The sequence below is a fragment of the Mastacembelus armatus genome, chromosome 6 (assembly GCF_900324485.2).
Source record: "Mastacembelus armatus chromosome 6, fMasArm1.2, whole genome shotgun sequence".
NCBI lineage: Eukaryota > Metazoa > Chordata > Actinopteri > Synbranchiformes > Mastacembelidae > Mastacembelus > Mastacembelus armatus.
In genome coordinates, this window is record NC_046638.1 from 11,781,480 (window position 1) to 12,025,243 (window position 243,764).

At 40.4% G+C, this 243,764-nt stretch overlaps 18 protein-coding genes across 48 annotated transcripts; 9 read left to right on the top strand and 9 right to left on the bottom strand.

Annotated features, from left to right (window-relative positions):
• Positions 1–292: 292 nt before the first annotated feature.
• Positions 293–2,803, bottom strand: cfap161 (cilia and flagella associated protein 161). 2 transcript variants are annotated; one of them, XM_026312045.1, is made up of 8 exons: positions 2,668–2,803; positions 2,322–2,411; positions 2,013–2,230; positions 1,822–1,903; positions 1,581–1,616; positions 1,318–1,440; positions 1,105–1,178; positions 293–897 (listed from the first exon to the last, which is right to left on the bottom strand). In XM_026312045.1, exons 1-8 carry the CDS (start codon positions 2,737–2,739, stop codon positions 714–716), a joined length of 879 nt encoding a protein of 292 aa, XP_026167830.1. In that variant the 5' UTR covers positions 2,740–2,803; the 3' UTR covers positions 293–713. The 2 variants fall into 2 exon arrangements, with proteins under 2 accessions (XP_026167830.1, XP_026167831.1); XM_026312046.1 differs by having other exon boundaries at positions 769–918.
• A 1,123-nt stretch (positions 2,804–3,926) lies between these two features.
• Positions 3,927–9,271, bottom strand: cers3b (ceramide synthase 3b). Of its 3 annotated transcripts, none has more exons than XM_026312043.1 (11): positions 9,081–9,271; positions 7,557–7,744; positions 7,217–7,334; positions 6,638–6,756; positions 6,489–6,546; positions 6,113–6,163; positions 5,924–6,016; positions 5,661–5,789; positions 4,650–4,756; positions 4,411–4,564; positions 3,927–4,299 (listed from the first exon to the last, which is right to left on the bottom strand). In XM_026312043.1, the coding sequence occupies exons 2-11, from the start codon at positions 7,727–7,729 to the stop codon at positions 4,180–4,182; spliced, it is 1,122 nt and encodes a 373-aa protein (XP_026167828.1). In that variant the 5' UTR covers positions 7,730–7,744; positions 9,081–9,271; the 3' UTR covers positions 3,927–4,179. The 3 variants fall into 3 exon arrangements, with proteins under 3 accessions (XP_026167828.1, XP_026167827.1, XP_026167825.1); XM_026312042.1 differs by lacking the exon at positions 9,081–9,271 and adding an exon at positions 8,843–9,022; XM_026312040.1 differs by lacking the exon at positions 9,081–9,271 and adding an exon at positions 8,512–8,535.
• Positions 9,272–10,387: 1,116 nt separating this feature from the next.
• On the bottom strand, positions 10,388–24,496 carry LOC113133293 (anoctamin-2-like). The gene is made up of 28 exons (XM_026312010.1): positions 24,433–24,496; positions 21,634–21,803; positions 21,162–21,461; positions 20,149–20,244; positions 19,728–19,900; positions 19,345–19,399; positions 19,152–19,203; positions 18,943–18,998; positions 18,762–18,809; positions 18,154–18,218; positions 17,743–17,877; positions 17,469–17,629; positions 16,457–16,539; positions 16,171–16,182; positions 15,776–15,850; positions 15,589–15,645; positions 14,988–15,062; positions 14,687–14,888; positions 14,241–14,352; positions 14,097–14,154; positions 13,886–13,986; positions 13,616–13,779; positions 13,372–13,524; positions 13,086–13,138; positions 12,337–12,515; positions 11,985–12,090; positions 11,144–11,675; positions 10,388–11,025 (listed from the first exon to the last, which is right to left on the bottom strand). Exons 2-28 carry the CDS (start codon positions 21,778–21,780, stop codon positions 10,388–10,390), a joined length of 3,888 nt encoding a protein of 1,295 aa, XP_026167795.1. The 5' UTR covers positions 21,781–21,803; positions 24,433–24,496.
• A 910-nt stretch (positions 24,497–25,406) lies between these two features.
• Positions 25,407–43,146, bottom strand: vwf (von Willebrand factor). The gene is made up of 53 exons (XM_026312007.1): positions 42,955–43,146; positions 42,710–42,761; positions 42,420–42,563; positions 42,063–42,165; positions 41,742–41,950; positions 41,364–41,485; positions 40,796–41,015; positions 40,572–40,694; positions 40,374–40,485; positions 40,214–40,260; positions 39,989–40,125; positions 39,719–39,857; positions 39,455–39,555; positions 39,164–39,359; positions 38,870–39,085; positions 38,302–38,548; positions 38,077–38,171; positions 37,725–37,876; positions 37,525–37,628; positions 37,313–37,451; positions 37,092–37,226; positions 36,353–36,499; positions 36,120–36,260; positions 35,570–35,668; positions 35,327–35,483; positions 34,922–35,089; positions 34,679–34,814; positions 34,268–34,577; positions 32,874–34,038; positions 32,693–32,797; positions 32,174–32,317; positions 31,945–32,088; positions 31,655–31,819; positions 31,481–31,527; positions 31,182–31,359; positions 30,729–30,970; positions 30,425–30,614; positions 29,977–30,318; positions 29,624–29,862; positions 29,298–29,400; positions 29,106–29,177; positions 28,767–28,871; positions 28,434–28,639; positions 28,187–28,336; positions 27,984–28,100; positions 27,449–27,629; positions 27,130–27,170; positions 26,919–27,035; positions 26,540–26,638; positions 26,196–26,324; positions 26,048–26,087; positions 25,873–25,970; positions 25,407–25,705 (listed from the first exon to the last, which is right to left on the bottom strand). The coding sequence occupies exons 1-53, from the start codon at positions 42,958–42,960 to the stop codon at positions 25,520–25,522; spliced, it is 8,562 nt and encodes a 2,853-aa protein (XP_026167792.1). The 5' UTR covers positions 42,961–43,146; the 3' UTR covers positions 25,407–25,519.
• A 2,683-nt stretch (positions 43,147–45,829) lies between these two features.
• cd9a (CD9 molecule a) lies at positions 45,830–52,269 on the top strand. Of its 2 annotated transcripts, none has more exons than XM_026312047.1 (8): positions 45,830–46,051; positions 48,720–48,822; positions 49,001–49,098; positions 49,587–49,661; positions 50,009–50,110; positions 50,762–50,851; positions 51,206–51,289; positions 51,394–52,269. In XM_026312047.1, the coding sequence occupies exons 1-8, from the start codon at positions 45,983–45,985 to the stop codon at positions 51,457–51,459; spliced, it is 687 nt and encodes a 228-aa protein (XP_026167832.1). In that variant the 5' UTR covers positions 45,830–45,982; the 3' UTR covers positions 51,460–52,269. The 2 variants fall into 2 exon arrangements, with proteins under 2 accessions (XP_026167832.1, XP_026167833.1); XM_026312048.1 differs by lacking the exon at positions 45,830–46,051 and adding an exon at positions 47,525–47,679.
• Positions 52,270–52,961: 692 nt separating this feature from the next.
• On the bottom strand, positions 52,962–56,450 carry bbs10 (Bardet-Biedl syndrome 10). The gene is made up of 4 exons (XM_026312021.1): positions 56,411–56,450; positions 55,258–55,470; positions 54,188–55,168; positions 52,962–54,084 (listed from the first exon to the last, which is right to left on the bottom strand). Exons 2-4 carry the CDS (start codon positions 55,452–55,454, stop codon positions 53,316–53,318), a joined length of 1,947 nt encoding a protein of 648 aa, XP_026167806.1. The 5' UTR covers positions 55,455–55,470; positions 56,411–56,450; the 3' UTR covers positions 52,962–53,315.
• A 2,851-nt stretch (positions 56,451–59,301) lies between these two features.
• On the top strand, positions 59,302–62,746 carry syt1b (synaptotagmin Ib). Its single transcript, XM_026312044.1, has 8 exons — positions 59,302–59,443; positions 60,300–60,481; positions 60,820–60,933; positions 61,058–61,225; positions 61,343–61,510; positions 61,800–61,917; positions 62,313–62,446; positions 62,540–62,746. The coding sequence occupies exons 1-8, from the start codon at positions 59,302–59,304 to the stop codon at positions 62,744–62,746; spliced, it is 1,233 nt and encodes a 410-aa protein (XP_026167829.1).
• A 1,263-nt stretch (positions 62,747–64,009) lies between these two features.
• On the top strand, positions 64,010–86,570 carry otogl (otogelin-like). The gene is made up of 59 exons (XM_026312008.1): positions 64,010–64,082; positions 64,479–64,521; positions 64,866–64,911; positions 65,205–65,283; positions 65,386–65,478; positions 66,227–66,381; positions 66,618–66,739; positions 66,892–67,097; positions 67,645–67,769; positions 68,067–68,173; positions 68,725–68,831; positions 68,930–69,055; positions 69,153–69,261; positions 69,351–69,397; positions 69,477–69,622; positions 69,715–69,841; positions 69,989–70,166; positions 70,260–70,384; positions 70,530–70,739; positions 70,875–71,043; positions 71,185–71,259; positions 71,500–71,543; positions 71,770–71,935; positions 72,181–72,288; positions 72,567–72,705; positions 73,492–73,626; positions 73,753–73,899; positions 74,013–74,132; positions 74,354–74,470; positions 76,244–76,400; positions 76,649–76,675; positions 76,775–76,954; positions 77,057–77,335; positions 77,431–77,548; positions 77,640–77,719; positions 77,888–77,957; positions 78,042–78,777; positions 78,931–79,108; positions 79,200–79,342; positions 79,428–79,451; positions 79,571–79,663; positions 79,749–79,938; positions 80,180–80,397; positions 80,719–80,860; positions 80,961–81,146; positions 81,249–81,461; positions 81,706–81,810; positions 81,894–82,001; positions 82,172–82,273; positions 82,358–82,462; positions 82,607–82,647; positions 82,757–82,820; positions 82,971–83,149; positions 83,260–83,364; positions 83,444–83,563; positions 84,574–84,619; positions 85,325–85,396; positions 86,161–86,240; positions 86,370–86,570. The coding sequence occupies exons 1-59, from the start codon at positions 64,010–64,012 to the stop codon at positions 86,568–86,570; spliced, it is 7,806 nt and encodes a 2,601-aa protein (XP_026167793.1).
• Positions 86,571–87,931: 1,361 nt separating this feature from the next.
• ptprq (protein tyrosine phosphatase receptor type Q) lies at positions 87,932–121,730 on the top strand. Of its 8 annotated transcripts, XM_026311999.1 has the most exons (60): positions 87,978–88,030; positions 88,113–88,358; positions 88,445–88,570; positions 88,654–88,798; positions 88,933–89,214; positions 89,339–89,556; positions 89,830–90,010; positions 90,129–90,500; positions 90,600–90,911; positions 91,163–91,456; positions 91,543–91,842; positions 92,464–92,594; positions 92,824–92,953; positions 93,045–93,198; positions 93,373–93,479; positions 93,941–94,038; positions 94,496–94,664; positions 94,844–95,104; positions 95,225–95,385; positions 96,654–96,765; positions 97,587–97,695; positions 98,632–98,746; positions 100,381–100,450; positions 100,553–100,752; positions 100,935–101,163; positions 101,288–101,416; positions 101,537–101,683; positions 101,969–102,132; positions 102,395–102,881; positions 103,017–103,178; positions 103,273–103,452; positions 103,606–103,713; positions 104,089–104,370; positions 104,482–104,763; positions 107,929–108,249; positions 108,338–108,613; positions 108,730–108,881; positions 109,138–109,279; positions 109,677–109,952; positions 110,069–110,440; positions 111,269–111,378; positions 111,590–111,776; positions 111,887–112,125; positions 112,266–112,335; positions 112,701–112,859; positions 113,080–113,368; positions 113,478–113,551; positions 113,677–113,776; positions 113,996–114,124; positions 115,233–115,277; positions 115,867–115,893; positions 116,067–116,148; positions 116,655–116,745; positions 116,904–116,980; positions 117,537–117,671; positions 117,829–117,954; positions 118,984–119,129; positions 119,310–119,445; positions 120,963–121,086; positions 121,164–121,730. In XM_026311999.1, the coding sequence occupies exons 2-60, from the start codon at positions 88,314–88,316 to the stop codon at positions 121,199–121,201; spliced, it is 10,185 nt and encodes a 3,394-aa protein (XP_026167784.1). In that variant the 5' UTR covers positions 87,978–88,030; positions 88,113–88,313; the 3' UTR covers positions 121,202–121,730. The 8 variants fall into 8 exon arrangements, with proteins under 8 accessions (XP_026167783.1, XP_026167787.1, XP_026167789.1 ...); XM_026311998.1 differs by having other exon boundaries at positions 87,932–88,358; XM_026312002.1 differs by having other exon boundaries at positions 87,932–88,358; positions 103,080–103,178.
• Positions 121,731–124,364: 2,634 nt separating this feature from the next.
• iqsec3b (IQ motif and Sec7 domain ArfGEF 3b) lies at positions 124,365–150,840 on the bottom strand. The gene is made up of 15 exons (XM_026312011.1): positions 150,127–150,840; positions 143,949–144,023; positions 140,077–140,194; positions 138,679–139,083; positions 137,538–138,262; positions 136,711–136,872; positions 135,218–135,340; positions 130,806–130,972; positions 127,933–128,072; positions 127,623–127,754; positions 127,364–127,463; positions 126,563–126,721; positions 126,371–126,463; positions 125,947–125,990; positions 124,365–124,835 (listed from the first exon to the last, which is right to left on the bottom strand). The coding sequence occupies exons 1-15, from the start codon at positions 150,648–150,650 to the stop codon at positions 124,416–124,418; spliced, it is 3,387 nt and encodes a 1,128-aa protein (XP_026167796.1). The 5' UTR covers positions 150,651–150,840; the 3' UTR covers positions 124,365–124,415.
• Positions 150,841–151,335: 495 nt separating this feature from the next.
• Positions 151,336–158,299, top strand: wash1 (WAS protein family homolog 1). Of its 2 annotated transcripts, none has more exons than XM_026312036.2 (11): positions 151,336–151,470; positions 152,305–152,445; positions 153,664–153,775; positions 153,879–154,025; positions 155,817–155,953; positions 156,057–156,192; positions 156,316–156,511; positions 156,778–156,942; positions 157,147–157,305; positions 157,760–157,831; positions 157,921–158,299. In XM_026312036.2, exons 1-11 carry the CDS (start codon positions 151,463–151,465, stop codon positions 158,061–158,063), a joined length of 1,416 nt encoding a protein of 471 aa, XP_026167821.1. In that variant the 5' UTR covers positions 151,336–151,462; the 3' UTR covers positions 158,064–158,299. The 2 variants fall into 2 exon arrangements, with proteins under 2 accessions (XP_026167821.1, XP_026167822.1); XM_026312037.2 differs by having other exon boundaries at positions 157,763–157,831.
• Positions 158,300–158,377: 78 nt separating this feature from the next.
• On the bottom strand, positions 158,378–166,391 carry ddx11 (DEAD/H (Asp-Glu-Ala-Asp/His) box helicase 11). Of its 4 annotated transcripts, none has more exons than XM_026312019.2 (28): positions 166,304–166,391; positions 165,668–165,810; positions 165,352–165,567; positions 165,163–165,249; positions 164,924–165,060; positions 164,762–164,816; positions 164,552–164,659; positions 164,020–164,107; positions 163,671–163,873; positions 163,441–163,494; positions 163,082–163,159; positions 162,958–163,004; positions 162,790–162,869; positions 162,661–162,702; positions 162,512–162,579; positions 162,385–162,423; positions 162,142–162,262; positions 161,596–161,730; positions 161,406–161,518; positions 161,253–161,325; positions 160,405–160,508; positions 160,149–160,298; positions 159,908–159,976; positions 159,696–159,796; positions 159,506–159,590; positions 159,313–159,388; positions 159,040–159,194; positions 158,378–158,949 (listed from the first exon to the last, which is right to left on the bottom strand). In XM_026312019.2, the coding sequence occupies exons 2-28, from the start codon at positions 165,794–165,796 to the stop codon at positions 158,917–158,919; spliced, it is 2,646 nt and encodes an 881-aa protein (XP_026167804.1). In that variant the 5' UTR covers positions 165,797–165,810; positions 166,304–166,391; the 3' UTR covers positions 158,378–158,916. The 4 variants fall into 4 exon arrangements, with proteins under 4 accessions (XP_026167804.1, XP_026167805.1, XP_026167803.1 ...); XM_026312020.2 differs by having other exon boundaries at positions 162,958–162,983; positions 163,441–163,515; XM_026312018.2 differs by having other exon boundaries at positions 162,385–162,417; positions 163,441–163,515.
• Positions 166,392–166,691: 300 nt separating this feature from the next.
• On the top strand, positions 166,692–172,346 carry fkbp4 (FKBP prolyl isomerase 4). The gene is made up of 11 exons (XM_026312115.1): positions 166,692–167,182; positions 167,685–167,829; positions 167,925–168,067; positions 168,212–168,332; positions 169,127–169,283; positions 169,614–169,704; positions 169,798–169,881; positions 169,974–170,159; positions 170,306–170,449; positions 170,932–171,027; positions 171,162–172,346. The coding sequence occupies exons 1-11, from the start codon at positions 167,084–167,086 to the stop codon at positions 171,261–171,263; spliced, it is 1,368 nt and encodes a 455-aa protein (XP_026167900.1). The 5' UTR covers positions 166,692–167,083; the 3' UTR covers positions 171,264–172,346.
• A 1,501-nt stretch (positions 172,347–173,847) lies between these two features.
• On the top strand, positions 173,848–194,069 carry b4galnt3b (beta-1,4-N-acetyl-galactosaminyl transferase 3b). The gene is given in 20 exon segments (XM_026312303.2): positions 173,848–174,349; positions 177,916–177,971; positions 178,068–178,145; positions 181,049–181,144; positions 182,605–182,695; positions 182,800–182,900; positions 182,974–183,041; positions 184,382–184,460; positions 184,593–184,659; positions 184,853–184,987; positions 185,146–185,255; positions 185,920–186,020; positions 186,447–187,712; positions 188,360–188,619; positions 189,752–189,905; positions 189,982–190,054; positions 190,154–190,307; positions 190,814–190,911; positions 190,913–190,941; positions 192,251–194,069. Coding segments are annotated over 20 exon segments (3,264 nt in total). The 5' UTR covers positions 173,848–174,213; the 3' UTR covers positions 192,363–194,069.
• Positions 194,070–195,852: 1,783 nt separating this feature from the next.
• c2cd5 (C2 calcium dependent domain containing 5) lies at positions 195,853–218,737 on the top strand. Of its 16 annotated transcripts, none has more exons than XM_026310798.1 (31): positions 195,853–196,190; positions 196,635–196,743; positions 196,827–196,913; positions 197,022–197,193; positions 197,292–197,387; positions 197,686–197,841; positions 197,947–198,184; positions 200,368–200,525; positions 201,626–201,850; positions 202,291–202,379; positions 202,884–202,919; positions 204,269–204,377; positions 209,180–209,294; positions 209,932–210,030; positions 210,171–210,282; positions 210,538–210,617; positions 210,937–211,123; positions 211,201–211,365; positions 211,804–211,848; positions 212,331–212,471; positions 212,551–212,614; positions 212,732–212,793; positions 213,006–213,104; positions 213,225–213,314; positions 213,388–213,466; positions 214,463–214,555; positions 215,024–215,056; positions 215,347–215,478; positions 216,671–216,864; positions 216,978–217,124; positions 217,244–218,737. In XM_026310798.1, exons 2-31 carry the CDS (start codon positions 196,654–196,656, stop codon positions 217,367–217,369), a joined length of 3,519 nt encoding a protein of 1,172 aa, XP_026166583.1. In that variant the 5' UTR covers positions 195,853–196,190; positions 196,635–196,653; the 3' UTR covers positions 217,370–218,737. The 16 variants fall into 16 exon arrangements, 14 of the variants coding, with proteins under 14 accessions (XP_026166583.1, XP_026166584.1, XP_026166585.1 ...); XM_026310799.1 differs by having other exon boundaries at positions 215,347–215,448; XM_026310800.1 differs by having other exon boundaries at positions 215,377–215,478.
• Positions 218,738–219,566: 829 nt separating this feature from the next.
• On the top strand, positions 219,567–226,746 carry lmf2a (lipase maturation factor 2a). The gene is made up of 14 exons (XM_026310381.1): positions 219,567–219,766; positions 220,741–220,994; positions 221,083–221,111; positions 221,251–221,444; positions 221,739–221,917; positions 222,183–222,321; positions 223,381–223,509; positions 223,624–223,729; positions 223,858–223,954; positions 224,144–224,326; positions 224,548–224,716; positions 225,250–225,361; positions 225,709–225,817; positions 225,934–226,746. The coding sequence occupies exons 1-14, from the start codon at positions 219,673–219,675 to the stop codon at positions 226,360–226,362; spliced, it is 2,223 nt and encodes a 740-aa protein (XP_026166166.1). The 5' UTR covers positions 219,567–219,672; the 3' UTR covers positions 226,363–226,746.
• An 812-nt stretch (positions 226,747–227,558) lies between these two features.
• Positions 227,559–231,279, bottom strand: miox (myo-inositol oxygenase). The gene is made up of 10 exons (XM_026311951.1): positions 231,227–231,279; positions 231,015–231,092; positions 230,416–230,496; positions 229,572–229,734; positions 229,408–229,475; positions 229,018–229,127; positions 228,763–228,830; positions 228,583–228,632; positions 227,768–227,880; positions 227,559–227,687 (listed from the first exon to the last, which is right to left on the bottom strand). Exons 1-10 carry the CDS (start codon positions 231,242–231,244, stop codon positions 227,579–227,581), a joined length of 858 nt encoding a protein of 285 aa, XP_026167736.1. The 5' UTR covers positions 231,245–231,279; the 3' UTR covers positions 227,559–227,578.
• Positions 231,280–233,901: 2,622 nt separating this feature from the next.
• On the bottom strand, positions 233,902–236,903 carry adm2b (adrenomedullin 2b). The gene is made up of 2 exons (XM_026312138.1): positions 236,800–236,903; positions 233,902–234,310 (listed from the first exon to the last, which is right to left on the bottom strand). The coding sequence occupies exons 1-2, from the start codon at positions 236,901–236,903 to the stop codon at positions 233,902–233,904; spliced, it is 513 nt and encodes a 170-aa protein (XP_026167923.1).
• Between the last annotated feature and the right edge of the window lie 6,861 nt (positions 236,904–243,764).

Consider the following 243,764-nt stretch of genomic DNA (forward strand, 5'->3'; position numbering starts at 1 on the left):
GCCGCTGTGACCATAAGTGTCAGTTACAGAAAAATATAATATTAAAGTTTACATTTTTTCCTTACCTTGTGAGAGTTGTTTAACCACATCATCAGTAGAAGACCTAAGTGAGAAAGAGCAGTGTGACCACAAGCATCAAAACAACAAACATGTCTCCCCGTGACACGCAAACCACAGAACTGTGAAATATACTAAAACTTCACAGTAGTGCAAGTACAGAGAGTAAGTCAGATGTCGACTGATCTCAAATTTGTTAAAATTGTCTAAAAGTATATATTATATATTAGTGCTTATGAATTTGACTTTTATGTTTTTAGCATAGTAAACTGCATTAACTATCTGGTCAGGACCATTTTTTCATCATTGATCTTTTGATGACAGAGCATTCCATTGATCCCAGCTGGTCCAATCACCCTACTGTCCAATATCACATTTTGCTTTCTATGTTATTAAACAATAAAAGAATGTGAAGAAACATATCAAATGCTTCTTTCTACAGAACCTACTGGTTCGTTTGTGTATGTATCATATAACCTTGACACCCTGGTTGGAGTCCAGACTGGAATCTATTTGTAAAAGACACAAAAAAATCAGTGACCCCAGAAGAAAAAAAAACAAACAACCTTTATTTAAAAATGTTAAAGTATTGTTAATGTTGTGATAGCTCTCTGAGTTACTTGTACATTACAACATCAGAGTGAATTGGTTTACATTTAGTCTGGGTTTGCCTGTGTGAGCTCCTTGCTGTTAGCTGCTGGCTCTGTGCGGTTTAGAAGCATAAGCCCATCCCCCGCAGGGTCAGAGGTACACAGTACCCAGTGGTTGTTGTTCCGTTCAGCTTTGTGAGAATCCAAGAAGGTATGAGCTGTCACCTCATATTCTTTGCCATAAGTCGTCCTGCAGACAGATAACTGTTACCTACAGAACAACAGTGCATATGCAATAGTTCATACTTGGTTATTACTTTTCAGTGGACCTCCACAGTGACATCAGTCATGTTTTGGCCATATGAGAACAACACAAAACAAAAGTCCTTACATTGCATTTACCACAGCTGCATATTCCCCTTTGTTTGGGGGATTAAAAAATGAAAATGGAAAATACCAAAGGACTTGATCACCAAGAACAGCAAGAGCCTGGTTTGTCTTGCAGTGCACGACCAGTACTTTCACATTAGCCTGTCAAAACAAAAGTCAGTTGGTGGTTGTTTAAAAATCCTGAACAAAACAGAGGTGAAGTGAAGTAAAGCAAGCTCTATCATGTGTCCAGTTACAGACGTTGACAACAGAAAATAGTAAAGGTGCAGGAAAGACTTACAGGAACAGGGTGACCCTCATATTCAAGCCTCTCCTGAGGGTCAAAGTGGACTATTTTCCACCATGAGAGAAAGGAAACACCATCAACCACGTTTACTTCCTGAAGGCGGGACTTCTTTGCACACTTCAAAAGTCACAACAAAACAAGAAATGGTAGAAGAGCTAGTGAAAGTGACAAATATAACTACTGCATTGAGTGTTCAAGTGTGCAAGTAAGTCACGTTGACTTTAATGGTTTTCACTAAACATTAAAACTTGATATACCTTTTGAAAAGTTCGCAGGTCACTTGTCAAGTAAAGCTGAAGACAGAAAGCAAGATAAAAATTAGAAACACAAAGTGATATAATAAAAATAGAATTGTAACATAATATTCAGGTTACTTGACCTGGAAATCTCTAATAATGATTCTGAGGGATAGAAATACATTATTCCACAGATTATAGTCTATTAGATTTATATATGTGTTATATATGCGTGTGCATATGTGTACGCAAGTTCACTTACTCCCATGGCAAAGTCACTAGTTGTTTTCAGTGCAAAACTTTGCTCAAAAAGCAGAGTTGATCCTTCAGGACTCCCATCTACACTATAGTCACACAAGCAGTATAAAGTTATACATTTGGGAACATTACCATGTCTGTTGAGATGTATGTTGCTGTGCTTTTAGGTTGAGTTAAGTAGTTTGAGTGTGGTACCTGGTAATGATGAAGGCAGTGCGTATGCAAGGCTGAATTACTTTTCCAGCACTGATTTCACATGGGGCTTTAATGCCAGGTGATGGAATCTTTGTCAAACTGTTAGTGTCTGCATTAATGCATACCGCGCTGCACTCTCTGTTTTCACTTCCCATGTTCACCAACATCACAACATCACCAAAATGCAATCCACCATCCTTTGTCACAGAAAGTTCCACCTACATACATGGACAAAAATTATCTTCACCATCATCATTGTGAAATTATCGCTGCTAATAATGGGCTTAATTAATGAATAATTCAATGTACCGGTCTCAAAATGTTCTGTTTGAGGAAGTCCACTTTCTGGGCAGTAAGCTCACCCCTTGCTTTTTTCTCAAGATACTCCTTCTTTGCATCCTAGAAAAAACATTCATGTACATGATTTTTTCAGCCTTTATGCACGAGAAGGACAAAGTTGGCCTTTCTATAGGTGAAGCATGTGGAAACAATTTAACTTATGTTTAACTACAACTTTGTCATCGTAACAAAATTAGGACCATAACGTTAAATAAGATTGATGAGTTAACGATAACTAAGATTAGCCGATAACTGGGGTCTTCACATTCATTTAACGCTAGCTAAATAAAAGGTAAATTTTCATTTGAAAACAAACCTCTTCTAAGCACAAGTCCTCGTTCCAGTTTCCGGTTTTCACGTGTGTACGATAAGTTCTCACATGGGCCATTCTAGATATTTGTGCTAACCCGACAGTAAACGAGCTAACTTTGTTTGGTGACTGACCCTTGCAACATTGTAGGCATGGCCTGTGTGCTGGTTTCCATGGTGAGCACTATGGCAACCACCTGAGGCACTCTCGCTGATTGTCGCGAGATGGCGCGCTGATATTGCACATGTGATCATAATATATTGAGGAAACACGGCGCTGCGGTCGATATCACTGTGGTTTTACAGCAAGAAAGTTTCGAGTTCGAGTCCTTGTCAAATAGGGCGAGAAGTTACAAATGCCCGAACTGTATATATAGGACACTGTTACATTCATTTGCGTGTTTATTCCACAACATTTCATTTTTTTGTAGATAGTAACAGTAATATTTAAAATATTTAAGCTGGTGGTAAAAGTATAGGAATCTTTTACTTAAGTAGTATTTACTTGTAGTAAACAATATCAATACCACAGTGCATAATGCTCTTTTATAAGTAAAAGCCCAGAGAGATTGTTTTTTTCAATATTCCAGGAGCTCTCTAGGTCTCATGAAAATCCGAGCAGGGCTTTGGACAACTCTTATGTTGGTGCATACAGTGTCGTGTCAAATTGTGTTCCCCCATCAGGATCTGTTTCCCACATTAAAACTGTGTTTCATGTAGCGTGGTGAGGTGCAGGTAAAGGTAGCCTGTTTGAGTAGCACTGGAAATACTCATAGTACAAATTTGATTTTGAGGTTCTTCCTCTGCCACATAATACAGAGTCATCATGTAATTAGAAACTAAAAGACCTGTTCCATATTGACCCAATATGATACATACTTTGTTCCGTGTTTTTTTGGGGGTTTTTTTGAGAATCAGTTCTGTGCAGATCAATGGAAGAGATGGTTACATTATTAATACAGAAGGAAACCCTTCAGTCTGTCATATTCCATTATCCAAACACAGATGTTCTTCTCATCGTGACTCACAGTGCACCTAAAAATTGTAGGCCTACCTATACAGTAGGCTACTTAACAATACCTGTTTTTTTTCCATCACTGCTTCTCACAACAGCAGAAAGCCCACAACATAAATCAGTTTCATTAGAAATTTTCCTGTAGTGCTTCAGTATTGCAATGATATTCTCCACCAAATACACATATTGAAGTTTGATGTTATTGTCATTATCATCATGATTACCCTCAATAGCACACAAAAAATTAACACTTTTTCTTTCTAGTTTTAATTAGGAATAGAATATGATTATATATTGCTAAAAGTTCAGAATTCAGTTAATTCCAGAAACGATGCAGCTTCAGTCTATGCGTCATCAGTCTACGTGTCATCCATCACAGGATATTCTTTACTTATGTATATTTACTCTTTTGTATGCAATTAGTTTCTCACAGACGCAATCCAGACTGAATCTGTCCATGTGTCTGCTGCCCATTTTCCTTTGTGGGTTTTTGCTTTCTCTATGTCAGTGGCCATTGGCCCGGCCTCTAACTCCAGAACCGTTCGTGTGATTCAATTTGTGGTTTTCCTCCTTTGGTGAGTCACTGTCATCCTCCTCTTCATCGCTCCTATCGTCACCTTCCAGCTGGAGGATGAACATAAAAAAAGGTAGGAAATGAAGGTGAACTAACCAGTTTTCATACATTTTTTTAACTTACATTTATAAATATACACATAAAACCACTCTCAAACATACCTTGCTGAAGATAAACTTGAACACCATTCGTGAAATGAGAACAGCCCAGTAGAGGTGGAGTACCTGTAGAACCAACAGCATTATGTTGAAGAAATAGTAGCCAAAGAAGGGGGCAAACTGGTCCAAGGGGTACACCCATGTACAGTGGATTAGCCTGTTGAAGATATGTAGAGATAATATTTTTAGATTCTTGTGAGGTCATCATCATCATGCTGCATCCTTTCTTTTTTCACACTTACCAAAAAGGGAAAATAACAAGTCTTGTCACCATAAAGACAACCGTGAACACGACAAACATGGTGTTAGCAGTCTGGTGCCACTTGGCATAATTAAATACCTTTGCACCCTGTAAGTTAAAAACAGGAAAAAGTAGCAGCTTCAGTTCTTTGTTTTGAAGTAATAGTTCACAGCATTTCACAGCAGGCATCATTTCTATTGATATAACAATCTCCAGTAATTCCCCATATAAAGGATGCTAATGCAGAAAAATTATCAGCAGTCCTGAGGGGTTTTATTTCAACTCTACATTAACTAACATCTCTTTTTCAAGAAAATGTTTATATAAATGATGACATTACATTTGCTGTAAAATAAAAATTGGCCATGCAAGTCTTTGGACTAAAAACCCACACAGAGACGGGGAGAATGCGCAAACCCCACACAGAAAGGCACCACGGTCAAACAGGATTCAGATCCTTAACCTTCTTGGTGCGAGACAACAGTGCTAACCACCTCACCACCCATTTTAGCCATTATTATATCATGGTGGGAACTAACTACGTGAGAAAGGCAGTAGATGTAGGTCAGGACTACATAGAGAAAAGTGATATGTGTATGTTTCCATCCATCTATCAATTATCTATACACCTTATCCTAAAGAGGTACTGGAGCCAATCTTAGCTGATATTGGGCAAAAGGCAGGGTACACAGATTGCCAGTTAATCTCAATGCTGACACACAGACACAAACAAAACCTCATACTCATTTTCACACTACAGGCAATTCAGAGACACAAATTAAGCTAACCTGCATGTCTTTGGACTGTGGGAGGCATCCAAAGTCCATGTGAACAGAGAACATACAAACTTTACACAGAAAGTCCAATGATTGGCTGTGGTCTCCAACCCAAAACCCTCTTGTATAAATTTTATATTTTATTTTTTTATGTCTGTTTGTTTATGCAGAACTATAAAAATTTAATATAAAAAGTATTAAACCAGTTTACATGTACCACATAGATTGGCGCTGACCTCTAGTAGTATGTCAGATGAGTCATGGATTGCCATAACAAGTGTGCCGATACGGATGTAGTTTGAAATCCAGGAGAAACTCAGAAGAGTCAGTGTGGCTATATGATGAATCACCTGCTCCTTGAAGTCCTGTGCATAGTTAACATGCATATGATATCAAGATGTCCATCATAGGCTGTGCTAAAAATAATGAAATTGGTAAATAATATTTGAAAAAGTCAATTGAACAGATGCATACTGACTTTATGAAGCTGTACACTTACTTTCCGTTTCACATCAAACGTGAGGCTGAGGAGCAGAGAAAGGTAGAAGCCCATTTCCAATAGGTAATACCAGTATTGAGATGGTAGCATGGACTGCATGAACACATATCATCCATACATATGTTGAACATAACACATATTGTGATAAACCATCCAATGGCAATGGCATTGCAATGACAAAACATGTACCTGTTTAGGGAAGCCAGCCCAAACTTCCTTCAGGTTATAAAACCAAGGTTTCTAGAGAAAACAAGGTGAAAGGAGTTTAAGGGTGGTTGGAGCATGGCCATTACAAGGGCGTATGTTGGACAATAAGCCTATGTTTTCTGTTAGAAGAAAAACCTGGATACATCTAGACATATGAGATGGGTAGAGCAACAAGGATTTTCAAGTAACCCCCAAATTGGGAGGCAGTGGGATAGAGGTAGGATGAAAAAGACAAACTAAGGAGCAAAGAAAGCAAGTAAGGTAATTAGTACAATGGAAAAATTGTATCACACAAGGGTGAAATCCTGTAATAGAAAACGTTTATGATAAAACATATGTAAAGGCTAAAACTACTTACATCATGTAGAGCTAGGACTCCACCGACAAATGCAAATAAATAAAACACACATCTCCAGCTGTTGACAGATGAAAACAACAATATAACATACAGTAACACATACACAGATGTTCTCAGATCAGTGTAAAATCACACAGAAACGCACATACCTGGCCTCACAGAACCTCTTCCTAAGTCCTGGTCGCTCTTGGTTCCTCCTCCTCCTGAACCAGACTTGAACTCTTCTTTCAGGCCAGCTGGTCTTCTTACACAGAGCCCTCACATCAGCCTGGGACAAAAGTAAAATGATCCGGGCGTTACACTCTTTCCACAGTTGCATGCACAACGTTAAACACCAGCACTAGGGTTTACTTTCTGTTGATGACCAATGTTTGATGCAAATAGAATAATTTACTGTGCAGCTAATTTCAGTAACAGTGACTCAGAATGCCTGAAAATATCCACAACAGCAGATGTACTTTACCAGTACTTATATTAACTTATTAACTCAGCTTATTCATAGTTCCTGAGTGACCTTGGTACATAAAACACAGAATCCCCACAAAGTAATCCTCTTGTAATCCTTGATTTTTTTTTGTTTTGTTTTGTTTTTTGATTTTTATCAGATCAGGGTTGCATTAATTAAACACATTCCTTGAAAAGTGGACAGCTTAATACTTGCAAAATTCATACAAAATGATATATGGAGACCAAGAACTAGCTTTGTTTTCTAGTAAAGTTTGACATACCTGTGATAGAACCCGACCTTGACTGCAGAAGTATTTTTCTAGGATGGGGTTTGGTTCTGCTGTCAGACGTACCCTATCCCTGATTCCCCAAACATCAGCCAGTGGTGTTGCCAGGTACCTACAACAGAACACACAAGAAAAAAGTATATATCATTTTTTATAACACATATGGCACAGTACAGCTTTGCCTATTTCTTCTCAAAACAACAAAAGTGGGCTGATTCTTTGCAGTTCCGTAACAATGCTTGTGCAACATAATCCCCAAACTCTGAAACCAATGATTGCATTGCTAAGCTCACTTCAACATGGGCCCACTTATTTACGTACATACTGCACTCACCTCTCAAACAGGTATCTGACTAAAAGCAGGCAGAGGGCACAGGGCAGAGCACCATAAAGTTGAGAGGCTTTGGCGTAGACACGACCTTCTCTGTCCTCCAGATCAGACCAGGAGACGTTTACTGGCAGCCACAGATGCTCCCACCACAGCCACTCACTGATGGTCTGCAACATGATGCTTGAAAACACCTGACAAAACAAAATATTCTGTTTGACAACTACATTGCAAAACTTCTACTTTTACTAATATAAAACTGCACAATTAGAGAAATAATTAGTTGCAGTATTAGAAATTTGTAGGGATAAGGGCACTTGTTTCCAGGATTATTGTTCTATTAGTTGACCTACAATATATAAAAGAACTTTTATTGAAAAATCTTCATTCCCATCTCAAACAAGTGCCTTTTCTTATATCTATGAGTAGATTTTTTACTTGGGTGTACAAGAACTAATGTAATACTAACTACTGCATAAACTAATTTCTAAATAGCCTAAGCAGTGTGCAGTTCTGTAGCAATCAAACCAGTTTTCAAAGAAATACACAAAATCTCCAGGCTGGAATGCTGAAGCAGCTAAGGCTCTGGCCCATCTGGGTTTACTGCCAAAATAAACTGCTATTTTTATCTTGAATTGAAATGCCAAGCTTTTGTTGTGGCCACAAAACTTTCTCCTAAACACCCACTACTCTGTAACGGCTCAGTGAAAATGCAGTCATGGAGGACGTGCGTAATTTAGAGATGGAGAACTCCAGTTGATTTCAAAGGGCAAGAAAGATAAAGAAGGGTGAGGAGCAAGTCAAGTAGGTAAAGATTAAAGATAAGTCCTTTGTCTTGTGGACTCTGCTCATGACACTATAGATAAAAACATGTTATTTGACTACTTACTTTGAATAGACTGTCTGTCTAAACATAAAACACAAACATAAAATATTTGCAGTGATTCCCCGATTTACTCACTAAGACAGTGTAGGTCATATTCATGTGTCCCTGAACCTCAATGTTAGTTAATAAGTCAGCACAAGAAATCGAGCATACATACCTGCAGGCAACGTTGTGTTAACAAGTTCCAACAGATGAAAGTGAAGCTGAGGCAGAGGGTAGACAGAAAAAATGTGTGCGACAAAGCCCAGTGAAACTTAAGTAAAATATAATGTGAAACCCAAGTAGCCTCAACCCTCCACCTGAAAGGAAAACTTCCATTTTCTGTCTACAAATATCTGAGCAACTATATCCTTTGTTGCAAGCCAGTTCAGAGAATACAAGTACATGGTTATGTATACACACTCACCTTCAGTATGCCCACTGTGAGTAATATACTGCATATAAGATAACAGCCCACTTAGTTATATATTCCCTCTTTTGGCTATTGTGGAGCCCTTCTTCATAGCCAGTGTAAAAAGTTGAAAAAGAGGGCAAATATTTACTCATGAATTAAAGCCTTCCCTTAGCTCTACGATGTAGCTCAATGTGTGTGAGACAGCAGACATTAAGCATGCTGATTTTCGAGCATGCGTGTGGTCACTCACCTGGTTAGAAAGAATGCGATCCTTCCCTCCCACTGTCAGCTCTTGTGATCACACCCTTCTAACTGCAGCATGCCCTTTGACTTAGCTCAGCACTGGAAACCTCTAGCAGCCCTTACAGCATTTTGTATTTTCAGTATTCAGTTGTAAGCTGCAGTTGTCGTCTAAGTGTGGGACTGTTTGCATACTCTCACCTGTATGAATTCCCTTGGAATGCTGGGAAGCCCCCACAAAGGGCCCATTCACTAGTGGGCCAGGGGAGGAGGAGCCACATCATGGATAGAGGAAAAAAAGGAACTTTCACACACAAACAGAGAGGGATTGAAACATCAATATGCGAAAACAGTTGCTTGTGCTAATGTCAAGCAAATTAAACTGTGTGTGTGTAATTTTTAAACAGATTTATAGAATGTGGAGCAAAAAATCAACATCAGTGAGCATCCATATTAATACATAGAAAACTGTGTTTCACCACACACCTGTGGGGGGCAACAGAGTCAACACAATAGGCCATCTCCTAGTTAGAGACATGTTATGGGTGTCATGTTACTCAGCTTGCTACCTCTGAATAATGGCAGTGACTTGACATAACCTCTCATATGCTATAGATGAGTTGTTAACCTTATCTGCATTTAGTCTTTTTTACATTTTCTCCTTTCCTTTAATTATCCAAAGTCCTATAAGGCAAAACTAAGAAGAGTGAAATGCAACAGATCCAGCCCATGACCTTGAGAGAGAGAAGGAAAAACAAATATCAAAAATATGTAATCTTTTATTATAATTTTACATTTTTATATATCAAAACCTCTAAAAATAAAGAGGAGCTCTACGAGCGTAACTCTGGATACTTGCTGTGGTGTATATATTTTCATCATCCTCTGGTCTACAAGGCAGCACTGCTGCATATGGGACTGAAAATAACAGAAGAGCAGTGGCTGTTAAGCTGTGGCTTTGGGCAAAGACAAACAAAAAAAGAATACACGCACAATAGAACAGACAGAGTTAAAGTGGTGTTTTCTTTGGGCATTGCCAGGAGACTTTCAGCAGTCTCTCTGCTTTGTCCTGCATTCCCCTTGTCAGGATCAGCCTTAAACCACTGATCAGTATAAACATCTGTGTGAAGATTAACAGGATAAAAAGGAGGTACAGTTGATCTGGATGGTCTTGTTTCAGACCCCAGGTATTATGCAGGCAGACAGGGAGGACAGACAGAGGGGTAAGGTCCAGGCACATGCAGGAGAGGCTAATCTGGATAGTACTCCCCCTCCCTCTGCTGCCCACTGTCTCTTTCCCTTGCCTTCCAGCTCTCCTCATACTGGTGTGTTGCGTTTTAGTTCACTGGGGGAAGGGGGGATGTGGTCTCCCAGCTTTGTAAAACTGGTCGAATGACTAGGCTTGGACGAATGCTCTTCAGGATTGGGAGCTCTTTGTCGTAGAGGCAGAGTGGAGCACCTGGCTTTGCCCCGAGATCGTGGCTGCTGGTGTGGAGGGCCTTTCAGCATGAATAGTTCAATGGAGGTTTTGGGCTGTGGGGACTCAAGACTGGCTGATGGGGACTGTGTGGGATGCGGAGATGAAGGTGACACCAGTGTGTCCAGAGGAGGTAGCGGGCCGGATGAGGCTGATTGCTGGAGCCTTGTGAGGCTGGTGGAGTGGCTGGGCCGTGGCAAGCTGTAACAAGCCTCGGCCCCTCTGTGGCGGGAAGGCAGGGTGGAGCAGCGAGTCTTTGCCCTTGTGGCTGGCTCTCTGGGAGGAGGAGCAATTAGTGAGAAGAGTCTTGTCTCAATTTCAGAATTTGTAGTTTCTGCTCTGCACCTCTTCAGACTCTGGATTGAGCCTCTTTTAGATGATGAATGAGATGAAAGTTCCTGCTCTTTCTGGTAGCTCTGGTTTGAGCCTGAGTGGGGAAGCTCTGCATCTTTAGTTGTGCTTGAGGATGGTTCCTCCTCTACATAACAAGAAATTGAAGAATTATTCACAAGACACAAGACAAACACACTTCAACGTAAAAATGGAGAGCCGATCTAAGAGAATAGATAGAGAATGATAAAGTTTTCCCCGCTCACCTAACAGGCCCAGTTCATGCATGAAGGCGTCAAGATCAACACTAAACTTCTCATCATTTACTTCTTCATTTCTTTGTCCTTCTTCTTCTTTCTCTTCTCCCTCTGGCTCATTAGACATCTTTTCATCCTCTTTATTTATTTCTCCATCTTTTTCCATTTCTTCTATTTCTACCTGTCCACCCTTATCTTCTTCTATACCTCCTCCCTGTTCCTTTCCATTTCCTTCAACTTCTGTAAATGACTCTCCGACCTCCGAATCACTATCACTGGTCTTTCTAGGTTCATCCAAGCTGATCTCAACTTCTTGCTGCTCCTGTTGTTCTTCTGGTGGCGCTTCCACCACAATGTCTATGTTGGTGGGGAAGCAGGGGGTCGAGGGGTTTAGGGATTGAGATTTGGCACGTGCTTCTTGGTCGTGATTCAGCAGAAACTCCATCAGCATCATGCTCTCTTTCTTCAGCTGTTCCCGCAGAGACTGTGGTATATCAGGAATCATCCAGGCAACCAACATGCTGAGGAACATTGCAAGGTTCTGTAGGGAAAAATAAGCAATTTTCATTTCTTGCAGTATAAAATTACTTAGAAACAATACTTATTAACCACCACTGACATTACTTGATAATTCATCATATTTTTGTATAACTAGAGTAAAAAGAGTTCAAGAGTTCAGTGGATTTTGCGAAATATGGTACACACTTGGGAGCCACTGCACTAATCTACAGGCATGCATTCCTCTAGCTGATTGGTATCAGGGTGATATGACCTAAATAAGCTAAAAAAAAAAACAAGCCTGGCCTAAAACCACTGTAGAAATCCACAATTGTAAATATCTTCTTCATACCTGGAAGAATATTACAAAGGCCAGTTTTGCTGCCAGGACAGACCAGTACTGTTTAGAGAAGGTGTATGCATCTGGTGCCCATGGTGGGTCTCTGTAGTCCTTATACCTGTAAAACAGAGTGGGAATATTAGCAAGAAGGAACCTAGATCAGTATAAACTAATGTGTAATAGGTTAACTGGCAGAAAGAAAATGAAGTCATTCTTAGAAAGACTTTTCTTTGTAAATCCCTGCTACGTGTCACATTTTAGAGTTTCAGGAGACTCCAGACAAGTTAAAGTAAGAATTAAGCTGCCTGGCTCAAGGATTTACAGGAGGATCCAGGTAGGTCAAGGTTAAGAGAGTCACTCTCACCTGCACATGGACACTCCAGTGATCAGCGTGGTGTTGGGTGCACTGCCTGGTGGGAAGTTGCTGACATTAAAGTAGGACAGTGAGTGCTCTGTGTAGCCATTCATGGTACCATTTACACTGTAGATGTACTGGTAAACCATTCGTGGAACAAACTCTGACGTGAAGGAGATGACAAATGCCTGAGGAGATAAACAAGGAGTGGAATTGACAATACTATAGTATCACACAGCATCATACACCAAGTATAACTTGCATATTAAATGATTGTGAGCTGCTTTGACCTGTACATGGTAAAATATCATAACTTAATTTCAGTAGTAATACCTAATACAAATACATTATTATTTTGTGTAAATTCCGTCCATCTCTGCTGTGGTGCAGATGTACTACTGAGAGACCAAACTAAAAAATATCAGGGCGGATTTTTGTTTTTGGATATTTATATAGAATTACTGATATAATTCAACATCTATTTAAATGTGATACATGTTCTCCTGAGATTTTATCATTTATTTTTGACATGTAGGATTATTTTATTATACAGTATCCCTGAGGCTACTGATTACTGTGTTGTTGAGTCTTGCATTCCTTAGGGGGCATGCTGAGCTCTTGAAAGATGTTACACGTATGGGGTTTAAATGATCAAATGTTCAGTGTTCAAGACCTAAATTTTATGCATTTTAGTAAGACTTTCTTAGCCAGTAATCATGGGCATAGTAGACACAGCACATGTACACTCACACACTTACATTGGTAATGACAGAGAACTTGCTGATTCCATCGAGAATGTTGTACCAAATCCCTAGAGACAGCATGTGTACGAAAAGAAAGAAAGTGGGAAAGGGAGTGTGTGCGTCCATGGGTGCATTTGTAGTTGTATAAAGGAAAACAATGGACAAGGAGACAAAGAGACAAAAATATTAAGGGGCGGTGTGGAGTAAAGGGAAAGAAAGGTGATTAAAAGTTCCAGGATAGCTTATGTCACATTCACACAGAGGCTAACAGAGAGGACATGCTCTCATGTGTGATCTGTACCTATGTCTTTACACCTCACAGCATCGGGCCGTCGGATCTCTGTGACAAATTTTGCAGCGTCAAGGCGAATCTCAATGACATTGTTGAGCAGAGCGAATGCTGGCGCCAGTGGGAAAGAGGCCACAAACAGAGACACAAACCCATACTGGATCACTGTGAATATTTAGATAGACATGCACAGATTAAAAAAATACTTTGAGCAATTACAGCAGTGAAAGACAGCCAAAAGAAGAATGAGACTCACTCATTTCCATGTATTCTGGGCTGACACCTTCAAAGGGTTCAAGGGTGAAATCTTTGTCAAATTGCTGTTTTGGTCTCTTCTCTTCTGTTTCATTCCCCTCATATTCTGCTGCTCTCCTCATTCCTTGTTGTTCCTGCATTGTTCTATACATTTTTTTCAGCTTACTGAAAGAATAAATGGCAGAGGATAAAGCCCTAGCAAAAAAGAAGCAGTTTCGCAGAAACTGTAACATCTTCAGGAGTATTAAAAAGAAAAAAGAAAAAAACGTACGGTATAAGAATCTCAAACACATTGTTTTGGATGAGTTGCTTTCCCAGCATGATCATGCTGAGCTGGATGCAAAGCTCGATGAGGCAGCCTGGCGGAGCACACTATTGAAAAAAAAAAAAAAAAAACATGCATTCACTCAAAAGACAGATAAACATATGCTATATATATGCATGCACATAAAAAATAATCTGTATTGTGTATCTGAACCTACCTCCTCCATGCGATAGTCCTCAAAGACGTAAAAATAATCGCCAGGCCGCCCAGCAAACCTGTAAGCCAAGAGGAGCAAGTCATGAGAAGCAATAAAGACAAGAAATGGCGAGAAGTAAGTGAAGACTTTCTAAAACATACACACCTGCCCTTGAAGAAGGCCACGTAGAAAATAGGTGCAAAGGCGTTCATGGATTTGAGAAAGAAAGATTTGAAGATCAGCTTCTCTTCAAACTCCTCCTTAGTCTTAGGAAGTTCTGTTAGAAGGGAGACATAACACTTGCTGTATACAACAATAACATAACTAGTGTTCAGTGCTCAGCCCGAGCAGGACTCTCCATGTCTTTGTCACAAATAGCAGCTTTGTGTCTGTAGTTTTCTATTAAAGCAGCATAAACAAAAATCATTTATAGCCACTGCCTCTGGCACTCACACTTTTTACCCTTACTATCTGCAGCCACTGTTCTATTTAGTTAGGTATATTAGGTATATGTTGCTAAATTTTGTCTGCAGTTTGACATCAGATTCAGCTTACACAGTAATTTGTCAAGGTTTCTTTATTTAACGCTTTTCTTTGTAAAACAAAAATACCTAGTTCAGTCAGCCACACAGCAATTGCTCCATAGACCTCTTCTAGCACCAAAACAACCAACATGTTGAGGATGATCCCTGTGGTAGTGACGGTCATCCTCACGCTGGCCTTGGCTTCAGGATCAGGGTTCATTGACCACACACTTAGCATGCAGATACGGTAAACTGCAACCCCAAACACTGCCGAGAAGGTCACGAGGATCTGAAAACATTTTTGCATTATAAGCATTATAAGATTAAAAAAGGGATCAACGGAAAACAGACAGAGGTTTGAAGTGAGAATATGAACAGAGTGCAGTACCAGCAACAGTAAGGTTGACACATTGATGAGATAACCAGACAGGTGATCCTCAATGTCTAGAGACTCTGGCTCTCTCTGTCAAGCAAAAATGCATATAACTTCAGAACACCAAAACACACACACACCTTAGTGTATGCTTTAGTGAATAACACAGTATGTAATGCAGAGTAATGCTGAACGCATGTTCTGCACATGCACATTATGTTTTTTGTCTGGCAGGTATATGTTTGCCATCTAAGGGGACAGAAATCCCCTCCCTTTCTTCATCTGACTCAGTAATCTGGGCTAATCTGGGGCAGGTAAGCAGCTTTGGACTCAACCACCCACAGTAGGTGAGGGGGGTATCCTCTTCATGTACTTATATAAACACAAATAAACACTGTAAAAATGAAAAACTCAGGCTGAAGATGAGCTGCAAGATCTGCTTGCATAGCAACAGTGTGTTTGCCTTCACTTGATGTAGTGTAATTAAACGGATGAGATTATCCGACAGCAACCAAAATGTAGCACGTTTAAATCACCTCAGTGTAAAAGCCCTGTCTTCTACCCTCAGCAACTTTGTCCATGTAATGTTCTATGACACAGAGCAGTGTAGTGGTACCTGGGAGGCCAGCATCTGGTCTGTTTCTCCATCAACACCATCTCCATCTTGAATCAACTACAGCAGAGTGAACACACAGACACTGTGAGAAAAATTTGCACTTAAATAAAGTCAATTTAACTAACACTGTGTTGCACATAATAAACTTATATCTAAAACACACAAAAAACACCCTCATGTATGATACCTTTGTCTTTGACTGTGTTTTCATCTTAGCTTTTTTTTCCTGTAGAGCTTCTTCATATTCAGGCCTCAGCTCTTCCTGCAATGGACCAACACACAGGTGTTAAAATACATGGGACTGCATCACAAAGTGATAAATATATCACCCTTATAATGTTGTTTGAGCTACCATAGTGGCCTCACCAGTAATAGTTTCAGAAATCTCAATTAACCTTAAGACATAAAAGCAAACAATCCAAAGCATATTATTATAAACTACATAAAAGTTGCATTTCTAATTTTTTATTTTACTAACACTGCTATAAATACAAATACATTTTGTTTTAAAAATGTCTGCTTCACTTCTGACTTCAATCTGGCTACACTACAGTATAATACAATACACACAAGCTCGCCCACCTGGACTCGTTCCTTTAGTCAGCAGAGAAATAAATGAAAGAGAGAGATAGAGAGAAACAGAAAGAGAAAGATAAGAAAAGACAGAAACAGAGACAAAAATGTGTTAGGCTGGGAGTCTTTATGCTGTGACCCTGCTGTGTCATCTTATCCTTCAAGTGCACTGCTTTAAGACCAATCCCATTACAGCCCATTATAGGGTAAAGAGCTGTGTTTATGCATGTATACACAGGGTGGCCATGTCTGCATGTGTGTTCATTGCACAGTATTCTTGAATCTATTTTAATACCTCCTCATCCTCCAAGCTCGTAAGGTCCCATGCATGTTTCAAATACATCTGTCGCCTTTTCCAATGCTCAAGGAACCAGGCAGCTACAAGATAATACACACACAAGGAATATTAAAGATCACTAGTATTACTAATAAAATTCATGTCATTTTAAACATTGCTTGACTGCTCAAGAAAGTCTTAAAAGGTACAGTATGTTTTAGAGAGAGACAGAAAAGGGAGGCATTGCTGGTGCAGCAGCTGTCCTCTCTGTCCTTGTGCAATGTGTACTCAGAGCTTACTAAATGTGGAGCAACGCTGCCATTATTAACAGAGACATTTTTTGTGGTTCACTACTGATTAAAAATTATTTAAATACATAAAACGTTTGGAAAGTCTAACAGAAAATTACATGTAAATAGATATAACAAAATCCCTAATCCGCATTTATTGTAGGATACCTACTGTAGGTTCACTGTCATCTCAAAGATGAACAGTAGAATTACATGCCAGTTAGCAGCTTGACATTCATATACCGTATAAAAAGACTCAGAGTTACACCGATACTGTTACCAGAGCACTTTGTGTCAGTGCACTTCAATCACTGAACCAAACCCAGTACCCAAGCATCTGGTATACTGATGCTATAAATTTGTCATCTTTCGCCAAAAGATAAGCAACAATTTTCATAATGTTACATAATTAACAGACTAATAAATTAATACCAGCCGAGACTGCTTTTTGCGTTAATAACTGCATACAGGATTCATTTGTATTCAGTATTGTTTCCAGTAGTAGAACTACCATTACCACTTCAAAGAATTGTTTTTTTTTTCATTCTGCTATCTTATCTTGATCAGTGCTCACATATGAGCAAGTTGCCTATGTCAACATGTCAGTCCTGGTTAAATAAATAAAGAATACATATGTGACCAAAATGTCACTCCTTCTGTCAGTGTGCAGGGGCTGGTTTGTTGAGAAATCCTATTCTTGCTGTATCACTATCAGGAAATGTATGAGAATATATAATTACCCCACAGAGACATGAAAATAGCAAAGAGGACAGTGGCTCCATTGTCAAACAGGTACGAAGCCCGGGCCAGTGAGCACACTGTACTGAGACGCCAGTAGTCACACACTCCATCACACAGCGGACACATGGTAAAGTTCAGGCTGTCATCACATGTCTCCTGGCTGGAATATAAATGTGTAAAGAAAAAAAAAACCAACACAACAAGATTAATGTAATCACATGTACAGTGATAATACAATGTATATTTGATGAATAATACTCTGTATCTGCTTACCTTGGCACATTGGCATCCACAGTAAATATGCCATACAGGAAGACAATGATGCCCAGTACAGAGGGAGGGATGAGGAGCTGAGTATAAACACCAAGCCAGGCAAAATACAACCCAATCTGTTCGCCGAAGTATTTCCTGTTCAAATAGACAATGTATCAACTAACTGCCTCAAGGAATATCTAAAAATTTAAAGGGTACAAAGGTTACTAACTACTGTCATGTTCCTCTGTGTATCAGTTTATTAGGTTTAGGCATACCCTGAGTGTTAACTTTATGCATAAGAAACTATTAATCTAATATTAATCTTAACATTTCAACAAACAACAAAATCAAATTTGTTCCATCTTGCACTTGCACACACATGTGCAGTCTCAAGCTATTGCTTGGTTTTTATTTTTTGTTTTTATTTACCTGATCAGGTCCACAGGTTGGTATTTATGCATGACTCCATAGTTGGCCCATTCTTCATGGAGGGTCTGAAGGACATTCAAGCACATAGCAAAAGTAAATAACTAGTTAATGATTCATTACCCAAGACAAAGGCAGGTGGTTTCTCTTCAATGTTTTTAAACCAAACAAATTATCTTTGGATTATTGATTTTCACTGCACACAGTAAAATGTTTTACATCAACAATTCAAAAGCATCATCACTTACTGAATGACTTCAGCAAATTACACTTATATCTGAACAAAATGTACCAAGCTTTCAACCACCCAAACAAAAAATTCTAGTGTCTAGTTTCTGGTTGTAAAAAAATTAATTACCTGATATAATGAATCCTATACCACAAGACTCTACAAAATAATGTATGCCAACTGATCACAGTTGTGAGACCAGCTAAAGCTTCTAAAAAAACTTGTGTTTCAGTTGTGTGACAGAAGCAAAACAATATTTAGGTTTTTAATAATGTAGTCTTTTCCCACCTCACAACACACAAATGCTATTATCCCCTATGATTCCAGTAAATGTGGCAGGCTTGTTTGAAAAGAGTTTGTCAGTCACATTTGTCAAACCCACCTGTCTGTCATTTCGCTGATCTTTCTGTCCTCTCCTCGTGAACGACCCCTAAAACAAAGGTCTTTACTACTTTATAGTGTATCATTTTTGCCACAGTTAAAGATAAGGGTAGGAATAATATTCTTTTTTTCTATTATTATTATAATGGTTTAACTTTAGTTGCTATTTTTCTTATACTCACATCATGCAGAGGGAAGGCAGAGTCATAGACACCCCGAGCCAATAATGAGTTGATGCCTTATGATACAGAAAGCAAGTGTAAAACAATCCTACTGGCACAGTCAGTTTTGTGACTAGTGGCATATGGACACAGATAACCCAAACTTTGAGTAATATTATGCATAGAATGGTATGAAAAAGGAAAATAAAACAGCAGAAGGTTGATCTCACCAGTAGTTTGGCAAGTTTGTCTGCAGGTAGTGCGTGAAATAATCTCAGTCACCTAAACAACAACATAGCAAGGTACAAATGGAACGCAAGCTCAAATACATATGAAAAAAAATACAGAATATATTCAGCAACTGGCAAAAAATTTCATTGAAAATATTATAGAATATTTATGAATACTTGTTTTTGAACTCACAATTCTGCTGCGTGTGGCATTGTCAAATACAGTCTCTGTTGACCTGATGTCATATCTGCAGTAAATGACAAGAAGTCGCAGAGCAAATGTGAGTATTAACAACAGACCAAAGTTATGAATTAATGTTCAAATCTGCACCTTTAGCCACTAATTTCTCTTTGTTTGCAGTACATGGCTTATAAAATTTTCATTTTAGTGGTGTGACCAATAAAAGTTCAATTTATGTGAGAGCTTCACAATGTTACGATAAGGATGATAAAAGCTCAAAGCCTGCAGGTGATTTAGATATTAGGGTGTTAGGTAAATCACTAACCATGACTAAAGTGCATGTGCCCCTAGCCAAGGACAACTCCTAAAGTGAGTGTAACAGAGCAGGCACTCACAGGTGGAGCTTGTCTCTGATAAAAGGGTGTTTAAGGGTTTTGAGGCGGATGCATGTCTGTGAGTCTCTCTGGATGTCAAAGTCAGGGACGTCTGGTTGAAACGGTGTGTTGACTTTGGTCACAAAGGCATCCCATGTCCCAGCAATGCCCGTCCTTTTCCGCAACTCACACTTCTGCTCCATAAAGACATACACCAAAAATGATTTAGATCTTATATGTCAAACAATCTGTATGTTATATTTACTATACTACATGTATCTATCCTATTAGTATTCATAGCCCATCCTACATCTCTGACATACATAAAACTCCTCATCAAATAGGGTTGTAATGTACAGCTAAATTCATCATTGGCAAATGGTCAAAATCTTTTTTAAATCTTGTATATCAAGTGTGAAAAGCACTGTGTCAAACTGCTGACCTTTTTCACAGGAACTTTGATCTTCTGAAGCTCTGCTTCTCGGCTGAGAATCGGCCATGGGATGTGTAGCCGGATAAACCTTAAGCCATTTGACCTCTACACATAAATATACACATGAATAAAAAGTGTGAATGAAATAAATGCTATATACATTACTTCATCACATCAACAGCTGTGTGAAATTATGTGAAATTTGGATAACGACTACAAAAGTAGGTTTTAAAGTTGCTATCAAAGTACTACTGTCTCCTTTTTATCTCTTTGTTTCTGCCTGTCCTGAGGCAGCCATATTAAATTTCTCTAAACCTGTAAGTATGCGACTTTGTGTTATCACTGTTCTGTAGGAAATCCCAATCTTTCAAGCTGAGAACACCCAATCCTGCAGAGTATGTCAAGTGAGCGCAATTAACTGTTGTGATAAGTACGCAAAAGCCACCACAGCAAATTATCAGTTTTAACCTTGTGAAAAGATTGTAAAAATGTATTTGCAGTTTATAGAGGAAAACTAGTGTAGACTCACTCAATTTGTAACTTACACAAGCAACATATTCAATCCCTGATCCACAATTCTCTATATTCAAATGAATCCTTAACTCATTTACAAATCCTGTTGTGCTTCTGAAATATTCCCCTAATCACATTTGGCCATTGGCAGGCAGATGCACACTAATATAGTACACACTGAGCACATTCTTCTAACTCTAAAAAAAAACACTTGCAAATACTTTATACCGCTTGACAAAAAACATCCTTCTTGTCATTCTTATAATCACATTATCCTATCTTATACTATACCACTGAAATTAATAAGTTTTGTCTTTAGTTACAGTGCAGTCATTTCCTACTGCTTAAAGGGACAAGTAGAGTCTTATCCTCAACCAGTTTGGCAGCCATCCAACCTCAGCATTTGTGATGCCTTGTGTTGACCCATAAATGTGTAGGAGTGTGTAACAGATACAAAAAAAAAAAAAAACTATTATAATTATTAAACCATTGTAAAGTCAGATACACACCTCTTTGTCACGCTCTATCTGTAGTCCAGCTTCCAGTAGTCCTGCCTCAAACTCCTCCCTCATTAAAGCCTTTTCCTCCTCAGAGAGCTTTGGCTCCTCTGCATCTCCTGCAGGTGCACTTGCCTCCCCAGACTCTACTTCCCATAGGCCCGGTATTGGTATTGGTATACTCCCATTGGATGCAAGGGAAAGGTGAGCCCTTGATGCATGTCTTTTTTTGTATTTGTAACACAGGACATAGTCCACTTTTCTCTTGCCATCAGAGAAATAAAGCCCAGGGCCTAGATCAATGCCGGATTCCTAACAAACAAACACACACACACACACACAATTAATGAGATGAGTGATGAGGGTTATTAGTTGAGAATTTAGAGAATAATGTAATAATGTAAAGTAATAGCATGACAAAGATTTATGTGTGTGCCACAGGATGTTAAAGCCAGAGGATGTTTATATTCAGAGGAGACCATACCGGGGGAGGCAGCTCGTTTTCGCCAGGGGGGTTGATGGGACCTCCGTTGATGACATCGAGCCCAAGCCCAGACAGTGAACGGGCCAATGAAACAAGCTTAAGGGAGTGAATGGACGATGACTCACTCATTTCTGTGGTCATAAGCATACATTCTTTTGCGTTTCATCCCTCTGTACATGAAAAGATAAACAGGCGTTTAGCGTTCAGAAGTTGGATAACTTGGCAGAAGTTATCATTGTAATTCATAGTTGAAATGCATTAAAATACAATATTTTTTAACAGGTTTTCTTTCATCTCAAATTTAATAACTGCTGTAACAACTGAATTTCCCCTTGGGGATTAATAAAGTACTTCTTCTTCTTAATTTTGAAGAGTCATTTACCAGTTATTTAATGTGTAGGCATGTCAAGCCAGAAGTATGCACTGCAGAGTAATTCTTGTTTGATTGTATTCTCACTTGTCATGCGTGAAAAATAACACTGACAGATCAAATCTAAGCCAAAGTTAAGCCACCTTTTCTCTTTTTTATCCAACTGGAGCTGTAGACTCAGATTAAGCTCACCCTGCAATCCAAGCAGAAAAATTTACAATGTGTTTGGGTAATTTTGTCACTGGGCTCATTCTTTGGAAATAAAGAATGAAATTTTAAGAGACAAGTGAGTCGTTAGGTCTGTACTAGAACCACATGTGTATCCTCAGACATCCATGCACCTGTAATAGACATAAAATGAGATACATTTTTAAGTGCATGTGCACAAACTGACAACCAATCTTCTTTATGTTTGTAATTCAGTTTCTGAGCTGTTAATCAGGTTGAGAAAGAACAAATAAGATAATAATGATAACAGCATGCATAGATCTTAGGATTATAGGGTAAAGTCTGATGAGTCTTTCCACTATCCATCACCTATTCCTGTTTAGGGTCACAAAAAAAGACAAAAAAACCAATCCTTATCTCAGCTCTCTTTGGGTGGTCTAATCCATCAGTACAGAGTGGCATTTTGTACAGGTACCCAAACTTTTGACAAGTGACTCTCCAAAATTAAAGAGATGGCTACCTGACCTCCATCAACACATGTTATAGAGCTCTTGTAAACATGCACGGATGGGCCCCTGGGCACAGATGTGCAAAAGGCGCCCGTCTCTACAGGAATAAGAATCACACATTGAGCAACCCCTTGATGTGTAATCAGCTTGTGTTGTCTCTGTTGTTTTACATCTGTTTTTAGCTCATTTGTGTCCATTTTCAGAACCTTTTATTACTTGTTTAGTGTCTTTTTTAGTCACTTTGCATCTATTTTTTCTTTTTTGTGTGGCTTTTGTTTTTGTCCAACAAATGAAAAGTCAATCTACCAAGGCTAACCGTCCCTACATAATTCTCTAGTCTAGGAACTCCTTCTGGCCCCAGGGCCTCAGTAGTCCATCCATGCTTATTACTGTAGAACAGACTAATCAAACTAAAGTGCTTGATTTGAAGGACACTATTATTGATGGGTTTTATATTTAGTTATATTTCACCAATGCTATTGTGATTGTTTTTGGATCTGAGATTGTTTATCTTAAATGTTGCTACCACATGTTCCAAGTATGCCATATTAGCTGATTACCCATGATACCTTTTCCTCAGTGGCTGATATTCTTCCATCTTCTGTGAGTCAATATGCACATGCACTTAGGAGGCACTTTAATTAGGCAACAACCAAAACACCAGTGACAGGCCATCCTGTTTTGCTGAACGTTTTTTCAGGCTCTTACTATTTTCTCTTCTCTGTCAACAACATATTCTACAGTGTGGTCACATGCAAGGAAAGACACCACTGATTTTAATTTATTAGGGTTAGGAGTTTATATGGAATAATTTATGCGCTTATATGGTAATTTTCCAAAATCCCAACATAGAGGTCTAATATGAGGGTGTATAGATTTTGTTTGATTTTCTTGTTATTATTGTATGTGACTGTTATGCATCATCATCATTATTGTTGTTGTTGTTATTACCTATGACTCTCGATAATAATTTTTCTGTTCACTGTGAAGTAGGCACAAGAAGAATGAGCGAAAGCGTCTCAACGTGGGGCTTAGACGTCTGTAAGCTTGCTGACATCTCAACAGCAGGGTCTGGAAAGTCAGCTGCACCCTCACACTAACATTAACCGAGCAGAGTGCAGCAGGGGAGCGGTCTAATACTCTCTCTCTCTTCTGGAATACAGCAGATTACACATCGCTAATTTTAACAGCTGCTTGCTTTTTTTTTTTTTTTCTAACGCCATAGCTGGAAACACTAGCCCACCAGTAGGTTTTTAAACGAGCACACGCGAATATTTCAGTTTGAACTTTTGTGAAGAGACCTCGTGCTTTTAGAAGTAAACCTGTCTGTAAACTTTCGTTTTTATTAGGCAAAATATAAATAAATAAATAAAGCAACAAACAAACACGTTCCAATTTTGTAAAGTAATCCCCTGGCAGGTTATTCGACAAATATCAGTTTAATTAAAAGCAACAGTTGAGTGTACGCAGATGACCGGATGAAAAAAAAACAGCACTTTTGCACACATCACTGCTGTCACCAGTGGTTTAAAATAATAAGCTCAAATTTTATTATTAAGCTCTGTTTATGGAGCAGTACACTCTAACAGCTACAGTTCAAATAAAATGAGTCCCAAAGTGCAAAAAGATGCTGTCAGAACAACAGCAGAGAACATAAATGAGAGTAAAAGTGAGGAAGGTCAAGTCTACCGGTTTTTATTTCATGTCACACCAAAGACCAGTTAAAAAAAAAAAAAAAAAAAAAAGACTCACCAGTATTCGTGGAGATTCACTTGTCTACGTAGACGGCTGATAAGAAGCGGAAGGTGCAGAGCTGGAGAGCTGCTGAGATGGTGGACAATCCGCGCGCGCCCCCGGAACCCCTGGCTTAACACGCGCGAGCACAGGGCGGCTAATTCCCTGACCGTTCCACATGGGAGGGGAGGAAGGTGTGATGGATATTAAGCTACTGCTGCCAAGTGTGTGTGTGTGTGTGTGTGTGTGTAACAGCTTACAGGTGACAAGGTTGGAAACTAAACCTTCGCCTTCCTCCTGCAGTCATGCAAGCAATAAAATAATTACACTAACAAAAGTTACCAGGCTCTTATTGAAATGGTATAATAAGCAGCAGTAAAAGCACAAGCATTTCATTAGAATGACATGAAAGAGAAATGGAAACATAAACCACTTTAACCTTTCTAAATAAATAAAAATAAAAAACAAAGTCCTTGGATTGAAAATGTCACTTAAATAAAATATATGCATTATATGTACAATATATGTAAAGTTTCCAAAATAAAAGTCCCCATAATGCAGAGAAGTACCCTCCCATAATATATTATTTCTAGACTGCTAGATTAAGTACACATTGTGTACATTGTCAGCATGTGAGCCACTGAACTACTTTATATATTGTTAAAAAAAAAAAAATCAATCTATACCAGGGCAACATATTCATTAACATTAATTCATTTAGTATGTGAAATCTTAATCTGAACTGTTATGGGTTTGAAGTATAAGTAGCATGAAACGCAAGTAAAGTTCAAGTATTTCAAATTTATTTAAAATTTGAATAATTATACTACTACATTTTACCACTAGTATTTTTGTATGTTTTGTATACTTGACTAAAATGTGATAGATTAATTCAATATTGATAAACTTTCTTTGCGCCAAAAAAGTTTCATGGCTAATGAAGTATGAGACTCAGAAAATCTGTTATTACAGCAAAAACACAGACACAAAGGTGGTGCTTACAGAAACTTGTAGGTTTGTTTTATTGGTATTTGTGTTGTTTTATTATATGGGTACATTTTTCTTGGATACACACCATCTAGAGTAATAAAATCTCTCTCTCTCTCTAGGAGCAGTGTTTGGAAAGACAGTCGCATGCAGTGACAGACAGTACAGTGTGGTGGCTACGAGTGCCATTGGCACACAGGATAGGAACGCTGAGAGGATCTGTCTTCACAGCAGCACAGCACACACACTCCTGCTCCACAGCCGCCCTCTCCAGAGAATATATGGACTTACTGCGACATTTACCCTGACAGACAGATGAACAGATGGACAGCACCACGGGGAGAGACAGAGAGCATGGGATGGTGAGGGACAGTGCTGTGATTTCATTGAACTTTGTAGGTTAATCCTAAGAGGAAAAGTATTAATCATCCTTCAATGTGTTTGTGTTTGTGTGTGTGTGTAGTCTCTTACCTCACAATAGTGCAATTCTATCTGGTGCTCTGACTGGCAATCATCCACTTTTATGTAGTTAAGTGTTCCCATTGTCCTCCGACACTCTGGCTCCATACCTTCACACAAGCACAAACTCTTATTAAAATCAGAGAATCTAATTTACTCTTCTTGAAGAAGCCACAGCTCTACTTACACATCTCACAACAAGTTGTTCCAATCTGGCTGATTTTCCCCTGAAAATGAACCAGAAACCGGGGGGGGGGGGGGGGGTGTTAATAAAAATATGTTGGAGATACTGGGGCATAGGTGTGGGAATACTGTGAGACTGACTAAGGGCTTACCCCCTCATCCAAGCAGGCTTGCCGGTTAAAAGGAGGGCAAGTGGTCACTCTGTTCTGCATCACAAGATCTCCTTTACTGTTTACACCACAGGTATACAAATTGCAACCATCCTCGCTTGTGGTGTTCACCTGGAGGGGGACAGGCACACATGTACAATATGCACAGTATATACAGACATCCCTGCTGCTGCTCTCTTCTTAAAATGTACGAGGTTTTATGAATGTAGACAAAATATTTACATTTAAACATTATTTGGCCATGTCTGTTTTTATCATTTTCTTATCATTTTATCCCAGTGACAAGGTTCATCTGCAAGGCACTGTCTTTTCTACAAAGCACCTACCTGCAGAGTGATCATCTTTCCGTCTGGTCTTTTCATGAAGCAGGTAGTAGGAACACAATGGCCACAGCAAGCATTTTCCTCCTTCTGCAGAGTGTATCCCTGAAAACGTAATTATTAATGCATATTAAATAATATAGAAAACCACAAGGAGGACATTACTGTAAATACGGAGACATAGATTTGCCTGGACCATTTCATGAAAATAAATAATTCAGAGTGAATCATGAAAAATGACATAGTAGCAATTTAATTGAATGATAGGCAGGCAGGAGATGTGGTCATAGCATCGAGGAATGAAAATAATGACTGAATATATTGGTTAGTTAGGATGATGATAAATGATAATGGTGATATTAAAAATTAATGATGGTGCAGCTACCATTGGACAAGAAGGGCAGCTCAGTCTCCTGCAGGACAATTTGTATTTCCTCACAGCACCATCCTCCACCTTACACTCACAGTGTGTACACACATCCGCCATCAGCCTTTCCCCTGCCTGTACAAACACACAGATCGAGAAGGAGCATTGGAAGTACTTTTCAAAGTGTTTGTAATATGAATGCATAACACTATTTTTCTGCATGACTTACTCCTATCACTGTGTGGTTAAGGACACAGGCATCCAGAGGAGCTGTAGCAAAAGAAGCAGAAATTTTTTTGGTCCATTCATTGAATTCCAGGCTTTATAACATCAGGTAAGAGTATGATACAATCCTCTGCTGGACATATGATGCAACTGCAGCTTGGTATATAAACACTGTATTATCTGCCTAAAGAGAAGGTTAGTCCAGTGAAAGCTTCATGACTGGACTGAGCTGTTTTAAAATCATGTCTGCTTGTTGAAAAGACGTCTCCTAACTTACAGTGGCAGTGTCCTTGCATTTTAAGTGTGCATGCATGTGTGTTTACCACAGTGGCAGCTGGGGCAGCAGTCCTCTGTGTGACAGCGTAGCTCAGTTCCCAGTGGGCAGGATGGAGTGTCCATAACAGTGCAGCTGACATTTGTTGCAGAAATGAATACCTCATCTTTCACTTTAACACACTGATGTAACACACATTTATCATGTGGAGACTGCCATATCTCACCCACCTATACACAGACACGGAATAGATTAAAATCAACTGAGGGGAAAACAAATGCAACTACAAAACACATTTCTTTTTTCTGTGGCTCCAGGCAATTGCTATCTATCCTAATGCATAATAGATGATTATTTGAAAATAAATTATGAGCAAGATAAATCGGAAAAAACACTACATTCTATAAAGAGGCAGATGGATCATTGTATTTGTGGGAGGAAATGGTCACATATGTCATAACTTGCATACAATTTCAGTGTTTGCCATGTGATACTAAAATGCAGTTAATTGCAGTTAAAACTTACTAAGAAATAGCTGCACATATTGTTTAGGTACTGTATATATGATTTGTCTAAACACGTACATGTCTGAGGTTTCCCCCAGTCTGTATGTCCCCTCGCATTTCTCCCTTTGACTCCACACAGCTGCTTGGTTTGCACTTCCCACAGCACTTTCCTTCTGAAGGACTGTATGTGAAACCCTACAATACATAGTAAATATATAAGGATTAATGGTTAGAGATGCATAATGACAATGTGTACAGTATATTTCATATGTATGACTCACCCTCGGACAGGACCGATCACAAACGGGTGGGGTACACTGAGCAATGTGCATAGATGTCTCTTTGTCTTGTAGCTGGGTGCAGCTACACTTCTCACATCCTTCTTCCCATTCACTTCCTACTGGACGAACCACACCACCAACCACACACACCTGGAGACACACACAACAATAAAACAGGACTTTTTGAACAGTAACAGCAAAGAAATGCATATTTATGCTTGAAATTTGTATACAAATACACACTAACCTTGTCTGGCAAGCAGCTGGTTTCTATGCAGCCACAGTCATTGGTAAATGAGGATGTGATGAACCCAGCAGGGCATGTGTGGGTGGAGTTCTGGCAATTGCACACACATTCAAACACATCGCAGCACTTTGTCTTTTTGACTGACAGCTGGCGATGTGAGGGACAAGCGGGGGGAGCCTGAAGATCACACTGTTCTTTTTTGCACGCTGAGACAGAAAAGAGATGAAAAGAAACTGGTGGAAGGGATCACATGGATGTGTGCTGTTTTATGTCTGCCGGTGTGCTGGAGCAAAGCAAAGCTTGAACATGACAGAGAAGGAGAGAATGGCTTACTGCACTCATGTATAGGCTGACATTCCCCAGGGTTTTTTAGAATCACAGTTTGACCATCTTCACAGTGGGGCACTTCAGGCAGGTCACAGTTCACCAGATCACATACTGAAAAGTCAGAGTGAGACAGTTTATATAATTTGCTTAAATGAAGATGATAAAACAGTTTTAGCTCTATAGGCCTTTATTTTTTGCTCACCGTGAAGGCAGTACTGGTTTATTTTCCTACGACGACGACAGTTTTACATCAGTGCTGTGAGATTTTAGCTATATATATTCTGGTTGACAGGTCTGTTTTCCTCCTCTCAAACTGTATATAGTGTTTGTTTTTTTTTTACATACCACACTCATATTCTGGGCAGCACTTAGATTCTCTCTTCTCCCTCAGGATTTCACAGGGCCCACACACTGGAGCTATATGCATATACAGAGATTTAATTAAAAAGTGTTATGCCTAAACCCCTTATGCAAAAATGTCCAGAAAAAATACAAATTATGAGCATAGACAATGGGAACAGTAGTAGGGGTTCTTACCTTTGACATCATTGCAGGGCCGAGCAGTGCAGTTAATGTGTTGTTGGTCCAAACACATACAAATCAGACATGGGTTCTCATCTGGTACCCAACTTTGCATATACTTTATCAAAAAAAACAAACAAAATCAAACTAATTCTTTTTTTATATATACAGTACATTATATATGGACAATAGAGGGTGAACAAAACACATTGCAATGGTAAACACTTTGGTTAAACCGTCTATTTCTGTTAGCATGTGTTTCTGTAATTACAATCTTAATTTAGAATTTGAATCCTTCTCTCACACATTCAGACAACTTTTCATCTTCTCATGTGCCTCACCGTAAATGTGCGTCCACGATGGTCAACACATTGCCTACATGCTTCTGGTGATACACACTGTCCGTGATGCAACACAGTTCCTCCAGTACAGAAACAGCCCTCAGTAGGTGTGTCCATACAAGATGACTCGTTACCCCTGGCAACCGACCAGTCACCAGGCAACGTCTGTATGCTACCACAGTCGTCTACACACCCTGTCCGACATGCCTCGTATTCCATGGAGCTGGGGCACTGTAATGCTATAACAATGAACAGGCAAAAGTTTAGGTTCAGACTCAAACAGGGTGTTGAAGTGTGTGCATTGCAGTAAGTGAATTGAAAACAAATCATCCACACATCATTAGGTGACTTACGGCAGAGGTGGGGGCTCCTCCAGTCCACGCACACGCCTCTCTGTTTGCAGAGGCGTGCGTAGGCAGAAATTAGCTCGCACACATCTGACTCCTCACAGGCGTGCTCCTCACACTTGGCGAGGAAGACCTGGACGGGAATGTGCGCATGGCATGGTTCAAACACCTCAGAACGTAATGCCTGACATCCCATTGCTGCTCCAGACACACACACTGCTCTCTTCTTTGGCAGGCACACACCACCATCTACAGCCACAGTCCAGTCTGAGATGAAAGCTGGCTGGCTGGTGGTCGAGATGCCATTACGTAAAGAGAGAATGTTAACCTTATCCTCCCCACAGGCACCTGGAGGAAAGAAACGCGAGATGTCACCGAAAAAGTGAGTGTTGCAGCTGTGAAAGAAGACAATAAGAAACAGGGTTGACTAATGAATTGGTGTTATTTCTGTTACCACAGAGGCCAGCAGTGTGTCCGGCAGTGGAAGAGCTCAAGAGTGTGATGGTAAATTCATTGCTCTGAGGAGTGAAAGTCAGGACGAAGCCGTAATCTGATTTTAACTGCAGCATCACTCCTCCATAACGCACCACCTCTAGGCCCCCGTACCGCCATGGCAATGCAAGCTCTTCCCGATCAATCACTGCCTGCTCAGAGAAACAAACACACACACATAAACATTTACATTTTACATCACATATAATAATCAGTTTCAGCATCAGAGCAGGTATCCTCAACAGCAACATACACACACAGCTTACCGTCATATCATCCTTCAGCAGCAGCTTATGGGGTCCATGGATCACTTCCATTGCTTTCATGCAGACCTGGTTGTAATTTGCTGCGTCCTGACAAGGCCCACTGTGGAGTTTCACCTCTGACCCTTCACTGATGCCTCTGCTGACAGTGAGTAATGTGTAGGAGCACAAGCCCTCCCCATCCAGCCTAAGCGCCAAGCCATCAAACCTCACCACATGATTTGTGGAGCTGCCCATACACATGCCTGTCAACACACAAGGCAGGAAGAAGAGAGTGTTTGAGCTGGAGTCAGGATAACATGTGATCTATTAATAGTCAATATAAATAGACAGGAATGCAAGACCCCAGCAGTGATTGTTAATAGTCCCAGTGGGAAATGATGTGCACTTAATATAGATGGGTTAAATGTGATATTAAAAGCTTCAATAGCTATTTGATCCTTTCGATGTACATACAAGGGCATTCCCAGTGGCAGCTACAGGTCTCCTGAACTCTGACAGGTGGCATGTTGTTTCTGCAAGCCGGCGGCTCCAGTCTGTCACAGCTGACTTTGTGGTTCTGTACTGTCACTGCTCCACTGGGGTGGCACAGGAGAGAGTGACAGCCATCCTCCAGCAACCATGACTCACCAGGCTAAAAAAAAACATGAACAGAGAAACAGACAATTTACAGTATAGCATATTATGCTGTGATGGCTGTAAAAGGTCGCCTGCACTGCTGTCACTTGTATTCAAACTCAGTAAGAACTACTCACCTTTCTCTCATTTCCGTTATCATCAACACACACTCCTGGTGGACCAGCTAAGAAACAAAACAGAAAACATTCCCATTACTGTCATCATGTATTACCATCACTGTGATTACTAAAAGTAAAATCTATGGTTTATTAAACAAAAGCACTTCTAAGTGTGTGTTTGTCTTGATGCACCTCTACAGATTCTCTCTGTGTAACCACGGTCCAGAGACAACAGCATCAGTAATTGATCCATGCTGTTCAAGTGCAGAGTGTTGTCTTGGTTGCCTTGGTGACCAAGCAGGCTAAGCTCAGTCCTGTCGTAACCTGGTCCCACCCCGATGGGGAACACTGACACACCTGAGTGAAGAGAGACCTATCAATGAAACCTAATCAAGACTCTGACAGAAGAAGATGAATGATGGGAGCATACTAATTAAATTTTGAACCAGGGTATTCAATCCTTTCACTACTGTCTGAATCACCTGCTGCCAGTGCTTCATTAATTGCTTCTTTGACATCATCGGCTGATTTGTCAGTCACCAGCATCACCACAACCTTGGCTACACCAACTCTTCCACCACTGAGTGGCGAGATGCACGTCTGTACGGCAAATCGCAGTGCAGACCCTGGAGACAAACAGATCGATAGAGGTATCTGTGAGAGCGTGTCAACTTTAATTTGTATGAGCATGTTCGTATATTCATCCACTACCTAGTAGAGGGGCAGCAGTGGTCCTGCTTGGTATGCTGCCCACCATACTCAGGAGACGTGATTTGCTCTGTGCATCCTTCCAGGTGAGCTCGGCTGTGTTGGTGTCTCCATACTGAACCACGCTTACCTGAGTGCCATTCAGCCCTGCACACATAGACAAAGAATAAAATCATGCAAGGGAGGAAGGTTGAATCTGTGTACGTAAAAAAGCATTAGTATTAGCATTATTGTCTATCATGTAATGCCATGATACAGTTTTGTACCAAAAAACATTAAAGATGTTCACAGGTGCCGACCTTTGAAACCACCAGCACCACAAGTTAACTTCTAATGAATTATTTCCTCTGCTCTGTGTCCATTATTGGATTGTCTACATAAATTACTAGTTGACACTGGGTAAGATCTTTTTTTTAACTTAAAAATAGTCTTTCTGTCCCAGGCAGTTATTTAAATATGTTATCTGTATCCTAAATGCAATAATTTGAAAATATTGTAGAGGATAAAGTGGCTTGGTCCTACCAATGTCAGCATTATTTATGAAAGTTTTGACAAACGTCTTCATATCCTCCAACTGCTCGCCAGCCTTCAACAGGAACAACACATCCACAGGCTTCTTGCAGGGGACTGTACAAAGATATTTTCAAATTAATAATGGATAAGGTTTTGGATAGAATCATTAAAATAAGTTTATCATGTTTACCTGTAGGTGGCAGGCTGGAGAGAGTTGGAAGGATCAGGGGTGGCAGCGTAGGAGAGCGGGGCCTGACAGTCGTCCGAGTGATATTTACTACATGGTGGACCAGGGTTTTGAGGCTGTTGTAGTCATCCACCATCATTGGGCGCTGAGGGGAGCTGAATGGTAGTAAGTCAATGTCACGGACCTTTGGTCCTACTCCAATGGGATACACATGTGTCTGAGTGCTCATAGTCGGGGGACGTGTCACCGTGTCAGTAGGTGGGTTTTCTGTCACGAGGAAGACGAGCTGGGGAGGGGTGGGACCATGTGAAGGCTGGACTGTAGCCATTTCCTGAAAGGTTGTAGTGATAGCTGCACCTGTGTTTGTTTTACTCCCACCCTTCCAACGAATCTCCCTCAGTCGTTGCAGCAGCAGGGTCCTCTGCTGCTGCAACTCCCACCGACTGATCTCCACAGTGACTGTTACTGAGTACTGGATGATGGTGATGCGAATTAACTCCTCCTCTTCTGTCAGCTGCGAAATAACTTCCTCCAAGAAGAGGAGTGACTTGTTAAAATTGACCTCGCCAACTGAATCAGAGCCTTCCAGGATGAATGTCACATCATTGCCTGGATAGATGGAAGATGACGATGTGGTGATGGGAGACAGGGTAGAAGGTGCAGTGGATGTAGGGCTCTTGGGAAGATGGTGTGTGGGGTTTGGTTCTAGATGAGGAGCCAGGGTAGTTGTAGTCATGCCTTGGCGAGCTTTATTTGGAGTTAACTTTGGTGTCGGCGGTTTGGCCACCTCAGGGTCCATCCCCAAGGTGCAGAGGTAATCTGTCAGATCTAACATACGATCAGGCAGCTCAGCTGTGCTACTAAGCACATAGGCCCTGTTTTCTGGGTTGGCCTTGGTGATGTCATTAATTTGCGCCATGTTTACCTCAGGACCCAGTGCCACTGTTAGGGTGGTGATGGCTTTCTTGCGGAGCATCTTGACGATAGCACGGACAGGACGAGGGTTGGCACTGGCAGTCAAGATAATGGCAACACGGCCAGCATTCTCACGCTTGTTCTTATCATAGATGTTGATAACCAGATACTTGACAGCCTCATCCAAGAAGGCTCCATCTCCTCCGGTGTAATGCAGCTCACGCACAGTCTTCTTAAACAGCCACTTTTGAACCTGCAGGCATATATGAAAGAGAGAAAGAAACTCGAACGTCAAGCAACCAGGTGTAGACCTTTTCTGTGACATTTAGTTGATGCAAGTCAGCAAAGCACTTTATTTCTGAGCCGCACTGAATCAATGAAGTACTTTTCCACAGAATGCTTAATTCAGCATTCATACTCCACGTGTGGAAGTACTCACTTTCCTGTGTCACAGATATACAATATGTGTTTATGTACAATACCTGTAGGTCATAAGTTTTGACTCCAGAGTGGTAAAGCAGCACTGTCGCTCGAGTGTGAGCTGAGCCCATGCGAAAACGTTCAACAACTCCAAGTATGAACTCTTTGGTTGCCTGAAATTCATCTTCACGCAAGGCTTCTGAACCATCCAACAGAAATGCCAAATCCATGGCACGGTCACATGTGCCCTCAGGCATCAAGGTGGTGAAGGGCAAGGTTGTGAAGGTGGCATAGGTGGGTGTTGGTGTGGGAGTGTTGAACATGGTGAAGGATGTACAAACTTCACAGCTGAGGGTGTTGTTTTCACAGTGACTTAAAAAAAAAAATAAAAATCTTAAAATGCGCAAGGAATCGAAGCAAAAATTACCAACCCAAAATATCCAGATTTGTTAAGTATTCTGATGTGATGTTACCATATCCTGCAGTGGTCTGGATCATCATGGTTCAGGATCACCTTGTTGCCGTGGGAGATTCTCTGACCCTCATGAATGCACACTTGACACTGAGAGGGATCTACACAACGCATGGCCACCTCATCCAGTAGTTGGCCTAAGAAAAAACAACTTTTATAATAATTTATCCAATCATATGTATATTAAATTTATATATCACATGCACAGATAATTTGTTGCATGTCTACCAAGTATTTTTGGCACCTGGGGGGCAGTAGGCATGGCAACCCTCCACACATGTGAGTGAACAGTGGAGAGGATCTGGGTGCTGGCAGGTGATTGGACAGGCAGGGCCACAAGTATTATACCTCCACTGGCATAACTCCTCCCCTACACCTGGGCTTTTGGGATTCAGCGCTTCACAGCTCATAGCTAAGTAAAAACAGAGTTAAATTTAAGTTATAAGTAATTTATTTACCATGTGGCAAATCTAGGCCTCTGAATTTGACCCATCTTAACCACACATTTATTGTATAAGGATAAAAATTATGATAATGTGCCAAATTAAGTAATCAAAGATGCAGAAAAACAAGTAATGCCTGAGTACAGATAAAAGAATAGTAATTCAAGCTAAAGCTAAATTCCCATTTAATGGCTCATGAAACTCACGGCAAAGATCATTGGATCTCCAGCTGACAGACACACCCCTCTCTGAACAAGCTTGAGCATAGGCTGCAATGACGTCACAGAAACATGCACAGTCGCCTACTGATGTACAAGAGCATGCTGCCTCCACACACATTTCTACGTATGGCTCTGCATTAACCTAAAGACACACAGGAAAAGTTAAAGAAATGATGCAAATGCATGAATGATGCAAATGGTATCTGGTGTGTCTGTAATAACACTCACCTGGCTGTTGCATTCTCTAAAGAGGGGACCGGTGATCATACGACATGACTGCTCCACTGTTACCAACTTGACAATGTTATCACTGCAAGGCAGGGGTATCTATACACACATGAACACACAAATTGAGACTCTATATACCATAGCTCTTCATTTTGTTAATTTACCGTAGAATACTACATTTCTAATGGCTTATTACATTTCTAATGTGTGACAATGGGCTATAATGCAGTTTGTACTCTAAAAACTCAAACTACCAAACAAAAATACCAGTGACAATTTCCTTGATAAAACACCTATTCTGTAAAATACTCCAGACAAACTGTCCTTGATTTTTGCTGTTTATCCTAAAAAATGTGTTAAATGCTGTGAGCAGGACCACCACAATTCCATTCACCTACACTGTAATGTGGTAGTGGCAGGAGAAATCTCAAAAATCAAAAACTGTAAATAATATACAACCCACTATGATGTATAATATTCAACTAGAAAAAAACAAATTTTAATGTAATTTGAGTGAACTGACCCTTCAATCTAAGATTTCAGACTTTACCTGTGTTACATCGGCACAGCTGGGAACAACCTTCCAGGAGTTCCCAAAGTGGAAGGAGTCCACCTCTAGTTGGTTGTTACTGCTCATCAAGTCATTGTTGACATTTCCGTCGAAGTTTCCACACAGACCACACACCCGATTCTAATCACGATAAAAATGGACCCTTTAATATAAAATATAAAAAATAACAACAAGTACAATCAAGATAAGATAGTGTTTTATTGCATCAGTACCCTGTATGTAGCTGAGACGTGGACCAGGAGACGGGTTCCCTTGTCCCAGCTGATGGAAATGTGTTTCCCAAGCAGCAGGGTGTAAAAGTGACCAGAACGAACAATCTCCACCTGGGAGCCCTGCAGCACTGGCCTCTTCATCTTCACCTATAAGAGAGAAAGATGACAGCCATAACAAAGAGTTTTTCAACTAGGCTGAGAGATATTTTTCTTCAGATAGCCTGACTAAAACAGGTTTTTAGTAAGTCATGGATGTCTTTAATCTGCTACTTTACAAACAACAGTTCAATGTTTTACATCCACTTTTTCTTTTTATGTATTGTATGATAAATGTGTAGTACATACTAAAACCTATTGTTGCACTACCATTGGCTATTGAAACATAATAGTTTATTTGGTCTAACACAAGAGATGAGGTTGAATTCCATAAGATGTTTTATTAATATACTGCATGGGCAAGTCTTTAGCAAAATATTCTTAATTTAAAATTATTCCACCTGGTTCTATGATTATTTTAAATATTATTTTGTTTTCAAAGCATCATTATACTGGCTTAGTGATTTTACTTGTACAGTTTGGGAATTCATTGTTTGCATGGTAATGTTATATATAAGAAGTAATGTCTATGCTTTAATGAGTACAACAGTATTTTTGTGTAGGGGTTGACAGATATGAGTAAGTAAGAAAAACCTAAATACACGTGTGAATGTGAGTTGGTCTCTGTCTCTGTGCAAGTTACCTCTCCATGTTCCATTACAATCAACCCTTTGTTATAGAAGACTGTGATAGCTTTTGCACAGCGATGCCCCACAATTCCACAGGCCTCATTCTCCACCAGAACTCTAAAAGAACCCTCTTCTCCATTACACATGTCCTGTTGGTGGTGAAAACAGAGACATGATTGAGAGAGGAGGCTTTTTAATTTATCCTGGGGCTCTTTTAGGCTGTTCTATCTCTTACCTGAACCAGGACGTATTGGCATAGGCCGGGAAAAGAATATTTCAGGCCATCAAAAGTGATGTAGTGCGCTTCCCCAACAGTACGGCACACACCATCGCACAGTTTCTCCGTGCAGCGCCACTTCCTGTTCTCACACACACTGCAAAACACACAGTTGGTTAAGCAGGTGTGGAGCATGCATTCCCCTTCATAAACACATATTAGCACTTTACCAGGTGTTGCAGTCCACAGTGATGGTTTGTCCTGATGTATACGGCCTGTTGTTATGGTAACAGGGACACTGTTCCGGTGCAATGCAGTCTCTGCGGTGACGTACCTGAAATCAATCCACTAATCAAGCAGTATGTTCTATTTTTGATACTTGGTGCTTTATCCACAACTTAAACACACACACATACAGCAGTCCACCTACTGTGCCAGGTGGACAGAGGCAACCGGGGATGCAGGCAAGGCTGATGCAAGGTAGATCCAGGTTCTGGCAGGTTCTGGCACACTCCAGGCCTTTATCTCCGGCATCACACTGTGCATGAACTAATGGAGGAGGGCACTGGGCTGAACGGCGCTCTACAACAAAGAAAAAACAAATCAGTTGCTAAGTTAATGTATTTCTAGAAGATCAGACCAGAGACATATTATACTGACCATGTAGTTTACGGTATAGAGATAATAACATTTAATACAAATAGTCAAATAAAACACGACACTTGGACAATGCAGTAAACATGACATGAAACACAGAGACTTTTAAAAGTCTGAAATTCTACCTCTGGATGGTGCCAGGTCATCGTCATAGAAGAGGTCAGACAGCAAAGTACTCTTTTCAGTGGAGCTGCAACGCATGGAGCCTTTCTCACAGTAGCTACACATGCGTTCAAAAAAAAAAAAAAAAGAAACAAATGGTCACCAATTTCTGTTACAAAATGTCACAATGTCACAGAGGATATTCTAACTTGCTAAGTTTCTGAACATAAATGTGCAATGTCACTGACCAGATGCTGTTGTGATCCGCATAGACGTCATTAGGTTGGTAGAGCTGTCCATCATGCAGGCAGGTGCATAGGTCAGTTGTCACACATTCTCCAGAGTCACTCAAGTACTTTCCAACAGGGCAAAAACAGCCCTCCTCACACACCCTCTCCCCATCACAGCCAGACTCAGCTCCAGACAGAGCACGGCATGTCCGGTCACACATATTTCCACATGCCTCATACACCTGACCTCTGGGGCATTCCAGTGCTGACAAAATCAAATTAGGAGAAAGTTAGTTGTCCATTTTCAGTATTTGCTGTGCTTTTATCTGTAAAACTACTACATACTTTTTTGAACAGAAAAAGGTTTCAATCACTTTTTGAATTATGAAAGACTTTCATTATTTGAAATGACTGTTGCTGTACTCTTCTTGACACAAACATCCCAGCAGACAGAACCTAATGTCCGGACGATCAGCTACTCAAAGTTGTAACTTACACAGATTATTACTGATTGTTGTTCACCAATGCTGTTTTCTGTCTAATAATGTCAGTGATCAGCTATAAATTAATTTTGAGTGAGAGTTACCGCAGAGTGAGGGAGACCTCCAGTTGAGTAGCACTCCTTTAGCAGCACAGGCTGCTGCATAGGCAGACAAAGCAGAGCAGAGGCACTCCTCACCGTCCACACATGCACACACATCGTAACGACAGAATCGCAGGAATGGACCGGGGTTTACCAGGAAGTGGCATGGACTGAACACGTCTGACATCATCACTGCACAAGCCTCTTCTGCAAAATGCACTAAAAGGTATAGAAGGATTAGAGGTTACAGTGATGCTGTTTTTTGGAAGGTGTGTCTAACTGGATCTTTGTATATACCTCTTTTGGGATTAGTGGCACATGGGTCGGTCTCATATTTCTGGGTGTATTCACAGTCTCCATTGATCCTCCATGACTGCCCAAATGCCTGAGGACCCGTCTCAACTAGCCCAGAACCAGACAAGAAGTCATCACCTTGGTTACCGTTGTAGTTTCCACAGAGACCACAGGTCCTTCCTGCCCATTTTGGTCCCAGCTGGGGAGGTAGACAGAACTCAGTACAGATGCTTGCATCTTATTTCACATATTTATTATTGTCAAAAACATCATTAAGGGTTAAACATATTCAACCTTTAAGAGCACCCGGCCCCGCCCATCCCAGTCCAAACGAAGATTATCCCCAAATTTCACGTGTACAGAAGAGTGGATGGACTTCTGGATATGGAGATGGCCTGTAAATTGTACACACAACAAACTTACTAATAAGCATGTTTGGAAGTTTGTATACAGAAAGGACAATGTCTGTATTCAAATAGATACATTTTTATTTGTTGGGGACATTGGACTTTAAAATGGACCTCTTATTAACTCATCTGCCAAAGTGGCATACAGTACCATGATGCATTGGAGTTTGGATGTCCATGCTGTTGACAGAGACAATTCCTCCATGCTTCAGTTTCACTGTCATATCCTCCAGCGAGGGCAGGCTGAGTGTCACTGAACGTGTGCACACAGCATCCTGATCGTCTGCACACTGAAACACAATATCAGCAGCCACATACTGTAGATGACAAGCAGCAAGTGGTAGGAAAGAGACAGAAAATATGCAGGACTATTTCTCAAGTGTAGGAAAAGGTGTAAGAAAAAATTCCAAAAATCCTTTACCTGTACATTCTCAATAATGACAGAAAACTCTCTATCTGTGCAGTCTCTTGCCAGCAAATATTGACAGCGGCCAGTGAAGGTGAAGAACTTGTTGTCAAAGGTCTTGAAGTGAGACTGGCCCACCACCAGGCACTCACCTACACACAGACAACACAGACGGAACACCAGAGATTAGCACACCAGGACTTCATTTACACACTAACGACTACTATACATCTCTCTCACCAGGGCAGCCTTCATTGGTGCATTCCCACGAACCGTGACGACACACACTGGAGAAAAGAGACAAGTTAGAGAGGAAGCACTGTATGTTTAATAGAGAAGTACTTCGGCATATGCACATATGAATGTGTATGTGCAGTGTGTATGCATGCTACTCCCTCACCAGGTGTTGCAGTCCTGAGAGATAGTGGACCCTGCAGGGAAATGTCGCCCCATGTGGACACAGGAACACTGAGATACCTCCACACAGCGACTACCATCCAAAACCTTACCCACTGCAACACAAACACCCACCATGTTCCAACTATTAGTAACAGAGCTACAGAGACAGAAGACGCAGATATAGTGACTGTAAGATTACCAGGGCATGTACAGCCATCCACACACTCTTCTTTGCAAACTTCCTGGATGTTGAGACTATGGCAGGTAGTCGAGCAGGACTTGGTGCATTCACTGTACTGCATCCCAATTGGACACTTAGGAACTATATTTGGAAAAACACATATTTAGATTATTGAAATTAGATGGATTAGACTGATGTAACTTTGTAGCCTGCTATTGCCTCTTAAAGACTGATAAACATACAACACTGGCTCTCCTCCAGCCAGCCCTGAAGAAGTTTTCCATGGGCATGGCATGTGCGGGCATACTCCAACAAAAATGGACAGTAACAGTCTTCCCCATCCTTAGTGTCACAGTGACATGCCGCCTCCTGACACAGCAACAGGAACGCTTCGGGAGAGACCAGGTGGGCACAGCGCGTAAACACACTAGATGTCTGCAAAACGCTGCAGCTGGACAAAATCTACAGACACACAGACAAACACACATAAACACTAAGTGAGCTAGGAAGTTAAATTAAAAGGGAATTCTGTGATTTCACACACACGTGTTTATTTACTACTTTTAAATTAGTTTTTTTTATTCAGTTTTAATTTTTGTTAAACTTACTTTGGGTTATGGATCTATGACTTTAACCTTGATTGCTCTGATCCTGCCATACCTTAAAGCATATCTGTTCTTATTTGTGCCACCTTTTTGAATAATAGGTTTTATATTATGAAAAAAAATCTACGTTTGTGATGTTTTGCCTACATTTCAGTGTAATTATACACTTTTAGATATCCAATGTGCGTGTGAATTGTCCTCTCACCGCTGAAGTCTCTTTGGTGTTGTTACAGGACTCGCTGGGATTTGAGACCCGTTGACAAGACTGATCAGCTCCCTTCACTGCCCATGAATTTGCAAAGTCATAACTGTCCTCTGTTAGGAATCCTGAAAACACACACACACACACACACACACACACACACACACACACAAACAAGCTGTCAGAGTTCTTCTTAATCTCATCCTACCACTACTGCTTTTCTTTCTTTTACCTTGTTATCTTTTCCTGTACTGAGTTGGTACTCTTCCTGTGGCTGAACCAAACCATTTCCTAGATTCCAGTTATAATCAACTCTCCTTAGTTTCACTCAAATAGCTATACAAGCAGTTACAGACTCTCCATTTCTCCATAAAGGCTTACCTTCTTGAGCAGTATATTCATCTGCTGATATGGAGTTGAAGTTGCCGCAGAGACCACAGGTGCGGTTGGCATGATGTTTAGTCAGCGTCAAGGCAATGTTGGCTGCATTATCAATGGTAACAGTGAAGCCAAACTCCTCACTCCAGAGCTTATAAAACCCCAACTCCGAGCCCACAAACACAGAGTGAGATGCATAGGGTAGAGACAGTCTATAAAAAAGGAGCCACAGATCAAGCCATGATCATTCTATGGGATGAGTTTTTTTTTTCTGCAAAGGGTGTACATATGTAACGTGACAATTTAAATATTCTATTATGCTACCTTTTTTCTCCTTCTGAAAGCCGTCCATCCACAGACAGGTGTAGCTCAAAGGCGTCTCCCAGAAAGAGCGTGACTCCAGTTCTTTTGCCTTCAATAAAATCACCTGCAGATCCAACACACATTGTTTTTGCCACAAGGACACTGCTACATCAAACCAAAGCAGACCGAAACATAAGGAGGCTGTTCTCTGATTCTGCAGAGGTAAACAGGCAAACTCTTTTCATAGTTTAATATATAGCTGCAAGAACACACTGTTTTAAACTTTTTAGAGCAAATATTACCCATGAACGATAAACATCACATACAATTAGAATTCAAATCTGTTTCTTTCTTCACTAAATAAACTGATGGACTCACCCAGAAGTGTGAAGGAGTGAAAGTTGCAGTCCCCAGCTAGCAGGTAGCTGCAATCTCCAGGAAACTTATACAAAACACCATCAAATGTGTGAACATGGTGTCGTCCAAACAGACTGCATCTCCCTGTTGTGCCTGCAACATGAGCTGGACGCACAAAATATGCAAATATGCACCTGACTGTACAAATAAGACTTGAAATACTGTATTTCACATTTCAGTAATATGTCAGACTTATTTTTGTGCAAAGAATAAAAAAAAAACATTTGGGCATTCTCTCATATGAGACTCACCTATTACATGCAGGAGAATCCAAATTTCTTGCAAATACTTCCTCACACACACCTGAAACACACACGTATATAATATGCTTTCTGTTACCACCATTACCTATACCAACGCCATCATCATTTTTTAACCCTTTGGAGTCTCTCATCCCACCAGTGATTAAATCACTTGGCTGGTTTAAGATGTCGCTGATTACAGAGAGTAATCTTGCTTGGCCTATTTTATAAACCATTTTCTCCAGTCCTCCTACCTTCATGGCTCCAGACTCAGTTAAGCCACAAAGTTGCAAAGAAGAAGCAAAGACAATCCAAAATCAGAGAATCCAGATGTTGTACCTTCAGACCTCACAGTCAGGGCATGATGATGAAGAGTGATGATCTGTGTCAGGCTAAACTGAGAAAAAGGTCTAACACTTGGCTGTGCACACTGTCCCTGAACCTCACTGGAAGCTCTATTTTATAGCAAAAAAAATGTACCCCCGCCCAGCAATCATAAGCTTTCAAAACAGTCCTTCCTCTCAACAGGTTATGTCAAGAAGGGCAGAGTATCATTCTGTCCACAACTCTGTGCCTGCAGACTGACACCATCAAACACATTCAGCAGGACAATACCAGGATATGTGCAGTGATCGCCTGGCTGAGTGATTAGTCTACACATAAGTATCTGTATCAGTGCCAACCAAAACAATTCTTGGGGAAAACACACTTACTGGAGATATCTCGCACAATAACACTTCTTTGCTGGTGCCACATGAACAAACACATGACTAAGCTTTGCCAAAATTAACGCGCACGCACAAACACACACACATACACTGGGAACATGTACAGAGAAACACTCTCAGGTGCAAACTTCACAGATCATCTGGAAAAAGGACAAATGCAGTGAGAACAAGAATAACATCTTTTCACACGTTTTCAAACAAAAACATTCACACTCAGTGTCACAATCTGCCAAACATAATCAAGCCAAACATTTATATGTGTAACCACCAAAATGTCTGTATTGTGTGTATAAAATATACGCTTGTCTAATTCTGATAGCAGTTTTCTATGCTTGTATGCTCTTTTAAATAGCTATACTGGTAGTTGAAGGGTGTCACCAAGGTCATTATGCTAATAGCCATAACACTGACAGGTGAAAATAAATCTCACAACATTCTCTATAGAATATCAATCAAGCAAGTCTGTACATATCAAGACGGTCATCAAAAAAGATCTAAGAGGGTATTTTATGTGAAAACATCAGTGGGGACAGAACATCGGTGTATTTTAGTCCCTGAAAACCCATTACAAATCCACAGTTTTCAGTTGTCCAAAAGAAAAAGTAAAGCAGGCATTTACATTGTTCAAATATCCAAAGTATCTTAAAAACAATGAAAGTAAGACAGTGAACTTGCATGCACAATAGACCATTTGACTTGTCATATCAGGAAAATCACAGATGAAACAAATCAGTAACAATGGCTTACTTCCTTTAAGTGCATAAAAGTGATAAAGCATCCACAAAACCAGAACCTGGAACCAGCTCACCTAAACGATGAGCTAGTTGTTCCATGAATTACCGCTTGTTCCTGCTTTCCATTGTTGCAGGGGGCTGGAACTGATCCCAGGTGAAATTGGGTGAAAGACAGAACCCTGATCAACAGCCTGTCACAGGGCTGACACAATCACACTCACATTTACACCTATGGTGAAATTGAAAAGAGTCATTAGTTACTCTAATCAGCATGTCTTTGCAATGTGGGACACAGCCAGAGTACCCAGAGAAAATAGAAACTCCACACAGGATTTTAACCCAGGGCCTTCTTACAGTGAGGTCATAGTCCTAACCTGCCTATGTGGCAGTTTTTAATGTTATCAATCTCTTCCTGTGAGGGTTGATGCTTACAGACAGTGACTGAAATATTCCTGAGCATAAATATAATCAAACAGAATGACTGAAATCAGCTGAAGGTCCATTCATATGTTTTAGTGATAATTAATGGAATGAATGCAAATGCACACCTGTTCACAGTTTTGTCCCTACAGGGCCACCGTAACCTGGCAGTTCCCACCTGCCACACGGTGACCCCAGTTCTTCCCGCCTTTCGAGTCACCTGATTCCGCCATACTCACCTGCTTGTTAAGTAGGTCTTACTGTTTATACCGGTTCACACTGTATGTATTTGTATATAGCGCTCTCTGAGTTACAACTCTCCAGTCTTATTTCTACTTACCAGTTTGCCCGCTAGTTATCGCCTTTCTGGGTTGACGTGCTGCCTGTTTTTTTACTTTAGTTTATGTTTCTTGGTCTAGTCCTGACTGCGATGGTTAAAAAAAAATACCATTAACTAGACTTAAAGATGTAAAATGTGATGTAGGCTATACCACAGCGGGGTTAGTTAGAAAGTTTGATGTAACAACAACAGAAACACCACGGATATAGTTTAAATGCGCAAAACCAGAACTCGTGTTTCTAACAATAAGAGGCTGAGCACGCTGTGCAAGCGTGCATACGCCATAAGCCGTCTGTCTTGGGAGACGCGTTGCTTGGGACGATATGCTCGTACACCGTGTTCATTCATGTACAGTATATTCAGTCCGTGAACGCGCTTTTCTTATTCTGGGAGAATTACGTCATCGCAATGCCCAGGGTGCTGCAGGAACCAGAAAAGCCCACAGCAGGCTGCTGTTCAGCTCATTGTTGTATGCAGGAAAGACTCACTGAATATAGACTATAGGTTCCGTTGTCTATAAGAGTATCTTTGACGTAAAGTAACCTGTAATCCTATTTAATGGCATTTTAGGTCCCCAGTGTAATAGTGTTACCAGAAGTTATTTGGGAATAAATAAATGTCCAATGAAACTTGAAAATTCCAACTGTCCCAATTTCTAGCCCTATATAACAAAATGAGGGCGATGAAAATTCAGAAATCGTTACTTCCCTGCAAAGTCACACAAAACATCCCTGTTAGAAAAGTGTATTAGTTTTTTTTTTCTTGTTTGTTTGGTTGGGTTTTTTTTCGGACGTAATCTTGAAACGATCAAGACTGAAGGACATTGTAAAGAATAAAAAAGATAGAAAGAAAGACGCTACAAGAGGCTTCGCCTTTGCAGTCAGTTATCTGTGGGGGCGGACCACTATAGGCGCGCACAGCACGACGCGCGTATCTGTGCCGGTGTTACGCGTCGGCAAGTAACCTCATTCTGCATATTGCCCGTTATTTAGGTCTATTGTACCATCGTTTTGCATTGGTGATACCAACACAAGTGCGGACTCGCAGCTGAAGTACCGACATGGCTGCACTGTCGGGAGGAGAGATGTGCATCAAACACTTGATGTTTGCCTTCAACCTGGTCTTCTGGGTGAGTTGGAAACGAGAAAACGAATTGTTCATATAGAAAGACACATCCCGTCTGTGTGTGTGTGTGTGTGTGTGTGTGTGTGTGAACGTGTGTAAGCTTTATGTGCATGCGCATTCGTGAACAGGTTACTATAGTGAATGAAGGGTGAGTAGTGTCCCAAATGCTCAATCGTGCCGAGCACTCTCAGACAGCCTGGGCTGCTTATCACGTTACATTGTGCGGTGCTCAGGACTTCGAACGATTTTTGGCTCCGGTCACCACTTAACACAAAGTGTCCCAGTGCTTGTGGAGACTGAGGAATAATCCCCAGTGGCCAAGTGACCCAGTTCCACCGTGCAGACAACACTGTGGAGTTTGCGCGCATTGCATTTTAATAATTGTAAATGGTGGGTGGGGGGGGGGGAGGTGTGTATGTGTGTGTGTGTGTGGGAGAGAGAGAGGTGGGAGGAGGAGGTGACTGTTAATAATAATTAAGACTAATGTTGCGTCACGTGATGTGAAGAGTTGCGCATGTCAGGGAAGCCAGCCTGTGTGTTTATGTGTTTGAATGAATCCTGGATATCCCATTTAGGCATTTTGTGTCCTACTAATCCTGCAGGATGTGTCTACCGTTTGTTTGTGATCCCTCTGTGTGTGTAGTCTCAGATGGTTGTTTTTATGAACGTTTCCAATTTCTGCAGCTATACATAGAACCAAAGATAACCATTCGTTGCTGGGCTGACAGGGGTTTCCCTCTGTGTGTATGGAAATCATCCAAAGAAAAAAAGAAAAAAAAAAAACCTATGTAGGACATTCCATTGATTCAATGATGCAAAAAAATCACAAAGTTCATTTCTACAAAATTCAGAAATGTTTCCATGGTGAACAAATAAACAGTGTATCAAACAACACTTTCTTATCTGTTATTTAGAGTCAATACACAGAAAATTCTTCTCCAACGGATACTGAAGATGCTTCCTTTTTGAGGTGGATAAAACAGGAACTGAAGATGTAGCACACTCTAGTCATACCCAGTTCATGGAGCCACAAATCACATACGTACATATCTAATTACAGCTCAATCTGGTCACAGTAAGAGTGTCCATGTGCAGTTCAGACCTAGTTTTCAATAATAAGGACTTAATAATAAGGGGAGGAATGGGAAGCATTCATATTTGAGAGCAGCCTATAGCTGTAGTCACACAAGGTTCAGCTACCAAAGCTGTAAATATACTGCTAGACAGGTATTTCAGGAAAGGTTTTCTAAACAGAGCTCTCTTTGTTGCTACCTCATGGATCATATAAACTTGTTCCATCATAACCTGTATACATGCAGAAGTTGGAGACACAAGCTGTTCAGATCCCATACACAGTGAAGGCCAGTTTATCCAGTAACACTGCTTGCTGCCTTTGCCACTCCCTGATTGCGCGATCAGGTGACTGCATGAAGGCGTGGTGGTGAAAACACATTCCCTTCCCACCACCTTTTTTTTTTTAACTGACACCATTATGCTTTTGCTTCTTCCTGAGAAGAAGTTTGTTTTTAAACACTCATAGTGGTACAGTGTGTAGACTGAATCAACATGGCCGTCACTGGGGGAATCAAATGTGTAAAATATCTCATGTTTGTCTTCAACTTTCTCTTCTGGGTAGGTGTACTTTACTTTTTATTGGTGTGTGTGAATGTAAGTAAGAGAGCGAAATGGGGAAGCTTCCTCATCACGGATTTGTACCTTTGTGGTTTGGCCTAATCTAATCTCTACCTTTGTTTATACAATGGAACATTAAAAAGATACTACAACAGTAGGTATACAGTGACAAATTGTCAAAAGAACAGCATATACACAACAAAACACATATATAATGGTCAATAGGTGTGTGCAGATAAGACCATATGGCGATGTTTACAGGGACATTTATATATCTGAGAACAGATCGGTATTGCAGAATATATAAAACATGGAGCTATTTCTTTATGGACTGATGTGCTGCTTTCTGTCAACATTACCTACATATCTATATGGATAGGGAATGTGTGAGTAAAAAAGCACCTTGGTTTTCTCTGCAATTGTTCCTGTTTTCTAGGCAGGCACATACACACATACTGCATGTCACCTGTCTGTTACTACTGCAGTGGTTTGTGAAATCCACAAGGTCCTTCAAAAATACCTTTATCAAGATCTGAAAAGCTTTCGGTGGGTTTGTTTGTTTTTACTGACATATACTTGAAAATGGGACGTTCTGAAGCAAGTCTTTGTTGATTCGACAATATCATAGCCTCATGAGGCTGGAATAGGAATTTACCCCAGTGGCAATAAGACATTGTTGTTGGTGAAGATTTTGCAGTGATACTAAGAACTTTACAAATCTGAAAATTTAACAGAATATCTGGGAGAAGACTTGGAGGATGAGATCTGGAGAATGACTCCAGATGGGGCCTGTCACTGTAGATTTGAAATGCTATGTGGAAGCAGTTGAGAAAAAAAAAATATTTAAAAAAATGAGTGGAGGGGGCAGATGTATGAGGAGTCTTCTTCCTGTCTAAACCTGAGCTTAATTTCCTACTGTTACAATATGTAGTCTGGTTTGTGCTACTGCTGTACACCCCATCTAGAAGTGTGCATAGGACATCTAGCACTAGAATGACTGGTTGCAATGCTCTATGTGAAAATCATTTTTTGTTTCTCAGCTTGCAGGCACTGCTGTCTTTGCTATAGGCGTGTGGCTAAGATTAGACTCAAAGACCAAAGGTCTGTTTGAAGGACCAGACTCTCCATATGTTTTTTACACTGGTAAGATGCTCTCAGTCCTTGAGCGGGAACATTTTTAACTATCATTTTGGATTTTGAGCTCATGTATGATTGTGATATATATTCTTATCTGTAATAATATGTGTGTGTGTGTGTGTGTGTGTGTGTGTGTGTGTGTGTGTGTGTGTGTGTGTGTGTGTGTGTGTGTGTGTGTTCAAAGGTGTATACATCCTGATAGGAGCTGGAGCACTGATGATGGTGGTGGGTTTTCTGGGATGCTGTGGGGCCATCAAGGAATCCCCCTGTATGCTAGGACTGGTTTGTACCTCTTTTTTTTTGTACTACATCTAAATCTCCCTTCTCCTTCTATGAACATCTCTAATTTCAGTAACAAAATTCAAAGACATTTAAAGCAACTGTTACTTTCTCTCTGTCTAAGCCTTTTTGCGGTGATCTTAGCAGCATTTGGCCATGTTATCTCACTCTCAGGAAGTGTGGACTGTAGACTGCCCTTGGGCTCACTAAGATTTATGAGATGTCTGACTTCATTATTATATACTGAATAGTGTCAAGGCCAGAGAAGAGTCTCTAGAGTTCCCTGTACTTGTTCACAGCGTCCCTCCCTCCCTCTCTACTGCCCTGTCTGGCCCTAATCTTCTTGTACTAAATCTCTCAGGAGGAGGAGCCTATGTAAATAGAGTTCAGTTACACTCGAATGACCTTACTTGTTCATACATGCACAGCCATGAGTGGAGTCACATAGTCACACAATAATCTAACTTCCATTTTGTCTTTCATTTGTTTAGTTCTTCTTCTTCCTGCTTATCATATTTGCCGTTGAGGTTGCAGCTGGAATTTGGGGATTTTCCAACCAAAGCAAGGTAACACACGTCTTATAGTATGGTGCATTAATAATTTTATTAGTATAAAACTTTTCAGCAATATTATAAGCATGTAGAGAAGTACCTTAAAGATACCACTATAAAAAAATGACAAAAAAAAAATACAAAAACAAACAAAAAAAATAATACAAACAAACTATGCAACAAACTCTAATCACAAAATGACAGCTAGGGCAAGGTAAAATAAATAAAGTGAAATAGGCTATAGTAATTACAAAAGAGGATAACATGAAGTGTTCAAATATGAATTTAAAATTAAAGTATTCGATCTGTGTGCTTTCCACGTGTATATTAAATCTTTTTCTGCGTTTCCTGCTGTTTTGCAGGTGTTGAGTGACATCACAAGTTTTTACATGGAGACATACAACAATTACAAGTCAACAGAAGATGAGAACCTCAAAAAGACACTGCAATTGATTCAAACCGGGGTGAGACATTTCTGCTTCATTTCTGTTTCATTCCAATTCAGACTATTTAGACTTGTCTGAGATTTGATCTAAGGAATGTGGGGACAAAAGGTATTTTCCAATGAATGTAATGTATTCCCAGGGTGACTTGTTTTTCCTCTGTGAAATAATTAAATCAGCTTACCTGGCAAGACCTTCAAAACAATCCTCAAGTACATCCACAAGGTTTAGGACGACTAGAAATTGTATATTTATCAATTTTAAGAATTAAGATTATTCACTTTCTTCATGAGTTGCATGAGAAGATTGCTACCACTCTGATGTTCCTGTTGAAGACCAAAAAGCAGGCAGTCAGAAGTCAGAAACACACCCACCAGCACCTCTAAAGTTCACCTTTTGTTTTTGTTTTGTTTAATGTATGCACATACTAACCTAAACTTTAACATGTCGTTTTAGGAGGAGTTAGGTGCCATAACTATTTCATAATGAACAATAGTTTATACATTCATCCAGTACTTCTGTGCAATGTCCTCACTTGTTGGACAACCTCACTCTGACAAGTCTTTGGAAACTAAAACTGAATTACTCCTTAATCAGGAGCTATTGTAGTAAGAGATGTGTGTTTTCTTGAGTAACCATGCTATCTAAAGATGTGATTGTGTATGTTTACAGCTAAACTGTTGCGGCCCAACTGGTACTGTAGTAGATGCTGCCAAAGACACCTGTCCCCGTGGAGATCTGCTTGAGGAGCTCATTACTAAGGTACAAATAAACTGAATATGTGTGGAGATTGGATGCGATCATTGCCAGGTACATCAGTCAAGTGATGGAAAATGAAAAATTATATTTCAAGACGAGCTATAGATCTGACAAATGTCAGAAATGTTGCAGCGCTGAAAGCTTTGGCAATTACTATATATACAACCTGCAATGTTGGTTTGACATGTGACATAAGTTCATCGCTGTGCAGACTGAATTCCCTCAGCCTCTTTGCAGTGTTACTATGGCAACAATGGATGACTGGAGCCTGCGTGCTCTCGGGCTGTCACTTATCTGCACATTACCATAAGTTATATTCAGCATAGGTTTAGAAAGAATTGTGCTTGTTTGTTGCAGAGCTGTCCTGACGCCATTGATGAGGTGTTTGAGTCCAAGCTGCACATCATAGGAGGAGTGGGCATCACCATAGGGGTTGTTATGGTAAGTGGGTGATTGGTTTATTTGGATGACATCAACTTTCTTGTCTCAGTACAAACATGAGCTAATGCAAACTCAAACAATGTCCATCTCCCTCATTCCTACAGGTGTTTGGGATGATCTTTAGCATGCTCCTGTGCTGTGCCATCAGAAAGTCTCGCGAGGTGGTGTGACACCCACCATCACATGCTGAAGTCCTTGTTAATGTTGCATGATGTCATTCCCAGAGTCAGATGACTCTCCACTGCCAATAGAAACACTGCTTGTTCAAGGAGGGAGGTAACCTAAACTAGCATGGGTGCAGATATTTCTGATTGTTATAATTATTCAGTTATAACTGTGCTGTTAACACTTAGGTCCACTTCCCTGGACTAGATAGATGCAATGTGGTTATTAGGCCCAACTATAGAATGGGTGTCATCTGTGCTTCAGTGGTAATGTAATACAGAAATGTGCAATTTTGTGACGAATTGATTGAAATTAGTGTTTGTGAACTGCTAATTATATAAACAAAAGGTTGTATTGTATACTGATCACATTTCTATAGCTACTTCTCGGGAAATCTACTGGCAAGAAGCCAGCACTGAAATTCTGCAGTTCCTTTTTCTAACAATACCACCAAACCATTGTAAATTGTAGCCAGCTGAATGCCACGCTGTGAATTGTGGTGACCATTTATTTCCCAGTTTGGTATCAGAGTAGCATCTTGGTTCCTTTATTGCAATGGCAACTCATTTGTACAATTTTTTTTCTTTCCCCATCTCCTAATTTGCTCTTGTTTAAAACGCCTTTAATTTTTTGTCATGTTTTGTAAATGTCTTTATTTGTAAAAGATTTCTAATCATAGATGATTAATTGGCTTGTGTGTTTTATGTACTTTATAAGGTTATAAGAACATTTTACATTTTGGGTTGCTTTATACCACATAGGTTAATCTATGTTTTACAGAGAGAAACTGAAATAAACCAATTCTGTCATATCAACTCTGAGGGTATTTTATTGCATACAGTCACTCGGACACATGTTGCAGGGGTCAAATTAGCTTGTTATTTTTCACTTGCACTGTTCTCCATCACTGAATAAATTTGAAGCACAGAAAAATCATCACTATTAAATTGACTGTTATACTGTATAGAACAATGAAGACATTCAACATCTAGCAGGGTGTGCGTGCTTTGGGAGCTGTGGAAAACAATATTTTGAATACTTCCCTAGCTTCCCCCTCTTTGATATTTGCAAACATCAAGTGTGACTCATGTAGACCTTGAACACAAGCCCCATTAATTTACGGAAAATTTGTCTTCAAAAGTAGCTGCACATAATGATTACAGTAAACAGTACACATTTATGTAGTGTAGGTAGTGAGTCTGGTTAATGTCTAGTGACTCACCATTTCCCCAGAAAGAGGTGCAAATAGATCTAGTGTTTATCTGATTACAGCACAAGGAAGTACCCTTTGATTTGGTTGTTGACAGCTGGGCGTTGCTTTTCAAACCCCCCAAACTATGGCGATAACACTGATTGTAAAAAATGACTGTGAATATTTGTGATAATATGTCCATGTTGTTCAGTGTGTGTGCCTTTTATATAACCGATCAAGGGAAGAGGGCATGAAAACTGATAAGGAAGAATAATATTGAACCGTGATGAGGTGACAAAAAGGTCAACACACATATTTGACTGTTGATCAAGGCAAAACTATTTGACAACTACACATTTCACACTATTCTTTGTTTTCCTTTTTACCGTTATTGCCAAACCTAGCCTTGATTCAGGACAGCATGGTAAAGAACCACCTCAATATTTTATTGGCCTATAAACTGCACTGCCCTAAGAAGTAATTTACCATCTCTGAAAGACTGCAAAAGACTTATATTACAAATATATTGTAGTGTAGAAAACAAAATACTGTGGCCATACAAAAGTTGAGTACAAAAACTTGTGAAGGATGCATAAGTACTGAGCGAATAAATGTATATAGTTGGGATACATTACAATCTGAGCCCTCAGCATCGTTTTCTGTTCCCACCTAAGAAATGTCTGGGAGTCTGTGTGACTTTGTCTGTGAGGCAGAGTGCGTGCACAGCACTGTGTCCACACGGAGGAGACTTGTGACACACTGCAGAACAGCCAGAAGCAGCTGGTATTTACAGGAGACAGATTCAAGGCCAAAGTCTAATATTAAAACTTGTGATAAGTCAGCCTTTGTACAACAATGCATGCTTTGTTTATTTTCCTCTAGAGGACACTCATTTGTATCACAACTCTGTTTAGCACTTGTGTTAAGTTCTTGCTTGTAAACAAGGCTAGGAAAAGGGTGGGAATGATTTAGAATAAAACTAAAAATCCTGGTTTGAGTCTCCAGGAAATGTCGCGGGCTATGGGAATAAATCTTTTGCGGAATGCTCAGTAGAGCTTTTGCCAAGAGCTGTGTAACTGCTGGGATATCCATATTTGTGTTGTCACAAACTGAAGACTCACAGCCATGCTGTAGCATGGCATGATGCAAGAGAAATTCAAATGTCCCACCAGCAGGAATAACATAGCCTGACTCCAAAAGACACTGCTGTAAGGGAGGTGGAGTGGAGGAGGTAGTTTTGTGTAACTGCAAGATCTCTTTAGATGCTGTAGTTGCAGTCATACCCACGGGTTCCAAAGTTGTAAGTACCATGCGAATAGCATCTTGAAACGCACATGCATACTGGTCAGTTTGTCCTTCCCCTGGGCCACAAATGACCAGACTACAAGGTGTGACTCTGGCCCTTTCCTCTAAATCGTGGAAAGCCACATGAACATACCTGTGGAAGAGGCAAAAAGATCAGAAAACACCAATAGTCTATACTATATGTGTACTGTAACTGTATATGTATATGAGTGACAAAAAGAGACATGTTTTCATACCTATGGGCTCCCAGTAATATTGGCCGACAAAAGGTCAGAGTAGCAACGTGCTCTGGTTCAATCATCAAGCAGTCTGAGACAGGTGTAGCCCCACTTAGCTGAATAAAGAGAGACAGTTCATCTTCACTGATACACTCCACAACACATATGTTTGCCTGTCTGGCTAAAGCCAAGACAGCGGCAGACTGTTTCGCTGCTGAAAGAAGCACAGAGATGCCCAAACTCTGTAGGATTGCAATAACTCTCTCTAGCAACCTCTCTGCCCAGGCACTGAACTCCAAAATACTTCTCTCCATTCTTGAGTTCTCCCCGACTACTCGCTTTCCATACCCCACCTCAAGCACTTCTCCTGCGTTGAGCAATTTTGACTGAAGACACCCAGTAAACACTACAGCTTTAACTGGCTCGCAGTCAGTGTGAGAACAGGGCGTAGAAAAGTCTCTGTGAATGACTTGCCCCTCAACCAAACGTGAACAGGTAACAGGAAAGCCTGAAACAGGTGTATGCAGTGCAGGGAAGTTGTCATTTATGAACTGAAGTGATAAAGAAGGTGGGTTGTTTTTGCACCTCCAATATGTGAGCAGTTCACAGATAAGGTTGCTTATGAAGTCACAGTGAGTGTAACCAAGACGCGTCTGAAAGAATGACACGAGCAACCTTTGAAGAGAATGATTGCTTGTGTGAGCTGGTGATTGTATGTTTCCAGTGAAATCCTTCCACGAAACACAGTGCCCATAAGGAATCACTCCCATAGTGATGAGATCATCTAGCTCTTCCAAAGCAAATGCCAGCAGTTTATCAGCCAATCGCCTAGCAGCAGCAGTCTCTGCTGCTTCCCTGGAGTTGTAAGTGCAAGACACGTTAGGCTCCTTGCAGGCTGCTGTATGAATCATCCGTAGTAATGACGCCAGCAAAAGGATAAAGGTCTTGGATCCATCCCCTGTTGCAGTGCTGTGCTTCCATACACACTCCACCACCATTCTAAAATGAAAGCCACATACATTGCACTACGACAGAATTGACACTTGACAGAGAATATCGTAGTAAAAGAATAGATGTGTCCGTGTTACCTGGCCACTGGATGCTCGAGTCGTAGTGCTGTGAGAATACGCGTCCCACTGCAGCTCAACATCGCCTCTGTTGTGTCTCGAATGAACAGCACCTGTCCTCCCTCTGGTCCAAAACTGCGAAGGACAACTGCCTCCAGTGCACAGACTGTCTGCAGGACATGCTTGAGGTGAAGACGCTCCACTGGCATCATCCCCATAAAGCAAGGGTTTAAACTGTCAGTTGTACAAAATAAACACATATTTATATTAAATAAAGCAACAAACCCAGGCTTTTTGTTCTTAAAACATGAACTACTCTCTGGATATTGGATTATATGCAATATACAATAAAGCTACTGTATCTAACCTGTGAAAGGCAAACAATCTCAAAATAACAGAGGCAGGTTATTTGCTTAAATCCTGGTTGGTGTAAAGGATAATCTATATTATTTATAAAGAACCGTATTTAATGACTATTTGGCACAAGGCAACTCTCTATTTAGGAGCACTGGACATGCATAACCCAAATTATTGCTGTATAAACACAGCCTGACTTTCAACTACCATAAACATTATGAAGATGCATTAAAAATACTTTCTACACAAATTAAAGTCCATATATAAGTAACATATACTGTAGACTACCTAAACAGTGATTTATATATAATATAGAATATAAACTATTGCACCAAATGTGTTCTATATGAAAAATCTAGATAAGTTAATGATACAAATCAGCACAGAATACAGATCAAAGCATTGCAGTGTTATTTTATTTAAGTGCTGAATAGATTTATATGTGAACATAAACTTTACTACAGTTATCAGTAGAACGACTCCTGCAGAATCTGCCATAGCTCTGTACTGTCCCATGACTCAGTCAGGTCCTTGAATCAGGAATAACACCCCCGAGGCAGCGAGAGATATCCATTGACGGTGTATATATATCTACAGTCATTGCAGAGAGCCCTCTATTAGCTACAAATGTTAACGCTCGTTAGCATCTGCTAGCTAGGTAGCTAACGTTGGCTAAACCAATCCAGTGAAGTTTCATTTGAGAGTCATTTATTCCACTCTAGAAATTACTTAAACGCGTCGCTTCCTGGCAGTAAGAAAAAAAATCAGAAATATTTTTTCAGGTACAAATGCTTTAGCTAATGTCGAGAGAACTCACCTTCCTTCCAGTAGGTACGCTTTCCTCTGTATCCTAGAGACGATTCTTCTTCTGTGGATTCTTTTATAGCTTGTCATTTAGACGAGCTGAATATTGCCACCTACCGTGTGGAGGTGTGAGCTGTTTTTCCTTCCCCAAAACCACATTGCTATACGTTGTTTATTGCTTCAATAACCTGCAAAACAAATGAATGCTGATATATTTAACATCATTTGTGATTAAAAATTTGCCTGTGTGTGCTTTGCTTGACCTAACTGTCCTGTGGTAATAATGTGCTACTATGTGTGTCTTGTTAAAGAGATCTTTACCTCCTCAACCTATAACTAAAGCTTAGCTTACTGTAAATATAAATGTGTTCAGCATCGTTACCTCACAGCAAGAAGGTTCCTGATTCAAGACACAGCAGGGGTCTTTCTGTGTGGAGTTTGCATGTTCTTCCCGGGTTTTCTCTGGGTACTCAGCTTTCTTCTACAGTCCAAAAACATGTACGTTACGTTGATTGGTGGCTCTAAATTGCCCATAAGAGTGAAAAACTGGCAGTTTAACATCTGCTGAGGTCAGCTGGCCTCCAGATTCTGTCACAACATTAACACTTTATGGAGTGATAATCACGACTGCCCTAAAATGTTTGTCCTAAGCAAAATAAATACTTAGAGTCTATACTGCTACACTTCATAGAGGTTATGTTTAGCTCACGCGTCCCCTGCCCATCACCTCAACCCCTCATTCCCTCCTGTACAATATATCTGTGCATCTGTTGTACCTCAAGGTGAATAGGATGGGTTGGAACATGATCTCTTTGTTGCTGCAGAAACCACGTCCTAGGTTTCTAAATCAGGCAACATCATCTATACATAGACAATATGAGACAGTTCTGCAGCTACTGCCAGATGTACAGATGCACACACACCAACACACACACACATGCAGAGCTGTCCACTCTGAATGTAAATGCCCTCTATTGCTGAACTCTCAGTATGGTAATGAGCCTTTAAAAAGCCATGTCACTACAGTAATGAATATGCATCAGTGGCCCAGTGAGGGTGACCTGTATAGATGGCACAGGGGTCACGAGAGGTGGGGCATCAACAATAAGAAGCAGCACTCCTGTGAGACCTAAATGGACTTAAGAGAACACATTCTCCCAAATTGAATGCACATGTGCACGCACACACACACACACACACACACACACACCCTCACACACAGACACACACACACACACACACACACACACACACACAGGGAAACAACACAAGATGACTGAACTGCATTTCCGCCTATCCCAACCCTATCTCGTCCTATCCTCCCTCTCCCTCTCTCTCTTGATCCAGCTTTTACACACCTGCGCACCTCATTGTGATGTCTAAGAACTGGTGTGACATGAGACAAAAACTAAAGGGCAACACACTAACATTTACCTTATCTCAACATTTTTCTCTACCTCTTTGGTTTTGTCATTTTTTCTCTCCTCCATCTCTCTGTAAGGAAACGGAGTACCTGTAAATCTGAACACACTGCTGCTGGGACAACTGAATACAGGTATGTCTCTAGTTATATTCATCCTTTTTTATTTCACCAGTCAAAACTACTTCTTTCTTTCTTTCTTGACTGTATTCAGTGTAACTCATAGTAATTACAGGGATGCAAAAAATATCCCCTAAAATATTAATCAGGTCTCGGCAGATCATTCTGTTGTTTACTCAGTATAGACACTTGACTGAAAACACAAAATCCACAAATAAAACTCCAGTTTTAATGTTTTATCTTTTAGATTTTGTCTATTTTGTATATTATACCGATTTCAACACCTTATTAAAACAGGTGTAAAACAACATTTTACCCGCATTTAAAGCTCAAGGATCATATGGTGCAAATCTGAGTCGCTGATTATTACCTCTGCAGCAAAAATGAGAGAAAGACAGTAATTTATGCATTTACATAAACAATATTTGAATTATTAGCATTTAGAATTTGAATTATTAGCATTGGATGTGTAACGTTTTGTTTCATATTTGCATCTAAAAATTCAAAAGCAATGAATTACTCATTAACAATTAAATAACATTTTTAGAAAAGTGCATCGGAATTAGAAATACTGCTTAAAATATGTAAAATCATAATCTGTATCAGGGAGCTGTAACAGCCCTTTACAAACTTTAGAATAGTGTGTATTCTGTTTAAGCCCCTGTAGATTTTGTTTAAGCTCTGACTTTTCAGATAAAACTGGTAAATAATACATGAAAAGACATAAAGTCAGGTCAGTGTCAGCTTTGGTGTGAAATCACATCTGCTGATTCAGCACCGGTTACCCAATACCTGTGAAGTCTGCAGAATAGAAAATAACATATCTAAACATTTTTTGCACTTGGGAGTTGGATCTTTGCAGTGGGACTTCAATATAGTTTGTTTGCCTGCACCGAGCATGACCTTGGCACATGATTCTCAGCTCTGGCAGCTCAGTGTGGGGAGGAGGTCCACGCATGATGCTTCAACTATTTCTCCCCTTCCTCTCCTCCTTCACTCTCCCCCATCATTCAGCAGGTTTGGCAGGGAAAGCGGCTTACATATCCTGTGTTCAAGTGTTAGTGCCAGAACAGCAGAAACAGGATATGTCATTTGACACTGACGGTTAAATAGTTTCTATAAGCACATTATTCCTTCAAACACATCTGATCAATAGCATTTATGGAAATTTTGCTCTGGTGTGTGAATGCATATTTATTTACTTTAGATTTTTACACATTTGGAGGTCATTTGCAGATGTGAATATTTTGTTGGAGCATATACTCATGTACTGTGAAGTCTGGCACTTTTTTTATGGCTGAGTCCTATTATTCTGTCTGTCTCTCTGACAGTTCAATTCTGGATCTGCTGTCTATGGTCAAATAATGACTGGCAGTCATCGAGGTGCACCAGTTGCACGGGACACCACAGTTAGCCCAACCCACCCGCCAAATGCAACAACGACCCCAGGTCCAAAACATTCAGGAAGCCACAGTCCCAACAAGTTCATGAGTGAGCTACACAGCAGTGAGTTAGACACCTAATATCCATTCCTATTTACCTGGAAGATTTTTGGTGAAGCATGCAAGATTATTATTATGTGATCAGCGTGTGAAGTATTATCTCATATCAAATAGGGAATAAAAGTGTTGTAGTGCTTTTGTCTTTAAATAACATAAATGAGATGATATTTTTGAGACATTTGAGAGTAAGTCTAAAATTCAAAATCAAACTCAGGACTAGGTTGTAGGTATGGTAGGTAGGATTACAGTTTTCAGAGGTATTAATTTTCCATTCTACTCCTAAGTATATTTTCAAAAAAATATTATAAGAAGGACTCAGATTTCTAAATTGATTGAGCATGACTGGATTATTTTCAGGAACTAAAAGATGCTGGGAGTGTCTCTTTTTTAGGAATGTGTGAATGAATGTGGAAGTATCACATACTATATACTCATACTGCTTGTAATGTTATGTGCACTGGAAAATAAAATTGCAAATCATAAACAATGCCATCTGTGATCTGGAAATCAGGGTACGCGTTAGAGTCATATAGTGGTTAAACAGTACTTCCGAATAAATGATAAAATCTACAAACTACTGTCATACAATATATCACCACAAGACATGGCCAAAAATTATTATATAGATTTGAATCACCACCTCTCTGAGATTGGCCCTTACTTGTTTTTGATATTTTGTTCACACTACGTGTGTGCAATGTTTGTATGTGGGAAAATGGCTTTTTTTTTTTTTAACTTATGCTAGTTAAAATGGAATTTTAAGAGTGACATTTTAAATACTGGGCTCAAGCGAATGACTAAACACGTACGCATATTAATTATCTATAACCTATTTGTATGTGCTTTATGTGGATCTGCAGTGCCGTCATGGGCTGTCGCTGCACTTTGTATTGTGAGTTTGTGCGTGGTGTTGTCGTGTGCTCTTTGTGTGTGGAAGAAGTGCTTGAAAAAGAAGGACAAGGACAATGAAAAGGACAAGAAAAAGGGAAAAGAGAAGAGCAAGGGAGGATCTGACACTGAAATGGAAGGAGGGTACCATGAGGTAGTCTTCAGACACGCAGACATACAGTTTCTCTTTGCAGATGTATTGTCCTTGCAATGTATCACAGTCCTGACATCCAGGTCACCCAGGACTAATAAAACTGTCAGCATGTGTTAAGACTAATGGATGTTATACACATCACTCATGTTGTGGCATAGGTTGAGGTCTGAGATACATTGTTTTGAAGTATCTTTAAGGAGGCAAGCTACTTTTAAACACACAGACAAAATGTATATGTTCCCTTTAAACAATGAATCAGCCTTACATGATCATATTTGTTTTGTTTAATTAATTCATTTTAAATTACCTGCATGTGATTTGTGTCTCTGTGTGTGTAGCCGCTGAAAGATGAAGACAACAAAGAAACAGAGTTGTCAGATAAGAAGCCCAAGGAGGAGGAGAAGCTGGGCAGACTACATTTCTCATTGGACTATAACTTCACAGATAATATGGTGAGATTCTGTCATTTATTATGACATGTTTGTGCCAACCCTAATATTTAAACACTTTTCTTCACAGTGTCAATTGTCATATTCAAATTCCTTCCTATTACTTTCCTCTGGTATCACATTCTAGCTGGTAGTGGGCATCTTGCAGGCTGCAGAGCTTGCTGCCATGGATGTTGGAGGTAGTTCTGACCCTTATGTCAAACTTTATCTGCTCCCGGACAAAAAGAAAAAGTTTGAAACCAAAGTTCATAGGAAGACCCTCGAGCCCAGCTTCAATGAGACTTTCACATTTAAGGTAAATTAAAACTCCAAGAGAAATAATAATAAGTTACTTATCTTGAGAGGGTTCACTCTCAGCAATTCACATAATACAGTTCAAATTAGTGGCTTTGATGTGAGTTTTATCCTGCAGGTACCATACACTGAGCTGGGAGGGAAGACATTGGTGATGACTGTGTACGACTTTGACCGTTTCTCAAAACATGATGCCATAGGAGTTGTCAAGATACCAATGAGCAGTGTGGACTTCAGCCAGTCTCTGCAGGAGTGGAGGGATCTGCAGAAAGCAGAGAAAGAGGAGGTGGGAGGAAGAAAGGAGTTGAACTTAGAAATAAAAAAAAACCTTGCATTCATTCAGTGGGAATCAATCTTTCGTAGTTTTCTGCAGCAAAGTTGCTAATGTTCAATATTTTTTGTTTTTTCAAAGCCAAGATTACTGCACAGAATAGTCTAAATTGTTTCCGATACCTGCCTGTCTCTGAGGAAGAAAGACTGCTGCCTCAACATCTTTTAAAATTTAACAGTGGAGCTATACTTAAGTTGTTAGACAATTCCCCAACAACACACTCACTTCCTTTTCTATGCACCAGAGTGAGCGGCTTGGAGACATATGCTTGTCCTTGAGGTATGTGCCTACTGCAGGGAAGCTGACAGTGGTGATTCTGGAAGCCAAAAACCTGAAGAAAATGGATGTAGGTGGATTATCAGGTGAGTCAAGCAGTAAATAAGCCTGGATTCACACTGTGATTAAGTTCATATTTATTGCCAAGCCCTTGAAAATTACTCTTGATATTCAGTAAAAAATTTTACTGCCACTTTGGTGCCACAATAAGGTAAAGGTTTTTATTTTTTATCACTTTGAGCTCTTCCACTAACAAGAACTATAAATGTGTCTCAGTACTTTCCAGTATGATTCTGTCAGGTCTGGTTAAGTCTTATAATCACGTTTTTGTGGTGTGTTCACTTTCAAGCAGTTTATATTCAGGGGAAAACTATCAGAAGCTACTACAATAGATGGTGTGTTCCACTGATGGAGTTACTGCATCACTGCCAGGCTGGGGCTCTAGTGTTCTGACATTAAACCACCCCCATCTTTCTATTAGATCCTTATGTGAAGATCCACTTAATGCAGAATGGGAAAAGACTAAAGAAAAAGAAAACAACGATAAAGAAGAACACTTTGAACCCTTACTACAACGAGTCTTTCAGCTTCGAAGTGACATGTGAACAGATAGAGGTATATGCATCCATACATATGTACTCCTACATACATACACACAAATACAACCAACAGGAAATGACTTTTTTGTGTTTGCATTTTCATTTATAGAAGGTGCAGGTAGCAGTGACCGTGTTGGACTATGACAAGATTGGGAAGAATGACGCCATCGGGAAGGTGCTGCTGGGCAGTAACAGCACTGGTACTGAGCAACGCCACTGGGCAGACATGCTGGCTAACCCTCGGCGGCCAATAGCCCAATGGCATAGCCTCCAGCCAGAGGATGAAGTCAACACGCTAATTTCCAACAAGAAATGAACCTGTAGCTCCACTGGTTACCATAGCTACTTCCAATTTGTGTTTCTACATCTGTGTTCCTACCCCTCCTCCAATTCCCCTTAAAATGTTTAAGCTACTTAACTAAGAAAATCTACCCAATACTATTCTGTTTCACCTCTGACACTGTTACAGACTTCAGCTTTCTTCCTTCAGTAATCCCTCTTTCTGCTTCTACCAAAACTGCTATAAAGAGTTTTAAATAAAGCTGTATTACTATGTACAGTGTTATTAAACCACATAAGATTTTTTGAAACTTTTTATATATATTTTTTTTTTCATCTGCATCTGATATAGACATAATTAATCTGCAGAGAGAGAGACAACTGGGCTACATGAGTACTCTTGTGTCTCTTTTCTTTTTTTTCTTTTCCTTTCTTCTTTATAATTTATTTTGCATTCACGTTATGCGCTCTACATTTTCATTAGCCTATATCTAATTTCAACATTTTACAATTAAAATGATACTGAAAGAAAGTCCACATAAGGAAAGTGCGCTGACAGTATAATTTCAGTATAATTAAAATCACTTCCTAGTCAGCTGTTTATAATGTAATTTAACACCATCATCATATGAATTAAAACACAATAGGAATAAACAGAACTTCTCAAATATTGATGCTCTGAGAAGTACCCTTTAATAGTTTATGCTCCTGTCCTTATCCATGCAGTTTTTTTTTCTTTTCAAACAAATCTTTTTTGGAAAATGGACACGGAGTAAAATGTGTGTTTTGAAAGGCTTTCAAATTAACATAGCCTACCTTTCTAAAATTGTTATATAATGTGGTTAAGATCTTCATGAGAACAAATAGGTTATGTGCTGTCTTTATAAATATAATTTACCTTCCTTACTGCTACAGAAGCCACTTTCAGTAATTACCTCTTCCGTATATACTCCCCTCAACAGTTTTCCTCCGCTTGTGTTCACCTACGTCAACATTGTCCCACACAGGTCATGTGGTCAACCAGAAACTCAGTGGTAACTTTAGAGGGCCAAACCTCTGTGATGGCTCCCACACACAAACCACAGAGGCAGCCCTGTCTGCTGGCAGAGGATGTCGGAGTGACAGAGAAACAGGCTTACCTGTCCACACAGGGGTAGGCTGCTCCTTATCTGCTCAGGGGTTGCTGTCGCCACCAGGTATAGGTTTTACAGGTACGACCCGGTGTTATCAAACTCCATCCTAAATCCTTTTCTGTCGGGACCATTGAGATGCACCGTTAGGCTGCTATTCGGACTCTGAGATGAACGTGAAGTGGACAGTGAAACGATTTCTTCTTATGTCGTTTTCAGTCTCCTACTTGCTGTTACTTGAGGGTGAGTCTGAAAGTTTTGCTTTTCAGCAATGTCCAGTAGTGTAATATGGTTGTCTACGTGAATGTGAAGTTATTAAACAACAACGAGGGATATTAAACATTAAGCACCCTTGAGGTATTTGAGTTATTTTGCATTATTATATCTTTCTGTATATATAATATATAATTCACATTTTTAAATGTCACAGAGCAAATATTGCATAAAACTGTTCTAGCTTTATATTATATCCTGATGTGCCTAATGTGTGCAACTGCTGAATCATTATAAAGATGGGAATTGCTAAAATTATTCTGATTGGACAGCTCTGGCTCTAGCTATAAGTAGCTCTAAAGATGAAGTTAAATATCTGATACTTATTATGACAGGATAATTATTTGATGTTAACTTTGTGTTTAGGAGCTCAGTGCCGACTTTCAGTGGCAGAAGGAAGATTACAGAGGTAAACTAAAGAAAGCAATGGAATCACTGACTCTGACATTGATATAATTAATGTGTATAAAAAAATCAATCATTTTTTCATTTTTCATTCTTATATCATTTTATAGGCTGACAGAGTGATGAATGCATTTGTACTTTCTGTTTCTGTCACTAGCGTGTGTAACAGGCAGCACTGTGTGCGTGTGTGTGTGCGTGTGTGTGTGTGTGTGTGTGTGTGTGTTCTTGTATGTGTGAGGGTTCAGTAAAGAGTAGTTTGGAGTCTGAATTCAAGTGGTATAAAGTGCACTTAAGTCTCCCCTCTGACCATTTTTTCCCACTAATGTGCATGTTTGTGTGTGTGTGAAGAAGGGCTAATGCACTTCGGAGGAAACGGGATCTCCTCGGGGAGGAGGTTGGTACATTACACCTAAGAGAACCAGAGGAGGTCAGGGCACCCACATGCGCACAACACCCTAACCAGCACAAAGCTGTCTTTGTAAAGAATGAGACGCACTCACAAACTCATACATTTTCTCTAACTCAACTTGATTCAGACTTTAACTTACAGCTGCATGTACACCAGGGGTACAGTGCTGTGTCACTGCTGAAGCTTGACGTTTATTTTAAGAACTATAGAAGTGTTTATTCTACATATTTAAGAGATGTTTATTGTTTTTTTTTTTGTTTGTTTGTTTGTTTTCCAAGACACACAGACCACTGCTGTCAGAGGGTACTCTGTCACGCAGCATTGTACACAACTATACAGCCAGAGATACCTCTTCAGGTAAAAAAGCAATGTGTGGAGTGAACCCAAATACAAATACAGATGCTTAAAACTATCATTACCCATACAGACAAGGGGTGAGTTTGTTCGTATCTTTCTCAGAATATTGCGGCTGCCTCAATGGTGGCTGGTGTCAAGAAGAAGGGGTTTGTGACTGTGCTCAGTTCCAGGCACAGGGAGACCGCTGCCAGATCAGTGAGTAATTATACACACACCTGTGTCTTTCTTTAGTGTCAGCTTGAATTTGCCAGAATCTCATCTATGTGACAGCTGTTGCATGTATAGTGACAAGCATCATTCTTGGTATGTTACAGAAGGTTACTGTTCCTACAGTTTTGTAATAACAGTATACAGTTACACATCCACTAATGCAAGAAGGCGTGTGTGTATCAGACTCGCCAATCATTCAGCAAAGGTTAATTACCTGCACATACTCCAGCATTAATTATAATCCCCAGGTCTTTCTCTTTATTACTATAAATCCACCACCCTCTAACTCAACCACATGCACACACATACAGACCTTAGTCCTTAACAGAGCAGCCACGGAGTTTCTAGTTTCTGTATTCTGAACAGAAAAATGATACAGTACGGTATATCAGGAAATCAGAGGTCAAGACATTTTTCATTTCAACAAATTAATTTAGTGTTGACACATGTTGGAAACAATCTTTCTAAAGGATCCGACAAGCCTCTCACTGATCAGATTAGAAGATGTGACCCGCCGTCAGGGCTCTATCACCTCAGATTCAGAAGCCCTTTTTTCCTGTGACAAAGGGCTTTTTAGAAAATGTGGGTACACATTTTCCACAGATAATTTCAGTGAAACAAAAGATGCTAAAAGATATAAAGATAATAAAAAAGATGCAATGTATATGGCTTCTCCATTCTCGACTATCAGTGCAAGAATTCTGTCTGAGTGAATTGCCCATTGTACTCTCAGTTCCTAACAGAGGTAAGGATAGAGACGGGATCTGCAGGGCTTGGGGTCAGCACCACTTCGAAACATTTGATGGAATATACTTCTACTTCCCTGGAACCTGCTCTTATATCCTGGCCCAGGACTGCCACTCAGTAACACCACAGTACACAGTGTGGGTAAGAGCATACAAATTTCTAGAACACATTATGAAAACATGTTAAGAAGTTAAATTAAGTGGCATTTACATACTTAAAGTAAAAAATAATACTTTAACAAACAGGATTATATAAGTTTCATGCAATTTAAAAGTTAATGTTCATGCCTTAAAGGCACAACAGACTTTGACTAAAACTGCATTTCCCTCTCTGACCCTATCTTTGATTCTTTTCCATTGCCTTTCTTATCTTCTCAGGTGCACAACAGCAGAGCATGTGACGGGAATGTGTATTCATGCCCAAGAGCACTCAGTCTGTTCTTCCCAAACGAGGAAGAGATCCACATCTCGGGATATCAGGTCCACCAGGGAGGCCGCAGGTGTGTTTGTTCTGCACAATAGACATCTTGCTATCAAACTGTAAGCTCAGAAAAGAAAAAAAAAAACATCTATATCTATTGTAAAGGCACAATAGAAGATAAAGTGATACTCACCTTCCTGTACTGCTGCACCTGTCTTTGTAAAATGTTAGGTTAAGTCTGCCTCAGACTGTAGGTGGTGTGTTTATTGAGCGACTGGCCGATTACCTGCTAGTGAAGAGTGTATTTGGCTTCTCTCTGGCCTGGGATGGTGGCTCTGGTGTCTACCTGAAGATGAGCGAGGAGCATCACGGTGCCCCCTGTGGCCTGTGTGGGAACTTCAACCATCTTTTTGATGATGACCTCACCACTGCCCGTGGTAAGACCGGCTTGACCGGCCACTCATCCTCTTATCTCTTCTCTCAACACCCACTCACCTCAATTATTGTTATTATACACTCAGCACTGATTTCTGACCAATTATAGTAGTACTGGGGCCTGGAGTGGAAGGACAGGGAAGAACTCATATTTTTGGTTTGAATGGCTGGTAGAAGCAAATACTCTTCCTCAGATGACCAGAAATTTGAACTGTAGTCTCCTGCTTGTTTGATAGCAGAGAGCTGTCTAGAAGAATGAGCATGAGCTCAGAGAAAGAGAGTAAACAAGTGGAAAGGCTCTGGATATAAAATGCTTAGAGTTGTTTTCACGGTGCACTTTAAAACACTCAGTTTTGATGACATTTCCTATTCAGTTAAAATTGTTTTTATCAGACTTCAAGTTTATGTTTGATGCAAATATGTTCGATGACAATGTAGAGAAGTGTTTGTGTGTGCTTGTTTGAATGGTATATCCTGTGTTTTTCAAACAGTACATTTTGTCTGTTTCTGGTGGTTATTCTATGGGAATACGTTGAATGTATGTGTTAGGCATTCGGACAGATGAACCTGCAGTGTTTGCCAACAGCTGGGCAGTGGATCTGCCTCATGAAAGAGCCTGTCCTTCAGTAGCTCTTGACTTCAGTGGTCCCTGCCAGTCCGAATCAGACATGGATGTAAGAACAACAGAAACACTCATTCTGCTCAGTATTTCTATTAACATATACTCAGACCGAACATTGGCAGAGCAGTGCAAACATTTAAAGGATGAATTATAATAAGGCAAATTCAGCACATTTTTATTGCTTGGGTGAATAAAATAGAAAAGTTCTCTTTTTCAGTATTTAGTCTTGAAAACATCACCAGAATTGCACTTGTTTGTTAAAAGACTGCAATAGTTATTATTTAGCTGAACATGATTATATTATATTGTGTCACTCACACCATACTGTGTTCTTTGTGAATGTTTGCAGGATGCCATTGAGAAATGCAGTGCACTTCTTTTCTTCCCATTTCTGTCATGTCATGAAAACATTGACCCAAATCCCTTTGTGGCCAGCTGTGTGTCTGACCTGTGTGTGTAAGTTAAAACATCGTCTACTGGATACAGTTAACGTTTCTTCAGCCTCTTTTGTTTATGTTATTAGGGTAAGCCCAGTTACAGAATAAAAGCAGCCTTCCACTGCTATCTATAAAATCTAAAGTAGAGTGTTTGTAAGAATAATATATATATAATATATAAAATAAGTTCCCAAAAACATTCTATACATTTTAACCATTTTATTCAGTGCTGGTGCTGTGTGCAGGTGTCCCTGGTCCTGGAGCTGTTTATCGCTGATGTGCAGTTACTGGCTCCACCAACCTGCAATGTCCATTTGTTGTTTATTGTTGCTGTTCTTTTCTCTCTGCTCTATCCACTCACCCCAACCAGTCGAGGCAGATGGCCACCCAAACTGAGCCCGGTTCTGGAGGTTTTTTCTTCCGTTAAAGGGAGTTTTTCCTCTCCACTGTCGCCAAGTGCTGCTCATAAGGGATTTGTTGGGTTTTTAGTTTTAGTTTTTGTAAAGTGCCTTGAGATGATTTGTATTGTGATTTGGCGCTATACAAATGAAATTGAATTGAATTGAATAGATCTGATGATGAGGAAACGTTTTGTCGAGCCTTGGTTGAGTACACCCGAGCCTGTTCACATGTCGGCTATCCAGTAAGAGAATGGAGGGACAGCTTCCCTTCTTGCAGTAAGTGACTGCAGCTCTTGACAGCTGGAAATGGTACATTTTTAAAACACAGGCTTTACTCTTACAAAACTATGAATCCCTGGTGTTTGTGTTTGTAGATGATGGCTGTGAGGAGAGTTTTGTCTACAGAGACTGTATCAGCTGTTGTCCACCCACCTGCACGTTTGAGAAAGAGTGTCTGGGAACCAACCTTCACTGTCTTGATGGCTGCTACTGTCCTGATGGTATTTAAAGAAAAACTAAAACTAATTTGCTAATTAGCTTTATTCTTTTATTTCACTTCATGTTTTCCAAGTTTTCCAATCCCCCCCCCCCCCACAGGTCTTATCCTACAGAATGGAACATGTATTGCTGTTTCTCAGTGTCCATGTGTTTACCATGGATCATCATATATGCAAGGCCATGTGCTTCAACAAGGCTGCAGTGTTTGGTGAGTGTAGACCTGCATTCCCTAGTGTGTGTAAAGCACTGCCAATGGGCTGCTTACTTTCTACTATCTGCTTCTTTCGCTTTCTTTAGTGTGTGCATGGGAGGTGTTTGGAACTGCACTGAAAACAATTGCACGGGTAAGAAAAGCAGTTAGAAATAAAAGATGAAGCAGTGATTTAAGATTTAATCATTTATGTGCTTTTTGTGTCTTTTTAGCAGAGTGTTCAGTGGTCGGGGATGTGTTTGTTACGACGTTTGATGGTAGGATTTTTCTCCAGCCGGGGTCGTGTCAGTACGTTCTGGCAAAGAGCCGCAGTGGCAGCAGATTTACTGTCACACTGCAGTATACTACCTGTGCAGAGGTATTGTGAGTGATGACACAAATGCAACAACTCTGCAGTATACTCTCCACAAAGATGTTACCAGCCCTCTTGTATGATATGTGTGTCTGCAGCAGCAGGTGTGTATTCAGTCAGTGACAGTGGTGTTGGACGAAGATGTGACTCGTCAGATCACTCTGACCAGAGAGGGAGAGGTGATAATTGGTGTTAACTCAGCGCCTGTCCTGCCATATATTGATGGTAAAAATCACAGATTCACTGCGTGCAGTCAGCAGATTGCACCCAAATAATTCCTCTTTGTACTTTTAAATCAAAATAATTATTACATCCATGAACATCATAGTTATTTCATTTTTGATCATAGGTTTTGTTAATTTCTGTGTATAGATGCAGTGGAGGTGCGGAAGCTGACCTCTGTGTATAACCAGCTAAAGGCAGAGATTGGTCTAAAGCTGCATTATGATGGTAGTGGGGGAAGAGTCTATCTGCACCTGGACAGCCGATGGCGTGGACAGACAATTGGCCTTTGTGGAACTTTCAATGGAAATCTGCGAGATGACTTCCTGTGAGCATATTAGCACTTATAGATTAATAGATATAACAATGCAGTGTTACCTGACTGTGTTAGTGTGTATTTTTGTGTTCGTGTGCCCTATAGGTCTCCAGCAGGTATGATAGAGGGCACTCCCCAGCTTCATGCCAGTGCTTGGAAGGTATCATCTGCTTGTTTAGCTCCAGTTAACCTTCCAATTATTGACCCATGTGAGATGAACCAGCAAAATGGTAATCATTTTTTCCAATAATTTTTAATTTTAGCTGTACTGTACCTATTATGTTTCAAAAAATATAGTATTAGGATTTGGAAAGAGCACTGGTTGGCCTGGATAAAAGCCTAGGCCATATGTTTATGTGTTTTTGTTTGTCCAAGTATTCTATGCATCCCAGTGTGAGGTGCTTTCGGGAAGCGTGTTTGCCCCGTGTCATGGCTACATCAGTCCAAACATCTACCAGCAGCAGTGCCGCTACCAAGCCTGTCGCTGTGGGAGCAGCTGTCTGTGCACAGCACTGGCTCACTACACTTACCTCTGCTCCAAGCATGGAGTCAGCATTAATTTCAGATCGCAAGTCTCTGAATGCGGTAAGTGTTTAGTTTCAGGTTTGCTTTTATTCATACTGTCTTACATTTTAAATATATGACCCAAAATAGTCACAGATTAAATGTGTGTGTCATGCAGCCAAATTTGTGTGTGTGTGTGTGTATATGTGTATACAGGAGTGGTGTGTCTTGGCGGCATGCTGTATCACTCTTGTGTATCATCCTGTGGGCGGTCCTGTCGTGCACTATCTAGCACAGAGACGTGTGACCCTGACGACTGTGCCGAAGGGTGTGGCTGTCCAGATGGCAGTTACTATGACGATGTGCGCCAGCGCTGTGTTCAGCTGTAAGACTTCACAACCTCATATGATGGTCATCAATTGCCATTTGGCAGAAACTATGCACACATGCATAGGTAAACTTACCAACACAGAAAGCGCCATCATTAGTTAATGTATTTAAAATAATATCATGAGTTTCTCTTCAGGTCTCAGTGTCACTGTTACTCAATGGGTGGTGTGTCACAGCCAGGAGAGGTGACCTTCAGTGCCTCTGGCCCGTGGTGAGTCACAGCTGGCCTAGAATTACTTTTCAGTGAAAAATCACTTTGGTTCCTCTCCCACCTGCACACGGTGGAACATCTTTACACACACCGTTAACAACATTTCAGAAAGCAATAAAAGCTTGAGTGATTCTCAGATGAGACATAGAGAACTTGAACTAACCTTGTGTTTCATAACATTACTCTCTTTCCCAAGCACTCACTCCTTTTTCTCTCTCCCTTCCGGGTCTCCTCCATCAGCCTGTGCAGAAATGGGAAGATGGAGTGTGTGCCAGAGGAAAAAGGTAACCTCTACATACTTCCCCCTCCCTTCAGTTCTTGCTCACATTCGTTCCAACAACAAAGTGCCGTTTCAGGTTGAGTCCCACCTGCTGAAATCAAGAGCCTTATATCTGTAGTTGTAGCTTGTTTCCCATGACTGGCTGTTGTACTTGATGTTTAAGGTGACTAGGGCATTGATTTTCTTTGTGTGTGTGTGTTGATGTGTGTGTGTGTGCGTGCATATTGTAGAATCTGATAGTGTAGAGGTCGGGGAGTGTCCAGAAGGGAAAGTGTACCACAGCTGCACCGAGCAGAGAGGAGGCATGGCCTGTGCACCAACCTGTCGTAACCTGATGTTGAACCTCACCTGCCCTCCCAACACACCATGCATCCCTGGCTGTGTCTGCCCACCTGGGTAAAATAACCACCTGCTGCCTTTTAGTGTTACTGTGTATTTTTGTTATTTTACTACAAAAGTAATTTTTCCAATCCTGTTGGCAAAACATCCCTCAAGTAAGTACATTTAGATCACACAGCTAGCCAATATCCAAACATCAAGTTACATCTAGGCTTTATTTGGATAAGTGGAACTGTTTCTTACTACAACATGCTGGTTTGCTATCCTTCACCTTCCAACTGAGTTTTTTTTTATCAATGAAGGCTGGTGCTGCACCATGGGGAGTGTTACTATCCAGAAAACTGTCCGTGTGCCTGGCTGGGCCTTGAGTACCTGCCTGGAGAAACTGTGGAGACATCATGTTACAAATGGTACATACCTTTACTGTTCTCCTCATGTGTATATTGCCATAGACAGATAGAAACCAGACTGAGCAGAGATACAGTTTTATCATTTACAAATGATTTTTATTGCATTTATTTTGTGTAGCTTTTCATGTCAAAGTACAACTTGTTTCAGATCAACACAACATCACAGCATAAAAGCGTATTATTCATAGTACAGGAGTTTCTGTGGCATGAAATAACACTTTTGAATTTCTCTTTTCCTTTTCCTCTTCTCATGTGCGTCTGCCTGTGCATCTCCTTAGTGTGTGTTACCGGGGCTATTTTAACTGCAGCTACTCACCATGTGCAGCTGTGTGTACTGTCTATAGCGACAGACACTACCACACCTTTGATGGCCTTGAGTATGACTATCATTCAGACTGTCAGGTCTACCTGCTTAAAGTGAGTAGAGGAGTGTGTGTGTGTGGATCTTTTATGGGCACTTTCCTGGGTGCACATCTGTGGGTTGAATGCGCAAATAAAGGCTTAAAATGATGTGATAAACTTTCAGTGACAAACATATTGACTGGTTTTGGATATTGAAATGCTAATCAGGTGATATCAGGCAGAGTGTTTACGCTAGATTGTGTCAGAGGAGTGTGTGAGTGATGTTACGTGAAAAGCATCATCCACATTTCTGGCCAAGAGAAATCTGGACCTGGCAATAAGTATCCAAGCCTGTTTCTAATCTTGGAAGAGAAAGTGTTTTTTAATTAAAGAAGATTAAGGTGTGTGCATGTGCGCGCGCATATGTGTGTATATATGTGTGTGTGCTAGTGGGTTTGTACCATGGTAATGCTAGAAGATGCACAAAGCTGTAGAAACACAAAGAGACCAGTGTTCACTTCAAACCCCAGAGCTCCTGCGCTCCCAGGAATATAGAATTAGAATTAGCAGAACAGACGTTCCAATTCAAACAAACCATGCAGACCTGAGAAAAATGGGGAAGCAGGTTAGAACTGTGTCTTAATATCCTAAAGATACTTCCTATTCTTGACACCTGATTATGGATTCTGAACTGGTGTCAAAATTCAAGTTTTCATTTCCCATGTGCTGTTCAGATTGGTTTTCCAGCTGCTGTGGCTGCAGTAAAGGGGAAATTATGAACAAATAAAAACACTGTACTGTGTAGGACAGAGGTTACTTCCTTTCCTTGTGGAAATAATATTTGCCCTCTCCTCTGCCCAGAGTACAGGAGAAACCGAGGTATCCATTGTTGCCCAAAACAAGGACTGCTATGAGAGCGGCATTGTGTGCATGAAGATACTGGTGATTCACGTGGGACTTACCAAAATCTACTTTACCGACAACTCTGGCAACCCTGTATGGACTATATACACACAGTCACACTCTCTCTATAACAAAAAACCTATGCACGTGTGTGTCCTTTCTTCTCAACAAGAATCATTTTGAAAGTCCAGTGATTATGTTCTGTTTGTGCTGCCTTAGAGCCCGTCCACAGTTGTGGGCCGAGGGTCTGAGTTTGAGCTGTGGAAAGCGGGCTACTACACTGTGGTCCACTTCTCCAGTCAGGACCTGACTATCCTCTGGGACCGCAAGACAACTGTTCACATCAGAGCTGGACCTCAGTGGAAGGTCTGAACTAGGACAAGTACATTTTGTTTATGCCTGTTTTAAACTGAAGTGATACACAGCCACTATGAAAGAAATCCAACAACATGATTCAGAGTCTGTGTTTTTTCCTTCAGGGCCTTCTCAGTGGGCTATGTGGTAATTTTGACAGTGTGACAGTGAATGATATGACTACCTCCAGCCACATGGAAGTCAATAATGCACAGACCTTTGGAGATAGCTGGGCACTGGGGCAGGTATGAGTCAGCTCAGCTCCTCTCCTCCACTGATTCTCCCTTTACCCTCCTCCTTCTTTCTGTCTTTGTTTATCTCCCTCTCACTTATTCTTTCACTCCTCTCTAGCTCCTTTGTTGTTCCCATAATTTATGTGTGCTTGTCTCCCTCGAGTCTGCTGTGATATTTAAGAGTAATCAGACACTCAATCACCTTCTGTGTGTGTGTGTTTTGTGTCTTTTAGTGTGAAAGTGACTATGTGGTTGAGCGGCCGTGTGAAGGGGACTTAGGAAGACAGCCGTATGCCAAGAGGGAGTGTGCTCTCCTCTACAGCGATGTCTTTGCACCCTGTCATAACATGGTGAGTGCCTCTGAACTGATACACACACACATACACGCACGCACAAACTATCATGTGGAGTAAATGCAGCTGTTGAAAGGTTATCTTGCTTGCAGCAGGGGAGTAGAGGTTGGTGAGGGGTTATGGGAACAATTCTTAACTGATCCCAGCACACTGTTCCTCAGAGATAGCAAATACCACACCAAATGTAAGACTGCACACATTTAAAGACACACACTTGAATGATTTATTTGAGCAGTATTTCTCTTTTTGGCCAGCAGATGGAGCCATGTACCATATATAGTGAAATGAATTTTGTCCAGTAAATCACTACAAAAAAACCAAAGACAAAAATAACTTATTAATCACATGCAAATAAGTGGCACCTTTAACATAAAAGTAAATAGATATAACAGACATGCATGAACAAAACCTTTCATACTGCAGTTTGGATATGTTTGCTCAGGGAAAGTGTCTCTTAACCTGTGTCACACTGGGATATGAATTCTGTATTCCTTCTGTCACTTTTGTTTTTATGACCCTTGTTCTCCCTTGTATACTTCACTTGTCGTTCTAAGTGGGCAAAGAGGCAGGTGCACTGTGCCATCTCTTATCCAGGAAGTTTATTTCTTTGCTCGGATCACAGTAGAAAAAAATGGTTTCACACAAACAAGTAAATCCCATGGGCTTCAGAGATTTAGTCTATAGGGTTATGTTTAGAGGGCACGTCCAAGGGTTTTCTTTTCTGAAACCTGGCAAGAAGCTTTGCTTATCTTGTTTTCAGACTGAATCCTGGCTTCACTAGTGTTTCACAGGTTTGTTTTCAAAACAAAAGTGATGGACACAAGTGAGGCTAGCCAAAATTTTCCTCCTTTAGTAACTTTACTGATTTTTTTCTAAACATCCTAATGTAGATAAGGATATCAGATGAAATTCATCTCTACATTTCTAATTCTAAAGCTGCACTCTCTTGAAAAACACCTTCATTTCAAATTCAGAATTTGAGGCCCCTGTTGTGCATGCACATTCAGCTTGTTTGGTATGGTGTATAATCTGCACTCTACAGTTCAGTGCCTTAGGAAACCAGTGTTTGATACTAGTGATACACTTACTTTAACTATTGATATTCAAAATTACATTAAGGACAGGTTGCACTAAAAGAATCTGTTTAAAATATAAAAGGTATATATATATAAGGTATAAAGGTATATATATGAAAGGTCTGTATTACTGAGTACCCTGTGTGAGTCTGGGAAATCAATAGCTGCGCATGTTACATCTTCAAAAAATAAAATTAGAATAGTAGAGGTTAAAGTTTTGCTGGGATGAATCGTGCTGTTTATATTCCTTACAGTTGCCACTGTCAAGACACAGAGTCTCAGTTAACGTCAACTTTGGACAGACCAGTTCATTGCTGCATATTGTCTGTCTGTCACAGAGCTCATCTGATCCTCTCTGCACCAGAGGTTGACCCACTTTCTTTGTCCTGGTACCTCATCACTCCTTCTTTGCCTGAATTATTGACTCACTATTTACCCCCTAAACAAGACCTCCCCCAGTTCACCCAAGCAGGTTCACTTTATGATTGTTTGTGTGTGTGTGTGTGTGTGTGTGTGTGTGTGTGTGTGTGTGCGTGCGTGCGTGCGTGCGTGCGTGCGTGCGTGCGTGCGTGCGTGCGTGTGTGCGTGCGTGTGTGTGTGTGTGTGTGTGCGTGTGTGTGTGTGCGTGTGCGCGCATATGTGTATGTCCGCATAAGTTGTCTGATCGTGTATACATGCTCTGCACACCCTCCAGGTGGATGTGGCCTGGTTCTATAGGAACTGCCTGACAGACACTTGCAACTGTAACCGTGGGGGCGATTGTGAGTGTCTGTGTACATCTATCGCTGCATATGCACACAAATGCTGTCAACAGGGCATCACAATACACTGGAGATCACCCTCTGTTTGTCGTGAGTATGCACACCCTGCCACAAACACATATACATTACTCATAGTGCACCGGTGTCCTATGTGTGGTCACTGAGACGTCTGCTTGACTTTTTGATCCACTTTCACCAGCCCCTCTTTGGATCAGCCAGTATGGGGCTATTGTAAATGTCAGTTTGATATTACTTTTGTTCCTTTATATCTTGTCTTGTGATTATCTCTGTGTTGTTGAAATGCTTTATAACTTCTAAACTGTCTTGCTCTCTTTCAGCCTATGATTGTGAATACTTTAATCAAGGTATGCATGAGTGTCAAAAAAGCTGTTTCCAAACATCATGATTCCCTGCTAGCTTGTCACCACACTCATTTCCTCTGTTGCTCTCTCACTTCCCCACAGAGTTAGGCGAGGGTCCATTTTCTCTGGTGAGTGCTGTGTATAATGACACCATGTTTGGAGTGAATCGCACCAGCGGCTCAGTGTTTCCGTTTCTGAGAGAGAGACCAGGGCAGTTGCCTGCCTCAGGGGTACTGTTCAACTTCATGATCATAGCAGGCTTGCAGAAGGACAGAACATCACGTGAGCATCAACATTCCTAAATTATACACTTCTCTGTTTTTTTTTGTTTTGTTTTGTTTATTTGTTTGGTGTATTAACCCCCATTTGCTTATTTTTTCCTAGGTGTTCCTGTGGTGTCACTGGAGTCTGCAGAAAGACCAAACTACTTCCTTGTTGTGTCAGGGCGCAGCCGTCTTCTGCTGGAGCGCTGGAGTCGAGGGGCAGAATTTAGTCGCAGGGCAACCTTCATCCAGCATCAGGGGCTGTTTCTGCCCGGTCACATCTCGTTCGAGCTTGTCGCCCAACCTGGAATCTTTCTGACGCTGACACGCACTACTGCACAAGCCCAGAGATATGACACCTCGGAGGCCTTTAAAGTCAGCAGCAGCTTTACACTGGAGGGTCAGAAACACTTTAGTGTACCCCCCCGCACATAAAGTATGTGCACATAAAAACACATTCTTATTAATCAAGTGTTTTTTCCTCTGCTGTTTCAGAGAGCACTTTTGTGATACCATACAGAATGATGTGCGAATGGCGCTACCAATCCTGTGCGAGCCCCTGTGTCCACACATGCAGTGACCCAGATGCCACACGCTGCCAGTTCCTGCCTCCGTAAGAGGCTTCGCTCATTAGAAGCACTCATTATACAACAAACATAATCTATGCTTAGACCAAGTGCTGAAATAGTTTCTGTATGTTTCAGTGTGGAGGGCTGTTTCCCACGTTGCCCCAAGAACATGGTCCTTGATGAAGTCACTAGAAGATGTGTCTACACAGAGGACTGTAAGTACAACAGATTTTTGTCTTAAAATGCCATAAAAGGGTATTTTAAGCACATGAAAAATAATGTTCACATGCAAAGCATAGATTTGGGTTGTAAGTCTTGGCATTATTTTTTAATGAATTGTATAATGTCAACACATTCTTTTAATAATAAACTGTTTTTTCTAGGTGTGTTGCTTCCCTTGACTCCGACACCTTTTGCGTATGTGACTCGCGCCAACAGAACTACTACAGCACTGCCAACAACAACTACAACCACGACAACTACGACTACAACCACTACTACCACCTCCTCCACCACAACCACTACTACCACCACCAGAGCAACAACTACCTCCTCCACTACTGTTAGGCCTACAACAACCACAGCCACCACCACCACCACTCCCACTACTCCCAGTATAACATTATCCACTGAGCGTGTCACCACTCCGCTCACCTCATCTCTATCCACTTCTCCTCCTGCTCCCCCGACCTCTATTTTTTCCACCACCCTCACTCCTTCAACCCCACCAGAGACAACCGCTCACAGCACAATGGAGATGACCCCCACCCAAACAACTGTAACCACGGAGTTCACTACAACGGTCTCCACAACACCCTCCACTGTTCCCTCAACTCCTTCCTCACCATTCCCTACTACTCTTGCTTCCACCACATCACCCTCCACTCCTGTCTCCACCGCTGTTGTCACATCATCAACACCAACACCCCCTATAACTTTCACCCCACCTCCTCTAACCTCTCCAACCACACAGCCATCACCCACCATAGCCACCTCAACTGCCCCCACCTCTACCACTTCTGTCCCTGAAACTACCACCAAAACCACAACCACTCCGCTGCCTACTCCAGCGGATACGACCATCATTACAGAGACAACCACACCAACAGACACCTCAACAGTGGCTGTGACAACCACGGCACCACCTCCTACAACAATCAAGGCCACTACTGCGCCTGTAACTACAGAAATAGTCACAAGCCCTGACACCTTTCCTATAACAGAAGAAGCCACAACAACCCCTCCATTCCTCTTCCCCACTACCCCCTGCACAGTAAGCGTTGTTGTTGGGAGGACAGTAATAATTGGTGGATATGGAGAATTATTAAAGTACTGCAAATGTTTGTGTTTAATGATGTAAAAATGTCTGCAGATGGCCATGAAGGAGACCGCCGACATGTAAAAAAGTGTGTAATTGTCTCCACAGCCCCCATACTCCTATCGTCTTGATGAGTGTGCAGAACTTATCTGTTTCAACGGAGAGCTGCTGCTTCACAACTCATCTCTCCACTGTCGCTACAGCACCACTCAGCCCCAGTGCAGTCTGTTAGGCCTGCCCATCTTAATCAACACAGACCCTTGTTGTCCACAGTGGCAGTGCCCCTGTAGGTTTGGTTTCCAGTAACAGTCAGACTGATTAGAATACATTGTTTGCTTCAATGAGCTGTGTTTGATTTTATAATTGGCTTTTGCCAGGTCGCTGCACTGTCATGTCAGACCTGCGCGTGATCACATTTGATGGCAATAATGTTGCTTTGTATGATAACGGCTCCTACATCCTCGTTAACCTGCCCAGAGAGACTATTATTGGCACTGTGGAGAAATGTCCAACCAGCCAGGTAATGTAAAAAGAATAAAATACGAGCCGTACTTTGGGAAATCCCAAAACGAATTGTTTATTGAAATGTTTTGTTTTCTTTGTAGAGTGTGAACTCCATCAGGCGAACTGTGAGTACAGTCCATTCTCTATCACTCCCTACAGTTGTGTTTGCTTCAGGAATGAAAGTTAATTCAATACTTAATTGTGAATAAATCTTATATTATTGCACACTCTAATTTCCCTACAGAGTCCTACAGGGGGAACATCTGGTCTGTGTTTCAAGAAGCTGAACATTACTACCTCCTCCTACAGAATCATTATTAATCGACTGGATCGCAAGGTGACCCTGTCTTTCTAATGTACTGCCAAAAATTCAAATGATCCCAATCAAACAACGTCATGGTTGTGTGTCATTGTGTCTCCAGGTGACAGTAAACTACAGGCCTGCCAGACTGCCTTTCTCCCGTCACTCTCTTTATGTGGAAGACACAGGAAGCATGTACCTGATCCACACACCTGGTGGGGTCAGCATACAGTGGTATCACAGCACTGGCATCATGGTGCTGCAGTACATTGCTCATTATAATACATCTGTCCCCACTCACGGCCTGTGTGGTGAGTCCCCACACACACATACACACCAAGGTCTACCACATCAGGTGCCAGCTATCGACACATAAAGGCTTAATAGCTAAACAGCAGCCTCATTTTGAGTTTAGTTAGAATACGATATGACAGTTTGAAATGTTGGGAGCCATTTAGTTTAATTACGCAGTGTCACAAACACATTATCTCACCAACAACACAACAGTGTAACTCATATAAACACTATCATTTGTTTTGCCAATTATATCAGGTTGTTGTGATGGGAACCCAGAAGATGACCTGAAGTTACCCAACGGCACAGTGGTCCGAGAAGTGGGAGACATGATGCTGTTCCTGCAGGCATGGCGAGTGCACACTACAGATGAAGCCGAACACACACGCAGGGTCGGCGACAACTGCACCACTGGCGATTGCTCCACCTGTCTCTCTATGCTCCACCAGAGAGCCTTCACGCCATGCCACAGCAAGGTGGCTACAGTATTCACAGAGCATTTACATTTATATGTTCCTTACTCTTACATGTCTTTAGTACTAAAATAGCAGGTTACCATACTTAATTGATAACATAAAGATTCTCTAGAGTTTGTCTTTGTTTTATAGCACTGTGAATTGAATATCTTTGGGCTTTGAACTGTTGCTCAGATTAAAGATGTTATTTGACACTGTGAAAAGAAGTTTTTTATGACATTTCAAAGACTGAGCCATGAATTATGTGATTAGAAAAATCAACAAATTAAATTATCATTAGCCAAGGCACAATGTGACTTCGACCTGGTTGTGTGTTTGCAGGTGCCTCCAGAGCAGTTCTGTGATATCATGTGGGCAGGGGACCTACACTACAAAGATCACCAGTGTGACTTCCTGGCAGCGTATGTGGCAGTCTGCTACACACATCAAGTCTGCATCAGCTGGAGACGACACAATTTCTGCCGTAAGGGCACACAGACAAAGAAATGACACGCTCCTACGCAGATGTACTCGCTTGTGTTTCTCATTTGCTCATGCATTGCTAAGTGCCTGTCATCCTGTAGCGTTGCGGTGTCCCCCTGGTAAGGAGTATCAGCCATGTGTGAGCACCTGCACCAGCCGCACCTGCCTGAACAGAGACTACTACGAGGAGACCACCTGCTCTTTCATCAGAGAGGAGTGTGTGTGCCGCAGTGGTACCATCCTGCATCGCGCCGACTCCCCTTACTGTGTAACTGAGGACCGCTGCGGTGAGTGAAAGAGTAATTACATGCTTTGGTGATGAAAACTACATTGTGAAAGAGTTCTGAGTAAGTGTTGGAATCATCAGCACACTTGGTGTGTGTATCCAGTGTGTACAGATAATGAGGGTAACCCCCGGGCCCCCGGTGAAGTGTGGAATGGCTCTTCTCGCAGCTGCTGTCTTTACAAATGTATGGAGAATGGCTCTGTGGTGGCTGTGGAACCAGACTGTAGCGCTGTCCCTACACCACTGTGTGAGAGGGAGGGAGAGTATGTACTGGATGTGTTGGAAGAAGGAGTCTGTTGCCCTAAGAAGATCTGTGGTGAGTGAAAGGTTTAACATCTTTGGCAAGCAAATCATTTGGTCCTAATATGAACTTGTGAAGACTGAAATTCAGAGACGATGGTTTAGTCCTTTTTTCTTCAATCAGTATCACCCTTCATTGTTATATTACATCACTCATTATAATTAACTAATTCTAACCATTTCAGACACCAAATACTTTGCCATTTAAGATAAAAGCCATTAAATGGAGCTTTCTTTTTTGCTCCTGTACTGCTTAACAGAGTGCAATATGACCATCTGTGACAGTGAAGCTCCACCTTGTGATAACGGGAACAGGCTAGTGATTGGTTACAGCGCCCTGTCCTGCTGTCCAGAGTATCGCTGTGGTAAAATTCAACTTTTGGACATTTGGTAACATTTTCTGTTAAATATATTTACTTTAACTAAACCTTTGCTTTGCCTTCCTCAGAGTGTGACCCCATGGCATGTCCTCCTGTCTCTGCCCCTGAATGCAGGGAAGATCAGTTCCTAGTGGAAGTCAGGGGCCAAAAATCCTGCTGTTACTCATACTTGTGTGGTAGGTCTTAACTGTGGTTCACAGGTCAGTATAAAACTGGTCTTTAATGGTCTTTAAAGTCTTTAATATGAGGTTGGACATTTATTATAGCTCATTCATTGGCATTTCATCAATCATGGCAAAAAAAAAAAAAACTGTGAATTTGTTGTTTGTGTTTACTGTCTGAGCAGTGTGTGAGTCATGTATTGAGCCCATTCCAACTTGCTCACTTGGAGAAATTCTGGCTGTGCATCTAAACACCACCAGCAACTGCTGTCCACAGTACCATTGTGGTAGGTGTGCAAGTGCATTTATGACTGTATTTTTCACTCTGTCTCCTCAAACATCACTGTTATATTTTCTCCCATGTATTACAGTTTGTGACATCAACCTATGCCCCGACTCATCTGTGAGCTGTGCACGTGGTCTCTCTTTGGTTCAAACTACAGTCCCTGGGCTCTGCTGCCCACAGCACCACTGTGGTACACACATGCTGTTTTTATTGGCATCAGTTCACTGCTGTGCTCAGTTGATGACAGGAATAATCCCAGATGTTGGTATGCTCGTCACGTACTTGCATAAACCTCATATTACTCTCACTGTAACTGTCTCTCTGTCACTCCCAGAATGCCAGTGTGAGGACAGCTCTCTCCCCATCTGTCAAGTGGTAAGTCAGCAAAAAAAGCTCCACCACAATTCTCTGTCTAATCAGGTCGTTGCTAGAAGGAAGCAAAAATGAGCAAATTCAGTCAAGTCAGCATTCTGTTTTCTCTCAGGGGGAGATGCTGGTTGAGGTTCCAGACAGCAGCACCAATTGTGGCTGTCCACAGCGTACATGCCGTATGTATTATCCATAGATGAAAGCACACAGACACTAGTGTGACAACTGACAATGTGCTTCATACTCCTCTGTCTCCAAACTCATGGTACTTTTACCATGAACAAAACATCTGTCACTTCCAGTTATTTATCCTGTTTGTGTTTGTATAGAGAAGGCAGAGGTGTGTCTTTTCCAAGGGGTGACAGTCCTGGGCCCTGGCCAATCTCTGGTTCAGTACTTTGAGGGAGAGCTGTGTTACACTGTTCACTGCCTACATCACAGAGATCCAGACTCTGGCTTTTATGCCATGGAAATCACTTCTGTCAACTGCTCCCAGAAATGTGGACTAGTATGCATTCAACATATAGTATTTAACACCTTGTAAATCTCATCCACCCATAATCCCTTTTGTATTTTCTGCTCTTCTTTCACCTCTGTGTTTTCATTTTATCTTTGTAGCACCAGGTGTATGTACCATCCACAGACCCTCAGGTGTGCTGCGGCTCCTGTAAAAATGTGTCCTGTACTTTCACCAATGAAAACGGGACAACAGAGCTTTTTGCTGTAAGAACAAACATACTCACATTTGCATGTGCTCAATGTTTCCTCTTTTAATTGGTGCTTATTTTGATTTTGTGTGTAGGCAGGCAGCTCCTGGGTGGAGAACTGTACACGTTATGACTGTATGGAAACAGCAGTGGGAGCAGTGATACTCGCTTCTGGGGTGGTTTGTCCACCTTTCAATGACACAGAATGTGTTCAGGTCAGGATCTCTAATTCTCTAATTGCATTATATTTCTAAATTTAAAATTAAAGTCTTATAGGCATTTGTAGACATTAATCAACCTGATAATTACAGGGACATGTACTTTTGTGCTGTTATGATGCTTGTGCTGTCTGGATGCATTGTTCAGGTTTTCTCAGGCCGACTGGCCCCTGTAAAGGTTTTTTTTTTTCTTTCATTTATCATTTATTTATTTAACACCAACAGAAAGCATTATAGCCTCAAAACATGAAAATATTACCAGTATACAAATTAAAAAGTATGCCATAGTAATTAAACAGGAATGCCGTAGTAATTACACAGAACAATTGAAATATTTGAAACAAAATTATTTAAACAAAGCACTACACCAGACAATGCCATTTCAGTCATCATAATGAATGTTTTGCAGTCTTTAGTTTAACTCTATTTACAACAATCTTTTATTTTGTGTATAACAGGCTGTGTCCTGGTTTTATATATTCAGCTTTGTGATTAACTTCCAGCTTTTAAATGTAGTAAGAAAACTAGCTGTGACAGTGTTTTCAATGAAGATGCTGGCGATGGATATACTGTTACTAAGGGGCAAATTTTAAGGCAATGAATTTCACCTTCTCAATATCACTAAGTTAAAGTTACATTAACAGAATAAGTTTATCCAACCTGAAGCAGTAGGTGGATATAAATGTGATGTATTAATTTAATGGATATAAAAGAAATATGGGTTATCAGAGCTAAAAACCAACATTGGCATAGCCCCTGTAAAGGTTGATTAAAAAAGGTTTTCAAATGCTTTGGTATATGGGATGAAATTAAAATACATCATGGACAGCATGTTTAGCTAAGTTTTAAGTTTTTGTGTATTATTGTGTGTTTTTACATTGTACAACAAAGATTCCAACAAAGTTTAAGTTTTATTTACCATATAAAATATTTGTTTGTACTCTTTATTGTCTTTTGAAATGAATTTCCCCTTAACTTTGTTTTCCCTTTGTGTTCTCCTCTTGCAGAATGGTGGGGTAGTTCAGAGCTATGTGGATGGGTGCTGTAAGACATGTGAGTCTCCCAGTTTATTATAGCTTCTGGTAATGCTTTGAGCTGTCAATCAAAGTGGTGAGCATCTTGTTGCCTGGCAGTGGATGGGCTTATTGGCTGATTGTTTTGGGGTGTGGCCTGTTGTAGAGGGTGGAGATAAAGCCTGTTTTTGGCCTATCACTACATTTCTCAAAATGCCTGGCTTTTCCAGTTTGTCCTCAGATCTGCTGCTGACATATTCAGGAACCAGCTCAGACAGAAGGAATGTTTGAGAAATAATAAGAATTTACAAGTTGATTTTTAGTAATAAGTTATTTCCAAGTTATGTGGAGTAAAACTTTAATAAACATTGCAGTGGTGATATTTTCTCTCTCTGTGGTTCGGCATTGCAGCCTCACCCGCTTGCCTGCTTTAGCAGTGACCTTGGAGTTTGGCCAAATGGGGTGCTCCACAGTGAGCATTTTACCAATGAAGATGCCAGATGGAGCAGGGGCTAGAGTTTGCCCTGCTGAGCTGCTCTCTGTAGTACATCATATTACTGAGTTCTTTGGCTGGCTGCCTGGAGTGACCCAAAAAAGAGAAGTCCATATGCATGGCACCTCCACTGATTCCATCCTCTACGTGTCTGTGTGTGACTTTGCACTGTTTTTTTGAATCAAACATAACCTTGTGTGTGTTCTCCTGATGTTCTTTGAACCGGATCGCTGGTCGTGACGATGCTCCCAGGTTCTGGAGTGGGTGTTTTACCATTTACCATTATTCCTGTAACCCCTACTGGTAGTACTAACTGTGACACAGGTACCACTACCTTGCAATGACTCTTTGGCATCCTGACACTCAGTGACTCATTCAGTTGCATTTCTAAGCTTTGTGTGAATGTCTGTGTCTGTTTTCATGTCTAGCATCCATCCGTTTATTTTTTCATCTTACTGTTCAACACCAAAAGTACATGAACAACCTTGACTTTAGCTTGAAACCATTATGAAGTGTGATTTTAAATTTAATAAAAAAAAGGTTCAAATTAAAGCATTAACACCAGTTATGTAGACAAAATACACTCCAGTGTAACACACTTATCCATCAGGAAGAATTTGCAGATCATCAACATCTTTCAAACATTTCAGCCCTATGGTGAATTTATTTCACTAGCTTTGATTGGCTTAAAAAAGGTTAAGTCTAGGTCAGTAGCCAATAGGAAATCCAGATCACTGCTGTGAGAACTGTGCCCCCTCCTCCCACCCCAATCACCCAACTGTCAATCAAAGCAAGATCCTGCTGCTGGGCAACAAAGAGCCCTGCACAGAAAGCCTTTTAGGGCATGTGGGTGACACATCTCAACAGCAAAGTGTTGAGAAAGAGCGTTTGTTTGCTTGTGAGCGTACGTTAGCCGGTGTGTGTGTCTGCATTATTTTGTGTATGTTTGAACTTGCAGCTTCATGTGTACTGCTCTGTTTAAAGCTATATTAGTGTCGTGTTAGCGGTCTGAGGTTGCCTTATGTCTGCAGTTATTTCTGAGTGTTACTCCATGTGTCCAGCTTATTTCTGTGTGAACATGTGTGTAGGTAAAGAGGATGGTAAGACATGCAAAAGAGTGGCCATTAGAACTACCATTCGAAAAGACGACTGCAGGAGCAACGCACCGGTGAGACAGAGAAGAGAAATGCAAACATAAAATGAAAAGGCTGAGTTGATTAAAGAAAAGTTTTATTGTATTAAAAACCCAGCAGTTACTGTACCTCCTTCTATGATCATCCTCTCCTTCCTCTTACAGGTTACAGTGTATTCTTGTGATGGCAAATGTCCATCTGCCACTATATTCAACTTTAACATCAACAGTCACGCCAGGTTCTGCAAGTGCTGCCGGGAGAGAGGACTACAAACCCGATCTGTCACACTCTACTGCTCTCGCAATGCCACAATTGTGGAGTACAATTTTCAAGAGCCTCTGGACTGTTCCTGCCAGTGGAACTAAAAAAATTACAGCCCAGGCAGCAAAATTAATGAAAGCATATCAAATGAAGAGAACGTCTGAATGTGTGGATAATTTGGGCAAGGGCATCAGATATTTAGAGTACTGATGAACAAGTATGAAAGCAGCCATGTTTCATTTTGTTTGTCAAGTTAGCTTACTTTACAACACTGACTATGAGTCATAGCTGTAACTGAAAAATACTGAAAATCACGGCTGTAAGTGGGACATTGTTTTCGAATAGTTTTGTCTCTTTTCTTTTTTTACAACCTGCTGTGCCAAGTCAGTCAGCTTACTAATGCTTTCAAATGATGGTACACTGCTTTTAGCTTCTTGTCCTACTCTATATTAATAATTGATGTCAAGTTGACACAGCAGTTGCTGCATTTTTTTTTTATATCTGCTGTTGCATTCAAACAATGTATATGCATTTTGGTTTGTCTAAGGACATATTTAGCTTTTTGTATAAATAAAAGTGTTATGGGATGCTTTGTATTTTTTAGAGAAGAATAAGTTTCTAAAACGTGATCTTGGCCATCTTTGTAGTATCTTAATTTTAAAGTAAAGTAAGTGAATAAAAATATTAGACTGTGTTTGTTATTGCAAGACTGTCTGTGTCCTTATGACCTCCAGTGTGTCCTTATCAAAACACCCTTCCAGTTTGGCTCTCTCCAGCGCTCATTACACACAGATATTCATCCTGATTCAGCACTCGTAGTGCTGACATATGTTTGTGTTTCACCTCTGAAAGATTATTGTTGTGTGGGAGTCACCTCCTTATAACAGAACTCCTGAGTGGAGTCAGCATTGTTGTGTCAATCTTTTCTTTTTTTTTTTTTTTTCTTTGCTTTCACATTCCTGTCATTCCACATGGGCCGCTGCTTCCACCACGCCCTCCTCTGAGCCAAACCATTCTCACCACTAAAATGTTATGGCTATTTCAAAGCATGTGCTTATTTCAGAGGTTACATGAACTTCTGGAAACAAAATGCTAAAGAGCTGTCTGCTGTGACTCACTGATGCTCATGCAGAGACCTGGAGCTGATGGCTTCTCCCACAGAGCACATCTCAATTCCACATGAAGCCCTTTGGGGATAAGAGATGTGCTTAGGGCTTCATGTGGAAGCCCCACAGTTTGCCCCACATCTCCACACTCCCCGCCTCTCCTCTCCTCTAGAGGAGTCTAGCATGGAGTGGCCGTGTGCCCGCGGTTGCCATGGTGAACTGCTCTTATCCCAACAAAGAACAAACTGAGTTGAAGTCATCCATGCAGTCTCTCTCTCTCTCTCTCTCTCTCTCTCTCCTCCCATACACACAGGACGACTGCCTCCTTCACATAAAGATTTGCTCCTCTGAGGAGAACAGCCATTGACTTTGAGTGCGCGCTAAATTCAAAGTTCAGGCTCTGCGTAAAACTGAAGTAAAGAAAAGTCAAGGTATTCCCCGTGATTTAAGATGGCTAGGTAGGTGTCATTTATTCTCAAAAACTTTCAAAGTCATAATAACATTTAGAAAGTTACAAGCCGTTCACTTTTTGATGCTCAGCTGTGCGTCTGAGACCCAAATAGCTCGGGACTTTCCACAACCGATGTTTACGCACAGACCGTCTGGGGTTTATTATAAGGCTGCCAACGGCTGAAAACGCATCGACTCTTGTTGTTTACCGCCGTGAAAAGTGACTGCATGCATCCAGGTGGTTCAGTGACTGAGTAAAAGTGTTCTTGATGAGATGGAGTGACATTTTCAATGGGTGGAACGGAGCGTCTGTGGTTACTTGCAAGTTTGTGTCAGGTAATATCTTTTATGCTTACTTGTCTTCCACTGTGCGATGTAATACTTTTAATGTAACGATTACATTCAGAAAAATTTGCTCACAGGTGGTCCTGCTGACCTGTGAACGCAATTCAAACCCTGTTGAGGTTGAAGTTTTGTTTCAGTCCTTCCCTTCCGGTCAAGATCCAAACCGCTACACAGTCACCTGCAGGACTTCAAGTAATCATCTGGTAAGAATATGAGTAAAGACAGATCTATTTGGGGATTGACTTCAGTTTAATGTAAATAGATATATTTTTCAACATCTCTGCAGGTGTATGTGGAACCGATTTATCACTCAGCATGCTGTCCAAATTGCAAGATTTCACTATGGTTAGTTGAGGACCAAAAGGGGTATGATATCACACTGAGAGCCTGCAGGAATGATACCACACTTGATGCAAAGACCTTTCACTTTGGTGAGTCTCTCCAGTCCTGAATCCAACAGTCTTGATGCAGAAAACTAATATTGTTTTGGATGTTGATACCTTAGATAATAATTTTATCACCTCTCTTTTTGTCTTCACCTCTTCCTGTGCGTATTTTTGCCCAGTTCCAGTTTCTCTGTCCTCATTTCATGTATACAGCACAGTGACTACTGCTCTCCTAAGATGGAATCTTCAGAGACAACAAATCATATCCACCTTGAGTCTATATAACACTCAAACACAGGCTGTCACACACTTCAGCATAAATTCCCTAGAAGCACAGTCCCAGTACACAGCGAAGGGTCTTCAACCTGGCACACGCTTTAAGGCCAAAGTTGTGGTGACTACATTCCTCGGTCAGCTTAATGTGATTTTGAAACAGACCATCAGCATCGGCGTGGAAACAGGTACTATACATGTGTTGTATTATAACCACATGCCACATTAGACCACAATAAAACTGACTGCAGTCATGGTTAAATCTCTGGTGTAAGTCGATGATCATTTCTCTCTTATGATTTCTCTTTCCAGCCCAATGCCCCCCTGGGTGGCTGGCCAATGAGAGGAGCTGCTTCACTGTGAAAAGAACAGGTTTGACGTGGAATGAAGCCCAGCACAACTGCAGACACCTGGAACATGGAAGTCACCTGGCTGACTTGAAGACCCTGGAAGATCAGGTTTTTGTGTCATCTCACCTTCTGAACCACAACAACCTTCTGCTGCTATGGACTGGACTCAATGACCAGAAGGTAACTTTATTTCAGAAACATACTAACATTTGGTTTTTCCATCAGTAAGAGAAATGAGAAATAATAATATTACATTATGACTTTGATGGACTTAGTGGTTAGCAGTTTTGCCTCACAGCAAGAAGTGCTGGTTTGCAACCCATCAGGGACCTTTCTGTGTTTTGTGTTTCATGGTGTGTTTTGTTTTTCTTCCACTTTAATCAGAGTGAACTCTTGATGTCTGTCATGTACAGTCTCCATAGTCCATAATGTCTCTTATTTGACACCCCACAGGAGGAGGGCCAACCTCGCTGGTCTGATGGCTCATCATATAACCTGACAAACACGTTGATGACATTACTGCCAGCCAATCAGACAGACTGTTTTGCCCTTCAGAGGAATGTTACAGGGCCAGGATACTTCCTTACTCCATTCTTCTGTAGCATCCCCTTACCCTTCATCTGTCAATACCAGAGTAAATAACTTATGTAAAATACCCTTTACAGTATTACCCAAATCCAAAGCATATAATTTGTGAGTACCTTTCCCTTGTATTTGTATTGTTTTGATGCTGCTATGTTTTTCTTTCACAGTCCCCTGGTTCCCATCATTATTCTCCTTTGACCTTATTCAAGTAACTGAGCATCAAGTAGAGCTTCGCTGGAGTGACCTCTCATTCTTGAACTCACTTAATCATTCATCTCTTGAGATATTTCTCCAGTACCAAGAGGAGGCATATGAGGAGTTGGGTCAAAGAGAAGAATATAAAAAAAAGTCAGATGACAAAAAACCAACACAGAACATGAGCAGTATTAAAAAAACAGTTAAAGTCCCCATCTCCCTCACTTCCAGAGTGGTAACTCTGGCAGGTTTGTCTCCAGGGAGAGTCTACTCTTTCAGCCTCAAGGCTTCTCATCCTGCTGGCTCCACCTGGAGCCTGGGACAAATGAGGACTGCGTACACTAGTGAGTCTGCTGACAATCAGCTATGCACATAGAGAAAAACAAGAAGCAACATCTTAAGTTAATAAGTATTATTTCAAATGTTTATGTTCTCCTTCTCAGGACCTCTTCCTCCTCAAAATATCACTGTTGGTCTCATTACTGCCAGTCAGATTAGTGTCCATTGGATGCTGCAAGGACCACAGCATGTGGATGGATGGACATTTGTTGTGCGCTACGTCGACCTGATTTCAAAACAAGAGAGGATAGTTGGCATGACCAACATATCCAGGTCATTTGAGACCGGTTGGTTGCAGTCACACATCGCTGTCATTGGAGGGTTGGAGTCTTACAGGAAATACATGGTTGAGGTTTCCACAGTCACTCAGTATGGCATAGAGGGCTGTGGACAGTTGCCGCTGATTGTGCAAACTGGTAAGTGTGCAGGCCTTTTTCACTGGTAGCACTGAGGTGTTACAGTAGTTGGAAATTAGAGCCAAGTTTAATTGAAAACTTTACAATCACATGCAGGTCAGTGATTGGCACTGTGTATCATCAGGTGGTGTGATACACCTGATAAGAAAGATGCATGAGTTGTCGTGTTGACTTAATTCTGCCGAACCTTTGCTTTGTCCCATCTTAGCTGACAATAAAAAATATAAATATTTTGCTTTTGTGTGTCCTAGCTGTGAGGGCCCCTAGTGGTCTGACAGTGTTGAAGACAAGAGGAAATGTGACACTCTGTTGGATCAGTCCATCTGATGACCCTCCAGATGGTTATTATATTGCATTCCACCCACTCAGTAGCCGAAGTACTTCTTCACTGTGGATAAATCAGTCCAGTCCTGGTGCACTCTGGGTAAATCAGTCCGTATGTGTTGATTTGGGCACATTTACTCCTGGTCAGACTTATGACATAGGAGTGGTCTCATTGAAGGGACAAAGCAGGAGCCAGAGGACCAGCATCATACACACCACAAGTAGGAGGAATAAGAATAATGTAAGCATTAGTGTTACCCACACTAGTCATTTTCTAAACCATATTTCACTTTTTCTCTTTGTGTAGCACCAATGCCAGTTCAAGTGGCAGTCCCTGTTTCAGTGAGCACAAACACAGTACAACTATACATCCAGCGTCCACAGCTGGGTCTGATTGATGGGGTGAAAGTGTGTGTATGTCCTGGAGTTTGTGACACTGTGTGCGAGGGATTTTGTGAGTATACATGTTATTGGTACGCCCTCCCTGCTGGGGTACATATCATAACCCTCAGCAGCCTCAGTCCAGGTACAGAGTACCAGCTCAGGGTGTACAGCACCAACCGAGGGCAGATGGGACCGCCATACTCCACCCACCTCATCAGAACAGGTGAGTTATCTGGTGGGTCTATTAATCTCCCATCTGCTCATATCATCCATGGAGTCACTGTTGTTTTGGTGTAGCAATTCTCATTGAATGCTTTAGTCACTGATAAACATGTTTTTGTAGCTAAATGAAAACAAATCTTGGAGTAACATTATCTGCCTTCAGCACAACAACAAAACGAACACTGCTCCAGGCTTATAATCTCTGATAGATATTGTTATGAGCCATTATTTTTCTTAAGACAATCACATCCTCTTGTGGCCATCCCAAATGAAGACCAATCTTTTTTTATGACTGTGTTCCTAAATTAAAGTCAGACTCCCTGAAGAGATTAGCTTTTAGAAATTACTATTGTATTTTAATCTGTTCATAAAACAAACAAGTATAGACTTTAATGCTGTGTCTTTTATGTTGTTGTTTTGTCTTTTAATGAGTGTCATGTTTGCGTTCTTTGAAAAACACTTGTTAACAAATTCAATTCATTATTACTTTTTTGTGATATATTAGGCAGCATCACATAATCCCCAGGTTTTTAAAACATCCCCAACCAAAGGTAATTAGTATTTTCAGTATGTTAGAAGAATAATTACAGTATGGGTTGTGGGATATGATTTGTGATTTTAGGTCTGGCCCCTCCCAGCAGGGTGAGAGAGGGCTTGGTAACAGATTCATCCATAGAGCTTCTTTGGGATCCAGCACAAGGACAGGCCCACAGCTATGAAGTCATCTGCCTTAACTGTGACCATTCACACATGGTAAAAAAAAAAACATGTTTTCACTTGTACTTTTAGGTGTAGAATGCAAATCTGCTGAGGTTTATATTTCCCAGTGTCAAAGTGCTTCAAGAATTAAATTGAAATGTGACATGGATTTGACCCTAACCAGCTCTTGAAGAATCTCCCTCTTACCCCTCTTAGAACAGCTGATGCTCTTATTGTAGAAACTAGAAGAAGGCTCTTAATTGAACTTGTTTATGTGCTACAGGTGCAGAAGGTGTTAAGTCCGAATGCAGTGTTTTATAACCTGACTCCAGGCAGACGCTATCACTTTGCAGTGCGAACAGAGAAGGAGTCTTTCATTGACAGTTTCCCTGTCACCATCAACATCACTGCAAGTAAACAAGCAGCACACACATATACACATATTGCTATTCAATTGCACCTTTCTAAAAACTACTTGTTTTATTTTTTTTCCTAACATGCCAGCACCCAGCCAAGCGGAGTTGTCTCTCGTCAATAAAACCACATCAACCATACAGATTAGCTGGGGTACAGTGAAGGGAGTGCTGACTTGGCTCATCCTGTCAATCAGAAACAGAACATCCCATCAAGAGCTGATCATTTCTCAACAGGAGCCAAGGTCAGTCTCTCATGTCAGCCAGCACATAAATATTTATAGTTTTATGAAAGCGAACAGAATTACAATGAGCTGCTCCCAACTTTTAATTTTTTTATTAAAGCATCTGATTACAACATAGATTTCTCAAAGCTTGTGCTTAATAACACTGGCTACTAGAGCTGTGTGTGTTCACAGATCCTACACTTTTGAAGGCCTTGCTCCTGGAAGCCAGTATACAGTTGAAGTTATTGGCACCAGCGGGGAAAAGAAGAGTAAACCTGCTACTATGATCCTCAATACTAGTAAGCATATGAGTTTAAGACATATAAAGCAACTTGAACCAAATATTAGTTTTAGTGTTTGTCCACAGACATGTAATTGGAAGAGAGAAAAAAGAAAATGATTTGGATAACAAAATGACTGTAGCAAGAATTAAATTGTCAGATAAAAACAGAAACAGGTAAAGACCACTTCACTTTGAAAATGGTGATTATACTAAAACCAATAGACATGTTTATGTACAGTAAATGTTTACACAGAACTTATTCATATTAAGAAAACAATTCAAAATTATTTTTAAATGATAGTACTCATTTTGCCTCCCAGTATTTCCCCCTGCTGGTTCATAAAGTATCATTTTAAAATATATAGTTCACATAACACTTGTATTATTATGTTTATCACCAGGTCAGTGATTACAGTGACTCTGGGTGGTAATGATTATGTGTCAGTATATGGTCTAACATGCTAAACTTGTGTTCAGTCCCAGAGGTACCACAGGAAGTGGCTCTTTCAGAACATGCAGTGACATCTGTGTTTGTCACCTGGAGGCCACCACCAGGACAGGCGGAGGGGTACAAGGTGACACGTGTATACTAATGTATCTGTCCAGATGCAGAAATGGGAGTTGCTAGTTGTTACGTCATAGCAATTTCCAGACAGATGTGTGTAATGATGTGTGGCTGTGTCATTTGTTTTACTCTCACATTACTCAAAATGTTCTTTTTTTTTCAAGGACAAAGGAGACTACTTTCGTTAAGCTCCTCAGTCACCTGATGGTTACTTAGCAACCACTGTCAGCACACCACATATTTTGTTACGAGCTCTTTAACAATGTATGATCTCTGCAGAACCAAGGCCAGGAAGAATGACCAGGCACATTACATGCAGACACAATACAAATTCCACATTCACAGATTTAATTTGGACCTATCAGTAAATATACAGGGTTGGTTCACTGTCACTAATTGAAACTTGTTTTTTTTCTTCTTCTTCCTAGTCCCTGTATGGAATAAGAATTTCTTTTTGTTTTTCACAGCTTGTTTTTGGGCAGCTGTCTGTAGACAGGAAATCATGGACTGAGGTGCTTGTTGGGGGTACAAGTTATGAAATCAGTGATTTGATCCCGGGGTCGGACTATGGCTTCATCATTCAGAGTGTGTTGGGCTCAGACACCAGTCATGCAGTCCACAGGGAGTTCAGCACACGTAAGAGACACACAGAGACATACAATCCTAAATGTTGTTTCCATGGTGACCTGTACAGATAAAACAAGCTGTTGGTGCATCTTAAATTGTCCTCATAAAACTTTAAAAAAAAGAAATAATAAATTTGTGGCTTAAATTATCCAAACCTCAGTTGTAAAATTGGAAACACTGTTTTCCAGACCCAGCAGGATTATGCACCCTCCATTTGGCCAATGTGAGCACTTCCTCTGTTTCTGTAAGCTGGGACAGTGTGTTTGGAGAGTTTGACTTCCACAGAGTCACTGTGGCCAACTCCTCAGTCACAAACACACTTATCATACCCAAGGAGGAACGGGTTGCTGTGGTTACAGGGCTGGTGGATGGGTGCAGCTACAATGTGAGTGCTGAGAGAGTCAGAGGAGTGACAGCAGGGAGTGCTGCCTCTCTGACCGTAACCACAGGTAGGGAATATGAAAAGGTTGCACTGGTCAAAACCCCAGCATTATCACTTTTACTTATTCATTCAGTTACAGAAACTTTCTCCACCTCGCTGTCTTTTTCCCTTTTCTGCTGTTCATAAGTTCCAGCCCGTGTAAGAGGCCTGCGTGTTGCGAATGTGTCTGCACATGCATTTTCACTACGATGGGCAGAGGCACTGGGGTGTGTGGATCATTACCAAGTGAGCCTGGAACCTAACCAGGGAAAAGTCACAGTGCACCCCGTGCGTGATGGATATATTCAGGTACAAACACATACTTAATGAAACATGTGGCATATGTGCAATAATAACAGATTTGTGAACATGTACCTAATTTTTAACCTAAGAAGCTCAGTGTTGTCCACTGTACACACATGGACAAAAAGACAGTACACCTTAGAGCTGAACCATGTGCACACAGACATACATGCACTATCTCTCCTCCCATTCAACCAAATCCCACCCCATACTAGCTTTTCCCAGCTGCCAGGTGCCACATACCCCCGAAAATGTAACCTTACACACAACACATTACACACACACACACACACACACACAGAGCAGAGTTGAGTAACAGATCTCATTATTTATTAAGTTGGCCTCATGAGCTCAACCCTGAATCATTCATTTGCTCAAGTAGCTCTCCCCAGAGACCAAGAGAAACCAGAGGGAGAGCATTAGCCTTGTGCTAATGAAAGGACCCACTGCAATTCCTGGCTAACCACTAATATCTTGGGATACATCAACATCTTCTACTATCCAGTGCCTGGACAACTAACCGTGTGAAACTTTACTCATGCCACTAACCAGCTTCTTGATTTGGAGTCACTCCTGTTCGGCTTAGTGGATTACTTGTAGATCACTATTAACGTTTGTGCACTAACACTGGCGCAGCTCACCTGGCAAGGCCTCTAACCAGCTGTGACTAAACTAAAGATAACTCTACTAGCCAGTATGACCACCTTCTCACTCATCCTGATACTCACAGTCTGCTTGGAACAATCACAGTTACAGGTAAGAATTTATTACTTAATAGCTGCACACACAGACAAAATCAGCAGTTTAGAATATGAATATAATGTATACATTTACAGCTCTGACCCTTCTTATGTCCCTTATATATACAATAGATAAAGATATGCAGCCATATTAGTTGTAAAGCATGTACAGTTTGAAATGGAGCTGTACACCAATATTTAAAAAAAAAAAAGCTTAGTTATATTTCTGGGAGGTATGATACACAAATATGCTGGTGTCACTGGTGCAACTGTTGGTTGCAACGCACACAAAAGCAAAAAGGCTGAAACACAGGCTACGACGTTCATCTGCCTCACAGAAGTAAACAAACATAAAAATGCAAACAAGGGCAGCCACAAGCTGTCATTAATTCACAACCACCCACCTGCATACAATTTATACAGATGGTTCTTCTTCAGATCTACACCATTAGCTAAAATAACAGATAGATGGATGTCTATGGGGTTCTTGTGTGTATACTGGGACCATGTATCTGTGTCTTGCTGTTTTCACAGGCTGATGTGATCAGTGTCAGTCCAAGAACACAATACACCGTAACAGTCACAGCAGCCTCATCCTCAAACATCAGTCCCGGAGTCAGCCGGATGATCAATACTAATGAGAGTGGTGAGACATGCACATGCACACACTGTTTTTGTGGGTTTTACTGTATAATTGGGTGCTGATGTGACAGGCTCATCTGACCTCCTTTGTTCAATTCAGTCTCTGTAACGGACATTCAGTACACACAAACTCACTGAATAAAAGGAATTAGTACAGTATATTTTTGTGTGCTTCTGTGTGTGTAGGGTATGCGTGTCTATGGAGGGGGTAATACTCCCTTTCCTGTTTAATTCCTTCTAGGTAACTTAAGCCCTGGGCTTTTGAACTGCAGGATAAATGGGTTTGCACTGAATGTCAGTGAAATGCCACTGCTGTGTGAGGCCTTATTCATCAGAGTTGGGCCTAAAACACACTCATGCTGGCACACACACTTGTACACATACAATCCCACACATGGTTGAAGGATTAGCCCACCATAGAGAGTAACACTATTCTTTAAAAGTCACAGCGCACCATCCACTGGATACATTCACATACACATACAAAGATGGAAAATTACAAAAAAAAAAAATCTAATACTGTGTTCTGTTAACTTTTGGTATACAAAAGTTGTAATAAATCAAAGGATTTATACACATTTCTGCTTACTGATGGTATTTTAAACAGCAGACTGAAAAGATGGGATTAGAAAACACATCATAAGTATGCTTGAGTCCACTAAGACACCATTTGACTCAAGTACTGATTGTTAAGAAACTTATCCACAAATGTTTGTACAGTTGTAGGAGACACAGCTAATCAGGTAAAATCAGTGTTCTGGTTGCTAATATTCATCTTCTTCTCTTCTCTCCCCTGCTTCACACACTTCCTCTCCACTTTTCCAGTTCCTGGTCCGCCTTTAGGCCTAGAAGGAGAAGCCGTAGGCTCAAATGGTATTCTGCTCTCCTGGACCATGCCACCTGGCAGCAACAATATTGAGGGATATGTTATCAGGTAGTTCTTTGTTGGCTTCTTGAAAAACTGTGATTTGTGTGGGTTTTAGGTGTCAAATCAACATTTAAGCTTTAGATCATTTACTTAAATAAATTTGAGCAGCATTTTGTTGCAGTTTCTCTAGATGGAGGTTTTAAGTAGTTTATTTAGTGTTGACCTGTCCAAGCTGCAAAAATTACAAATGCATATAGACTTTCTATCAAAATTTGAGTCTGAAAATCCTCATTTCGCAGTGTAAGAATTTTTAAGGCGCTTTTAATTCAAACTAACATATACAGGAATATTCTGCTAACAAGTGTTTGTTTCCTGAACTAGAATTCTGAACAAAAAACTTTATAAAATTCTTGAAACATGTTAATTTGCATTGAAAACCGGTTGAGTTATTTGTACAACACTGGCAGATATTTTTCATTATTTAGAAGAAAATGATAATATTAACATTCCCAGTCTCTGATCCTTAATAAGAGTGGTTTCTTAAAGAATTTTTGGATATTTTTGCTTTTATTTTGAAAGTAGATCACAGAGAGGGAGACAGGATACAAGAGACAGGGAGAGGGGGAGACGTGCAACCACAGAAGTGAATATGTGGCATGCGTTATAATCATGGGGGCATTCGAGGTGCTCCAGATCTTGTTCACTAAACACTAACTTATAACTAAAGTTATAAGTTGCATATAACACTTTACTGTTATAAAGTGGCTGTAGCAGTGTAATGTAGCGTGTTATTTCTCTTCAAAATATAGTGTAAAGTGTATAGTATAGTATAAATCATCAGTAATAGAAACTACTACTAATGCTAATGTACTTCGCATCACTGGTATGTTTGTGTCATAATCTACTAGAGTATAATTATTTTATACCTTCATACAGCCCTATGCTGTTCCTAAATAAAAAAAAGTGACTTAGGAGATGATGAATATTATTTTTTTCTTGTAGGTACAAGGAGGTATGTCCCTACCCTGATGTCACCTTCACGCAGGTGATCAGAAACCTGGACGTACCAGAGACCCTGATCACTGACTTCATCTCAGGTTCCACATACCTTATTCAGGTAAAATTCATGCTTATGATTTAGAACTTAGAACAGTTTTCTTTGGAAAATGGAAAACTCAAGAAACCAAATAACCACAGTGCATACCATAGTCCATACCATAATCAATGAAAATGCTGTGGTACATGAATAAAACAAGCTTTCTTTAAGGGATACATGCAAACAAGACCAATTGAATAAATATGTACTGTATGTTTATATATGTATATATTGTACTGTACTAAATATTCATTTTTAGTCACTAGACACCCAGGTAACAGACCTGGAAATTGTCCTGTATTATGATGTAGATGTGACTAGCTAGCAGATCCCACAGAACCAGCCTATTCTCTTGATTTGGCTGAATACTGGTAATTGATCCTGATTGCATTATTAATCAGGTAAACAGATCTATGGATCAGCCTTGGCTCTTTCCACTGTCTGTTGTCACTGAGGTTGAATGTGATCATGCTTATTAGTTTCCAGAATTCATTAACCCACAATGACCTTCATACAAATGGACTTTGAGAGACTGACACACAGAGTGATTATACTGGCACATTCTGTATTTGTGTGTAAGTGCATGTATCATATTACTACACCTCACCTACTAAACTATGCAACGAGCTGAGCTCATGATAGATTCTTCCTTCTTCCTTCTTCTTCTTCGCTTAATCTATCTAGCTGACTTCAGTTTTCTATGTATGGTATTAATACTTCTGCAGTAAAATTAGACATACTAAAGCATGCATTGTACTATGTCCTAATGTGAGCCAGTAATTCTCCAGTGGAGTTGACTGGCAGAAAACTGCCAAGATAATGGGTAACATATTTCTGATCTTTTATAGATAAACATGAGACACAATTACCAGTGAAGAGCTGGTTGTTTACAGCGTAATTGTTGTTGGAAAAATCCTTCAAACTTTTCCGATTTTCTGAGGATGGACAAAATATCCCATTTGTACAATCTAATCCTTTATAGTGGCCCTTACTCGTTACCCTTAACCGTTACCTATTTGAATTTAACATGCACAGTTCAGAGTAATTGAATTAAATATATGATAACATTTCTGCCATGCTTAGTGAAGTTATATTGATTTTCATTATAGTCTAAATTGTACCTTCTATTTTGCACCTGCTGTGTTTGTTCCTCTGTATCCAAATTTTTAAAAGCATTTGAATAAAATATGAAATGCTTGGTGGCCAAGCTAAACTTACAATTGGCTGTTGTTCTTTTTTAATAAGGTGATATTTTTGCTAAATGTACAGTATTTTTCATAGTGGTCCAATATTAAAAAAATATATTAAGAGTCAAGATGTAGGTGGCATTCATTGTTACTGATTTTGACTAATTTTCTATAAGTCTGATAATCAGACTCACATTGCCATTTCATTTTCATGTCATTACTTATTCATTTTTCCTTGATTTTCATTCACAGAGGTTTCTTAAACACAAGCACAGCTTAAGTGGTTAGCTTGTGACATGTTTAAATACTGTCACTGTTCCTATCAGTGAGTCATCTCTTACAAAATATCATTCTGTTTGTGATCAGCACCCACAGTCAATCTGATGACTGCCCTATTGACAAGAACATCAATTAATCATTACAGGTAATACCTACCTACTTTCTCATTCTCTCTCTGTTTTTCTGTAGGTAGCAGCCAAAAATGCAGCTGGAATAGGACCATTCAGCAAATCTTTATACATAAAGACTGCTGAGTCCCGTGGGTATCCATGCACGTGATCACAAAATTGCATGATTATCTCAACATCTAAGATAGCAGTAATGTACACTGTGTATATGTGTGTGTGTGCATTTCCTTCAGCCCCTGGATTGGTGACCAACTTGACAGCATTTGCTCAAAACCACACGTTTGTTGTGGTTACCTGGTTCCTGCCGCACCGCATCAATGGCCTCATCACAAAGTTTGCTGTCAAAGCAAAACATGCTCGTACTGGACAGACGGTCCGCATACTGGAGGTCATTGCAGAGGACATCATGACAGGAGCCCTGCCTCACTGCAATGTACAGTACTGCATTACACCATCACCTCTAGCTGGCTTCTTAACTGAACTGTTACTGTAAAATGTTCTGTTCTGTGAGGATTACAGATGCTGCCAAGCTACAAGGCTAACTTAATGTGTAACAGAAAGCTAGAAATTTCATTTTCTCTCATATACTTTTGATCTGTATGATTCTATGTTTAGGATGCAGCTGATATCCTGTCCCGTGCAACTATCAGCCCCTTGGGAATGACTGCATCATCTCCCCCCATCACCCTGTCCGCCGTGCCCGCTGCTGCCTCCTGGAGTGTGCCAATATCAGTGGGAGTTGATAAGCTGCGACCTTACACCGCCTATCTATTTGAAGTGTCTGCCTTTACCTCAGATGGAGAGGGACAGATAGCTTCCACTATGGTCCGCATGCCAGAATCAGGTGTGGAAAAATAAGCAAACAAGGCTGTAACTTTTGTTCAGTGTGTGAATTAGAATGTTGTAAGAATAGAATATACATGCTGCATATATGAAAGTGCTTATTTTTGCATATTTTTGTTTGACAGCCCCAGAGGATCCACCACAAAACTTCTCTGTACTGAATATGACATCAAGATCAGTTTCTGTGATCTGGAACTCCCCCAAAATCATCACAGGAAAATTCACCTACATGCTCTACCTTTATGGACCTGCAGGTTATTAACTATTGACTCAGGAGCACACTTGCATGCCTGTACACATAACCAGATTAAAACACAAAACTGAAAAAAAAATGCTCACAATATAAGGAGAGCTGTATTTCTTCTTTTTCTTAGGATATTTGTATGAGAACAGTACAGCAGACATGCGGTTTGCTTTTAGTGGTTTAAATCCCTACAGAAAGTACAAGGTGGTTGTTCGGGCCAAAGCTGCTGGAGAAGTGGGTCCAGCAGCAGAAGAAACTGTCATTACACCTGCTGAAGGTGAGAACACTTCAATAATAATGTAACTAATAATAATAACTAATAAATCTTATTTGGCATCTACAGATAGATCATCATAATTCCACTTAGAATTACAACTATTACAACAACATATTCTTTTTTGTCTTTAATAATTTTGTTTATTTTACATTACAAAGCAGATGACACTAAATCACAGAGGATAGCACAATAACCTCCAATAATTATGTGTATGTGTGTTTTGTGTACTTCTGTGTAATGTTTGTGTCTTACTCTGTCTACCTCTCTGTGTGTTTATGTGAGTAGCACCTAGTGCAGTGCAGGACCTGAAGGCTATAGCCGAGGATTCAGTTTCAATCCTAGTGAGTTGGAGAAGTCCTGCTCAGCCCAATGGTCCCATTACCCAGTACAGACTGCAGGTTCTGGTTGACAACACTATGCTGCAGGACATCACCCTCACTGCAGACGTAGTAAGTCAGATGTTACAGCTGTGTACGGTATAGCTACTATAACTGTATCCCCATCACCGCTAAGTAGAAACCATTAGAATTACACTACAGCACAATTTTTGTGATGCTAAAATCTAGTTTATAGAAGCATTGAATAAACTCATTAAACTTATTTTATCAGTGTGTTATCAGACGTTTCAATAAGATATATTCAAAATACTAAAACGTAAAGGTTATGTCAGTCACCTGGCCCAAATATAACATGTATTTGATCTTCTTTCAGAATACACCTCAACCTAATAACATCAAGCTCCCAGGGCGGACTAAAAGAGCTGCTGATCTCAGTGTGATCACATCCCCACCAAGTTACACAGCTACTGTTTCTGATCACACACTGTCCATTGGTATGACTGCTTACAGTTTTACAGACTCTGGACTTCAAAGCACTAACCACATTACTAACACTGATGTTCAAAATACCACTGAAGCCATGGTTACCATGGAGCCCAGAACAAGCTTCACCTCCATTTCACCCGGCACAAATATTCAGTCTTCTGACACTGCAGTTTTTGGGACCTCTGCTTTTTCTCCTACCTCTGTGCCACCTGCAACACTTCCACCCTGGCTGACAAAGCAATCGCATGCTGAGGATATGACCACAGACTCTTCTTTCTCAGCCCTGACCCCGGGTCAGCTCCTCTTGTCCACGCAAGATGCATCAGTTATAGGTCACTTGTCAACCCGCAACGCAGCATCATCTGGTACTACAGGTGGGGGATCACTAACCATAATCACTGCTTCTCTTAACATTCTGCAGCCCTGATGCAAGGATTTTTATTTTGTCAAGTGCTTATATATCATGTGTGTCTGTGTATGAGCAATCTGTGTCTGCATGCATGCTGCAGGTGTAACAGTGAAAGAGGAGGTGATGGACATTTTATCTGAAAGGCTGTCTTATCTGGTGTCAGATCTGGATCCATTCACAGAGTACACATTCAGGGTCACTGCTTCCACCACTGAGGGAGCAGGCCCTGCCACAGATATCACTGAGAAGACCAGGGAGCATGGTGGGTAGTCACTTGCAGTGATTACTATACATAGGAAACTAAATATTTTCACGTTTGTTCATCGCTAAGAGTGTCTAATGTGTGTGCCTTTTAGTCCCAAGCTCAGTGCTGGAAGTGTCCTATCAAAACATCAGCTCCACCTCCATACTTGTGACCTGGATTCCACCACTGAACCCAAATGGACGGATCACACATTACACTGTCTATGGCCTCAAAATGCACAGTAGACAGGCCCTGAAGTGGGTTACAAACACTACCAGCATATTGATAACAGGTTGAGTACTCATCATATGTACACAACTGTACCCACCACTTTCACATTTTCTCCACACTTACAAGTATGCACCCCATTTAATAATTTTAATCAATATTGTTGATAAATAATAAATATATAAAAAGAATATATTTTCTCTGTTTTAATGTATAGACTTGGACAAGTATACAGGTTATAAGCTACGTGTAGCTGCATCGACAGCTGTGGGAGAAAGTTCCTTGTCTGAGGAAGATGACATTTTTGTTTTCACCCTTGAGGATGGTATGTGCTAAACACAATTGTATTCATAAGCACAGCCAGCAAAGCATTTATTGCTGAATGGTAGAACTAACAAAAATGAGATTATAATTGATTATATAAGCTAATCTGCCAAAGATTAGAAAACAAGTAAAATTTCTATCCATAACAAACCTTCATACTCAGTCTAGAGAAAAAACATCTAGCATGTTTTTATTATATTTTCACTAACTGGATACCACTTCAATTTAATTATTTGTTCATTAATTTCTTCCATTTCATTACGTTATAGTTGATGACAATTCACATGATATAATATATTAATCTGTTTTTTTTTTTGTTTGTTTGTTTTGTTTTGGTTTTTTTTGTGTGTTTTTTCCGTGTCCATCTCGGCATCAGAACCTGACTCTCCCCCTGTGAATCTCACTGGGGTAGACACTAGTCCGTCTACTATGACACTGGCCTGGTCTGCACCAGAGAAAGCCAATGGGGTGATCCAATATTACGAAGTTCTGTACGAAAATGAATCTTTCTCTGCTTTGATGAACACATCGTCTAACAGAGTCACTCTGATGAATTTGAAACCATTCTCCTACTACAATGTGTCTGTGAGGGCGTTCACACGTTATGGCCACGGCAACCAAACGTCAGAGACTTTATACCTGCTGTCTGGAGAAGATGGTGTGTTGATGGATGTGCCCACTCACCCAAACACTCATATATGAACACATTAACAATAACAATATCAAACGTTCAGACTTTAGTAAAGGTGTTGTTGTGTTCTCTTTCCAGTCCCAGGTAGTCCTCCATATGGCCTTTCCTATAAGTCGGTTAGTCCCAGTGAAGTGAATGTGACCTGGCAGCCTCCCCTGTTGCCTAACGGGGTCATTACCCACTACAGCCTGGAGCTTTGGAATTCCACTAACTACCTGAATTTTACCTCTCCGACCAATTATATCCACATCACCCACCTAAGGAAGTACGCGCACTACCGCATCGTGGTGCAGGCACACACACGTGTTGGGCCGGGAAACTACAGCAGCGAGCCGCTCAACATCACCACAGTGGAGGATGGTGAGAGGGATGGGTTGGGGAAAGAGAAAAGGGAAGGGCTTGTTTTTAGTTCCAACAGGCTGCATGATTACATCATGACTGGCTGACAAGTTCGAGGGGCATCTGATTAAACTCGACTCTCCTCTCATCTTTTCCTCCTCAGTTACATTTCACTGTTTCAGCTCATGCTAATGATGTCACATCGCAGGCATCCAATCCCACGTGATCCTGGTGCATCCCATCAGGACTGAGAAGAACAGACAACAGATTTCATCTTACTATTTTTGCTAACCAGTGTTTTTATTTCAGGGCAATATTTTCACTCTATCATGTTGCAGGGGGCCTTCTGAGTTTCTCACTTTCCCAGTGAAGTGAATTAAAAAAACAAAAAATCATCAATTCAGTTTCTGCGCTGAAAGACCATACTTATGTTTGTGTTATGTTACTGGAAAGTCTTTCTCCTACATCTCAGCTCCAGACACACCTCCACAGTTTCTCCGTGCCAGAAAGTTGTCAGATTATGAGATAGAGTTTTCATGGCAACCCCCACTTGAAGCCAATTCAGACATACTCTACTACATTGTCAGAGTTTGGTGAGTTAGTTAATACACCCAACTCACCTTTAGCAGAAAAAGAAAATTAAAAAGAGGACATAATGCAACATGAAATGGTTGGGCTCCCTTTTAGGAATGAGACGACTGAGCTCTGGCGGAACGTGACAGAGACATCAGTGGTTATTAACGTGGACGCAGAGAGTCGCTACAATGCCTCTGTTTCCAGCTGGACTAGACTGGGAGATGGAGGAGTGCTAATCTACATCAGCTTTACCACCACCTATGCAGGTACTGGAAATGAGTTTTTGACAGCTAATATTGTCTTCCTTCCCTATATTATATTTCTCTGCCATGCATTGTATAAATCTTTCCTTTTCATGCTGAATTCCTCTTGCTTCCTTCATGTTTGACTTTCAGAACCATTTGACCCGCCTCGCAACGTGACTGTTGCAAATGTGAATGCCTCCTCTGTCACCTTGCTGTGGTACCCACCCAATGAACCCAATGGAATCATTGTACACTACACTATTTACTATTCTCATAACAACACCGTGAATGAGCAGGTGAGGTATATATTACATAGGTCTACATATACATTGACATTAAAACTGCACAATAATTTTGTCTTCAAAATTAATCAAAGGAGCATCTGTATGTGAAAAGAGTTGCTCAAACCCACAGAGAAGTACTGCACGAATTGGCCGTTCCCCTCTAAAAACCATTTTAGCATCTTTTAGCTTCTTGTTTTGATTTAATGGCCCTCACTTTTACTGTTTTGGTTTCATTTTCACTGCTCTCTTGAACCTTGTTTTCAACATCAGTAGGCAACAGTTTTAACAACAACAAAAAAAAAGCATTTAGCTGGTAAAGATCCAGCTCTTTCTCTCAAGCATTGCCTGAAACTAATCAAGTTGTAGCTAAATGCTAATTTTGATTATTTTTACAGCTTGCTCTGCTTCCCCTTGTTGGGTTTTCCCTTTATTGTGCATTTATCTGTTTATTTAGCAAAAAATCCACTCTTGTTTAAATGCCTCTTCTTTTATTTGTCTTTTAACCATAACACTGTTTTCTTGTTTCTTCGTAGAGGATTCCCATTTCAGACTTACATGCCCCCATCTATCCTGAATTAGCCCTGTCCTACACTTTGACTGGTTTGACTGGGGGCACTATATACACTGTGTGGATGACATCCAGCACTGTGCGGGGTGACGGAGGCATCCGTAGCGAGCCATTAACCCTTTTCCTACCAGAAGCCGGTCAGTCAGAAACACGCACACACAGCCACACACAAGAATACATAGAGTATACCAATGTTAATTTGCTGCAATTAGCCTAGTACATGTATACATAAGTTCCTACACATGAAGCCAAGTTATATTTGTATAGAGTGATTCTGAGTCTCATAAAGAGCATATCTGCACACTTTTTCCAAAACTCTATAACTTCCCAAAAAAAAATTACATAAAAACTCTGTGATTGAAGATATGACGTCCAGACTGTTAGTGAAAGGAAATGTCAGTGTGGCAAACTGGCTCTATTTTTGTCCACCTGTGACAGCCAGGTTGTATTTCCTTTTACTAAGCTACTTCTGGAAACTGAAAGAAAAAAAAGAAAGACAGCACAGAGCCATTTTAAAATGTAATGAGCAAAAAAAAAAACCTGCTTTGAGAAAGTTCATGCTGTTCTCATGATAGAATTACGTTGTTGCTGTGGGAACCAATATTTGCATATGCTCTTAAATATTAAGTTGCAGTTTTGACCTCAGTGAAAATCTGTAAATGTGTAAAACTGATCCCTTTGTTTTTATGTGATTTTGGGAAAAATGGTGCAGACAGCTGCCAGAGATTTTGTCATATACTGTACAATTACATATTTGTATGTTGGGTTTTTTTCTCTTGTTGACATTTTGCTTGTGAAGTATTCTCTGTCTCTCAATGATAACTGGTCATACTGACTCTGTATCTCTGCCTGTGCTCTAGCTGCTCCACTCTCAGCCAAGTACCGGACCTCCAGGGCACCTTGTCTCTCCCGCACAGCCAAGCCCAGCAGGGGCTCACTCCCCTGGGCTCAGACCCCCACACACACCTTGCCCTTTACATCCATTCATTCATTTTATGGACCTCTCAAGTTTTATCTGCCTTTTCCCCTTCATCTCCCCTTTTATTTCTGCTTTGTGTATCACTCTTTGCTTTTGGAGAGGCTGAGATGAAGAACAGGATGAGTATTTTCTCCTCAATCCCTTTCAGTCTCAAAGTTTTCATTGTGTGATTTTTCCTCCTGCCTCTGTTTGACCCTAAATGGGCTGACAATTTATAGGATATTGTTTCACTACTGTTCCGTTTGTCTGTGCTGTGTTCTGTGAATAATGCCATGCTGTATTGTTCTTGATGTGCTATTGCTGATTTTGTTAATTGTAGATTAATTGTTAATTGTTTGTGTCAGACTATGATGATGATGATGACTGGTGTGCTGTTCATTTTCCCCCAAGAGTCAGTGTGTGTATGGTTGATTGATGCAATAATTTACTGCCTCATTGTATGCTAACATTTAAATGAAAGCCCCACAGTTATCAACCAGCCTTGGCACTAGTAGTTAATTATAGTAACATAATTCTACTTTTCTTCCTCTCTAGTGCCAAGCGATTCAGTGCGAAACATGACGGCTCAGATCTTCAGCTCTACGGCCATCATCGTCAGCTGGGACCCTCCCCTGGAGCCAAACGGCCGACCCTACTACCTGCTCACCTTACAGGAGGCTGGCACACCACCAAATGTATCCAATCAAGGAACTCCAGCTGTCAACAAGACCATCAAGCATACCACAACTGACAATGTCTTCCTATTTACCAAACTTAAGAAGTATTTCCCTTATGTGTTGACTGTTACTCCAGCAACTGGTGCTGGCCCTGCCTACAACCATACCAGCACAATGTACCTCAGAACGGATGATGACAGTGAGTTTATCTACACAAACATTCAATTATGGAGTAAGGCGGTATGTATTTATCGTGACTGATTTGTGTTGGGTGTGTTTCTTTTTAGTTCCTAGTTCTCCTCCATTGCTGGTGTCCACTAGGAACCTGTCGTCATCCTCTATCGCTGTAGTCTGGCAGCGCCCTCTAGAGGCCAATGGGGAGATAACTGAGTATATCCTCACGCTGTTCGGCCCAGGGGGGTCCAACATAACACATACTCCCAACACCTCGTTCATCTTCACTAAACTGCTACCATACACATCCTACAACCTTACTATAACAGCTGCAACACGTAAAGGCTCAGGGCCTTATCTGCTGCTACAGTTGCACACCGATGAGGGAGGTTAGTTTGAAATGAGATTTACAATTTCTCTAATGAGATGGTATTTATTTATTAAACTATGCTTGTATACTGTGTCACTTTCTGTTTAAACTTATCTTTCTAACTTTGTGTTTTAGGGCCCATTTCCCCTCCACGTAATCTGACTATATACAACCACACAGCAGTCTCTGTATGGCTGAGCTGGGAGCCTCCTCTGGAACCCAATGGAGTGGTGATACAGTACGGCTTCAGGATCCAAAACCTCATCACAAACACCGTCACACACCGGGTACCATTAATTTCACACACTGAAAGCCACTCCATAATAACAACAACACATACTCTTACACATAATCCTGAGACCCACTAAGAGTACACACTGACGCTAGCGCTAATTTCACACTCCAAATACCACTCAGCAGTAACAGTATACTCAACACACATGTGTGCTAATACAAGAAGACATCATCCACTTCAGTAATCAGGATGGGCTGATTTAATCTTTTAATGTGTCATTTTCTGTGTGTTTCTGTGCACAAATATAGAATTCCTCTGGTCCATCGACCACAGAGTATCTATCAGGCTTTAGGCCTCATAGCTCCTATGAGATCAGTGTTTACAGTTACACCAGAATGGGCCATGGGAATCAGTTCAGCAGCCCTGTGACCTTCACAACTAATGAGTCAGGTAAAGTACACGCTGTCTGCACGTAAAGGACATGCCTCAGGTCAGTGCTCTCAGTTCAGTCAGTCTTGAAAGCTAAGAATAGTATATTCATTTCAGTAATGTTAATTGATAATTTATTAATCTACACAAAGAACAATATGTAAGTTTATTTGCCTATTCGCAAGTCCTGTGGCTTCTGAAACAAATCAAGACTTCTTTCATTTGGTTTTACAGTGATCCATCCAAATTGAAGCATCCGGTAATTCAAGGTCCTGTGTAAAGATCTTTTTATACTCTGCGATAGCCTTTTTTTAGCCTGCGATGAAATAACCATTTTGCTTATTTTTTTTAAGACAGTGAAGAATGCTTAAGATAATTCTAATCTAACTGTAAGAGTAACTCTTCTCTCTGTCTGCAGTGTCTGATGCTGTGGGGAACCTGTCTTGCTCAGGAGTGAGCTGGGATTCAATTCGGCTGTTTTGGGAACATCCAGCCCAACCTAATGGGCAGATCCTCTTTTATGAGATTCAAGTGGAGATAGACCTGCAATCCTATACATATCAATCTTTCTCACCAGAGTACACAGTGACTGGGCTGTCACCAAAGCAGGAATATGTGGTTACTGTGGCTGCAGTCAACTCTGCAGGACCTGGAAACAGCATCAACTGTACTGCTTCCACTCTTTCTGAATCAGGTAGTAATCTCATTGCAATCATTTTGTACATCCAGGCACAGCTAATTATTACTTCATTGAATTGCTAATTTAATAAAGAATGCTTGATGAAATTCTCTCTGTCTCTTTCTTAACAGTTCCAGCTGCCCCTCGCTTCCTCACAGTCTCTCAAGTCGCACCTAACAATGTGACCCTTCAGTGGGCTCCGCCACTCTCCATACCAGGCCTACTGAAAGAATACCATGTTATTAGACAGCTGCTTTCAGCTGTTTGTGAACCACGCATCCAACCGACTGTAGAGCCATCCTCAGAGGATGAACTGACCTCAGACTGTGTGGAATCCAGTTTCACAGATTTAGTGACTGCTTTGGATAGCAGTGAAGTGAACCACAGCATCACTCTCGGGTCCCTGGCTAAATACAGATACTACCGCTTCAGAGTAGCTGCTATGACCAACGCTGGAGTTGGAGAATATACACAATGGATTTATGCACGCACCCTGGCTGGAAGTATGGGCCTCTCAGTGATGATATGAACTGTCTGTGTTGGCAGGGAAGGGCTGACAGTCAGTCGGGATTCCAGGAGTAATATTTGACAAATAAGTCACTGATATTATTCTAATTATACAGGCAGAGTTATTTTAATTCTGTCTAGATGTGTTTTATTTATGGGATCTCTGCTGTAGAGCAGCCAGACAGTCTCACAATGATATTGTTTCTTGGTTGTTTAGCTTTAGAGCTACAGTAGTTTTATGGTACTAAGTATAAGTCTGAGTGTTTTTTAGTATTATTACAAAAAATGTGACTGTAGGATAGAGTATGCAGACCCTTTTAAAGTACGTAAAATAGATTGCATAAATGGGTTTGATAATAGATGAGCAGTGAACAACAATAAAGCAAATGCAAAAGTTTAGCAATTCGACATTTATCACCTGTCAGTGGTCAAACTTTTGTTGATTGTCCAGAGCAATATCTCACAGCTATGATCCAGCCAACAAATGGAACTAATTAACAGCATTTTAACATCTTAATACACCAGATTATTTATTACCTATTAAGATGCAATATTGTTGGTTATAATGACAGATGAATAGAGTATTGCCAGGCAAAAAAAAAAAAAGTGACCTCCCCTGGTAGCACTAATTGTCAATATATAGAGGTCTTCAGTGCTTCGTTTTATTATCTGAAACAAAAATGACAAAGTATTGATATTTTGAGTCATCTTTGCTATACAACAGTATATTACAGTAGTTTGACTCACATATAAACTCAACATTTTAATTTGGTAGCACACTAATAACTTCTATATAACTGCTATTTTGTTATGTTCTTCAACAGACCCTGATGCCCCTCCCCGTGACCTAAAAGTGAGCCCCACATCCAACAGCTTTCGCATTGTGTGGAACCATCCAGCGGTTCTCTCTGGACCAACATCATATCTTGTGCAGGTTACGGCATTGCGTTATATTCAGACAGACGCACACAAAAATGCTCATCACCAATCGAAATTTAAATACAGTTTTAAAAGGTCATCAAAACAGATCAACATGTTATCTTGATCAGGTTTTACAGTTGTGGTAACGGGTTATCATATTGAAAAATGCAACCAATATGAGCAAAAAATATTAAATGTTTCCTTGAACTGTGTTGTTATGTCAGGTGAAAGGTCCTGGTTTGAACATCTCAATAATCCAGGCACCAGGAGAGTTGACGACTGTCATTGTGACTAACTTGACCGCTTTTACCCGTTACCTTGTGACTGTCACTGCCTTCACTGGACCATTAGAGTACGCCGCCAGTGAGGGAAAAGCCACTGGACCTTTTGAATTTCAAACACTGGAGGAGGGTATATGGAAATAACATCTTAGAGCACCTAAAACATCTCCTCCCTATCTGTAAATGTGATCAATTATTTATCATCATTGATTGTTTGCTATTGAATCATTTCTACTCCAGAGCCCAGAGACCCTCCCAAGAACGTGACTGTATCAGCTATTCCAGAGGAAGTAAACCGTGTGAAGGTGACCTTTACTCCCCCAGAGGAGCCCAATGGAAACATCACTGCCTATTTTGTGTACATCTATGAAGAGAACCAGCTGGTTAAGAACTTTAGCCTCAGTGTAATCCAAAGAGAGCTTAACACACTGACTGCTGTCATAGATGGCCTAAAGGGAGGACACAGCTACAGTATACAGGTGATGACCACACATTCAAGTAAACCTTCATTGGTCTTCGAAAAATCTCTACAAGCTTAACCTGTTATCTTTAACTTCTTTCTGTGCCTTCCTACCTTTCTTTTCTTCTTTCTTCCCACCTTTCTTTTTTCTGTTTGTAGATTTCAGCAAGAAATGGTGTCGGTAGGAGCCCTCCCAGTCCACATGTCCAGATAACTACAGGGATCAAAGGTACAAGTCCCAGCTCTGCCCTGTTCTACAGTGTTTCTCTCTGTCCTGTTGCAGTATTGCAGCACAGATGTGAGAAGTGCCCCTGTACATGTTATGGCTCAATGCAATTCTATGTATTTGTTCTGACACAACAAATATTAAGTGACCGATATTGTCAGGTTTGGGATGATGATGTAGAGATGCAGTTTTTCACTGACTAATTGGGGCAGCCTCTGTTTATATGTAAACTAAAAATCACCTCTTCATGCATGCTATATTTACAACAGCCTCTGTGTGTGTGTGTGTGTGTGGGTGTGTGTGTGTGTGTGTGTGTGTGTGCGCGCGCGCGCACATTCCTCTGTGTTCCCACATGCATTTTTTTGTAGCCCCAGCAAAGCCAACCCAAAGACCCCAAGCAGTACTGGGCCATGGAGGGGTTGCCATGGTAACCCACAGGACTATCACCATCCACATGCCCGCCTGTTTCTATAGTGACGATAACGGTCCAATCGCAAAAATTCAGGTCATCGTGGCTGAGTCAGGGGGTATGACTCTTCAAAAACATTGACAGCCATCACTTTTAGTCGAATACACTTGGGCATTGGCTTTGTTTGTGTTTTAAGACCCCAGTAGAATCTCATTTTACAGTATGTCTGTCCTAAGCTCACAAAAGACAAATTGTAAGCAAAAGCTGAAGGGCTTAATGTCATTCGTGACTCAGTTCCCCTGTGGTTCTTTTACTCTCTCAATTCCATCCTGTCACAGTTAAGGACCAGAACCTGACCAACTGGAGGAATGCATTTTTTGATCGCCCGGCCCCCTACTTCACTGACAAGGGGTTCCCCAACCCACCATGTTTTTTGGGGGCCAGGGGGTCACGCATAGACACACGCATCAGAGTTGGTCGCAGTGTACCTGAAGATGGCCGACCGCTGGTGAGGAGAAATCACACAAAGGCAGGAACATATGTGATTGGAGAGAGCAATGGCTGTATGGGCGAAAACAACACTGACAGTTTCTGCAATGGACCTCTGAAACCTAATACTGTCTATGTGTATGTGCACCACACACTTTCATCCACACAACAAAAAAATCTGACTGCTCTACATATCTATGTTACAATATAATGCTGAGATGAGATTTTTGTATTCTTATTTTTCAAGGTTTAAGTTCAGAGCCACTAACATCAATGGGCAATACACAGACTCTGAGTACTCAGATCATGTCAGAACTGCAGGTATTTCTATTCATCTCTTTATTCCTTTACATCAGAAATTGAGAGCATAACATCATCTGTATAGCCTCTTTTGTTGTTTCTGTTTGATGTTATCAGTTCTGTCTCCTCTGCCTCTCTCTCTGTAGTGAACGGGCTGTTGACTAGAGAAGAGCAGATTATTCTAGGAGTTCTGCTCTCCTTCTTCTTAGCTGTGTTACTCATCATTATCATCTGTAGCTCAGTCAAGTAAGATGACTACATCCATTCATGCATTTGTCTACAATAATACATTTACCAAAACTACACTGGCTGCAGTTTAGCATTAATGCAGAAATATGTGCTGATAAAATATGGCTAATTTCACATTGAATAATTATTAGGAGAGGTTTCCATTTTTTAAACTTAGTTCTGTATTTACATTATTAATACACTTATTTGATTGACATGCTCATCACCAAATGTCAGAATTCATCAACGCAAGAAGGAGGGTGGGACTTATTCGCCCAGAGAGGCGGAGATCATTGAGACCAAGTGTAAACTGGATCAGCTGATCGCTGTGGCAGATCTGGAGATGAAACAAGAGAAACTCAACCGGTCAGTGTGTGTGTGTGTGTGTGTGTGTTTACTTTTAATCTAAAAGCATAGCTGCCAAATATAACACACACATTTCTGGCAGCTGAGACTAGCTGCACATTACGACTTGAGGCTTGATTTAGCTGTTCCAGACAAGATATTAAATATATGTCAAAAAGATGAAAATCTCTTTGCTGCAGCCAACTTGATGTGTGCTCCTGTCAGCACAAAATCGCCTAGTGCTCTTGAGCTGGCGCAGAAAATAGAATCAGCAGCACTATGACACAACACAGTATCACTGTAACTTTATTGTTTACCTTCAGTTCTCTGAAGAACAGACGAGTCATCCTGTCTGCAGCTATCTAACCATCCTCTCTTACAAATTCAAGCATGTAGCCCTTCTGGTTTTATTTTTTTTTCTGGCTCAAATAAGTGCACAAACAGCAAGTGCTGCAAGCTGCTCTTTCGTCTCGAGCTACAGTTTTGCATCAGGTGAGAAACCAAGTCACATTTATTGTTACTTTTGGTGTATCAAGGTCGCTGATGGCTGAGGAGAGGAGAGAAACTACAGAAAAGAAAAGCAGTGTGGCAGTTTTTATCACTTGCAAATTTTTATTTGCAAATGTAAATTGACATCAGTATTGGAAGAATCAATAAGCATAATATAACTGCCCTACTTGAGCAATTTTTTGCCTCACTTATGAATCAGTCAAGAAAACACTGAAACACTGAAGGGACTATTCATAGTTTAGTTCCTGAAAAAGGAGGACAATCTTGAGAATAATCATCCATCCACTCATATTTGCTGTCATATACTTTTAAAAAGAAACAGTTGTAGGTTTTTGACAGTTGCATGTTGTGCTCATTGTTATGCTGCTTGGGCTGTCTACTAAGATTAACAGGACAGTGTGGCTCTCTGCTTTGTTGTTACCTGAAGTTCTTCATTGCTTGAACAGTGAGCTGAAATCTGCATAAACACAAGCTTTCTAAGGGCAGTCTGTCTAAAATAGCCCATATTTTCTGTTCACCTATCGAACAAATGGCACCAATAGCTTTTCTTTAACGCAGACACATGCATTAACTCACCTTGGCTTTATTTTCCTCTCACTGAGCACTCTTCTCCCACCAGGTATTCCTCCTTCTTCTTTAGACGGAAAGAGATTTATGTCATTCAGTAAGTTGTATATATTGTATATTTGTCTGCATCTTGTACTCCGCTTTGCATTCATCACTGATCCATCTGTGTTGTTTATTATTATCCATCTTTGATGGATGCAGACAGTTCAGTGAATCAGTGACATCAACATTTTGCCTACACCCTGCTCCTTTCCCTCCATCACCGGCAAGCATTGCAGAACTGAGCTGACACTCTTCTGCATGAGACCATTTTAATTTGTTTACCCACTCACTATCTCAAAATTGCTTGGAAAGCTCAGAGGTCTTAGAGGGCACAAATTGTAAGCCTTATCAATAGCTGGCGGTCTGAGTAGCCACAAGGATTCAGTAAACTACCAAAATACCAGTCACAGGGGAATAACCACAGGTTTACTGGTGTTCAAAATTGTCTTCACAATGAAACATCTGTGTTATTGTCAGTGTTAATTCAGAATTTGATTAAAAAATGGCAAGATCACCCACTCTCTGCAAAGAGGATCAGTTCAGCTGTTATGAACAGAAATATCACTGTGGGGGCTGTGATTATGAGTTAATTTGTTTATTTTGGTTGTTTTTTTTGTTTTTTTTTGCTGTCTATTTTTGTCTAGGCTCCTCAGCTACAGGAAATCACTCAAGTAAGTCATCCTGCATGAGGAATGTGAATGTGCACACAGAAGCTGCAGCACAGATCAACACATTCTGTATTGCTCAGTATTACATGTTGGGTAACCTGGGAAAGGTTTAGAGAAAAAGGCTTGTGGCTGTAGAGTTTCTGTACAGGGGATCAGTGTATTGTTGTCTCTGTCAGGCCCATCAATAAGAAGTCGTTTCTGCAGCATGTGGAGGATCTGTGTGCCAATGACAATGCAAGGTTCCAGGAAGAGTTTGCTGTAAGTGTTTACAACAACCGGGACCATGTTTATCAAACCTCTTTAGTGTGTAAAAAATAGTGGTCATGCCCATAAGAGAAGTTTATTGTAAACAGCAGCAGTAATATCCTTTCCAATAAGCATTTGGAGATTAAATCTGGTAGGAAGCAGCAGCAGCTGCAAATATGTCAAATTCTAAAACTACCCTGCTCTGAATTATACATCTTTCTTTATTTATTATTTATTACAATCAGTTATATATAATGAAAAATACAAATTACAGTCAGACGTTGCATACTGCCTCTAAGACACCAGTAGGTTGTTCTGAACCAATTGGACACCTTTAATTTATGAGTTCTCTTAAACAGTAAAAAAAAAAATTGTAATAATAAATCATAAAAAAAAAGTTGGCAAGCAGTAGTGAAGGAGATTTTTTTCACTTTTGTCATGGCTCTGACCTTTAACCTTACTGGATGTCTCCCAAGTTTTATGAACCTTGATTATTACGTCTTATACTGTATATCCAGGAGCTACCAAAGTTGCTGCAAGACCTTGCCACCACAGATGCTGACTTGCCCTGGAACAAATCCAAGAACCGCTTCCCCAACATCAAACCTTGTAAGTGGTTAGATAAAACAATTGTTTCCAATGACAAATGTATCTGTTTTTTTTTTTAGCTCTAATATTAACTGCATCTAGATTTCACTGCCACTTGCGCTGCTTAATTTTGCACGATTTTGCCACACTTTCGTCATTTCATTGTGTGTATTGTCTAGACAATAACAATCGAGTGAAACTGCTGTCAGAACCGGGCACTGCAGGCTCTGACTACATTAACGCCAGCTTCGTCTCGGTGAGTACCAGTTATTAGCTGCTAAAAACCCTGTAGTTAACCTAGAGGGCTGCTTCCACTTGAGTCATTATCAGGTTACGACAGTAGTTGTGCAGTTGTGGGAGACATCTATTATAATTGTGTGTTGCTCATGTTTTTCTATCCCTTTCTGTTTTCATAGATAGACAGAGCTTGCACACTGGCACTATGGATAGTTTAAATCTTGAAGTGATGAGTGTATTACTGAAGGCATAATAGTTTTTTGCAATTTATATATTTTGTCCTTTTTTCATTCAGTTCTGCAATTTACATTTTTAGAGGTTTACTCGTTCATTATGAGCTGGGCTGCTCCCGACTGTTAGCAATATAGTAACAGCATCTCTGTATTATTCAAAGAATTGTGTACTTTGATACATATTTTGATTTTATTTCTATATACAATATGTATGAAATGAAATCTTGAAATAATATTAGAATTAACATGAGTACGCAGTGATTTAGAAATACCTAAAGATTTAAGGCTTAAAAGTCCATCTTGTAACACACGTGCTGTATGTCTCTTATTTTGTGTTTTTAGGGCTACCTGTGTCCCAATGAGTTCATAGCCACCCAGGGTCCTCTGCCTGGCACAGTAGCAGACTTCTGGAGGATGATCTGGGAAACAGGAACCCGCACCATCGCCATGCTTACACAGTGTTATGAAAAAGGCAGAGTGCGTCATGAGAGATTTGATATTGTTATGAAACATCACTATTATCACCATTCAGAGGGCAAACTGGGCTCAGTTTGTGCTCCATTACAGCCCTTTCACTAAGTGGATTATATCAGCTACGAAAATCTGATGAGTGTGTCTGTGTGTGACATTTCAGATTCGCTGCCACAAGTACTGGCCTGAGGACAACAAGCCAATGTCAGTGTTTAGTGACATTCTCATCTCAAAAGTGTCAGAGGAAGTTTTTCCTGACTGGACTGTCAGGACTCTGAAAGTAGAAAAGGTAAATGAGCAACCAACTCCTCGCACTCACACACACATACATACACACACACATTTGTGAATGCCATAATGCATTCTCTATCTTCTTACCTTAATCATTACAACTAAATGCCCAAACCCAGCCATTAGCTTAAACCTAATTGTAACCTTAACTTAAAATCAAGTTTTAATCCTCAAGCAACTTTTTGAAGGTGTGTGAGGGAATGAGAACTGGTCAAAATGTTCTCAGTTTCACCAAATGCACTCATGGCCATGGTATAAAACTGTCTCTTACAAACATAGACACAATCACACATAGAGCGAACACACAACACATGCACTGCACATGTGCATACTCTGGACTGAAACACAAATATCCTGCTGAAAAACTGTAGAACAAATGAAATGATGCTGGTGCTTTTTGGTACTGCAGTTAAATGGGCCAACAGATGTTTAAAAGCAAACTACTTAATGGATCAGGCTGGTTTAATGTTGTCTGTAGTTTTTTCTGTCATGAAAAAAAGCAAATCCACTTTTATATTCTGGTCCTCAGTTCCCCACCCATCCTTTATGCAGAGATGCAAATCTTTAAAAGGGTCAAAAAATGTTCTATTAATTTAAAGAAGCTAAAAGCAGCTTGGCCATGTAGTTTTTAACAAATAGTAGTAGAAGAAATGTAAACTCTGTATTTGTCAGGGACTTTATACAAATTGGCATGCTAGTGAGTATCTATGGGAATGGGAATGTCTCTTTTGGGGATGACATCTTATTGATGGAACAGTGAAACTGTGCAACAGCTTTTACCATAGTAGTGGCTTATGTTAATGTGATTAGTATGTAATTACAAGATGATATGTAATTAGTACTAATTATGAGTAATAGGTATTTGTAGTATTAGCATGTAATTACAACATAGATACATTTGTAAATGTCATCTTAGTTTTGTTATCATGACATAAACACTGTGACTTGCATAATAATAAAGTGAACTCGTATGCTAATATGAAATTCAACTTACTGTCTTATTTATCATTTCAAATCCTCTGTACAGAACGGGAACTACATTCTGGTTCGCCACTTCAACTACACGTCATGGCCTGAGCACGGTGTGCCAGAGTCCTGCAGCACTTTCATTAAGTTTGTCAAAGCTGTTAGAGCCCACAGGCACGACAACACGACTATAGTGGTTCACTGCAGGTACTGTGGCACCTCAGTGGTAATATATAAACACTGCATAAAATATAGTAATGTTCTTGAAAATAAAGTGCACTAGTTACATAAATTATATAAAAACCCATTTCTTAAACTAATTTGGTAGATAGGTGTAACAGTGCATCTGAGAGTATAATGGTTTGTTGTTCTCTGACTGTTCCTCAGTGCTGGTGTGGGAAGAACAGGTGTGTTTATAGCTCTAGATCATCTCATTCAGCACATCAGAGATCACGACTTTGTGGACATTTATGGCCTGGTGGCCGAACTGCGCAGCGAGAGGATGTGTATGGTACAGAATCTGGTAAGTTTGCATCAAATAAAACAGTAGGGTTTTTTTTCTGTTCAAATTTCACAACCTAGAGAGAATAAACAAAAGATTAAAAACAGTATTGTCTCAAGTGGTTCCAGTACACTTAAAAATCACAAAGCCTCACAAATGGAAACGTAGCTGTCCTACTTTTTACTTCATGCCCTGCTGTGATCCTATTCCCATGAGAAAATATCTGGAAAATTCTCTTTTGACAAAGGGAATGATCTGGCATTTGATGAAAGGCTTATGCTGAGCAGGATTCCCCCTCTTCAAACAGCATGGACCCATCCTAAAATTAACCCACCTACTCATTACTTATGAACTAGTGATGTGTGTCTCAGTGTCTGTGGGGACCCTCTGCCTTGTGCCCATTCTTCTTCTCAGTATCACACTTTTATTATTTCTAAATGTTCTGTACATTTATTTGTGTCCAGTGGGGTTTGACTGACTCAACTAGCGAGGATGTGATTCTGTTAGACAGCAGTGTTCAGCCATGCACAAGAGCCCTAGCTTTAAGATGTCATCATTCAGATCCATTATGTTGTAAACTCACAAATGTCTTTTTATACAGCTTTAAACAGGTCAGTAGTTTAACTACATATTATAAAGCACTTACGTGGAAGTGAAAACAAAGTAACTGCAAATGTCCATAAGATATGCAGAGGTGCTTCTTAGTTCCTGCTGTACTTTCCGCTGTTGTCCTCTTACAAAGCTTTACAGTAGAATGATTATGATAAACAAGCATTACATAAGTGTTCACTGATGTTTTAACTTCAAGATTTATTAGGTCATTGTATTGATAAAGGGATGTATTATAGCCTGTCTCATAGTCTGACTGCTGTTGCTTGAAGTAGTGAACTCCAAAGCCCATAGTACAGCAATGAATTGATATGAAGGAATAAACACTGCATAAAGTCTGGCTTTAGGTTATACAGTTAGGGTCATACAAGTTATATAAACACATAAAGTACAGTTTTTGTAAATTCAGACTTAATATGCTATAATATTGATGTTGATGATGATAATGGTATATGATGTCACAATACAGATCACACCAGTACATTATTTCTAGTCATTAATGCTTGCAGAAAGGCGGAAGTTAACCAATTCTCTCAGTAGAGGTACTCTACTGAGCATGCACTATGGGCCAAAAAAAACAAAAAGGCCCAAGGAAGCCTACAAAATATATTTTTAATATATTTGTGTGGGCAGCAACCTTTATTTGAATTAATGAGATGCCACCTTAAAATATATAGATCCATGAACAATGTTATAAAGGAAATATTGCCATATTTTTAAGGCATTTTTGTGACAGATGAGAGTTGGCAAAACATTGAACTTAAACCAGGGATGTTATAATGACATGGTCAGCATCAGCCACCAGGACACCCCCAAAAGAAATATTAATATAAGGCTAGTATGAGAATTTATATGGGCATTTTTTAAAATGGGGATTAATATGATACAGTGTGGTGTGAATCAGCATTTGTCACTGTGTGTTCTGTCAGGCCCAGTACATCTTCCTGCACCAAAGCACGCTGGAACTTCTGAACAACAAAGGCAACAGCCAGTCTATCTGGTTTGTCAGCTATTCTGCTCTGGAGAAGATGGACTCTCTGGACGCAATGGAAGGTAAACAACAAACACGCACAAAGATGTGCATTTCATACAAAACAGTGCTCATTCTGGATATCTCTACTGGTCTTCAGGTGATGTTGAACTGGAATGGGAAGAGACCACTATGTAAAGGTAAACTGAGGAACACCTCTGAGTGTTTTTTGGGGTTCACTGAGATGTGACCTGTGCACAAACCATGGATGGGACCAGACTGCTACGTTGTGAGGAAGCAGGAGGAGAAACAGGAGGTGAACAGCACAGTCCGAACTGAGCGGTCTGTCAGTAAACTAACACTCTGTTGTTCCTCTTCAACCCATTTCTCAGCAGAGTACTCCCTTTAGTAAACCTCTTGTCTATCTGTTTTCAAAGAGAGTAAAAAAAACAAAAGGGACAAAGAATTTCAGAAACAATGGAGATTAAAAAAAAATTATGAGCTGACAGTAAGAGCTCTATCACATCTGAGCCTACAGGTACTTTGCACAAATTTATTTTACTGTGTATTGTAATAACTGTGTTGTTGATATCTATGTTTTATAAGATAATTTATTCAGCCAAAATGGTGAGTTTTTTTTTTTCAATCTCTGTAATTCTGCCTGCATCAAAGCTTTGTTTGTCTTTTCTCAAGTGTGATTTGCAAAAATAAAGTATCTTGTATTTTTTTCTGGCCTTGATACTTAACACTAAAACACTTAAGAATTTTCAGTACTGCTTTGTGGTAACCTCATCGTCTGCTGAATGAATTCAAACCCGGTGTGCTGGGAAGACAGAGGAGCACTGGTGTCAAATGATTTCCAATAAGCACCTTCATTCCACAGTCCTCCTTCTACACCTGGTGCAGATTAGGTCATTATAGAGGCGGCAGAGCTACAGACGCTGACACTGGAGACAAAGCATGACGTCAAACACAGTTGAAGATCATTATAAACAACACAGTCTGAGACAGAGAGTAAAAACTACTTTATTTTTTCATTCTCTTCAAACAGAAAAAATTAGAAATATTCCATTAGTAAACATGTTGATCTTTAAGAAATCTCATTTTTAGAAATATTGTGAGGGTGCAAAGATTAATGACAGTGCTCCACAGTGAGGATGCAGATTTGTGTGTCTCCATGACAACCACAGAGATGGTGGGGGTTAAGGGGGTCAGACAGAAAGGAGGGAAAAATGGGGGGGGGGATGACATCAATCAACCCACATGCCCTGATATTATTGATAGAACTCAAACTCTTTCTTTGTACTGTAAAACAAAACAAAAAACGCTGTATTGTACATAGGGTTTACAGCAAAGAAAGTCAGGTTGCTGACTTTAGAAATCAAGCAGTTTCTAAGGTGAATCTAAGCTGGGTTTGCTCTTGCTTTGGCAGCTATATGCATGTTTGTGCAGGTCAATGTGTGTGGTGGTGTGAATGTGTTAGGTTCACCAAGCAACTTTTTTTTAAATACAACAGTCCTTCAATAAACCCTTCCCGGTTATCAGGTGGGTGTACCTAATAAACTGCCAACTGAGTGCACTGTATATACTGTGAGTGTGTGAGTATGACCTATAGTTTACTGTACGTATTCACCAGTACGACATAGCCCTTTACACACCTTAACAGGTGACACTGTCTCTTAATAGTCCCGTAATAATATGACATGGTGATTTAATGATGAATGCAGATTTATAATAGTCCGTACATGTTACCATGGTAACTGGAGTGTATTCTATAAAAGCTGCCTGTTTCCCATCTCTTGTAGCAGTAGGATTTAGGACACCCCCTGATATTAAATGTGAATAATAATAATAACTATAATATCCTTTTTTTCTTTTAAACTAGATCTTCTCTGTACAAATACATACGTAGATACACACACTGGGCAAACCACTTCAGAATAAATCTATATCATCTATTTACAATATTTCCAATATATTCTGTGGTGCAAAAGGTACAAGACATGTTCAGTGTGTCTCGGTTGGATGATTCGTGATCTACTGTACAAACTGGTTCACGCTCATAATCATCGACACTGGACAGATGACATGGCAATGAAAACAACAGTTACTTCGTGGACATCTTCAGTTTTCCCCCTGATTTAACATTCAGTAAAGGAATGCATCTCTGCTTATATAACATCAGTGTGCAAGGGAAACTATAATACGGGAGAGGGGAGTGGTATTTTTGTGCATGTGACCTTAGTCTACTCAGTGCAACATGATTTTTACTTGTTTTTAGCTAAAGCAGACTAAGGCAGAGATATTCACACTAGGTAACCAATTAGGGATAAACGTAAAGGAGAGGAGGAAGGCTTCACTGGCCTATTTTAGCCTTGTTTTGGATGAATTACCAGTCCATGAGTAAGCAGACTGAGACTACAGTACACAAGCACAGTGCTCAGCGCAACTCAGGTGCAGATAATACATTTTACAGTGCAGCAAATCCTTTCCTGAGCTCTTTGAGAGCAAAATGCCACAGATCCAGGGCAGTCGCACACTACTGAGAAGATACCTGCTCACACAAGTTTAGAAAAACACATAATAATGAAGCACAAAAAATAGGATTGTCTGTCATCAGGATATGGTTTTACATGTAGGCTGCTTTAGTGAGTAGCAACATCCTTGGTTACTACACTATAGGCTACTATACAAGATGGGGTATAGATGTTACAGCAGTTTACCTGTTTTCTTCACTTTTCCTTTAAAAATGATAATTGTCCATTGCCCAGAAAATGAAGGAAACAAATAGGCTGGTGCTCTTGCTCCTTCACATTATGCAGAGAAAAAAATAAATACAATGTGGATACGCTAGATTGGTTCCTCACTGAATGTGGTATCTAATACTGAAAACCTGGACCAAACAGAGAGGTGTGAACTTCACATAAATACACTGAAAGAAAATAAAACAAAACTGAGTTTTGTCCTTCATATTTCAAGTGATTCCATGTCCTTTTCATGGCTGCCGTTTTGATTTTCTGATATCAGCTCTCGATTTCATCGTCATAGCTCACAAATATATTTCTCAGACAGGTGACATTTAAAAATGCAAAGGTCGCTTAAAGATCCTGAAGTCAAGACAAACATCATCAGCTACTAGGTGACATGTTAGATGACAAAAAAAAATTGGAGTTGTCTTTCAGAAATGACATCAAACCCATTCTATGTTTGAAAACATTACTCTGTCAAAACTATGAATAGATTTTCGTTATTTTCCTTTTCCTTTGTCCCTCCATGCGACTCATACTGTATATTTAACATTTTTTTAATGCGTTTACCTTACAACTTAAAGTGAGTCAACAAGTGCTCCACTGTGTCTGTTTGAGTGAGAAGGTAAAGTCTCCCCTCCAAGGTTCGTAGCGTAGCCGCTAAGTCACACAATGCTGCGAGAGCCACTGGAGTTACGCCTGCGGGTGAGAGGCATGGTGTGGTGGAGGGGCATGGGAGAGTCAGGGGGACAGAACTGGTGGGGGTGATTGTAAGGAGGAGGGGGTGGTGGCAGGGGTGGCTGAGGGCCATCTCCCTCTCGTACGCGAACAGGTGTGGACAAAGCTGACTGGATGAGCTGATGGGTTGCTGGGCCTTGGCTGAGGAAGGCTTCCATCCGCCCTCGCCCACTCTGGTCCACCACGATCACCTTGACAATCTGCTGGCATTGGATGAGTGTTTCTGGGCGGAGCTCCCCAGGCTGCACAGAGCTGAGCAGGGCGGGAGGGGCAGCCAGGGCCAGAGGCATGGACTCAGTGCTGGGCTGGCTCAGTTGATAGGTCTGCAGCCTGTTGTGAATTGACACCTAGTTTAGGAACAGTCAGAGAATGCATGAGGAGTTACCAGCCTGAACGCAGCCTCTATGCAGCCCTCTGGTGTGTTACGCACATGGGCATGCAGGCATGCAGGTAGGTAATAGGCAGAGCGAGCGCATGCAAAGTACATACACTCCTTTTCTCTCATCACATATATACAATCAAACACACACACACCAGCCCAGAGAGAGAAAAAGGGCTGCAGGGTAAGAATAGGGTTTGGCCAGAGATCCTTGTGGGAATATTTTGGATTTTATAGTATATGTGTGTGCCTGATATTACTCACACTGAAGAAACAGAAACCTGTTCGAGGGCAAGGATTGGGGTTAAGCATTTAGTTGCAGTGTTTAAGGTTAGGCAAAGGCACTGAGGATTCTCACAACTATAGAAAGATATGACTGTGTGTGTGTTTGTGTGTGCAAAAAATATGGTCAGTGAGTGGAAGAATGAGAATCTAAAAGATAAAGGAGAGTCGGGAGAGGACAGAGGTGACACCGAGGGCTTGGTGTCTCCCTAACACAATAATTTACAACTCAAAGGAACTGACTGAGGTGCAGGAGAGAAATGGGCAAAGGAATAAAACATAGAGAAACTGGAAATGGTAAAAACAGCTTCTATCACTGTGCATAGTTAGAGGAACGGCTGGTTTTACGAACACACTCTCACCCACACACACTCACCAGACTGTTAACAGTATCAAGCTTATCTGGCTTTGTAGATGGTATTCTAGGAGCCAGCCAGGCTTATGGTGGCTTGCAAAGGCTTATATAGTAAGGCTGGCAAGCAGCAGTTGATGAAAGAAGGGATGTTGTATAGCGAGTAGAGTGGCTGCTGATCCACTCATGAGGCACAGAAAGAGACTGTTTGTAGCACCACTACAGCAGACTCCTCTCAGCGGCCTTTGTATCCCTGGCTGCATAGTGGGGATGTGCCTCAGGGGGAGCTCTTTTAAAGCAAAGCATAAAGCAGATTTTCTGTTGAGGATGAGGCACAGTCCTTCTCTAACCACACACACACACACCCTCACATCCAAAACCGCACCCACAGAGGTGAAGAAGCGGATACTTACCTGAAGGAGACAACAATAGCTTTGGCACTCACCTCTACTGTGTTGTTGCCCGTTTTATCATATGGATCCTGTGGGCCTGTGGAGGAGAAAGGTGTACTGGTGTAAGTTAATAGCTAGATTTCAGCTTAATATTCTGACATATTCAATATGGGTCTTCAAGAGTTAGATGAGACCTTTAAAGATCAATAATTAACATGTGATAAGAAAAGAGTGACTAGAGTGTAAGAATATGTATACATTTGTACTAAAGTTCACACTTTTAAAGTTCACACATAAAAGTATAAGTTACAATTTGCAGCTGTATGTAAAATTATACTGTACAGTGTATAGGATTTTTCATCTACTTATCTTCCATGCAGTTGTCCTATTTTCTACATCCCCTTGAGTAATGTATGCATTGTAATGAGTAATGTATACTGTGTTATGCATTTTATGCTGCATGAGCAAAACCAGCACCTGAGGGAGAGCCATGTCCTGTGTGTGTGTCCACTTGCCCGCCGTTGGTGTGTATGCCATGTGGCTGTATGCCTTGTTGCCTCTCCAGTTCCCCTAAAACACCAGAGAGATAGATTGCAACCAGCCCTATAAAGTCCAGTATGTGTGTGTTTGTATTTTCATAGCTAGAGGTGTGTGTCCTTCCATCCTTACACTGGATGTGTATTTGCTCCATCTCATTGACCTCTGCGATAGCCTCTCTGAGCTCCTCGGCAAACTTCCTGAGCTCTTCCCCACTTGGGGAGCAGAAACTCACCAGCTGCTTCTTCTCTGAGGTAAATGGACTCAGCATGGTGATGCCATGGGCGTAGTCTGATGAGACACCCCGACAAAGAGAGAGAGAGCTTTTCACTGTGACTTTGATTTTAAAAAGAGTATGTAAAACGGAAAAAGGTTTTTCAAAATACTTGACAGTTTTGTGTGACAGTTTTTACTTCAGGTTCTACTTCACAAAACCTTGCTGCTAAGAATATACTATAAAAACTCATACTTTGACATTAATGACTGGGATGTATTTCCGTTGGCAGTGGTGCTTTGTTGAAGGCCTGCAGATATTTTAAGAGGCTCATAGGCACTAAGGAGCAGTGGTTTTCACTTTTTCCTTTTATGCAAATATTTTTTAGCCATACTGGCAGTGCAGCTTAATCACTGCATGTGCCGAATTAAAATCAGTACAGACATTCATGTTCCCCACAGCATAAATAGTTTTAACTTGTTATCTTCAGACTTTTCATCTAGTGCCATCATCAGGTCAAATTTGTAATGTGTGCAATACTTTGGTTTATGATCAAACATCGGCATTTCATTGGCATTTGGCATTTCATTCAAAGCCTGGCTTCCCACACAACAACGCTGTGGATGGTGCTAACAGTGGTTACTGTAGATTAGCGTCTTTTCAAGCACCATGGCAGAGTTGTACTGAAAATAAACTGTTGCTATAAAAGTCCATCTTACATTCATTGCTGAAGAGGTGAAACTGCATTCCCAGAAGGCCCATCGCCTTACAGAATGTGTATGAGGCTGAGCTTTTCTTCTTAGGACACAGTTTCAGGATCTACAGTGACACATGCGACATGGCTCAATTCACATATATCTGATTATATAATGTGTTACATGAATTATGTTGTGCACTGGCTTTAAAAATGTGGTTTCACATGCTTATTTGGAGCACTGTTGTGAGTCGGTGGGAGATATTTTTGTGGTGAATCCTTACCAGCAGCAGGTCATTAAACAGGAAGACCTCTCTCTGCAACTGGGACAGTTTCTGTTTGTGAGGCTTGTTGGCATCAGGCACCTCAAACAGACGACAGCAGCAAACCAGACGTCTGTGGGGCACAGCGAGGATCTACGCAGGCGAGGGTAAAGAGATGGAGATGACAAATAACACAGAGGACAGAGTGCAGCAAAATAATACATGACACACAAGTAAGCAGACTGTGCAAATAAGTGTAGACAGCTCCTTGAACTGAGAAAAAAAAGGGAGAGGGGAAATTACTTGGAAGACAAACACATATATTGCTTACAGTTTTCAGGCCCAGGATAGACTGCTCCACGCGGCTTACATAGGTGACATGATCTTCATTGGAGCGAAGCTCTCTCTGTTGGATCCTTTCATAAATGCCAGCCACCATCTCTCTTGGGATATCTGCTCCATCGTCCACACCTGACATAACAAGGGCCCATATAATGTGCAAGTGGTCACTATCAAGTTAATAAGTAATATATAGATAAATAATATTAAATTCCATATGAATGAGTTTCGAGTTTTCAGGAGTTTTTGAAAATTTTTTGCAATTCAAGAGCCTCTTGTTCATGTGTCCATCTGACTTGTTTTGAATGAATAATCATGTAAAGGGGGTTTAAAAAATGCAGATGATGGCAACTTACATAATATCACTGTAAAAGACTAAAACTATAATGGCTGTATTGTAAAATATACAGTTCATTCTGACCAGAGAGCATGAAACATACATAAGAACGCCCAGTCATACTGAAGACAGCTCACATTTGTTGGATCTTAAACCTACATGGTATCAAAACAGAGAGGACCTTGGGAGCTGCCACATTTAACCAGTTCCAACCAGTACACACGTGAAACTAAAAGTGCTGGTTGAGACAGTTGCCTCTCATCACAGGTCCTTGGACAACTACATCTATATGTCAACTCGCTGAGCTCTTATATAATTGCATAAAGCATTTCTGCCATATACATCACTCGTGAATTTCCACAAGCTGAATTTGTCAGGTATAAGATCAGCCTACTCGCTCTCTAGTCCGAAAAGGAGTAAGCTAGATTGTCAGACATACTAACTTTTGTATCTTTCAACTATTGCACTTTAGCTCATGTAGCTTTGATTTTGAAGCACAAAATAAAAAAGACAACATGCTCCAAACTATTTAAATATGTTAGGTTACAATACTTGGGCTGTTGACGTTTGGTACAAACCTAACTTATTAAACATTTTAGGAAAAAAAAAAAAAAAAAGCTATAGTGAAACAGAACTTAATTTAATTATGTGGAGTAGAATTTAACCAAATTATCTTTATATGCACAGAGGTGCATCATGTGGAGAAACAGGGAGAGGAGAGGGGAAGGTAAACAACTTTGTTTTCAATTTAGTTGAGATTGAAGACAAGTCTGTTTCATGCTGTAGTACTCATTATATAATGATTTAAGGGCTGCCCTTATCTAATCTCCAATGGATGCTCCTGGTGGGATAATCATAAAAAATCCAATATAACTTTTAAAAATTTGTAGTACCTATAAAAGACAGCGTTACTTTGCATGGTGATGTTAAATATATGACATTGTCAAGGCTTGGTGTCTTAAAGTTAAACTGTGTAGTTTTTGACCACTACTAGTGCTACAGCATGTTTTTCTAAGTGGGCCCCCATGATTCTTTGTGCATGCAACTGGACTCATCACTTTGGACAAAACTGGAAAACATGATAGCTATTATTGTCACTAGGACCATGCTATTTTGATCTGAACTCAAGAAATATAGCCACAGGCACAGGCAGTGAAAAATAAGACTACACTGAGTGTAAAAAAATAATTTTTGCTTTGTTTCTGAGATACCCCCTAGATACCAAGTCCACTTGTTCATGACACCATAAATAACATGACTAACAGCTGCAGGAGGACATCGGCAGAGATGAAATATCAACAAATGGTCCAAGAGGACATAACACAGGGACATAATAAAAGAGAAAGCTTTAAAAAGAAAGTACTCCATAAAACAGAATATGCATTAATCTGTTCTTCAAACATACGCTGCAGACAAATCTTTAAACTGGGAATTAAATGATCAAGACTTGCAAAGCAATTTCCTACAAAGGTGTGATGATTATCATCATTTGGCAAATTTTGGAACTGGTTCATTGACATTTATCTTCTGAATGTTTTTATTATTCACAGATGTTGTTTGCAAATTAAATCATTTTACTCTGTAGATCCCGGGGAAGATTAGCAACAGGAGCAGAAAGCTAATGGAGCTCTTGACTAAAAACTTCATAATCAGTGAATTTGAGACTATGACTCATTGTGTTGGCATATAACATTTTTTTTGTAAAGGCATATATTTCTGCCAAATTAGTTTGATTTCATTGTAGGGTTTGCAGCTGTGAACCTGAAAATGTGCTTTTATCCCAGTATGTGTGCTGTCACTTTGTCCCAGCAGTTGCTCTATTGTCTCAATAAGGTGGCTCATACAAACCATCTCTACAGTCTGGCAACACTGTTAAGGAGAAGTTCACAAATTAAAACTCAGGTGTGCAATATTATATGCAAAAGGAATTTGATTTGACTGATTTCTGTTAAATGTACTGCAACACATTTACCACTGTTTTCAGTAAATGTATGTATCTGTTTAACCAATGGACAGAGACAGTGTTGAGCGACTCAGCCAGGGTAGTGCTGGTGACGTTTCCAGAAACCCCAAGCTTATATCATGAAATCTAATGCTAGTTGGATGACTTGATGCCACAGTCTCTGAGGTAGAGCTTCAAGCTAAGGATATCAGGAATCTCCTTCTGCTGATGGTAGCAAGGAAAGGCAAGCTACCGTTGCCTCTTTAAGTAATTTAATACAGTTCAAGAAACTGTCATTCAGAGGACTGAGAGTGAAATTTAAGTGAGGTTGATAAGAGAGTGGTTATTATAAAACACTGACTTCTCCTGCACTCTGCTCTTTTTCGTATTCCTTGTCATTCTTCCTGGCACATGTCTCCAGTGGATCTCCTCAGTAAAACATCTGAGCTGTGCATGTGTAATTATATAGCAGCAATGTTCATACATCTGAAAAGGCACATAAAGTACATACTTAAAGAACAGGCTCTATGTAACACACACTAGTTCTCTCTATATATGTGCACATACTGTATATGGACACACTAACCTCTTAGGTTGCGTATGAAGTCATCAAGGCCCATTTTGCGCTGGGGTTTGATGTTGGGTGAGTACATGTCGGTGTTTAGGAGGACCACAGCGAAGGCTAGGATGAAGATGGTGTCTGGGTTGTGAAACTGCTGCACCACATCAGGATTACACATACAGTACCTCTGGCTATTGAGGAAAAAACGACAAGGAAGTTATATGTTAGAGGTTTGATTTTTTTTTTTTTTTTTAAAAAGTCTTAACCAAGATTTCTGGTTATCTGGAATCTTTCAGAGATGTAGAAAGTAAGGAATGACAAAGAGCTATCAGCAAAACTGAAATCCCAGTGATAAGTCAAATATATATCCTATCCAGCTCCAAATATCCCAGAGATTATTATTGTTTTTATGTACATAAGAGCATATGTACCATTTTGAACCTTTTTTTTTATAAATCAGCACAAAATAAGATTGCATTGTATTTGTCACGCCATGCATCCTGGACAAATTGTATCATTGTTTGTCTTTATCTTTTGAAATGTACAAAAATCAGTCCAATTAGATCCTGAATCACATGCACTTGTAAAGTTTATTAAGTATACCTGGACTAATAAATCCTACCTTCATGAAGATTTTCACATTACATTTATGTTTTATAGATGCATTGATGAAACCTTGTGGTCATTTTGAAGGCCGCAGCTTGTGCTGCTGTTGAATTGTATTATATTATTCTACAAGGTGTTTTGAATATTTAGTGCACCCCATTTATAACCGGTAAGAACATTAGAAACACTTCTTAGCACCTGTGTATTTGCCTGCTCAGAGCCAATGTGCCAAAATTTAATGAAGCATTCACTGACTAATCGCTCTCCCAAATCCCAGAATTTTCTTCCAGTTTAAACTGTGTTCATCAATGAAATGGCAGGAAATTTTTAGATATGTGGGGGCACAATAGAAAAACAGGGACTGTATTGCTAAGAGAGATGAGTACAAAGGTCATAAAGGCAGTATAGGAATAGCTTTTAAAAAGGTGTTTGTGCACCTATGAGAAAGGCAGTTGGATGATTTTAAGGCAGGTATTGTATCTCACTATGTAAACTGCACTACTTTATAAAATTGGTAGATTGTAACTTCTACTCAGATGTGAGGAGCGATCCCTCTGCCGTTAATAAAACTGACAGGACATAGGAGATATTTCACAGCACAAAATGATTTATGCCCTAGGTAAGGTAGCACTGTCCAGTCCGCTTTGGAACCAATGATGTTGCATTTGGTCTTGCTTTGCTCCATTGCTGCCCACAGGCTTCACAAACTCTCACTTCCTACCCGTCATCCCCCCACAGCTCCCTCCCTATCTTTTTTACTGTCACTTACATTTACACAGTGGGCCATTTCAGTGGTGGGAGGCTTTTTATCTCTGTAGCCAGGCAGGATGCAGACATGGAGAGGCCTGCTCTGCTGAACAAGACTATGTACTTGTCAGAGCATATGCAAAAAAATAAGACACCATCTGAGATCTGTGCCACCACAAAGCCCCTTCCCAAATTCCACACAAGATCTAAAGTCAGAGAGCTGAACTCAATCAACTATAGTGCAGTTCAGTAGCAATAGCTTTGAGCCTGCTTGGCACAAACATCCCTATAGATATAATTTGGACCGCCTCATACATAAACACATACACAGGCACAAACAAGACTCCTGATTTGCCAACTGGATGTTATTCTGAGGCAAATTCATCAAAGACTGAGAGCAAGACAAGATGTGCTGTGAGAGTGTATGTATGCAAATGGTCATGCATAGATGTATAACTGCATATGTGTGCACGTTTGTACACTGAGTGAGCAAACAGTTGAGTGAATAACTAAAGTGGTGGATATGTGTGTGTGTGTTTGCGCTTCATTCACATATTTTCAAGCTCAGATCTCCATCTTATGTAATCAGTGTATTTAAACACCAGCACCAGATCCCTTATCTTCATATCTGCATAAGTTCCATGCCAGTTGGCACAAATACCATTCTGTACAACTACTCAGGACAAGAGTACAACGTGCTTCAAACAGATGACATAACAACTGTTACGTAACAGACATGGCGTTGGATGTCTGGCTATCCCAATAAACCCAGCTCATTTCTGACTCAAAGCTAAAGCTACAAAGCGCATGGTCTCAGATTGCTGATGAATTTGTAATCTGCACCCAGGGACTTTCTCCTCTTCCTATACCATTCTTTGCTTCAAGTAAGAACATATTTTTCTCAAGACTGGTGATCATCTAATTGTTTTATATTATTTAGAAATCCACTAAAAAGAAAAACACATTAAGCCTCACCTTTGCATTGGCTGTCATAGTCCTTCATCACCAGGAAGGGCTATATATTTATGACCCATTTTGAATAGCAGTGCTTGTCAGTCTATTACTCTAAATTAAATCTTGTGTAGGAACTACAATGTGCATTTTCTGAAAAAATGCAACGTGGTTGTTGAAAGCTGCTGCTGTGAACGTGAAAACATATTTCTAACTGTAAGCATATGGGAATAGGAGATAGTGAAAGAGGTTTTTAACTCTCCACATGGTGGTGGTGCCACTGATAACATGTCACAACATGTTAAGTACTTCCCCATGGGACATTTGGGTATCCAGTGAGATTTCTTTAAGCATGTGTAGCCTACTTTGTGAAAAAATGATGACTGTGATTGTTTACACTGAACCACACCCACAAAGGTTATTATTAAAGAGTAATAAAAGATGATATCCTAAATTAAAGGGATGGCTTGTACTCAAGAGTCAACCACCTATGGTATGTACCAAGTTGTAGAATAGAAGTCAAAAATGTGTTTGGGAAGAAATTCAAAATAGGAGAAAATGTTTATGACGCAAATAGACATTGTCTCTATTTATAACATATCAATTCCTTTTGATAGCAGCAGTAACAGCTTTAAATGTTAAACTATACCAATCTGCATTTTATAAAAGAAATGTATGAGTTCTGGGAACCTCTTTTGCTGCTGTTGTCGCTGCTACTGTTATTGGAGGCTTGTAGACTGTGACTCATAACGTGTTAGCAAAAAGTCTTGTGATTAGGGTTTGTGTGACAAAAATATCAATAAATCATCAATAATGATTTAAATTGAAATATTTCCTGCTTCAAATTAATAAAGACAAAATATCTGTCATGATTCTTCTGATGCTGCTATTCATTCTAAAATGTGAAAAATTTGTTAATCCATCAATCAACACTGCTTTTATCCTTCCAGAAGAAACCTCCTTGACCAGAAAAATAGCAGCTCAAGTCATGTCTTGCTGGTCACATTGTTGGTAATCATGAGGGAAAGAGCAGCACATCAGCAAAGGGAGATTAAATGTACACTGCAATGCAATCAATTACTCTGAAATTGAAAACAATGATGGACGTTTTTATTGTGTTTTAGTCTTGGGGGCAATTGTTGGATAATACCAGGACCATTCAAGGACAGTTCCAGACAGCAGATAAGGTAACAATTGCAGAACCTATTTGTCTGGTCACTTCTGCCTGTCTGTCACCTCAGATAATTTTCAGCCAAAAGGCAAAACATCATAAAGCACCTTTCTATCTAGGAGTTTGTTAGAGGCAAGTTCACATAAAGGGAAAGTGCAAACCACAGTTTGTCTCGTAAGGTCCTCTGGGTATTTAAATGAGTCTTCTTCAGCAGAAACGCTCATAAATTTTAGTGACTGGAGGGCACTGGCAAAATGAACAGAAAACCAACTTAGGCTAATAACCCATGGGTACCAATGTGCACTTATACATATTCATGGGTGTTTTTAGTTTGAAATGGGCTCACCATTGTCCAGCACATACAAACAGCCTACAAAGCCTGGAGATTTGGCCAGGAAGTGTCATCTAGGGAGGAAATTTGTAAAATGGAGCATCTATTTTTGGCCTGATGGAACACACACTGATTGCCTGCAGCTCAGATCTTCATTATGATTGGCTGACAATCAAACACTGCTGAGTTTAGTCAAAGGTTACAGTCAATCTGTGTAATTTATTAATGATACAGGGATTTGGTCTCATCAGAGACTTCTGCGGTGAGCTGGCAGAACCAGTTAAACACTTTGTCTATAGAGTTGGCCTATTAGCATGCCATGCTTGATAGCCCCCCACCCCAAAGCTGCAAGACAAGGTCAGAAAATATTTTTTTTAAATGTTCTGTTCTATTGCAAAATATGTATGACACGTAACCATGCTCACATATTGAGCATGGTTACGTGTCATTTTTTTCCTGTTTTGCATAGGTAGCCGTTGGCAAAAGGTCTATTCATATTTAAAAATTCAATGTGCCCTTACCAGCCCTGCTCAGTCATGTGATGACTGTTGCTGTGTTGAACTGTATTAAAAAGTGAAGCCAGAGCTCTTAGTCAGCAAGGCCTGTTTGTAAGCGAGTTGACAGCCTCACCTAAAGGCTTCGATGAGTCTTTCCACTTTCTGTGCTTCTCCCTGAACACGTACGTGAGCCTGGAACTTTCTAAGGGCTTCATCGAGCTCCATGCCTGAGAAATCCATCTCATCCACAACACAACTATAAAGTGACAGAGAAAGAGGGGAGAGAAAAGCAAGAAAAACGGAGAGCAAGATTAGTTTTACTTGCAGTGTGTCACTGTAATGAGACGGTGAGTGAGCCAATATGTGTTTGTGCAAGTGCATGTACTGTACATGGGCAACAAACCCATGGGCTAATGGCAAATCTTACTTTTACAGTCATACTTCCATTACAGAACAACTGACCTGGAAGATGCACATAGAGACAACACATGCACAAAAATACACACACACACACTTTGTGCAAACATCAGTGGAGAAGAAAGGGTCTGACAACATGTCGGGAGATAAGACGGAAGAAGGATAGAGATGAGAGGGTGAAATAATGAAATGCAAAAAGCGAAGGGGCAAGAGAGGTACATGAAAGGCTGAGGACAGGCTGTGGCAATGGGAGTAGTGCATACACGGAATTGTGTGTATTGTGTCTGTGTGAAAGAAAAGTAAGGGTGTGTGCTTGAGTGTGTGTATGTTCAGCGCAGTGACCTATTTCTACAGACACTGCAACAACCTCAGCAAAAAGCTTCTCTATCATAGATCTGTGTCCACACTGGTTGGGTGCAAAAAGGATGAGTGTGAAAACATTAGGTAAATGCTTGTTTTCGTGGATATTCTGTATTTATGCATGCAAGCGCATCTACATGCCACTGCAACTGAGTTTGTGAGTGTTATCACGTGTAAATCTGGTGGGTAGGTTCAATTGCCAGTTCTCTTTCAGACATTCTAAAATACACCATTTTTTTAAAGTCAGATCCTACAAATCATTTATTACATCTTTTATCACATTTACGTGGTTGAGGTTCACACTTCATTCCTGACACTGATAGGTACTTTGATACAGTCAAAACACCCAGAACAGCTATTAAATGGACTTTTGGTTTACTTTGTTGACTTTATGTATGCATGGATTAGAATGATTGTACCTCTACAGCAATTTAAATTTGCTGATGAGATACGGTGGAAACCTTCAAACAAATATTAAATGATTCTTGAGATGAGATGATGGTATGTCAAAGAGAAGCAGTAATTTAGTTAGGGACCAAATAAAGTCTCTTCCTTTGCAATAAGTAGTCAAATCTGCATTTACAAATGTTAATAAATAAGATTAATAATATAGGTCTTTAGTTGGAAATGTTAATGAAATGCAAATAAATTGTTCCAGATTGCTTATACCTGATCTAATGACTGTTAGTAAAAAAAAATGTGAATGCTGATGAGGCCAACAATTAAAATAGAGAGTGCTTCATGGGTAAGTGGTACCATTCATAAATTAAAGCTAATCCATCTCCATGAAAACTGAGCAAACTGTGTGTGATGTGTTGTGTAACCAGCTCTAAAAAAATGACAACATACTCAAGTACATCTCTGTTGAACTGCAGCTTGCTGTTCCCCAAGAACTCTCCAATCATCTGTCGGCTTAGCCCCTTCCTCTGCAGCAGGAAGTGCGCAACTCCGATGGCTGTATCCGGGACGAAACCACGTGTGATTAGGAAGTGGATACCTCTCTCTGGGTTCCTAGCCAACAGCAGAAAAGCAGATGTTGTTAAGATTTAAAAGGATTAATGTGATGTCTCTGTGAGCTCAAGCAGAAACGTGTGTGTGTCCCTGAGTGAGACGGAAAATGTATGGCATTGTATTTGCTGTATGTACTGTGTGTAATGTCTTTTGGAAAAAGGGGATGAATAATACAAAAAGAAAAAAATGAGTGCATTCATGTGCAGAAGATGTTAGCACCGGACTTCTGGATCAGGCTGTCACTGATGCGTATGAGTTCATTTACTTTAATTTTGATTTAACTGCAGTAATAATAAGTGCAAGTCATGGACTCTATTTATAGGAGCTGAGAGGCTCACATTGTTCATGACCTCCTTGACTGCCTCCCCTCTTCAACTTTCTCTGTTTTCTATCTCTCCACCTCTCTTCCTCAGTTCATCAGCCACCCCCTCCCTGTCTCTTTTGTTATGGACGTCACAACATCACAAGATGGCACTGAAAAAGCAGCTCCTCCCAACATTCACAAATACTAATGAGCAGCTGCTTAGAGCAGTTTGCTGGCCCATTGGAGATTTGTAAGACACAAACAGTAATAAACGTACTTTGAACTCTGAGCCAGAGGGTGCAGAAATATTTAAAAGTTTTCCGTGTGCGACAGTGTGTGTATGTGTTGCCAACCCACTCACACATTGAAGAGGTTGAGTCCTATACGATAGAGGCGTTTGCGGTGTGTGTCTGTAGACAGGGTTGGTGAGCGACAAGAGACTGGATCTTGGCAGCGATCCCTGGGTAAAGAGACAACCAGGGCCTGCATGGTGTCAGGGCTTGCCCCCCCTGCGATCTGCTGAGGATGAGTGTAGTGGTACTGCTGGTACTGGGTGTAAATTTGGGCAGGCTGCTGGTTAGACTGGGTTGAGGTGGAGATTGAGGTGGAAGTAGAGGTAGAAGTGGAATTGGATCCCAGTCTGTCTGAGCTGCCCTCCACCTCCATCCCTCCTCCTGCTGGAGTTGGTGCTGCAGAGCCCCTCCTGGATCCTGGATCAACCATTTCCAGTTCCTCACTGGGAGGTGGTGCAGGAAACTCTGGCTCCTCCCCTGACTGTCCATTTCCTCCCCCAGCCATCCCGCTCACAGATGCCTTCCTGCTGCCTGGCTCTCCACCTGCATTGCCCAGAGAGGTTGTCGTGGTGGTGGTGGTGGCGGAGGAGATCGTGTAAGAGCTATTGCTGTCGATGTGAACAGTGACATCCCTGAAGGCCATTAGCAGCGAGCTGGCACTGCGAGGCAGACCAGCACTCTCAGCAGCTGCCCGAAGGGCCCCAGGGTCCATCAGTAGTCCCTTCCCCTCTCCACCCTCTGACAAGCTCCAACCACGAAGAGCGTCATCGATCGACTGGGCCAGGGAGTGTAACTGCAATTAGGAGGATAAAAAAAATACAGCAAGATTATTATCAGAGGCTATTTGTAGGCATAGTGGAGCTAGACGTCTCTGCACACAATGGCCTACAAAAAAGGACAAGCCACTGAGTATCCACTCTTTGCTTGGACAAGGGTCACATTTTAAATTCTGATTGGATGATGGCGCTCTGAAAAAGTCAAAGTTTTACAATTCTTCCTGAGGAGATCATGAATGTAATTGAGTAATTGAGACAATTCAGTCCTGGACGAACTGACCAAATGACATTGCTAGAACCATGCTGTTAGAAAGGCTGAGAACTACATATGAAGTTCATGAAACTCGATCTCTTGAATTGTTTTTTCTGCACCATTTTGTCCTGCTTAGAATAAGGCTTTATTGGGGGGCTGTAAGAAAAAATAAAAACTCACTTGTTCTGAGAAGCAGTCCTCCAGCTGTGTGAGCGTAGGTCCAGGGGTTTGAGGAGGGGCTGTGTTCAGGGCAGGAGAGGGAGTAGCAGCTGGTGGGGCAGATGCAGGAGAAGGGGGCAAAGAGGTGGAGCGACACGGGGGAGGAGGGGGAGTTTTGGAACGCAGAGGTATCTGTCCTCCACCTGGATGTAGAGTATAACTGTGTCTCTGGGCTGCATTCCGGTTTCGGCCTGAAGGGCTGGGATGACGCAGGGAGATCCGACGAGGCAACTTGCTCTCTGACAGCGAGTTACGGATCTTTTGGAAGTTTTTACTCAGCTGATACTGCCGGAAAGCTGTCTGGATACGACGGGCTGCCCGCCTCGCTATGAGATGCCCTCCATACTTCTGTTCCAACTCTTCTATCTGGGAAGAGGAAGAGAGTGAGGGGGAGTGAGTTTAAATACCAAACATGTTTACCAGGCTCTGAAACTGAAGAAACTGCAAGAGTGATACTGGAAAGCACACAGCAACCGCTGAAAAGTATTTATTCATCAAGCAGCAGGCAAACATCATGTTGCCAATTTGTGCCCATGTCTCCAGAAGATAAAAAGAATTTCAGCATTGCCTGAGTCATGATATTCACATTCACACACTTCTTAGAAGTATCCTTCTTACTTATTTATCTACTCTTTTCAAACCGGTGAGTGTTTATGGTATTAGAGCTAAAATAAACATCATCTATCATCATTCAACTGTTAACAGTGGCTGAAGGGTCCTGGAAAGGAGGATGGATGGGTTGTGACAAAGGTGCTGTTGAGAAAATTGATAGAAAAGTAAACACCCGCACAAGCCTATTTCTGTTTGGTTTGTTGGCAGAGCAGCTCAGCCCAGAATCTCAGCATCCTCCAGAATTTTGCCCTCATATATTCTTAGCAAGGGAGAGATGGAGGATGGGGGAGTGGGAGGCAAGGGGAGAGGAGAGGGAGAGGAAGAAAAAGGAGGACAGCCACACATGTGTCCGGGTGTGTGACTGCGAACACAAGCACACCCACATAAAGTGCATGTATACACACACACATACACATATACCCACTCATATACTGCGGCAGCAATAACAGAAGCAACAGCAGACCCTTCAGCAGTTTGCTATGAGAAATAAAGACATCTCCAGAAGCAGTTATTAGCTGTTACCATGACAACCCAACATCTTTTGAGTTCCTGTCGTCGTGGCAGTGGAGTAGCTGATGCTCTTTTTCATGTTCACATAGACAGAAATAGATCTGAATAGCGATATTTTTTGTCATGCAACACACAATGTCAAATGATCTTTACTTCTCAAACTACTCTAAAACAGGCAGAGTTTGTTCCATCCCACCATGTGTGTATGGGCCGACACACAGTTGAAAGAAGGCATACCTGCTTGTTTTTATTCTCCAGGGTAATCTCGTACTCACTGGGACCCTCTCTCTTGGTCCCCTCCACTTCCTGTCCACTACTAGAGGACGTTCCATCCTCCAGGCTCAGCATCTGTCCACTGAAATAAGAACAGAACTCTATCAGTCCTCCCTACTGACCTTTAAAACTCTGCTGTTATCGCAGTGGCAGGTCATCAACCATGCAGAGTGTGAAGAGTTTCATGAGGGATGCAGCAGGTGGATAGTGATGTGTGGCTGTAGTGGCTCGGGGCAAGGATGACTGAGTTGATGTGTCCAGTCCTATTTGGTCAGATCTGTGGCTCCACTGTGGGTTTCAGGAGTGAAACTTTGGCTATGTGACCAGAATGAAAATAACAATAAAAATAAAAAAATACTACAGACTGTGTGCAAAACCATTTCTTCTTTCATCCTACATATAACACTCAATAATATACTCTATATTAATCTGTTATAAAAAAAGTCTATCCATTTTAATTACAGTGAAGTAAAACAAAGAAAAACAGCAATAAACACTTATGTTTAGCATGTTTCGTTTAATAAATGATCTAACCAATGAAATAATTAGCAAGTTTATTGCTGCAGCTCAGACTTCACAGGTTGTACATCCAGAAATTGTGAATAGTTTTTTCTACCTGGGTGATCAGTTTGTGACCTTTTGGATTCAGTTTGTGATATCTTCTGCCTGGACCTTGTAGGGGTTCGGACTCCCAGGCTGGAAGCCACAATCTAGTTATAAACTTATTGTTTAAGCCCTTTTTAACTTTCATTTAAATCAAAGGCAAAACTGATTGGGATTTTAAGCACAATTTAGAACATGTCAAAAAGATCTTTGTTAAGCTTTATCAATCTCACACTACAATAAGCAATATGTATAAGTGTATATATACACTAAAACACACTCATCATTCAAGTGGTTGCAATCTGCATTGTTATGCAACACTCTGCTCTCAGACTGGACTAATTAGAGGACTGAAGAACACTGCCTGGAATTTAGACAATCCACTGAAATCTAGGAGAGTATGTATTAGAGTATGAGTATGTATTAGTGCATAGCCTTGGAGTTGAACGAATGGCCATCCACATATGAATCTGCACTATTGAGTCATATGGCCTATTAACAGGTTCTCACCAGATGTTTTACCACAGAAGTAAGTGCTGATTTTGCACATGAGACTAAATAGGACGATGTGTTTCCATGGCAATGACATAATATTTATGAACATTTCAGTAGAAATTGTGATGAAACTGATAATTTTCTGAGTGCTGAACAGGAATAAACATAACTATTTCTCCATGTTCTGCTGCTGGGATTACAGTATAAGACAACAGATAGATTATCATATTCTCAAACTCAAACATAACATGCTGAAAAAGTGAACTAAATGTGACTCAATGGATGTCATTTCTGTAAAGTAAAAAAAATCAACAACCTTTAAATCTGTGCTGAATCCCAGATTTAGGCCCTGTCCAAAAATGGAACAATGTTCTTTTACATGACAGTGTGATTGAAATTCTATGAAAGCCATGTAAGGCTTACCAATGCAAATTACTTACAATATAACAAAAGGTGTTCTGTTGCTGTATATACAAGTTTCCCAGTTATTGAAATTTTGTTACAACTTAAGCTTAATCATTGTCAAATTTAGATTTTTAATGTGGCCAGCTTCTCTGGCATCTCGCCACAACTAAAAGCACAAGGCAAACACTGATATTCAGCACCTTTTATACAGCTTAACTGGACTGCTGCAAGCATAGAGGTATGATCATACCCTAAGAGGTTTTATAATGGTCTGCAATTACGAGTGTGAGTGTGTGTGTGTAGTTGCACATCTTTGTGAGGACCATTTTGAGCATTATTCTATCAGAGGGAGGACATTTTGGCCGATCATAACTTTTTCACAATGTGTTTTTTTCAAGGTAGAATAAGGATTGGGGTAAGAATTGGGATTTGGCATTTTGTGTTGGTTAGGTTTAGGGTTTAGAGTGCTGGGACTGCATTATGGCAGTGTATTCACAAAGATGTATGTGTGCATGTGTATGTGTGTGTGTTGTTTTGTGCTTGTGCAGTCTTTTTTCCACTAAGATAATGCTTACTCTAATAATTTTTACACAAAGGGGACCTGTGCTAAACAGGATTGGAGAGAAGAAAAAGCCTGCTCATGGTTAAATAATGAGTGCATCACTGAAGCTCCTCTTTGTTTTCTTTGATTACTGTGAAAGCAGCTATTCTGTATCCCCAGCCATAAGTCAGAGATAGGGCCAGAGAAGCCTGATCATATCTTTAAATGAAATAAAGTTTGAGAAAATAGAGAAAATAAAAAGAGACTGGAACAAAGAAAGGCCAACAGGAAAATACACTGATAGTGGCTTGGTGTGTGCATGCTGGAGGCTGTCTCTATCAAAAACTCTGTTAAAACACTGCTAGGCCCCGCTGCTGCATCAGAATACATTAGAGTACATTAGAATACATTAGAGGATTTAAAAGCAGGAGTTCAGCTATTAATGCATCTAGACAGCAAAAGCCTCCATAATGATATGGGTAGTATACACACTCTTTCTCTTACACACATATACTCATATACATAGCAGCAACAAGCACACTGCCTGAAAATGTGATGTCATGGTGAAAGAGAAATGAACATCTGTCAGATCGCAATGCTCAGGGGCCCACGGAGACCTGCAGCACTGTACAGCCAGGGGAGAAACGCACAAATACACACAAGGTTGTGAGGAAAGAAAAGACATTCCAGGTTTGGCTCGAGATGGAGCTCATGACATCTCTCGGGAGGTTTGATTCAGTGGCTGCAGATGCCAGGGACACATTGGTTCATATGATTACGATAATAATGTGCTACACAGTTCCTCTACATCTCATCATCTCAGCTGGCTGTCCACTGCTGCTGTGCCATTAGCCCATCCAATCAACACTATGTGGGTGTAGAAGTTAAGTCATCAGATCAGAGAGAAGAAAAGAGAAGGATTCCAGACAGACAGATGGTGAGATTAATAAAAACAGAATGAGAGAGAGACTTGATAGGGAGGGATAAGATAGAAATAATTGCAGAGAGATCATTAGAAAAGACAAGGTCTTCCAACAGGCAGATAAATAATGAGTAGAGATGCATACAGAAATAAACAACAAAAGGAGGAAAGCTATTACAGCTGATGAAGAAACAGACTTGACTGGGAAAGACTGGATTTAGAAGCCGAATACAGGGGATTAAAAGATGGGAGGAATTCTAGAGGAGGGAGGGCACACTGAGAAACATGACAAGATCAGCTTTCAAAGTTGAGAACAGATCTCTGCTCATTCAAACGTTCCCAAATGAGACGTCATGCATTCACACGCTCCCACGCGTGCAAAAAAATATGAACAAACTCATACAACAAACAACGCTGCCCACGCAGAAACAGACGGCAAAAGTGGCTGCAGTATATTCTCGATGTTTCTTTTCTCCAGTTACTATGGTAGTGGTAGTCGCTGCATCATTGTTGGGTTGCCATGGGCAATTTTATAGTGGCAACATCAGTTCATATGGTATCTCCCCTTTGCTCTGTCTCCATATATCAGAGTAACCATTTGGATTGTTGGAGCTGTAGTTTTGTTTTAGAGAATTGAACTCTCTAGTTGTAATCTCACATGTCCATAAATATATACTGTGATCAAATCGTGTACAGTACTGTGCATGCACTAAAAGCATAATTAGATGATACACATGTACAGTTACCTTGTTATTGAGACACAGAAAGTTTTGAGTGACTGAAAGAGCACCTCGTAAGAACAGTGGGAGCAAACATGGAAAAAAAAACAAGGGAACACAAGCATCTGATTGGTTGTTGAATCTGTCTTACCCAGCTAAGCCAGTGGTGTCAGCCTCTGGATTTTCAGGGGCAGGGCAGCAGAACTGATGCAGCACGGTCTCGCTCCTGTAGAAGGGCAGATAAGAAATGGAGAGAGGTAAACAAAGGAGACTGGAAAGAGGGGAAATGAACAGTTTTGGAAGGACAGTGTGTCAGTCATTTATTACTGGCTGGTGCTTGTTATTTCCCTTGTTTCAATATTCCCCTCCCTGTCTGTTCTTTGTGCAACATCCTATAAGCGGAGGCTCTCCCTTGACTCATTTGGATAATTTCCAAAGATTCTGTTTACCATTTGGCACTGATCCTGAGGTAAATACCCTATGTAGGTTAATTCAAGTCTGAGAAAGCCTAGAAATGATGTGAGTTTTTATGTGATTATGCATCTGGATGTGCCTGCTCCCTCAACCTCCTCCAATTCATTAGATCAGTGGTGATTTAGCAAAATTCCCAAAACCCAATCTGGACAGATGGTTACTCCAGCTCTGTTTCCTGGGTTGTCTCATTTTAAGTTCGTCTCTCTCATTTCTCTCTCATGCATTTTGCATTTGCATTCATATTTTAAGCATTCCACTGGTGCTTTTATCTGGAGCAATTTAGAGTGCCAAGAACAAAAATATATAAATATCATATCACGTGTATGCCGTTGCATAGCTCAACCCTTTGACTACATGGATGCTGGACAACTTCTGCTGCCAAATCTACCATGATCATCAATGTCTCACAGCAAAATCTTTGGAAAATGTGGGTGTAAGCATAGGTCACATTAGGTCATTCAACAATGAGCTTAAAGCATTGAGTTGACAGTGAATTTCTTGGCTACGCTACAGTAAGTCTTCTGACCTGGGCACAGCATATTGCTTGTGACAAAGACCCACAGTGACAGGCATTCAGAGTCAGCGCAAGACTCAGAGTGACAGTCCGAGCTATAAAAAGCTACCTTTTCACGGCAACTTCAAAAGACTTAAAGGGACACTGATTTTTATTTAAATATCTCAGATCAGCATTCTTCACACTTGTTTTCTATGAATAATACTTCTCCATCTGTTGAAACACACACACGCATATGCAAACATACTGAACATATACACAAATAGTTGAATTTGTTCAATATTTAGCAACACATATGCTGTTGTTTGCAGCCTTACCATGGGAGCTTTGCAGGTGGGGATCAAAGCACAGAACTTCAGCTTTTATGGACTTCAATTGTCAATATATTTATAATCTTTTGCATTTTACTTATATCAGGGGGTTTCAAAAATATCTGAAATAATTATGTCACGTCTTAATATTTGTTGCTCAGGAGGCGCTCTGCTTTTCTTTGTTGTGCAGCACTCTCCTGTGTCTCATATCCAGGAAAACTGGGTAGCAGTAACAATAACACTGTGTAATAAGTAGAGGTGAGTATCTTCAAACATGATTGTCAAAGTATATTACATTTTATAATACACAAATAAATGTAAATAAACAGAGAAACAGCTAACCCGGAGAGGTTACCTGCAAGATAGTAAAATGCTACACTTAATTCTTCATTTTTATCAATTTTACTTTTTACTTTCTCGATCTATAACTGCTTTAGCCCTACACAAAGCTTCCTCAAATATGAGATGGCCCTATTTGTCCAATATTTCTTTCTTTAAAATATTTTCCATTTAAAAACCCATTCATCATTTTCACACTTGATGCATGTCTTTGAATCTCATCTCCTTTTCAATGTGGACTTGTCTAGGTGTAAAGATAATACAAGGCTCAGAAAACAGTGCAATACACAAGTGCACTAGTTCACTTTCAAGGTGTAGTGAGTTTGGAGCGTGTCATAGGGCCAAACTAAAGTAATAAGAAAAGAATGAGGTTCAGCAGTTTCTTGGAGTTACATGGTTTATAGCCGATTTGACTGTTGTCTTACTATTGAATAAGAGTTATCTGCATACATTAATCTTATATATACCGGTCAGTAGGATCCTACTACACCTGCTGGAGGCAATGGCAATTAGCATTAGCAACTAACAGAAATGTAGTTGAGGAGATTGCTAGGATTGATTACTGTGCACCCAGGGGTATGTAGTGACAGCTGTAATGTAAGTCACAATTAAATCAAGACGTTTAATGCCTAAACATAACCGAGTAGTTGTCGTGCTTAAGTTTTTTTTTTTTTTTCCACTGGTCCTGTCCAGCTGCTTGGCATACAGTACTGAGGATCTGGATGCCTTTTTGAGGCAAAAGAGTTGCTTTTCCAAGAGGTCTTGAACAAACTACTCTTGTTGAATTGATCATGTTTATTTTGATGATGCCAGCTACAGGACAGTTCAGATGATGGGGGATGGCAGGGCAGAAGGGATAGGTATAGAGAAAGAGTAAATAGAGAAGAGAGAGAAAATGTGCTTATGATGTGCTTAAACTTAGGGATGTAGATGTCTCAGTCATAAACCCTCATCAGAAATCAACATGAAAAAACATCTTTCTAATAAAGCCACAGGCTCTAAGTACCAATCAAATGGGTAGTAAAATATGTGAGACAGGTGGCACATCAATAATTGCTAAAATAAAAAAATCTTAAAAATTTACTTTGGCTTTTTGGAAAACCAATTAGCCGTAATGACACTGACAAATAAAGGGAATAACATTCATTATCTTGTTACAATGGTACTAGTCACTGTTTGGGTTACATTAAGCAGCAAGTGGACATTCAGTACTCAAAGCTGATGTGTTGGAGGCAGGAAAAATGGGCAGGCATAAGGATCTGAGTGATTAGCAAAGGCCGAACTGTGATGATGAGATCAATGGGTCACAGCACCTCTCAAACTGCAAGTGTTGTTGGGTGTTCCTGCTCTGCAGTGGTTAGTACCGACCAAATGCTGTCTAAGGAAGGACAAGCAGTGAACTGCTGACAGAGTCATGGGGACTCAAGGCTTATGGATGATGAGGTTGACCTACTGTGGATCAAACTTTTAAATTTAATTCATTCTTTTTAAAAGATTCAATCTTGTTTGAATCTTTGGTAAAATGATTGAAAATGACAAATACTGCAAATTGGCTATTACATACCTAAAGTCGGGAGGCTGTTGCATTTGTCTAAAAAATTATCTCTAACTCTCACAACTACAGTTTTCACTCCTTTTACAATTTACTGAATAACAGACAAATGTCCTCTCTTCCTGACAGTATAACTACTAAACAAACAGATTCACAGAAGATACATAGTGAGCTGCAGAGTTACACAAATGCCTATCAAGGCCACACTGACTCCCGTGGACGCAGCATTTGGGAGATCGTCATAATGTTATGGCTTAGCACAGACAGGAGTAAGTAGCTCTATGCAAAAAGCAGATACTTCTCAAAATGTCGAAATGCTTTAAAGTGAGATTCATAATATCTGTCAAAATCTATACAATAGACATTAAAATTTAAAAAAAAAGTTGGGGAAAAATGTCAAAAAAACTATGCAGACAATTTAAAATAAATATGTTTTTTAACAAGAGAAATACAGAGGTGGATTTTACGGTAATCTTTAGGCTGTAGTAAAAGTACTGAACTACTAAAGTCCTGGAGTCCCGTATAAATGTTGTCAGGCTGATATAAAACGGTACAAAATTGCTCTGTCTGTCTTGGTCATGCAGTAAGGAAAAGGCCAGGTTGCTTGGGTCTGTGAGCATATACACACATTTATACACACTCAGCAGGTCCATCCATCTGTTAGTACAAGACACACACATAACGACCATCCGCCTGCAACAACGCTTACAAAGAGAACAGGTGAATATTTTAACAGTACATGTCTCCTGCTGTCAGCCTATGTTCTCCCTCTCTCTATGTGGACCTTCCTCCCTCACACCATCCCTCCTCTTTCTTGTTTCATAAGAGTACTCTAATCGCTGTGTTTTTCATCAGCCAGTGTCCAGAGTAGAGACTCTAAGGAAAGTGGAGAGAAGGAGGAGGGTTGAAATGCAACACGAGCAGCTCTATTTGGACTCAAAAGATGGTGCCAGTACATTGTGTGCACCTTCCACTGCGCCACAGCATGTCATATTCTGTCTCTCTGCTGCCCAACCTACGTATCTATTTGTTCACCAGCAAATTAGAAAATCTAGGGTAACAGCAAACCCAGATGCTTAGTGTGTGTGTGTGTGTGTTTTTTTTTTGTTTGTTTTGATAGTTTGTTTGTTTTTTTTTTTTTGGTTTTTTTATCTACCTGCTCTCTGTTCTGGTCTCTCAGTGTACCTGTCTCACTCTCTATGTACTGAAACCACTTTCCGTTCCTGTTTCCTCCTCTCCACACTCTGTCTTTTTATTCCCCGTCTGTCTTTCTCCTTTCCTTTCACTGGTCCACTCCAACGTCAGCCTCCAGCTACTTCCGCTAGACACCTCCAAGGGCTCCATCAAAGACAACGAGTGAGTGTGCAGCTCTCTCTTTCAGTTTCTCTGCCTTTTTCTCTCTCCTGAGAATGGCTGATTACTGTTCGCTCCATGGGCTAAGTGGGGCAGTTAGGAGGCTCAGCTGGAAAGAGAAACAGACTGAACGGAGGAGAAGCTCCTGTCTCTCCCCTCTATAGGCACATCCACTTGCATATGCCATACTGACAACAGAGCTCACAAATGCACCCGCAGCCAACCATACGCAGACCACAAGCCCGCATCTCATTTCTCTGTAGGGCAAAGAAGCTATATAAAGTTAGATCAGACTGATGCAAAACGATACAAACACATACACCTGCACACACACACACACACATTCTGTAACACAGAAACATGCTGGCACACGCAGGTCACTGCAACTGGAAAAGCAGTGGCTAGACCTGATCTCCATTCAGCTGGTGTCAGCTATTAAGTTTGTAAAATGCAAAACTAGAAATTAAGTGTATACTGCAAGTGCAGGCGGAGTTAAAATCAGTGAGGAGATGGAGATATAAGGTCGCATTCAAGGACACGCAGCAGCAAAGGCAGGAGCAGGAATTTTGACCACTAGCCCACTTTACTACCTGATCAGCTGGTTGAGAATCATGTAGTTTTCTATCTGATGCTTTTACACATATATTTAATATAATTTCTTCCCCCCACTAGTATTACTAATTTAAATTAAGTATCAGCGTTACACTGTGATAAATAGAAGAGGGGTAACCTCTTTAGAGGGCACAACCACAACTCCAGCTCCAGGCAAGACTATAGAGGAGAGCAACAGGCATTTAGCACACACACACACACACACACACACAGATAGGCACATACACACAACTCCAGATCAGGGAATGTAGCAGTTGAATTTTTCTCTGTAGGATTAAAATCAACAAGCTTTTTTTCATATACATGTATCTCTTTTTTTGCACTTCTTTGCTCCCCTCAACCTCTGTTCCCCTCACTGGAGGTGGAGTCCCAGAGAGACCAATCAGGACTCCTGCTGGGATAGAACTTAACAGAAAACACACACAGAAAGAGAGAAAAGATGGTTTCTTCTCATTAAGCGATGTGCTCACCTACTAGATGCTCATGGTGCCAAGCATGGCGGTGTGTGTCTATGTGTGTGCGCGTCTGTCTGTGTGTATGCACCTGTGTCTCATCTGACACAGCAGCATCAGAGGTCCCGTGAGAGTTCCCGGATCCCGTGCAGTAATTAACAGAAAAACCAGCAGCACCTCGCCTCATCATCGCACATGCAGCAGCTCCTGTGTCAGAGCTGACATTGACCGCTGAGTGCCATTGAGTGCATGTCCAGCGCACGCGCGCGTGTACGCACGCACGCACACACACACACACTCACACATACATACATACACACACACACACAGGCCTACAGCTGTTTGTTATGTAATGATCCAGTGATCGTGATCCAGTTTCTCATTTAAATAATCCACCTCTTTCTCTTTAACAGACACACACACATGAAAATTGGAAATTTGCAAGCGCCTTCTTCATTAATTAAACGCAATCTGCAAGGCATGCACGCGCGCGCGCACGCGCTTAATTATACAGTTTTAGACGAATGCCACACAAATACTATGAAGGCTTCAAAACAGGCCACTCTGCGCAAGGTAGATCGATACTGCAGAAAAGTCTACTACGAGAGGTCTTAAAAATTCACAAATACCAAAGAAACCTTCTGGATAGACTGCCTTATACATTCTTTGTACTGCATTATATTAGGACTGACACACACGCAAACGACATAATCTCTACTCACTCGGATTTTCTAGCCAGAACCAGGGATCGACAAAGTGTTGTTGGGGTCATCGGAACCAAAGAGCGGCAGCTGGGGCAACTTCCGCCGTTTTCCGGGTCACTTTCAACCGGAGAAACCATGGACGGATCTGCCGGAACCAGCTGCATGTCCCCCGGATCCATAGGTTGGGAAGGGGATGACTGGACCGCCGGAGGCGGCTCGACCTGTGCTGGTGGAGCCGCATGGTCTGGCACGGACCCCGCGCTAGTCTTAAGCTGGTCTTGAGGGTGGCGGTGATGATGAAGGCAGCTGGGGTCGGGGTGATGATGATGGTGATGGTGGTGATAGTAAGGATGCTGCTGTTGTACCCTAACGTCCCGCAGGTGCCTGTTTTCGCCGATGAGCTCGTCCACCCTACGGTCCAACTCCTCGATCCGGGCGCGCTGGGTCTGGATAAGACTCTGCTGATTCTGGACAATGGTGGTGAGCTCCCGCAGGTACAGAATCGCCTGCACCGGATTTTCTAGCAGGCTGGAGCTCATCATATCCAAGATAAGAGTAGAAAAGAAAATGAGAAGAAAAAGCAAGCGGGACTGACGGATGGAGGACAGACAGGATACAAAAATAGCCGTGCGGATGAGAGGGTGAAGTGTCCTACCACTCTCCTCTCCTTGATTCTCCTCGGCTGTGGATGAGGCTGCACCGAGCGAGCTAGCCTCCGCTTCTTCGTTCTTTGGTCGTTTCCCTCTCTCACTCTCTCCCTCTCCCTCTTTCCCACTGCGCTGCTGAGTGGTGCTGAAGAGAGGAGTCAGATCCAGATGTGACGGGGGGGGGGGGTTCGCTATAGAGCCGATGCGTTATTACGCACTGGCATGAGAAGACACCAGAGCACGCACGCACCCTATAGGCTGAAGAAACGGATTCAGTATCTGAGGGACTCTCCTGTGCCAGATTTAGCGCACATTCATTAAAGAGAAAACATAAAAAAATATTTGAAAATAGAATCCTGACAGTTCACCTAGTTGTACAACTTCTGTAGTGAAATAGTTTCGTCACAATATATAATAATACTTTTTGTTGTTGAGTAATACTGTTTTAATATTACCATTTTCTGCATTTTCTTTTTAGTTCTGAATAGTTCTGTTCAGTCAAATATTCAGATTCGTGAAAATGAGAAACACATATTTCCGAGTGTACTTGAAGGCAGCATTATAATTAAGGCGGAGTCACGTGTTTCGGATATGCGGAAGGACGGAACCGTTGTTTTGCTAAACAAGTAGCCAGGCTGCTAGCGTTAACATCCAAGTTTCTCTCTTTTATAACTATTTTTTTAAGCGGTAACATATAAACAACACCTATGGTCAGGTAAGGCATGATATTTTTCATCTCTTATTTAGCTCACGGCTATTCTTTAGCATGGACACGCTTTCATTAGAGAGTCTAACGTTATCTAATATCTTTGCTTGTAAAACTGTCTTTAATAGATGGCAGCTGTTAATATGAGCAAAGCGGCAACGGTGGTTAGATGCTTAAATCAGAAAAAGCTTAGTTACACGGCAACGTTACTGTGTACGTTTCAGCGTAGTCATATGAGAGTCAGATGAGAAGTGCGCTGTGTGAAAGCACAAGGGTTTTAGGTGGATCATGGCTGCAGAAATGAATGAGACTTCCTTGCTTAGGCCCAAAAGCCCAGTTGGTCAGGAGGGCCCTTCAGTACGTTTGGTTTACTGGAATAACGGCAAAATGACCCCAAAGAGTCACCAAATTACCACAAAGAGACTAAAGAACTAAAAGAAGATATAAAATGACTAGACAGCGATGCAGAACAACCACAAAGAGGTGCCAAAGGAGACACAAAATGACCACGAAGATGTGCCAAAGCAAACTCAAAGACATCGAAAATGACAGTTCTGCTTCAGTATAGACTGGGTGAGGATTTTCACCAGTCTATGCCTAGTGGCCATAGTGTCATAATTTGTTTATTAGGTAAAATAACAACCATCACAACGAAAATAGACGACCATTCAAATTCTGCACTTTCTCGGCTTGCACAGAAAGATTAAAGATGGGTTTGTTGATTGAGTTGAAGTTATAGTGTCATACACAGTGATTTTCACATTGTCAAGAATGAATTTCAATGCTGGAAGTCAGTGTTCAGCCTTGTTCTTAAGATTAACTTTATTATATTGTTGTTCTCAGGATGACACAAAAGCACAGCCTGGATGGCCAGGTGTACTCAGTGCCTCTTATCCAGTCAGATCTGAGGAGAGAGGAGGCTGTCTACCAGATAGCAGATGCATTACTCTATTTGGAGACCATTTCTACAGATATTTTCAGAAGGTAAACCCAGAATCACACACAGTCATACACAGCTTTTGATAGCTGAATGTCACTGTTTTCCCATGTTTTGTAAATGACATAATACGTGATTTGCTCTTTTTTATATTTGAGACATATGACATGATGTTATAACCATCAGAGGAAAAAAACGGTATGCATGCATAAGTATCACTAAAAAAGATGAGCTGGTTAGTGAGTTATTTTGCTCAATAAGTCTAATCAGTTATTGTGGTAATCAGCATTTTGCATTAGACAGTTTAGAAATATATATATATATATATATATATATACACACATATGATTTACATAATAGTTTATATTAGTTGCCAATAGGTGGAATATTTGTTGTAATTTTACTGAATAAATAATTATTGAAAACTGTATGTTATAGTAATAGTAGAGGAACAATTAATGTTATCCATTTCCGACAATGTGAATTCAGTTTGGTGTCTCAAAATGCTAGGTTTCACTGGGAAAACGTCAACGAACACCAGTCATGTCACAAATCTGTCACAGGGCAGCTGTGAATCCTATTTTCAGATCAATTGATCAAATTCCTTTTTTTAGTTTAATAAATGTAAAACATGCTAATTCACATTTAATAGAGCTTGTGGCTTGAATATTTAGAGAAAGATTGATTTTGATATAATTTCGAGAATCGAAATCTTTCCGTAAATGAAAAGTTGCAAAAACAACATTTTAAACCAAAACACAGCTATCAAAAAAGAGATTTCCAATCCCACAATGTACTGTTAGTTTATATTATATTCAGAATTATTTATTATAACCAATCTGAACATTTAATTTTGACTGCAAGAGAAATTCATATTCTGTTCCTCATTCTAACTGAAGAAAAGGCAGATGCTATCTGGAACTACATGAAACAGTGACATTAATAAACAGAATTGTGTAGTGTTTATAACTTCATGAAACAGTACATGTTAGATGATTAACATCAAATGGTCAGTGGAGTGTTACCACCAAAACAGCTGTGTAATATTTTAATAAATGTATAAAGTCTCCAGCTGTTTTCTTATTGTATCCTTCTTGTGGTTCAGTGGCCTGCAGAGAGTACACAAAGAAAGAAAAGTGAAATAAGCTGTCCAAGGTTACATACTCTTCAATATTAGATATGCAACATGGTCTTAGACATATTTTCCTTTCCAGATGTGCATATGTCTGTATTCATGTTGATGTGTATGTGTGTGTCACTTCTAGGGTGTCTGAGAGTGTAGAGAACAACCGCCGCCAGCTGCAGAGTGTCACTGATAGGATCAGACTAGCTCAGGCCCGTGTTGACAAGATCAAAGGCAGCAAGAAGGCCACCAAGGTAACACAGCACCCTCTCTTTGGCAGACAGCTTTTCTCTCTGATACACACTTTAAACAAAGCAAAGTGACAATGCCATCATTATATTTCTATTCTGTGTATAGGTCTTTTCCAGTGCCAAGTACCCAGCCCCAGATCGACTTCAGGACTACTCTTCTATTTTTACTGGAGCTACAGACCCCTCCTCACAGACCCGTCCCCGGCACAGGATACAGAATAAACTCCGACCCTTCGATGAGAAGACCTTGCACGTGAGATAAATGCATCAAAATGCAGCTGCATAAGGGTTTAGATTTTTGACATGCCATGGTTTTACAAAACATTGTACAGCTAATGTATTGAAACCTTCAAGTCATATTAATATAAAACAAAAAAAACAAAAAAAAAACACAGAAAAAGTGTAAGTCTAATGGTGTAAGGGCCTTTTTATGTAGCTGACACTGCTAAAACTGCCAGTACAAAATAGGGATAAGTAGAGCCATGATTAATTTCCATTTACATGGCTTTTATCTTGCTGCTGAGAATCCTGACACAGCTCTTGGTGCAGTCATACAAGGACAGACTTTAACTGGTCCACCTCGCTCCTCCGAAAAGCAGAAGAACCTCAGCTGCCAGTGTATAGGTTTTTTGTCTGACCTCCAGTGTCGCTGCGGGATCCACATTGACGCAGCTGTTACACATCATTGGAAGGCAGAGACCTCAGTGTGCATCCACACCCTCACCTCTGATCCTGAGTTGAGGCTGAAAGAATGAAATTGCCTCCTAACACTTTGCCTGGGCCCTGTGGTTTAGTGGGAGTGTGAATGAAGGAGTAGGAGCTAGCAGTGCAAGCCCTTCTCCTTCATGTTGGAAAGAAGCCAGTTGGGTTGAGCATCTGATGTTTCTAGGATGTGGCATCCTGTCTGACCTGGAATCACCTCAGCTCATTCCCGGGGAAGAGTGGGATGACGTGGCAGGGCTGGACACCTGGGGTACTTTGTTTATCCTAACATGACCCAGACCTGGATGAGCAGTAGAAAAAAAAAAACAGATGGCTCTTTTATTAAAACATTTTTTATAGGTGTATATAAACATTTTTAGTGTTACTGCACTGTGCTGCCACACTTTCTGTTTTGTTAAGTAAATATTTTTTTAGGCGAGCAGATGTTTTTGAATGATTAGCAGCATGCGTGTTTATAAACCATTTATCACTCAACCAGCTCAGATAAGCGTTCGCACATGTCAGTCTTAATTATTCACACCTCCGGGTTAAATAACCAACAGGCATCCAGTTAATCAAACGTCGCTTTGCCTATAATGGCCACATCCATGCTAAATCTTTTTTTTTTTAAATGACAGAGCAGAGTGGTCTAATTTCAGATCTTTCATCATGAGGTAAAAAGGAAGTGAAAACAGCATAGACATGTGGCAAGGTGCAGTGTGTTTTTTTTTTTAAACCTAGAACAGGTGTGTCTCTTCCCTTTACTGACACTCACAGTCTGGTCCCTGAATACTCGGTTGAGTACACATCAGTCAACTTCACATATGATGAATTAATCATGTACTCTATATGGAGTAAGTAGGATGACAGATTCTTTGTGTAGGCATGTAAATGGAGAGTAAGAATAGACTGTAAGTTTGTGATAGTGTTCTTTCCCTTGGATTGTGTGTGTGTGTGTGTGTGTGCTCTGCTCAGCACAAGCTTCTGCATTATTTATAGTGAACATCACTTTTTTTTTTTTTCCATCACCATTTTAGGACATATTACAAAAGGCAGCATTTTTCTGCTGCATGTGCTTGGTCTTGCAAGTGCATTGTTTTGTTGTGTATATGTCTCTGTGTGTATTTGTCAGAACGGGAGAAAAAAAAAACTGAAAGCACTGCTGGCAATTTTCTCTAGTGCAGAAATGGATTATTCAGCTTCCCCGAGAAGCAGTGTCCAGGACTGTATCATTCAGTACTGCAGGAGCACTTAGGTGGCCTTTGAAATTTGCATTAGTCAAGATTTAGTTGACATATTACAGATCTCCCACTCACTCTCTGTGTGTCTGTGTTCCTTTCAGGAGAAGTTAATGTATTTCCCAGTGTGTGTGAGCAATAAGAAGAAGTCTGAGGATGAGACAGAGGAGGGACTGGGCAGTCTACCACGCAACATCTCATCTGTCAGCTCCCTATTGCTCTTTAATACTACTGAGAACCTGTGAGTCCATGAAAACAAACTGACACAAATTCTAAATGTAAACACAGATTAAGGTCTTTTATTCACATCTTTGTGAATATTTGTGATTTGTATGTTTTTAAAGATACAAGAAGTATGTGTTCCTTGATCCCCTGGCGGGAGCAGTGACAAAGACGCACACGACACTGGAGACAGAAAAAGAAGAGAAACCATTTGATGCTCCGTTGTCCATTACAAAGAGAGAACAACTGGAGAGACAGGTAATCTCCTGCATTATCTTCTGACCACAACACACTGCTCATTGTGACCTTTTTTATATGTGTGATTGGTAATGGTACGTTTCAAGATTAAATTAACCGTTTTTTTGTTTTTTTTTCTAATAGACAGCAGAGAGTTATTTCTATGTGCCAGACCTGGGTGAGGTTCCTGAGATAGATGTGCCATCGTACCTGCCTGACTTACCAGGCATAGCAGATGACCTGTCCTACAGCGCGGACCTCGGACCTGGCTTCGCCCCATCAGGACCCACACTTAATATACCTGAGCTGCCCTCCTTTTCTGAAGAGAGCAATGTACCCGGTACACATTTACACATTTACAAAATAGCTCAATACACCACTTATTTAAATTTGCCTTTGCTTAGTTTGTTTTTTTTTAAAATTTTTTATGTTTTTTCTATTTTATTTTGGCCTTTTCTTTTATTGGGAAGCACTTGTTGATGTCTTAAAACAGGCTGTAATCATAAACTGTACTATATCAATAAACATAAGAAGCACAAGTTTTACCATAGCATTGTATACTATACATTGTATTTTGGGTTAACAAAACATACATCTCTCTTTCAGTTCCTCAACTTCAAACTAATGCTCCACCACCTCCTCCTCCTCCCCCTCCTCCTCCTGAGCCTGCTCTCACTCCTGCTACCCCTGCAGGAGCTCCCCCTCCTCCACCTCCCCCACCTCCTCCTCCTGTTGACAACCCCATAGAAGCGTCTCGAGCACCAAGTTCAGGTTTGTCACATATAAAAATTTTATACACACTCAGCTTGGAAGAATATGATTGCCTTTGACAGTGTGTTAAAGTGGTGAAAACCTGCTCCTGCCTTACAAGCATACACTGAGAAAACCCTGTTCTGACGTTAGACTGACCTAATTGACATTAATGGGCATAAACGCAAATTACACTGCCACCCTGACTGACTCCTCTGACTGCAGGTCCTGTGTCTGGTGCTCCAAGCGAGGTAGTTCAGCCGTCAGACAGTCGTGCCAGCCTGCTGGAGTCTATCCGGAATGCCGGTGGCATTGGCAAGGCCAAGTTACGCAACGTTAAAGAACGCAAGATGGAGAAGAAGAAGCAGAAAGAGCAAGAACAAGGTGTCAGATTGTTTAAGTGGAGATGTGGTTCTGTTCATGTTTTATTAACTGCTACACGATGCAGCTTTAGCAATGATTCATGCAATCAAAGCAGAGTGGGACCAGTTTCTAATTAGTATTCATCCATGAGGCTATAGTGTCTTATGCTGCATGTCCGCTTGTGAGGATTTGCCTACACATCTCACTTGGTTATCATCACTACCCTTTGCTTTATGGCCTTTATTTTCAAAAGACTCTTATGATAGTGCTTTAAATTGTTTAATATTACACAGGATATCTTTGCCTTCATTTGTGCTTGGCTTGGCCAGGTCTTGACCTAACATTTCCTTTTTGAAGAAAGCTGCTAATACTAACTAGATTAAAAGGTCTTGTTGTAATTATGTGCTCCACTTTGAAATGTAGCACTGGGGAATGAGTGAAACCATTTCATTTAGTGTCTTTCTTTCTCCCACAGCAGTGGGAGCAGCATCTGGTGGTGGAGACTTTATGTCTGATCTCTTCAATAAACTTGCCATGCGAAGGAAAGGTGAGGATGGTGTTTTTATCCAAGGTCAGAAGAATAATGATGCATGTCATTGGAACTGTTTAAAATATTGTGCCCTGTCCTATCTGTAGGCATATCTGGGAAGGGTCCAGCAGGTGGGGAGTCAAGTGACACTCCCGCTGGTACTGGTGGTGCATTTGCCAGGATGTCAGATGTTATCCCACCGCTTCCTGCCCCACAGTTGACAACAGATGATGATGACTGGGAGGCATAACATGATGGACAATAGTCTTTAAACACCAATAATGACTGCAGTCAATTGTCATTGATAATTTTATTTGCATTAACAGAAGTGATGAGTTCTGTCTCCCTCTTAAAGAATCTCAGTGGCTCATAAATTGCCAAGTGCCAGTAAGTACAATGTTTTGTCTAAGCAGCTGAACAAAACAAAAGCGTTACTGTATTCATTGTGAAATATTTTCATAAATTAAATAAGCATTATCATTAGAACAGAGAACAATTTCATTAACATCTTTGCATTACATCACACTTTACTTAACATTTTAAACATAAAAAAAACCTATATATCAGTCACATGGATGCCTGTACCAGTACTACGTCTGATTTACTCAGTAATTTGATTTAGTAAATTAAAAAAATCGGCGGTTGAACTTTTTTTCTGCGTTCCAGACTGATATACCTAAGTCAAACTTGTAACTGCCCACTGTGTGCTAACAGATAATTGAATTCATTATTCTCTAATTCATCAGATATGTGACCAGGTCAGAACAGAGCAAAAAATACAGACAACACCTCAAAAGTTAAAATGAAGTATTATGTATTGAAACAGAAAAAAATGCTTCCCTGGTTGATACTTAAACTCCAGGCAGTAGTACTCAGATGGTGGCAAAATGTTCAAGAATATAAACATAAAGCAGCATGAACGGGCTGTGACGGTATTGCAGAGGTACTTCAATTACCTTTCTGTATTTTTTTTTTCTATTAGAAGACATGCAATTTATTGAGTTTCAAAAATTGCATATTGACTGTTCTTCCATAATTTCCAAAATTCTGTCCCCATCTTGTGAATGTGAAAATTTGTCGATCCAGGTCCACCTGGATGGAAACTACCCCTGCGTCTTTTTCTTCTCCAGAAAGAACTAGGAAAGAATACAGAAAAAGCATATGAAGAAGTTTAAAATTTTAGTCAAGTTACATTGTTTTTGAGTATGAGTGAGATTCTCTCTTACTTTCCGCAAGGCAGAAAAAGCAGGGCCAAAAGTTGTGCATGTACTGGTGCGATCTCTGATCCAGGTGGGAAGTTTAGAGAGAGTAGCAGGTCTGGAGTAACGTCTGTCACACAGCACAATGGAGGAATAGTCACCACGGTGACGGATAGCCCTTCCTTTGAGGACAGGAAAATCAAATTATCATGAATACCATTCAGATCTTACAGAGTATGGACAAACAAGTTTCTTTATGATTTCCTATCATATTTATTGTCATTAAAATTGAATCTTGACCTATGGATTGATTGACAGCCTTCATGCAGAGGTTTTCTATAAGTGCTTGACCAGGGCTCCTCCCTCCACTGTGAGGCTTTAAAAAAACAGAAAAAACAAAAAAAAACAATGATGAGACTTGATAAACCTCCTCTCAATATTCTTGTGACCTTGCCAAGTTTGAGCATGCTATAAAGACTGTTAGGAAATTCACCAAGTGTTTGTCCAGGTAAGACATCTTTTCCTGCAGCTCTGGAGATTTGATGTTGGGATATGGCATTCCCACCATCACCACACACCTGTTATCCCATGCACAAACACATGTAGATTAGAACATTTAGTATCTATATACTTTCTAGGGTATGCAGCTCGTGGTTGTCCATATCCTAATGAATTACACAAACCTGCCCAGTTCATCAGAAAAATTTATGCCCTCACTCATCTTTCCTCCAACCACAGAGAAGAGTAATGCTCCATTAAGTCCACTGCTGTCCAGGGCACACCTCTGGATTAAAAAGAGAGAACCAATGAGTGTAAAAGGTAAAGTCTATCAGTCCTAATGACTATACTGTCAATGTGAGGTGATGATCTGATGTTCCAGCAGTTCCACTTTTACCTGGATACAGCGGGAGAACTCACTCAGCACCTGCTCTAACTGGTTGGCCTTTTTTGGCTCCTGGAAGACCTGAGGAGGTGTTTGTGAGTGTAAGGATTGATGGTAAGGTTTTATTTTCATTTTTAACACCACCTCTGAGTTAAGACATAATAAAGAGGATCAAAAGGCTATAGAATTATGTTAGTGCTTTTCCTTCTTTTTTTATAACCCTTTTGATAAAGACATCATGTATCTCATGTACCTTTTTCTTGTTAGCCAGACGTGCCAAAACACCACTAGCCTCCCAGTGAGAAATGATCCGCCTTGAATATTCATAAGAAGGGAAGAAACACACAACCCCTCCTGGAACCACATTACAAATGTTGGAGAGAATGCGTCCTGTCTCATCCATCTGTCACACAAACAGGTACACATTTGCAGTTATACTTTTGGAAGCAATACAGCCACATTCAATGACATTACAGCAAAAAGTTTGTTAAATTGTATATGTTTATCACCATGTGTGGGGAGTCTCTGTTTTGGAAAGTAAAATCCAGCTCCTGACCAGATGGACCACTGCACAGGACAAGAGGAAGAATGTTCTCGGCAGGAATTACATGACCTTTGGACAAAATTACCAGGTCAGATTAACTAATAACATCAACATCTCACTGAGAATTCTGTCAATTCAACACATAACTTATATACAATACAGATTTAACTAAAACTTGTATGTCAGTGTGTATAAACAATGAAATAAGATCATTTAAATGATGCTTTCACAAAGATCACATAAGGTGTAGTAATTGACTTTGTGCTAGGTAGCTTTTGACACAAAAATCTTCCTATCTGTGTGTGACGTGACTCAGAAGATTAATAATCAAACCTTCACTATCAGACTAACTATTTGTATACAATAAATGGACAATTAATTTATGGTTAAAGTCATTATCATCTCTTCTCAGTTAGTTCTTTTACAATCAATCACCTGTATTACTTGAACCAGGTGCAAGTTCATGACACCATGATCCATTTCTTAGATTGTGACGATACTCAGAAGATTAATAATCAAATCTTCAATATCAGGGTAACTATTTGTATACAGTGAATGGGCAATTAATTTATCACATTTCATATAATCTGTTATAATCTGTCACCTGCATAAACTGAACCAGGTGCATGTTCATGACACCATGATCCAATTCTTAGTTTTAGTCTATTTGAAAATAACCCTAGAGAAAAGTACTACTATATTATTCTGAGTTTTTGTAAAGAATCAAACATTCCCGAAAACAGAACACATTACAAAAATACAAAAAAATGACACTCCACAAAGTAGTGCTGTGTGATAAAATAGGCCACTCACCACAGGAAAACTCTGTGATGCGCTCCTCTGCCACTCCAGCAGAAAATAGTAGCTCTTGTTTAAAGTCTGAAACCTACATTTAACATCTTTTAGAATCATAAAACGTCCACAGCGAAGACTTGTTTTATTTTGAGTGGATTTAAAGTTACTCACAGGCTGCATGGTGCCTCCTGCAATGATGACAGCTCTACACTCCTTGAGCACTTGGGCAAAGTGGACTGCTGGATTCAGTAGCAGGAACTTGATGCTGCTTTCTGACAAAGTACCTGGTTCAAAAATCAAGGGCTGTAATAGTTTTATTTCATAGCTTATTACTTATTTGTGTTGTGTGTGTAAATAATACCTTCCTTGTGCAGCAACACTCTGCCATCAGTGTTACTGGTGGTAAGAGCCATGAAGAAACCCTCCACCTGCATCATGGGGGATGCAGAGAGAACTTTCTCTGTCTCTACAGACCCCTGTGGGTCTGCTGAAGAAACTGCACACAGTAACACAGAAACAGAACACTATTTTTATTTACTGTCAGTAAAACACAAGGTTGAGATGTGAGATGTGGACATACATTGGAAAACGCATGCAACTCAACTGTAATTTAACAAAGAACACTCACTGCAGCTAGACAATTAATGTGGTCTTTTTAGTAAACAGGCTGCAAACATTGTTTGCAATTGTAATTAGTCCAAAGTTGTCATCCAAATTTTCAGTACATCTTACAAATTAGTTTTGCTCTGCTTGATTTAACAATGCTGAATGTTTTGAAAGTTGTTCTCACTATTGAATACAATTGCCTTTCTCTCCATACACTAATGCCACATGTTTGCAATGACCCATCTCCAAAATATGATTTTTAAATACAGTATGTGCGTGGAACAAAAGTGTGACATCTGACCTTGTGCATTGCTCTGTAGTGTTTGAAGGTAGCGGCTTAAACCTTCTGTGCGTCTGTTCTCTTTGCTCTGAGTGTGAAGACTCACACCTGAACCTGCGTACTTCTCTACAAAGCCACCCAGCTGCAGAGAGAAAACACACAAGTGGTATACATTTAACTGTGAAGGTAGATCAGTCTCAGAACTATGCAGTATGTATATAAGGGATAAATAAATCAAGAAATTTGGTCATATTAGGCACTTACTTTTCTGCTGATCATGCTCTTCTCAAAGTATTTCTGTAACTAAAGTGAGATTAACAGGGACAATAAACAAATCACAGTGTTTATAATTTGGATTGTGATTTTTAACAGTGTCATAACACTGAGCTACCTTGAACAAGTTGATGTTATCAATCTGAGCCTTGAAGAGGAAGTTGTTAATAGTAAACATATTGGTTCCTGGAAGAAAAAGACATGACTGCTAAGCGATTTGTGCCTTGATGTGTATTAGTATGCATGTTAATGTGTGTAGTTACTGACCTGTTTGGTTAGTCTGGCTCTGGGGGTTCTGCCCCACCTTACCTAGAAAAATGACACCAAAATTATACCCATGCTGCAAACTGTCGATAATCAATAAGCAAAAACAAATTTCCACTGAAACACACTCACCTCCCAGCACCCGGACAAGTCCTTCGATCACAAACAGAATCTGTTTAATATACATCAGGTTCTTTGCCTTCAGCCTGCTCCTGATATTGCAGACACATCAACATCAAGAGTCAGGAGGGAAAGATAATATTTAATTTGGTGATGAGTGCATTATACGAGCGTACTCACTTATAGCGGTCAGCATACTGGGCGAGCTGGGAGTGAGCACGACAAAGCTGTAGAAGATTCAGATAGATTCAGCACATCAGAGGGAATAGGTATAATTAAAAGGTTTGTGGGTGACTGTGTTTACCTGTGCTCCAGTCAGCTCTGCACTGTATATACAGGAGAGTGTGTCACTAAGATTGTGAGCTTCGTCTATGATCACCACCTGTAAAATGGATGGATGGATGGATAAGGGGAAAAAAAAAAAAAAAAAAAAAAAAAAATCAATGAAAAATCATAATACCCCACAATGAAATTGGTCACATATGATATTGTATTCCAAAATGTAACAGTTGTGTACACGTGTGTGCCAGAGGTCAAGAGTGTTCTTAAAGATGCGATGTGTAAAATGTGAAAGATTTAGCAGCATCTAGTGGGGACATTGCAGAATGCAATCGTCTGACCACATTTAATCCCACAGCTAATCCTAATGATATCTCATCCTACCTGTCCCTTCAGCTGGACCCCTGCTGCCTTTCTTGTAGCTTCATGAAGCACCATCTGATAGGGCAACACCACCAACTTTGCAGACATATAAAAAAAAAGATCAGCATCACTACTCAAACGTACTTGAAAATAAGAAAAATTAACAATCCCAAATATGGTAAAGCAGATTATTTTTACAGTTCAACCCTTAAAATTTTAAAGAGTACAAAGAACAATGAATATTGGCTTACCTGTGCAGGGGGAATAGCTAGGCGTGTTGCATAATAAGGGCATGAATGTGTTTCCTTGCCCAGCTTCAGCAACTGCTCTATGTCATGGACCGTTCCCAGAACTTCATCCCTCATTTGCTGCAGTGCTGAAACTTTATTGTAGGGACACGCAGTTTTTGCTGGGCCTCGCTTGCGTTTCACACCCTCCTCAGGATGCGGCTTCTCTACAAAATGGAAGAAAAAAAAAAAAAAGAAACAAAAACAAAAAACAACAGCATTGCAAATCTGTTTGATGTAAACTAAAATTTGTCTTGAAATGACCATCAGGTAGATCAGTACTTCTGGAGCCAGTGTGTTTAGGGGCTCTCACCATGTTTGTTTTTCTGCATCTCCATGCAGCGGTCATTAATGCGCTGGATGCTGCCCAAACGACGCACCTCCTCATTGATACACAGATTCTGGAAAGAGTTTTATGTTTACTGGAAAAATTGTTTTCCATATCACAGGTTGATTTATTAATGATTTTTAAATAGGAAACAGAACAAATAAAAATTTGATATTTTTGTTAATTTGAAAGTGCCTACTTCCACATATGAAAACACATGGACTCTCTCTAGATCATTCTAGCAGTCCGTAACAAATAATATACTGAAATTTTGACAGTTAATCTAAATAGAAAGATTTTAGTTTTGCTGGCATGTCCCCACTGAATCAGTTATTAACTAGTCAAGTTATTAATTATACTGATGGATGAAGGATTGTCTCAAAATGAAATAGCCAGAAAGCTCTGAAGCACTGCATAATAAGCAGCCTCAACACTAGAAAGAGAACTTAACATCCACATTAACCAAATTTTCTCATAGTGTAATTGTGTTTGTCTGAGTGAGTGTGTATACACATACCTGCCGTGAACCCAGTGTGACCAGACTGATGTCCTTGCTGAAGGGGCTCTTTTGAACCTCATGGACAAATTGAGCCAGTTGGGAGTGAGTGCGACTGCAGTAGTAAATCTGAGAATATGCCAAACTGTTTCACTTCAAGGGAATGTGTGACACTGGCTTTAAATCAGTAGGACATTCATTCTTACAGCTACAATCTGAAACCACACACACCTTAGTAACATGTTCTTCAACTAAGTCATCATCATCATCTTCAGCACCATGAAACCTAAGCATGGAATAAACAACCTGCTGTTACTGTCTGTTCATTTCAGAATCTTACAGTGATAATAACGTCTGATACAACACTTGATAGCCATTGATGTCTGCACTTACATGCTTTTGCTCTTTGACTCATCATCACTATCATATTCTGCAATGATAAGCTCCTCATCCTCTTCACCTCCCAGTTCCTCTGTTTGTTCCTCTTTACTGAGCTTGAGCAACTTCAATGCCTCATCATCTTCACAACTCTTTAAGCACATGCACAGAAATGTATATGTTTAATTGTAACACTCAATTTACAATAATTTTGGGGTCATTTTCTCATGTCTGGGCTCTTTAATATGTCTTACCTTCCTTTTCATAGTATATTTTAGTTGAATGTTGTTTCTGATCATTTCTAATCGTTCTTCCCTCTTCTTTCTTTTCAATTCTTCCTCCTCACATACACAAATACACAAAAAATAATTAAAAACTAAGCAAAGAGAAAGCCAAGTTTCACAGAGCTCCATGCCAAGGTCACTTTCTCTCACCATTCTTACCTTCAGCTTTGACACTAAATCACGTTCAGCCTTTTTCTGAACAAAATCTGTGATCCAGTCAGGCTCTGCTGAGGAGCTGGTAATGGAGGACTGAGCAGTGGGAGTGGAAAGAGCTGCTTCTCCTTCCTGCAGCAGAGCAGCAGCCTCCTGTCTTCTCTTCTCCTCATAGTCAGTGAGCCAGCTCAGTGCTCCACATATCAGACTGAGTGACTTGCCCTGGGTTAAAGAACATACATGCTTATACAAAAGGAAGGTTATTAATGAAATCTGACAACTTCTTGAGTGATCTCCCTTTGGTGTGTATGCACATACGCACCGTTCCAGTTGGACTTTCAAAGATGCCAACTTTGCCCTGGTCAAGTGCACCGTACAATGCTTGCATAAACTGCTCCTGGATGCTGTAGGGCTGGTAGGGAAATGGAAAGTGGGTCCTGCCATTCTCCATTCTCGTGAACCTTCCTAAAGAATGACATGAGGTTAGCAAACATTTCATCTCAGATACTGGTCACTGCAAACGCTTCACAGCACACAGTGTGTTTAGACTGGCTTTTACTAGATGATACCCCGATAGTTATGTCAGGTCTAACAATGAAACACCAAAGCATGCGCCAAAGTAACGTTAGTGTTATCCATTGAATTGGATTGTACTTTAGCGCAGACTAATCATGAATTTTTAATTCAATTTAGGAAAATAATCAGCTCGACTCGACATTTGATTACCGAACTTTCCAGTTTGTCCAGCTACATGTTATGTCAACATGCTAAACATGCTAACATTTTATGACATCCCTTGTTGTTATGAGTGCTGCGGTTTTGAACGAAAAACATAACAAAATGTAAGCTGTCACGAATTCATAGCTAGTTAGCCAAATTACAACCAAACCAAGTAATATTATTCGCTGAAGACTTTAGCTACAGCTCATAAAAGCTTCTCACGCTGCTGTATACTTACCCGCAGATATCCAAAAGAGTTCTTTCGCTGCTTATTTATTATTTTCAAGTCTCAGCTATTCGACGTCCGCGCCAACAAACGTCAGTGGCCACGGGATCTGACCAATCAGGAGCGACATGAAACGAGAGGTGAGTGTTTTGTTACACCGGAATGCTTGCATGGGCGGGACTTTATACACCAGTACTTTATTGTCACATTTTAATGCAATACAATTTGGTCATTACAGTGTCTGAACCACACTTTTAATTCTCAATGTCACGGCATCCTATATCTGTAAATTATGCTATTGCTTTGCTCTTTTATTTCGGAGCACCGCATCGCTGGAATACGCTTATATTTATAGTTAACGCCCCCAACGCGCGTTCACCCCCGGTACCTTCTAGAATGTCTGGAAACTTCTCTGCCCTTTTTAAACGCGTGTCAGACGCTCGGCTGTGAGACGGCGTGGACTAGACGAGAAAAAAAAAGAAAAAAACACGAAAGAAAGCTCATATTCTGTTAGGTTATGGTACATGTGTGTAACTAGCTGAAAGGTGTAACGTGTATTTTATTTACAATAATATTCAAGTGAACAAGTAAGTTAGCTAAATAAGGCTAGCGGAGAGCTTTAACCAACGGCAACTAGTAAGTAGTTAGCTAGCTAGTCAGGTTATTGCAGCACTTGGTGTTGTTGGCGAAGTAGTTAACCAGTTGAGCTTCAGATACCACTTCTGTTAGCCAGTGGTAACGCTAGTTAGCTTTGAATTGTGGTGCTGGTCAGAATAGGAGGAAATCTGCTTCATGACAATGACTGCAGAGGAGCTGACAAGTGAAGGACAAAACACTATCCCAATGGAGGGAGAAGACATCACGCCAAAGAAGGACGGAGGTGTTTTAAAGGTTAGTGGTGCCGTTTGGGTCTTCTAACCTTACGTTTATCTAGTTAGCTGAGTAGCTACTTGGCTGCTTATTAAGCTAAGCTGTCGTTAGCTGTTGATAACTAGACTATAGCGTTCAATACCAATAAACACGGCTGATGCAATAACGTTGTTTATCTTGTTTCCTACCATTGTTTGCATTGCTAAGTTATTGCCAGGCTGTGTACATAGATGATTAGCAACCGTCCACATGTGCAGAAGGTGCTGGAGGCCTGTAGAAAGGCCAAAGGCAAAGCTATTAATGCAAATGGGAATTTAATATTCACACACACGTTTTAATGAAGCGTTACGACACACATTCACAGTGAAGATTTTCCAAAGTACCAGACTGCAGAGTAGGGGTCCACAAGTGTATGGGGCAGGCTTTACATGTCTGATGGAAAACAGTCAATTTTAAGATATATTCTCTGCTGTTTTTTTTTTGTTTTTTTTTAATAGAATTTTATTTCTTTGTTTTTATCCAGCTGGTGAAAAGGGAAGGCACAGGCACAGAGCTGCCTATGACTGGTGACAAAGTGTTTGTGCATTATGTGGGTACACTTCTGGATGGTACACAGTTCGACTCGAGCAGAGATAAAGGAGAGAAGTTTACCTTTGAGTTGGGCAAAGGTTGGTTTCATATCTGGCAGAGACATGAATATTCAACTGCCATAATTGCTCAGCTATTGTTGATAATACGGTATGGTCGTCTTCTTCGTGTTTAGGTCAAGTAATAAAGGCATGGGACATTGGTGTAGCTACAATGAAAGTAGGGGAGTTGTCCCAGCTCATCTGTAAGGCAGAGTATGCTTATGGATCTGCAGGCAGTCCACCCAAAATCCCACCAAGTGCCACTCTTGTTTTTGAGGTAAGCTTCAGAGGTATCACACTGTTGACATTATTAATTATATGCTTTAATAATATTTCTCTGGTTCACTTAAAATATCTCATGATCTGTGTATTGGTGTATAAAAATATTAAAATAATTATTTCAATGTCTACACATTTGTAGGTGGAACTCTTTGAATTTCGAGGGGAGGACATAACTGATGATGAAGATGGAGGAATCATCCGCCGCATTATGACTAAAGGCCAGGGATATTCCAAACCTAACGAGGGAGCTACTGTTGAAGGTAACACGCCAAGACGCTGGCAGTTAGTGTTAGTGTTTTCTCTAATACTGATGAAATGGTTTTGCTTTTAAGAGTGCATTTTTTGTTTTAAGATTACTAAAAATACAAAGATCAGCATCATGAGAAATCAGTATTTAAGAAAGTTGATATGCTGATTAGTACATTTAATTTAAAGTTTGATGTATCTCCATCTTTGGAGATCAGACTCGGTGTTCATTTTTAGATGAGAACAGTTCTAGGTTGCACTTTCTATGCAGAGTGCAGTGATGTAGCAACAGTAATGACTGACATTGCTATAACAGTAGAAAGTCCTACATTCTTCATTGAGTTTCAACTGACATGTCACACCACACCATTAAACCTGTAAAGATGTATTAGCCTTTAGAGCATAGTTTCTTCAAAACACTGATTGTTTTTCTAAGCCATACAAACACATCAGTGATAAAACAGCTCAAATCCGTTTGTTCAAAGATTAAAGTCTTGGGCTAAACCTGAGCAACCCACCAGCGAATCTTTAGAAATGTAAGCAGATGTACAGGTGAATATCTTAAATATAAACTGATGTTGCATGTAGCAAGTTATACATCAAAATAGTGTATGTCTGACTATCAAACACTCATTCTGCTGTAGCCTTACAATGCACCACATATTTTCAGTGACTGCTTGGAAGTCACATTACAGCAGGCAATTTAATGCATGTTAATAAGTTGGCTTGGTAGACTTGGCTAAATTAAGTCTGATTTGTAGAATGAGCTAACCCCAGGATTTTTTTTTTTTTTTTCAACCTCTTTCAGTGACTGTGGAGGGCACCTATGAGGGACGAGTGTTTGATGAGAGAGAACTGAAGTTTGAAATAGGTGATGTAGAGAGTCTTGGCTTGCCAGCTGGAGTGGAGAAGGCTGTTATGGCTATGGAGCAGGGAGAGGAGGCACTCTTCACTATTAAACCCAAGTATGATATGAACACATGTCACTGCAAACCACTGCTCTTTCATTGTATTGTTGCCTTGTAATAGCCCATTGTTTGGCTTTTCAGGACTTATCAACGTCTCAGGCTGCTGTTATAGCGATGGCAAATGTCAGTATTCACTGATACCTTGTTAGAACCTAAAGTGTGATGCATTTAACTTGGGAATGAAATTTGGAAATGTGGCCAACACAATCAATTAAGAGTTCTAAGCTGTGATGTGACCAAAAAGTAGAACTTTTTAAGTGAAACTGCAATTGCTAATAATACAAAATTTGTATGTTACATGTGCTGAGAAGTGTCTTGGATTTGTAGGTATGGGTTTGGGAATGCAGGGAATGCACAGTATAACATTCCTGGTGGTGCAATACTGCAGTACAAGATCAAGCTGACAGCTTTTGAGAAGGTAAACAGATCTTGGTGCAAACAATGTTTTACTTTAGTCAGCCAATTACTATTTCCCCCCTCAAAAAATGTTTATTCCCCCCCCCTTCTATAGGCTAAAGAATCATGGGAGATGAATACAACAGAGAAGCTGGAACAGAGCAGCATTGTCAAAGAGAAGGGGACACAGTATTTTAAGGTATGCAAGGGGGGACATTCAGAAGCACACAGTTAAGAGAGCACAGTTAAATACTTTATTGTGTTTTATAATGCAGTGATTCTATCTCTCAGGAGGGAAAATACAAGCAGGCATCAGTTCAGTACAAAAGGATTGTGTCATGGCTGGAACATGAATCTGGTTTGTCAGAGGAGGATGAGAAAAAAGCCAAAGCATTACGGCTAGCTGCACATCTCAACTTGGCCATGTGCTACCTTAAACAACAGGAGCCGAACCAAGCCCTAGAAAATTGCGACAAGGTATCTAATATCTGTAGTATGAGAGGTGTGGTGATCCTTTATTACAGTATAGTTTGTCTGTTAAATAGGTGGACAGTTTTTCTTTAAGTGCTGACTATGTTTTGTCATTAATACTATAAACAATTTCACTCTGTTAATAATTACAGGCTCTGGAGTTAGACGGGTCCAATGAGAAGGCTCTGTTCCGAAGGGGGGAGGCACTTTTTGGTATGAAGGAGTTTGACAAAGCAAGGGATGACTTCCAGCGAGTGGTTCAACTGTATCCTGCCAACAAGGCTGCCAAGAGCCAGGTATAAAGCCCTCTGTCTTAAAGGATTATTCCGATAATATTTAACTCTGTCTTATGTTCTCAGATCATTACAACTCAGAAAAAGGTTCAGATTGATAAATGAGTCTGTCCTTTTTAACACAATCAAGACTCATTTGAGATCTGTGATATTTATTGTCCTCTCATCCAAAATGATAAGTCATATGATGGTTACATATTAGATGTATTAATATATTTAAATATAGCATGAGCTCATTTGGCAAATTATCTGTTGCTCCTGCGTTTATCTGCTGATTGTGGAAAATATGAAACTACGGTGGGACAGGCAGAGAAATTTTGTGCACACTGACAAAGTCCAGGTTGAAAATTCCTAATTATCCTTTAGCACTTAATATAAGTGATGAAGTAAAGAGGCATTGCATTATATATATCTTCTGGCCATTGTGGTACAGGAGTCATATCTGAAAATATGGCCTTCTGACCTTTTTCATCATGTCCTGCCAGGTGGTTCTCTGTCAAAAACATATCAAGGAGCAGCACGAGAAGGACAAACGAATCTATGCCAACATGTTTCAGAAATTTGCAGAGAGAGATTCAAAGGTGAAGTATGCCCTTTTCTACAGCAAACACAAGAGGTTGAGATAAGCATTGTCATTGTGAAAACAGCCCATCTCAAAAGTGAAACTATAATGTTGTTTGTTCTGTTTTTTTTTTTTTTTTCTTCCCATAAACAGAAAGAAGCAACGAGGACAAAGACTGAGAGCACGGAGAATGGTGATGAAGAGATGGAGGTTGAGAACGGAGAAAAGGAAGTTGTGACTCAAGCAAAAGCGTAGATGTTGATGCGACTGCATTACGGTTCAGCTGTACTGAAGACTTTTGTATTTTCAGCCATTTGTGGTTAAGGTGTGTGTGTGTGTGTGTGTGTGTGTCTGAACTAGTGTGTCACTGAGAGCACTGACTTCTTGCTGGCATTCTTTGTGTCCAAGCTTTTTGCTGTGGCAGCTAGCTGAGCGGGTGGGGTTATCCCAACTAATGGCACTTCATGGCTTTACTAAATGAATTGTGTGCCACACCCCCACTCCCCAAACCCTTTCAACCCACAGCTTTGAACTGTACATTTGTTTTCAATGTTTTGTCTAGGGAAAGTGTTATGTGCAGAATTTCAAACTGTCACCTGTGAAGGGCTAGACCATTCACCTTTTACTACCTTCTGTCATTTATCCTTCCTCACATTTTTGCTATCCCTCCAACCCTCCTTTCACAGGCCTACTGATCAATTCCTGGAATTGTGATGGTTGTGCACATAGATATGTGTTTAAATGTTAAGAGTGCCTGTGTCCCAAAGTACGTATGTAGCAGCACTGTGGATAGGCAGAGTAATAAGACGTCAGCCTGGAATAGCAGTTGGACTTAAAGATTCTCTATCTAAAGGAGTACTGTATGGCCCTGCAGGGTACTGGACTGTTCATTTTTGCTATGGGTTTATTGACTTTTGTATGTTTTTTTTTTTTTTTGTTTGTTTTTTTTCCTCCCAGTGTTGTGCTTGTGAGTTCTGTATTGTTCTCAAAAAGATGCTTACAACCAATTACTTAACTGGAATGTGTATTTTAAAGCAGCTACAATAGAAAGGACATTCATTAGCTTCTCCTGGACACACTCAAGTACTAAAGGGTTAAGTCTTACTCTCAATATACTGTAAAGAAATGTATGAAAGTGTATATGGCTCATCAGATGCAGACTGTTATAGACTGTACTCGCGGCAGAGCTGAGCCCTGTTAGTTTTCACACCTATAAAAATGTACAGGAATTGAACAAGGGAGCTCATTTAAAACATGTTCATGTGTTGACTCTGTCAAAAGAGTCACTGTTTGCTCTATTGTGATAGAAGGATGTAATAAACAATAGTTAGGACTTAATTGTGTGTGTGCTCTGTTATTCACCGTCTCTATTTGCCATGCAAACGAGGAGAGGAAAAGTAAACTGAGAATGTCAAATGTGTGTTGACACAAACTTACTAGGGGGATGCGGACAAAGTAATTATTTTTGTCTAAATTTTACTCCCTGTGGAGCTCATGGATACATGTCAAAATAGCAGTTGTTTTCATTGTTAAAATTAAAGAATTGATTAGATTTACATTTATTGTTTTAGTCACATACTTATAGCCGATCAATAGAATGTTTCGACACGTATTTATATTGTTATAAATAATCGATCTACTTCTTAATAATCGAGAAAATGAAAGGCAGAATAATGAAACTGTTGATAGAGGAGTTGCTGTCCAGGTTTGTTATCTGAGCACCACAAATGCTAAGAGTTGCCAGAAAATAACTTTGCGGTCTTTATATAAAATGCGTTTACACAAGGCTATTTGACCCAGGGCAAACCTTATAACCGGGAGGTCAGAGTCTTCCTTTTCCGAGGACGAACAGGATTTGCTCTCATCCTGCAGCTCTTTCACAGGGACAACGGTGTCAGTTTACGGACGCGATTTCCCTCCAGGGTAATTACCGCCATTGTTCTCCATAAAACAAAGAAAGAAGCTATTCAATATTTCTATGCAGTGTATAGCCTACTGACTCTTGTTCGGAGATTGAATTCACCTGATGCTCCTTTGTTCTGGTTTGTGATATTCAGGCACTTATATATTCAGATTTATAGCAGGTGTAGCAACAGCACTCTCTCACCTGGGATTTTACTTTTTCCTCCAGAGCAGTGGAGTCATGGTCTCTGCTCATTGTTTACTTGTCTGATTGGCTTAACAATAGACAAATAAACCATGAGAGAGCCACTTAAAAAGAACATTTAATCCCCATCAGGTCCTTCAGCAACGCTGCTGATTTATAAATCTGTTTTGAGTTGATTAAAAATAAATCCTGTAAAGGTTTAAGTAGTTTAACTTAATGAATATGCGCTTGAAAGGGAAATTGAAGTCTAACATATATACATGCATGTGTAAAGTTTAAAGTATAACAAGTTTAAAGATTCGTTATTTTTATATTATATTATATTTTATTATATTATTATACATTATATTTAAGTACTTTTTTAAAAATGTAGATAGACCTGTTACAGGTAAATCTCAAAGGTGAGGGTGTCACCCATGTTCACCCCTCCCTCCATTCACAGAGCGAGTGGTTTCAAGCCAGTTTTCCGGTTTAAGACTTCAAAATAAATCACATAGCGGAAAAAGATACGTGTTGAAATTTGTTATACAGCGGATAAACTACAGTACAATTAAGTAGTGCGTTGATAGTATGAAGTAAAATGAAGTTTAACCACCCTCTGTAATGTACATGCATCTGGTGTTTATTTCTATACCTATGATATAAACATGGTTTTACTTTGAAGGCAAAGCTTCTAGTGCTTTGTGTCTGTTTTCGTGAAGTTGTGTGGTAAGACCCTGGTGTGAGATTTCACTAACTCCGTTGTTTACGCTGCGACGGGTGCTCTTAAATGTAGGAGCAGCCGAGGTAAGCGCACACTCTGTGATACTCAGCAACATGAAACCTCTTAAAAGTTTTAGCTGATCGACATTTCTCAGTGTCGGATACCGGCACCGGCTACTCTCGTTTATTGTGGGATTTTTAGCGGGATGAAAGGAGCCACCAGGGGCCGCGCGCACCGGGGATATCCAAGGCACCAGTAGTGCGCACTGACTGGGAGCATTGGCGGGTGGCAGGCGGACGTCCGGGCTCACCGTGGGGCCGGTCCCCTTCTGATGACAAAGCGACTGGAGCAGACCCGATGAGTATCTCGGGACGAGGTTTCCCCCAGAAGCCAAGATGATCTTGGAGTTTTTCCCCCTGAAGAAGTTGCGACGCAATAGAACATATATTCTGTTCGGGGCGATTCTGCTGGTCGGAGCCGTGTCCATCTACCATGAGATCCTTGCTGCTAAATTCTGGAGCAGAGATCACAGTAAGTTCGTGGTTGCCAGTCCGGACGCAGTTTCAACAGGTCTTACCCAACAAGTGTTTGTCATGTAAACTTTAAACATGATGCACCTTTAAGCCTAACATGCGCCCAAATCTAATAAACCCTCTGTAGGTGTCTAAACAGGCAAATCATGTAAAGTAAAGATGTAAAAAAGTAAAATTACAGCAGGATTAGGTTAAAGTAAGGTTCACGGCGTCTATCTATAGATAAAATTGGTGCATTATCCCAAAAATCATACAAGAAAGTGAGAAGAGCAGAAAAGAGGAACACTAAGATGACCTTTTCTTTTAATATATAACTTTTTGTTGAGTCCACTTTTTATATTGGTATGTTTCATACATTAATTATTTTTAAATCTGTACATTATTAAGTGATATTGAGTTAGGCTGCTTATTTTCCCAACTCTATCCAACATTTTTCACACTTCGTTTATTCATAGAGAGAAGCACAAATGGTAAATACGTCTTACAATGAAATTCCATTTATTGATTTCCTCCTGCAAAAAGTGCAGTTTTAAATAATTACCACAGAGAAACGGTGGAATGTGAAAGGAAACTAAAGACACATTTCGATTAATTAGATAATGACATTAAACTAAAATTTAAAATAATTTAAAAGTAGTATTTATTGCAGATAAGTGCCTATGGTAGGCGAAAAAACGTGGATTTAAAGGGGTTGAGCAGTGTGTGAGTGTGTGTGTGTGTGCGTGTGTGTGTGTGTGTTTTGAGTGGGGGTAGGGATGCGGACGAGGGGGTAGGGTCAGGAGGTCAGATTGGCAGTTTAAACTCAGAAGGAAGTCTTTTCTCACTCTGGATAACCAAACTTCCTGCCCTTTACCTCATTTTCACCTCTGCTTTACCATATGTTTTATTGCATTCACACTCACCTATAAGGATGTCACCACACTGATCCGGGTGGAGATAAAATCAAAGAGAATATTCAAGCTGGTGTCTGCTTATGACAGAGAAATAAAAGCATGTATGAGACACACAGCCTGGACAAATCCTGGCTTGTAAGCACATGCTTAAAAAGCTATATTAGGCTACAGGCTCACCTGTATATGCGCATTCCTGGGCTACAACCCCCTTGTCACAGTGCGACTTTTCTCAAGGGAGTGGCTCTGCATCACAGCTGAAAGAGCAAAGTAAAGATCTAAATGTGTAATATCAGAATGGCAGGTGTGACCATACTAGAGAGTACAACCCTGTGCAATATCACTCCGAAGAATAATCACAATTATTTGATAATGAAAGTACAAACTCAATGCAAGAAAAGTGCATAGACCCACGATCACCCACACACGTTAGAAAAAAAAAAAACCGTAAATAAAAAGTAAAAAATAAATACACCTGTGATACACCTAGCTGCATGATCATGGTTTCAGAAATAGTCTGTGTCTGTATCATGGTTAATGAACGGTGTACTGGCTTTTGTTGCATTGATTTCTTATTGTGGGGTCTGTACTTTTAATATCATAAATCTAAACCATCATTTCTTAATTTTACATACGAGGTAATACCCTATTGTACAACTTAGAAGGAATGCAGTTACTGTAAGGTGCACTCACCTCTGCTGTATACTGTCTGTATTCAGTACTGTCTGGGATGTTTGTGATGACAAAGTTGTCAAAACATGCTTCAGAAATTTGCATTTGTCTAAATATCCTTAGCTAATGAGCATACACAAGCGTTTTAGAAGTAATGAGTCAAGAACAGAAGCATGCAGTTTTGTTCAAGAGTTGTCGAACCGGCTTTTCCAGCACTGACTGAATAGCTAGATTTACTGAATGCATAGTGGGCCTAAAAGGTGAGTCCAGGTAACACAAAAGCTGAAGTTAGTGTTCAAAATCATCATGATTGTAATTGTTAATGGGTTTTTGTGTGTGTGTGTCTATTTCTAAAACACCAACTTCATAATTACACAAGGAACCAAATGCTGAGCTGCAAAGATATAAGTAGGAAATAGTTATTAACAGTTTACAGTTTATCAAAAACCTCTTGTTATTTTCTCCTGTGCAGCATGGCATCACCTGCACACTGTGTACATGCTGCTGAACACTAGCAGCACAGGTTGCCATAGGAGCACCGAAAGGTTTGGCTCTGAAGATATGGGTCTTAAAGCGGTGGCTTGTTTTTCCCAGATGTAGGTCACACTGGCACTTAAGAACATAGATAACGCATGCGGTGCTGTAGTTAAATGGAGAAATGGTTGTGTCAGTGGGTGATTTTCTTTCTTTTTTTTTTTTTTTTCCTTTGTTTGGTGCTCTGGTTTGGCCACTTCTCCTGTAAAAAGTTGTAGTTGAGTTCATGCTCGTGACTTTTCACCAGGCTGTCTCTGATCCCATTCTTCCTTTTGTTACGTTTGTTTCTTATAGCATTGCACTGTCTGTACTGTGCTTATAAAACATTTAATCTCCTGATGAAATGAATTTCATCAAATATGACAGTGACAGTCATTTAGAAATGACTGAATGTGATGACTGAATAAATTTAAAAACAGTCATTGCTGAATATTGGTGAATATTTTGAAGAAAAGGCAACAGAAGTAGGGTAAGAAGGAGGACTGGATGAGTGGAGATGTAGATAAAAATACTCCTCTCATGCTTTTCTTGACCACTACTCTAGAATTACGTGTGTTGCCAAAATGAGCCCTCATGTCTTAAGGGTGTTTTTGAAGTTCTCCACCCTGGTGATAATGACAGACTACGGTCCACGAAAACTGTAACCCAAATTCACTCACTGACACCACAAGCTCATAAGAAAACTCAAACACTAAGGTCATCTAAAAATACACATTACCCTATAATTTGGATGATGGAAAGTTTGAAGGAATAATATTTCTGCATCTGTCCTGTCAGAGCGCCAGAACTTTTAGTCAGCATGAAAGTGCCGCAGCCCATCATTGTAGACTGTGACTGAGATGAGTTGATTTCATTGGTCGTTAGCACTGAATTGGTACAAGGAGTGGGTGGGACTTTGACGGGACACTGGGTTTTATTGTTCATGCAGCATAAGCCCAAAAAAAAAAATGTATGCAAAAGCATTTTGCCTGAGAAAGACAGGAAATCTAGTTACATCAACAGTACGTGACCTACTATCACACACTGAGCATGTTAGGCCTATGGTAAGACAGTGGATGTGATGGTGGTCTACATAGTTTGCAGACGTGGTTGTTTTTCTGTGGTTGCAGCAGAACAGTGTCTGTACCACATCTGCTGCAGCAGAGATTCAGTTTGACTGTTATAAGAGTGTGTCATTCAGAGTGCTTCCACGTCTCTCAGCTGAATCTATGACCTCATTGATTTGCCTATGCCACCAGCTGTACAAAATACAATATGCCACATTAAAATTTTGGATAAGCATGCATTATGTTGGAGTGGCAAGGTGGTATCAAGCAGCATGAGAATATCAACCTGTTCAAGCTCCCTGGGAGATCACACATCTCTCTCAAATCAATAATGTAACGGTGTTACCAAAACATGCACAGTTGCTGCATATTTGACTTAACCATTCGTGCTCTGCTCTGATTATTATCATTCATCTCCTCAGGTATAAATTCTGACAAAGATGGCAGCAGCTGGAGGGGAGTTATGGTTGATGAAAGGGTAAGGACAGTGCATGGAAAAAATCAGTGGCAATGAAAGGGTAAGTGTTTGTGCAAGCTGACTAAAGTCAGTGACATTTACATGCATGTTTTCCAGGGCAGAAGTGACCATCAGCTAGAAAATGTGGGGGATTCGGCTGCTTGGCGCTTTATTCCGCAAACCTGGAAACCAGAGGTGGGTGCCCGCATTCTTATGTGCTCACCTCTTTAACTCTGGATAACCTGCCTAGACCTGCCCAATTACTTCCCAACTCAGTGCATTTCCCTATGTGTAAAGTATGTTTTCCGCAGTCTGCTTCACCAGCTTCCACTGCTCTGCATTAGGGTCCTCAGATTTCCACTATATTAAGAGAAGGCTTTGCTTTGGCCAGTTGCTTGCACCTCATATTTCATGTTTCGTGGAAGCTGGTGCTGTGTCTGTTGCAATAGGCCATTGTAACCAAACTTCATATTAATAATGTAATATTCCCAGTGGTCGTGTTTGGGCTGGTGCTATCTTACCTGTTGGAAGTTGTTTACGCTTTAAAATGAATTGTTTGACTTGAAGATTCAAAAACTTTCAGCGTGCTACATCCAAATAGGGTTAGATGCTACATCATTTAATAACTAAATAAAATAATTGATAATTTTACTGTTCACAGTGATGTAGGTATCTCTCAAATTTCCTTTGTTGATGTAATTGTCAAAAATTAAAATCAGTTACTAGATTCACATGGTTTTGCATCAAAATGATGAAGTAAATTACAGTTTTACATTAGTTCAATTAAACAAAAACAGAAAGTATTCAGAGCACTTCATTGTTTTTTGAATTGTGCTGTTGATTTTAATTTTAAAAGGATCCTCCTTGCCTGGTTACTCAGTTTAGCTAGACTACCAAGTTTAAGAAGAAGGTTTTCTTAATTTCCGATTCACAATAATTGAGGCACTGTTCTCCTGGGAAGATTTAGTGCTTTAGAAACAAGTTTATAGCCCTCAGCTAAACCTTGCAAGAGTTTATCATGAGGATCTACAGAGTTTCTTTTTACCACATCGCTTGGTCTGTGTCCTGACATGTAGTCAATCTACATCCACTCAGTTCAGTTTGCTCCAACTAGACTCCAAACAGTTTCTGTACAAGTGCTATAGATCTGTATGGGTGGATTATTGAAAATTTTATCCAGATATCCCACTCCTAAAACCAAACTAGTCAAATGTTTTTGTAGGCTGCATGAGTAGTGGTTATAAACGCTGTGGAAAAATACAATCACAGTAAGAGGTGTAATAAGTTAATGGTTCTGTTAGGTGAAGGTGTGACTCTATGTAGTGCAAGGTCAGTTAAAGTCTGTAGCGGTTTCCACACCACCATAGAATCTCCAGCCCTGACATGGAGACACAGCCACAAACCAACAGTTCAGTGGTCTTTATTCATAGTTATTTAAGAGTTTTGTTTTTTTGTTTTTTTTTTTACTGTTCTGGTGCTGAACCGGCAGCCCTTCCTCAAACTGTCGTCCTCAAGTTGCTGCCCAACCAGCCTGATGCTACCTGCCCATGCAGCACTCTCCGGTTCAGGGTTAGGTTCTCTAGGAGGGGTAACCACAGGTAACAGCCTGCCACCTGCACGGATGACACATGAAAGTCCCCTCGGCTGTTTCCACCACCACTCACTTCATCCCCTCCAGGACCTTCCAGCCACCGGTGTCTGCCATCCCTGCTCACTAAGGGAGCAGTTCCCTTGTGCTGTTACTGATCCACCATTTCGCTCTGCGTGCACTTTCCACCTGTCTTCTGCCATGTTCTTCTGCCAGCTGTCATCTCACTATGCGTCAGCTGAGACGATCATCCGTGATGATCACTGGCTGCCAGCTCCTCCCCTTAACAGCCAAATCACCATAAGGAAATCGACTGTACTTATCAAGTCCATGGGCAAACTCCACTGCCACAAAGTATCAGAACATGGCACAACTCTCACTTTACTGATTGGAAAGGGAGGGAAGAAATAAAAGACATATCAGTAAAGTAAGACTGAGCTCAACAGCAAATGAGCTCCACAGGCTCAAGTGGCCTTTGAACATAGCCATGGAAAAGAGAGGGGAAGGACTGTTAAATGATTAAAAGTGGCACAAAGCCTGTGAAGTGCTTTGAGTCATGATTTAACAGCCTTTTGTCTGAACTTCAGAGCTTGGGTCATGCAAACATTTAACCAACTGTGCTGATGACAGCAGAACTTGATCACTAATGAAATCTGATGTACTGGACTGTTAATATTGAGGCTTTTGTCGCTGATCTCCACTATTCTTGAATCACCACACACAGACTGGATTGGTGTAGGTTCGCAAGGCATCTGGGATTTTGCTGAAACTTTTTTTTTTTTACTTGTGTGTTAAACAGTGATTCCTACTATTATTATTATTGTAAGTGGGGAGGAGAAAAGTGACTGGTTTTCAGCTGAATCCTGACATCCAACCCAAATACAAATATACAGTGTCTCACTCAAAGAATCAGCTTACTCAAATAAGATCAGAAGCATGATCACCCACCATGCTCTAGTGATTTCTATTCTACTGTAGCCATGAAAATAGTTTTCATTTTATTTGCAGAGATTTTGACGTTGCTGTTTTTATAGTTTCTGCCTCCACCTTAATTCCGCATTAATCAATAACATTTTGTTTAGTGTTGTTTTAAACAATGAAAAGTTACATTTAAAAAAAAAAGAGCTGTTATCTGATAATGCTGCAAGCAAGACCAGGTAATATTGTTTTTACCTTGATTGTTTAGGGCGGAGGCAGAGATGCATACCTCAAAATCAGAGCAAATAAAATCCAGTCTCCATGGCTAACACCAGAGACCGGGAAGAAAATATGTTGTTTTATAGTTCAGGTGAACCAGACGTGTGTATACACAGGAAGAGGGTTAATTATAGAGACAGGTCGATGGTTGAAAGAAGTAGTCTTATTGTATTTTGAAGTAGTATCCAAGGACATGTGTATTTATTGTTTTAGTTTGCTAAGTACTGAGGACATGAATAATTGTGCCGCTGCTCAATTGCTGCAACATAAACACCAGTGTGTTTTCAGTGTCATTATCTCTCTCTTCATGCAGTATAAGGGCCAGGCCAATCTGCATGTCTTTGAGGACTGGTGTGGCAGTTCTACAGCTGACCTCCGCAAAAACCTGCACTACCCGCTATATCCTCATGTGAGTCAGGCCCTTTTCTATTTCTCAGTTCACTTGGTTTTAATTAATTATGTTTAATCTTTTCCATTTCAGCAGCGCTAGTGCTGTGGAGCTGGCGATGACAGCTGGCCAGTCCATCACTTTGTTGCAGAATAAAATATCTCAGGACCTTTTGGATGAAATGCCATGACATTTTTGTGCAGAAATTCATGGTCCCAAGAGGAGGTATCCTACAGCATTAGTGTTACTCAGACGTTTCATCTGTCATCACTATGAGGCTGCTATTTGTGGGGTTTTTTTTTTTTTTTTTTTTTTGTAGTGAAATCTCTATTACCAGATGGATTGCTATGCGATACAGAAACTCAGGTTTTCCAGAATATCTTTTTATAGTTTTATCTTTTAATTTTGTGCAATTATCAGTTCAGAATAACAGTTAACTAATAACATTGCTATCAGCCTCAACTATACTTTTAAATTAGCAAATGTTGGAATGCTAATATGCTAAGCTATGATAGTGAACATTGTAAAAAAAAAAAATTAAGCCTGATAAACAGAAGTTTAACAGTTATATATTATATTATACTATATATTAATCATCATAGTATATAGTAAAATATCAACATCAATATACCAATTCATAATATAATAGTGAATTATACAACATATTTTATTTAGATGTCAATCCAGCTGTAACTTCAGGAAGCTGCTGCTGCCAATTAAACTTTACAGCACACATGAAATTGTTCTTAGGATTTAACAAGCTACTGGTTTTGTTTTGTTTTCCAAGGTTTATGAAGCCGATCCTACAATTTATTTTGAGTTTCTTCAACTGTGAGCAACTTGTCATCTGCTTTATGCATTGCATTGTAGGAGAATAGTCCCATCAACTGCACATTGTGACCATGTTACCCGCAGCCTCACAGACATACCAGTGTGCCTGTAGACTCTTAGCCTTCGTAGTTCCCCTTATCCCCATCGCCTACATGTCATAGATTTAAGCAGTATTTTGTACTTGTAGTTCATGAGATAATAGTTCAAAATATAGGAAAGTACAAACCTTTTACAGAAACCAGTGACATGATTTATACTCATTCAAGAAGTTAAGATAAAGATGTTTTTTGTGGTTTAAGTGATGGATGTCTGATTTGGGGTTGAAACTTTTTCTTATCTAGGTTCACGTTAAAGGAAACATCAAGATTTTGTTTTTGTGCAGTTCCCATGAGTCAATCTGTCATACATTTGTTTTAAAAGTACAGTGCTTTAATTGTTGAGCAGGCTGAAATGTAGTTGTGTTTTATAAGGCAAAGACAAGATCCCTGCACACGCTCTGACACAGATGTAGGCACATACACAGTTGTTTTCATTCAGTGGTGCATTCTACATCTACATGCTAGATCCTCATGTCCCTGGACTCAGGATGAAGCTTCACTTTTGGTAAACATCATGGCTGATTCTCTGTGTCCTTTTCCTTGCTCTTTCAGTTGAGGACTACAGTGCAGAAACTAGCAGTCGCTCCTCAGTGGACCAACTATGGGCTCAGGATATTTGGCTACCTACATCCATATACTGATGGTACAACGTGTACTTCTACATCAAGTTCCTGTCTGTTATCACACTGAGTTCCACTATCTTACACTCAGTCTTTTCTGTATCGCTTTGCTCTCCGTTTCTCTCAGGAGAATTTGTGTTTGCTTTGAGCTCTGATGACAACGCTGAATTGTGGCTCAGTGAAGATGACTCTCCCCTCAACGTGCAGTTACTGGCATGGGTTGGAGAGGTATGTATGTGTCAACTTTGGTGGTGGAGAGCCATTTTCTCATTCTTCTCACTAATGACTTTTCTTTTTCTAGACTGGCACAGAGTGGACAGCCCCAGGCGAGTTCGAGAAGTATGCCAGTCAGACCTCCAGACCAATTAGGTGCGTTTATGTTCACATCAACAGTGTGAGTAAATAAACATACAGTACCTAAGCAGTGAAATATCTAAAACTATCTTAGGTATTATTTGTTATTAGTTTAACACTTATAATTTTAGCTGATATGCTCCATCAGGACTGTGTGGGTGTGGTTTCATTAGATTTATCAATAGTGACCTGTCCACTTTTTAAAATAGCAAGAATAGCACTTTATAAAATAACAGAAATCAGACAGAAAAGAACTCATGTAAGATCCCATCACTACATTGACCTTAGTTTAGCTATCCCCATATATAATATACTTATTCTATTCTTTAACAGTCACTACACCCATTTATACCAATGAGGAGTTGCTGAGTACTTATAATATAATGCATTAGCAAAATCTTTGCATTGTGGGACTTGTAAGATCCAGAATATTCAAGAGCTTGATCCAAACCACAGGACTAGAAGTCAAGATATTGCTGTCTGTGCACTCTGCGGCACTGATGATGACAAACCTATATTTAATCTAGATATTATCAAAAGTCTCCTACCTCTATGGAACTGCAACACAATTGCGGGAGTGCTCTTTATGCTACATCAAACATGCCTGATTATGACTTCCTCCAATCTAATAACAAAGCATAAGTACAAGAATTTATATGTAAAATATGTATGCCTTTCTGTGAATTCAATCTAGAAATGTTGACGCGGTACTGTTATGGCATTGGTGCTGGAAAAAAATTACACTACCTAGTCTTAAGTATTACACAGCATTATTGGCAGTATGCTGGAAACCTTTGTCACAAAGTGTGGGTGTGATTTACTGTAAGTAAACAGGAAATCTGTTTAGTGACTTGAACTACAGAGCATGTAAAAATAAGTGTACTGAAATTTTAGATTTTAGTAAAATAGTAAAAATGTATTACAGCAAACTTAAAATAAAGGAACCCAAAACAATTCAAATAATGACAATCCTGTTTAGAAGCTACTGATATATGTTGAATCTAGTTTCAGTTATAGACACTTGAAAAACATTTGCATAAATTAATCTAAGAAAATATAGAGTGCAATAGATTGTTTTTAAATTTGGGCAATATCCAATATTAATCTAAAAATAGAGAACAAATATGTAATATCTGCTTGATCAGCTTCAAGAGGTCCCATAGGAAAGACTGTGACTGTGGAAGCTGCTGCAGTCTTTTTTGTATGGCAGTAAAAAGTGCCAGAACTTTCACAGATCCTGCACCATAACACTGCATGTTTTGCATTTCTTTGGATTTCCTTAGAGAAACAGTTTAGGTTGTGTCTGTGCCTGTACTATAATGCAGTACTGAATGCAAACTTTTACTGTCTGGCAGGCTGTCTGCTCAGAGGAGGTACTATTTTGAGGTCATACACAAGCAGAATGACAAAGGGACTGACCATGTGGAGGTGGCAGTAAGTGGCTGTACTTTGCAGAAGTCTCAGAAAAATTTCTTCTTTCTTTTTTTTAATTTTATTGGTTCAAAGTCTCCTGTCAGATCTGTGCTTTTTGATGTGTGTGTTTCTGTGTGTTTTGTTTTCACACAGTGGCAGCTCCTGGACCAAGGCTTCAGGTTCAGGGTTATTGAATCCAAGGACATCTCACTCTTTGTTAGTAAGTACACAAAAGCCCTGCTGCCTGAAAATACATTACACTGAATCTTTATTGGCCTAGCGCTCAGAGTAAATCTCTATCACACTGGGTCTCATAATGCAGAATTTAATATTCTTCTTCAAACTGCACACCATGTCAGCAATAGATACAAAGCACTTCTCTTATTCTAATGCCCTTTGGCTTCTTCCCACAGATGAGTCTGCATTGTTAATGAGTGATGTTGCCCACATACCACAGACGGCTGCAAGCCACCAACCCACCCCCACAAAACAGCACAGCACTGCAGCAGACATGCTGAGGGAAGACCCACGAGATGCTCTTTACCAAGGTGACAGACATCTCTCTGTTGCTCTAGTTCTCGGCCACATAGCGGATAACTCGCACCTCCACTTCCTACCGTAGCGGATGCAACTATTGTGCAAATTATTTCCTTTTACTAAGTGCAAATGTAATCTTGCCTTCAATCTGTATGTTGTTTGTTTGCAGTGCCGTTGTTAAATAGTAACTTCCTTCAAGGTCTTCTGCCTGACTGCTCATACAAGCCCAGCTACACAATTAAAGACTTTCCCCTGCTCCGCTACCAAGGACTGCAGTTTGTATGTATTTGAAGTTTACTGAACGTACTTTCTACTGATTGAGCTCTTCCGACAATTATTATTATTCAACACACAAAAACATGAATGCAGTCCTGGAATTAACAAAACCATTTTCTTCCAAAAGATAATGAGATGGCATCGACAAAACCAGTTCTTCTTGTTTATGTTCCATCTTTTGTGGTGCTCTTATATTTGTTTTTTCAGTGTGTTGAGGTTTGGGTTCTATTTCAGGAACTAAAAAAATGATGATGGCATACTTAATGCAATTAATCAGCAATTAATAATGAACATTTATTAGTATGGTTTCTAATTCTAAAGCCTAAGAAACTCAGTCTCATAATTAGTTACCTTGCATGGACTTCCTGGAGTCTCTGCTGGTTGACAGTTTGGAATGGAGGTGAATAAGCATATTTAAGAAAAAAAATAGTCTTTAATTCAGGGCACTATTTTAATTATGATCTTATTTAAATATGAAAATTGCTTCACATCTCAAAATCTGGTATATAAGCAAAAAATACATGGTGCTTTGTATCTCAAATCTGTGCAGCAGTTTGATTCCTGTGGATAACCTTATTAAACAAGACCTTATGTTCCATTACTTCATGGCATCTAACAGTAGGCTCTCACGGCTCTAACAGCATGTCATTGCATTTCATCTCCCCAGGTCCACATGTCCTACATCTACCCCAATGACTACACCCGGCTCACACACATGGAATCAGAGAACAGCTGTTTCTACCATGAGACCCCCTACTACATAAAGCGGTGAGACATCTGGGGATAAACATGACACACATTGTAGATGCATATGTAGTAAGAAATAGGGTGATATTAAATATCAATGCATACACATAGTTGGCAGCTTAGTTGGTTTCAGTAGTAGTACATCAACCTAAAATGCAGTCTTATTACAACAATCATGCAATAAATCCTTTCTTAATGAGGGTGATAATAATCAGGTATGACAGAGTGATGCAATGTAATTCAATTTCACCACAAATAACGACTTCTAAATGGTTTACTTTGTTGCTTTGCTGAACCCTTCATTCTACTTAGAATGTTTTGATTTATTATGATGAAAGTATTTATTTATTTATTGGTATTTCCATTTTACTGGCTTTTCTTCAGAAGTAAATTAGCTTAGATCTCACAAAATCTTTGTATAATTTTGTTTTGTCCCATGGTCTTCAGGTTTGGTTTCTCGAAATATATGAGACTAGACCATCTTGATATGCAGAGAAAAGGAAATGCACGTAGAGGAAAAGTAGTTATAAATGCGGAGGATGAGTTTGTCGATGAAGCCTATCGAAGAACAAAAATGGCCAGGCTGGACCAGATGAATAATGCCCTTTTACCAGACTATGGAGATGATTATGATGACTACGCTCGGCAACGCAGGCGGAAACTCTTCTCCTTAGACATGCAAGGACCTAACAATACACTGAACTCTTCCGACACAAGACTGCACGTAGATGCATTGGCAAAAGGACAAAAAAAAGACAGACCACATGAGCCAAAGCCCCTGAAAGCAAATGAGCCTCTGCAGTCAGTACAGTCAACAAAAGCCTCGAAACGTCACCTGAAACAAAAGAGAAGGGAGCTAAAACTCGAGGAACAGGTCAAAAAAGTTGAACAGATAAAACAACTACCAAAAAAAAAAAGAATGAGACAAAAGGTGAAATCAGTAGAGGCATCCGTGAGACCACTACAGACAAATCCACAGATACAAGTTCACAGTGGGCAGTTTAAAGCAAGGAAAGGACCAGTTGAGCAGAATCAGATTCGGAGGGCAGGTGCAACAAACCAAAACCAAACCCAAAGACTCAAAGACTCAAAGCTTCATCCCATAGAGAAGGATGTTTCACTGCCTGATAAACACACAGTGGACAAGAAGCTGAAGTTTGTAACTGGACAAGTGGATGTCCAGCCAGCTGCCAACACACTTTTTACCACTCCTAAAGACGACAGTGAGTACCATTTATTAAGGTTAAGTCAAAAAGACACAGATACCAGAAAATACCTCAGGGACAAGAATCTAGAGATTAATATGCCTCTACAGCAGGATTCAGGAAAGAACATCCACAGAGATATGAATGTCGCCAGAGGTAAGATGCACAAAAAGTGGGCAGATACGAAAGGAGAAGAGGACCAAGCTTGGGATGCTCACAAGGTTCGCAACAGGGCTGAGAACAAGAGGAAAGGTGGGAGAGATTCTATCTGGGGACATGGACTTAATTTTGAAGGTGCAGATGATGAGGAACTCACCCCTCCGCCTGTGTTTGACACTGAGGTCAACTGGAGTCAAACCTTCCAGTTCAACCACCTGGACCTTCAGACACAGCGTTCAGACTGGATCGATCTGCATTGCAACGTCTCAGGCAACGTGCTGCTCCACTCCAGTGACGCTCTGCCCATTGTCAAGGCTTTCATGGAGCAACTCAACGAAAAGCACCATGGGTAAGTTTTGTACGAGCACTTTTGTCTGTGCATCACCTGAACCATTTATGGTGGAAATCAGACTCATTTCAATTTTCCTTTGCATCAGTTCATCATTTTTATCATTTTTAAAAAGTAGAACCCCGCTCACTGCTATAACTTTGCTAGTTTGTGGTCACCTTAAAGTTAAATTGTATATATTTGCAAAATGAAAATGTATATTTTCTGATCCCAGCTGGGAAACCTAACAAATAACAAGTAACTGGTTAATCATGAAAATAAATGGTACATTTATTGATAACGAAAGGAACAGTTAGATGCAGGAAAGAAAGAAACACAATTTGTGTCATTTAAAATACATAAACATAGCCTTATGTATCAGATATACTCCATATCCTTCTATCATCCTTCCTCAATTTCTTTATCATCATGTGACACACAATATCTTATGACTGATCTAACTGAGTACTATATTCTGGCATTGAAAAGCTGTTGAATGCAATAGCTATGTCAGGAATTTATCCTGCAAGGAATGGTTTTGCACTTATTTCGAATGAGACACCCTTCAAAGATAAAAATAAATGAATAAATGTCAATTATGTGCATAGATTTTATAATTGTTTTGCAGACATGTCACTGTCTCTCTCTGACTCTTTCCACCCTTACAGGAGGTTCACATTGGTGCGTGTGGTTAACGTAGTGAAGCGTGCGGACGGGATCCTGGGCAGCCGCTACCTACTGGAGCTGGAGCTGAAAGACCAAAATGGCCAGCTGCTGCGCCTGTCACAGTACATCTATGCTTTGATTAGCCACAGAAGGCAACGCAGCCAAGATTACGGTTTCCAGCGGTCGAAACCAGAAGTGGTGCTGTGTAACCCAGTGGGCTTTCAATGGAATCCTGCTGCCACCGTGCACTTCATAGTGCCAGGTAGTGCACGTGCACCCTTCGCCCTGTTCATTTCACTTCTGTCAGCGATTCATTCTTTTTTCTTTTTCTGCTGCCAGTGTGCTTCTTCTTGTGTGTTCAACTTCAGTTTTGCATTTTATTGTTTGCAAAGTCATTCATCATTAAGGTACTCATGTGTTAAAGTACAGACACATGGCATTTGTCAGAACTAATGACAAACTGTTGACAAGTAATGTAGGTAATTTCCATGTGGGATGCATTTTAATCTAAATAAGATTAGCCTCAATATGTCATCATTTATTTCAGTGAGGAGTGAAGTACAATATTGACATGAATAGGCCCAAGCTAACCTCAGAATCTTCATCAATAATTCTTTACATAAAGAAATAAGGGCCTCTATTATATACTTTGTGTACTTTTATCAAATCATTATTAACAGACTCAAACCTGTATAAACCTCTCACGCGATCTTTGAAGGAGTGTTGTATGGTACCCAGTGTGCAGGAAGAAGGACTAGGTAAATTGTTAATGTCAACATTGTCCTTTTTGAGATATTTTAACAGTCTAGAAATGGGTCCAAATATAATTTTAAATAGGCACATTTTTCTCTGTTGTGTTGTTTGTTGGAATATTGTTGTTGTACTACAAAAGTGTCTTCATAGTGTACATGCTGATGAAAGACAGAAGCCCAAACACCCTCACTAATATACAGTAAAGGCAACTGATTGTGGGCAGCACAGTGGCTGAGTGGTTAGCGCTGTTGCCTCACAGCAAGAAGGTCATGGGTTTGCAACTCGGCCTTTCTGTGTGGAGTTTGCATGTTCTCCCCGTGCATGGGTTTACTCTGGGTACTCCGGTTTCCTCCCACAGTCCAAAAACATGCATGTTAGATTGATCGGTGACTCTAAATTGCCCCTAGGAGTGGGTGTGAGTGTGTGTGGTTGTTTGTCTTTGTGTGTCTATATGTGGCCCTGCAATGGACAGGTCACCAGCAGATCCCTGTGCTGCTCCAGCAGATCCCCGTGACCCTGGTTAAAGAATAAGTGGGTATAGAAGATGGATGGATGGATGGATGGAACTGATTGTGTGGGTGTTTTAAGACTACAGACCTTTTTGAAAGTTTGTTTGAAATTTGTGTGTTCATCTTTCTCAGTGAAAAACCAGGCTCGGTGGGTTCTGCAGCTGATTGCTGACATGGAAAAACTGTACAGAGTAACCGGAGATACCAACTTCAACCTTATTATAACGGACTACAACAGCACTGACGTGGACGTGAGGAAGGCTCTGGAGAAATCTTCGGTCCCTAGGTATGTGTTTCTGTCATTTTCACACAGAATCCAAGCTTGTGAAACTACATAACATAATACCTGTTGAATTTGTCAGGCACCAGTATGTGAAGCTAAGTGGAAACTTTGAGCGCTCTGCTGGGCTGCAAGCAGGTATCAACCTTATAAATGTAAGTACTGTAACATCACCAAAAACATAATGAAGAGGAACTTGCATAATTAAACAGTAATAATAAATCTTTACCTTCCCCTTTCGCCTTCTATATCAGGATGACCACAGCATAGTGTTTCTGTGCGACCTCCACATCCACTTCCCTCCCTCCATTATTGATACCATCAGGAAACATTGTGTGGAGGGATACATGGCTTTCGCTCCCATAGTCATGAGACTAAACTGTGGAGCAACACCATTAGAGCCCAGAGGTACATGCAGATACAGTCATCTTTAGTTTTATCTCCATGGCTCCTTTTGCATGTTGTAAAATTGGAAAAAAAAAAGAAATCAGTTTTAAATGCTTCTTTTAGTACATTTTTTGTTGTTACACTAATACTTGTTCATGTATTGACCTGTTTGTTTAATAGCTTGTGACCTGTATCAACACACAGTTAGCCAAACATGTGATCTCTGCTGGATACACCTGCTTTAGTATACTGTTATAAAACACCATGTCTGAATGACATAGCGTGTTTTAACAAGTATACTAAATTAAAATTTTTCTCACGCTGATGTGAGATGTTAACTGTAGAGATCATGGTAGGGCATGTATTCTGTGGCAGTCTGTGGTGCATGTACATGCAAGATACAGAGAAGTAGAAAACAACAGCTTCATGAAAACGTAGCCACTAAAACACTTTTGCATTTTTCAGAGGTGCTGATGTAAGAAACAGGAAATCTGAATGGAAATGTGTCTGTTGTGTGCGGGTTTCAGGTTACTGGGAGGTGAATGGCTTTGGCCTGCTGGGAATCTATAAGTCTGATCTGGATGCAGTGGGAGGAATGAACACCAGGGAGTTCAGAGACCGTTGGGGGGGGAGAGGACTGGGAGCTCCTTGACAGGTGTGATTCTGATTCTTTCTAATGCCACTTAAAGGAGAAAATCAAGCTCTTTGTTGCTTTTAGTTTTTAATTCATAATCCTCCGCTTTGTCTTTCCTTTAACTTTGAGAAATCAACTTTAAGACTTTTAAACACTGTTGGGAAATCAGCAGCATCACACCTTACCTTTGTAACCCTTGTTTTAGAGATCTATTCCTCATTTACAAAGCTAAATGGTTATATACTCTACACTTAGCAGTTTCACCTAGTTAAAAAAAAAATGCAGCTGCATCAGTTTTGCAATATATCCTCCCTGCTTTGGTTGAAATGGCTTCAACTGGATGATCATTTTGTAATATGTGGTTTGTGGTCATGTTAAAATATACTGCATTATACACAGCTAGGTAATAGCAGCACATCTATAAGTCACACTCTGCATCAGAGTGACTAATAAAATGATGCTACCTTTGAAAAAGAAATCACTGTGTCCCAGTGTCCCAGTTACTCACATGTCTCTGCTTGCATGCACTGGATTAGTTCATTCATCTTAGAGTTGTCAAATGTAATTCTGGGTAATCACCAGCAGTGGTAGGTGGAGATGAAGAGGCATTGAAGTTGACAGACTGTTGATACCAGGATTGTTTTATAACCCTAAATCAGTGTTTCCCAGTGAGGTTAGATACAGGTGAACAGTGCAGCAAGATTTTGTTAGCCTACATTTACTTTTACTGTAAATTTGGCTAACTGACTGCATTTTTAATTATTTGCTACATCAAAAAACAAGGCATCATTTACATTCCCTCAATTTTTATACTTTACTTTCAAACGTATCAAACCTGAAAATCACTATATTAAAAATATTATGAGTTATGGCTGATCATAGACTAGTGACTGCAGTTTACAGTTGCCTGTTGTTATACTATATAGACAAAGAATGAAAAAAACAATGTCAGTCCGCTCATGTGTTTCTAAAAATCCAGAGCTTAAATTAGTTAAAGATTATATTTTTACTATTTAAAATGTATCAAATCTGAAAACAGTTGGACAAAATGAAAGGGGTACTGATGTATGAGAGTTTTAGGACCTAAACCTCTGCCTTAAAAAGCTTTATAGGGAGTCTCAGCTCTTTGTTTTGCTAGTTGCAGGTTTAAGCTTATTGTAAGTTTGACCTGAACAAAAGGAGCACATTTAACCAAGTACCATGTTGAATTTGTATAACATGATTAGTTTAAGTTAAATATTCATCCATGAATCTGCATTGAAATGCTACTTTACTTACTAATAAAAAATAAATGACATGTAAACAAACTCTCCTCTGTTCTCTTCTCTAGGATCCTCCAGGCAGGACTGGAAGTGGAAAGGATCTTCTTGAGGAACTTCTTCCACCACTATCACTCCAAACGTGGCATGTGGAACCGCCGGATGGCACCCAACCACAGGTGACCTTGTTACCCACAGCTGCACCCTGATGTTCCCATGGTTGCAACCATGGCGACCAGAGCACTTTAAGGCCAGAGACTGATTCCGGCTACAAAACTGAAATACCGGCTGACCAGTGAAATAGGATGCTGACACAGGATTGAAGCTGTCTTCCTTCATTAAAGCTTTGTGAAACAGCTAATTACAGGTAGCAGAAATGAAGATCATTGCTAGGAAGATACTACTGATACGCTCAGACTTCATTTCACTGGATTTCCTGTTGACTACTAAGGGTACTGGGCAACAAGTGGCATTAACTATATGATATTATAAATGAAGATTGTGCTGCAAACCATGTTGTTTTGCACTGCTAGCTGTAAGGAACTGACCTGATTCGGACTAAATGACAATGCACACTCCAAGGAAGTATACACACAAGTGTCCTTTATCAAAAAGATCACAAGTCTTGCACATGGGTCTTAACTGGAGAAAAAATGATTTGTTTGGTTTGTGGTAAATTGAAATATTTGTATGCAACTGCACATTGTGAATATGGTAAACACAGCCTTATTTGTCATGTTGTCATTTACAGAAAACTTTATATTTATTTTATCAACATTTGTGAGATTTTTCGTTTTCTAAGAACAGACAAATGATATTTCAGAAGTGTACCTCAGTTTGCCTGTTTTTATTGCCATCCCATTTGTTCTGAACTGTATGAAATGTACCTTCTGCTGTGATTGTTTTTCAGTTACTGAGAGATTATGGTTTTTACAGACAAGTCAGACAATACCTGAAACTTGAAAAATAATGAAATTTTTAACATTTAATTAAATAAAGAGACAGGTATGCCTGTGTTTCATGCTGCCCAATGCATCACAGTATTGGCACCCAAAACAGTGATTGAATAACTGAAAACTGAACCAGTGCATTATTATGAGTATGTTTCCCTTTTGTGTCAGTTATCTGTACACTGTCACTTACCAAAGATGGTAGTTGATAACTCAGTTCTCTAGAAAAGATTTTCTCTTTGGCTGTTGAATCTAATGCATGTTTTTCAAAATATAATTGTTCTGCATCTGTTTTTTGGCTCAGTTTGTGAAGCTTCATAGTTACGTGTGCACGTGTGCACTTGGTTGGAAATGGAATTTCCCCATTGTGGGACTAATAAGGGAATTAAGTTTAAGTTTAAGTGTTGTTTTGTCACTGTTAATACAGTACAATGAAATGTAGTGGGTGAAAATGATCTTGTGTATTTGTCAATGTTTTTTGTTATTTAAGACAAGACTAGTGGTAGCATTTTCTGATTGTTCACATTCCTATTTAACAAAATTGTTGTGCCTTTCTTAGTCATTTGAAATTGATACATGATGAACCTTTTTTCTTGTACACAACCGTTTTGCTGTAATGCCAGAGGTTTCTGATGGTTTAAACTTTGAGACACTGCCAAGAGTTGTTGAATGTTTCTCTACTTTTTCTTGTTTCACTGAAGCTTTTGCTGTATGGTTTCTGGTTAATGTCTGATTATTTGATGTTTTCCATTTCTTCTGTCACTCTTCTTTCATCACGTGTACTTTGTGTTTAGATATACCTCATCCCTCTCTTTATGCTGGGAGTGAACCTCTGCCTTATTGCATGGTGTGGGAGTCTCCTCTCTCAGGGACAGATTTTTTTAAAGTTTTTATTTTACTCTGCTTTCACAAATCTAAGCAATAAATTTCTCCAAAAATATTTGTTACCTTCATTTTCATTAAATTCTCTTTACAGAATCTAAAGCTGTCATGCAACTAGTGGAGTTAGCTAAGCTTAAGTATCTCTACTGAAATGGCAAATTGATTGTGGCAGGGAATTATAGGTATAAAGACTAAATTACAATAGAGATATTATGAAAAACAGTAAGAGGTGTATGCTGTTGAAACACATCTATGGCAGGTTTCATATTTATGAGTTTTTGCTGATGTGGTCTTTCTCCAGTCTGAGTAGTAGCTGAAGGTCCGTACAGGGCAGATGGTGTCCCTTTTGGCAGTACTGACGAAAGAGTGGTGCTGTAGTTTAGTATATGCTGCTTTTCAGTCACATTCATCCAGTATATACACATCCCACACTGAGATCTTGGAGCTTTTTCCTGGAAAATGTCTCTCATTTTTATGCACTGTATATGAAATAACACAGACACATATACTATATTGTAGTTATGAGATATATATATATATATATATGTATACCTTCCTACAGACTCTTGTTAGAGGCAAATTAAGGGTGGCATATGTGGTAGCATGGAAAAAAAAGACAGTGAGATGTCACCTCTTTCTTCAACTACACTAAAATCTGGCCTTGTGCTCATGCCTATTTGTCAGTCTCTGGGCGGTCACTTGTACATGTAAGCTTTGCTTGATAAAGCTGCTGACTGATATGATTATAAAAGGGTGATGTCTGAACAACAAACCAAGGAAACCCCAGTCTGAAATATTCTGGTCATCCAGATCCTGGACATCTGAGAGGAATCACAAAAAACAGTAGGCATTTCTCACACAGTGTGTCTGTGTATGCTGGACAATTTTGTATTTCTTGTTTTTATCCTTCAGGGAATGCAATCATGAGTCCCTATTCTAAATCTGAATGTACAAACCATTGTGTGCATGTGTTGTCTGCAGGGGTAGATAAGAATGACCCATATGATTGCTTCTTCTGTTTGTGATGCTCCACAGAAAATTGTCAACACATTGTGGTAGCAATCACTAAAAGCGCACACTGAAAGACAACATTTATCCAAGAACCATTACTGAACTAATCAGAATTAAACATTTATGAGCTACTGAGAATCCCTTATTTTAAATGTGCAATACTGGGACAACTGCACTCATTTATTTATTAAAATGATTGTGCTTTGTGAGTGTTTGTATTTCTTACTGTTTCCTTTTTTTAATTCAGGTGCGGCACAGCTAATTTCATTGCTCTCTTTTGGAATAACATCCATCCATCCATTATATATAACCGCTTATTCTTAACGTGGGTCACAGGAATCTGTTGGAGCCTATTTTGCAATAACAATAAAGACTATACAATTTCCCTTTTCAAAACGGATTAAACAATTTACCCAGTTCTATTATTGTGGTTTAGAAATGAGGATTTCAATAAATTATTTTCACTAAATAAACAAAACAAAACAAAACAAGACAACCAGAGTAACAAAAATAGGCAAGAGCATAAGTTAGCAATGACACTGAGAACACAAAAATGTATATTTTTGACAAAAGGTGACTATTAATTGATTCGACCTGTGTCACTTATGTCACATGTTAAGCATGTCCCTGAGTAGCCTAGTATGTAGTTATATAAAGCATAGCGAAACAGACCAAAATATAATCTAGTGTCTGCTATGTATATGGATACGTTTATTGACCAATGAAATGACAATAACCAATAAAAAGTCTCTTTGTTATTGTTTCTAACCGGAAGAACATCAATGTGATATTTGAAACGCAAAAGTCACATTTACGGGCTTTACTTGAAGGCGGCACGCACTGACCCCTGACAACCCATTCATCATGAGCTGCGCGCTTATCGAGACAGTTGCTGGCTTTACGTGCTAACCAGCCGCATGCCAGAGCAATTCAGAAGTCGCTCGTAGTGTCGCCCATACAGCTGTGACAACATCTGTTTAGCCGTAATAGCAGGTGGTGGGTAGTGCTAAAAGTGAACGACACTTTCCTGCCTGCAGGACCGGGAGTTGCCGTCTCGTGTTATGGGAGAGACACGCAGGTCAGACGAGCGGTGGGCTGCGAACAATAATGTCCGAGTTAAACCAACTTGTCGCCGCTTTGAGAGCTGTCTGTTGATATTATAGCACCGGTAAGCACTCGAGGAGCAGTACGATATTGTTGTTGTATGGGTGGTGTCTGTGCAGAGTGTGAAAACATGGCCGAACAGGTAAAGAGGTTCTGCATTGCAGCTAATCCAGTGGTGTTTCCCGCTAGCGGTAGCTAATGCTAGTTAGCAACAGTCAGCTAATTGATTTTGGTGTTGTGTTCATAAGCAGCAGGACAGTACATTCCTGTGGACCGAATTAGTGGGACTTTTAGGGTGAAGCTGGAACAGTTAAATGTTAGTGTAGCTAGGGAAGCTAGATTATGAGCTAAGGAGTAGATAGGGTAAGTAAGGTGCTCTCCATACTGTCAACAACACATGACCGTGTAATTAGCAGATCTTCGGTCCTCAGTGTTGTCAGTGACAGCAGCGTAGATTACATAAGGTGTCAATGGAAAAGTTATTATTGTTAGTGATATTTGTTCACAGGTGAGTTTAAGATTTGATCATGCCTGGGAAGCTGAAGGCCAAAATTGTGGCAGGGCGCCACTTGCCTGTGATGGACAGAGCCAGTGACCTTACTGATGCTTTTGTAGAGGTGAGTCAAGGTGCTTGTGGTTGGTACACCATCTTTACTAATACATTAAATCAGCAATTAAAACGATGCATCTTATGTCCCAGGTCAAGTTTGGAAACACAACCTTCAAAACAGATGTCTGCCCCAAATCCCTCAACCCACAGTGGAACTCAGAATGGTTCAAATTTGAGGTAAAATGTGATGGTACTATTGACTTGCATCAACCTTCAGAATTCCTAATATCTCCCGTGCTCTTAAATCACCTCCCTTTTGTTTCCTTTCCTTCTCTTTCTGCCTAGGTTGATGATGAGGACTTGCAGGATGAACCATTGCAGATCACAGTGTTGGACCATGACACATACAGCGCTAATGATGCCATTGGGAAGGTTTACATTGACATTGACCCATTGCTGTACAGTGAGGCTGCCTCAGTGATCTCTGGCTGGTTTCCTATCTATGATACCATCCATGGTACCAGTGTCAAATATCCTAACCATAATAATTGCACTGTATTTGTTCTAGATAGCGCTATTCCCTATTACATTTTCCCATGTATTATTTTCTGTTAGGTATCAGAGGGGAGATCAATGTCCTTGTTAAGGTGGAGCTCTTCAATGACCTAAACCGCTTCAGACAGTCCTCCTGTGGTGTCAAGTTCTTCTGCAGTATGTCTGACTTGAAATTTGGTTTCCGATTATTTGTTTACAGTTTGAAAACACTCTCATAACTCTGTTTGTATGCATAACAGTATAAAAGACAATCACCTAGAAAGCAGTCTATAAAAATGTTGTGACGTACAGTTGATCCTCCTGTATTGGTCTTGAGTGCACCAGCAGACAGTACTAGTCATTTACAAGGTTTCTTTAAACAAGATGGAGAGAATGTTTGAATAACTTTTTTTTTTATCCATTTAATCTGTACTCCTTCAACTCTTTGTGGTGCTTATTTAATTGTGTAATGCAGCTACATCCATTCCACGATGCTACCGGGCCGTGATGGTGCACGGGTTTGTGGAGGAACTTGTGGTGAATGAAGATCCAGAGTACCAGTGGATCGACCGTATTAGAACTCCACGAGCCTCCAATGAGGCCCGTCAGAGGCTCATTTCTCTTATGTCTGGTAAGAAAATTCACTGTGACCCCTTTTCATGTTGGTGAAGAGGAATTAGTCCTCCCACTTCTGCTCCTCTATTGTTAGCACACCTATATGCTACCCCCTGTTTAGGAGAGCTACAGAGGAAAATAGGGCTTAAGGTGCTGGAGATGGGCGGGAATGCAGTGGTTGGCTACTTGCAGTGTTTTGATCTGGAGGGAGAGTCGGGCCTGGTGGTCCGGGCCATAGGTACCGCCTGCACATTGGACAAGCTCAGCTCTGGAAGTGCCCCCAACACCAACACACATATGCACCCTAACATAGCACCTGCTTCCAATGCCTGCAATTCTCCTTCTAAGGATGGAAAAGAGTGAGTATGCACCACCAACATGAGCATGCACTCTGCCTCTTTTTATGTGCAACTTTCAGTGCAAATCCAGTTTGTGAGAATGGGGGAAAAATGATCAGTGTGTGCATGAGTGTGAGAGTATATGGACAAAATCTACTGTTGTTGTGTGTATAGTCTAGCACTTATTCCTGTGTGTGTCTCAGTATGTTTTATCCCCCTTCGTAATTTGTGTGTTCATTGTTTCACGTGTATTGCATCATGAAACTAACAGCACACAGCATATGCTGAGACACACACATGTACAGTACACACACAGCCATATCCAGTGCCCCTCCTCGCTCGTTTAGACTGCTCCTGCATGGCTTTCTGCTCTGCTCTTTTAGTATCACGTGTTCTACTCAGTCTCTTAACGTTAAGTTTCGTCACTTTGCTCTGTCGTCATCACCCTGGCTATTGAGCTTTTAGTTTGAAAGGTCATTCAGTTACTGCTTGTGTAGTTATGTAAGCATAACTACATTTGAATGCATGTGTGCCTTTTATTTGTATTTGTACAGATTACCTATGCCAGTGTGTGTGTGAGATTGTGTATCAGGGATGTAAACACCTTTTGGTGATGATGTTTATTATGTAAAAGGTCCTGTACGTGATTTGTGTGAATATGAGAAGAAAATGTTTTTGAGTTGGGGTGGGAAAGACTTAAAATGTACTTTATTTATTTACCAAATTATGGAACTATGTAAGACTGAGCTTCTCTTGCAAAACTTGGTTGCAGTTTGCCTTTTTCCCATGAGCATGACTGCAAGAATCAAAGACAGTGTCCACTAAATGTTGCACCTGATGTATGTTTTTTCATACATGTCAACTTCAGCACATATTTCTGTCAACATAATTTCTCATTATGTGTTTATAGGATTAGCTAAATTTAGCTTGACTGAGGATTTTGTAGAAACACATACTTGACTTTTTAATTTTAAATCCTATTTTAAGATAATAATCTTAAATTTAATTCTATCATGGCTTTGTTGTATAAAGAAATTGCATTGCAGTAATGTAGCTCCAACCCCCAGTTTCTGTTGTCTTTGCATCCCTGATGCATATGTTTATGCAAGATTGAAATCTGAAGCGTGTCCTGCTGCTCTCACATGACCTTAAATGGAATAACAGGAGCAAAGAGAGGGAGTAAAAACCCCAGGAAACACACATCCCCTTTTTTCCTTCCTTTTTTTCTCCTTTTTCAGTCTACTGCAATGTTGTGGTGTTGGTTGTTGTGTGTTTCTCTTTCTTCCTCTCTGGCTACATTCGGATTGGGACCTTTCTCACTGCTTGTGTCCAAATCGGTCCTCTGTCTTCCTCTCTCTCTCTGTGTGCGGATTGGCCCAGGTCTCCCCTTGCCCACGGATGCCGCTCCACCCACAACAGCCCAGTGCATTCGGTCTGCAGCTCCCAGAGACTGTCCCAGAACTTCTCTGTCTCTGTTCCTACACTCATCTTCACTGGTACGCAGAGGCAGGGAAGGAAAGTATATACAGGAGAAAGAGAGGAAGTTTGACAGAGTGAAGTAGGTGGTTATGTTTATATGGAAGGTGAAAAGTGGATATATTTTGCTGCAGTCTGATAGGATGATAGCCATATAGTAGCAATAATTCCATAGCGTTGATGGAAGCACCAAGAGCACAAAAAACCCCAGCATTGATACCAATTTCAAACTCCATGTGTGTAGGGACTGTCTACCAGCTTCATAGTTCTGCATTTTATTGGCTGTTTGCAACAAAAACTGTTTAAGATGTGACTTTATCTATGAGGAAGGACCTGTAATGTCTATAGTCACCTTCACTCTATTGGGACACATGCTTCAGCTTGTCACCCTGTGTTGAATCTGACCCTTGTGTGTTCTGCCATGTTGCTTTCTTGAATTCACTAGTCTGTGTGTGTTTCTTTGTGTTCCCTAATTTTTGCTTTCCACGCTTGCATTTTTTTTTTTTTTTTTTTTTTGTTCTCCAACCATCCGTAGCACCTCAAACACACTTAACTCAAGGCAAATAAATCACACATTAAAAATTCAGCAGTAGCCCAGTACTGTATATGTACACAGAGGTGCTGACTGATGTGTTTGTTTGCGTGCACGTGTGTGCATGTGTGTGTGTGTGTGTGTGTGTGTGTGTGTGTGCGTGTGTGTCTGTGTGTGTGTCATGTTCTCCTGGCAGGCCGGTTTTTGGTGAGGACCTGCCCTCGTCCTCTGGCCCACCTACCCCTTTCAAAGCCCTTCCCACCTCCTCCTCTCCTCCCCCCTTCTCTCCCTCCAAGCCATGCAGCCGCCAGTCCTCATCATCAGACACAGACCTCAGTTTGACGCCCAAGACGGGTAAGAGCACTTGGCCCCGTCCCCCTTTCCCATTCTTAACACTCCCTTCTCCCACACCTCACTGTGGTGCTACTGTGGTGGTGGTTTTTAAATTTTGTTTTACTTTTTTTTTTTTTCCATTTCACATCTATTCATGGTTGATTTTTAACATTATTTCATTACAAATGGCATTGTAAATATTTCTTTAGCTGTGTCCCATTTTCCCCCTTTTTAGTGACCTAGTGTATTTTCTTGTTTTTCAATACTGGGGGGAAAAGGGTATCAAGCATGGCCTTGATAATGTGAAGATGCACTAGATCTCTTCATTAGTCTTTTTCCCCTGTTATGGTCTTTAATCGAAGCACTGTGTCTCAAGAGAGGCTGTTGTTGATCTAAGGTCACTTTTGTATTGGCATCCATTGTGGTTAATCATTGAGGAAGAGGTAAGTTTAGTCAGCCCCTACCTTCAGAATGACTTGATTACTTGTTAACAAAATTCAGCATAAATTTCACACAGAACCATCTTACCAAAGCTGCACCGCTGAACCCTCAGAGAGGTACCATCAGTCCTCTAAGGCCACTTCCCTAATCCTTATTCTCACACCTCTGCTTTTCTTTTTCGTTTTCTCGTATTTATCATTTTCTCTTCCTTTTTGCACCTCTATCCTTCATTTCTTTTCCAATTCAGGTTTATTTGTGTTATCTTGCTTACTTACATATGTTTGCATCAGGTATGCCCAGATCCAGCAGTTGCTCTTCTATCATCTAATACCTCAGCTTAGCGTATCTGCTGATGCTGAGTTTAAAATTTGTTATGCAATGTGCTTTTATGACATTGTACAAAGAAACTAGCTACTGTAGATCACTCATGTCATGGTTAATGCCTGATTCATTAAATAAGGTGAGCATCATTACTGATATAGACCCAGCAAATTGGATCAGGGCTTTCCTACTTTCCAAACATAATTTCTCTACGTGTGTCCACTTTTTCCTCATCTTCTACTTCTTCCCCTCTTTGTTTTTTGTGCTTCTGCCAACTCTTTATCATTGCTCTACCTGTTCATTCTCAATATATCTGATTTTCTCTGTGCACCCTTCATCTTTTTCTTTTTGCTGGATAGTGGAGTCCCAGACAGTGAGATGCAGGCCTGGGATCTTCCTCTGCCCAAGCTCCCCCATCCTCTCCACAGACACTCTGTCCCTTCCTGGTTCTGGCTTAAAGAGCTGTGGTCAGGGCTCTCTCCATAGAGCCACCACCCCACCCCCTCCCTCCTCCATCTATTTAGACTCTGCCTTACTGCGAAAGAGTGTGTCCTTCACCGAGGACCTGTTGCTGGCAGCCTCCGGTACAGTAGGACGTCTGTGTGTCATCAAATAACAGAGCCTTAAAACAACTAAGCGCTGGCGTCTCTCTTGTGCATTGGGTCGACAGAAGAACACTCAGTTCACACTCAGATCTGCTTGACTGGTGTTATTGGAGATATTAACATGCATGGTATAACTGCACTGAGCACTCTGTGAAGCTATTACTGACTGACAGCTTTGAATCATACTCTGGATTATAATACCTGGCATATGGCATGTCAGTTGTATGCAGGCAAAACGGTTTAGAGTAGTGTAGTTTCAAGAAGAGGACAAAGCAGTACTGTACTTAATAGTTGCCATCACTTGATTTGTCATACAAACACACAATGTTATGGATCAACTGACAGTTTGACCTGCTTTCTAGTCCATTGACTTGTCTTGTACAAGTGACAAAACTGAAGCTGGACTTTCCTCTGACTAGGAATGGGCAGCGGGGGCAGCGCTGGGAAGGAGGCAGGGCCTCTGAAGACCCTGCTCAGACAACAGACGCAGACAGCTCTTGAACAGAGGGTACGGTGATATATGCACATATTCTTACATATTCTTCTTATGTATTTACTGCTTCACTCTGCATGCAGACATTTGAATTTGAAATGCACTGCAATATTCAAGTTAGTGGTTTCAGTGTCATTGAATTTCATACAGGGTTTTCTTTCAGACTAGGCTTTGATTAATGAGCTGCATAACTGCATTGAAAGAGTTTTTTTTTTTCTAGCCATGAGGCAGCATACAAGTCTAGGCAGAGAACTTAAGCCATCTTGACTTTGGTATTTTTATTAGCCTTCGCCTCTGTAAAACACTCTTAACAAAAAGTGCTATACAAATAATTATTATTTAGTAATTATTTTTTAATGGTATGTATCTATGTATCTAACGTCTGCACAAAGGGCACACACAATTCTATGCTTATCGCAATTTCACGGGTAAGGTATTAAGTGTCCAATGGGGCGTGCATCTGTGCACGAGCAAGTAATGTTCCCTTTCTCTGTCCCCTTGACCACTTGTGCTACTCAGGGAGCGTCCGTCTCTGGGTTATTGTTAAACGCCAGGGTATGTCCCATCATTGTGACACTCTCTTTGTCTCTCTCCACTTTCCTCTAACAGCCTGACCAACTGATGGCCACCACCCAGTCCGCGTTAACTCCTAATCCATCCTTCCTCTGCTGTTTGTCGATCTCTGAGCAGCAGACTGAGAGGGTCCTTGTGTGACCTTGTGCTGGCTTGGCACCTACTGCTCTCTGAAAGATTCACAGACATGTTATGCGGAGGGATGGAGGCTAGGAGTTGTGTTCCCTTCAGGTTTGAAGGGATGTGTGACTGTGGGTGCGCCTTCTAGACACTCATGTCAAACACCTCCTTGCTTTGACTTATTTTCCTGAGTCTGATTTTTGATTTACTATATCAACAATTTGAATGAGCACGCCTAACGTCATCACCTCATTCTTGCCTCCTTACCCTGAGTAGGAGGAGCCATCAGTGAAATCAGTAGTATCTTCCTCACTGAAAACCTGGACAAGAAAGGAAATTAATGGTAGCCCCACCTGTTTGCTGCCTCTAAAGCCATTCATCACATACACCTGCATGGTTGGAAGTCAGTGTCCCTCAGGTTTTCTGTAAAGGTGGTCATCACTTCAAATTAGGATTAAGACAAACAACAGGAAGTCCAAATATTTCCTGTGGTGAGTGAATGCATGGATTGCTTCACGTTATTTGACTGGAGCCAGAGGACCCGCTGTCCTCTTCATTGACAATGGGAAGCATATAAAGCCTGTTTCTCAGCTGTGACCTAGTGAACCTGTGTGTGTGCGTGCTCGCCCTTACCTTTCACCTCCAAACCTAATTATATAGATCATTTATATAGATTTGAAAGGATTAAATTAATCACTTAATCAGTGCTGTAGTCTTTGTTTTCTCAATCTCTTTCTGGTCTATTTGAAATTTTTTGTGGTTAGGCTGGAGTGGGGCTGTTGGGGACTGAGGGTAAATTTTGCATGCGGGTGCACCGTCACACCAAGTCCTTGCTGCATGCTGGCACTTTCCCTGCCGTGCTTATCAACTAGGTCTATACACACCGAAAATCAGTTCATCAGTCCATTTTTGCAGCACCTCCAGAGAGATAACAAAATCAACAAAAGTTTTATGTTCAGTTTTGTTTATTTTTTGAAGACATTTACTCTTAGCTCCAACATAATTGTCATCTATGACTAGTCTCTGAAAAGCTTGGATTGATATGTGTCCAAAAAAACATTTGAATCAACAAGATTTTATGGACATAAATATATTAAAAACACTAGGGGAAAAAATTCGGACCAGTCAATAAATATTATCAAACATATATTCAAAAGGTAAAGTGTGAGTTTTCTCCTACTGTAAATGGTTTCTGTGTTTTCTTTCTGCAGGAGTTTCCCTTCTTTACTTTGACATCTTTCCCACCTGGTTTTCTGGTTCATGTCGGTGGAGTGGTCAGTGCTCGTTCTGTCAAACTGTTAGACCGGATACACAACCCTGGTGAGTTCAGTGCACACAAACACACATCCTAATGTAGTTCATTCATTGTTCGGTGAAACGATACGCCTGAGGTCCATGATGGAACTACTGTGTTGTGTGAGTGTCCGGTCTTTGTTGCAAGTAGCTGTTAGTTAATGCTGCCCATCATCCTTTTGTGTTGAACAGTTTTCTCGTGTGTGATCTTAGTCAATCTCTTTGATTGTGTAGAGAAAGTATGTTGAAAGAATTCAGTTATGTATAAGTCTTTAAGCAGGTGAAAGCTGTTCTTGGTCACACTTATAGGCTCCAGCTTTGTACCATTTTTATGGTAACAAAGTTAGGATAGGCTATCACCACACAACCATTTTATGGATAGGGCAACTTTCACCTTGTGGTTTGACTGACTGGCTGTTTAACATGTAGTCTGTACTGGTCATGTGATGGCTCTGTCTCTGTGTGTGTGTGTGTGCGTGTGTGCGTGCGCGAGCGTGCGTGTGCGTGCTTTGGTCACTGTGTTTCTGTGTGCTGTGGTGCTGCCCCTCTGGAGGTGAGGTGCAATAGTGGTGCATGGCTCCAGTCTGTTGCCTGCTGCTTCTGTTGTGTGGTGTTTCTGGCTGCAGGTGGTACTGTGGTGTTTCATGTACCTGTGCTCTGCTGCTTGGAGTTCTTCATTGTTAAAATCCCATTGTTTTCTTGCGTTAAATACATTTTTTATATGGGATTTATATTGGGCTAATAGGCTCATTAGGCAAGTATCTGCCTATCTAAGGTGTTGAACAATTTTGCCCTTTGCCTGATTTAATATTCTCTGACCATTCTGAATCAAGGGTATCTGAGATTTTAGAGAAGGAAGAGTAATGATGAGTGTTGGCTGGGTTAGGATAAACTGGGTTCTTTTCAGAAGTGGTCAGGGGATCCCAAACAAGCTCCAAAAAGATCTAGGCATGAAATGATTAAACCCGGGCTCCCAAAATACACAAAATACCTGGTAGCCCTTCGGGCAGGCACTCTTCAGTTTTTGGTAGCCTGTCTTCACTCGGTTAATGCAAAAAAAAAAATCCTCTCTCACAGATGGCTGTCTATGGACATATGTCAGCATTAATTTCACCAGTAACAAGATATGAGAGAGGTGTTTTGGATTCTCAGAGAGGAGATCTCAATACAAGCAATCTATCTTGCTACCCCAGTGTTGTGCAAGCCAGTGGCTAAATAATAATAAACTGGTTCTATCATGGACAGTATCATACCAGAAAATACCAGAAAGAGGACAGGTGGTCCTCAGTCAGTCGTTAGTGTATATCATTGGAGGGTTAAGCACATGAAGGGGGTCACAGTCGCACACCGAATGAGAAGCGCAGCAGTGTGCCACGTCTGAACAACTTTACAGGTACCGCACACCGGACACCTCATGCTCATGTCAGCAGTCCAAAACATGCAGAAGTCAGGGGCAGGGCTAGACATTGGAAACATCTGGGGCTTAGCCCCGTAATGCTAGGGGGGTCTGGGGGCATGCTCCCAGGAAGAAATTTTTGAAAAATAACCCTTTAAATACTGGCCTCTGGTGAACTTTATGGATACTAATGGATGAATTGAAATTGCAAAAAAATGTGATACTAACCCCTAATAGATTCAACATATCTAAGCGCAGCAGTGAAAGACCTTGGCTGGCTGTATAGGGGCTTATAGGAGGATATCAGATTTTTGCATTTTGGAAGTGATGATGAATCAGATTCATTGTATCCCAGCTCAGCTGTGGAATCAAATTACCAACCTGAAACAACACTGGATGGTACTGTCTTCTTGAAAAAAATAAAAATAAACATATTGGTCGTCTTCTTGAAAATTCTACTCTAATACTAGCTGACTTCTGACTCTCGACTAAACAACTTTTCGAAACATGAAAAATGTTCGACGTACCTATCAAAGGGATGTATAAACTCATGAATATTCATGAGCACAGTGACCTATAGGCTAGTCTAGATGGCGATGTTCCCCCACAACAGAAACCGATGGGCATAAACAATCAGAAATGAAATTCTCATCATTTTCAAAGCTTAAAAAGATGGGGCTTTTGAAAAAGCATTCAGAGATTAAACCTCAAAAGCTGCCGCTAGTGTCCATACTCTCAATTTCAAAGAGATGGCGCTGCCCTTCACATATGGTGTGCAACCCCCTTATCTCCTCTGGTCTAAATTATTCGACTGCGTCACTGAGAACCTGCAGTCATGGCAGGGATGACCTTTGGTGTGGTGGCCCGCCATGGCAAGATGGATGCATAGCGGAAACACTGTCCCTATGAGATAGCCCAACGGGCAGGGTGGAGATACATCTTGGTAGCCCAACTGAAAGACACAATAGCCCCAGGTGGTCGGGCTAGTGATTTTGTGAGCCCTGTTAAACCTACAGTATTCCTCTCTAAACTAGTGAAAACAACATAGTTTTAACTTAATTTTTACAGATCCAATTTTGAAGTTTAAGTTGAAACTAATTTGAAGAGAGCCATGTTCACGGTTGCTGTGATTATATCAATAGAGCAATTCCAAAGGAACCCTTTTTCATTATAAGAAAGTGGGAGGGTATATACTCTGTGAATTGTTATATGCTATTTTGCAATTTGTGCTGTGACGGACAATGATTCAAAATGTGTATATTTTTAAAATAATTTACAAAATTAGTGTTTACTTGAAAAGTCCACATGGCACATTCAAATTTAGAGTTCACTAGATTTACACTGCATGCTCTTCTTTGTAATATGAAGCTTTTCTTCTACTTAAGTGTTTTTAATAATTTGGCTAGGATTGTAGTTTTTTTGTAATTTCTATTCCCCTCCTCATCAGTCTTCTTTTTAGACTGTTTTAGTAGGTCTGAATTTCGTTTGTTGTGGCATAGTGACTGTGAAGTACTGTCTGTTCTTGCATAGTGATTGTGGAGTGCTGCTGTTGTGCTGTGCTTGTTAGACTCTCTTTTCTTTTTCTCTCTTTTCTGTACTAACGGTGTGTTCTGGCCCAGCCTTGGGTAACACGCGCTCATACAAACTGCTAGACTGGAATAGTGTCACTGCAGGTATTTCCCCCCTTTTACTGCTCTCACCCACTGGAGTGATGGCAGCTCAGTGGTCTTGTGTCCTTTTAAATGCATTCAACACTGACATTTACCCAGTGTAGACCAGCTAGCCTGATTACCCACAAAAAATTTTACGTTAGCCTGATCACTGAAAACTGATGAAATCACTGAGCTGCCATCCTCCTCTCTCTAATCTGTGTGAGTGTGTGCTGAGCTGAGTTGCGCATGCGCTGTGTCCCCACCCCACACCATCCAGCCTGGCCTGGCTACCCCCACCCAGCTCATCCTTCTGCACAGAAGAGCTGCAGCTCTTCCCTAACGTTGTCCCAGCGCTGTTTCTAATGCTTCCTTTTGATCGGCATCGTGGTCAAACCTGTCTAGACCAAAGGAGGTTTAGGAGGTTTACTCTGTGAGACACTGACCAGGCATGTGCATCACTAACTCACGGGGCCGTATTCATACTGAGAGTGGGATGGATGAATGGATGGGTGGATGAATGGATGGGTGGATGGTTGGGTGGCAGGTGAGGAAATTAAAAAAGTATTTGGGATGTATGATGCGAGATACAAGGAATGGGGTAAGCTGAGGGAATGAAGGTAGTATGGAAGCATGATAGGACTCAGTATTCTCTAACTTAAAATTTTCACTAGATTTGATGGACTCTGGTGAATGAATATGGCCCTTCTCTGTCCATGAGTGTGCACATGGTCATGGGCATGCACGTTGGTGAGCCTGTGCCTGTGTGACATGCTGCTTTTGGTTTAAAGGAACCCACCTTGTGGGCCTGATGCCTGACCATTAGTCATTATTCTTCATCTTTTCAGTTGATCTCCTGTTCTTTCCACCTTCATTCATTCCTCTTCCCCATCTCACCTACTGTAGCAGCTCAGTTTCTCTCTCTTTCTGGGGCCCTGCCAGCATGTGGCCCTCCCATGGAGTCATGGGGTGCAGCTCAATACTCTGATGTAGCTTCCTTTATCCTTTATTTCATGATCCAGAACTACCAAATGAGTGAAAACTCACAACAGGAAACAATTAGACTCTTCTGAACAACATTAATATGGCAGAAGTGGTATTGGAGTAAAGCCTCATGAGACTATTGAAACACACCCATGGTTTTGCCCAAGTATGGTGAAGGCTCAATCCCTTTTAATGTAAGACGTTTGATATTAGAGTAAAAAAAACATCAAATAGAGTGTCTTTTATGTAATTCATCTTTTGCCAGCCAACAGGATTTTCTTTCTAACCACAGCCAACACATACCCAGTGGCTGGTGGTATTTCTCACCTGTGTCCTTTCCGTTAGTACAGCTGACTGAAAGGATATATAGAGAAGAGAGAGACGATACGTTCTTAGATAATGTGAACACACACACACACGCACACGCACACGCACAACTAACCTAACCATTCATTTTGCCTTCATCATCATCCTTAAACACGCATTCTGATTGTCACTTTGTTCAAAATAATAGTTGGTTGGCTTGCTTTGATACACCACTTAAACCATGAATAATCACAAAATACAAACTGTACTTTTTGCTATCTGTTTTTTTTTTTTTTTTTTTTCTGGTAAGTGAAGGTAGTCAAATTAGATACCAGATTAGGTACAAAGTTTTATTTTTTTAAGTCTGCGTTAATGTTGTCAACATTAACTTAACTAAATTAACTTTAGTGTTAACGCAGACATCTTGACAGATTATTTAGACAGTATAGAAGTTTTTTGTGAAACCTGTTTGATTTGAGTTTGGTGTTTTGCAGATGAGCCAGAGACTCGTGATGCCTGGTGGGAGGAGATTCGGCAGGAAATCAAATCTCATGCCAAAGCTCTTGGTTGCCATGCTGTTGTGGGATACAGTGAGAGCACTAGCATCTGGTATGTAGTAGAACATTGCACGATTAATTGGTTTTCAATCTCGATTCAGACCTTTATGCGATCTCACTCTCACATGACGCAGATTCTGCAGTGTTTGTATTAGCAGGGATATTCATTGCATCAAAGCCAGTGTTCCCTTTTCCTTGCTAACGCTAGAAAGCCAACATCAGGAATGTGTTACATCAGATGACAAGCTGTATGCAGGACTGTCTCTAAAGGAAATCCAGTGGGATTGAGATGGTGAGATGAAAGGTTTCAAAAGGAGTCGGGCCTGGAGAAGAGCCTTCCAGTGAGATTGGGGAAGATGAAACAAATGTTTCAAGCCCTGTCACATACATTAACAGCAGTGTTGTAAAGATCATGTTGTTACTTTTGACATAATGTAAAATGTATTTTATTGGTCAAGAATCATGAGAGAAATTCATGAATACATAAACATAAATAAATACATTTTTAAAAATTGCGATTGATATTTTACCCAGAATTGTGCAGCGCTACTTTTTATCTTTTTTTTTTACCTGCTGGTCACGTTGTGTAAACACAGTTTTAAGACCTTATTTTCTACTTTTGTAAGGATTCATGTGCTGTTGTCTTGTTCTACCCTTTCCTTTTTTCTTGATCTCTCCATCCAATCCAGTGAGGAGGTGTGTATCCTGTCAGCTTCAGGCACAGCAGCCATCCTGAATCCTCGGTACATGCGTGAAGGCTGTCTTGATATTGGCAGCACCGATCACAGGTTGTTTTTGTTGGTACCATTCACATGTTTTTGATTCAGAGACTGGCCTATCTCAGTGTGGATTCTTGTGTATGTATAGTTTGTTACAACAGAGTAGATTAAGTTATAAAGGCTGACGCCAGATGGCTTTTGTTCGACAGGTTTGAGGAGCCGTCGCCACCAACCTGCAGCTTCTGTCACATCCCCTATGACGAGTTGAACATGCCGTTTCCCGCTCAGCTCACCTACTGTTACCACTGCAGGCGACAAAAGGTTTATATTCTTATTTCTTTAAATCATACAGAAGTACTAAATATGACATTATTATCTCATAAATATGAGAAAAGACCTCATACTCTGAGATAATGTACAGTTAATGCAGGAATTAATGTATGCTTTTGTGACTGCAGCATGGTTCTGTAAATTCAAGATATTTTAAAGGTATCTTTTGTAGGCCAGTAAATGCTGTTTGTTGGGAAAAAGTGGGAATCATATATAATAATAGATTTTTTGTTTGGTGTTGCCAAGGTTCCTGATGTGTTATTCACTACAATCGATCTGCCATCAGACGCAGCTGTCACAGGGAAAGGTTGCCTAATCCAAGCCAGGTGATGCACCTCACAGTTAAAAGGCTCAAGACCCTTTTAAAAATGTGTCAACTCGGAGAAGAAACACACTGAAACAATTCAAAAATAAGCTGCATTCATATTACCTGCTGAAGTAGCCTAATTTATTTTCCTCTCTAAGTGACTAAGATCTGATGTTTCCCTAGACATGTGACAAACCAAATTGCATACAAATGGTGGAAGAGGTCATGAAGAAAACATATATTTCAGAAAATATTTTACTTCTAGTAATGGTCCTCAGTGTTCTCCAGCTTTACATAAAATTGAAAATGATTTAATGCCAGTGTTTACTTTCTTGTAGACTGTGTCGTCTAAAGAAGAAAGCCCAGGGTGAAGTGAATGCGACAGCCATCTCCAACCTGCTGCCATTCATGGAATATGAGCTGCACACCCAACTAATGAACAAACTGAAGCTGCGGAGCATGAATGCTCTGTTTGGCCTGCACATACAGATCAGTGTCGGAGAGAACATGCTCTTGGGTCTGGCTGTAAGTTAACATCATGGGTTGTCTGCCTTACATCTGTCTTCTTCAGTATAGCCCTTGTAATGTGCATGGGTGTTCAGTCTGCTACAGGTGTGTACCTGACAGCTCTACCTGCACCAGGGGGCATTCAGATCGCAGGGAAGACTCCTGGTGACCTGAACAATGAGCACCACATCCTCACCATCCAGAAAAGGATCAACGACACTATAGCCAAGAACAAAGACCTCTATCAAATTAACCCTCCGGTGAGACACATGTCCTATGTATGTACAGTAATGGAAGTGGAATCTAGGGAAAACAGGTTTGTAATGAAGTCTGCAAATTCATCCCTATTATATTTTATCTGCTAACTAGGTGTTTCAGCACTGTAGTAACCAGGATGTCATTTGTGAAATTAGCTCAAAATGGTGACGTTCTAATGTTCGAACTTAACATTTATTCTTTTTCTGATCTTAGCATGATTAATTTACATGTGTCTTAGCTCATCTTAATACATCTCTCAATAGGGAGCTATATGGGCATCTTTGGGCATCTATGGGCATTTCATGGTAGACTGTGATATTTTGGGTATAATTCTATCTGTTCCAGTGTTTAAATCCTATAATCATACATTATATATATAGTCTGCTCTTTTTGAATAATGATATGAACATATGCCTCTTGTCTCTCTCCGGTCATTAAAGAAATTATTTACCCTGGACCCTGAGGTGTTCGGCGGCATAAACATGGTACTGAGCACGCTAAGTTTTAGCTGTGGGCCACAGCAAAGCATGACAAATATTTCACTCTATTAATTGCAATACTACATCACTTTTACTATAACTGTATAACAGCTCTTAACTGGACATTTGGCAGCAGGACGCTGTGGAAACCACTCCACCTGTCTCTTGAGGACTTAATGTATCTTATGTTAATGACTTATATGACAATCCTGCCCATTCTCACTTCTGTATTTTTTTATGGTGAGTGTGTGTGTGTTTGTTTGTGCCACTCCTTACTCTTTTGGATTCATACTCATGTTAACACCAATCATGTGTGTGTGTGTGTAGTGGTGCAGCTGGTTGGGTTCTTGAGTGCGTGTGAGCATGTGTAGTCTTATTAACATTATGCTAGCTGTGTTCAGTCTGGACAGACGTGACATACACATCTGCTAATGTGGTGGTCTGGTGTTTAACATCTCTGCTCGGGCCTTGGGTCCCTTCGCTTGCAGGAGCTGACAGAGGAAGTGGTTGGTTCTCCGATCCCTGAGCCGAGGCAACGATCCAGAATTTTTCGCTCCCACTCAGAGAGCTCGGACGAACTGTCAGAACTGGACCTCTCCCATGGCAAGAAGGATGCCTTTGTCCTGGAGGTGTGTATCTATAAAATACATATGTTTGCATTTCCACAGAGAAGACAGGCATGTATACTGTATACTCTTGTTTCCACAGATCGATGACACTGATGCTGTGGAGGACATCCACTCCCTCCTCACTGATGCCCCTCCCCCCACAGGTAACAGTATGTCATACACTCACTCCACAGTAGTTGAAGTACATCACTGCATGGGCTCGTACCAATTCAATTTCTCTGCTTAATCAGCAGTATCTATTTCTATTTTCATGTCTTCAGGCTTCTACAGCTGCAACACTGAAATAATGCCTGGGATTTACAACTGGACTTCAGCAGTACAGGTCACTTTTTATTTTATTGTTTACTTTATTACACTCCTTACATTATTCTTTCCTTTATAGGTTACAACAAACCTTATGTAATTTTTACCTGCATTTATATGTAAAAAATGATGTGCATACAATGTGAACACATTACTGTGCTGTAATTTAGGAACATATGGCCCTTTTGTCTATATTAGTTTATGCTATGTGTTTCTCCTACTCTCTTGCAGATGTTTACATCAGTGAGGGTGTTTAGGTTGAGTAATGCTAACCTTACTAACCAAGGGTTGAACAAAATCTTCACCGACCTTTGTGAAAATCTGCTAAAGGTACAGTATCTACTTATACTATATGTGGTGTCATGCTGTATTGGTTTTGTACTCTGGTACTTGTAGTGGTTTTGTTTTGAATAAAAAGTTACAATGTGCAATTCATCTTATCTGTTTCAGAGTTTTTACTTCAAATTGCGCTCTATGATCCCCTGCTGTCTTTGTCATCTCAAATTCACTGTGGCAGTGCCAGAAGAAGAACTCATACAGGTGAGAAGAATGCCACTTATTTAACGAACAGAACTGACAGTAAAATTTACGGCTGTACCTGTTTGACTCTCAGGTTGCAGTGACAGCAGTTGCCATGACATTTGACAAGGACCAGAGTCAGGAGAAGCCAGCAGACAAGTCCATGACCAAAGGTCTGTCCGATTATGAAGGATTTTGTACAGTTTTGTGAATATTTAAATTTTTTTAGTTAACTGAATATTTTTTCTATTTTTCATTTCACTTTACCGGTTGCTCAGTTTCTAGATGAGAATTGGATCAGTTTAAGCCCTGCTCATATTAATGCAAGAACATGTTTGATGGCACTATACAATGTACAGTTTTAATGTATTTATTAAGAAGAACTTCCACAAGTGCATGAAAGATCCTAATAATTGCAATATAATATGAAACTGTTTTATATTCATCCAGTATGTCTCTAGGAAAATTGAGTATATTGGAAGTTGGATAAAATGTAGTTTCTCTGGTCAAATTTATGATATATGAATTGAATTAGACCACGTACTGTTTCTTTGAAGAATTTCTACTGCTACTTGATCCTGTAGTCATGCAGTAACTGAGGTAAAATACCTAATATTAATTTTCAACAATATTTAAAACTATATGTAGAAACAAAAAGGCTAAATAGGGTTGTCTTATTAAAATAGGACAACTGAGCTATCCTTTAAGTACCATACTACTATAGACAATGTAGCCTATTTTGAAAAATATCACTTCTGTTAGTGCTGCTCAATTATGGAAAAAATCCTAATCACGATGTGTGTTTCCACACAGTGGAATTGCTTCTACCTCTTTTGTTGACCAAAGACTTCTGGGCTGCTCTCTTTCCGCCATCTTCACTCGCGCTGATTTTTAAATGCCACCAGATACCACATACGCAACTTGTTTTGCCGACAGTATAGGCTGAGAGAGTTCGGGCAAAAAGTGCATGCGTATCATCGAGAACGCAGGCCCAAATAACTTAAAAAATATAATTTTTTTTTAAAAATAATTGTTTTTCTCAATTACATAGTTTTTGTGATCGTTGAGACTGGAAATTGAAATCAAAATGAATTGCACAGCTCTAACCTCTGTTGTATTGTGTGTTAGAAATGAAAGCACATGGCTGATTGATTGTGCATCTTTTTCAGGGTCCAGTGATACTGAAGAGCAGCTGCAGTTTCCTTTGGAGCTGAACACAGATCCATCATCTACCAGCACTCAGCCATTATCCAAATTCTCAGGTATCCTTTAACCATGATTTTAATTGCTCCCTGACCTCCTCCTTTGCCCTGCTTCACTAACAGTCATTGCCCATCTCCTCTACTAACACTTTAGGTTCAGTCTCTTTACTCACTCCAGCTGCAAAACTCTGCCAAAATCAGCTGGTTATGGTTCATTCAGCAGGTAAATACACAGCGATGTGGCCTAGCCCAGTGTGTTCTGTTTTGCTGTGAACTTAGATGACAGTGTAATGTTATGTAGTGGAGAAGCTGCGAATTATGGTCTTACCTTCATCCATCGAAAATGAACACAGGAACAAGAACACCCTAGAAAGTAGAGATTATAAATGGAGTGTTCTGACGTACAGAACATATACGTCTGGGATGATGGTTAAATCTAAAATCACTGCTCATGATAAGGCAGGGTCGAACCTGACCTCTTCCCATCAACTGAATATGCAGTCTGATTGTTGTGTATGTGTGTGACAGGTGTCCCAGAGAGCACCAATATCTCACCCAGAGGTAAGCACCCTCCTCGTCCCCCATGCCCCCTGCCCCACCTCCCTGCTACCAAAACTACTACACTCCCTTGTTTTGACTTTTCATCCTTTTTTTTTTTCTCGGACAGAGATATTCTGCACCGTTCCCAAACCTCATCCACTTTTGTTCTTTTCTGTTCTTCTGTTTGTTTTTTCTGTCTTGTTTTGTTGTTGTTTTTCTTTCTCTCTTGTCGTTGTTACGTTTGTGTATGTTCGGGTGCGGGCTGTGTGTGGGTGTGTGTGTATGTGTGTGTGTTTGTGTGTTCTCTCCAGCTGCCTCCGTTGATTACGGTTCCTTTGCAGACAGATGCAGCACCTGGCTAGAGCTGCTTAGGCTGAAAGCTCACACCATAAGACGAGGATCAGTTAAGACAAGTAGGAGGACACAGTCTCTAGCACACTCTGGTGATCATAACCCACAAATACAGAACACAGTTTCATGCACACACATTTGCATACACTCACACCCCCCTCCATGCATGCCGCTGGGGGGCGGAGCATCGTAAATGAAGCACCAGCTTTTTAGCTAGAGTGTGAACGTTGAAGCCCCGCCCCTCAGAGGGATCCACAATCAGCAGCTTGGCTTTGAAATGCCTGTAGCCATGGTAACAGCAAGTAAAGGGAAGTGATTGTTTATTTTTTGCAACCTTTTTCCCGTATGCGCTCGTCTAAATCTCGAAAGATTGGATTTTCTTGCAGCAATTTGATGCAATTACTGGAGACACTTCTTTGATTCTACTCTGCATTTGCATTAGTAAATCACTATAAGCTGAGAAAACACTACGATATGAAAAAATATAAAAATGGTAAAACATCTCAAATATCCTACAAGTTTGAACACATACAATATGTTAACGATCACAGTGGGTTGGGAATAATGGTCTTCTGCAAGAGCTGGTATGATTTTCAGTCCTGTGGCACAGTAAGTGAACTACAATCTAATGTGTGGCTCTGAAGGTTCCTGGTTTGATGGATGTAAGCCACATCAGGTAAATTTTTCTCTAAGATGATGGAGCATCTTTCACACTCTGGCTCATGTACATGTGCCCAGCTCAGCTCACAGCACAGCTGTCTCTGTTTGTCTCCATTTCTCAAGCCTCTTTCACAAATGCAACAAATATATATTCTTTCATGTACTTTACTGTACTTCATATACTGTGTTCACACACGTACACAGCTGTGCCCAGGTCTGTCTGTCTGTCTGCAGACACTGTGTAGCTCTTGTCTGTTTGCCTCAACTGCATGACATGCATGGCTTTGCACGCTTTTCAAGTGATTGTCTTGGCACCTCACAGCTACATCATAGCATGTAACGTCTCACATGTTTCGAACACATAGACACCTCACTTACATATATTGCAAGTGCTCACGTTACTCCAGCTGTGCAGATGCGAGCAGGATTGTATTGCTGCACACATTTCACATTCAAATTCCTTTCTGCTTCAGTTGATATCTGCTTTTTATTTTACCACTGGTTTTGAGCATTTTCTGGTATCTCTATTCCTGTTTGTCTTTTTTTTCCCCCAACCCCTCCCCTCCTATTTTCTTTTCATGTCCTCCTCTTCTGGACCTCTACCTGCTCTCTCTGAACCTCTAGTCTCATCTTTGGATCGCTGCAGTCCACTGCCTGAGGGACGTTCCCGCTCACTGCGCTCAAACCGCTCGATTGGGGGCAGTTCAGTCACAGTGGTGAAGATGACACCGCTCTCCTTCCTCCAAGGAACACGCATCATAAAATACCTTGGAATCATCAATATGTTTTTTATCAGAGAGACAACGTCGTTGCGGGAGGTATGAGCAACATGACCACAGAATATGACAGCACATTTTCACTCCAGGACCATCTTGTGCAAAATATAGACATACTTGTAATCATGAAACAGTGTTTTGTTTGTTCCCTGCAGGAAGGGGGTGTTAGTGGCTTCCTCCATTCATTCATAGCAGAGGTATTTGCAATGGTTCGTGCCCATGTAGCAGCCCTGGGTGGCAATGCAGTGGTGTCCTACAGCATGAAAGAATGTGTGTTAATGGAAAATCCAAATAAGAACCAGGTACTCATACACAATCACGCACAGTAATGCGCACACTGTAAGTATTTACCTGTTTAATTCTCAGAGCTCACATGTATTAGGACCTTTGTGTTTTAATCACGTGTGTATTCCTCCTGTAGGCTCAGTGTCTCATTAATGTGAGTGGTGATGCTGTCATCTGTGTAAGGGAAACTGACCAGGAGCCCATGCCCTCAACGACAAACATCGGACAGACTTGTAGCAGCGGAACCGACGGGGCTACATGACAGTGAAATGCAGAGCCTCACTCTGTCTGCAGGACCCACAGTCTGAGTGAACACACACTCTAGCCGTCCAAATATGAGTCATTTAAGTCTGCCTTAAAACTCTGTAAAAGATCCAAAGGTTTGGACACAGGTAATTAAAAACAAATACTAATACACTGAAAAACATGCAGTCTCTATTGAAATAGGAGTGCAGGTTGTTTCTCTATATTTAAAGAGAAGATTTGTGCAGGGGATAATATTTTTTGAGAGTTAGGTCATTTGAGAGTATGTAAAATATTTTGGTTTAAAACCGTAGCCAAAGGAATCCATTTGCATAGAAATTTACCTCTGTTTTATAGCCGTCCATATTGGAGTCACAGCTACAGTATATTGGCCACAAGTGACACTTGAGGCAGCTGTGACTAATGTGTCCATCCAAAGGTCACAGGAGTCAATAAATGGCCATGCCAAAAGGGACACAGTTGTATGCTATCAAATTTTAAAATGTGGTCAGGGTCTCCCACAGTGTTGGGCATTGTTTTGGGTAATCTGCAGAATTAAAGGCCCATCTGTCCGTTTTTCAGAGTGGTTGGATAGTGACTGTTTCAGGTAACACAAGTAATTTAAATTCAACATGGCTGGTGCTCTTTCTCAAACCTGAAACTTCACCATAGAATGCAAAATTTAAAGCTAAAATCCAAACAAGCCAGACAAACCTGTGATGCCATTTCTTTACTAATTGGTGTCCAGTTTAAATGTCTAATTATGTTTTTATGTCAAAATTAGATTTGACATTGTACTGTATGTATTGCTTTTGTTCATGGATAATCTTCCAAATTACTGTCCCAGTATTTCTCACATGCAGTATCCTCTAAATTTCTTGAACGTGTCAAATGATGTCACAGATTGCAGTTTTTGTTTTTCAGTTACAGGAGTAACATGCTTCCAGGCCAAGATTAGAGGCATTTATATACACGTTTTTGTAAAGCTTTTGTTTTGTAGCTTCTGCTACTGATCTGTCCACTTCTGACATTCATGTCCAGTGCTGGAAAAAAGAATCTTCTGTCGTATGCGCCCCCTAAAAATAAACTGTAAATGTTCTCAGAGTTTAGTATTTTTGTATCATAAGATATGAAACCTACTGCTTATTTTGCTTGTGCAATGAATTTTTGATGTTTTAATTGACTGCATCACAATTAGTGGTACTCCAGTCTGTTTGTGCGATCAGCGGTTTGTGATCAGTTTTGTATATTTCTGTCTTAAAACTTGAATGTAAATACTTGGGTGCTTTTGCTTTATGTCTAGCAGCATGCAGATCCACTTGTTATTGCCATACAGGTTGTATACTCACCTGGTAGGTCTTGCACAATAAACGCAGTCAAATCAGTGTTCATGTGTTAATATCCTTGATGAGAGCTATGAACACACTCTCTTATACTCTCTCTCCTATACTCCTATCTTTAAGTTTTGTCAGCTGTATATGAATGACATCAATTACCACCAATATCAGGATCATCCCAATTAATACTATGTCATCAAAGGGCTATAATTTAATACTTTTCATTATTGATTGTATGAATATTCAACTGTCCCAAGTCTATAAAATGTCAGAACTGAGGGAAAATCACTGATCACAAAGCCCTAGAATCCAAGGTTTCCTTCAAATTTAGTTTGTTTTGTTCAGGTGGCATGTCTTTGTAAAATCAATAGCCACAAAGGCAAGATTTATTAAAACATATATAGCATATATAGTCACTAGTTACTTTTAGGAATAAAATACATATAATTAGCTTTAACAATGCAATATACTCTTAAAAGTTAAGCATGGATCCAAAAAATAATAGTCTACTTGGGAGCCCCTTCGGTTGTTAGCAGTTCAGTATAAAAGTCATTTCTCTCATATTTCTATAATATAATATATAATTCAACCACTGTTCTCTCAAAGAGGTAAAAAAAACATATAACAATAATAATCTAAGTGTTACAGGGGACATTGTGCTGCAGAATGAGTAATTTTACATGAATATCTTAGCACTTCTACATGCCCACTGCTCAGATAACGTTACATATGGAACTCTTCTTATCATTAGGGTCAATTAAAATCTACAGACAAGCACCACCTAAACAATGGACGTTTTTCCGATGCCACGTGAATGCAGCAGAGCACCGTTCCAAAAAAAACTGCAGCGACACCTAGAGGCCGCTCGGGTGAAATTATCATCACCGACCGCTCTTCGCTACGTGTCCTGCGGCTACGTTGAGCCCAGCTTCCCGTCCAGCAGGAGCAGTCAGCGACTGTCCCGCCTAGAAGCGCGTCTCAGACAATGGGGGAAATCATCCTGCCACGGCGCATGTTCCTCTGGTGCATGTCGCTCATATATCTGGCTGCTTTTGTTTCCCTATATGTCCAGGTGCCAGGTAAGACTCTGCTGTGCGAAAGTCTGTCTCTTATGTCTTTGCTGAGATGTGTTAGCTTGTTAGCCTCTTTTCCTGCGAAGCACCGTCTGGCCGTGTCTGTGGGCTGCAGCCACAAAGCTTTCCCTCCTTTGGCCTAACTTTACGGACTAACAGCTGCTGAGAAAGAGCCAACCTCTTTCCAAACAATCAATAATACTACAGCACCCACAAACCCTCTGTTTTGAACGAGGGAGGGCGTCTTGTTTTAGCAATCCAGCAGAAGCATGAGCAGAAGACGTCGTCCACGCCCATATGCGTTTTAAGGAAATATAAGTACAATACAAGCTGATTTAATTAGTTTCATTTAATAGAGCCAGGCCATTTTATTAGTGCAGGATTTTGCTCATTGCATGTGTCAAAGCACTCCAGAAGTGAAAACACATTTTCAAACTTGCACCCTGTAATTGCCAATGAATCAGATTTGAGTGTACTGTATTTGATTGCAGAATTATTTATGAAAGGGATTAGATCAGTTTAAATAGTGAGACTGATTTACAGAAACAATGATCTTTGTAGTCTCCGGCTGCATGTAACTGTTTTCAAAAATCAAACAGATCAGATAAATAATATTGATAATGATAACGACAGTGAAACAGCACCAGATATTCTCTTATTTATGGGAAGGGAATTATGTTTTGTTTTTGTTTTTTTTTCTAATATTTTTTGGTTGATCTAATTATGGCTGAGTGGTTAGTGTTTCCTCACAGCAAGAAAGGTCCTGGGTTCGCAACCCATCAGGGGCCTTTCTGTGTGGAGTTTGCATGTTCTCCCCGTGCTTGTGTGGGTTTTCTCCAGGTACTCTGGTTTCCTCCCACAGTCCAAAAACATGCATGTCAGGTTGATTGGTGACTCTAAATTGCCCATAGGAGTGAGTGTGAGTGTGTGATGTCTCTGTTTGTTCACTTTGTTGCTTGATGTGTTTGTGTCTATTTCAGGTCTCTATGGTAATGAGGGGCTGTTGCCTGCACGTTGGCAGCTGCGGTACAGCGGTAAGCCCCTGCTGGAACAGCTGCTGTCCTTTCCCACCCTGCTGTGGCTGGGTCCTCAGCTTGGCCTGGACACGCACACCACCATGGAGCTGCTGTGTCTCATAGGGGCTGCTCTGAGCCTCGCCGCCACATTGGTGGAGGCTTTCCGTGACAGTGTGGTGTTTTTCTGCCTCTGGGCCTTGTACCTGTCCATGTACCAAGTGAGTTTGCATGGGAAGTACTCATTATTTATTTGACACAATATTTCCAGTTGTCGTGCTCCTCACTAAAAATGTTCGTCTGCTTCAGGTGGGCCAGGTTTTCCTCTACTTCCAGTGGTGAGTGTTGTGGACAAAACGATGACACAGTCATTTGTAGATGTTCATAGATTATTTATTCTTTTGTCTCTGCTGCTTTGCAGCAACATTCTAAACTAGCATGACAACTCTGTTACACTTCCTCCTTACTGCCTTTCAGGGACAACCTGCTTCTAGAGACAGGCTTCCTTTGTATACTTGTCGCTCCCTTGACATTAATCAGGGGATCCCGACGCGACAGAGAACATGATCGAGTGACCTTCTGGCTGGTCCGGTGGCTGCTCTTCAGGCTTATGTTTGCCTCTGGTGTTGTGAAACTCACATCGCGTTGTCCCACATGGTGGGGCCTCACAGGTGTGTAACAGTGTCTCTGTTTGGGGCGTCTGGGCTTTGTGTCTCATTCTGTGAGATAAGCGCAGTATGGAAGAATGTAAACTGTGTCTGAATATGTTTTAACACATGTGAAGGCAAAATATCCTGTAGTGTGTGTGTGTCTTGGGGCTGCTTATGTGTGGGGAAAAAAGTCCATTGCTACAGTTGAAACCTGTTTACAAAGTTTACAGATTTGGAGTTTTAATTCTTCTCAGATAACAGCTCTATATTCAGGATCTCATCACTTAAAAGTATCTTTCGATCTCTGTTGAACAGCTCTGACATACCACTATGAGACTCAGTGTATCCCCACCCCACTGGCCTGGTTTGCCCACCAATTTCCAGTGTGGTGGCAGAAGCTGAGCGTGGTCGGAGCATTTTTCATAGAGATTGCTGTACCTTTACTCTTCTTCAGTCCGCTGCGTAGGTTGCGACTTGGATCTTTTTACCTGCAGGTGGGTTGAAATTCAAGAGCTTCTCTTTTGATTTTTAATCATTTTGTATTCTTTCTTAATTAAATTAATTACTTGTCTTGTGTGCACTAACCTTAAATGTTATCAGTCAGTTTTAGGCACATTAGACTGTTACTCTGGATAATTATTAGAGGGCAAGTTGTGTTGTTATCTCACAGATATAGCTTCTCTAACTCATCAAACTCATCTTCTAACTGGCTGGGTGCATTAAAAAGAATTCTATTGTTTTTATAACACCCCTGTATAGGTGCTGCTGCAAGTGCTCATCATTTTGACTGGAAACTACAACTTCTTCAACCTGCTGACTTTGACTCTTTGTCTGGCTCTGTTGGATGATCAGCATGTGAACTTTTGGCTGCGCAGGGCAGACGAGTCGAACACCAATGGTATGATAAACACACACTCAAAGCGTCTAAACCAGTGGTTCTCAAACTCCCCCCTTTGGAGAAAGAAAAATTTCCAGGTCCAGGGGCAAAAATCAATATTATAACCATTCTTTTCACTTTTTTTAAAAACAATTAAACATTTAAACATTAAAAAAAAACAACTCAAGATTGCACTGAGACAAAAAATATGAAAAGTGCAATTACCTTGTTATGATTATAACAATAAAGGTAAAAAGAATAAAGATTAATATTGTAACAATATCAGTGGTTTCAAAGAATCCATTATACGTTGCGCATATTTTTAAAACAGTGCAAAAACACAAATATGAAAATATGCAATTGAAGGCTCAACTCACTGTATCTGGGTATTAGTGGCTGCAGTGAGCCACTTACTGACGTGACAGGGGTGTAAAGTCTCCAAGTGTCTCTTCAGTTTATTAGCTTTTCCACTGTGCCAGAGTTTTGAGACACAACAGACTGATCTTATCTTCCTCTCCTACCACATTCACTGAATCCAAAAGTAAGATACGTGTCATGTTTTCTCCTCTTGAACTTTGGTGGAGAATCATCTTTCACATTGGCCGTCACAGTTTCGGAAACGTTGCATGTTTTTCTTTCAGCCCCAGTGAGATACTTGTCCATTGTCCAAATCAACACGTGTCTAGCCAGTGAGAAACATCGGTGAGATGGAATCACCATAGAGGTGGATTTGTTGTTGTATGTCCCTAAAATGGGTTTGGGGTGCTCAGACACCAAAACAATAATTCTGCCTGCTACATGTTCTGACATGAAAGAGGAAAAAAAACCACCCAGTAGCAACCCCCCCCTCCTGGGCAAGCCTCCGAGGAGTTCAAGAAGCACTGGTCTAAACTCTGCAGATATGTAAAGAAGATAAGAAAGAAGACAAATCCTACAATACTAGGTGTTCCCTTCCAAATACATCACACTTATGTATCTATAGGTGGATAAACATAATATTGGAAGTCTGACCTGTTATTTTTCCACTCTGCTATATTTTATCATCAGTGCTATCAGTGTCATGCTCTCTCTCCTGATCAGACTCCAGGCTGTGGTCGTGGCTGTGTTACCTGCTTGAGCTGGTAGTCTGGGCTCTTATGATTGTGGGAACAATTATATGCTTTGACCTGCAGCTGGATACTACGAAGAATGGTATTTCCTCAAGGACAGGTATGTGTGTGTGTGTGTGTGTGTGTGTGTGTGTGTGTTTCTTATATGTATGTAAAACAGTTGTTTGATTTCTGCAGTTTGAGAGTTGAACAGTTTGATTTACTGTCCTTGCAGCATTCACCTTCCACCAGTTTAACCAGTTTCTGAAGACTGTCACAATCCCCTGTGTCTGGATTGGGGTTCTCTCTCTCACCTGGGAGATTATCACAGCCATGTTCAGGTTGGACTCTCCTGTGTGTTATCATGTACATCTGTCATAGTTTTTATATTGCTTGTTGCAGAATTGCCTTTTTTGGAGTTAATTTGCAGTTAATGTACAAAAATAACTTGTGTGTTGCACTTTTGTAGGTGTGCGTGTGTCTCTGGTTTCCTGAAAAGGTTCTGTGGAACCATCCAGTGGACTCTGTTTGCTGCTGCCACTGCTGCAATGTTTACTGTCAGTCTGGTGGGTGCTGTTTGAAACATAGTAGCGGTTGAACTTCGTATTATAAAACTAATTTGCTGGGAATGGTGGTGTGAATGCAAACAGAAAACGAGACCCTTAAGCTCTGTAGCTTGAAGAGTTCCCAGAACTGATTCCCTACAACTGTTTGGTCCGAAAGTGCCTAGACCCTCACTCTGTTTTCTCTTCCAGGTACCCTTCACCTATATTGAGTATGATTCGAATGCCAGGTTATGGCCCGGAGTGCGACGAGCCTACGAGTTGGTGGATCAATACCAGCTGGTCAACTCGTACGGCCTCTTCAGAAGGATGACGGGTGTTGGTGGGCGGCCTGAAGTTGTCATCGAGGGAAGCAACGATGGAGTCACTTGGACGGTGAGAGCTAAAAAAGTGATTGTGGATAAGGGTTCAAATGAGATTTATTTATGCCTGGTAATGAATCACTCTGATCACATTACTGCATATAACCTGGCCTCTTAATATACTCATAGATAAAAAGCAGAACATTGTGCTAATTATTATTAAAAATTGTGCAGAGTTACTGTACTTTTACACTGAACATTATCTATATTAGCATGTTTGTGTTTCTCTTGTAGGAGATTGAGTTTATGTATAAGCCAGGGAACCTAAGTGCATCACCTCCTGTGCTGACACCCCACCAGCCCAGGTTGGACTGGCAAATGTGGTTTGCTGCCCTCAGCACTCATACGCAGGCTCCATGGTTCACAAGCCTCATATACAGACTGCTGCAAGGAAAGAAAGACGGTACGCACCTTTGGCAGCATAGTTCATTTTATTGCAGTCTTGTGTCACCTTTATAACTACTAAAGGACACTGAATCAAATGGTAAAGAAATGCTGCACTGCTTTCATATGGGTTGACACTTTCAAACATGCTGCACTTTTCACTAGAACCAGTGACATCACAGCATCAGATTACTGACAGGAATCTAATTGTGGATCACTGCATAATTAGTGCATTAATGGATCAGTGCATTAGTGCAATTTGACCTCATGCTAATGCTGCGTCAGGGACAGTTTAAATGGCAGTTTCTTCTTTGCAATGTAGGCCGCTGTTAATGTGTAAAATTGGAACACAGTTTCTCTGAAAGAGCGTTAGTATATGATCCAGTACAGCTTGGACCAAAGTTGCAGGTACTTAGTTTTCCAATGACAGAGCAATAAATGTTCTCTCCCCTAAATGATTCAGTGTTAAATAACCATTGAAAAAGTCATTGATTGTTTTTATGTATTACAGGAACAAGCAGATCTCTGAAAGCTTTGTTTTGTGTCCTTCAGTGATAGAGCTGATCCAGACAGATATATCTCAGTATCCATTCCACCAGCAACCTCCTGCCTATCTCCGAGCCCACCGCTACAGATACTGGTTCACTGAACCAAAGGCTGATGGGTCAGTGTGGTCGTCAGGTTTTCTGTCTGTGTGTCAACAAATGCTCCATGATTACTGCCAAATTCAAATTTAACAAACTTCTACCATGATACCATGACTCACTGTTTTCAGCAGTTTTTCCACTAGGTTTTAGGTTTGCATTCTCGTATTTTACCTGTAAACATGTTTTTTAAGGATAACCAAGAAAAAAGGTTATATTCTACATTAAATTGTGAGAATAGTGTTGAACATGCGCGTTGTGGTGCTATCACTCAGGCTTGTGCAAATTAGAAACACACGTTTATTTTGGTACACACACACACGCACACAAATAAGAGAACATTTACTATTTGTTTCTTTGGTAACAGTTCGTACCCACAGCGCTGGTGGAGGAGGATCTATGATGAGGAATTCTATCCCAAAGTGCACCTGGGCAACACCTTCCTGGAGGGCATGCTCAACCATTATGGACTCAAAGTAATGTAGCTTAAAAATGAACATCTTTAATTGCTGTATTACTCTTCTTTTTAGGAACCATGTGTTAATCTCTTAGAATCCACTACTGATTAATATTCGTCTTTATCTCTCTGTAGGACAAATCGCCTCCACGTCGTATGTCCAACACCACTCTTGTCTGGGCAGTGAAGTGGGTGCGCTCTCAGGTCAGAGGTGTTCCTGCCCACATACTAATCTGGACCCTCATTGTCTGCAGTGCTATTGTCTGTCTCCTCCAAGGACTGCGACACAGGAGCGAACACACAAAAAAGAGCTCACTACTTCATAGGGCCCCCATGACTCTGAGTGATCCCACAGAAAATGAATCTGATTCAGATAATCCTGAAAAGTCAGAAGACCATCAGCTAGTGGAGGAGGAGGAGGAGGAGCAGGAAGATGGAGATGACAGTGATGAAGAGGTGGGAGCGGGAGAAGGAGAAGAAGAGGAAATAGACACTGCTGGTGAAGACGAAGTAGATGAGGCACAAGAGGACGATGAGGAGGAAGAAAGAAAAAGAAAAAGATGAGCTTCTTCGAAAAAGAAAGATTTAGTAAAGATGTAGGTAAGCCTACACGGGACTGTTATCACCTTTATAAAATGTTGCCAAAAGTGACCAAAGAAAATATTTTTTGTCTATATGTATTTCCAGATCAGCCAATTTTGCAACATTGATATATTCTAACACTGGGAATAAAAATATAGAATTAAAAAAATCAGGCAGAGAGAGTAAATATGTATCATTCATGTACTGCACCGTTATGTCTCCATGTCTCTTGTGGTGTGTAATTGTGTGTCCTCTTCAGTCTCTTCACAACTTTGCACTAGTTTTCCACATATGTGCCTTTTGTTTCTGTCAGCATTAGAAATAAGAAAACAATCACACAAAACACTGTAGTACTTTTAAAATGTTTTATAAATTAAAATACAGTATAATAATATGTGTTGTGCATTTTATTTTGAAATGCATCACAATCATACAGAGAGAGAGAGAGAGGATTATCATTATACACAAGATATATAGTTTCTCATGATATTTATACATCTTATGGTTTCAAATATCAGAGAAATACATACATCCAATCATTATCTATAACCGCTTATTTCTATTTAGGGTTCTGCTGGAGGGATCTGCTGGAGCCTATCCCAGTTCTAAGGAAAAAATATTCTGTGCTAGCATTTGTGTACAAGCGGTCCCAAATCCAGCAACGTTATTCCAAAGCAGCAACTACGGTGGCCGACAAGGGTAAACGTAACAGCCAAAACACACGGAAGAGAGAAACGCTACAGCGGAAGTGTGCCAGGCCTGTAGGGGGACCCCAAACTGAAGGATGCTGTGAACAAAGTTTGGCTAACTATTACAGAGGCGACATAAAAAAGGTACGTTTTCCGTTTATTTCTTTTTAAAGACTTGGCGGTCATGGTTTACAGTATTATAAAAGTACAGTATTGTAAAAGATGACGACCAAGTGTTTAAAAAGAATTAAACGGAAAACTTACCTTCAGATATCCCACCCTGCAAAAACAACCCCCCCCCCCCCAGCATCCCTCAGTTCGGGGTCCCCCTACAGGCCTGGCGCATTTCCGCTGTAGCGTTTCTCTTTTGCGTGTGTTTTGGCTGTCACGGTGCGTTGCCTTGTCGGCCACCGTAAGCAACACCTCAAGTTATTCTTGAGTTGCTTAACAAATGTAATCATCCTGTTTTTGATAATTTTGTGCTGCTGTTGAATTATTTCTTGTTTATTTTACCACTTCAATATTCCAGGACAGTACTTGTCAATCAGAGACTGGTAGTATGGCTTCAATTTGTCAATGTCGGGCAGATTGGTGGTCTTTGTGTACAGGTCGAATTTGCTGTGGAGAGGAGGGAAGATGAAGCTTCAGGTCAAAGCAGTGAATAGGAAAATATGCAAACTAAAGGGGAAGCTACTTACTTAAACTCTTTTACCCAAGGTAGCATGTGCAGGTCTTTGTCACTGCACAGATGCATATAGTCTCCATGGGAGTGCCAGGGATAGAATGAATGGAATCGAATCATGTACAACCCCTGTAGAGAGACAAAAAAACAGGAGATCTATAACTGAGCCTGTATGCATTCATCTATCCATTATCTATACCCACTTATTCTTAACTCGGGTCACTGGGATCTGCTCTCTTTGGGTGGATGGGGGCCACATAGACACAACAACCTCACACTCACTCCTATGGGCAATTTAGAGTCACCAATCAACCTGACATACATGTTTTTGGACTGTGGGAGGAAACCAGAGTACCTGGAGAAATCCCACACAAGCACAGGGAGAACATGCAAACTCCACATAGAAAGGTCCCTGATGGGTTGCAAACCCAGGTCCTTCTTGCTGTGAGGAAACAGTGCTAACTACTAAGCCACCATGCTGCCCTGTATGCATTCATGAAAATGAAGATAAGCAATTTTACAATATTTTCACATAGTTCGTGTCCCACCAGCTCATGACCAGCCACAACATCAGGACAACTTATTACAAAGACCCCACCCTTCCCCGACACAGACTGTTCACTCTCCTACCCTCAGGCCGGAGGTACAGGAGGGTGAAATGCAGGACTTCCAGGTTAAGGAACTCTTTCTTCCCCTCAGCCATCAGACTTTTAAAAAGTTAACCAGTGAACACAGACTGGCTGAATTTTTTCAAAACAATGTGTGTTTGTGTTCCAGCTGTGACGTTCATTGCCCAGAACAAATGTCACAATCAAGTAATGATTTACTCACTTCCTCAGGGATGGAGCAGTTGTTGAACTTCATAACTCTGTAGAGATACTCTGAAGATAACAGTGGAAAAAAATAGGTACAGCATTGTGGAAAAACACTATAGTATATCATTGTAGTACCATTTTTTATTATTATTTTAAAGGTTGTGGAGGATGTTCGTGTGTGTTACAGCAGTGTTACCATCATGGCCCCAGGACATGAAGACATTGTCAAGCTCACAGCTTGGTTCATATATCCCATATTCAGTACTAAATAAAAAGAAAAACAAGACAAATTCCCTGCACATTACACAATTAGCCTACAGAACAGCAGAGCAGATTACTTGTAGTAGCTTTGCATACAAATACAAAATGTGGCTGTATTTAGTTCTATCCATTTTTAATGGACTAAGGAATTTAAAGTTAAACACTGATAATGTAACATGAGAATAACAACTTGTAGTTTGGATTTTTGTCATCTGGGTTATCCAGGAAGGTGTTGTCTCTGAACACAATTGAGTTTTGAAACTTGCAGCCCACAGGGAAGGTGTCCCCCACTACAGCCCACTGCAGAGTAAACAGACACCTTAATTAATTCTATTTTTCTAGATATATAAATATGTTGAATTAAAGCAATAATCAAAATTAATTAGCAAAAGTGTTGCATGAAGAGATAAGGGATCTAAAAGAGGTCCTAAACAGATGATCAAGAAAAAAGAACAATTAAAAAAATATGACAATAATGTAGAAAATTGAGCTGATATTCTTTGAGGTGCAGGCATCATGGAGCTATAATACAGGTACCAGCTTTCCCTCTGTTGATCCTTTCCCTGTGGTTGTCCCTTACCTGTGGTTCATCCCAAAGAGCCAGGATCTTCCCAACATCATGGATGAGGCCCACCAGGTGGAACCAGTCTGCAGAAGGGCAGTTAATGCAGATTTTTACCAGTTTATTTATTTAGAGTGCATGTGCCCGTACATCATCTTTTAGTCTCGTCCCCTGTGTGGCACCTTTGTCTGGGTGTGCCTGGCGGATGCCCTCAGCAGTCTGGAAGGCATGGTAGGAGTTTGGGAAGTCCACATCAGGATCAGACTCATCCACCAGCTGGTTTAGAGACATGATGGCATCCATCATCCCCATTTGAGCATGGTTGCAGCTGGACCATTCAGAGTGCTAAAGAAAGGCAAAAATCACTGTTTTACTGGAGAGGGTTTTCTTTCTTAAACTTGATAACTTCTGAGCACCTCTGTAAAAAAAAAGTGTTAACATATTTCTTTCTGATAAATTTCCTGAGACAGGGAGACCAGGTTTGCGTTTTATTTTAAAACCGCTTCATGCTTACCCAAATGGGGTAGGTGCTGTAGGTTTTTGTGTGAACAGCCCAAACAAAGGGCAACCAGTGAACAGAAATATAAATGGCACTACTCCCCAGGATATTCTGGCTCTTACTTTACATTATTTCAATATTAACATTAGCCTATAGTAACCGCCAAAAGCCTGAAAACAGCTCCAAAACAGGTGACCATGACTAGGTCTTCTTCAGGTCACATAAGTCAAACAGGAATATTGTCCTTGTGTAACCTTTAAAGGAAAAGAAAATCAGGTTATTTAAACAAAGTTTAGTCCAAGCGCTTTGTGTTTGGCTTTCACGTTAGGACTGAATGACATTTATTTGTTCAGTCAGACAGGACGACTCAGTCTTTCAGAGCAAAATACTAATTCATTAAATACTGCACAAAGAATAAAAATAGGATGATTCAGTGCAAGAGTGCTTGAATGATGTCAGTACCACTGACAAGGTGAGAATTGATCAATCTTCTGTGCACTAGTTGGATTTGCTCCATATTTACTCACCTTTTGCTTCACAAAATCCAGGGTTTGGTGGGTGTGCATCAGTTTATATGTTTTGAAGACACGGCCAAAAATACTTTCAGTCTGAAAAACAGCAACACAATTATACCACCTTAGTTTTATAAAAGGAAGCCAACACTATGTGAAATCCTTTATGGCACAAATCGATTTTTTTACTGGGATGACAGTTTTTGTAGCATTTTGATTACACCTTGGCAGTAATTCTGTCAAAACTCAGCAATTTTTTTTTGTATAAAATTATTATATTTTTCAATACTGTGGATCATAAAGGGTTAATTCATACAGGAAGAGGAGGAAGCGTAAAGCTCCCTCTAGCGACAATGAGGCTGGTCCTTCAAATCACAGAGCTTCTTGAAAACACACTGCATCTTAGACAGTGATGTATAACTATGAGTTTGATAAGACATGGGAGAGTCAGGGCAAATCACCAATCACACTACCGTAAATTATTGATCCACAGTTCACATGAGAAAGACAGAGAGACACAGCTCTGTATCCATCCCTAGCCCTCGCTAACTGAAACAGGGCAGTATGACATGCATTATGTGGCAATCATCAGCTGAAGAGGTACTGATGCTTACCTCAAAGTTCCTGTAATCTTCCATCTTTTTGGAGTCATCTTTCAAGTTTGGCCGATATGCCAGAGATGGGTCGGGACCCTGCATTTGACATAACAGACATTACAAGAAAACATTTGTGGCTTCACATAACACTGAAGCATATTTATATGAGTAAATAATACAATTCTTTAAAACTCTTTAAAAGCCTTGGCGTTTGGTGAAACCACACGTACGATGCTGATGACCCTCATGGCTGACAAAGTCTTTCCTGCTGCTGCTGCTGCTGCTGTTGCGTTGTGGTGCGCTAGTTCTCTGAGCTGACCGTCTGCTTTCCTGCCCATATATACCCTGCAGGTGAAAGTGATAATGCTCTTGACCTGTACTCCAAGACTAAATAAATGCCCAGTCACATTTTAACCAAACCTCATCTAATGGGGTACTGAACCTTGGCCTTGTGTACGTGTATGCTTTTATATTTTTTGTGTTTGTGTGTGTCCTCCACAGGAAGAATGTTGGGTTTTTTTTTCGTAATGAGCAAGTTTCCTGTTGGACTGATGTAGAATGACTCAATAGTGCTTTTACTATACTTATATATTTTACAAAGTGCAGCTGTCATCCATACTTGTGGCTGCACATGGACTACACACATTAAAACTAAATCATTTAGGATCTGGGTATTGATCTAGTTGTGTAAGACTTACAACAAAATCTGTCCAGCAGATTCTCCGTATCAAATGACCTACTTCACCAGTGTGCCCAAACAAGCCTCAGTCAACCTGATAACCTTAAATTTTACTCTCAGCTGGAGGCACTAGACGTCCGCTGTAGGATCCATCTCAGCCGGCTGTCAGGTGCCCCACTCACATGGTACACATTCTGCCTGAATGTGTGAATAAGAAGAAATTCTTCATATTCATCTGCTTTAATTAATGTTTACTTAATTCATCTAAAAATGATATCATGGTTTGTTTATTGGTGTAACCTACATTTGGCTTGTAGCCATACTCTTGCATTTAGAGAGGTCAGTGCCTGGATACCATACACGTACACACACAGCAGCAAATATCTCAATGGGCTGAGTGCATTGCGTCATTCTGATGTTTGTCTGTCCCTGTGAATAACTTTGTTTAACATAAGAAATGTTTAAAAAATAAATAAAAATAAATAATTATAAAAAATTCATGAGACTTCTTTTACAAAACTGGTAAACACTTTTGTGTTTACAAAGCAGCCAAATTATTAGAAAATAAACTTCCTACAAGTCAAGTTCACTTTTGTTTAAACCCAGGATGTGTCCAGGGGTGATGGAGGTGTGGTCCAGCCTTAAAATCTAATTGGGCCACCATAAAAATGTCCCCCAAATGTAATTTTTGGCTCGTTGGAAGCAAATTAAAGGGACAGTCCACAGATTTTGCACATCAGTGTCTGCTTATAGGTTTGGGGGAATGTAGGTATATAGGTGTTAGAAAATTAACTTACCATACATTTTTATCCCACAACTCATGGTGATCAAATTTTGTTTGTTTGCAACATTGGCTTCAGAATTTGAAAAAGAAAGAAAATGTCTGGATTTAGAAAGATTATATTTCTGCTTAAATGATTGGTATCCTTTAAAACAAATAATAATAAAAAAAAAAGCTGTCCATGCATGAGTTTGGCACTGTTATAGTTAGTTGCATAATGCCTTCTGGAGGGGGCGCTCCAAACAAAATGACCTGAATGATGATGTCAGAATGATATCACCCACATTGTCTGTGCTTGAACATAGATTCTGGTGTCAGTCTGTAGAGAAAATGTTTTAATTCATTATTTTATGTTGACAAAGTTAAAGTTTTATGAGATTATTAAGGAAACTCTTCTTTTAAGAAGTGTGCGTGTGTCTATTCGATTAACAATCAATGCCACACTGTAAAATACACATGCAGGTTTGCTTGGAGCTTTATTATACAACACTGTAGTAAATGAAAGCATCAAAGATGTACTGTACTTTGAAGGTGTTTCCAAATGAACATCAAGATTTAGCAAAGTGGGATATTCACAGCGCATTGGTCTCATTAATTTAAATAACACATTTTAAAAATTCAAGTCATATTGAATATAATGAAATAAAGTGCTTTTATGCATTAACATTTGACCTGTAAGATCAACTTCTGGAAACTGGAGACATGCTGAACTTACAAGTGGAGAGAAGCTGAATAGACTGTAAAGCTTTTAATAACACTTTGATAGTCAACATTCACCACAATGCTCACTTGGAATAAGGTGAGTGGAAAAACACCATGACCTTACAAATGACCTTTTTTTTTTTTTACATGACCTTACTGGTAAAGTTGTCTTCTGGCTCACTTGTTAAGGGAGGAAAAATAAGCAATCTGTTAAGAAGTGTGCAGACACATTGTGGAACAGGCTTAGTAGTTATTCTGCCTGATTATCTGCACTGTGGGGTTTTGGGTGAAGTGTTAACTGGGTTTGACTGGATGGTAATCTTGGTTTCTGTCTGCACTGGAGTAAAGCTACTTGTTTACAGGAGAAAAAGGTGCTTTAGAGAGACAAGGTAGATTAGTTCAGAACAGCAGGAACACTACCGGTGATAATAATAGACTTTACTGGTTCACAGTTTCCCTCCTTCATTTACATAATGCCTAAACAGTTATTGTATAAATGGCAAAAAAAATCTAGAACTCTAGTTTCACTGCAGTATATTGATGGTTATGGTAGATAACGCTTAAAGGAATCTCCCGCTGGTGTGTGTGCACACTATGTTACAGATATTCTGGTTTATTACAAATGTATATATTTCTAACCTAATCTTTAGGTCATGATGATGTTGTACCTATCTAAATAATTGCTGAGATCTGGGAAATTGTATATTACAGTCCTGTTGGCAAGTTCACAGGTATCTTGGGTCTTAGCCATAGCTGTGAGGACTGCGAGGGTTGATAGGGGAAGAATCTTGCCTCCTGCTCTGTCCAACCAGCTGGTAGAGACGGTGGCTGAGGTTCTGCACCTGGCAGGTGCCCAGGACACACCTCACCCTCATGACGTGGCCGTAGTGCCTACCTCTGCCACTGCTGGCATGACGACGACCCCGAGACCTGTGCTGCCAGACCGGCACTTTCTGTAACACAGAGTCATTTTGGCCAAAAAATGAGTCGGACAATCTGGGCAGGGGCTCTTTGTGCTGCAGGGCTCTCCAGATGATATGTCTCTCTCCCCTAGTGACATAGTTGTCAACAGCAACAGGGAGATCAGACGCAGTAGGTGTGATGGTCGTGTAAGACGACTTGGGGTATCTAGACGTTCTGGGTAAACTCAACCTGAGATACAGATAAAGAGAAAGAAAAAGCCATTTTAACACTAGAACTGCCAAGGTGTCGTTTTTTTTACCCCCCTCCAGTTTTCAAATGCCTGTAAAATCAGTCAAAAACATTTAAGCATTTCTACAAATTACATTCTGTACAGATATGCACTTCATCACAAAGGTCTGCTGTATGTAAGCTACAGTAGGATTAAGATTTGCTTATGCATTAAGTTTTATTTAGTTATAAATATTTGGATGTTTTGGTGTCAGGCTAAAATTAAGACATGAAACAGCCTTCACTTCCCCCAGAATCTACTACTGACTCTTGCAAGCGAATTCGAATGTTCAAACAATCATCTTTTACGTTTATATGGCAGACCTGTTATATGTATTTTGGTCTTTATGCCTCCAGCAGATACAGAGAAGCGTTGGCATTTTTCATAAGGCCGTGGCAAATAAGGAGAATGATGCCATTTATAACAAAGAATGTATTCAATGATAAATAATGTGAATCAGCAAAATCCTGCCAAAATAATGCCATGGTGGGACATAACCCTAGGAAACATGCGAAACAGCCAGCAGAACACAAACCCACAGGCACAACCATATGAGTTTGGTTTCTGTTTGCAAGGTATTTTTGCAGTTGACCAAAGTCTAGCTGTTCTGGAAGCTTTGAGTCTATTCTCCAGCAGATCAATTTATTTATAAGCAAACTCTATCTGCTGAGGAAGATTGTGTAATACAATCCCAGGAACACATACTAAGTGAGCCTTGTGTTGAAGCTGTTTTTCCTATGTTGAGAAGTACAGTATGATAAGACACTGATAGTAAGGTCATCCTTATTTGTCCAGCAGGTCTGTTTGTTGCACCACACCAGAGGGAGAGCAAACTTCTCTTTTTAAGTGACGTTCACATACTGATATTTACTTGTTTTTCTGCTGTTCAACAGTGGAATACAAATACTGCAACTCTCAGATGACAGACACATGCATCCCTCGTGTGCTGTGTTATGTCGGATCTGTAGGGTATCATTTAAGAGTTGGTTTTATTTAGGCTACCCCTGCCACAGAGAATAAAAATAGTTTATTCTCACTCATAGCAGTATGAATTGAGGTGGACGCTTTTTTTGTTTCCTGCACTTCCTACTATCTCTTCTTTCTCGTTCGCTGCCACCCGCCCTCGTGTGTGTCCTGTATGGTTCTACCAGGGTGTGAACCTGTGGAGAGTCTAAGGGCAAAAGGAGCTTCTCTAACATTCCTCCCAAGTTAAGAGCGCAGCATGGGGCTCTTCACAGAGGTGCCAAGCACTCATGCACTTTCCTGACGTGACGCCTCAAAACTGCTTTTTGCTCAAAGGAGACTTTTTTTTGTCCTGTCAGATCCCCCACTGGGTCTATTCATTACATTTCCAATTTTCTCTCCCTGTCCTTTCTAAATAACTACAGGATTTAATTTAAAATTTAATCTTTCTTTCTTTTACTTTTCATTTGTGAAGTGCTAGCAGCAGCATTAAGTTACATCTGTCAGTGCCAAAATACGATCCTCGCTCTTCCTCTTTAGCTAAGGATTTTTTTGTATTTTTGTCAACACCTGCTACCCACTATGAGGTTTTATTTTTTAAACAATTGCAATTTGAAACTTACCGTTGGGTATTTAACTTCAGAAAGAAAAAAAAATGATTCTAAAATAGTTTTACTGTATAGCATATATGCAGAGATAAGTAGATGGAGTTACATGTAATAAATCTTACTATTCCATGTCAATATATTACAGACACTCTTTTGCACTTGTACTATACGGTGACTGTATCCACATTAATAAGAAATTTGTGTAATAACACCTGGAAAAATGATATAAGCTTCATATCCCATTCCCACACTGTCTCACATATAAACACAGCATAAAATCGAAGTCTTGCCTAATAAGATCCAGAGAGGCTACTGGAAAATAAGCTTCATGATGCACGGATGGGTCACATTATCACATCCTACTGTACTGTACAGATGGCTGTCCACTGAGTGTGTGTGTGTGTGTGTGTTTGTGTGTGTTGTAAGAGTCTACTTTATTCAATCTGTGGCTTGTTTGCAGCTAGGCCCCTCGGTATGCGCATGTATCCTTGTTCCAAATCCCACTAAATCACCCCTAACCTCTGTCTCACCTCCTGCTGCTGAGAGGAATTACCCCATTGTGTTCTTGGACCTTATTCTCACATTAATGCCTGCCAGATGGTAAGATACAGATCTTTAATGTTTAACCTTTAATTAATTGACTCTATTAGAACGTCCCAGATACACAACGCCTTGTTTTTTTTTCCCCCATTAAAAGTCGAAAGCTATTTTTGTATATATTAATGAAAAACTGAGAGAAGCACTGAATGTGGTTCTTAAATAAATTACTTAGACGATTAATCTCAATTATTTGCAATTTGGCACAACTTTTCTACTCAGATTGGAAAATATAACAATAATAAGATAGAGGCTAGAGGCTGCTTAGGAGCCAGCGTTACCTGTGTCTGTGAGGGAGGTTCTGCAGAGTTGAAGCTCGGGACTGGATCTCCAGAGGCAGGAGGCCGAGCAACAGGCACAGGCATGCCGGCAGCAGCGCACACATGGCGGCGCAGCGGAGAGACGCGCTGTCCGGGGAGAGACGGATATTCTAAATAGGATTTTTAAAGAAAGAGTTGGATAAAAACGATATCAAAATCCAGTCAGAGCTGATTCTCTAACAAGTAAATTGTCCCTTAGAGATGAGTGACACTGGCAGCATCCTCAGTCTGCGAGGTTGCATCCATCCGCACACTGACCTCAGCTTTAATGAGAAAATCCGCAGGAGAACTCTAAACGCGCATCTCGCATCGACAGCGACTGGAACTTGAACCATGAGTTGAGGGAGGAGGAAGAGGAGGGGAAGGAGGAGGAGAGAAGGAGGAAGGCCAAATCAAACCTCAGGAACTTCACATCATTTTAGTTCAATAAAAAAGATGGTGACCATATAGGTTCCCTGATGCACTTAGAAATAAATCTGTTGAAGCCATCTTTAACACAGAAAGGTCACTGTATCTGAAATACACTCAGCAGATTTTGCTTACAACAACATTTTTACATCTTTATCTAGTGTCACAGCAGAGAGTGTCAAGGTCTGCTTTTCATATGTCTGTTAGACCTAGAGAGCATTAAAGGCTATTGCCAAACAGACATTTCACAGTTTATGCAGTAAAAAGCTCTGTCGGGTTGATTCGTACCCTTGCGCCCTTTTAAAAAGTTCTGCCTCTGAGGTGGGAGCAGGTTCTTGACATTTGTAATGTCACCTACAAAAACTGACATTCATCTTTACAACTGAGCAGAACATTCAGTCACAACAAAAACAGAAAACGAGGGACCATTAGTGGACATCATGTGACCAGTGGATTCATACACAAAAGGTTTTCTTATACAGTATTAACAGCATTTAACCAGCTTGCTCCATTTAATTAGGTAGATTAAAATCTCTTTTGTCAGACGGACCTGAAAACTGCAGCTGTACTTGGATTGATCTGTGGTCTGGTAGTATGTGTCTGCCTTGTTTATAGCAGTGGTTTTAGTTTTACTCAGACTATTTTACAGTACATGTGGATAACAGGGACGTTCCTACTTGATATTTCAAACTGAAAGATGCCATTTCACTAGTTGGGGGTTCAGATCCACCAAGGATTCATTAGATTAATGAGGATACAAGCCTAAGGTGGAAGGGACAAAGAAAAAAAAGTCTCACTTTTTTGGGATGATTTTCTCTACTCTCCTTTTTTTGTGAAAACAGCACAAATTGACTTAATCTGGTGTCAAATGAAGTTGTCTTATATAAAATATAAAATGAATATAATATAAAATGAATGTTTTGCTCACCGCTCATAGAAATGTGTAATCTAAGACCGATGTGTTGAGTTCACAGAGCTGTAGCCTAACCTCTGGATTCTGTGGCATACTTTTTGATATTGGGCAAGATCTTACATCAGACATCATAGTTACATGTCTGTAAAACTTAACTGTAGTTGTTGCATTGCGATCTGCTCCCATTGTCGTGGTGTTCCTTAATAAGAATCCAGATAAGAAAGTTTGAAGCGACTGTACAGGTAAAGCTACAGAGTCCACTTCAGTGTTGGTAGCAGTGATCCTGTCCTCCTCATTTTCTTCGTAAAACGTTTTTTTCTTTTTTAGTGAACGAGGACACAGATGAGAAGCTCAGAGTCCTGATTAAAGAACGCTCTGTTTGTGGAGGCCTTCAGGCCTTCATTAAAGGAAGAAGTGTGCATGTGTGACTCAGCAGTCTGCAGTATTACCTACTCTCAGCTCAGTTTTCAATGCTGTGAGCCTCAATTCAGTCCAACATGTACATTAATACATCTCCTAAGCATCCTAAGAGCTAAGCTCTGTGTTTGTGAGCGCACTATCCAGACCTGTCCCCTCTCCCTCTGATCTCCTAGGAGGGAAAAGATGCTTTGGCTCACATTCAACAGGCTGAGTTTCAGTATTAACTTTCTGCCATGCTGCACTGAAATCAGAGAGAAAAGCATCTGACATCTGACTACGCTTCCCATTTGTAAATGCTAATATCCAGCTTGTATATTCTACACCTGCTATAGTCAGTTTTACCTTTGCATTGCTCTGACAATTATGAACTGTGATTTAGCATTCAGAAATCACAATAAACCTAGAAATAAAAAGCACAGCTTGTGAAGATGAAAGTTTGATGAGTTTAATATTTGGTTGTTGAATTTATGCTGAACATTGTGAAAGGGACTGTCAGTGTGTTAAAAGCAGACAACATCAGTGTCATGTGAAGTGACTGGAGCTGGACAGTTGAGAGTGGTGTTTTCAGTGGGTCAGGCGTCTCAGCAGTGTGTTAATAAAACTATTACTATGAAATTTTAAATTACTTTCTCACCTAATTCTATAAACACTTTATTTATCTTTTTAGAAATTGCAATTTTGATACAATTATTGTTTTGTATTTTAGGTTGGGAAAGACAATCCTGTTTTTCATACTGTTTTCAGACATCTTTTCCATTACAGTGTGGGGGCATTTTGCTGCCTCTGTGTGGTGAAATATGGGACTGCATGGTCACAATGGGGGAAAAAACTACTAAACAATGTAATCATTCATTTTGAATAAACATCTTTCCATTTCCATCCAGATTAAGTGGGGAGTCTAAAGCCTGAATTGGAACACTATAAAGCCTATCCAAAGATATGATCCAGTTTTGTTGTTGTAGTGTTCACATTTGCACCCACTCACACCCAGAAAAAGGGAAACTACCATCTCTCGATCTGGCCTACTGTAGGTGGACCATGAGTGTTGCTCTGCTGACCATGAAACTGAGAGTCAACTGAGGGTGACTTCATGGGCTCAGTATCAGTTTGCTTTCACCCCTGAATAGCAGGAAAAAGCAGACAAAAGCAGCCAGTATGTCTTGTTGACCTGCCCACAGTGCTGTCTCTGTCCTTTGGTAGCACTGCAGCTCCTAGATTTGTCTCTTGATTACATCAGTAAAACATATGGCTCACAAATTTCCCCCAGGTACACCCCTTATATAAACACACTGTAAGCACTTATAGACTGGGGTGTCTATTACAGATTTTTGTGAATTATTTTTTTTGTCTTGCATATATATTATGATAGTATTAGATCCTGGGTTTTGGGTTTTTTTTTTTAATATTTGGAGGTTCATGCTCTAATTTTGGGCAGCACGGTGAAAAGCTGTTTATCACTATCACCTCACAACAAGAAGGTCCTGGGTTCAAATCCCTGGGGCCTTTCTTTGTGGACATTGCATGTTCTCCCTGTGTCTTTGTGGGTTTGTTTCTGGGTAGTTAGGTTTCCTCCCACAGTCTAAAGACATGCATTTCGGGGGTTAGGTTGATTGGTGACTGCAGGTGTGAATGTGAGTATTTTTCTGTCTCAATGTGTCAGTTCTGTGATGGACTAATGATCTATAGCAATCCAAAGGAAGGTTAGATAAACCTCAAGAAACAAATAACACCCTGACTAACTCAAGAAAACGCAAAACAAAGCAAACCAGCCAAACTCCTAGCCCACAAAGAACCCACAGCACAGAACTATAAGCCCAAACAATAAGTCCACAAAACCAACCCTAACCCTATCCCCAATGGACAAAACATCATAACCCTAAAACCAAACCCACAACCTCCTAGGCAAATCGTTATACTAACACTAGTGCATAGCACAGACTCCAATGGCGACAAAATCGAACCATTACCTGACTCCCAATTCTTATACTTGGCAATACCAACCTCACTAGACTCCGTGAATTCCAAGATCAAAGAATTCAGGTGGATTCCTGGCCAGGAGAAAACCTCTCCCAAGTGTTCCACTTTCTCAACTACAAAACACCCACTAACCAAGATAGATAACCCGTCATCCTATCATTCGGACTGAATGACTGGGATGGGAACTCTGCTCTCCTCAAATTAAAAAAAAAAACATCTACTCAAAGCAGCTAGAATGGCCTTCCCATCCATTCTGATTTACATCCCACTGATAAACTTTGTCCACAACTTGCTTCTTATTATGGCCCCTGGATGGCTAAAAATATTCCCCCGTTGTGCCTCAAGGCCACATGGGAACCAGAAGACCAAAATCTCCCAAAAGAACTCATAACACTAATCCAAAAGGATCAAAAGAACCTCTCCAAACTTCATATTCATCCTGAACCACTGAATTTGACCCCCAAATACAATAAAATTGTCAGAACCTACAGAACCTAAAACAATTGCCAACAGTAGTTATAAAACCAGCAGATAAAGGTTCGGCCATAGTAATCATGGACAGGAAGGACTACATACATGAAGTGGAAAGACAGCTACAAGATCAAACATATTACCAGCCCCTTAAAAATCCCTCTATCCTGGAACAGCTAAACAAATCAACATTATGGATGAACTAGCCAGCAAAAAATACTTAACACCATCGCAGGATCTATACCTAAAAGGCCAAACATCCTACAGACCCAGCTATTTCTAATTGCTTCCGAAAATCCACAAGCCCCCACAAACCTGGCCACACCAAATACCACCAGAGAGACCTACTACTGTCTGGAATATCCCTGTCGGGTTTCGAACCAGGAACCTTCTTGCTATAACCACTCAATTCTTTTCAGGTTCAATCTTCAGATTGTCTTTTCAAAGTGTTCAGTATACTTGTGTTTATTCAAATATTCTAAAATTACACAATTTTTCGATTTTGTGTTACTCTACAAAACCTTGCAAGATTCTTCACAGAGTGGCTCCAGGCTGATAGTGTTACAATATACAGTACACTTATATTGACTGGTACACATATTGCAACATATGATTTGGTAGGATTTGATGGATAAATGTTGAAATATTCAATAATACACAAATGTTTTAACATCTGATGCAAGTCTTGTTTTTCTGAACTAACCAGGCATTCAGCTTGCTTTTGTCAGTTTGTACACAATTATGGGCTACTCAGTGAGACTTACAGTGGGTACGGAAAGTATTCAGACCCCTTTAAATTTTTCACTCTTTGTGTCATTGCTGCCATTTGCCAAAATCAAAAAAGTTCATTTTATTTCTCATTAATGTACACTCAGCACCCCATCTTGACAGAAAAAAACAGAAATGTAGAAATTTTTGCAAATTTATTAAAAAAGAAAAACTGAAATATCACATGGTCATAAGTATTCAGACCCTGTGCTCAGTATTGAGTAGAAGCACCTTTTGAGCTACTACAGTCATGAGTCTTCTTGGGAATGATGCAATACGTTTTTCACACCTGGATTTGGGGATCCTCTGCCATTCTTCCTTGCAGATCCTCTCCAGTTCTGTCAGGTTGGATGGTGAACGTTGGTGGACAGCCATTTTCAGGTCTCTCCAGAGATGCTCAATTGGCTTTAGGTCAGGGATCTGGCTGGGCCAGTCAAGAACGGTCACAGAGTTGTTCCGAAGCCACTCCTTTGTTATTTTAGCTGTGTGCTTAGGGTCATTGTCCTGTTGAAAGGTGAACCTTCGGCCCAGTCTGAGGTCCTGAGCACTCTGGAAGAGGTTTTCTTCCAGGATATCTCTGTACTTGGCCGCATTCATCTTTCCTTCAGTTGCAACCAGTCGTCCTGTCCCTGCAGCTGAAAAACACCCCCACAACATGATGCTCCCACCACCATGTTTCACTGTAGGGATTGTATTGGGCAGGTGATGAGCAGTGCCTAGTTTTCTCCACACATACCGCTTAGAATTAATGCCAAAAAGTTCAATCTTGGTCTCATCAGACCAAAGAATCTTATTTCTCATAGTCTGGGAGTCCTTCATGTGTTTTTGGGCAAACTCTATGCAGGCTTTCATGTGTCTTGCACTGAGGAGAGGCTTCCGTTGGGCCACTCTGCCATAAAGCCCAGACTGGTGGAGGGCTGCAGTGATAGTTGACTTTGTGGAACTTTCTCCCATCTCCCTACTGCATCTCTGGAGCTCAGCCACAGTGATCTTTGGGTTCTTCTTTACCTCTCTCACCAAGGCTCTTCTCCCACGATTGCTCAGTTTGGCTGGACGGCCAGGTCTAGGAAGAGTTCTGGTCGTCCCAAACTTTTTCCATTTGAGGATTATGGAGGCCACTGTGCTCTTAGGAACCTTGAGTGCTGCAGAAATTCTTTTGTAACCTTGGCCAGATCTGTGCCTTGCCACAATTCTGTCTCTGAGCTCCTTGGGCGGTTCCTTCGACCTCATGATTCTCATTTGCTCTGACATGCACTGTGAGCTGTAAGGTCTTATATAGACAGGTGTGTGCCTTTCCTAATCAAGTCCAATCAGTTTAATTAAACACAGCTGGACTCCAATGAAGGAGCAGAACCATCTCAAGGAGGATCAGAAGAAATGGACAGCATGTGAGTTAAATATGAGTGTCACTGCAAAGGGTCTGAATACTTATGACCATGTGATATTTCAGTTTTTCTTTTTTAATAAATTTGCAAAAATTTCTACATTTCTGTTTTTTTCTGTCAAGATGGGGTGCTGAGTGTACATTAATGAGAAATAAAATGAACTTTTTTGATTTTGGCAAATGCCTGCAATGACACAAAGAGTGAAAAACTTAAAGGGGTCTGAATACTTTCCGTACCCACTGTAGTATCACAGAGCTGTCTGACCCTGGCAATGACTTTTTAAGCCATGGAAAATCCTCAGAGGTTAGGGTCACTAAGATACTCTGAAGTCCTTTTGGAGAAGTAGTAGTACATCACTAAAATATAACCCTCTACTAAAAATCCCCCCTTGTCCTGTCTTAAGCAGTTTTTTGTTAAAAAACTGATATCACCTTTTTTGAAATTCTTAATTTTTTGTTTGTACTGCAGATCAGTCCAGCTGCTCATAAAATGATCACCACTATGTGAGAAATAAGTACACAAGTAGACAAAAGTTTACACACCCCTAGACAAGTTGCATGACACAATAAGTGTGGTGTGTGCAA

Coding starts and splice junctions, on each gene's coding strand:
- cers3b (XM_026312040.1), bottom strand. CDS start 8,535: ATGAATATGACCTACACTGTCTTA. Junction 6,164..6,488: donor GAGTCCTAGCTCTACATGAT/GTAAGTAGTTTT, acceptor TGTTTTCTCTAG/AAACCTTGGTTTTATAACCT. Junction 5,790..5,923: donor CGTTTGATGTGAAACGGAAA/GTAAGTGTACAG, acceptor AACTATGCACAG/GACTTCAAGGAGCAGGTGAT.
- syt1b (XM_026312044.1), top strand. CDS start 59,302: ATGACTGGCAGTCATCGAGGTGCACCAGTTGCACGGGACACCACAGTT. Junction 61,226..61,342: donor ATGAGACTTTCACATTTAAG/GTAAATTAAAAC, acceptor TTTATCCTGCAG/GTACCATACACTGAGCTGGG. Junction 62,447..62,539: donor TGACATGTGAACAGATAGAG/GTATATGCATCC, acceptor TTTCATTTATAG/AAGGTGCAGGTAGCAGTGAC.
- LOC113133293 (XM_026312010.1), bottom strand. CDS start 21,780: ATGCTTATGACCACAGAAATGAGTGAGTCATCGTCCATTCACTCCCTT. Junction 19,901..20,148: donor TCAAAGTTCCTGTGAAAAAG/GTCAGCAGTTTG, acceptor TTTATGGAGCAG/AAGTGTGAGTTGCGGAAAAG. Junction 14,155..14,240: donor GTGGCCTTCTTCAAGGGCAG/GTGTGTATGTTT, acceptor CTTGGCTTACAG/GTTTGCTGGGCGGCCTGGCG.
- c2cd5 (XM_026310798.1), top strand. CDS start 196,654: ATGCCTGGGAAGCTGAAGGCCAAAATTGTGGCAGGGCGCCACTTGCCT. Junction 211,366..211,803: donor TCTATCAAATTAACCCTCCG/GTGAGACACATG, acceptor CGGTCATTAAAG/AAATTATTTACCCTGGACCC. Junction 213,105..213,224: donor TTTGTGAAAATCTGCTAAAG/GTACAGTATCTA, acceptor TATCTGTTTCAG/AGTTTTTACTTCAAATTGCG.
- ptprq (XM_026311998.1), top strand. CDS start 88,314: ATGGGTGGAACGGAGCGTCTGTGGTTACTTGCAAGTTTGTGTCAG. Junction 89,215..89,338: donor CAGCATCGGCGTGGAAACAG/GTACTATACATG, acceptor TTCTCTTTCCAG/CCCAATGCCCCCCTGGGTGG. Junction 93,480..93,940: donor TACTATGATCCTCAATACTA/GTAAGCATATGA, acceptor ACTTGTGTTCAG/TCCCAGAGGTACCACAGGAA.
- miox (XM_026311951.1), bottom strand. Junction 229,476..229,571: donor CCAGGCACACCCAGACAAAG/GTGCCACACAGG, acceptor GCCCTTCTGCAG/ACTGGTTCCACCTGGTGGGC. Junction 227,688..227,767: donor CCTTGGGTAAAAGAGTTTAA/GTAAGTAGCTTC, acceptor TCCTCTCCACAG/CAAATTCGACCTGTACACAA.
- ddx11 (XM_026312017.2), bottom strand. CDS start 165,796: ATGGAGAATGGCAGGACCCACTTTCCATTTCCCTACCAGCCCTACAGC. Junction 163,160..163,440: donor GGGTCCAGCTGAAGGGACAG/GTAGGATGAGAT, acceptor TCCATTTTACAG/GTGGTGATCATAGACGAAGC. Junction 159,797..159,907: donor AGTTCTCCCGCTGTATCCAG/GTAAAAGTGGAA, acceptor TTTTTAATCCAG/AGGTGTGCCCTGGACAGCAG.
- fkbp4 (XM_026312115.1), top strand. CDS start 167,084: ATGACAATGACTGCAGAGGAGCTGACAAGTGAAGGACAAAACACTATC. Junction 167,830..167,924: donor TACCTTTGAGTTGGGCAAAG/GTTGGTTTCATA, acceptor CTTCGTGTTTAG/GTCAAGTAATAAAGGCATGG. Junction 169,284..169,613: donor CTCTTCACTATTAAACCCAA/GTATGATATGAA, acceptor TTGGATTTGTAG/GTATGGGTTTGGGAATGCAG.
- cd9a (XM_026312047.1), top strand. CDS start 45,983: ATGGCTGCACTGTCGGGAGGAGAGATGTGCATCAAACACTTGATGTTT. Junction 49,099..49,586: donor CCCCCTGTATGCTAGGACTG/GTTTGTACCTCT, acceptor TCATTTGTTTAG/TTCTTCTTCTTCCTGCTTAT. Junction 51,290..51,393: donor TCACCATAGGGGTTGTTATG/GTAAGTGGGTGA, acceptor TCATTCCTACAG/GTGTTTGGGATGATCTTTAG.
- otogl (XM_026312008.1), top strand. CDS start 64,010: ATGAACGTGAAGTGGACAGTGAAACGATTTCTTCTTATGTCGTTTTCA. Junction 74,133..74,353: donor ATAGCTGGGCACTGGGGCAG/GTATGAGTCAGC, acceptor TGTGTCTTTTAG/TGTGAAAGTGACTATGTGGT. Junction 82,821..82,970: donor CTGTCCACAGCGTACATGCC/GTATGTATTATC, acceptor GTGTTTGTATAG/AGAAGGCAGAGGTGTGTCTT.
- vwf (XM_026312007.1), bottom strand. Junction 38,172..38,301: donor GCGGATCACAACAGCATCTG/GTCAGTGACATT, acceptor ACGCATGTGTAG/CTACTGTGAGAAAGGCTCCA. Junction 34,815..34,921: donor CCATGCCTACTGCCCCCCAG/GTGCCAAAAATA, acceptor GTTTTTTCTTAG/GCCAACTACTGGATGAGGTG.
- lmf2a (XM_026310381.1), top strand. CDS start 219,673: ATGGGGGAAATCATCCTGCCACGGCGCATGTTCCTCTGGTGCATGTCG. Junction 220,995..221,082: donor TGTACCTGTCCATGTACCAA/GTGAGTTTGCAT, acceptor CGTCTGCTTCAG/GTGGGCCAGGTTTTCCTCTA. Junction 223,955..224,143: donor CAATGTTTACTGTCAGTCTG/GTGGGTGCTGTT, acceptor TTTCTCTTCCAG/GTACCCTTCACCTATATTGA.
- adm2b (XM_026312138.1), bottom strand. CDS start 236,903: ATGTGTGCGCTGCTGCCGGCATGCCTGTGCCTGTTGCTCGGCCTCCTG. Junction 234,311..236,799: donor AACCTCCCTCACAGACACAG/GTAACGCTGGCT, acceptor TCTGTATCTCAG/GTTGAGTTTACCCAGAACGT.
- iqsec3b (XM_026312011.1), bottom strand. CDS start 150,650: ATGATGAGCTCCAGCCTGCTAGAAAATCCGGTGCAGGCGATTCTGTAC. Junction 127,755..127,932: donor CTATCCTGGGCCTGAAAACT/GTAAGCAATATA, acceptor TCGCCTGCGTAG/ATCCTCGCTGTGCCCCACAG. Junction 125,991..126,370: donor AGGACATGGCTCTCCCTCAG/GTGCTGGTTTTG, acceptor TCTCCTCCACAG/GCCCACAGGATCCATATGAT.
- cfap161 (XM_026312045.1), bottom strand. CDS start 2,739: ATGGCCCATGTGAGAACTTATCGTACACACGTGAAAACCGGAAACTGG. Junction 2,231..2,321: donor AACAGAACATTTTGAGACCG/GTACATTGAATT, acceptor CCATGTATGTAG/GTGGAACTTTCTGTGACAAA. Junction 898..1,104: donor CTTGGTGATCAAGTCCTTTG/GTATTTTCCATT, acceptor ATCTGTCTGCAG/GACGACTTATGGCAAAGAAT.
- wash1 (XM_026312036.2), top strand. Junction 153,776..153,878: donor GCAGCAAGAAGGCCACCAAG/GTAACACAGCAC, acceptor TTCTGTGTATAG/GTCTTTTCCAGTGCCAAGTA. Junction 154,026..155,816: donor TCGATGAGAAGACCTTGCAC/GTGAGATAAATG, acceptor TGTTCCTTTCAG/GAGAAGTTAATGTATTTCCC.
- bbs10 (XM_026312021.1), bottom strand. CDS start 55,454: ATGGGGATGATGCCAGTGGAGCGTCTTCACCTCAAGCATGTCCTGCAG. Junction 55,169..55,257: donor CTCGAGCATCCAGTGGCCAG/GTAACACGGACA, acceptor CTTTCATTTTAG/AATGGTGGTGGAGTGTGTAT. Junction 54,085..54,187: donor ATATTACTGGGAGCCCATAG/GTATGAAAACAT, acceptor CCTCTTCCACAG/GTATGTTCATGTGGCTTTCC.